This window comes from Zalophus californianus, chromosome 10 (assembly GCF_009762305.2).
Source record: "Zalophus californianus isolate mZalCal1 chromosome 10, mZalCal1.pri.v2, whole genome shotgun sequence".
In the NCBI taxonomy this organism is placed as follows: domain Eukaryota; kingdom Metazoa; phylum Chordata; class Mammalia; order Carnivora; family Otariidae; genus Zalophus; species Zalophus californianus.
Genome location: NC_045604.1, coordinates 29,168,862 through 29,408,874, shown reverse-complemented (window position 1 = coordinate 29,408,874; position 240,013 = coordinate 29,168,862). Strand labels below are relative to the sequence as shown.

General features: G+C 54.0%; 6 protein-coding genes across 21 annotated transcripts; 2 read left to right on the top strand and 4 right to left on the bottom strand.

Annotated features, from left to right (window-relative positions):
- Positions 1 to 9,947: 9,947 nt before the first annotated feature.
- On the top strand, positions 9,948 to 28,774 carry INAVA (innate immunity activator). 3 transcript variants are annotated; one of them, XM_027613992.2, is made up of 10 exons: positions 9,948 to 10,123; positions 16,311 to 16,459; positions 17,259 to 17,383; positions 17,920 to 18,036; positions 18,763 to 18,985; positions 21,688 to 21,741; positions 22,510 to 22,720; positions 22,934 to 23,104; positions 24,981 to 25,653; positions 26,891 to 28,774. In XM_027613992.2, the coding sequence occupies exons 1-10, from the start codon at positions 9,963 to 9,965 to the stop codon at positions 26,981 to 26,983; spliced, it is 1,977 nt and encodes a 658-aa protein (XP_027469793.2). In that variant the 5' UTR covers positions 9,948 to 9,962; the 3' UTR covers positions 26,984 to 28,774. The 3 variants fall into 3 exon arrangements, with proteins under 3 accessions (XP_027469793.2, XP_027469794.2, XP_027469796.2); XM_027613993.2 differs by lacking the exon at positions 9,948 to 10,123 and adding an exon at positions 13,269 to 13,480; XM_027613995.2 differs by lacking the exon at positions 9,948 to 10,123 and adding an exon at positions 14,732 to 14,952.
- A 5,143-nt stretch (positions 28,775 to 33,917) lies between these two features.
- LOC113933322 (maestro heat-like repeat-containing protein family member 7) lies at positions 33,918 to 60,326 on the top strand. Of its 2 annotated transcripts, none has more exons than XM_027613295.2 (18): positions 33,918 to 34,038; positions 34,749 to 34,835; positions 36,184 to 36,291; positions 36,748 to 36,883; positions 37,627 to 37,715; positions 39,266 to 39,415; positions 41,397 to 41,551; positions 47,244 to 47,388; positions 47,884 to 48,056; positions 49,464 to 49,601; positions 49,700 to 49,814; positions 52,616 to 52,756; positions 53,335 to 53,511; positions 53,877 to 54,035; positions 54,987 to 55,088; positions 58,465 to 58,567; positions 59,162 to 59,221; positions 60,074 to 60,326. In XM_027613295.2, exons 1-18 carry the CDS (start codon positions 33,994 to 33,996, stop codon positions 60,220 to 60,222), a joined length of 2,232 nt encoding a protein of 743 aa, XP_027469096.1. In that variant the 5' UTR covers positions 33,918 to 33,993; the 3' UTR covers positions 60,223 to 60,326. The 2 variants fall into 2 exon arrangements, with proteins under 2 accessions (XP_027469096.1, XP_027469095.1); XM_027613294.2 differs by having other exon boundaries at positions 59,941 to 60,326.
- Positions 60,327 to 64,469: 4,143 nt separating this feature from the next.
- KIF21B (kinesin family member 21B) lies at positions 64,470 to 114,753 on the bottom strand. Of its 4 annotated transcripts, XR_003523230.2 has the most exons (36): positions 114,394 to 114,753; positions 100,613 to 100,835; positions 100,125 to 100,307; positions 97,856 to 98,005; positions 97,638 to 97,772; positions 97,057 to 97,224; positions 96,601 to 96,716; positions 95,934 to 96,129; positions 94,608 to 94,797; positions 93,557 to 93,620; positions 93,238 to 93,456; positions 92,826 to 92,907; positions 92,251 to 92,368; positions 91,278 to 91,469; positions 89,239 to 89,438; positions 87,322 to 87,429; positions 86,762 to 86,830; positions 86,125 to 86,357; positions 85,634 to 85,781; positions 85,213 to 85,407; positions 85,011 to 85,112; positions 81,622 to 81,787; positions 81,367 to 81,418; positions 81,121 to 81,178; positions 80,181 to 80,386; positions 80,028 to 80,102; positions 78,157 to 78,270; positions 76,429 to 76,467; positions 74,346 to 74,482; positions 73,233 to 73,413; positions 71,882 to 72,046; positions 71,423 to 71,540; positions 70,423 to 70,593; positions 69,693 to 69,892; positions 69,006 to 69,189; positions 64,470 to 68,572 (listed from the first exon to the last, which is right to left on the bottom strand). XR_003523230.2 is itself a non-coding variant. In XM_027612795.2 (35 exons), the coding sequence occupies exons 1-35, from the start codon at positions 114,432 to 114,434 to the stop codon at positions 68,518 to 68,520; spliced, it is 4,869 nt and encodes a 1,622-aa protein (XP_027468596.1). In that variant the 5' UTR covers positions 114,435 to 114,753; the 3' UTR covers positions 64,470 to 68,517. The 4 variants fall into 4 exon arrangements, 2 of the variants coding, with proteins under 2 accessions (XP_027468596.1, XP_027468597.1); XR_003523231.2 differs by lacking the exon at positions 76,429 to 76,467; XM_027612795.2 differs by lacking the exon at positions 69,006 to 69,189.
- A 12,560-nt stretch (positions 114,754 to 127,313) lies between these two features.
- Positions 127,314 to 195,373, bottom strand: CACNA1S (calcium voltage-gated channel subunit alpha1 S). Its single transcript, XM_027611501.2, has 44 exons — positions 195,222 to 195,373; positions 193,391 to 193,496; positions 178,351 to 178,490; positions 176,441 to 176,583; positions 176,109 to 176,261; positions 173,252 to 173,457; positions 171,756 to 171,859; positions 169,794 to 169,939; positions 169,264 to 169,345; positions 167,185 to 167,345; positions 163,852 to 164,077; positions 162,876 to 163,083; positions 161,779 to 161,899; positions 160,821 to 160,935; positions 159,655 to 159,748; positions 158,926 to 158,995; positions 156,490 to 156,622; positions 155,699 to 155,828; positions 154,434 to 154,493; positions 152,727 to 152,833; positions 152,139 to 152,226; positions 151,799 to 151,906; positions 149,334 to 149,386; positions 148,902 to 149,048; positions 148,207 to 148,408; positions 147,573 to 147,731; positions 146,103 to 146,213; positions 145,316 to 145,399; positions 139,617 to 139,673; positions 138,632 to 138,760; positions 138,369 to 138,434; positions 137,698 to 137,789; positions 137,106 to 137,265; positions 136,003 to 136,130; positions 134,913 to 135,009; positions 134,482 to 134,584; positions 133,406 to 133,507; positions 132,982 to 133,106; positions 131,455 to 131,583; positions 130,405 to 130,655; positions 129,016 to 129,101; positions 128,192 to 128,283; positions 127,839 to 127,982; positions 127,314 to 127,704 (listed from the first exon to the last, which is right to left on the bottom strand). Exons 1-44 carry the CDS (start codon positions 195,371 to 195,373, stop codon positions 127,453 to 127,455), a joined length of 5,622 nt encoding a protein of 1,873 aa, XP_027467302.1. The 3' UTR covers positions 127,314 to 127,452.
- A 939-nt stretch (positions 195,374 to 196,312) lies between these two features.
- Positions 196,313 to 198,677, bottom strand: ASCL5 (achaete-scute family bHLH transcription factor 5). Its single transcript, XM_027613059.2, has one exon. It carries the CDS (start codon positions 197,791 to 197,793, stop codon positions 197,221 to 197,223), a length of 573 nt encoding a protein of 190 aa, XP_027468860.2. The 5' UTR covers positions 197,794 to 198,677; the 3' UTR covers positions 196,313 to 197,220.
- Positions 198,678 to 215,299: 16,622 nt separating this feature from the next.
- On the bottom strand, positions 215,300 to 234,769 carry TMEM9 (transmembrane protein 9). 10 transcript variants are annotated; one of them, XM_027611639.2, is made up of 6 exons: positions 234,724 to 234,769; positions 234,112 to 234,222; positions 232,932 to 233,023; positions 227,228 to 227,336; positions 224,700 to 224,831; positions 215,300 to 216,370 (listed from the first exon to the last, which is right to left on the bottom strand). In XM_027611639.2, the coding sequence occupies exons 2-6, from the start codon at positions 234,184 to 234,186 to the stop codon at positions 216,218 to 216,220; spliced, it is 561 nt and encodes a 186-aa protein (XP_027467440.2). In that variant the 5' UTR covers positions 234,187 to 234,222; positions 234,724 to 234,769; the 3' UTR covers positions 215,300 to 216,217. The 10 variants fall into 10 exon arrangements, with proteins under 10 accessions (XP_027467440.2, XP_027467441.2, XP_027467436.2 ...); XM_027611640.2 differs by having other exon boundaries at positions 234,121 to 234,222; XM_027611635.2 differs by having other exon boundaries at positions 234,112 to 234,292; positions 234,724 to 234,739.
- Positions 234,770 to 240,013: the final 5,244 nt, after the last annotated feature.

Here is a 240,013-nt window from a genome sequence, read left to right as displayed (position 1 = left end):
CTAAAACAAGCCTTGTGTTGTCCCCATACTGGATCCTATGCACACAAAGTCACAGCATAGTAGAGGACACAAAGCTTGCTGAATTCTTTCTATCTTTTTAAGCAAAGTCTTGGGTGTTTTCTTTCTCTCTCTCTCTCTCTCTTTTATAACCTATTGTCCCAAATCTTCTCAGGTTTCATTTTTAAATTCTGATTCCATAAAGAGAGAAAAATGTCATATTAAGAGTTAAATAACTCCAACGGGCACCTCAGATGGTGAAGAGTTAAATAACTCCAGACCCTCCACCCTAATTGCAGTAATTTTCATGTTGGCACATTCTCTTTCCAGCCCTTCTCTATCATGGTCACATTTTACATTGCTGCGATCATGAGATGTTCTGTTCCCCCCCCCCCCCACCTCCCAGAATATACTATAAACATTTTTCTGGGCCACTATATAGATTTCATAATGGTCACTTTTGAAGGTTTCCCTCTCTCTGTGGATAAACCATAATGTAGTTAACCGATCCTCACTATTAGACATTCAACTTGCTCAGGAGCTTTCACTTTGATAAATACACTGCAGCAAGCATCCTTCCCATCTAGCTCAGAACTGATTTTGAATGTTCGTTCCAAACTGAACAACACTCCCTGCCACCTGTTCCCCCTCCCGTAGGCTCTTCTCCTTCGCTGCCCTGCGTGATTCTATCACCTCTGATGGTCTGTCTCCTTCAAAACAGTGAACTCCCCTCACCTCAAGAGCAGGTGCTGTGGACTCACAAACAATGCATTTTGGAAGCACTTTGAAAAGTAGCACAGCACATTAATGTACTGAAGTGTATGTCAGTAATTACTTATTATTATTCTAGACCGTAATGGACTGACTGTGAAAAACAGTTTAACATAGGACTTCAGTGCATAAGCTGGGGCCACCTCTGGGTTCAAGTCCCAGCTCTGCTTCTCACCTTCTTTGTTACCCGGGTAAGGTATTCAACCCTTTCTGCTTCAAAATCTTCATGTGTAAAATGGGAACAATGCTTTTTATTTCAGTGGGCACATGAAAAAGTTAAATGCGTTACTATATGAAGTGCTTAGAACTACATAACACATAGTAAGCATTCAATGTTTGCTATAATCGTTGGGAGTAAAATAAACAGCACAAACTATTCCTCAAGTGGAATTGAATTATACCCTGGCTTTGGATTTCTATTCTCAAATTCATTGATTCAACACATTTTTATTTTGCATCTGCTATGTGTCAGTTAGTCAGCAAGGCCGTGGGGCTACAGAAATGAAAGAAATTCCCAGCTCCCCCGAAAAACAACCACTGATAACTTGAGTTTCCATCCCACACACACACACAAGACGGAAAGTGTAGGCTTATGCGCATAAAAGAAATAAAATCCTTGCAGAACTTTAATTTTGAGTAAAATGTTATTTTTCTTTTCCTCTTTTTTGAAACTGCAAATTATGCAAAGAATTCTGTACTGTGCGAATAAATCACTTTTGTAATCGTTGATTTCCAGAGAATTGGTTGATCACAGTGTCCCTGGCGTGAAAGCCTGTGAGTAGACCCTGGTCATTCTGTCTTTCAGGGCGGGGACTGCCTTGCAGAGCCCAGAGCATTCCCTGACACGAGCGGGGCTGGCAGCCTTCCACACACAGCAGCTCTGCTGAGACACCAGCAGTGGGTGGTCAGGGTGGTCAGGCTGCTGCGGACAAGGGCCCAGCCCTGGGGGGGTAGGTGGGGTGAGGGGACCTCTCTGGTCCACAGTCCCATGATTACAGGCCCAATCTATTCTCCAGAGACTTATCTCATGTATTGTTTTTAAAAAATATTTTAAATATTATAAAATGCACCCACCAAAAGGCTGGAAGCACAAATCCAGCCATTAAAAATCAAACAATCACGGCAACACGATCCACACACACGCAAAGGCAACAATCAACTGTGCCATCCGCTACCGCAAACAAGGCAAGAAAAACAAGCAACAGCAAGTCAGAAAGTAAAATTCATTTCTCAGCCCACTTAAACGCTTTTTGACACTTAAGAATCTGTTTCTCTGTGGTCTGGTACCAAGAGAGATCCACACATACAGGGTCTGGGGACTCTCAGCAGTTAAAGTCTTGAAAGACTCCTGAGCAGAGCCCACTCAGAACAGGGAAGTTATTTTAAAATATAATCAATCAACAGGGACATCTTTTGGGGGTTTTCTTATATCATAACCTGAATTTGGAAGGTAGGTCAATAAGAAGGCGATTGCCCACACCATATGAAGTTTACTGCTTTTTAAGAAAAAAAAATATTTTAAATAGAAACAGAAAATCACCTTTCACAACCTCCAAGAAAATAATTGATTCAGGCAAAGATCGCTGGTGGGTACTAAAGCCACGAGGTGAGAGCTGGACCATTACAAGATGCTCACATATCGTCCCGGGGACTAGTTCCCAGTGAGAAGGGAGAAAACACAATGTGACAAGATTACAGGGGTCAGGAGCAAGTTCAATGACCATGCGAGGAGGCAAGCAGATAAAACACAGAATGTAGGTCATTTCATGAGACAACTGACCTGATTTCAACAAGTCACTGACATGATAAAAAAAATTTCTGGGGTGGGGAAGGGGACCCACACAAGAAAAAAGCCAAATTTAATGTGTAGACCTTACTTGGATCCAGATAAACACAGACCAGCTTTAAAAGACAGTGTTGGGACAACCGGGGAACTTTGAATGTGACTTGGTATTCGGCAATATTGAGGGGCTATTGTGATAATGATCGTATGATTCTGTAAGAAAAGTGTCCAGTTTTTTTTCAGAGATGTGCTCTGAAACATTTAGAAGTGGTGCGCGGCCACGTCTGGGACTTTCTTTAAAATATTTTGCTAAAGAAAAGACAAACTAAGGAAATAAAGGGAAATGTTGAAAATCACTAAATCTAGGTGATGGATAAATGAGAGTTCATTATACTAGACTCTCTCTTTTTATTTATCTTGGAAAGTATTCATAATAACAAGTTTTAGACTATCAATTTTAACCATTAATTTTAAATTGCAGAAATGGCATATGAATAAAGAATACATTTTCGCAGCAAAAAGTCCACACAGAAATGATAAATAAAACTCAACTCCCCTTCGTCCCCCAGTCCCTGGGCCAGCCCCCTCCCCAGAAGTAATCACTGTTGGCATTTGCATGTACAGAGATTGCTTTTCAATTGCTTAGTTGTGCTTGCTGGAATCCCAGCTCTTAGCAATGGGCAAGGATAGAAAGTAGACATCACCCACTTTCCAGCATCCAAGACATATTTGAAGTTTCTTGGACAAACTCAGCGGCTTCTCCTCCCTGGTTTCAGCTTAGGGGGCTTTTGCCCATCACGAACACCCAGCTAAACTTTGCTTCAAGCTCCTCCATCAGACCGTGCGTGGTGCCTTTCAGCTCTTCCACAGAACTGACTCCAACCTCTAAGCCCCCTCTCTCTGCCCCACCCCCACAGAGCTATCAAAGCGCCTAGAACTCTTTAGTGCATGAATTATAAACAAATAGATGGAAATGCACTGACCAGTCACAGAGGGGGTTGGGACAAGAGCTTTGGGGTGGGAGGTGTGAAGAGGTCACACAGCTGGGTTTATGGACCATTTCAATTGATTTCAAGAGCATCCTACCTCAAGGTAAACCATTCTCCTTCCTCTTCCTTTCTCATCACACTGAGTATTTTAAGAGGAGACAGAAGTGTGAGGTATGAATTTGTTTCTAGTTAATCCATGCCAAGGCCCCAGGCCCAGGGCTGGTCACAGGAGGAGGGTGGCCTTTTGAAGCTTTGAGCTGCTAAACCACAGGAAGTGAAACTTGGTCACCAGCAAACAGGTTTGGACCACTGAAGTCATAATTATCATGCAGAAGCTTCTTTTGTTTTTTTTTTCTTTCCTGAGAGTTGGGTGTAAGGAAGAAGAACTTATTTTTCTTTTAAGATTAGGAATGTGGAAAAAAACATCTTTTAAAAAAATCGCTACTAGGACGACTGGGTGGCTCAGTCAGTTAAGCATCTGCCTTCGGCTCAGGTCATGAACCCAGGGTCCTGGGATCGAGCCCCGCATTGGGCTCCCTGCTCGGCAGGGAGAACTGCTTCTCCCTCTGCCTACTTGTGCTCTCTCTCTGGCAAATAAATAAATAAAATTTAAAAAATAAATAAATAAAAATAATAAAAATCACTACCTTTCCCAGGCGCCTGGCTGGCTCAATCCGTGGAACATGTGACTCTTGATCTCGGGGCCATGAGTTGGAGGCCCACTTTGGGTGGAGAGATTACTCGATAATTACATAATGCTAAAAACCATCTTACATGATTTCACTATCCAACCCACAGCCACACTGTGGGTCCCCATCCCCATTTTACAGATGAAGAACCCGAGGCTAATTTGTCTTGAGTCCAAAACACATACTTTTTACATCTCTCCTAAATTTTGTCCCTGAGCTGCTCAATAACCACCTGCCAGGTAAAGTGAGAAAAAGGCCCCAAGTAGGTCAGGCGCTACTTTGGAGGGCACCTCTATCCCCAGGCCTTTGAGAAAAGCAACGGGTTATCGGATTTCTGATAACCCAGTGCTGAGCAGAGCAGGAGACACCCCCACCTTTGCCCTCCACCTTTCCCACCACCGCCCCTGCTAGCTGCTGGAACTCCTGACTTGAGGTGCAGCTCAGGCAGGGACTTGGGGGCCAGGGGTCTGCTCCCAGGGGCCTGGGACTTCTCCACCATGCATAAGCCTGCCGGTGCAGAAATGCTGTGGAGACCAGGCTGACGAAGTCTCACTACGTGCAATCTGACTTCAAGCAGATAGGGGCTTTCTTTGTGGGCACTGGAAGGGCGGGGAGAGGAGAGCTGGGAGTAGAGGCGCCCTCAGGACCCACATGTCCTATCTGTCGAGGGGCTGGTCTCTGCCATATTTGAAAGCCCCACAACAACCACTGCTTTCTCTGCTCTGGTATGTAGCTTTTTATCTTTGTAGTTGTATTGCTTTTAACATAATTCACTATCTTTTCTTAAAGTTTCAAAATTCTTGGCGTACCTGGGTGGCTTAGTTGGTTAAGCAGCTGCCTTCGGCTCAGGTCATGATTCCAGGGTCCTGGGATCGAGCCCCGCATTGGGCTCCCTGCTTGGTGGGGAGTCTGCTTCTCCCTCTCCTTCTGCCCCTTCCCCTCCCCCCGCTAGCTCTCTTGTTCTCTCTCTCAAATAAATGATCTTTTAAAAAAATGTTTTTAAAGTTTCAAATTCTGTGGGTCTCTAGAAACAGAAGAGAGGATGGCTGGAGACCAGGGCCTGAGGGCATGCCGGGCAGTGATCCCAGAGTGAGGGAAGGGAGGCTGGGGCTGGGGCCTTGCAGTGAGGAAGGGCCGGTTCCGCACTCGGGAGAGGAACGGTCCACGTCTTCCACCAGCAGAGCTATAGGAAGCAAGGAAGTCTCAGGCTAGATTAGAGCCTAGGACAACCCCACTCCATCTTCCATCACTTTCACTCTCAGGATTTTTTTCCTCCAAGGCACAGGAAAGAAAAGACCTGAGAACATCATCGGTCCAGATCCAAGAGCGGTCAACTCTCGCCCCCTGGTGGTCCCACCAGGGAGAGCAAGCTACAACTGAGGCTTGGGCAGTAGGGGAAGAGGGGAGGATGGCGTCTCAGGGGCCAGTGCTCTGGACAGGAGGGGCTCAGACACAGTCCCGTGGGCCCTGGAATCCTAGGGAACCCTGGTGGCTAGGATGGAGGAGGCGGAGAGGAAGGGGTGGGAAGAATGAGAGGAGGTGAAGGAAAAATGAAAGGCAAGAGAGAGAAGGTAGGGAGGGTAAGGGGCAGGACTCTAACCACTGTGGAGAGGCTCTGGTGGCATTCAGAAACCAGCTGAGAATTGCTGGCTTGGAGGATGCTGGTGTGTCTTGGGGAAGTGGGCTCCTTTTCCATCTCATGCAGCTCAGGAGTCTGAGCCCCACTGATGAGTCTGCCCTGCATTCCAAGCCACTCCCTAAACTCAATGTCTTGGTCCCAGTTGCTCTTTCCTTGAAGGAGTTGAGTGAAACCCCCTGGCTTGGCCCCCTAAGGTGGTCATATGCATTTCCCATAGCTACTCACCTGCCTGCAGCCAGCCTGCGCCCCGTCCAGAGGGTTCTGGCCCACAGAGCCAGATGCCAACGGGCAGTGCCCCCTTCCTGCCCCTGCCCCCAGCTGCGAGCTGCAGGATGCGGTCAGGAGAGGAAACAGGGCCTCAGGCTCCGAGTCATTCTGGGGTTTCCAAAATACTTCTTGCTGAGGGCATCGACAGGGCACTGTCTGGGCCACTGAGAACCGACTCATTCTCTTCACCCAGCCCATGGAGGGAGGGGGATGAGGAGGGGAGGGTGGGCAAGGTGAGCCTCATACTCTGCTAGGCCCAAGGGCCTGAGGACACCTGAGTCAGCAGGACCATGGGCAGGGAGAGCTCTGGGGTGCCCCCCTCCCTGCAGTGTGTGGGGGAGTGCTGTTCCCAGCTCAGAGGCAGCTGCCCAGCCGCCATGAGGCTTTCAGAAGCTAAACTATGGAGTTCCCAGCTTTTCCCCCTTCTCCCCTCTGGCAAGGACTCAGAAAGCTCTTCCCAAGAACCCCACCCCCACCCCCCGCCATTTCCCAGGACTAACCATCTGATGGAGAAGAAAGTGAGAAGGACAGAAACCTGTTGGGCGCTTGGTGGTCTCTCCCAATGAGCACCCCTCTCCCTCCTTCCATAGTCTGAGCTAGTCAGTTCCCTGCGAGGGCTCTGGTTTCTGCTTCCAGAACACCTGCTTCCCCAGCCCTGGCTTCTTCAGGCCCCGCTCAAACCAGTCCTAGGCTCTGTGCTCAGAGCCGTGTGGCAGCAACTCAAGCTATAGCCTAAGAAGGGCAGATACATTTTGCTTGACTCCTTTTGCATTTTTAATAAAGGAATCAAATGCGTACATATCAGAAGATTTCACATAAACATTTGGATTTCCAGCTTTTGTCTTTAAAATAGAAGCCCCTTTCTTGTGACATTTGCAGTGCCAGCTGCCTGGAGCCAGCCTCAGTGTTGGAATTTGCCATAGTCTCCACCATGCCCTTCTGTGCGTCTCCCCCGCTCCCACCACACATGCCAAGGCAAGGTTCATAAATCAATTTGATTCTGTTCTGGGCCTACTGGAATGGCAAAAACTGCTATTTTCTCAAGCATATCCTGAAGGTTTAGGGGAGCACCAGAGAGCAGGGTAAGGGCTGGTATCTAGCTGCTCTAGCCCCCAGGGGTCTCTTGTAGCCTGGACTCCTGCTTCCTGCTTATGTGTGTGTGGTGCACGGATATGTCGAGGTTAGAAACTTGGGCCTGGGCATCCCACCTCCCAGCACTGCTGAGGTCTCACTACCACCCCATGGCACTGCATGAACTAGTGTTCAGGGTTCTGGCTGCTCAGGACACACACTATTTTCCTTCACATTCCCAGGTTGTCACACTTCTTTTTCCTGGCCTCCAAAAGCCACTTCTCTGCCCTTGAACCTCAGGACCCCTGTCATTGTCTCAGGAGCCTTGGGGCTAAGGCCTTCAGGGAGCTCCTGCTTTCCTCCCAGAGAAAAGGGAGGGGTGAATGGGAAGGGAGAAGGAATACAAATCAATGTTTCAACAAGCTGTCCCATTGCATGAGTAATATGATAATGCTTACCTTCAAAGGCACTTTACCCTCTGTCTAACCCTTAAATGTTCCCAGCATTCGACCATCCCTCCCCCAACCCCCCATCCTTTTCTCATTTTACACACCCTTCCTGGGTGATTTCACCCACTCCCAGAGCTGCAGCTCTCTAGTGGCTCCCAAGCCTCTTTCTCCAACCTTCCTTGTGCTTTAGAGCCCCCACCCCCCACCCCCCCGCCAGGCTGCTCACTGGACATTACCTTCAGTGTCCTCAGGTGAACACATCTTACGCTGAACCCTCAAGCTAGAAACCTGGGAACCCCTCGACTCTTCCCCATTCCTCCTTGCCATGTCTTTAGTCAGTCAATTGTGAAGTCAGGCAAGGTCTGCCTCCTAAATAGCTCTGTTTCTAAACTCTCCCCACTCCATTTGCTCATTCCTCAAAGGGATCTAAAAGTGAGTCTGCCTAGGTTCTGGATTGACAGTTTTCAGTAGTGTGATTTTACGTGTCAACTTGGCTAGGCCTGTGGTACCCAGATATTTGGACAAATATTATTCTAGGTGTTTCTGTGAAGGTATTTTAATTTTTTTAAGGTTTTATTTTTAAGTAGTCTCTTCACCCAACATGGAGTTCAAACTCACAAGGCCGAGATCAAGAGTTGCACACTTCACCACTGAGCCAGCCTGGCGCCACTCTGTGAGGGTATTTTTAAATGAGATTAACATTTAAAGGAACAGTAGACACGGAGTAAAACAGATTATCCTCCAAGATATGCATGGGCCTCATCCAATCAGTTGAAGGCCTTAATAGAAAAAAGACTGACCTCCTCTGATGAGGAAGGAATTCTGTGAGCAGAGTGCCTTTGGACTCAAACTGCAATCTTCTCTGGGTCTTCAGCATGTCAGGCCCTCCTGCAGATTTTGGACTTGTCAGCATTTCCAATAGCATGAAACAATTCCTTAAAATAAATCTCTTTCTCCATCTCTGTCTCTCTCATATATATATCCTATTGATTCTATTTCTCTGGAGAACCTTGACTAATACAAGTAGCCTCTCTTCAGCTTCAGGATAAAAATCTTAAATCTTAGCTAGCCCACACAGCTCTTCAGTCACCTTAGTTCCTATAGTGCCTTTGTACGAATGAGAGAAAGTCACCGCCTCTAGGCATGACCTAGGCACGCAGTTTGGTGGGTGGAACACGGGTGAGTCCTCCCTCGTAGTATGGCACACAACCTGGACAACCGTACAGGGCGGCCCTGCTTCCTGATGAGACTCTGCCTGCCACTTTAGCCTTGTCTTTGTTTTCATTCTTTTCCCTCCTCCTCATCCTACACTCTAAGTTCCCTGCAGCTCCTAGAACCTACTGTGCTTCTTTGCCATTATGCTTTTGTATATCCCGTCATTGCTGCCTCAAGATCCTCCTTAAACTTCCCAAATTCCCCTGGCACTGCCTTCTCCCGCTTTGCGACCCTCCGTCTGGCCCAGCCTCTTCCTCTCCTCCCCTCTCTGTCTCTGTCTCTCTCTCTCTCGGTCCTGGGTTCTAGCCCTTACTTCATTCATACTATTGCTATTTGATTACTCGCCTTAATTGGGGAATCATCCGGGGGAAGAATTTGAACTGTGATCCACCGTGCTGAGCACTAGTAGGTGCTCAATAAGACTCTTGCAGAGACGAAAGCAGGGAAGAGTGAGTGAAAGGCTGGCTGGCTGGAGGGGCACGAGGCCAGCGGCAACAGTAGGAGGCGCTCACCAGGAGTGGGCTCCTTTCCTAGCCCGGCCGGAGTTCGGCCAGCCGGCGCCCAGCGGGACGACTGGGCTGGGGCCGGACGAGGGGGAGGCAATTCCCGCTGCGCCAGCACGCGGTGGCCCCGCAGCCAGCGCGGTGCACAGCGAGGGAGAAGGGGACCGGCGAGGAGGGGGGCAGGGGCCTGCGAGGGGGCGGCGCGGCGCCCTCTGGCCGGCTTCTCTCATTCTTTCACCCCGGGGTCTCCAGGAATGGAAACGGCCCCCGGGCGGGCCGGAGCGCGCGGATGAAAGGCGGCCCTCGGCCGGAGCGCGGAGCCTCCTCCCGCCCGGGCGGCGGAAACTGGCAGCGCCGGGGGTGTCCCGCCACGCCCGCGTCCCAAAGCGGGAGAAGGGGGCAGCCTCGCCCCCTCGGATGGGGGTCCCCCAAGGATACCCATTCCTGCTGGCATCTTACCACCCCGACCGGGGGCCCCGCCCCGACTCTTGGCTCGGAATCTCGAATCCCTTCTTGCATCTTTCCCCTCTTTCCTCTGGGCCTTGGTATGCCCCAGGGGACAGATGTCTTGGGATCTTTAACATTTGGGATGCTGCAAATGCCGAAGTTAAATGAAATACCTCCCGGGAGGGAAGGCCGGGGGGAGACTTGGGGAGAGAGGAGATGGCCTGGACAAACAGGTCCTGAAACTGCGAGGCAGGAACGGGGGGCGCGGGGACAGGCGGGCGGCGCCAGAGCTCCATGGGACAGGTAAGGGGGAAAACTTAGGGGGACGCAGCGCGGGTGAACTGGGGGGTTCAAGCTCCTGAACCCATGATCTTCGGCCTTAGCGGAACTGGCCCTACAAGAAATGGAGTAATTTACGAAAGGGGTGGGAATTTCAAGTTCCTACCCAAAGTGCACATTTCCGACTCCTCAACCCCTCTCCTCCGACCTTCCCCATGCCTGTGGATCCCCTGGCCAGGTTCCGGGAAGCCAGAAAGCAGCCAAACAAAAGGAGCAAAGTCTGGGGCCGCCTGGATGCGGAGGGCGCGGTGGGGGAGGGGAGCAGGGTGGACCGGACAAAGGGGCTTTTTAAGGAAAGCCTAGAGGTCTGGTTTCAGGGCGCATTCCAGGCTGGAGTGGAGTTCTCCTGTCCTAGCCCACTCCACCATCGCCTGCTGGAGGCGAACACCTTTCCCAGTGGGAAGAGAGAAGAGTGGAGAAAGGAAACAGTTCAGGAGCCCTCTCCCACCCGCCTTCGCCTAGAGGGTCCCGGGCTACTTGGCTTCTTTCTGCTCCGTTGACTCCGGCCGCTGCCCATTGCTTTGTTAATTCATTGAGGGGGGTTTTAGGAGTGCCTGAGACGTCCTTGGCTGGGTGCTGGTGGCAATGTGAGGATGGTAGGATGAGGCCCTTGCTTTAAACAACTTCCAGTCTCACGTAGTAGAAGAAACTTAAAGAAGGGACTTTAAAAAAAATGTTGGAGTGGACGGCAAGGGAGTGTGGAAGTTTCCTGATTTGGGGCTTGTGCTTGGGAAGTGAAAACCGGAAAGAGATGCAGTTTTTCTCCTTTCAACGATCAGATATCAAGTCCTCTGACTCCGTTCAAGAAAACCACTTCCTCCACCACCAAGTGGTGGTCTTGGTGTTGATGCTCTGGGGTTTGGGACAGGGCATTGATCAGTCCCCGGATCCTCTAGGCTCGCTGGGAGGGAGGCACTGAACCCCAAAGTTCCCAGCCAGTTTCTGGGGTACCCACCTCCCTTTTGGTATTTTGAGTTGACAGACATGGCAGACAGTGAGATCCAACCCATTGGATCTGGGGTTCTTGGGAGAGTTGGTTTGCTAGTCCCATCCCAAACCTCACGTTCTGCTGGTCAGGAAATGCTGCATGTGAACTTGAGGGAAGAAGGGGTTTTTGAGAGTTCCAGGGGATCAATGCAGTGAGTGGATTATCTGTGTTTCTCTCCTCTGAGCTCAGAGATGGGGGGTTCCCTGATGGTGGGGTTCTTGACTGGGTCCTGGGCACCAAAGCCTCTGTGGATAGAATTCAGAGGGTTTGTGAACTTAGATGGGAAAAAAATATTTTCATTTCACACCAACCTTTAACAAAAATTTAGCATTGCCTTCAGTTAAGAAGGCAAGAAACCATAGGCAGTACCTGTGACTTTGCCATTAATAGAATTCACAGATAGTTTTACATTACACTGCAGTTGTAACTGGCTTGAAGTATTGTTCACATTCATCACTTCTATGAAATTAACTCACTGCTGGACCCTGTTTAGTGTTAATAAAGAAGCATATATATTACCATGTTTTCTGTTTTTAGAACTGTATTTCAGTATAATTGGTTCTCTTAATTTCATTTTGTGCATTAAAATACATGCTATCAGCTGGTTCTAGAAACTTCCATCAACCCCTACCTGGAGCTGGGGGGTGGGCAAGGTGGAGGAAGGGGACCAATTACACTGAGTCAATCTCTCTCTGTTTGTCATTGAAAGAATGTGATAAGCCTCTTGGGGGATGGGGAGGACTAGGGGGAGGGGAGGACTGCAGGCTCTTTTGGGAGACCAGCCGGAAAGCTGGCTCCACATCACAGGAGGAGTCTGCCCCCTGTTGGGGCCCCTCAGCCTCAGCCTGGAGAGAGAAGGAGGTGGTCAGCCTGGCGGACTCTGGGGCTGGCATTGTTGGGAAAGAGGGTGTGTATAGGAATTTGAAGGTGAGCGGGGTATGTGTGTATGGCCTCTGGGGACAGAGTCATAGACACAGCTCAGTTCCGCAGGAGAGGCTTGGTGGAGCAGACTTCTTCCATCATCCGGGCCCTGGGGAATGGGGAAGGGGATGGGGTTAGGAGGTGGGGATGGAGGTATGGGGCTGGAGGAGGGAAGCAATCCAGAGAGATGTTGAGGTGCCGATACCCCAGGATTAAGGGGCACAGTGGGAGTATCAGGGAGTATCACTTATCTCACAGTGGGAGAAAGGGAGGTGGTGGGATGAAACGCTGAGGGGTGTCGTCCTTAATTTACAGTATGTCTCCATGTTGTCCATGGTGTAGCAACAGGTGGCCTCAGCCCTAGCTTCTCCCAGTGAAATGGGCTAAGTTGTGAACAGTTTTTGATTTGCTTGAGGATTGATGGAGTGGGAGACCTGGAAGTTTATTTTCTGTAGAGAACAGGTTCCATTTTGGTATCTGATCCCTCATGTTTGGGGAGCGGGCTTAGATGCTAGTGTCACAGTGGCTCTCCTGTGGAGCAGGGGACAGTGAATGGTGTTCAGCTTAGTGCTCCACGGACCCTACTGAGGGATGGATGTAAGTAATAAATAGGCCTGGATGCTCCTGGGGGGACATGTCTAGGAAGGAAAGAGAGAACACCCTTGCTCTCTTTAGGACCCTAGAGCCTTCCCGTCTGGAGTTCCATAGCTACTGCCTTGCCTGAAGCTTTTTTAAACCTGATTTGGGAGAGACAAAACTCAGGCCTTGGTTTCTGTTTCAGTGCATGGAAAGAGCAATGACCTATTCTTTGTCACTTGTCAATTTCTTGCTGGTATCCCCATGGACAGTGGACCTTCACCCTACTTCTGGGGGTCTCGCAGGCCTTGATTTCTGGAAGGGGAAACGGAGGGTCAGGAGGGCAATTGTGCACCCAACCGCCCACCGTGTTGCATTAGAGTCCCTTGAGGCCATGAAGACGTGACCCCTGTTGCCTTCTTTGGGGTTCCTCCAGGGGGAGCCCCTTTCTCCCTATTCCCCACCCCCTCCCTGCCCCGGGAAGTGCAGAGGCCCCAGAGCTGCCTGCTGGCAACAGCCTCAGCAGGATTAGTTCAGGGAAGGACTTGCTCACCTGCTCCTCCCCTCTGACTCAAGTCCTAACAAGTCACCTGGTTCCCCTGGCCCGGCAGGCGGCCTAGGAGGCCGGCAGGCGGGACCGTCCACAGGGAGGGGAGGCCATCGGCAGGGAGGGGAGGCCATCGGCAGCGAGTGGAGAGCGGGGGCCAGGTCAGAGAGGGAGCACTGGAGGCTGGCCTGTGGCCTGGGACACCCTGAGGCGGCATGCGACACCCCTGAGCCCCCTGACCTGGGAACAGCGGGTGTTTCCGGAATCCTGGCCTGAACCCCAGAAGCAGGTGAGGGCAGGGCAGGGTGGAGCAGGTCTTTGGGGCTGAGGGGCAGGCTGGCCCCAGTGGTGGCGGGGGGAGCCCCTGCAGTAGCTGGCACCCCCCGCCTTCCTCCTTGTGTCTCGGGCACGGGATGATGGGGGGGTTGCTGGTGGGCCCAGATGAGGAGCCCCTTGCTGTGCTTTTCCTGTAGTTCTCAGGCCTCAGTCTGTACAGGAGAAGGGAAGAGGCCTAGGAGCTGGCTTTGGGGGTGCATTTGTGATGGGGGGCTCCTCAGTGGCTCAGCCTGAGGGATGCTGCACTAGTGTTTCCCTTCCTCCCTCTTTGCCTCTTCTTTCCTCCTCTGCCTTTTCTTGGGGACCTTGTTCAGTCAGGCGGACCACTTCCTAGGACCCAGGACTGGGGCTTGCCGCAGAGGGGCTGAGGGTGTGGAGGGCGGGGAGGGGTTCCTGTGTCGGAAAGGGGTTGGGCATGTGCCCCAAACTGCCTTTATCAGAAAGCAATGCCTGAGACATCAGGCTCCAGAGGCTTCTGTCCTCTTGGTGGAGGCGGGAGCTAGGCAGGGCAGAGGGCGACGGCTACACGGCCGTGTGGGGTTCCTGCCCAGCCTGACATTGTCCGAGGGGGTCCAGATTCAGAGCGGGGAGCCGGAAAGGGACTTCCCTAGACAGTGTCTAATCTTTGTGCCTACGCGGGAAGAAGGCCCAGCCAGGCCAGGCGACTCTCTCAGGGCAGCATGGGCAGTGGCTGAACTAGGACTTGAATCTCCCAACTTCAGGTCCTGTGCTCTTTGCTCTACTTGGAGCCACAAGTTAGCCCTGAGTGTGCCCAGCATCAGATTGGGGCCATTGTGAATGCCAGAGCCAACCCCTTGACCCTGGCAGTGAATGCTGGAGGAGAGGGGGTGTGCCGGCGTGGGGGGGGGCTCTCCTCTCACACCCACCCCTCTGTCCGGGTGACCCTATGCTCTGCAGTAGTCAAAGAGGGAAGCAGGGCTGAGTTATCACAACTTCCCAAGGCAACTCCTTCGTGGTTAATAATTAATTAGCAAGTGTGACTAATTAATGGCTTCACTCCCACATTACCTCCTCCTTGTCCCAAGCAAAATGCGCTCACCATGCGAGCTGAGAGGGCCTTGCTTCCTTAGCTCTGGCTGAGCCCTGCCCCTGGCTGCTGGGGAGGCTTAGAGGCTGCCTGTGGTGGCGGGGGGGGGGGGGGGGGGGGGGGGGGGGGGAGCCGGGTGAGCTGCCTGCCCCTTGGGCCTGCTCTCATCTCTAGAGGGATGAAGGTTTGGGAGGGATGGGCCATGCATAGGTAGCTCTCCACTAAGTGTCCTGTTCTGGGTTTCCAGAACCTGGGCTAGGTTCTGTCTTTGGCATGTTTGCAAAGGCCCCACATAAATTTTCTTTTTTCTTTTTTTTTTTTTTATCCTACCATCCATTCTCCAGACTTTCCTGGAGAACTGAAATTCCAAAGTGCAGGTACAGATTGTTTTCAGCGCTATGTTTTTATTGTTGTTGCTCATGGTACTCTGATGGGCTGTGTGGTTTATGGAGGTCTATAAAAGCGCTCCATTGCTCCTGCTCTTCCAGTCTCGAGAGGCAGAGGTCCTCCTGGGGACCGGGCTGCCAGCAGTCCTCTCTCTCCTCGCCTTGCTTTGTGCTCAACTTTCCCAAGGCCTGCTTTCCTGGCCGTTGGCTGATGGTGGAGGGGTGGAGCCCACCTCCTCCACCCTGTGGCCCTGTGCCGTAGGGAGGCAGGATAAGCTCCAGACAGAAACTCCGAAGGACTTTTGGACTGTTGCTCAATGGGCTGACTCAGTGAGGAGGTGGCTGCGCTCTCCTTCCAGACCGCCTGCCTGGGCTCCACCCGCCCCTCCCCACCTCTGCTCCAGCCAACAGCTGCCAGGCCCTGGCCAGCTTGGGATCAGGGGTGTGCGCTCGGTGGGAGCGAGGGGGCGAGCGGCAGGTGTTGTTTTGGCGACTGGAGCCCAGCTGGGCTGACACACACTGAGATTGTACCTGTGCCACCCAGTGCGCTCAAGCCCCAGGGAGGCAGAGGAGTCGGTGGTCTCGGCTCCTCCTTGTCCTCGGGCAGCTTCCGCTCTAGTCACAACTCCCACCCCACCCGGGACCCTGACACACGCACACACTGGGTCTCCCCTGGCTGTGGGGTATAGGGGATCTTGGCCAACACGTCCTTGAGGGGTCTCCTAGACGTAGTGGCTTGGGAATTATTTCAGGGATTTGGGGACAGCTCTCTGGCACCTGCACCTGCCTTTGGATGAATACCCTGGCCCAGAGGGCAGGGCAGCCTGGGCTTTGAAGGCCCTGGAGCAGGGGCTTGGCCGAGTACCCGGTGCCCACCCACAGTATCCAGGGCTGGTCTGTCACCCACTGGGGCAGTGGGACAGGCCTCATGCCTCCTGGGTTCTTGGGCTGAGGATAGTCAGCCCCATGGGGATGGTTGTGCCCAGGAAGACGTCTTCCCTTCTGCTCCCCTTTCCCCCACCCATCCTTAGTACGCTTTTCCTCTTCCTCCTCATTCTTGCTTTTTTCCTCATCCTTCTCCCCAGTCTCAGGGGTCTCTGTGGCCACGCAGAAGGAGGCAGCAGGAGGCTAGGGTGGGCCCAGAGAGCCCCCTGAGTACAGGTTTGCTGGTGAGGCCCCCAGAGCCTTCTCTGTGGCACCCCCAGCACTGAGAAATCCCCTGCCCCAGACTGTCCCAGAAACCCCGCCTCACTTCCTCTCACCCTGTCCTCAAACATCGGATCCTTACTTAAGCTCTGTGTGGAACCAAGGGATTTCACCTACCGCTGGTTTTATTGTTCTCTTAAAAGCTGCGGAACCTGCAGGCCACCGCCACATCCTGGCTCAGGTTGGGAACGGCGTCACCCCTCCCTACTCTGTGCCCCCTCCTCCCAGAAATCCACCATGGAGAGTAAGGAGGAGGTCAGCGACACCGACAGTGGCATCATCCTGCAGTCTGGTGAGTGCTTTGGGGAATCCCGCCCTGTGGGCCCCCAGCTCTGACTCTCCAAGGCCCCAGACTCCAGGGCTGGCCTGGCTGAGTGGCTGGAAGCTGAGCAGGGGAAGGTGGGAGGGGTGGGAGAGGCCTCTGCTGGGGGCTAGATACTGGAGGGGCTGCAGTTTTCCTGGATGGTCTGGCCTGGAGGTCTGATCCTATCTGGAACAGGTCTCTGCGACTCCGGCCCTAGTGATTACGAAGAAGTAGAAAAATCTCATCTGGCTACTGGAAAGGTCCTGTCTCTCTGGTTGGCCTGAGTCTGTGGGCCTAGTCTGGTCTCGTCCTGACAGAAGAGAAGAAAGAAGAAGCACATATGTGAATGAGAGAGAAAGAGAGAGAGGGAGAGAGGAGAAGGAGGGAGAAGTGGTGGAGGCAGAAGTGAATTGTATGGGTGGAGGGTGGGAAGGGAAACAACAGAGCTCTGACCAGTAGCCCCCCCTCCCGCCACTGCACATCGCCTGGGGGGTGGCGGCCCTTCCCTGTGAACTGTCATGTTGCCACCTCAGACAGCCAGGAGATGTGGTGTTTGCGGTTATGACACAGGCCACAGCTGCTGACCTGTAATCTGTGGGCAGCGATGAGGCTGTGTGTGTGTGTGTGTGTGTGTGTGTGTGTGTGTGTGTGTGTGTGTGTGCGCGCGCGCGCACGCGGGTGCACATGTAAGCACATTCCCCCCCACAACCCCGGGGACAGTTAACAAGTGTCTGAGAGGGTCTCCCCCACCTCGGCTTCCCTGAGCCGGTGCCCTGCCGCCCCCTAGGCCCCGACAGCCCAGTCTCCCCTGTGAAGGAGCTGACCCACGCCGTGCGCAAACAGCAGAGGGCCCTGGAAGAGCGGCTGGAGGCGTGCCTGGAGGAGCTGAAGAGACTCTGCCTCAGGGAGGCGGTGAGAGCCTCAGCCGCCCCCCTCCAGCCCCCCAACAAGCTTGGGGTTAATCTGAGCCACATCTGGGGATGTTGGGGATGTTGGAGCTGAGGGAAGGGAACCCCGTTTGTGAGAGAATTCTGGAAATCAGACGGGGGTGTGGTGCCTGGAGTCCCTGTGTGTGCGGCATTTGACCCGGGCGCCGGATGCCTCAGCGAGAGAAGGAATAGCCCCGGTGGGGCCCCAGGCACAGGGAGGGAAGGACGGAGGGGCTGGAGAGGGAGGAGACAGAGGTGCGTGTGGGACTGTAGCCAGGGCCAGAGCAGAGCTCTGAAGGAGGTGAGATCTGAAGGGTGAAGGAAAAGAGGAGGGAAGGTAGGGGGTGCCCTGAAGAGGCCAGTGAGACCGCCCCTGGTGATGGTGTGAGGTGAGGAGTGGGCAGGGGCCTCTGGGGAAGGGCAGGCACAGGCGTGCAGAGCCAGGGGGATTGGCTACTCCTGCTTGGCCAAGGGCCGGGCAGGTGGAGAGGGGCCTGGCTGACTTCGCTTCCACCACAGGAGCTGACGGGTGTCTTGCCAGCAGAGTATCCCCTCAAACCAGGGGAAAAGGCCCCCAAGGTCCGCCGCAGGATTGGAGCCGCTTACAAACTGGACGAGCGGGCCTTGCGCAGAGAGGTGAGGAACTTGTGCAGGCCGCCTCCACCACCACCTCCCCCCGCCCCCTGCAAGTGTTGATCACTGAGCCAAGGCCTCGCCATCTGGAGGTGCCCTCACCCGGTACTTGGCACTCTCTACCCCATCACACCCACTCAGGGTGCTTGGCTCCGTGTTGATGAGGGGCACCCATTAACCTGTAGCCCAAATGGCCGTGGGGAAGGTGTGCCACCACAGGGACCGGGAGAGCTGGGAACTCGAGAGGACACTGGGTCTGGTCGCCGGTAGGCAGAAGATCAGTGAGGAGCTCAACTGCCAGCCCAGAGAGGCAATGGCCTGTTTAAACAGGTTATTCTGGTCCCTAGGGCTGTCCTCCTCATTGTGGCGGGCAGGCAGCGGGGCGGCTCGGGCCCTAGGGTCCCTTCCCTGTGGTGTGAAAGGCAGCAAGTTTCCCCTGGGCTTGCCTGAGCAACCCTTGGGGTCAGGAGGGCAAGTGTCCCACTTTGGTTCGCACTCTGCCTGGCTCAGGCGGCAGGCGGGTGGGTGGGTCCCCCTGCCCGCTTCTCAGGCCGGCAGGTTTGCTCTCAAGCACCTGCCACCGCTCCACCCTCTGCCTCCTGGCCGTGGCCGCTGCTGTCTGCTTCCCGGGCTTAGGGTCAGGATCCAGGGCCCGGGGTCAGGGCCGTTTTCTGTGTCCCCACGTGGCCACCTGCCCTCCCTGAGTGAGCCCCCGGCCTCTCCCCCCAGGACCCCCTGAGCAGCCTGGAGCGGGAGCTGGCCCTGCAGCTGCAGATCGCGGAGGCAGCCCGGCGCCTGTGCCGGGAGGAGAACCTCGGCAGGCAGGCCCGGCGGCAGCGCAAGCAGGCCATGCTGCAGGAGGAGAAGAAGCTGAGGGAGCTGGAGCGCTGCCTGGGCGAGCAGCGGCGCACCAGCGGGCCCCCTTCCACCGCTGCCCTGCCCCTGGGCCGAGGTGAGCCGGCTGCCCCCAGTCCCTCCCTGGGCCCTGCGTGAGCTTACGTGGGATGGCAGGTGGTGTGGCCCAGGGCCACTGCAGTTGCCTTTGCGCCCAGCACTGTGTTTAATGTCCCAAATTGGCTTTCGCTGGAAACCTGCTTCCTCGGTCCCCCTCTACCCCCTCCTGACCCTCTGCAGCCACAACGCGCCGTGGCAAAGGGCTTCTCCGTCCGTGAGACCCTCTCCCCCATCTCCTTAGAAAGCATCCCGTTCCTTCCTCATCCTCCTCAAAATCCACCGCCCTCACGAAGGCCTTCTGGGCAGGAAGGTGCTCCCCAGGCTGACTTCGAGCTTATTGCTAGGGTCTACTCAGTGGCAGTAGCCAGGGCTACTATTCAGTTTAGGATAATGACTACTCATGCCAGGTGGGAGTAATTAGTTAGGACCCTGCAAGTGGCGGGGAGCAGTCAGGTGTTAAATTAATTTACCACAGTGAACTTGAGAAATTCCCCACGACACACACCTGTAATTGTAGTAGGTGCTCAGAATGTGTTTGCTGACTGACAACACCTGCCTTAAGCAGTGATGTCTATTAGAATTTCTGTGATGATGGAAATGTCCTGTACCTGTGCTGTCCAATATGGTAGCCACTAGAGGGGCTCCTGAGCGTTTGAAATATGCTGGTGTGACCGAGGACCTGAATTTTTAATTTTATTTCATTTTAATTAACATAACCCCATGCTAGTGGCGACCTGTTGAACAGTGCAGCCTTTGAGAATGCTCACTTTGTGGGTATGATCTCTATACTTACCTTCCTACCTGGGGAGTCCCGTGGCCACTGCTGGACTGAGGGCAGGGCGAGGCTGATGCAGGGCTGGGTTGGGGCAGTGTGGCTGAGACAGGGCGCAGCCTTCAGGAACGGCTTGCGTTTGGCTGTAGATGGATATTCTCCACCCGTGGCCTTACCTCTACAAAGGCAATGGGTCTCCAGATTACCCTCTTTGTAGTGCACTTTTTTGGGCTAATGAAGCTGGCCAATGATCTGCTTGTTTTTATGAAGATTAGGGATGATGGGACATGATGTCTTTCTTCCCAGACCATATAGTCAAACCAAAACACACGCTCTAACCCCGGCTGCATCGCTGGGCCATGAAAGTAACAGTCCCACAATTTCTTCAACTTGACATCAGTGAAAGATAAAACTCTTCATTCTCCAGGGTTTTGTAAAAGATCAGAGGCAGAGAACCAGAATTCGATGAAAGGGTGTCTGTCTCCTCATTTGAACCCCAAAGCAAAGGCTAGTATGAGCCAAGCACAACATGGGATAGCTGGTTACTTGGGCGTCGGCCCAGCTCCTTGGGCAGTATGCCGCACAGGGTTTAGGAACTACTCCGGGTAGAGTTTTTATTTCATTTAAGTTGTGGAGCAAAGTTGACAAACTTCTGTAGAGGCTTAGAGAGTAAATATTTTATGGGCTTCATGGGCTATAAAGTCTCTGTCACAACCACTCAACTCTGCCAATTGTGGCTCAAAAGCAGCCAGACATTACATAAACAAATCTGTAGCGGTGTTTCAGTAAAACTTTATTTATAAAAACAGTTAACTGGATTTGGCCCAAGGACCCCCCAGTTTGCCAGTCCTTTGTTATAAAGGATTTCAAGATGGCTGGAATTATCTACTTTTCTTAGAACGTTCTGGATAATGACTTATGCATTAGATGCCAGCTAACAGGAGAGCCGATAAATGGTAGTGGTGCCGAGCCAGACTCTGGTCAGACTGTCTGGGTATGAATTCTGACTCAGTCACCTTTTGGTGGATTGACCTAAGCCACGTTCCTCAATTCCTCCAAGCCTCGGTTTTTTTTTAGCTGTTACATGATAATAGTATTTACCTTACATGGTGGTTATGATGATCACATGAATTAATATATATGAAGTACTTAGAAAAGTATTGGCACAATAGAAATTTTGGCTACTGTTAATGTACGCTCATCATTGTTATCAAACACGGTTGAAAATACTTGGTGAATTCCATCCAGGTCACAGTAGGAGTATTCTCAAGATCTGAAGTTTCAGCTTGTTCAAGGGCAATGGCAAATAGAAGTTCCCTCGGATTTCTTGGGTCACAGCTGCTGCTCTACCATGCAGAAATGTCGTACTGTCATTTCCTTCAGGTGACCTGCCATATCACCAGTTGAAGAACCTTCCATATGCAGCCAGACCAATGTGAATTGATCCCACAACCCCACAGCTCAGATTCCCACTTTGCACTGCTCCTGGTGCTGGTAATGCAGGACTTCTCAGATACGGGGTCCTTGAGTTGTATTTATGATCTCAGAAGACTAGAAAAGTTAGGAAAATAATTTTCATCCCAAGCGCCTTCCAAAAGGACACTTTGCCTTTCCCTTCCACTGCCAGGAAACCCTGCCAGGGGAGGCCCCAGCTTTTTTGACAGATGGGGAAGCTGAGGCCCAGAGCATTGAAATTGAATAGCTAATGGCAGAGCCAGGATTAAAATCAGGTTTCGTATCTTCTCACTCCTGATTTCTAATTTTTTTCTACTTCCAAGTGATAAATTCATATCCAATATAGTATTTAGTACACAGTTGGTATTTCCTGATAAGGGATGTTCTCAGGAAGGGGTGGGGTCATACTGCTGGTTAACCCAGATGTATGGGTTGATTTCCTCACCTCCTTCTCTCCCCTTTGACTTTCCCAGAGCTCAGTGCCTCAGATGACAGCTCTCTATCAGATGGGCTGCTCCTGGAGGAAGGTGAGAAGGGGTAGTTTAGGGACTGTTGTCAGGGCTGGGCTCCTATTGGAAGATGGAGGGCTTTGGCAGGGGTGCCAGGTTGGGCTCAGGGTCTCTGCTCTTACTGGATGCTAATTTCTCTGTGCCCCCATGCATGTTCGTTTGGGGGGGGGGGGAATGTGCTGACCCTTTCCCAATCTAGAAGTTCGATCATTTTCACAGGGAAGGAAAAAGTGAATTCTAACAGAGCCCTGGGACATTATTTCAGTATGCACTTGTCAGACCCTAAGAGCCATCTGGCCACAATCATTGCCCTTTTTGAAGAGAGGGTAGCACTGGGGACGGAAACACACTCAATAGATTAAAAACCCTGTTTGTAAACCCTAAGGATGCTACGGGTCAAGGTGGACCAAGAGGGTAGCACAGTCCTGCCTAAGGGAGTGCCCAGGTCAATAAGGGAATAGCACACATGGGCACGGCATGAACCAGAAAAATCGGTAAGCAGAAAGTTAGCTGCAGATATGGTAGTAGGATCCAAGGTTAGAAGGTGGAATACTGTGAGCTAAGGAGAGTCAATCTGGGGAGGCTTCTTGAGGGAGGCAGGTGTAAAACAGCTGTGGGGGAGGAAGTCCCAAAGGAGAAGAAAACACCTTCGAGCGTCTGGGCCTGGAGCCACAGCGTGGAGCAGCCAGACAAGCATCCATGGGAGGGAGAGCAAGGCATGGGCCAAGGAGGTTCTTGGGCCAATTTTCCAGCCACTGCCTTCAGCAGGCTCTTTCACCCCTGCAGAGGAATCCCAGGTGCCAAAACCTCCCCCGGAGTCCCCAGCTCCACCTTCCCGGCCTCTGCCACCCCAGAGCCTCGAAGGCTTGCAGCCAGCAGGACCTGAGACTGGGGGCCTGGAGCGGGCCCCAATCCAGAACAGCCCCTGGAAGGAGACCAGCCTGGACCACCCCTATGAGAAGCCCAGGAAGTCTCTCGAACCCAATAGCGAGTCCAGGTCAGGATGGGGGGGAAGCCAGGGGGCGGGGTGGGGGGGGTGAGGGAAGTGGTATGAGCAGGGTAAGGCATGGGAGACTGCCCCTCTCCTTAACTGTGATGGTGGGAGGTGTGAGTTTTGGGGTCCCCTTCCACTGTGCCCCCTTCCTCTGCACAACTCAAGCCCCTCAATGGAGCCATTCTTGCCACTGACCTGTCTCTAATCCTTTTGCAGCAGCCCAGCCACCACGCCACAGGACGGGCCCGGTACCTCCAGCCTCTGGCTGCTGGAGACTGCCTACCATGTGGTGCCCGTCCGCAGCATTCCTGGCCAGCGGCAGGGCCGCACCAGCGCTCCAGCCACCCCTGAGATGCAGGGGAGGAGGGGCCAGTCACAGTCTCTGAGGTAAGAGGTCACCCCAGAGATGCAGGGGGCAGGGACCCACTATTGAGAGCTTACATTTGGAGGGTGGTGGCTTCTAGGATATAGGTGGGACTGTGGGTGACACGTGGCTAGTGCTGTGGCCCTTCTTGGGGCACCTCTCAATAGAGGCCGTGAAGCAAGCTGTTTTCTGCACAATGCAATTCATGTTTTCTCCCCTTAGCCATATTCTCTTATGGCAAGAGAATATGGAACTTGGTAGATACTTTTGCAATTGCTTAAGATTATTTTATTATTGGTCACTAGCAGCGGATGATTCACTTTCTTAATTGATGTGCAGTCAATTCGCATTATCTGCGGTAGTTTTATGTCCGAAAAAGTCACTGCAAACACTGAATTAGCAATACTGAATTACTGCTCCGAGGGAAAATACTGGGTTAGGCTTCTGGTCACAACATTTTTGTCAACTGATCAATACATAACTTTGTCTTATGCATGTTTCTGTTTTAAGACACCTTATTTAATATATATGATTGACTCATTAACATTGAATTCCTGGCCAATAGCACTCTAGGTGATGCCCAAATAAAGCTCATCAAATACGTATATTCTATAAAAGGCACATCCAGAGCCTTCCCGCACTTAGGAACACCAGACAGCACTTTAGTACTATGCTTTGGGGCCGTTTTAAATAGTGAGGTCACCAAGAAAAAGCACAGAAATACGAAACACGGGACACTGAATCGACTGTGGAGAGGATACTCATTTATCATATTTATACGAGTCAGAGCCCTGCCTCATTCCGTCTTGGCTGAGACTGTGCCTCGTGGGCATCTCCAAGTTTTCACCATTCTGTGCAAGTCCACAAATGACCACAAGTGTTGTGAGTGTTGATTTGAGGTTACAGATACATTTTCGCTGTGGGAGATTTTGCAAAGACAGAATCCACAAATAATGAGAATCAGCTGGATGTTGTTGCCAAGTGTTTTACCAATATTCTTGGTGAGAGCCTCAGGGACAGCTAGGCCAGGCAGCGTTAGCTACACCACACGAAAGCCCTGGACACGATTGCTGGGTTCTTCTGTCGGCTGAAATGGGCTCATCAGGCAGCGCGGGAAGGGGTGCAGCTTGGGACAACTGCTGTCAAGGCAAGCAATGAATCTTCTATTTTACAGACTCCCCGGGCTAGTTTACAAACAGTTCCTTTGTGCAGATGGGTAAAAGGCGCCCCCCTCTGGGCAGACACAGCCCCACCATATTAACAGGGAGGGCTGGATTTCAGCCCCTGGGGGTCCTGGGCAGCTGCCCTTATGAAGGGGCACCTTGCAGGAGGCTACCTTATATTAGTTTGGTGGCACGGCTATAACAAAATACCCCAGAGTGGGTGGCTTAAATGACAGAATTTTACTGTCTGTCTCACAGTTCTGGAGGCCCGAAGTCCAAGATCAGGGTAGGGTTGGTTTCTTCTAAGGCTTCTCTCCTTGGCTTGTGGATGGCTGGCCATCTACTTCCTTCACACGGTCTGTGCCACACCCAGCTTTACAGGTCCAGCTTAGATACCCGACCATGTCTACCTGCACAGATTCCGGGGGTGTCATGCCGCTGGACACAGGGTCCCTCAAGTGGCTGAAAAGAGGGGATATGGCTGGGGCATCCTTGCCACAAACCGCAGAAGTGTGAATGCAGTGGGAGGGATAGGGTGCACGGCGCAGGAGGGCCAGGAGGATGTCTGGGTCTTTATATCGGGGAGGTTTGAGCAAGACCCCAGGCCTGGGAGCCATGGCTCCTCTGCTGAGGCAGGGCCGCGGCCTCACCGGTTTATCTTACCCCCCGGGGCCCAAGGGAAGAGCCTGGGCCTCCCAGCCTCCCAGCCTCAGCGCGTCTCCCCTTCCTCCCCTAGGACGGATTCCTTCCGGGCCGGTCCCGAGGGCCGAGGTCGCAGCGCCTTCCCCCGCCGCCGTCCCCCTCACTACACGGTGACCGTGCCCGACTCCTGCTTCCCCCCGACCAAGCCCCCGAGGCCGCACCCCGCCTACCACTCCTGCTCGGAGGACAGCGGCTCCGACGTCTCCAGCATCTCGCACCCCACGTCGCCGGGCAGCAGCAGCCCCGACATCTCCTTCCTGCGGCCGCTGTCCCCGCCCGAGCCGCCTCGCCACCGCGGGGCCTGGGGCCCGGCCGGCGTGCTCTACCCCAAGCTGCTGCTGCCGCCTGGGCATTTGCCGGCCGGGCGCTACGTGCTGGTGGCCGAGAGCCCCCTGCCGCCGGCGGCCGAGTGGGAGCTGGGCCGCGCCGCCCTGGGCCCCGCCTACGACGAGGACGGGGCGCAGCTGCGCTGGCAGCGCCTGGTGGCCTCCCGCAGCCGCGTGGTGCGGACGCCCTCCCTGAAGGACAGCCCCGCGGGCCGCGCGCTCAGCAAGGCGACCGTCTCCGAGGAGCTCAAGTCGTGGCACGAGCGGGCGCGCCTCCGGAGCGGCCGCCCGCACTCGCTGGACCGCCAGGGGGCCTTCCGCGTCCGGAGCCTGCCCCCCAGCAGAGAGGGCTTTGGCCGAGCCTCAGGTCCCCGGACACAGGTACGGCGGCTCCCGGGGGGGGGGGGGGGCGGGGGGGCGCTTTCAGCTGGGGGAAGGGCTGCAATTCTAGCGGGTCCCGAGCAGAGAGGCGGTAGGCCCACAGGGTGGTGGCCGCGCGATCCCCAGCGGGGACGGCCAGACAGAACTGTCCCCACCGCCCTCCCCGGGCTTTGGAAGGCCCTCGGGACTCCCCTGGGGCACCTCCTAATTTTGCCTCTGGCTCAAGAGCTCATACCCACATACTACGCTGGTGGAGGAAATCCTGGAAGAGAGCGGAGTCATTTTTCCTTAATGGCCCCTTAGATGATCCACAAAGCAGATACGCCTCTATTCATAATCGGAGGTCCCATCCGAATTTACCCCCAAATTTCCTGACCTGAAGGCTCAGAACAAAGGGAGTCTGAAAACGTGTTTGCAGAAGCCAGGACCTGTGACTGCCTGTGGGTCATCTTCCTCTGACAGCCCTGCCAAGGGAAGTGATAATCATTGGCCAACTGTCTATCTCAGACGGCCATGACCTTTAAATGAGTTATTATGTGTAAGATGATGAGAATCGTGTATAGTAAGCACTAGTAAGTGGTATTACTATTGGCCAGGGACCAGCTTGGTATGACAGAGCACTATGACATGAGGTAAGGGTGTCCACTCTGGATTCAGTGGCCCAGTTTCTCTATTCTGGAAGTGGGGGTAACACAGGAGTCCTGTCTTCTTTCTCCCTGGTACGGAGGGCTCTGCATAGGGTGTGCTCCAGAGGTTACCAACAGGCTGCTTCTTTGAGATCCACGATTCCTAGCAGGCCCAGCTGCACGTCCCTCCCCCACCCACCAGCTCTCCGGGCTGCAGCTGGCATCCTGGCCCCCGTCCCAGGCCGCACCCTCCAGCGGACGTGCTTTTGCTTTTCCCTTCCTGCCGGCTTGGACCTGCCCTCAGCCCAGGCCCGGCCCATCGCAACCTGCCCAACAGGGAGGATGACAAGAAGGGGGCCCAGGAAGGGCGGGGAGGAGGAGGTCAGGGTGCCTGTCCCACCCCTGGAGTGGAAAATAGATAAAGGGTGATCACATTGAAACTCCTGGGGTGGGGGGGAGGGGCAGGCAGGGGCGGGCAGGGGCGGAGCGGCTGGGCCCGAGCTGCTGCCAATCAGCGTCCGCAGGGACAGGGAGGGTGTGCCGGCATTTGTTGCCTGGACGTTTCTACCTGGTTTGCTCACAAATCTCTCCTTTCTTCCTGACCCTGGCAGGTGGCCACAGTGTATGTGTCCCGGAGATCACCCGAAGGGGCTCCTGTGCAAGTATTTGTGCCTGAGAATGGCGAGATCGTCAGCCAGGTGTAACCAAGGCCAGGTGTCACTGCGTGCCCCACGTGCCTCGGCCCGGCTCCCATTAAAGACTGTTCCACAGCAGGGCTGGAGTCAAGCCCTCCCACCCTTGAATGCCTTCTTCAGCTCCTTTACCCCCATCGCAGGTCGATGAGCCGGGGCTGAGCCTTTTATTTTTTATTTTTATTTTTTTTTCGGAAACCGGGCCTTAGGATTTGTATTTGTGGTTTGTCCTCAGGATCCCTATAATATGATGATGCTTTATTCCCCACAGCTTGGTCTATTGGACTTGAGGCCTTGCCTGTCTGACTGACAGCGGCAGGGGATGCGGGAGGCAGAGGGGGCCATATCGGGATTCCTCACAGACTCTACCCTCTGGCTCAGAGAATGTCCCCACAGAACAGCTCCTGTCTTACTGCAGCTGGAGGAATACTAGTGTGCCCCCCCCGCCCCCCAATTTCCCAGCTCTCTGGGCACAGTAGGGGTGTCTGGGCAGGGGGAGAATCTTCTTCCCCCTTGATAATGTGCTCTGTGATGCACACATGAAGTGGTAGGCTAAAGAGCATACGTCCTGGGGGAGTATTGTCTTCCTGGATGGACCCTGCTCTTTTCCTCACCCCATAAGCCCCCCCGCCATAGGGGCCCCAGTCACTCACCATATGTTCTGTGTGCCCTGTGGGCTCCCACATCTACTCAGACCTCTGAGCCTTGAATTTGAGGCTTTGCCAGATTGTAGCATTAGGCGGCCCAGGCTGGGGGCTGGCCTGTGGTGTTTGGGGGAGGGCAGCTCATACTTTGATTACCTTCTCTGGGATTGTGAAGCCTTGAAAGCCCACCCTTCCTTCTATCACTTTTCATTATAGTTCTAAAAAGCAATGCCTTCTGGATATTTTTGGAAAGGCACCATGTTTGTGGCATATTCTCATAGGAGGGGGTGGGGGGGTCACTGCCCCTGCTATTCCTCACCCAGCTGTGCTTCTGCTCTAAGACTGGATTTCCCTGAGAGTGGACAAGTCCTTATCTTTACAAATATGGGGAATGCTCACTCTTAAGGGCATTCATTAATTGTCCCATGTGCTAAGACTTGAGCAGGCCTGGAAACTGCGTGTGCCAAGACTATCCCGTGGTCCCTGGGTTCTCATCCTCGGGCCTTTTTGCCCTCCGATCTCCTGCTCCAAGGAGAAAGCACAGAGTGGAGGCGAGGTGGCGTGAGGGAGAGCTGAGTTCTGATTCTGCCCATGCAGAACCCTTTACCCTCTGAGTGCCCCGGACTTGGACAGAAATTATCAATAACAGCTTGCACCTCCAATAACTTGGATGCCTGATCGCAAAAAAACACAGTTCTCCCCACTGGACAGAAGGCAGTGTGGCCAACTGCACGAGGTTGCCGAGGGAGGAACTTAGGTGGCCTGTCAGAACAATCTGGGGGAGGAGAGGAGAGCCTGAGGGCAAGCACCTGCATTTCTTTGACTGCACTCAGATCACATCCTGCAGCTCCCCGACTTTTTGGGTGGGCGCTGGCCCCATTATGGTCGAATGTCCTACTTTGGATTCTGTTCTCTTTCATTTTGTCTCAAAGCCCATTTCACTGGTGTACAGCCATCTCCCTTCCCCGTGTCCTCCAGGGAACCCAGAGCTCCCTAGGCTGAGCCAGGAGACATCCAAGCACCCCCCCACACACACACACGTGAGCGTCCTTTATGTTAACTTATTGGTTCTGTATGACGCCCGGTACTTGGCTGTGAGGCCGGAACTGTGTGGGTTTTAGTGCCATATATGTCAATAAAGTCTGTTCTTTGTGATTGGTCGAGCTGATGATGAAGGGTTCTTTTGTGCCAAGTTGCCTGAGCAGAGGTTTTGCCCCAGATGCCTGCCTGGGATGGCAGAGTTGCCTGCTCTCCAGCTGGTCTGGCCAGGTCCCTGGGGAGCGGTGGGATGGCTGGGGTGGTAGAGGGAGGCTCTCGGGTCCTTGGCCTCCCTGACGGGATGGAATGAGGAACAATCCCTGCCAAAGCTCCGTAGGTCGCCAGGGCTTGAGGAGATGGGCCCTGGGAGTCACTTTCTCCACGGCAGGGGACTTTGTGGCAGCTTCAGGAGGCCTGAAGTCTTCCTCTGAGCTAGGCTGGGCCGTGGTTAGTGATATGTGTGTCTCCTGCTCCCTAAAGCTGTTCTAGGAGCTCTTGACTGCCCAGAGTGGAGCTTCCCACAAGAAGCAGCCTCTTCTCCAAAGCTGGACAATTGGGGAGTTTCCTTGGGGTGGTGAGGAGGAGGCATTCTCTGCAAGGTCTCCTCCCCTATATCTGGGCAGGATTGCCCACGGCCCCTCCTCCTACCCAGGGACCACGGGGTGGAGGTCGGGGGTGGGGGGGGAGGAGCTCCAGCTTGGACCACCTCCTCCCCAGCCCTGCAGGGGCCGCTACAAGACCCGGGAGCACAGCGCCCCCTGGAGCCACAGTGCCCAGGAGAAGCGTGAGCCCTGGATCTGAGGTGCCTGGTGTGTCAGGTAAAGTGGTCACTGCCTGCCTTCCCCCTCCAGAGCAGACAAAGGGCCGATGGCCGTGGGTAGGGGTGACCCCAGGCTTGCCCTAGGTGCTGAGCTCTGGGGACGGTGGGAGTCTGTGGGCTTCAGGGGGTTGGCTTTCTTAGGCCTGATGGGGGTGCTCCATTCCAGGTGAAGCTGGGTGGGTGGAGGGAAGGTGACTCCAGGGGTCTCTGGAGAACAGAGCACCCGGATCATGGACCTAAGCATCTTCAACTTAGCTGAACTGCTGATAACGGGGTGCTTGATCCTGTATTGTAAACAGCTTGATGCTTTAGGCCCAGGGAAGCTGACTGAGTGCTGGGGGTGCCGAGGGGACCACCTGTCGGAGCAGGAAGCTCCCCAGCAACAGGACTGGCGGAGACCAGCTATAACACATGGGGGGACAAAAGAAAGCGGGGGCAGGGCCGTGTGTGGAGGCTCTTCTAAGAACAGCCAGCAATGGGACGCACAAGTTTGGGGACCCAAGGTGCCGGGCCGTGGTCTCCTGGCCCACAAGCAGGTGTCCCTGGGCAGTGTCTTGGAGGGCAGACATTTAGGGGATCCTAGCTCCCCTACCGCAGGGCAGAATGGGATTAGGAATTGGAGAATGGGGACAGAAGCCTCTGGTACAAGGGAACTTCAGGATTTTAGCAACAAGATTCCCAGAGGCAATTCAGCCCAGAGGCAGAGGGAGGGACACTGCTGATGCCTGATTCGTATTTTCGACAGTGGTAATGAGGCCTCTGGGAGACCACCTCTGAGTCTGAAATTTGCCCATGCAGGGAGGGCCCTGAATGGAAGACTCATAGGCAAGTCAGGGTGAATCAGGGCCCTTCTGAGGGCCCCCTAACTTCCCATGGGGAGGGAAAGGGAAGCTGATGGTGGGGCCAGGCACTGGCATCGCTGAGCCAATTCCTTTTCTCATAAATGGCCTGCCTCCTTCAGCTTCACCCCTTGGTGGAGAAGCTGCCTCCCTAGGAAAGAACATCTGACACGTGCCCTGCCTACTGTCCTCACAAGCCGCAGGCTGCTGCCCCAAGTCTACAGATGAATCCACATCCTAACAAGCAAAAACCAAACAGAGTAACTTTTTTGCAATCAACTGGCCAAGTCTCCTGGAGTCCTAACTTAATGGGTGAGCAGTTGGCCCTGGACCGGGCTGTGTTTCAATTCATTGCAGTCTCAGAGGTGATGGTGATTGCCCAGCCCTGGCTTGAGATGTCACCTCATGGATGCGAGTCGGCCCACTTCTGGCTGCTCCCTTCATGGCTCTAGGCTCTGCGTACTTGTCCATTTGCAGACCTGCCTCCATGAGAAGCCTGGAGCTGGGCAGGGAAGAAGACACTGGGGCTTTGAATTAAAGCTCACCCAGCTCACAGCTGTGCAGGGAAGCCAACTCCCAGGCCCCCTGCCACGTTCCATTTCCACACCTATCTATTCTCAACTGAACAGCCAGAGTGATCTTGTTAAACAAAAATCAGACCATGCCACTCTTTTACTCAAAGCCTACCCAGAGCCCCCATTCCATTCAGAGGAAAAGCCCGAGTCCTTACAGCAGTCTTTGCCATGGGCCTTGCAAAGCCCTCCTGACCCATCCCAATACTGCTCTGCTTTTGTCTCCTGCCATTCTCCCTGCTCCTCCCGCTCCAGGCACACACTCCTTGTTGTTCCATGACCATGCTGGCATGATCCTGCCTCTGGGCCTTTGCATTCGCTGTTCCTTTGCATTTGCTGTTCCTTTGGCCTAGAATGCTCTTACCCTAGATATCTGTATGGTTTGGTCCTCAGTTGAAGGAGTGGCCCTTGAAGTCTACTCAGATTTAATTAATGAGATTTTCTCTGACTTCCTGTGTATATATACAAACCTATATGAACAAATGCAAAAAGAATACCTTTAGAATAATAATAACAGTAGTTTCTGTGAAGAAACCACTTGTATGTAAGCTCTACGTCCTTAAGCTCGGCTTAGAAGGGTGCCTTTTACATAGAAGGTGCTCAATAAATGTATGCCTAAGAATGAATTAATTGATCTCCTGCTATGTGCCAGGGATTATCCTAATTTTCTGCATGAATGAATGAATTCAAACCTCATAATAATATATACTGTGATTATCATCCCCATGTTAAGATGACAGAACTGGAAGCTGGGGGACATTTGATCTGCTCAAGATTGCTCCTGACATGCATTCATTCATTGAATTATTACAATAATAGATACTATCATCTCCGCCATTGTACAGATGGGGAAGCAAAAGTTGAGAGAGTTTACTTTGCTAAAGCTCACAGGGCCAATAAAATAGAAGAGCTTGAGCTTTCAACTCAGGCAAATGGATATTTAATTGCTGTACCATGGCTTCAAGCCCCACCGCCAGAGTACTCTGCTGGTTGGACTACATGAAGTGGCCTGAACTCAGGGCTGGTTGCTTCTGTTGCTTCTGGCCCTAGCATTGCTACCATCTCCAACCTCTTGATTGATCCCCTCCTGACACCCCTTGGAGTGGACAGGCTCTGTTCTCAGCATTACTCCCCAACTTCTGTGTCTACACCTGGGTCCTTACTCAGGGAGGCTTTCCCAGGGGGGGTCTACCAGCCCTGTTGACAAGGAAGCTTCCAAGGCCGATTTGAGGTTTCAAGTTCATTCACATTCAGGATTTTTAAAGCCTGTCTAGGGCAGGTCCAATAATGTGTGGCCACCGGGGGTGACTTAAAGTTCTCTCTCTTTACAATTGTCCTTCCATTCCTGGCCATTCGTGATACAGAAGAACTTGTACCTGAGTCCCCCTGTGATTGCCTCTCCACTTAGGCTTCAGAGGGCCACACTAGGTCATAGGCCTGGAGAAGCTGGTTCTTGGAGCTGGAACACCCACCCAGGCTCTGATGGTTTCTGAGCCTTCTTGGCAGAGGGTAGGGAGTAGAATGGCCTTGCTTTCTTATTCCATCTGAGATAATCAACCAAACTCCTCCCAACCACATCCCTTTGCAGGATTGCGTCAGTCAGAAAGAGATGCCTGTGAGTTCATTTTGGAATTTCTAGAACAAGGACAAGCGGTAAGGAAATTCTCTGAACTGTTTTGAGAGCTGAGGAGGAAAAGAGAAAAGGCATGAGGGCTCATGCTTCCTTGGGTTTTGAATACTAGCCCTGGCTTGGGAGTTACCTGAAATTCAGCTTTTTTTTTTTTTTTTTTTTTTTTTTTTTTTGAGAGAGAGAAAGAAGGTGGGGAAGGGCAGAGGAAGAGGAAGAGAGAGAATCTTAAGCAGGCTCCACGTCCAGCACGGAGCCCCACACAGGGCTCAATCTCACAACCCTGAGATCTAAGCTGAAATCAAGAATCAGACACTTGACTGACTGAGCCACCTAGGCACCCCGAAATTCAGCTCATTTTTGCCTTCTGACCTGGACAGTCTTAGGTCAAGTCAGCAGACAGGATCTGTGCAAAGAATCTTCCTTACGGACCCCTAGCTCACTGTCCCCAGAGGGCTCTGAGGGGGCCAGGACATTGACGAGTGTCAGTCTAGGAGATGGGGGAACTGATGAGGAAATCAAGCGAGCCATCCATCCTGGCTGCTCTGAGGTCTGGGCTGACAAGGAGGGGCAGGGTCTGGAGTGCAGGCTGCAGGTCCGGCCTGTAGGAAGAGCTAAGGGCTGAGGCCTGGCTCATAGGCGGGCAGTTTCTGTGTTCTTTCCTAGTCCCAGTCAGACAAACTGAAGTTCCTAAGGGCTGTGGACACCTTGAGCAGCGCTGTTCACTCCCAGGCAAATGGCAATATGAATGATTACTTTCCTAAAACCATTCTGGCCAAGAAAATTGAGGTGAGAAAGACCCCAACCTCTTCTGGAAGTTGATCAACCAGGGATGGGGATGACCAAGTCCCAGAGCCAAGAGTTGGCATCTCTGAGGGAAATTCTGAATTTTCTTCCTGGCCCTTCTAGTTATTAATCCTTGAAGAATCCACTGAGGTCTTGGTCAGCAATGTGCGTCAGCAAGCCATGCTCTGCATCGTGGCCCTGAGGTTCCTTCCTTGCTATTTCCTCCTCTGAGCCCCTGGGTCTCTGATGCTGAGAACATTTGGGCTGGGAGGAAGGGCAAAGTTTGGGGACTTGAATTTTGGGCTGTGGGTGGCAGGGCCCCATGATTGCCACCTCATCTACCAGCATCCAGGGGTGGTGAAGGTACCTCAAATGTCATTATTAGAAGCCTATTAGGACATCCAGTGTAGGAAAGCCTTCCCAAGAAGCCAGGAAGCTCCTTCCCTGGCAAGGAAACCATTGAAAAGTGTTTGGGGGCTCAGGTCCACACTGTTTCCTGTGCCTCAGAAAAGGTAGCAGAGCAGGTTCTATCATAGGGTCTTAGAAGCCTCACCCAGCCTGTCACTAATACCCTCCGAAGCTCTCTTGTCGTTCTTCCCCTCTCCCCCCAGCCAGGTGAATCCACCATTCTACTTATCCCAGAAACTGGACCTGGTAAATGCCTGCATCTCTAGCACATTCTCTCTGCCACTCATCATGCCCAGTCTAGACCGAAAAGAGAGTGCTAGTCTCTACCTCCAGGTAATCGCCACCATCACCTCCCGGTGGAGGTCTCCACGGGAGACCTTTTGTCTTCAGAGAGGCTTCCTCTGTCCTCCTAGCTCCTGGGCCCTCCTCCCCTCCTCCCCTCCTCCCCTCCTCCCCTCCTCCCCTCCTCTCTGACCCCTCCTTCAGGAGCTCAGAGCCCCATGGTCCTCATGCTGCCCAGGAGTAACTCCTCTGCCTCATCCTCACCTGTCTCCCTAGGGAGTGGCTCATGTTCCCACACTGCCGATGTCCTCTCTCACAAAGGCTCTCATTTCTCTAGGTCCATGGCAAACTCAGTCTTAAGAGACAATATGATGAAAAAACCCATAGATTTTATGGAATAACTGACCAGTAGACTGCCAAATCTCAAGAATTTTCAGTTTTAAAAATAGAACTTTCCTTATAAGAACAGAATGAATCCCTAATGGTGAGAATCTCCCGGGGACTGTACTTGTTGGGGAGAATGGCCCAATGCCTACATTTTACTATTTGGCCTACAATTTGGGCTGGCCCTGGTCCAGTCTTCAGTGATGTCAAGAAAGGTCAGCACTTGGGAAGATCAGTGTGTGGCGGCAGAGCTGGACTGGCCCCCACTTTCCTTCCTCCTGAGGAGGGGTCTGAGGGACGTGGGGGAGTGCCCCAGGGAGCCAGGCTGGTCCGGTGGCTGTCGGGCCTCCTACACTCCACGCTTCCTCAATTGTCAGACAATCCAAGCCTTAGATGACATGTTACAAGCTCTTGTAATGGAGGATATGGACCCCAACATGCCCATACTGCAGAACTTCCTGGAGGTAAGTGGCTGTAGAAAGCAGTCAGACTGGGGCCCTATATTAAATCTGGTTTTTGGGGAGGAAAGACAAGGAGTATTAAGATAGTCTGGAGGTCTTTCAAGCCAGAGGCCATCAGTTCTCAAACCTCAGCGAGCATCAGGGTGACTGGGAGACCACTTCCTGTATTGCTCTCTCTCTATCTTTAGAGCCTTTCAAATATTCTTAGTTATGATACATTGTCATATCTTTGGGGTGAATTTGAGTTGGGGAAATAGCCGAGTCACTTGAAACCAACTTTCATCAACAAGATGGTAATTAATGAGGATAATACAGTTTTGGATAAAACATTATATTTGACTACCAATACGGAGACAGGATCACCTGGATATCTTAAAAAAAATCTTTGATGAGGGCCGTATCTAGAGAGGAAACATATTCCTATTGGGATTAGTGACATGGTTTTTTTTGGAAGGTATCATTTCTGGTACATTTGTTGAGAAGCATTTCTGCGCTTTGTGGGTACTTTCCCTGTAAGTGGACTAGTAAATGCACTAATATAATTTGAATTTATGGGGAACAAAGATGCAGAGCTTTGGTTCTCCGTCAGGGTGGGGTCCTCAGGAAATCCACTATTGGGGTCCTCATTATCCAAAGGTAAATGGTGCTCCCCAAGTCACCACTTGAAATCGTTTCCAAAGTTTCATCTATCGATTTATCTTGATAAATGAAATTAAAATGATAAAAATAAGATTTTCTATATGCAACAAGATTTAGATTATATTTGCTACTTTGAGGTAATTCTGAAGCAAAAAAAATCATGTGTGGCTATCTTAGACATAATTTTTCCTACAAAAACTATATGATTGCATAATACCTCATTTATTTCATATTTGACTTTGCACAGTGGGATCAGAAAGATGGTTAATTTTAAAAAAATATTTAAGGTCTATTTAGTTTTTCCAAGGGCTCCTCTCTCTCTCTCTCTCTCTCTCTCTTTTTTTTTTTTTGCCTTTGGTTTAGTTTTTTTTCATATTTTTATTAAGGCATGGTTTACATACAGTATAATGCCCCCTTCCCAGTGGGTAGTTTTGCGAGTTTTGACAAACGCAGTCATATCTACACAACTACAATCAAGCTACAGAGCAGTTCTACCATCCCCCCAAATCCCCCCCATGACTCTGTAAGTCAACGCCTCTGCCCACCCCAACCCCTGACAATAGATGATCTGTTTTTCTTTTTGGCATATGAGCTGCCAAAGCAAGCACTTGTTTGTCTTTCTGGCCATTGGGGAGGTAGATTCGAAGCAAGGAGGGATGAGGGCAGTGCTCCCATAGATGGCACTGGTGGTTTCTCTATGCTGCCTTTTCAGATCATCTTGCCTTGGTTAATACTGTCAGAGAAAGTGCACGAACAGACCCGGGCCTTGGGCACCATTGCCCAGATGCTGAGGTTTATTTGCAATTTCCCTGAGCTGTCGGTGAGTGCCTGGGGTCGGGGGAAAGGCTGACCCATGGGCCTTGCCTCTCTGAACGTGGGGCACCTGACTGAGCCCGAGGCTCTGCAGGGCTTCACCAGAGCACCTTATTTATTTGTTTACCTGTTTATTTAGCATGAGTGCCTTTTCTGCTTCTATGGGATATTGCCCTTAGCTAGTAAACTCTAATTGTCCAGACACATCTTGGTGGGAGACCTTGGCCTGGAGAGCTGGGTTGGGCCCACAGCTTTCCACTGGTTAACATATTTGAGGTGTCTGGCTGCGCCATGTCCCTGGGTGGCATTTGGAAAGTTTTCCCCACTCCAGGACAGAGTGGAGTGGAGTTGGTGGGGTGAGGGGCCACACACAAGCACATAACTTACTGATGTGGGAAGCAAGGGGAGGCTGGAGGGGGACGATGGTCATGGTGGGGAGGTAACAGTTTCCTCTTCCTGGCAGCACATGATGGAGTTCTCCATGAGTGGGAAGCTAATCGGCATCTTAGGCCTGTTCTGCATGAACGCCAACTATGAGATCAGCACAGGGGCCTCGGAGGCATTGCATTACTTGTTCAAAATCCTTGTGCTTCATAGAAGTAAGTGATACGAGCCTGGGGCGTTACATGGCTGTAGCTGTGGGGACCTGCTGAGTGACAGGATCAAACCAGCACAGGTCCCTGAATGCCTACCTTGTGTCAGGCACACCGGGGGGCAGTTCTCTCCTGCAGGAGCACTGGAGTAAACAGGCTTTATCTAAATGAACTCCAAGCCCATTGCTGATGCAACACCCTGTTTTAAAAGATTCTAGAAGATCCTTGGAATAAAGGGGGAGCTAGGTTCGCAGCCACCTATGAGACCCCATCGCTCCTGCTGGGTGTATGACTGAGAAAATGAGCATCCTTTCTCAGGGAACAAACTTGCGAATCTTTGATCTAGACCTTCTCTGCCCCAGAAGAAACAAAGATACAGACAGCCACTCATGCTTACAGAGGTGCTAGAGGAATTTGCAAGTATGCCCTAAAGGGTGTTTCAGAAACCTCAGCTTTTTATGATCCAATAAAATGTACTTCCTGTTTTGCTCAGCTGTAGGGGTGAGGGGTGGGGACAGTCCACACAGTGGCACGGGTACAGGAACAGCAGGGGCCAGACCACCTCCCCAACTACAGTCTCCCTCCACGCATCAGCCTGGCACTAGGGAGCTCTCCCCATTCTGCTGGGCAAACATTACTCCACCTGTTGAACCCTGTTCATCTCTGAGGTTTGGAGGGGAAGTGAGGGAGGGTGTGTTCCTTTCTCCCTGTTAAGGCCCTGCTCCTTAATTGTTGTTTTTGGATCGAAGGTATGAAACAGAAGACAGAGGCCATTCTGAAGGACTTGCAGAAGCATTTCCGGGGAGGATGGTTTGCCAACATACAGAGTCTCACAATGGTAACCCTTGCTCTCCACCGTGTGTGGAGTGCCCAGATGGGGAGCATCCGCAGGGGAGAAAGATGGCTGAGTAGCGATTACAGAGGGCCTGGCTGGGGCCACAGAGGAATACTCCCCCACCCAGGGAACTGTCCCCAAAGTTCAAGGTCTCATGGACAGCATGCTGGAGGGATAAGGCCCACTCCCCTAGCTTCACTTGAGTTGACTGAAGTTGGAGGGTCATTGAGAGAGTTTGTAAAATAGGGACACAGTCGACCCTCTCCCCCACCCACAGATTGTGCTCCTGTACCTTTATTTCTGGCCTAGCTTTAATTCTATTCATTCAGCAAAGGCGTACCTTTGGTCTTAGCAATGGTGTCCCCAGTGGTTAGTCTACTTCAGCCATTCCAGCCAGATATCCAAGAATCGTTCTTCCCTCTTTCCTCCTTTCCCCCTTTCCTTCCCTCACTTTCCACATCCAGTTCAATCCCACATCTGTCCATTCTCATCCTGAATGGGATGAGAGTCCATCTACTCTGCCCCAGCCCCACCACGGCTATTCTGACTCGGTCCACCATCAGTCTCTTGCCCGGGTTACTGCAACAGCCTCCTGCCGATCGCCATTTCTGACCATGCTCTACATCACACCATTTTCTGCACTGCCATCAGAGAATTATTTCTCAAATGCACATATCATCATATTATTCCCCTTTGCACTGACTCTCCATTGTTCTTATACTAAAGCCTTCACATAGCCCGTGAGGCCTGGCCCAATGTGACTCCTGCCTAACTCCTTCGCCTCATCTTGTCTAGATTCCCCTTCCCCACCCAGTCGGGGTCCTTTGCGGGACACAGCGCCTGGACTGAACTCCTCTCTCTCCAGGCCTTTGCACAGTCTGGTCCCTGCCTGGAACTCTTTCCCCCATTTTCACCAAAGTATGGACTTCAGAGGTACTTCTTCCGGGAAGCCTTGTCTAATCTTGCGAGTCTGGCTTCGGTGTCCCCACTATGTGCCTTACTAGCATTTCTAACATGGCACTATGATTGCTTATTTACCTGCCCTGCCCTGACAGTAAGTTCCTTGAGGGCAAAGGCAGGGGGTGTCTTGTGTGTGTGGGCTTCCCCAGCTCCTGGCATAGAACCAGGCACAGAATTGGGACTCTCTTTCTTGTGTGAGTGAATGAGCTTCACGGGGGTGTATGGATCCAGAGACATGAGCCACACGTGGTTTAGACCACAACAGTCATTCCTTGCTCTGGAATGCTGTGAACTCACTACACATCAGAACTCATTTCCAAATGGGATCACCTAATTACGTTCCAAATTCAAAACAGAAATGCCTGTTGCATTGTTCTCTGCACCATGTTGTCTGGACCCTTGTTCTTACCTGGGAACTTAGGAGCTGGTGACACTCTGGAGCCTGGCCTCGCACCATAGAATAATCAGATGCTGACCAGGGGCTGCCTCCACGGGACCCAGGTTGACTGGTCTCTTTGGAGTCCGGAGGTTTTGTGCAGTCCCAGAGTGGGATGCTGACATGGCAGACACAGCTGTTGCTCTTCTTTCTTCAGTTCTTCAGGAAATACCTGACCCCTGAAGAGAGAGCAGATGTTATAATGGTGTCAATGGAGGCCATGACCAATGCCAACAGGCATGATGTCTGTGCTGCTTCCAAGATGCTGAAGATGATCCTGAAGTACTCTATGCCAGAAATTGGGAAGGTACCAGCTCAGAGGGACTTAATGGTTCAAGGTCAAGTTAAGGATGCTTCCTCACTGTTTTGGATCTTGTTCTGTTTGATTTCCTACTGGTTGGGGTTTAACGAGTTGAAATCCTTTAACTCAGAGGAGAAGAAGTTAAATGAGTTGTTTGCAATTGTCTGAAAGGCCTTTCCATGAAAAAGGGTGACCTGTTGGCCTCCATGTCTACCAGAAAGGGAAGAATAGAGTCAAAGTTATAGCAGGAGACTACTGTGGGGTCCTAGGACCATGAGAGAACTCAGTTATTCCTTCTGCTTCCAAACAGTATATTAGGTCTGTGGGAGCCTTCTTCATTCAGGTGGGAGAATGCACAGTCAAGACAGAGATCAGTCTATCTATCTATTGTTCAATCTACCAATCTATTGATCTATCAATCTATCTCATATATTTCATATATACATATGAATTTATGAGACACTGACATGAATCAGTGATGGAATACAGAGACTCTTTTGTCAGAGGTGGAACTGGTTCTCGGTAAAATTAAGATAGCATGGTTTATTTTTGTCCCTTAACATCCCATTTTTAAAGGTCTTATGCATTGATAGATTCACTCTCATCTCAATGGCCTAACCTACTCCTCTGTCTTGCTCATGACACCTCCACAACAGGTCCAGTTATTATCCTGAGTCTTACCCTTGCCGCTCTCTCTGGCCTAGAGAGCCATCTGAATGCTTCAGAGCAGACCGGGAATAAGCTCTTAGAGCTGAAGGCCACCCCAGAGGTCAACCACTGCAACCTCCCACTCAATGCCTGTAACCCCTTCTGGAACACTCCTGACTCGAGTAGCCAGATTCTCCTCAAAGCGCTTTTGGGAAGCTCGCTACCTTAAACCATAGCTCATTCTAATTTGTGAATCACTTTCATTATTAGAAAGTTCTACCTTATTGTGAACCGAAATCGTCATCCCCACAGTTTCTAGTCCCTGGCCCAAGTTTGCTTTTTGGAGTTATGCAGAAATCAATTAATATTCAGGTTTTACTAAAACTAGGTGCCACACACTCTGCTAGCCTTGTTCACATGTTATTTTATTGAATTCTTACAACAGGTCTGCAAGGAAGTAATAGTTTTCTTTTTAGAAATGGGGAAAAGAGAGGTGCCTGGGTGGCTCAGATGGTTAAGCATCTGATGCTGAAAGCATCAGCCCAGGTCATGATCCCAGGGTCCTGGGATTGAGTCCTGCATCGGGTTCCTTGCTCGGCAGAGAGCCTGCTTCTCCCTCTCCCTCTACTGTTCCCCCTGTTTGTACTCTCTTGCTCTGTCAAATAAATAAATAAAACCTTTTTTTAAAAAATGGGGAAAAGAAAAAGCTAATTTAGAAAATTTGCTCAAGGAGGCTAAAGCCTTAGTAACTGAAGTTTCTTGAGCACTTACTATGTGACAGACACTGTTTCCAACCAATGTAGATTAGCTCAGAGCCGTTAAAGTTGTTTTCATTTTCTATATGAGGAAGTCGTGCATAGAAAGGATGAAAAATTTGCCCAAGGTCACACAACTGGTAAGCAAGAAAGTGAGGTTCAGATTCAGGCGTGTGACTCCAGGGCCTGTGCTGTTCACCACCAGGCACACTGCTGAGTCCACACGGCTAGTAAACTGTGAGACCTGAGCCCTCCTCTTCCCCTATAATAGGCTTTATGTCTCCTAGCCCCACATCTCCAAGTTAGTCATCCCCAGACACTTGCTTCATTCCTCATGACATGGTTTCCAGGCATAACTTGAGGCACTCTTCCCTGCTGCTCTTCATTTTGTCCCTCTTAAAATATGGGGGACAGGACAGCCCCCAGCCACACAGGAGTGTCTGACCAGAGTGGGGCAGTGACTGCTGCGGACAGGTTCACATCGGTGTGTGCCCACATACTTTATATGGGTGCATGGTTATGCGCCTCCTGATGAGCTGGCGCTGTGTCTAGATGAATCTTGCTCCTCCTTCCCCCCACTTCAGGTGCCAGAAATTATCCAGTACATTTGCCACAATATGAACAGCATCACTGAAACCACAGCCCAAGGGACCATAAAGAAGATCCTTTACCTGCTGGCCCAGACCTACACCGATGAAGTTATCCTGACCCTGTTTAAGATGGAAGATCAGTCACAAAGGTAGGTGACTCTACCAATTCCACTGACCGGCCCCTGACAATCTTCTAATTTGCTTATTCTTAAAAGGTACCCAATTTTCAATACAAGTAAGTTCCTTACTTATTTGGAGGCAGGGTAATTGTCAAAATAATATGGACTTATTGCAGCAAATTTGAAAGCATGTAAAATTTTGAAAAAGCAAAAAAAAAAGAATTAAATCGGTTATCACCTAGTATAATTTATAATTTGTCTACCTTTTTAATTTTTTTTTTAATTTATTTGAGAGAGAGAGAGAGAGTGCATGCATGAGTAGGGGCGGGGGCAGAACGTTAGGGAAAGAGAGAATCTCAAGCAGACTCCCCACTGAGTGTGGAACCTAATTTGGGGCTTGATCCCATGATCCTGAGATCATGACCTGAGCCGAAATCAAGAGTCGGACACTCAACCGACAGAGCCACCCAGGCACCCCTAATTCGTCTACCTTTTAAAAATGGTTTTAAAAAATGTATTATCAAACTCATACTCATACATACCAATTTGCATATTTTTTCATTAACATTTTATCATAGCATTTTCTTAAGTTAAAACCTTTTTATGAACATAATTTTGATGGCTGCCTAATATGATATATTATATAATACAATATTATATTGTATGAATCTACTATGCTATAATTTCCTTTTTTAAACTTAAAAGATTTAATTTACATGCAGTAAAATCCACCCTTTTTGCCATACAGTTCTATAAGTTTTCTCAAATGTATAGTCACAATCTTCAGCCCCATAATCAAGATACAAAACATTTCCATCAGCCCCCCAAAATTCCCCTGTGCTACCCTTCTGGAGTCAACTCCTTCCTCCACACCCAACCCCTGGCCACCACTGATCAGTTCTCTATCCCTGTCGTGTGCCTTTCCCAGAGTATGGTAAATAGAATCATACAGCACAAATCATACAAAATAAAATCATGCTTTTGAGTCTGGCTTCTTTCACCCTGCGTAAGGCATTTGGGATTCATCCAGGCTGTTGTATGTATCAATAGTTGAATAGTCCATTGTATGGCTATCTCACAGTTGTTGTTTTTATTTACCTTTTGGATGGTTTCCAATTTTTGGTAATTATAATAATGCTGCTGTAAATATTTGTGTACAGCTTTTTGTGTGAACATCAACTTTCATTTTTCTGGGATAAATTCCTAGGGACTGCATTGCTGGGCAATATGGGAAGTGTATGTTTAACTTTAAAAGAAACTGCCAGACTATTTCTCACATGTAGCTTTTCCATTCCCACCAGCAACATAGGAAATTTCCGGTCGCTTCCATCCTTGTTCATATTGGTGTTTTCATTAAAAAAAAAAAAAAAAAAGTCATTCTACCAAGTGTGTAGTGACATTTCATGATCATTTTAATTTACATTGCCCTAATTTAACTGTAGTAAATGAGGTTGAGCATGATTTCATGTGTTTATTTGCCATCCGTATAACTTCTTTGTTCAAGTATCCAAATCTTTTACTCATTTCTTGAGATGTTTGTTTTCTTATCATTGAGTTTTGAGAGTTCTTTATATATTCTGGACACAAGTCTTTTGTCAGATATATGATTTTCAAATATTTCTCTCATTTTGTGGATTAGTTTTCATTCCCTTAAGTGTCTTTGGCAAAGTTTTAAATTTGATGGAGTCCAATTTATCTTTTTTTTTTCTGTTATAGATTGTGTTTAAGGTCATAGATTTTCTTCCATGTTTTCTTCTAGGAGTTTTATACTTTCAAGTGTTATATTTAAGTGTATGAATCATTTTTGGTTAATTTAGGTGTGAGGAACTGAGTCTAGGTTCAGCTTGTTGCATATAAACATCTGGATCTAGAGTTTTATTTGTTGGAAGTTTTTAAACTATGGATTCAATTTATTCAGCAGTTATAGGGCCCTTCAGATTATCTATGTCCTCTTCAGTGCATGTTGATAGTTCCTGTATTTCAAGGAATTGGCTCATTTCATCTAAGTTACCTTATTTATGATCAAGGAGTAGGTTATAGTATTCTTTCATTATCTTTGAATGTCCCTAATGATTTCCCCTCTTTCATTACTGATATTGGTAATTTGTGTCTTGTCTTTGTTTCTTGGTCAGTCTGGCTAGCAGTTTCTTAATGTTATTATTTCTAACAATCAGCTTTTATTGATTTTTCCCCTATTATTTTTCTACTTCCATTTTATTTATTTCTGCTCTTATCTTGATTATTTCCTTTGTTCGGCTTGTTTTGAGTTTAATTTGCTCATCTTTTTATAGTTTAAGGTGGATATGTAGATTACTGATTTGAGAACTTCTCTTTTTAAACAGACATTTTTAATACTGTGAATTTCCCTCTAAGCATTCTTTAGCTGCATCTAAAAATTAAAAATGTTGTATTTTCATTTTCATTCAGTTCAAAATCTTTTCTAATTTCCCCTGAGACTTCCTCTCTGACCCATGTATTATTTAGAAGTGTTGTTTAATTTACAAATACTTGATGATTTTCCAGATATCTTTCTGTTGTTGACTTCTAGTTTAAGTCCATTTGTATGATTTCTATTCTTTAAAATTTGCTAAGGTTGTTCTATGAGTTTGTTTGTTGCTTTGTTTCATTTTTAAAGATTCCACATATAAGTGAGATCATACGGTATTTGTCTTTCTTTGACTTATTTCACTTAGCATAATGCCCTCAAGGTCCCTCTGTTGTCACAAATGACAGGATTTTTTTTTTTTTTAAGATTTTATTTATTTATTTGACAGAGAGAGTGAGAGCACAAGCCAGGAGACAGAGGGAGAGGGAGAATCAGGCGCCCCGCTGAGTGGGGAGCCTGATGCAGGGCTCAATCCCAGGACCCCGGGATCATGACCTGAGCCGAAGGCAGCCACTTAACCAACTGAGCCACTCACGTGCTTCAGGATTTTCTCATTTTTTATGGCAAAGGATATTCCATTGTACCTATCTATCTATCTAGATATAGATATATATATAGTTGGATTTAAATCTACCACTTAATGATTTGTTTTCTGTTTGCCTCCTGTGTTTTTTGTTCCAATGGTTTAGGATTTTAGTGGGTCTTAGCATTGTTAACATACCCAAATTTTCATAGTCTATGTAAAGTTGATATTTTAGAACTCCAAGAAAATGTAGAAGCTTTCAAAATATAGGTTCCTTTTCCTTCCCTAATTTATCTTATAGTTGTGATATGTATTACATCTAGCACATTGAAGAAAGACACCAAAAAAGTTATAATTTTTGCTTTCAATAATCATACCTATTTTTAAACTTGAGAGAAAAATGGTCTGTTATATTTGCCCAAATATTTACCATTCTTGTTGCTCTTCATTATTGAAGTTCCAAGTTTCCTTCTGATAAAATTTCTCAACTTGAAAAATTTCCTGTAGCATGCCATTCAGAACAGGTCTGCAGGTGACAAATTCCCTTAGTTTTTCTCATCTGGGAGTGTCTTTATTTTACCTTAATTCTAAAGAATATTTTCACTGGATATAGAATTCTAGGTTGATGGCTTTTTTTCCCCTTATCACTTTAAATATGCCATTCCATTTTCTTCTGGACTGTAGAGTCTCTGATGAGAAATCTGCAATAATTCAAACCATTTTTCCTGTATGCAATACGCTGTTTTTTTCCTGGTGGCTTTCAAGATTTTTTTATCTTGGTTTTCAGAAGTTTGATTATGTTGTGTCTGGACATGTTTTCTTTGAGTTTATCCTGTTTGAGCATTACTGAACTTGAGTCTGTTAGTGTATGTCTTATACCAAATTTGGGGGAGTTTTAGGCCATTAGTTCAGATACACTTTCTGCACCAATATCTTTCTTCTCTCTGAGATTCTAATGACATGAATGTTAGACTTTTTGATGGTGTCTTACAAGTCCCTGAAGCCCTGTTAGTTTTTTTCTAATTTCTTTTTTTTTTCCAGGTTGTGTAATTTCTGCAAGTTCACAAACTCTTTCCTCTATCATCTCCAATTTCCTATTGGTCCCAGTTAATTTTTGTTTCAGGTATTTTATTTTTCAATTCTAAAATTTCCATTAGGTTGTTTTTTTTAATAGCTTTTATTTCTTTGCTGAGAACATTTATTCCTTCGCTGAGAACATTTATTCATTTGTCTCAATAATGTTCATCTTTACCTCATGGAGCATGTTTAAAATGTCTACATAAAGTCTTTATCTGGAAAAATAATGTTTTCAACTGCTAATTTAACATCTTGGTAATCTCAGGATTGGCATCTGTTGATTATTTTTTTTTCCTGGGGAATTGATCACATTATCCTGTTATTCATAGGTCAAGTAAATTTGGGTTGTAGTCTGGACATTTTTAATATGATGGTGTGAGGCTCTTGGTCTTGTGAAATTCTCTTGAAGAATATTGATTTTTTTTTTTAAGCAATCAACCTGGTGTATGGTTTAGACTGCAAGTTTTGTCTCACCTTCTGTTGAATTTAATTTCAATGTCTGTTAAGTTTTTAAAGTCTTTGCTGTGCTAATTTGGGTCTGTCTTACACATGTGCTTCTCAAGGGTCATTTGGGTCTACCCTGTGCACGTGTAGTAGGAGTGCTGCCAGGACTTAGGTGTTGGCTCACATACAGAACTAGGAACTTCTCTCTCTCTCTCCTCCTCTTTGAGATTTCTCCCACCTTCTGCTTCCAGGAACACCTTTTTCAAGTTCTCTGTGTAAAAGTTGGGTTTTCTCTCACAATTTTACTGCTTGTGGCAATATAATTGCACACCTGGGTCCATGTGTAAGGCAGTAAAGAGAGAAAAGAGAGCAAAAAGGGGGTTTCTCCCTTCCCCACACACTTACCCTCTGGGTCATAAGTCCCCCGTGTAATTGCAGTTGCCACCTCTACTTCCACTACACAGTAGGCTTCTGGAGTCATCCTCAGGACAGGGTTGGGAGAGAAAATAAACAAAGAAACAAAGATTCCACCCATACGCTCCTAAAGCCACAAGTCCTAGGGTCCTGTTTTCCCAGACCTCTGTCAGAATGAGAGTGTTTTACCCATAGATTTTGTTTCATGTTCCTGCTGCATAGTTTAACACTGGGGCCAGCTTCAGGTCAAAGTTGGGAGAGAAGAGAGAAAAGAAATCTGGGAAACTCATCCAGTAAGGGTTGCTTTTCAAATGGTTGCTTTCTTCCCCAAATCCACCTGCTATTAATAATTTTCAAAATTTCAAAATAATTTTCAAAAAGTTGTTGCTTTTGTACTTGACCAGTGTTTTTAGGACCAGTCAGGGGAAGTGATTGACGGGAATGTGCTTTCTCGGTCTTGGCCAGCTCAGCACCAGAAGGAAATAATTTCTTTGTAAAGAAATTTAAAAAATTAAGAGACTCTTAATCTTTGGGAAATTAAGATTGCTTGTTAATGTCCAGTAAGTACCAGGTAGGTAATGAGCGCTTGGACAAGGCGATAGGACATCACAGGAGGCTCTTCTGACTGATCTGCAACTTTGAAGTGTGGCCGGAGAGATTTTCTCAGATCAGGCTCACAGGCTAAGTGAGCATCTTCGGATTTAGCTGTGTGTGAGATGATAGAGGACTGGGAGGTCTGGAGATGACAAAATTAAAGGAGTGAAAGGAGAAAAAGAGAGGGGCTAGAACACTGGGCAAAGGAGCCTGGAGTCCCTTTCCCTGGAAGCCCTGGGGAATCTATGGAGGGTGACCATGTTGGTGGGGTTCTGCCTCTACAGAGGGGTTCACAAGCCCTGGGAAATCCTGGCATCATTCCCCAAAGGCTATGAAGTGATCATGGAATTTCTGCTGCAGAAACTGGCTCCACACCAGAAATCAAAGGGCCAGGAGCCCAGCCATGGCATGGAGATCTCTCCGTTGATTGTATGGAGGGGCCCATGGAGGGGGCTGGGTGCTGGGGTGGGGGTGGGGCTTCCCTGGTGCCCCGTCCCACACTGTCCTGAGCTCTTGGGGCCTCTCCCTTTTACATATCCGTGTTTGGTCAAACATTATAAAGGCCGAGTCTTGCGGTAGTTGGAGGGTTTTCTCTCCCTCGTAGGGAGACAAAGAACTAACTTCTCATTCTGCCTGCGTGAACTTAGGTAAGACAAACACCCCCAGTAGCCCCTTAACTCTCAAGGTCTTTGAGAGAATAAAAAACTACCACAATGATGAGAATATTTAAAAATGATAACATTCTAGAAATTGCCCCTTATTTTCTTGGCTCACAGTAATTTAGTTTTGACTTGCCCTGGCAGCATGGGCTTTTCTGGGCCAGCCCATCATGGTGATAGGTTATGGGCAGAGATTTCATGGTGACAGGACCTGAGAGTTGGAATATAAAGATGATAATGCCCCCGCCCTCCTCCCCACCCTCAGGCCACCAGGGCCATCCATGAGCTCCTGCTGGAACCAAGTCGGCGGATGGAGGTGCAGACCTTCTTCTCCTCCCTGTTTATGGCCCTGCTGTTGCGGATCTCCTTCCTCGTGCTTGAAGGGGACACGGACATCCAGGATCAGCAGCATGCAGCCGAATGGGTGGACCCTGTCAGGTAACTTTGGTCTCTGGGCCAGGCTTCCCAGTGATTGTGCTCCAGGACCCATCCAGCAGCAAAGCCTAGTTATTCCCCTGCCACTTGCCTGCCCAGGGCCCAGACACCCTTCTCACACCTCCCATGTAGGGCACGGAGTGTGTTCCCCATACACCATTTCAACAAGTCTTACTGGACTTTTTATTTTTATTTTTTTTAAGATTTTATTTATTTATTTATTTGACAGAGCGAGAATGAGAGAGAGAGAGAGAGCACATGAGAGGGGGGAGGGTCAGAGGGAGAAGCAGACTCCCCGCTGAGCAGGGAGCCCGATGCGGGACTCGATCCCAGGACTGCAGGATCATGACCTGAGCCGAAGGCAGTCGCTTAACCAACTGAGCCACCCAGGCGCCCTTTACTGGACTTTTTAGAAAAGACTCTTTATTTCTTTTTTTTAAATTTTTATTGTTATGTTAATCACCATACATTACATCATTAGTTTTTGATGCAGTGTTCCATGATTCATTGTTTGTTCATAACACCCAGTGCTCCATGCAGAACGTGCCCTCCTCAATACCCATCACCAGGCTAACCCATCCCCCTACCCTCCTCCCCTCTAGAACCCTCACTTTGTTTTTCAGAGTCCATCATCTCTCATGGTTCGTCTCCCCCTCTGACTTACTCCCCTTCATTCTTCCTCTCCTGTTATCTTCTTCTTTTTCTTTTTTCTTAAAATATGTGCGTTATTTGTTTCAGAAGTACAGATCTGTGATTCAACAGTCTTGCACAATTCACAGCGCTCACCGTAGCACATACCCTCCCCAATGTCTATCACCCAGCCACCCCATCCCTCCCACCCCCAACCACTCCAGTAACACTCAGTTTGTTTCCTGAGATTAAGAATTCCTCATATCAGTGAGGTCATATGATACATGTCTTTCTCTAATTGCCTTATTTCACTAAGCATAACACCCTCCAGTTCCATCCACGTCGTTGCAAATGGCAAGATCTCATTCCTTTTGATGGCTGCATAATATTCCATTGTGTATATATACCACCTCTTCTTTATCCATTCATCTGTCGATGGACATCTTGGCTCTTTCCACAGTTTGGCTATTGTGGACAAGACTCTTTATTTCTGACTTACTGGGCCAATGCCAAGATTCTATACCCAAGTGAAATCAGTATAATGGATAAAACAGTGCACCTGACTCCACTCCCTACCCTTCTGCTGGCTTCCCTCGCCACCTCAGGGACCCCACATCTCTCTTGGCCTTGGTTTCTCATTTGTAAAATGTTAGCCTGGGTCTCTAAGGGCTGTCCCACTACCAGCGGTTCACGATTTGCGTAGACAGGCAGGCTGCAGGTAAGGGAGAGGAGCACAGATGGTGGGGATGACTTCCTGTCTGCTTTCTGCCTTTTCTCCAGTTCCAGCATGGGGGCCCTGAAGACCTTGATGCTAAGTACCGGGTATGGAGACTATGTGTCTTATGTTCAGAAACTTGGGGCCTGGGAGCTGCTCACCAGTCCTGAAAGACATTATGAGGGTGTCACTCTGCTGGCCAGGTAGGCCTTGCCCCTGTCCCTGGCCAGACGACCTCCCAGCCCGTTGGCTTTCTTCTGGGGCCCAGGTCTGATCCCGAGCATTCTGCTCTCATCGGCAGGACCATGGTCATCAAGAATTGTTGGCATAACCGCCCCATCTTCAGCCTCATCATCAGGATGCTCCAAGAACAGGACTATACAAATCACTTAACGGCCCTCGTGTTTATGACTGAAGTGAGTGGTTCTTGGTGGGAGGAGGTCGGGTGAGGGTGATTCCTCTGGAAGGCAGCTGTACACAAGGGACACCTCCAGGGATGGCTGGTGGAGGAAAGGATGGCCTAATTTACTCCCTGCCTCAGAGAAGGATGGGCGGACACTGTTAATGACAATTAGGTCGCCTGGAGTCACAGGCTTGGAATATACCTGGTGTAATTCCTCCTTGAATCTTAAGGCAGCTTAACTCTGTCCCGACCTTATGGAAAGACATTGCTCTTTCCTTCAGCTACCTCGACCTCATCAGCCTTTTAAAAGGAATCTTTGCTCAGTACCACTGATTGACTCAATGTATTTTGGCCATTTGACAGAAAAAAGGTGTAGAAAATTTAAAACATATGAAAAAGAACTTTAGTAATTATAAAACCATTAACAGTCACAATACCCAGGGGAAACCACTTTTAGGTTTTGGTCTGAATGGGGGGGAGGGGTGGGCGCGCGTGTCATAGCTGACATCGTTCTCTAATACTCTGTATCTTGCTCTCTTTAAGCATCTTCAAGCATAAAGTTTAACAGTGATATAATATTTCATCACAAAGATGTTCTATAATTTATTGGACGTTTTGTTTCCAATTTTACACTATTATAAATATGACTGTAGGGGACGCCTCTGTGCAAAAGACTTTGCCCATATTCCAGAGTATTAAATATTGAATATAAGTAGAAGTGTTGGTTCAAAAAATATGAATGTCTTCTATTATTTTTTACATTAATGCCAAATTACTTTCCAGTAAAGTTGTACCAAATTTTACTTCCACCAGCAGTGTCTGGGAAGGTTTTGGGATTTCTGGCTCACTGTAGCTTTCAATAGGCTCCCTTTAAAATTCAAGCCACCTAATTTTTTTTTTTAATGGAGCAGGATTACATTTGACCATAAGAGAAGATAATGCAGTGCTAATACTGGAATCTAAGCAGATATTACCCTAGCGTGTCACAATGTGTCCTGATGTAGGGGCATTGTCTTGTGGGAAGGTGCCCACGGCCGTGAGCAAGTATGTGCACGTTGGTAGGGGGTGCTGGCACATGCATTCAAGGATGTATGTTATGTTGGCTGAACTCCTGCTAGGGATGTGGGGATGTGGGTGTAGGGTGCACAACTCTGCACAGAAGAGGGTGCCTTAACTCAGTAGGTGTCCAGCATTAAAGGACCTCATGTCACTAGGAAGCTGTTTAAATGCAGATTCCTGGGCTCCATCCCCAGAGCCGTGGATTCAGTGGCTCTGGAGTAAAGCCCAGAAGTCTTCGTTTTCTGTAAAGACTCCAGTGGGTGTTGCAGTACAGGTAGTCCTCGGACTCAGTTTGAGAAACAGTACAAGGTGCAAGCCGGCGAGGGTTGAGGGGAGGGGAGCACCACAAGATGGTTGTCACTCTCTGTAGAGCAGTTCTGATCTCTGGCTGCCTATTAGAATCCTCCGGGGAGCTTTAAAATATGCTGATGCCAAACCACAACTTCACTCCCTCTCCTAACTCCCTGCCTTCATATGCTATTTGAATTGGTCTGGGATGAAGTCCAGGCATTGGTTTATTTTAGAAGTTACCAAGTTTTAAGCGGTGTTCTAGAAATACAGCTAGGACTGAGAACCACTCTAGAAGCTCCCCCAAATGCGTAATACCCAACTGAAACAAGTGGACATGTAAATGGCAATTATTCATCTACCCCCCTTACCGGATGTTCGGGCGGAGAAGAGCGGAGGGAGGCGTCGGCAGGCTGGGGAGAAGTCTGGGACTGCATCGGAGTAAGGAGATGGGTGAACCTCACTCTCAGACGTTCAGCAGAGTGGAGAACCAATGGGGTTTTATGCACCGGCTAAGACAGCTGAGCACAGTCTTTCAACAAGAGACCGCATCTGGGAAAGCTTTCTAGTATTTCACAGCCCTTTACAACTTCCCTGTTTGTTTCGTTACCCTCGGCCATTCCCCTGTGATGATCCCAAGTAGAAACACTGGAAAGAGACAGGGCCGTGTGCTTTTCTTCAGGGCACTCAAGGAACAGGGGAGCTCAGTGACTCTGATTTTCACTGTAACTCTGTGAAAAAGACGTTACTATCTCTGTTTTCTAGAGGATGAAACTGAAGCTCAGAGAGTTTGAGAAACTTGCGGGGCTGCCGATCAAAGACAGGTGGAAACCGAGGCTCCATCCACGGAAACGTTTTTTTTGCCAGTAGGATTGCACGTGCGACCGTGGACATACGTTTGTGCATGCGTGCATACACACAAAAGCAGGTTCCTCTGGCCTAAATGTATCTGAATAGCTTTTGTCTTTTACAATTTTATTTCAAATGACATATAAACCCACATAAATTTTACATAAATATACAAATGAAATCACGTGTGCTATTTATTTTATTGTAGCCATTTTCTTATCTTTCCTATTTTTGCCTCCTCCCTTCTACTGTATCAGCTCTAGCTACCACCTCTTCCTCCTCCCAAGGGTTTCAGAGGCAAACAACCAAATATGTATCCTTCCATATTTTTCTCCACGGTCAAATAATCATACACAGCTATCTATAAATATCTGGGTGCACTTCTTGCTTTTATCCTCTATAGCTCCCCTCAACAAGGATGCCTGAGGAAAACCTGCAGAAGGAATGAATGACTCCCGGAATGATGGCGTGTGAAGTTACCTTTCAACTAAGCTTTGGCCTCTTTACCTGTTCTTAAGACCATTTCTTTATAAATAAATAGAAACCTAGATTCAAAGTCACTGGGGATTTCTGTTCTCCTTGCCCATCATTTCCGTCTTCTTGGTCTCTTTTTATCAGCTGCTCCGGTGCCCAGGTGTGGCCGCCATAGCGGACGAAGCCGCCGTCCGCATTCTGGCAGACTGGTTCCACTCTGAGGAGCCCGCCACGGTGAAGCTCCTGTTGCAGGTGGTGGGGATCTTTGCAAAGCACAGGAACATGGTAAGATGGGCCGGGGGGGCCAAGGGTATGCTCTCAAGAGATCTTGTCGCCCAGGGAAGCAATTGAAAGGCCCGGAGGTCCAGTGTGTCATTATAGACAGGGTGGACCACATTCTTGGGATCAGACTAAGGGAACCCTCATGAAGCCAGTTCGCTGGATACAGGGGTCAGGGACCTGTGCCATTCATGCTCAAAAGAGAAGGTTCTTCCAGGGATCGCTTCAGAGTAAGGGCTAAGCCAATTCCAAGAGCCCAGGCCATCCAGGTGTCCCAGAGATGGGCACCATCACCAGGGCTGCTAAAAACAGTGGAGCTGAGAACTTCTGGGTGTAGTGGGAGGAGGGCTCTCCTCTGCCTTCTCCCCTTTTCCCATGAGGACAGAAGGTCCTCCTGGGCAGCTCCCTCTGACTGCCCCCCATTTACCAGGCCAGTCCCGGTCCCAGTCCCAGGATGGAACAGTGGTAGAGCGCGGCAGGGCTGGCTCTTGTTTGGATCCGCTTGAATCGAAATGCGAGTCCCTTGGCGTAGCAGGAGTAGCTCTCTGGACTCCTCCTCTCCTGAGCCGTGGTCACTCCTGCAGGTGCGACAGCTCCACATCCTCCAGCCCCACCTGCTCCACTGCTGCTACTCCCAGGACAGCGCCGTTGTGATGGAGGCGCTCGCGGCGCTCAGGTGTCTCACCGAGCACCTCAGCTGGCAGCACTCGTCCTCCTTCCTTACTCAGCTCACCTTCACGCTCGGGCCCTTCTTTGAGGAGGTGAAGCCCTTTGCGGGCTCATTTCTCTTCTCTGGGCGTCCAAGGGAGTTGGGCAGAATTATCCGGAAAGGCCCCTGTAGCCCGAACGTGAGGCCATCCCGTAAAGGTCTGCTTCCATGTGTCCTCTCGGGTAGCATCTGTAAAAGGCGTGAGATGTGCCGAGAGCAGATGGCAGTGACAAGGCAGAACGGGGCTGCTGTCCGATCACGGATCCCTGGGGGGACAGGAGTGTGCGTGGGAGCGTGCGCTGGGAGCGGGGAGCGCGGGGCCCTCGGCCCTCCAGGGTGGACAGAGGTGGAGGTGTCTTCCGTGTATGTGTGTGTGTGTGTGTGTGTCTGTCTGTCTGTCTGTCTCTTCTCCCTCAGGAGTCCGAGCAGCTGCGCCTGATGGCCTTTGAGACCTACAGGGCTCTCTTGGCTAAGGTCAAGAGGACAGTGCTTGTCTTCCCCTTGAAGCACCAGGTCCTCAACTTGATAGTCCTCCTTGTGCTCCACCTGGAGGATGTGAATATCAGCGTGGCTCAGGTGAGAGGCCAGGCCCTGGAGCCTGGTCTTCCGTCTCGGGTTGTCACGGAAGGTAAATGCTAACAGGTGTTAAGTGCTAAGGAAGGGGCTGTAGCGAGACTGGAAGATGCTGGAGGAGTTGCTTTGTCTCTGACCTTGGCAAGTGGCAGGGAGGGGCCAGATGTGACCAGATGCTTGCACCAGGGTTCTCTCTCCCTCCTGGCCCTCCCCAGCTGGTCACCAGCACACAGCGGAATGCCCTGGGTGGGAAGACTCCAAGGAGGAAAATCCTAGTGTCTGGCACAGTGCCTCTGCCTGGTTCTCTGCCCTTGGCTGCATGGCCTTCCCGCCAAGTTGCTCCCCGCATGCTCCTTTGCACTGAATTGAGAACACCCTGCACCACCACCAGCAGCAGAGAGGTTCCCATGAAGCAGGACAGAGAGAGCCTGGAATTGGTCCATGTTCTGGGGGGCCAGGGATGTGACGGCAGCTGGGGAAAGTTGCAAAGTGGCTGATGTGGTTTGTAACAGGACTCTCGGTTTCCAGATGAGGCTACTTTGCCAGGGCAAGGCCCCTAATGGACACAAGTGACGAAGCTGCTGGTTGTCTTTGGGGAAATCCGTTTCGGGGAGACTGTTTTCGGGGTGTGGGAAGCCATGCGGTGGGTGCATGAGCCTGGGAGGTGGATAGTTTCATTGCTCTGGCTCTCAGTGTCGTACCACAGCAACTGGGAAAGTCGTTACAACCAGGCGTCTGGACCTGCTCCTTAGTGGGGAACAGGTGTACACATGGCCAAGCTGCCTAGAGGACCCCGCCTCTCTCCGCACCCCTGGGTCCCTCGGGGTTCCCTGGACTCTTCCCTCCCTCCAGAATTGGACTTCCTGCCATTTGTCTCCCCTCCTTGTGCCCTTCTGTGTCTTCTCCCAGCCCCGTCCCCGTAACTCCCCATGCTGAACCTTCCTGTCTCTCCAGATCTGCCGGCCTGCCCTCTGCCGCACGGCCGCCATACTGGGCTGGTCAAGGCTCAAAGTGATATTTGCCGAGAAAGATGTGTGGACTATCCTCAGAGCCCTGGTAAGGCGGCAGCTTACTCACCATTCTGCTCCATGCAGGGAGGGTGGGGCGGCCAGCAGTCTGTTTCCTGAAGCATCTGGGGTTCGCAACAGCTGCAGTTTAATAATGAGACACTCAATGAGCATCTACTTTGTGCCCAGCACCTCGACCTGGTTCCTGCCCTCCCATTGCTCCCTAAATTGGGGAACTAGACACACAACTAGACAAATTCAGAATACTGTGGTGAGGGCTTAAAGAGAGGAATGTACTTCATAGTACAAAGGAGGGGTGCCCAGCCCAGTCTGGGACTTGAAGGAAGGCTTCCCGGAGGAGGTGTCATCTGGGAAGAGGGGGAAATGGAAAGCAGGATATCACTTAGGCAAAGAGAAGGGATCAGGAGTGCAGGCCAAGGTGCTGCCATACACAGGGCTGTGGAACAAAGCACTCACTCCGTTCCAGGGACTTTGCATACGTCATCTTATATAATTTGATCCTGAGAAATAAGGGCAGAAGAGCCTGGTGTGTGGGGAGCTATCAGTGGCTTGGACTCATGCGAGCAGGGGCAGAAAACTCAAATGCCTACAAGGCCATGAAGGAACATTAATCAGAGAAGCATACTGGGTGGCCCTGGAGGGGAATCGAAGGTCTGGGGTCCAGCGAAGGCAGTGCCTCTCAGCACGGTCAGGACACTGCACAACATTGTTCTGTTCTTGGCACAGTCAGACACCGCACAGCCTGGTTCTAGTACATTCTCAGTAACTCCTCCTTTATCCTAAAATGAAATTCATAGATTATATCATCTACCTGTACAGAGTTCCAAAATAAACATAATGCCCTAACTCCAAAGGAGAAATGAAAGTACTTTTAAAATAATGTGTAAATATGTATGTGACACAATATAACATAAATGACATGACTACATGACATAATATGATATAACACAACATAATGTAATGTAATGTAACATAAATAATAGATGGGCGTATCTGGGCCCCATTCCTCTGGAAGACACGATGAAGTAGTTGACTCCTTGACCTTCTCTGTGGAATCTCCGTGACTTGACCTATTACAAATGCAGAATGGTACCGGATTGTTGTGCTGGGGACTCAAATGCCACAAGAAGTGTGGCCTTTAGTGTTGTGACTTTCAAAGTGATGAACAATATTTGGTGAAGGTCTACATGACATGAACTACAGTCTTTCTTTGCTTCATATTGTAGATGCATCTCCAGGAAACCCAGAGTGTGTATTGAACTGTGAAAAAAATATTCTGTGTTTATATAAAAGACAGGGTCAGGTTCTGGGCATAGATAATTAGAAATGGATTTTTGATACAAATACGCAATGGGGCATTAGAAATTAGTGTACTCCCTCTCATCATTTTGACACCCAAAGACATTCCCCCCAGCTCTATAATTCCCCTGGGACAGTACACTCCCCAGCTGAGAGGGTTGAGAACCAATGGATTGAGTCTGAAATGGGGCGGGCTCAGTGTTGCTAGATTTTCCACTTTGTTAAGACAAGCAGGAAATCCTGATTTTAGGTGAAGTTTACCACATTTTTCTTGGCAAATAACTTACAATGTTTAAAAATTTGTGTGGCGCCAATGAAAAAAGTCTGCAGGCTGGTTTTGGCTCATGAACTGGAGGTATGCAGTCTTGACCCGGGAAGCAGGAAGCAAGAGCTGGGGCTGTACTGTGCAGGGAGGGTTTGGGCACAATAAGGCACAAGACTTCACGCTGTAGGCAACAGGGAGCCACTGAAGTGCTCTACGCCAGTGGTACCATGGTTAGACAGCTGTGTGCTTTAGACAGACCACCTGTTGTTGCAGATCGGAGGATAAGTTCACATGGGACAGGACTAGGGTCTGGAGGGAGAGGATCCAGGGAGAAAAGATGAGGCCATGAAGACAAAGACATGGAGGGATGAGCCAGGGCTGGAGAGCTAATTGATGTGGAGCGTGAGGGTAAAGGTCAACTCTTGGGTTTCTGACTTGGGCGAATGCTGGTGTCACAAACTGGGGTCAGGAATACAGAGGGAGGAGCAGGTGTGGAGAGGAAGGTAGTATAGTGGCTTGATTTTGTGCATGTCAGGTTTGTAGAGCTTGGGAGATCTATACCATTGGAAATAGATATAACCACCGAATCACCAAGGCTTGGCAAACAGAGCCGTGCTGGAGATACGGATGTGTGGACACTGAGTTGCCACCATGGCTCATTGAAGGGAATTGCACAGAGGGAGAAGCATACGGTTCGACATCAGGATCCCAGGAAACATCAGTTCCAAGTCTCCCAGGAAGGAGACTAGGAAAGGAAACCAGGCCAAGAAATAGAAGAACAAGAGGAGAGGAGGGTGGCGGTCATTTAGGAAGAAGACAGTTTCAGGAAGCGATGAGTGGTCAACAGCGGGTGGTGAGAGGAGGGAGAGTCCAGGGAGGTAAAGGCTGGTTGTGCGTGTGGGGTTTGGAGCATGGAAGCCAGATCTGGATCAGCAGGATGGTGCAAGGAGACCAGGTTGCAAGAATCCAAGGGCTTCTCAGGGTAACTTCAAACCTGGGGGAGATGAGCAGTGGGTGGGGCTGCATCTCACACGCCCTTCAACCGGAGCAGTCCCACTTCTTTTGGTTCAGAATCTTAGGTTTCCAGTTAGGATTTTTGTTCGAAGAAAAGATGTTCTACCAAAAAAAGTTTGACAAACCATGGATGTAGCCTCCTCGTTTGAGTACTCAGGCTGCAGTGTAAAGGCGGAGTAGGAGAGTCACTGGGAGGGACACGCAGGGGTTGGGGTTAGGTCTTTGCAAAAGGCAGAACATGTCACCCCCCAGAACCTTCAAGGCAGGGAATCTGGATGAAGTGTGTGCATGCCTAGGCAGGGAAAGAAAAGTATTAAAACACTTAATTACATGTGGCCCTGCTTGGCTCTGTTTAAATAGAAGGGTGGAGACATGATTGATTCTATTGCAGCCTAGAACAAATGACCTTGAGATTGAAGATTTTAAGCCAAGACATACAAAAGCAATATTGAAACAACGGGGTTCACTCCTCTAGCCTTGGGAGTAGGAGGAATGTGTGAGCGAAAGATTGGGGTGAATCTATTGGAAAGTGATCCCCCTGTCAATCCAGGAAGGCTTCATGGAGGGAACAAGACTTCAGGAGCTGGGGTGGGAAGGGACGGAGGTGTAGAATTTTGTTTAAATAATTTATTTTAAAAAATAATCTCTATACCCAATGGAGGGGCTCAAACTCATGAGTCCAAGATCAAGAGTCGCATGCTCCGCCAGTGAGACAGCCAGGCACCCCTAGAATGTTTTGACAGGGTTTTGCATGAGCTGATGTCTCTGAGGGGGGCAGAAGGCCTGACAGTGGGCGCCTTACCTAAGCCAGCTCCTCCTCTTACAGCTGCGGCAGGAGGCAAACAAGGCCCTCTGGTTTCTGAAGCAGTGTACGACTCTCTTCAAGAGCCCACAGGCCCCCATCCGCCAGGCGGCCGTACGGTTTGCAGGTACCACTTTCCCTCTTCTTGGAGCCACTGTGTCTTTGTCCAGCATCCTTCAGACAGCCTGAGGACTTGCGACATGGGGATATAAGGGCCTGAGGTAACATTGGAGGGTGGAGGGGCTTTCTGTGAAGCTCCCAGGACCGTTCCTGCGATAGTCCGCATATTCTCCACCCACCCCTCTGTCTCCACCCGTTCCTCCCTCTGCAGCAGGCTCCTGGTTGGGTTGGGTGACCTTTCCTACAGTGGAATGGGCCACGTCCTGCCAGGCCAGGCCAGCAAAGCTCCCAAGGGGCGGGGCGTCAGGGTGTGGGCGCGGCTCCCCCATGACGCTCAGAGGCTGGTGGGAACTGCTTCGTGTCACCCCAAGGAAAAGTGTCTTTAGAGCAGAGGGACCCCCTCCGCCTCCCCCAGCCCAATTTGCTGATGACCCTCGGAGGAGAAGGGGAAGTAATTTCTACTTGTGGGAAAACTCTAGACAAGGTCAGTTAGGGGGAGCGAGAGGGAGGTGTGTATTTTGGGGAGGGACACAAGAGCAGGTGCAGCTGGGGTCCCGTGGTCCTCTGCGGGGCCCCTGAGGTGCTCTGTGTGCCCCTGTAGGCCAGATCATCCAAACCCTCGACGCGGAAGAGGCCGGTGACATTGAGGAAGTATACGCAGGTGAGTGGCAACCCAGTCACGACTCCTTGCAGCTTTTAAGGCTCCTGGTGCTGGTGGGGAAGTCTCAGAAATGAGGGAAAATGGGCACGTGGCTGACAAAAATGCTCCCTGGAAAGAATGAAGAGGGAGGCTCGTCTTTAAGGCCTTTAGCTTTGGGGCGTCGGCCAGAGCCCTCCCGCTCCTCATGTTCCCTCACTGACCCTCACCCCCGTTGAACTCCAGGCCGTTCAGCAGCCATTACAGTTCCTGGAACTCTTGATAGGAGGGCCATCCAACTTTTTTCTCACTTGGGGGACACAGGGGTTCCCAGCCCTTCCCTTGTGGAGCCGCCAGGACCGCTCCCGCTATAGTCCACGTCTTCTCCGCCGTCCCGCTGAGACCTGCTGCCCCCCACCCCACCAACGCCATGTTTTCCCTTTCCCTCTGTCCTGTCTCAAGCACCCTATCCCCGCGCTGCTGCGTCCCCTGCTGCTGCCCAAATCCCTGACTGTAGCTCTCTGCGAAGCCAGAGCACTTCACCCATAGCTATTCTCTGGAAAAGAGGAGGGCAGAGGCGGATCAGGCCGGGGGGTGGCGGAGGGGGCCGAAAAGGTTGGTTGTGGAGGCAGGACAGGAGGCAGCCGGCCTCCCGTCTCCCTGAGCCCCGGGCGAGTACGTCGTCCTGCTTGCCACTGAGCAGGGTGGCCTCCCAGTGGGAATTCTTGCTCGTATTTTAAAAGCCGCCAGTCCCCCTCCCGCTGCGCTGCCCCGTCTGCCAGCCAACCTCATGGGCCCGCCGGCGGGGCCCAGGCCTCGCGCCCAGCCCAGCAGCCTTGCTTCGTTCCAAGCCCCTCAGCGGCCTCCGTGTTGCAGCCCTAAGGTCCATGCGGGAAGACCCCGACCCCATGGTCAGCTGCCTCGCCACTCAGACCCTCTACATCCTGGAAGCCCAGGAGAAGCTGCTGGTCAACACCCCTACCTCCTGCTTCTGTAGCAGGAGGCCTCGAAAGGGCTACTCCTGAGCCTGCGTCCTTGGGGCCTGGCCAGGGCGGATGTGACAGTGACAACTGTGACAGGGGGGCCAGGCTCCCGAGCCCCACCCGAGAAGTGGATGTGTGTCCCCGCAGACCCTTTGCAATAAAAGGAAGAAGCATGAGCTTCTGTGGAGTTGGTGCTTCCTGGCCTTTCCACTTTGTTCTACGGGGCAGGGCCATTCACTGTGAGCAGCTTCCTCTGCGGCGACCGACCGCCTGGTCCAGGCTGGCCTCTCCCAGCTCCACCCCCCCGCCCCGCCCCCACCACATGCCCTTCTCCCGTGTAGCCAGGGGATTGGAGGCCGGAGCGTGGGGACTCTGACCATCAGCCTGAACCACAGACTGGGGGGAAGGGGAGTCCTGGGACACGCAAGGTGCTCTAGACTCTAGCTGTGCTGGGCAGGGCTCCCGGTGGCGGGTGACAGAGTCCCCTCTGGCAGGTTTAAGCAGGGCAGTGATTTACCAAAGGGCATTAGGCAGCTCATAAAATATCCCGGGAGATCAGAGAGTTTGGCTACCACCCGTCACGAACAGGGCGGCTCTGTAAAAACACTGGCGTGGCTGTCCTTTTGCGCAGCCCAAACCACAGCCCAGGTGACATCAGAAGCTCGGCCACCGTGTATCTAGAGAGCCAGATGTTTCCTCCTCCTACTCCAACGGCTGAGCTGGCTGAGGACCATCTCCCCGGGACCTGTCTAACCCAGGGCCTTCCCACAGTCTGGGAAGTTTTTTTTTTTTTTTTTTAAGATTTTATTTATTTATTTGAGAGAGAGAGAATGAGAGAGAGCATGAGAGGGAAGAGGGTCAGAGGGAGAAGCAGACTCCCTGCCGAGTAGGGAGCCCGATGCAGGACTCAATCTTGGGACTCCAGAATCATGACCTGAGCCGAAGGCAGTCGCTTAACCAACTGAGCCACCCAGGCGCCCCCAGTCTGGGAAGTTTATCCTCAGGTCTAAGCAGGGTCATTTGCGGCTCCTACGCCACCGCCCACCCCCCACCCGCTTCTGAAGTCACCTGACCTTCAGTCAGCCAGGCCCCTCTGGGGACAGGGGCAGTGACCAATGTCCTAAAATGTAGGCTCCCCCATGGTCAAACCTGCTCGAACTTGGACGGAGCTCGGGTTCTTGCCCTGCAGTGCCCAGCCTCTGCCGCCTGCATGCAAGCCCCCAGGGACATGTGGAGTTCTCCCCTCGCTCATCCTGCCCACTGCCACCTGCCTCCCTCTCTGCGGCGGCCACGCTCCTCGCAGTGCTATCTCCACCTGGGTGCAGCCGCTGGTGTCACCTGGTCCCACTCGCAAACCTCAGTGGCAGGCAGCGTTAAAGCCCACACGGATGTCTGCATTGGCCGGGAGGCTCTTCTCACGCACGGGCCTTGGCCTGGCCTCTGGGTCCGCCACGAGCGGACCCCTTTACAGATGGAGGTGAGTGAGGAAAGCACAAGACAGTGGTGCACTCATGTTCCCTTCCCTGCCCTCCGAAGCACAGTCAGGTCCATCTGTCAGGAGAGGGCCCACTTCAGAGACTGTTCTGGTGCCCCCCCATCACCGCCCCCCTCAGGCTGGTCAAGCCAAGTTTAAGAGGCACGATGGGAAGAGACCACATGGGGGGAAGGAATCTCTGTCCCGGTAGGATCATGGCCAAGTCTGTTGGCTCCTCTGGGCCTCAGTTCCTCTCACCTGTAAACTGAGAGGGTTGGAAAAAACCATCCTTGATGATGCCACCCAGGTTGACAATTAAATGACTCCCATCAGGGGCGCCTGGGTGGCTCAGTCGTTAAGTGTCTGCCTTCGGCTCAGGTCATGATCCCAGGGTCCTGGCATCAAGCCCCGCATCGGGCTCCCTGCTCAGCGGGGAGCCTTCTTCTCCCTCCCCCACTCCCCCTGCTTGTGCTCACGCTCTCCCTGTCTCTCTGTCAAATAAATAAATAAAATCTTTAAAAAAAAAAATCACTCCCATCAAATTCTGAGAGGTGCTGGTACAACCTAAATAGTATTTCTCTCCTTCACACTGTTTGGTTTCCAAATTTCCTTTAATAAGTAGATACCACTCTTATAATTTGGGGGGAAAACCAAATCCCACGAAAGGACAAAAGAACAAGATCCTTTCACCTGGTGTTCCTGCCTCCCTACCCCTCAGCGCTTTGGCATCTTCAGGGTGACCTGAGTTTGGAAAGGCCACCTTCTATGGCAAACCCTCTGCAGGGAAGGGGAGGGGCACAGTTGCAAGGTAGAACCAGTTGGCTGGAGTCCGTCCCAGGGCCGGGCTCCTGATAAGGTCAACAGCTCCTGGGCCTCTATTTTCTGGTTTTTACCCACACCCCCACAGGCCTGCAGCTGGCCACGCCCAGCTGTCACGTCTCGTGGTCAACAGTGGGCTCTGTCTGTAGGGTGGGATCCTACGTAAAAGGACCTGTGGAGAGGAAGGGTGGGACCAGACCAGGCGGGAGGGTGGGGCATGGAGAGCGGCGTGGGCAAGGCTCAGCCAGCCAAAAACAACCGCCCTCAGAAGCCACACCTGCTTCCCAGGGCGGGGAGGTTCCAGCACCTGCTGGAGGGCCTCGGGGGAGATCAGGGCAATTCTGCCCACCTGTGTCCCCCCTCTGCAGCTCAGGGTCCCCTTTCACTTGCTAACACCCTTCTGTTTGAGGACCAGGAGCCTCTTGGGTGGAACCTCCCCCGGGAAGCCTCCCACCTCCAACCCACGATGACGTCTGCCTCCTACAGACCCACAGAATTCACCGGCTGGGTCACCTGTCAACAGCCAATAGCTGTAGGTCTAGATAAGCAGCAAGGACTGTGTAGGTTGACAGAGCAACTTGGTTTCGTATTTGGAAAACACAGCAGAGAGACCCTATTGTGTTCACCTTACAAAAACCAGAAAGTAAAGCTTCCAAGATGGTCTTGGCTGGTGATAAAGACGCAGATGGTCCCCCAGAGGCCACGATGCCCAGGGATAGGCCAGAATCTCTGGGAGTTGAGGGATGTGAGCTGTGGTTATCGAAAGGGAAGGTGACAACTCCGTACAGGAAAACTTCGTTATTTAGTGACATTTCATAACTCACCACCTCCAAACATGCCTATTCTTTCCTTACTTCCTTCACTCATTCATGTACTCATTCAGTGTCTGTTCAGCATCTGTCACCACAAGGCACTGGGAGGGAATATGGAAATAACCAGAATGAGATCATTAGCCTAAGACAGAAAAGAGGGTGGGCTTTATGGTATGGGAATTATATCTCAATCAAACTTTTATTAAAAATGTTTTCTCGAGAGTGAAACCTGACAAACTGGACACTTGCATGCAGAGCTAACATTGGTTCACTGGCGCCACGAGGCCTCGGAGACACAGTGAATTCTGGATGAAGTGCAATCTAAAATTATATGGGAGCCACGGATTCCTGAAAAACAGTAGCACCAGGTCAAATATACTGAGTTATGAGCATGAGAGTAGCTCAGTTGTCCAGGAACAATCCCGTGTCTTCTGGGGGGAAGAGCACATTACGGTTTTGCTTGGCATCCCCTTAGACCTACTTTTATGTTGAAAATAATGAGACTAATAGGCGGAGACAGCATTTTTAGGGCCTTAGGAAAAAAAGGGAATAGGAGTTTTTAAAGATGGAAAAGCACTGATCTAGAAACAAAAATCAAGACCACTGTGGAGCTGTTTTTTCTATGAACTTTTCATATTTCTGTCTTCTCTTCGTAAGTGGCAAGGGAAGGAAGTATATCTGGTATGCATCATGCACGGTGTCCTCCAGGCTCTGGAAAAGGCACTTGCTATGTCCGTGAAAGGACATGGGTGCTATGGTCGGGCAGATCTGGGTTACAGTCCTCACTAGCACTGATCCTGGACACGTCACTTCCTCTCTGAGGCTTTGCCCATTTCAGAAAATGAGAGCACCACCTATCACACAGAGGGAGTGAAGATCCAAGGAAAGATACCTGAAATAGTGCCTGGAATACAGTGGGTGCTCATTAAGTGCTGGTGCCCTCTTCCAGCTAAAGTACCCGTCCCAGGGGACAACAGAGAGAGTCTGCAGGGAATGCAACACTCTCAACACTGCTTTCTCATTGAGCAAGCCCCAAACTCACAGCCCAGAAGATTCTCATCAGGCTGGGCCCCAGCCCCAGGGGCCCACCCCACCTGCCCCAGCACTAACCTCCCACCTCAGAGAAGGGCCACCAGCCAAAAGCTGGCAGCTCTCAGGAGCCGCACCACAACAGATAACGGTCATTCGGGTTTTATTTATGACAACTTCTTAGAACACACACGTCCAGTCTAGGAACAGAAATGTACAGCATGAGGCTTAAATAACTTTCGTACACTATGTACAACCATCGGCAGAAGTACAAAACATATATACATCTTGTGCTATAGCCGCATAGCGAGGAGGGCATAAGCCACACGAGACCCTGCAGCCTGGGCAGGGGGTGATCCCTAGAAAAGAGCTGGTGGGCAGGGCGGGGCCCCGATTCACTTCAGGGGTCTTCTCTGACCCTTGGCTCTTCTTGGAGTAGTTCCCACTTCCCTGCAAAGCCCTCGGGACAAGGGTTCAAAAACCTGGACCAGAGTATGCTAAGGGTTGGGGGCTCATCGGAGTGCTGGGGCTGGGCAGGGCGTGGGGGCTAGAATGAAGATGCCATAGAAAACAGAATTTTCCTTGTAGATTCTGTCCGTGCACATAAGAGGGCTGTGAGGGATCCTGGGAACCAGGAGAGTAAGGCCAGGCTCAGGAAGGCCGGTGGGGCCACTGGCCATGCCCTGGCTCCTGAGGCTGGGCCAGGATTCTGGGCTAAGCTAAGACAGCGGTAAGCAGTTTCCTGTTTGGGATGGCAAACGGGCAGATGCCACACGTTCGAGCCGCTGGGTGGGAAGAAACTCACTGCTCTTGCAGGGCAGGCCCTGCCCCCACAAACGTGATGGTGAAGATGCTGGGCTCAGGCCGGGGCTGAACAGGCCGGGGGCTGTGCCCACGCCTGGCCCAGACCGCATCAGAGGATGCCCCCGAGAGTTGGGGTGGTCTACATGAGGGAAGAGAGCATTTCTAACTTCACAGCCACAGCCTGCCCACGTCTCTGCCACACTGGGTGTCGTGGGAAAGTCCCAGCCACGGTCTTCCCTACGGCGGTTTTGTGCTTTAAACTGCCCTCTGCCCAGGCGACACTGCCCCAGGTGGGCAGCAGGGCCAAACAAGAGAGGGTTGGAGCTGTAGTGATGGTGGAGGGGTAGGGAGACCACTCCCAGACCCGCAGATGTCCCTTCCCAAACCCACAGAGGCACCCTGACCACCTCAAAGGCCTGGGTGTGCCTTTCCTCTTCCTTGGCCATCTCCAAAGGCAACTCCAGGTGCTACCTTGGGGAATTCTGGCTGTCGTGGAGCGATCAGCTACTCACAGGAGAGCGAACACTGAACTGATTAATACTGAGAACAGAGCCCGGCCGGGGACTGTGCTGAGCAGGGCCACAGGCAGTCAGCTTCAAAAGCATTCAAGGGGGGGCTCAGCCCTGGGGACAGGGAATGTGGCTCTGGGCTCCTTAGGCCCAGTAGGGCTGGGACCCAGCCTGGGCTCAGGCATTTAAAGACTTGGGGGGTGTGGGGTCGAGAGAGGGAGCTAACGCCTGGGCCCTCGCCTTCTGATGTGGCCGGGCCGGCGTTGGCCCTGGCTCAAGTCTGCAGATGGGCAAAGAAAAGTAAGTAGTATGACGAACCCTCCAGTATCAGGGCAAGTCATGGGCTGAGCCCTGGTCTGAGCGAGGAAACGCCCTCCCAGACCTGGGCATACTCGGTCTAACTGTGGACAGAACCAAGCTGGGATGAGCCCCCTGGACCCAGGTCTGCCCAGGCCACCTGCCACAAGCCTTGCTATTTGTGCTCAAATCACAACCATTTTGTGCTTCCAACCTTTAGGATGCTGGGGGCCTGCCCCCTAACTATGTACCTTGGACATCCCTGAAGGAGTAGGCAGAGACTCCAACACTCTTGGAGCACAGCTTTTGGAAGGGCTCAGGGCTCCCGAGGGACTTCAAGTTTAGAGTCAATGATACTCGCCAGGACAGCAGAGCCGGCCTGCCATGAGGTAGCTGACCCATCAGAAACAGCAGAAAGTGGGCAATGATGCTGAGCACCTCTCGCAGGCCGTAAGGTCACATCTCGCGCAAGAACGGGCCTTGCAGCTACAGTACCGTTCCCCGGGCTGGGGCAGCGCCGACCCATGGGGGCAGCGCAGTCTTTTGTGTTTCTACGGTTTGTAAACAGTCATGCAGACAGAGTCTTACAGGTTGCAAGGTTGAAGCTTTCTGATCAGGTGGGGAGAAGGATGGGGAGGGGAAGAGACGCTTGCTTCCACGTGGCCGAGGGAGCGGCCGGGCCCCCCCTGGGCCGGCTGAAGGAGGAGGGATTTCCAGCCATCGCAGACTGACTGTCCTAGGCTCCAGGAGGCCAGTATTCCAGAATGCGTGCTTCCTGCACACATCAGCTTACCCAGACTCCACCGCCAGGGCCAGCAGGGGCTGCTCAGAACAGGGGGGAAGCAGGGCTGGGCACTCAGGCCCCAGCAGGTGTTTTTCCCTTTCGCTGCTAGGACATCCTCCTCTGCCCTGTGTGCCACACTGGGGCCACACGGGGGGGCTCCAATCCCCTGGCCAAAAAGGCAGAGGCACAGAGGACAAACCCAGAGCTACCTCTGGAAGGTCTAAAAGTCACTGCATATCTCAGAACAGAGTTGGGGCTCCTGGCTACCAGACCGAGGACAGGAAGCACAGGACCAGTTAAGCATTGGAAAAACACTGTGGATAGGTTGGGGCAAGGGGATGTCCTGGGACTCCTCCCGAGGCCCGGCCCTGTAAATTCAGAATTTCCCCAACAGGGGGCGCTAGAACACGGATTTAACCACATCCCAGGGCCCTGAGTCCACAGCCCCATGGCAAAAAAGAAACTCAATGAATTCCTTCTTCGCCGCTAATCTAAAACGGGAGGGCCTCTTGCCCCATGCCAGCTTTAAGGCTTGAAAATGTGTCTCCTGAAAAACCAGAGAGAAAGAGGCCGGAAGGACTCCCGGCCCTGTTGTGGTGAAAATACAGGTGAGCTGGGGAGGGGGCTGGGCCAGCCTCACCAAGCCATCCTGGTAGACACAATTCTCTGAGCTGCTTCCTACTTGGCCCACACAGGACTCTGGGAATGGGGGGGGGGGGGCCCTGGCCCTGGGCTGTGGGGTGGAGCTCCCCTGCCTTCTGGGGGCAGCGGGCACGGGACCCCATGAGTGCAAAGACACGTGTGGTGCCCGCGGGCATGGCTGGTGTAAGGCTGCCCAGCATAGGTGCCAGGCCCCGGGGTGGAGGAAGGCACTGAAGCATCAGGCAGCCTAGAGGTCAGGGGTGCACTAGAATGGTCCCTGGGGGCAATGCTGGGGACGGGCCCGAGCTGCAAAGCGAACAGAGGAGGTGGCCCTGGAAGGCTGGTTGGGCAGATTCCCTTTGGGATTCCTGGCCCCCGAGTGCTGAGGGAAAGAACATTTGGGGAGAAACTTCAAGTCAGTTTCCAGGAGGCAACAGCAAAAAGTAAAAATAAAAAAAATAATAATAAATAGCTGAAGTATTTCTGACCATCTCCCCAAAAGAATTTTTCTAGCAGCTCTACCTTGGCCCCATTAGAAAGGGACCCCAAGGGATGGCTGGGGTCAACTGGGAATGGCTGTTGGTGGCCAAGGGGCTTAGGGTCAGCTGCAGGGCCCAGCTGCCAACACCTGGTTTCCATGGTTACCTGAGGACTATCGTTTTGGGCTCAGAGGCAGGTGCAGTGGCTCCAAAGGCTGGATTAGGGGATAGCAGAGGGGAGGCCTGTTCATCGGAGGGGCAGGGCAGGGGCTGGGGACGCCTCGCCTCCCCTGCAGGTCCCTACGACCGGGCCAGAGGCTTAAGGAAGGGCATGGCCAGCTCAGAAGGAGAAGATGTGGCCAGAGGGGAGGGCAAGGGGAGCCCGAGGGGCTGCAGGGGGAGAAGTGAGCGGGGAAAATGCCCTTTGGCTTCACAGCTTAAATTCCTCCCCAACCTCTCTCCCCCCACCCCAACCCAGGAGGCAGGGGGTACAGTATCCCATGGGAAGGTCAAGGGAGAGGCAGGAGAGCAGGAGAGGGGCCACAGCTGAGGCCCAAACCCTCCGTCCCCAGGGCAGTTGGCCCCGTCAAACCACAGCTTCCCTTCTGTGCCGTCCAGGCTGCCGGGGGGCCGAGGGTCTGGGGGCCATCCTCTGAAAGACAGCCAGGGTGAGGACCGCTGTGTGCTCCTAGGGTGGGCCACCAGGTAACCGCCGCACGCTCCAGAACTTCACTGTCAGGTCACTGGGGTGGAGGACAGAGAGGGACTGGTCAGCTCTTAAAGTGGGCCCGGCTGGCTACCCCCAAAGTAAAGGATGGGCCAGATGCTCCAAGCTCCCCGAATGTGGCTGGGGCCCAGGGGCAAGCATTGCTGAGGATGAGGGCAGACTGCAGGGGTGGGGGGGTGGCTGGCCGCTGGGCAGAGGGAGAGGGCCTGTGGTCTTAAAGTCCCCACAGCATTCTCGTCGTGGGTTTTCGTTGGTGCTGTTTTGTTTTGTCCAGGCCTGGACGCTCCCCCCTCTGCCTTCTGCCACCTGGCACCCCTCTCCTGGGGGTTTGTCCCGCTGGTCATGCTCGGAAGAGGAGGGCGGGAGGAAGAGCGGCAGGCGGGGCATTCAGTCCGGGCCAGGCAGGGCGTGAGGGAGAGGAGGGGAGGGGGAGTAAAATAATCTCATACCGTTGAGAAGCAGCTCAGACCGAAGTGGAGAAAGAGAGGGAAGAGGAAAGAGGGGAGAATAACAGAGGAGGCGGGAGGGGAGGGTCAGGGCAGGGTGGTGGCTCGGCCCTTTATGGCCAGGACTCGGCGAGGAAGGCAGGGGGTGAGTCCGGGGACGTAATTCCACACCTTTACCCGGCAGTCACTGTTGGGGGAGAGAGGCAGAGAGGCACAGAGGAGAGGCAGGAGGAGATGGGGAGGGAAAGGGAGGAGAGAAGGGATATGGTCGGATGTGAAGGAAAAAGAAGAGACCCCTCTGAGGAGCTCCCCCGTGGGGCAGAGGCCTGGGCGTCCCCTGGATGGGGACCCGAGCTGGGGCCGGAGAGAGGCGGGTCCGGAGGGGGGGCAGGGCTGCTCTGTGGTCTGAGATACGTGGACGGGGGCGGGGCGGGGGGCGGCGGTGGGAGGGGCAGGAAAGGCCTGCAGACAGGTGGGTGAGTCCTGACCCGGGGCCCGGCACCTTCCTGCTCCCTGGCCCCTGGCGGGCACTCCTACAGGACTAGCGCAGGCTAGCAGGCGCCGAGGGGTCTACTCCATGAGCCGAGCCTGTTGGGACAACTGCAGGGGCCCCAAGGCCCCCCGGCCTGCTCTGCCCACACCAGGGAGAGGGGCGGGGGACACACACAGACCTCTCTGCCTGACACCCACCTGGAAGCAGTGAAGATGTGCTTGGCGTTGGTGCAGATGGCATTGATGGGGCTGTCGTGGCCCCTGATCTCGCCAATGGGCGTGAAATTATCCACGTTCCAGACCTTGATGACGCCCGCACGGCAGGCGCTCAGCAGCATGGGGCGGCCCGGGACAAAGGCCAGGGCACACACCCAGTCCTTGTGTGCATTGGGGATTTGCTGTGGGAGGAGCAGAGCCAGTGAGGCCTGGGGACAGTGCTGGGAGGGCGGGGCTGGCAGGGGACACTGCGCACAAGAAAGGCAGCTACCAGGCTCCCCTCTGCCTCTGGGGTCCCTGGGCAGGCAGACTGGCAGAGCACTGTCCAGGAGGTGGGCTGGGCGGGCCCACGCTGGGGACTGCAGGGGCCCAGAGAGAGGTCCTTTGGTCTCCTACTCCGAGGCAAACCTAAGATCCTGCACTGGTGGAGAACCCTTCAGTCCTCGCAGGGGTAAACGCTCCAGGAAAGGGAACACAGTGAGTGGCTGAGCTTTCGAGTTCAAACCTGGGGGCTAAAAGCAGCCCCTTTCCAGAAAGCAGCTGCATACGGGAGAGTACAGGGGAGGCTGCAGGGGAATGGACACAAAGCGGAAGAGGGTGGAGAATAGGCAGGCTGGGGGAGCTCTGGCCCAAGACCCTAGGTCCCCAAGTCCCTGCCTGCACTGGGGAATGGCCTTACCCTAGCCCACCCCTCCCCTCCCGCCCACCGCACCTGGATGAGCTCCTGCTGCTCCAGGTCCCACTTCTTGATGCCATTGTCCCGGGAGCCACTGAATAGGACATCTCCCTGGATGGCAAGACACTCGATGCCATCATAGTGCGGGGGTTCAAAGTTGTGGGTGGGGCCAATGGTGCCCGTCACACACTCACCCAACTCGAACATCTGCGGGAGGAAAAGACTGGTAGGGAGAGCCTGAGAGAGAAGGGGGGAGCACCAGGGCCACACACAGCACGGTGGTCCCCAGGAGCCGGCGGACCCAGCGGCCTGACCCAGGCTGGTAGCCCCGGGCCTGGGGGAGAGGAGCTTCTCCAGCAGGAGAGGGCTCCTGGAGGGGCACTGCTTCTGGGGATAGAGGACTCTGAAGGCTTGGGTCTTGACCCTTCCTAAGGGGACTGGGGCAGACTGGCTTAACAAGTTAATGCAGGGGGTGACCCCACAGCTCAACATGCAGCTCATATGGAGAAAGGTAGGTTTGGGGTGTGAACCTCCTTTTCAATTGCTTTTATTTTTAAATTAATATAATATTACTTGTACTTGAAACACAAACATTATCATACCAACCACCCTCTGTTTCTCTACTTCCCAGTTTCTGACTGTGTCCATGTGGTTTGCAATGACATAATCGGGGAGCAAACGGAATTAGTGTTGTTTGCTATCCTTTGTTTTGTTCGCATTTTCTCAGTTCAGTCGATGCACTGCAACCTGCTCAGTGGGTTTTCCCTAATTGACGTGACTGCTATTTGCCCTTAGACATTTAGATTATTTTCAATTCTGCACCACTTACAAAATATCGCTGCAATCTACTTTCTGCACACACACACCTCCTTGCTTCTTTGGGGTGATTTCTTTAGCATAAATCCCTCGAAGTCTCATTATTTTTCCTGAGGGCTCCCAAGGCCCCAGAGGGAAGGGGTGGAGGAGGGTAGGAGGAACGCAGAGAATGCCCGCCCCGCCCCCCCAGACCTCAGAGGGAGGAGGCCTTCTCAGGTACCTTAACGTAGTGGTCCTTGGAGCCGGTCACCACCAGGTCATGCTGGCTGGCGGTCTGGGTGACGGTCAGGCACATCACAGGGCCGATGTGGCCAGTCAGCTTGCCAACCGGCTGGAACCTGCAATGGGGAGAGGCCCAGCTGGTGAGGGGACACAGATCAGGGGGAACCGTGGCTTGTGGGGGCTGGTGGGGGAGGTCTGCCCTGGAATGAGTTGGTCCGGTCAGGGCACTCTGCCCCCCTCGACGCAAGACCAAGGACCAAGACATCAGCTGCCCGGCGTCCCAGGGGCCTTGGAAGACAAGGGTGCGGTATCCCAGAGCCGGCACCCAAGCCCAACAGCAGGCGGAAACAGGAGCACGGGATTCTGCCAGCCTCAACGGACGGCATCCACAGCGGAGACCCACGGACCCCCCTGTAGCCACGCCAAGCCCTCCGTGGCGCCACACGTGTCCCCTGACCTGCTGAGCTCCCAGATGCGGACGGCGTTGCCCGAGGCAGCGTAGAGCATGGTGCCTGAAGGGCTGAGGGCGATCTGGTTGATCTGGTGCTCCCCCTGAGCACTGGTGATAGCGCGGGTGGATGTGGCGGCACAGGCGTCCCCGGAGGTCACCTGGCCCGAGGACCTGCCGCAAGCAAGGACGGCAAGGTCAGAGATCAAAGCAGTCCATCCACACAGGTCAGTAAAGCAATCAAACCTCTCTCAGGCCAGGCCTGATACCCCAGTTTTTCCAGGAAGCCTTCCCTGACTGACAGAGGGGAGTGAAACTCCTCCTGGAAATTTCTGGTCTGACGAGGGAGAGATCAAGGGAGATAGCGCCACATGGCCAGCAGAAAAGTCCCTGTCCCTGAGCTGGGCTTGTGGAAACCACTTAATCTCTCTGAGTCCCAGTTTCCTCCTCTGTAGAAAGAGGTGATAATACCCATTCTGTTTACTCTGCTTCTTTTGTTTTTTAAAAATAAAAGACTACTTTTTTAGAGCAGTTATAGGATCACAGCAAAACTGAGGGGCCGGTTTCCTCTATTGCCCTGCCCCCTCCCCACACACAGCCTCCCCCCCCAACACCATCCCCACCAGAGGGGGGCGTTTGTTACAGCTGGTGAGCCCACCCTGACACGTCATCATCACTGTGGGCCACAGGTGACGTGGGGGCTCGCTCATGCTGTATGCTCCATGGGTCTGGACAAATGCGTAGTGACCCATATCCACCATTAGAGTGTCAGAGGAATTTCACCGCCCTCAAAATCCCCGGTGTTTACTCTTTTTTGAGGATCAAGTTGGTTTATCCGTGATCGTTTATCATGGAAACATCAGGATGAAGCATGGGTCCTGCTAGGAAACAGTTTCATTCTGCAGGGGCCCTGGTCTCACTTCCGTCCCCCACATGTCCGTCCGCCTGAGACTGTCAGGGTGAGGGATGAGAACCGGCTCGAGTGGCCCATTTACGCAGACAGGTGACCAGTGCGGCTTCGGAGTCTGTCGCTGCCTGCTGGCCCCTCGCTGGTTCCCAGCTCCCCGTTTGGACTCATGGGGAGATACCCAGCATAGCCCAGGGCCAGAGCCCGGGAGGCTGAGATGAAGCAGGGGCGGGCGGGGGGGGGGGGGGAGGCAAGCAGGCCAAAGGCTCACCCAAGCTGCTGCCCCAGATGCTGTCCCCCAGCCCAGGGACCCCACCTTGTCCCTCAGAGTCAGGTCGAGTCCCATAAGGGCCTCTGTGCCTGTGTAGCCGGACTGGACTGGACTGAGCGGGTCACCTGGGTTGGGCATTGGTACACAGCCCACCACTGAGAGCCAGCTCGGGGAGTACCTACGTGAGGGTCCGAATGCACTTGGTCGAGTCCCGGATGTCCCACACCTTGATGTAGGAGGTAGACACGGAGAACACAAGCCCGGAGTGACTGCAGTACTTGATGGACACCACGTTGTTGGGGTGGCCCTTTAGGGCCGCGATCTCCTGGCCCGTGACCAAGTTCCACATCTTACAGCTGCGGTCTGCGAGGGACAGGGAGCGAACCATGGGGAGGGCCGATGCCAGTTAGCAGGGGCCAGGTCGCGCATGTTCCCCTACACAGGGACTGTGGCGGTTGGGGGACATGGTCCAGAGACATCTAGGGGGAGGAGCCCTAGGTCTGAGGGAGACACAGATGTGCCCGGGCATGCTCACGTGGTGCGCATGCACACAGAGAACCTCAGGAGAGGGGTCAGTCAGAACTTTAGACCAGGCTTTCTCAAGCAAACTCTGTACAAACACCAGAGTTCTGTGTTTGTTGCCAAGGTGCCCTGGGCTAAAATGAAATTCTTCAGCTTCTGGTGTCTCCTCCTACAATTGCTAATAGCTGACAAAATTAACGAACAAATGGCAAGCACATCTTATGGGGAAAACTTGGAATCGATCAATCACATCCAGATTAACAACTCGGCCCCCTCTCACCATGCAAATAAAGATAATGATTGTCTTTCTAGTAGCATGTCTACTGTAGAGCTATCTTTTCCACTGATAAAATGTTTCTGATTTTGTTGCTGAGATTAAGTAATCATGACTTTGTGGGGTCCTGCTGCCAAGATCATAGGGATTTCTTAGTTGGAAGTGCTGGGGTGTATGTAGGTGGGGGGGTAGTAGTGTTGGGGTACTGGGATGAGCAGACAAGGCAGGGCACCTGAAAAGCTTCCTGAAGTTTCTGAGGGAGGTTTGGAAGGAAGTGCTGGATGGGGCCACCAGGGTCAGCTACGAGGGAAGACTTGGTCAGGGGCACCCAAGATGGGGAGCCTTGAGCCAAGGTAGGAGACATGAGACAAGTAGACAAGCTGACCCCACATCCTCAGCTCATAGGGGGCTGTGTTTTTGTGTTCACAGCCCACGCTGGCACAGGAAGCAGGGATGGTTGAGACCCTAACCTTACCTGGCCAGTCTGGGTTCTACCTACCTTTGGATCCTGTAAACAGTAGCTCGTCTGTGGCATCCAGGCAGAGGATGGGCTTGGTGTGGCCCTCGGCCATGGAGACGCACTGCAGTGGGGCTGTCCTCGCACCCTTGGCTCCTCCAACGGGGATGATGATGCCCCTTCCCAGGAGAGAGGGAGAAAGGGCGCACCTGTCAGCCAGGGAGACTGAGGCCAGGTTGAGTGAAGTACGCAGGTAAGAGCGGGACAGAACCAACAGGGGACTAAGGCCTAACGAAGGAGACTCCAGAGACTCCAGCCCAATGCCATCGATGCCTGAGAGCTGGGAATAGGCTGTGCTGGTGGGGGAGGGCCTGTCAGTCGCTGCCCTGAGCATGCCTGGGGGGGCAAGCTGCGGGCAGCAAGAAGGAGACACGGGCCCTGCCTGGGGGGTCGGAGGGGGAGTGGTGGAGGTTCCCATCTGATGCCTGCCTGACCCAGACCCCGAGCCCTAAGTGCCCGCAGGCCCCAGCCAGGCAGGGCAGAGCCCCGAGGGCTGGACTGGCTCCTGCAGCTGCCCTGGTTCCTCCCAGCTGCTGCGATGGATGGGCGAGGCGAGGGGTGCGGGGAGGGAGAATGCTCAGGCTGTCAGCCTCCCAGCCCCTCCGTGCCAGTGTATCCATCTGTTGGCGACTTCTTCTGGGGCTGGCCCCTTCCCGGCAGAGACACACACGTACACTCCCCGCAACCCGTAAGCCCCCTCGGGACCTGCACGGTCAGACCTGTGACTGTCACTTACAAAGGCCCAAGTCCCTTTAGGGGCCCCCAGCTCAGCTCTGAGTTAGGGATGTCCAGGGTCCCCTAGGGAATGAGGCCATATGCACCTGGGAAAGCACTTCCTCGCTTCCCATGAACACTCTGGGAGGGAGAACGAGGCTTGTCCTCAGCGAGCAGGAGGACTGCGTTACATCGGCCTCCTGGAGGTTCTGGGGAATGATCTTTTCTCAGTGAGGGTCTTTTGGAATGAGGCCCTGGCCAAATTATGTGCAGGTCTGAAACTATGTTCTAGTTCTTTCCCAAAGAGAATGCTGTTCCTGACACTGATTCTGTGGCCTCTGGTCTACTGAAATGACCAGTGTCCCACCCGAGGTGCTCTCACAGCCCCCACGGACGCAGCCAGGCCCCCTGCCAGGCCAGCAGTCAGCTAGATGTCACACGCAAGTGACCCACCCCCAAGCTGCCCCAGCTCCCCGCTTCTGACCCTGCGGTGTGGCGGTGGAAAGAGCCCGGACTGCTGTGGGAAGTACATCACCAGGATAACCCTCCTCCCTGACAGAGGCTGGGAGGCTGGCTAGCTTCTGGTGCTGGCGAAGCCTTGCTGCACACAGGCAGGTTTGCAAAAATGTCAACAGCCAGGCCAGGAGGCGCGGTGAACAGTGGGCACCGTGGGCGAGCTGGAGGCAGCTCTGAGCCCAGCACTGACCCACTCCTTGTTGTGGAGTGCTGTGCTGGGGTAGCTGGGGAAACTGTCCTCTGGCCATCCCAAAAGCTGGGAAGGGAGGAGGTCTCCTGGCGCTCCTGGGCCATATGCCCCGGGGGATGTGGGCAGCAGGCCCGCCCCCCTTGATGCTCCTCCCAGAGGAGCTGAAAAAGCACACCTGACCGGCACAAGCTGAGCAAGTCACAAGGATGCAGCCACCAGCACCCAGCCAGCTGGGCCCTGTAGGCCCCCAGGCTTGTCTGCACCCCTGCCCCGCACCCCAAGCCCTCCGCAGAGTTCAGTCCCAGCCCCAGCCCACCCTAGGCTCCCATGCTCTCCCCCTCCCTGCCCAGGTGACAAGAAGAGAACAGCGCCTGTGGCAAGCAACTGTGCACCCCTCCCCAAGCACCCAGCTCCAGCCAGGCCTGGCCAGTGTGAGGCCACGCGGCCAGTGTGAGGCCACGCAGCGACCCTGAGAGGGAGGAACCACGGCGGGGGGGGGGGGTGGTGGGGGAGGCAGGCCAGGGAGGAGGGCCGCATGCTGAGGACTCGGGTGTGCAGGCGGGAGGGGCTGTGCAGCAAGAGGCAGAGAGGGGGGAGTAGAGAGTGAGAGCTGGGGAGCCAACACGGGAGACATTCTGTGTGTACCTCAGGACCTCCGACAAAGAGGAGTCGCTGTCATCAGACCTGGGGAGGGCAGAAAATTAGCTGGATTAGGGGAGAGAGGAAAACACACAAAGGGACGGCAGAGGCAGCAGCAGCGTGGGAGGTCAGAGGGCAGGTTATTCTCTTTGGGGGCAGCAGGGAGACGCAGAGGGTCAGGGCGCTAAGGGACAGCAGGAGAGGAGGTGGGGAGGGGCGGGTGTCCCTCGGCTACCAGGGTAGGAGTGAGGAGGGGACCACGGGAGATGTGGGAGTGCCAGCCCCACACTCCGGAGAGACGTCTCAGTTCATGGGCCGTTGGCTGGTTCCAAGCCCCTGGCTGCCCCATCGTACGAGCTGGGGGCACCCTGCCCTGCCCCAGCAATGCTCCTACATGCCTGAGGCCGAAGGAAGCCATGCTTGCTCCTGCTTCTCCCTGGGAGCTGGCTCCTTCCAGCCATTCCTCAGGGACTGTCCCCAGCAAGCCCACTGGGCTATACCTAGGAGCTGGGCCTGCACCACACATGGGCCCCAAGACCTGGCCCACTGGAGAGGACCACCAGGCCGGAAGGGCCAGAGTCCCACCTCAATGCTTCCAGAAAAGGGACCTATTGATTGCAAACATATGATGGGCGGGCGGTGCCCTGGTTGGCAGGGTCCAGGTTTGGTACCCTCTTCCTGAAATGGGAACTGAGCCAAGGTGGGTCTGGGGAGGGAGAAGTATTTTGACCCAGCCAGAGATGTCTCTGTGGGGAAGGGATGATGTCAGGTGCCAGGTGCAGGAACTGGCACTTTCTAGCCTAGGGTCCCCGGAACAACAGCACTGCACCCCTCCTCCCTGCCAGGGTAGAGAAACGTTTAGGGAGCCAAGAGAGGAGCCCTCTCGGATGCTGCAGAGAGTGGGAGAGGGCCAGAGAGGGGTGCAGAGTGTAGGGAACATGGAGGGGAGCATATGGAGGCTAGGATACCCCCTCTCCCAAGGCAGAGTCCCACTGTTAGGAATGTATGATGGAGCAGGTCAGAAGCCCCGGGTTCTGGGCCCAAGTCCTCCAATTTCTAGGTGAATGAATGTCCTTGGGCCTCTTTAAGCCTCATTTCCTTTTCTGTAAAATGGGGCAGACAGTTCTCATGGCTGATGTGCAGTCCACACGAATCACATATACGAAAGCAGGATGCACAGCGAAGTGCCTTCTGGATTCACGGCACTGCCCTTAACCCCCCGCTGTACTCTCCGTGGTCACAGCCGCCCGACAGGAGCTGGACTTACAGCTGGGCCGACCCTGCCGCACAAAGGCAATAGGGGGTCCCTTTCTACGGGGACAGAAGGGCCCCTGGGGCCTCATCTGAGCATCTGCGGCAGGGAGGGAGTGGCTGAAGTTCAAGGAAGGGGTTTCAGAGAAGAATCCAAGAGTCAAAGAAGCAGCAGAGGAGGATTCAAGGCGCAGTGAATGAGTCTCTGTGGGGGGCCTGACCTGCACGCACATCCCCACCTGCCTGCCCCCCATCCCTGTGGCTTCCTTCTTGCTCTCTCCTGAGGTCCCAGAATGCTGGGGGGAAGGAAGGGTCCACGGTTAGAACAGAAAGGGCAGAGATGCCCGTAGGGGAGCTTCAGAGCCTCATCTCTCGGAGGGGCTGGGACAGCGTGGTTAGGGGCTGCCCAGCTACCCCAGCCCTGCCGGCGGCAAGGATCAGCCCACCTCGTCCACACCCTCCCCAGCCCGTCCTGGCTCTTACTTGTCCAGTGCTGAGCCTTGGCTCTGATTACTGGTGAGACGAGAAAAGACGTTCCGGTCGTTGCGGGGCCGAGTGGGAGGGGACGAGGGCGGCGTGAATCCCACATCCGTGGACCTGGTGAGCAGGGACAGAGCAGCATCTGTGAGTGAGCAAACCCCCACAGGCTCACACCCACACAGTGCTTCCAGCACCACCTTCTGTCTGGGGTTGGAAGGCCCACAGGGCAGCGCCTGCTGTGCAGCAATCCGAGAGCCTAGCTCCGGATTCAGTTCCCGGACACTGTTCGGAGACAGCCTGTCATCATTAGTCATGGATGCCATACTTGGGAATTCACCTGCTCATTACAGTGTATTAGTAATCCCAAATTAACTCTCACAGTGCTTTGGGGGTCATTCCCAGACATTGAGCAGAGCAGCGAAAAATCCAAGTCCCCATATGCACACGTTCCCAGCGGAGGTCAAATGAGGCGACCCTCTGCCCGCCTGCTCTCAGCTGTCAACAAGTGGCCTTCCTGTGGTCTATTTAGGGCCATGTTTTTTGCATTTTTGTCCTTTTCACTGGTGATTCACTGTTTAAAACGCCCCCAAAGCAGAGTGCCGAAGGGCTGTCTGGCACGTGTCTAAGCACATGAAGGCTGTGCTGTGTCTTATGGAGAAAAAATGTGTGTTAGAAAAGCTTTATTCAGGAGTGAGTTATGATGCTGCTGGCTACGAGTTCAATGTTAATGAATCAACAATACATATTACCTAAGGTACCTTTAAACAGAAACACACATAAAGCAAAGTTCTGTATTGATTGGCTGATGAAATGTTGTGACCAGAAGCTCTCAGGAACCTAACCCCATATTTCCCCAGGAGTAGTGGTTCCGTATTTGCTAATTCAGCGTTCCCGGTGGCTTGATAAGAACATAAGTCCTGTGAATACTGAGGATTCACTGTATCAACAGGGAAGAGTTGAAGACTTCATTGTACCACCCCATTCCAATAGCACAACATCCCTCTCTTTGGAAAGCTGTCGTCAGGTGTGGCCTAAATCTTCCCTTCCTTTGAAGAGTCTTCATGAGTTTGGCCTAAGTCCCTCAGACTGCAGCTGAAGTGTGTTCTCTCAGTTCATGGGTGAAGTGATGGTCTACGAGGCCCCAAGTATACAGATATCTACGCAACTCCTCCCCACCAAAGGCCCCCACTGCAAGCCACTGGCATGGGCATCTGCCCAGGCTTCGGATAGGAAGGAGGCCTGGGAGCCTGAGCAAGTCCTCCTGCCTCCCACCAGGTCAGGTGGCAAGAGGTCATCTTGAGCCCCTGCTCTGTTATTACTTAGTTGTGGGACCTGGAGAAAGCCATCGAACCTCTCTGAAAATTAAGTGCATGGACCAGATGACCCTAGCAGGCATCTGGTGATCTGAAGAAGCTCTGTGGGTCCCGGTCCTATGTGTGGCTGACCAATTAGAGACTTGTCCACTGTTCTGCAATCATCTCCTGGTTTTTCTTTAAACGTCTACACTCTTCTCACACGACAAGAACTTAGAAAGGGCTGAGGCCTCCCAAGGACCCCTGGTCATGAAAAGGAGCTGAAGCACATCAGCACGATGACTAGTTTAAGCCACTACAAAGCCACCAACATTGAGCCCACATCAGCCAACAGTTTTTGGCAGTGGGCTTAGCCATCCAGTTCAAGGTGCTTATGGAGATTATATTTCCTGAGTCCACGTCTGACAAGATGGGGAAGGGATCACTGCGGGGAGCGGAATGACTTAGTGATACTGGCCCAGATTAAAGTAGGCCCGATGACCTCCAGAGTAGAACATCACAGCGACTCATGCACCCCAGGATGGCCGTGACTCTGGTGTAGGTTCGGAAACATGCTCTCACCTGATGGGCTGCCCTCGGTCATAAGACTTTCTTCGGGTCAGAGGGGATGTCTCTGTGCCTCGAGACTGCCGGGGGCTAGAACAGAAGGGTCCTGTGAGGCCCAGATCTGACTTCCTGCCCACCCTGACCCACACCCCCAGCTCCCCTCCTTACAAAGTACTGCCTCTGGTCGGCAGGCTGATAGTGCGCGAGACCTTGTCCCGGTAGTAGGGGTCTCGGATGGAGAAGCCTACTCCGTTCTCTTTGATCTCAACAAGGGAGGCCAGGGACTTGGTGATGTTCTTGGTGGAGATATCCAGCGGGGGACCCAGGCACTCGGCTGACACAGCCTTCATTTGGGCAGACAGCTTGGGCTCACCCTGGGAATGGAAGGACTACGGTGAACCAACTTGCCCAAACATAAAGGGGGCCGGGAATAATGCCTCTTGGCCTGTGGTAGAACCACTGATGGAAGATCCAGGGGAATAGCACCCAGAGACCCTCTCTCGAGGCTTCTAGGGAAGCCAAAGCAACTAAAAGGGTTTTACTGCCCTTATTCAGATTCTGCACACACAGAATGCTCAGACTGACCTCTTTGCTGGTCACCACCTAATCAGTTTATCCAAAAACTATGCACAATTCACTGTTCCCCCCAACCCTTCTCCGTTTAATAAATCCTGTTTCTTAGTTCAGACTAATAACTGATCCCTCGTTGGCGGGTGAACTACCCCAGTGTTGACTCCCATACTGTTGGATCAGTAATCCGCATGCAGAATAACTAAAGGTCTAGACTTAGTCTTTGACCCAGAGCACAAGGTGGAGTCTTAGGTGGGGAATGGGGAGATTTTTGAAAGCAGGGCCTCTGGCTCTGGTGACATCACTAGGCAGTGACTCCAGCCATTTCTCCCACCTTCCACACACCTCAAAAAGAATGGGTTATAACCGGCTACATATCTGGACACCTCCCAATTCCAACCAGGGCACCTCCATCCCAGATGGAGGCAATATCGGGTCAGGGCTGGGAGGTGAGGGCAGAGGCACAGGAAGGTGGAGACCAGGCTGTGGGGAGACTGGCCCTGTTGCAGCCTACCATCTGCCTTCCCATGGTACTCACCTTGAACTTGAAATCATCATGGCTGGTGGAACCTTTCATGGTGAATGACTGGGAGAAGCTAAGGAAGAAGCAAAGGGAGTTCAGGATCCTGAGAGCCTATGCTCTGGCTCTCTGAGCCTCAGACTTGTGGGTTTCAAAGAGCCCCCAGATCTAGGCTTAGCCCTGGGACCCTATGGCAACCCGCCACCCCCAGCCCCAGGTTCATGCTGTGTGAGCTGACCTCTCCCTCTCGCCTTGGAAACTCACCTCCCCTCAGAGAACTCTGAGATCTCCTCATCCGTGCTGGCGTAGCCATTCTCTGGGGAGGGAGGAGGGAGGAGTGTTGAGAGGCCCCAACAGAGTGAGGGGAGAGGGGGTGGCCTCCTCCCACATCTCATCCACTGGCATCAGCTTGGGGCTCCGGAGGGAGTTCTGGGGAGGGGAGGGTCCTCCCAGGGATTGGAGCTAGGGAGCACTGGGAGAACCCAGAAGCCTCGAGGCCTTTGCCCACAGCCACCATACCCTGCTGCACATTGTAGATGAGGGCCTGCAGCTCTGGGTGTGCCTCCGCCTTCTCTCGGAGGGCATCCAGGAGCAGGTGGTTCTGAGAAGAACCTGCTATGTCTGTCTGCCTCAGCCGTCCCTCCAGCAGCCGGATCTGGGCCTCCTTCTGTGCCACCTGTAGCCCCTGTGGGCAGAGAGCCAGGCCTGAGGTCACCCTCCCCAACCTGGGATTGTGAACACCCACATCACCACCCTCACAGAACCTGCTCCTGAGACACCCTGGGGGGTGCCCCTCCCCAACATCACCCTCAAACCAGCCCCAGAGCTGGGCTAACTCCCACACATCACCCTCGAACCTGCCCCAGAGCCAGGCTAACTGCCCGACATCACCCTCGAACCTGCCCCAGAGCCGGCTAACTCCCCGGCATCGGGCTAACTCCCCGGCATCACCCTCGAACCTGCCCCAGAGCCGGGCTAACTCCCCGGCATCACCCTTGAACCTGCCCTAGAGCCAGGCTAACTCCCCAACATCACCCTTGAACCTACCCCAGAGCCGAGCTAACTCCCACACATCACCCTCGAACCTGCCCCAGAGCCAGGCTAACTGCCCGACATCACCCTCGAACCTGCCCCAGAGCTGGGCTAACTCCCCAACATCACCCTTGAACCTACCCCAGAGCCGGGCTAACTCCCACACATCACCCTCGAACCTGCCCCAGAGCCAGGCTAACTGCCCAACATCACCCTCGAACCTGCCCCAGAGCCAGGCTAACTGCCCGACATCACCCTCGAACCTGCCCCAGAGCCGGCTAACTCCCCGGCATCGGGCTAACTCCCCGGCATCACCCTCGAACCTGCCCCAGAGCTGGGCTAACTCCCCGGCATCACCCTTGAACATGCCCTAGAGCCAGGCTAACTCCCCAACATCACCCTTGAACCTACCCCAGAGCCGGGCTAACTCCCACACATCACCCTCGAACCTGCCCCAGAGCCAGGCTAACTGCCCGACATCACCCTCGAACCTGCCCCAGAGCCGGCTAACTCCCCGGCATCGGGCTAACTCCCCGGCATCACCCTCGAACCTGCCCCAGAGCCGGGCTAACTCCCCGGCATCACCCTTGAACATGCCCTAGAGCCAGGCTAACTCCCCAACATCACCCTTGAGCCTACCCCAGAGCCGGGCTAACTCCCACACATCACCCTCGAACCTGCCCCAGAGCCAGGCTAACTGCCCGACATCACCCTCGAACCTGCCCCAGAGCCGGGCTAACTCCCCGACATCACCCTTGAACCAGCCCCAGAGCCGGGCTAACTCCCACACATCACCCTCGAACCTGCCCCAGAGCCAGGCTAACTGCCCGACATCACCCTCGAACCTGCCCCAGAGCCGGGCTAACTGCTCGACCTCACCCTCGAACCTGCCCCAGAGCCGGGCTAACTCCCCGACATCACCCTCGAACTAGCCCCAGAGCCGGCTAACTCCCCGGCATCGGGCTAACTCCCTGGCATCACCCTCGAACCTGACCCAGAGCCGGGCTAACTCCCCGGCATCACCCTCGAACCTGCCCCAGAGCCGGGCTAACTCCCCGACATCACCCTCGAACCAGCCCCAGAGCCGGCTAACTCCCCGGCATCGGGCTAACTCCCCGGCATCACCCTCGAACCTGCCCCAGAGCTGGGCTAACTCCCCGGCATCACCCTTGAACCTGCCCTAGAGCCAGGCTAACTCCCCAACATCACCCTCGAACCTGCCCCAGAGCCGGGCTAACTCCCCAACGTCACCCTCGAACCAGTCCCAGAGCCGGGCTAACTCCCCAACGTCACCCTCGAACCTGTCCCAGAGCCGGGCTAACTCCCCAACGTCACCCTCGAACCTGTCCCAGAGCCAGGCTAACTCCCCAACGTCACCCTCGAACCTGTCCCAGAGCCGGGCTAACTCCCACACATCACCCTCAAACCTGCCCCAGAGCCGGGCTAACTCCCCGGCATCACCCTCGAACCTGCCCCAGAGCCAGGCTAACTCCCCAGCATCGGGCTAACTCCCCGGCATCACCCTTGAACCTGCCCCAGAGCTGGGATAACTCCCCGACATCACCCTCAAACCTGCCCCAGAGGCAGGCTAACTCCCCGGTATTGGGCTAACTCCCTGGCATTGGGCTAACTCCCTGGCATCACCCTCGAACCTGCCCCAGAGCCGGGCTAACTCCCACACATCATCCTCGAACCTGCCCCAGAACCGGGCTAACTCCCCGACATCACCCTTGAACCTGCCCCAGAGCCGGGCTAACTCCCACACATCACCCTCGAACCTGCCCCAGAGCCGGGCTAACTCCCCGACATCACCCTCGAACCTGCCCCAGACCAGAGACTTGGCCCCCACCCTCCTTAACTTTCCTCACGTCCACATGTTAGTGGAGGTTGCCTTAGGCTACACTTCCTTGTTATGGGATGAACTGTGTCCCCACCCTCCCAAATTCCTATGTTGACACTCTAACCCCCAGTACCTCAGAATGTGACTGTATTTGGAGATAGGGTCTTGAAAGAGGTAATTATGCTAAAGTGGGGTGTTTAATCCAATATCACTGGTGGCCTCAGAAGAAGTTAGGACACAGGCACACACAGAGGGAACACAGCATGAAGTGAGAGGCAGTCATTTACAAACCAAGGAGAAAGGCCTCAGAAGCAACCAGTCCTGCCGATACCTTAATCTTGGACTTCTAGCTCGGAACTGAGAAAATCAATCTGTGCCGTTTGGACCCCCAGTCTGTGGTACTTTGTCACAATAGCGCTAACAGACAGACTAACACAGTCCCCTGTAACACAGAGTACAGCTGGAGCTTCCTGAGGACAGGAAGTGAGTCTCCCCAGCCCCCTTGCCAGAGTTACGCTGCGTGCATGCTGTGTGGTGTCTGTCCCCAGAGACCACAGGCCCCAGCAGGAAGGTGGCACATCCTCTGGCCAGCTGTCAGGGAGAGAGGACAGGAGCCCAGGACATGCCAAGGGACATCCGAGGTTCCAGTGTAAACCTTCCTGAGTGGAACGTGGTCTGTCTGTTTCCCACTGCCCCAGCCCCAACATACACACTTCTCTAACACACTCGAGCCCTGCTGGGGACGGGCCTGGACCAGACACATAGGGTCACTTCTAAGGGAGGCCCTGCTATGTGACAGGCACCGTGCAAAGCCCCTGGCATGCATCACCTTGCGAGAGCAAGCGAGGAGCTTATTGTCACTGCCCCAGCTTTAGAGCTTCGGAATCAGAGGCTGGGAGGTGAGGCAACTTGCTCTGGCCTGTAAGTGACGTGGTCAGGAGCCAGGCCCGTGGGCTTCCCCAGGAGGGGAGAGGACAGAGGCGCCTGTGACTGCAGGCCCCTGACCCCCACCCCAGGAGGTGAGCTGCTGGCCCACCTTGTCGATGGATGCCTTGAGGAAGTTGTCCAGCAGGAGGCGGGCTTCAGCCAGGGAGCAGGAGCTGATGACCACGGATGTGTCCGTGGAGTCCAGTTCCTCCTATGATGGAGAGGCAGGGACCCCTTGTCACCGAGGCTGCCCCCCCCCAACCCCGCATCCCTCCTGCCTCCACCCCAGCCGGGCGAGGCCCCATGGGCACCTTGGTCTCCTCCAGCTGCACAATGGTGGCCTGGCAGTCGGTGATGCTGTCATTGATATAGTCAATGTTGGCCGCCAGCACCTCGATCTCCTCGGCCAGCTCCTGCAGGCCCTTCTCCTCCTCTGGGCTCTCAGCCTGCAGCCGCTCCCGCTTCCTCCGCAGCGCCTCCTGCAGGAGGAACAGCTCCTCCCTTTTCTGCAGGGAGGGTGATGGACAAGCCTCGGGTTGCCGCCCAGCCCTGCCCACCGTTCCCCTCAGGCCCCCCTGTGCCTCTGGATCCCAGAGCAGGCACAAGGAGTGGGTGGAAAGGGGATGAGGAGGTCTGATGAGCCAGGGACGTCAGAAATGGCAGAGGACCGGTGAAGGGGAGATGGCAAGGGAACAGGGGCAGGAGCCCCGGGCTCCTTGTGGTCAGGCCCACCTTGATGAGCCGCTCCATGTCAGCCTCTAGGTTGACAATGGTCATCCTCTGCATGACGATGTCAATGATCCTCCGTTCCAGGGACTGCCACTTGAGCCTCGCAGCCTTACTGAAGCTCTGGCTGGCCCCCTTCTTCTGGAACTTCTTTCTGGGAGACAGATGCACAGGGAATTGGTTGGGAGCACTCCCCTTTTTAAAGTTTTTTTTTTTTTTTTCAGGTTTTCTGTATGTGTTCAGTCACTTAGCACTGTTAATAATATGTTCTTTGGGGGAAACATGCATTTTTTAAATCATTTTGTTGTATTTTATTTTAATTCCCACTCCCTATTTCCCCATCCCCCTGCCTACCTGGTTAGGAGCACTCTCAACCTCTGCAGCTCCACGGACACCCCTGCACGCCCCCCACCCCGGAGTTGATAGCCATGGTGACCCGTCACAGGACCCCACTTCCCCCAGGCTCGCCTCTCCCTGGCCCTGCCCATCCGCCTCACCTGGCAGGGCGGGCGCCATTGACAGCAGGTGCAGCGTGGTCCCCCAAGAAGTGGTTGATTTTGCGGTTCCATTGGCGCACGATGCTGGAGACAGAGCGCGCCCCTGATTCAGCCTCAGAGGAGGTAGTGCTGGCTGACACCTCAGCCCCCGAGTCCAGCATGGGCGGCTTCGGTCCTGCACGTCCTGCCACCCGCTCAGACATGGGCTTGGCCAGGCGCCTCAGTGCGGAAACCTGGGGTCGAGAAAAGAGGAACGCAGTGAGCGGAGGGGGGGGCCCTGGAACTGGTGAAAAGGCCCAAATTGGGGGGGTGCCAGATGGGGCAAATACAGGATGGAGCTTGCTCCATCCTCGCCTGAGCTTGGGACTGAGAAAGAGCCAAGGGCTCTCTGATGTGAAATGAACACAGGGAGACATCAACCTTTTTCATTAAGGTCTCAGACCTCTGGGACCAGAGCCCGCAGCCCTGCCCTTCATGCCTCAGCCCTCTTGTTGAGAAAGGCCCTCGTAACGGGCCTCACACAGCCTCTGCTCCACTCTGCGTGCTGAGTGACAAAGCAGAGCCAGAGCCACCGGTGTGACTTGGTCCCTCCTGACTCGGGGAGAACTCAGGAGAAGGGGAGCAGCGTCTCTCTCACCTCCTGGGTTTTCCTCCTCAGGACCATTTCCTGCTGCCGCTTCTGGGACTCCAGCGCTCGGATCTGAAACTGTGGGTGAGAGAGGGGGGTCGGAGTCCACACTCAGGCTCCACGGCCTGGTCTGCCCAGCTCTGTAGGCAAAAGCCTGGCTTTCGGGCGGATTCTCGTACAGCCCAAACCTATTGTTAATATGGGGCCCCGAGTTCGGCTCCCCTTCCCAGAGGTCACAGTGCAAACCCTTCTCTTGGTGCAGGAAATCCCCTCAGCCTCTTGTGCACACCATGGCCGGGAAGCTGGGACCAGCAGGCTCCGGGCCGGGAGCCACACAGTCCCAGCTCTGGCTTGCCGGCGACCCTGGGCAAGGGCCTGCCCTCTCTGGGGCTCGAGTCTCCCCCCACCCCCATGCACTACAGGGGGTGGACCAGAAGCCTCTTGTGCTTGTTCCCTCCCATGCCAGGCTGCATCCTGCTGCAGGTGCGACTGTTACTGCTTAGGGTCGTGGGAGCCAAGGGGCAGCCAGGCACACAGTGAGGCGGTGGCCCGCAGGGGCTGCCCCTCACCTCCTGGCGCCGCTGTTCCTTCTTGAGCTGAGCGATCTCCCGGTTCCTCTTAGTCTCTACCAGCCGTCGCCGCTGCTGCTCCTCACGCATCTGCTTCATCAGGGCCACCTGGGATGGGCAGGGGTGGCGGTGGGGCGGAGGGATGAGGTGGGGCTGGGCAGTGGGGACCCACACCCTCTGGGGAGCACCTGGCTCTGAGGATGTTGGGCAGGGGCGGTAGCCTGCCAGGCAGCACTGGCTTGGGGCTCAGGGGTCTGGAGCGAGGGGTCTGCTCCTATTCCTCCTTGGGAGTTGAAACTGCCCCAGCACCTGGGCAACCTGCTGGAAGGAGTGGCCTTCCTGCCAGCCCAGCTGTGCCGGTGCAACCACTCTGCAAGGTTTAACTCCACCCCCCACTTCCAAATGTCACAGCCCCTGGTGGCCCCTTCCCCAAGCCACCATCCTGGGTCTGGCCATTCGAGGACCAGCCAGGGGTTGCTGGAGGCAGGTTATCCCACGTGGGTGGAACACTTTCCTCTCTCCCACAGACAGCTGAGCAGCAGACAGGGCTGAGGCGAGGGTCCAAGCCACATCCCAGGGCCAGGCTCACAGTGACAACAATAAGAGCCACCACCGTTTATCGAGAACATGCTATACACCAAGCACCGTTCTCACAACAGTCACACGAGAGAGGCATTACCATTCTCGTTGTAGAAACAAGGAAATGAACCTCAGACAGACATGCACGGTCAGACTTTTGGCCCAGGTCATTTTGCCCCCCAAATCTAGCTCCTACTATAGCCCCAGGGATGACAGCATGCCAGTCCAGAGCAAAGCTGGCGATCAGGTACAGACAGCCTGGAAGCTGGAGTTGTCAGAGCCATGGAGAAGGCACAGAGAACACCCTCGGTGCGGCGGGAGATGACCCAACCTGATAGAGAGCCGTGCACCTGGGATACTGCGGCGTCTGCCCCCTCCCACCAGGTCCTGGTGCCCGAAGCACGACAGTGCAACGTACACAGGGCTTTAGACACTTTCCCAGTGACAGGGAAATGAGAGTCGCGCGGAGGCTGATCCTTCCTCTGCCACTGAGGCCTCAGACATGACGAGGAATATCACCAGCCTGCGCTGCCCTGAGGACAGTCTTGAGAGGAAACGGCCTGGGAGGGAGGGAGGCAAGGCTATAAGGGGGCTGGGGGTTGGGGGGAGGGGGTTGGCTTCTCTCTCAGAGGGAAGGCTCTGCAGGGGTGAATCTACAGACAAGAGGAGGGCTCGCTGCTGCCGGGTCTTCAGGGTCCAGAATGAGTGTTTTCCCCAAGGACTGGCACTGAACAGAGCAGCCCAAGCCTGACCTGAGCCGGTGGTATCTGCTGGGGTAAGGGGTCAGAGGCTTCCTGGGGAAGAGCTGTGTCCCCCTAGACGGAGGGCCATCCGCCCAACGTTGCACGCCTCACTTTCCCATGTAAAAAATAGGAATAATAACAGGACCTCCTTCATGAGGATCTCCTCAGGATTTTAGTATGCTCATGCATATTAGGCAACTAGCCTAGAACCTGGCCACAGTAAGCACTCAAACAATGGTAATTATTGTTATCATTACCATAGGCAAAGCCTGCCCCCAGGAGAGGCCTCACAGGTACTCCCGTGGCTTGGCCGCAACTCTGGTGCAGTTTCCTACAACAGGGGGCAGTATTGAGCGGCACGCCCTGGAGATCCACACCTGCCCCTCTCCTGGGAGAGGTGGTTCCCCCCCCACCCCCCCACCCCCCCACCCCGGGACGAGGACCGGCTTAGAGGACAGTGTCCAGGACCAGGACAGGCTGACTTATGCAATGCTGCTGTGTCTCAAGAAGACTGTCCACGCTCATAGTGATGATTATTTTTAACACGGTAAGTGGATTCTAAGAAGACATCCATGGCCACCCCCCTGACCCCTACCTTGGCCTTCTTCATCTCAGCCACCTCGGCCTGCAGCTTCTTCAGCTCCCTCTCGTAGCGGGACTGGTTTTTGAGCAGCCGCGCGTGCTCCTTCTGCGCAGCCTGCAGCTTCTGCAGGTCCCGGTTCATCTCCCGCAACCGCTTCTCGTAATCCGCCTTGATCTTGTTGGCCTTCTCCTCCGTGTAGCATTCCATGGTGCCTGAGAGCGGCAAGAAGCGGCTGTCAGTGCCACGTGCCCAAGTGTTCTATCAGCTTCGGGCTCAGAGGGCGTGTGGCGGGGAGCAGGAGCCTGGGTTCTAGTCTCCCTGCAGGACCGTGAGCAAGTCACACCCGTCTGTGTGCCTGTTTCCTATTTACACAATGAGGGGATCAGGCTGGAAGATGCCAACTCCCCTTCCTGCTCCGACATTCTATTGGACCTTGAGGGAGTGTTTTCATCTCAAAATCTCTGAGCCCCCAGTCACCAGCTTCCTGCGAGGGTACTGTGGTCCACTCCTGCTGGCTCGGTTGGGACCCATGACTGGAGGAAAGGGCGAGGCCAGGGGGAAGGAAAGAGCTAGTAAGAAGACAGTGATGTGGGCCAGAGCAGAAGGAATAAGCAGATTCTCTAACCTTGACCTTTGCTACCTGAAATGCCTACAGGCGTCTCCATGGAGATGTGTCGCAGACATCTCCAACTTAAAAGGCACAAAACCAGACTCCCAAGCTCTGTCTCCCTCACCCTAGCCAGGCTTCCCCATCTCCACAGATGTCATCACCACCCTTCCAGAAACTTGAAGCCCGGAAACATCCTTGGCTCCTCTTACATCCTCCACCCAGTCAATCAACAGAACCACCACTTTCATTCCCCTTCTGAGCAGCCAGTGACCCACCCCCAACATGCTCTTAAAACCTACAGCCCATCCCTCTCTCCAAACTCCACACCTTCCCGTCTTCCTCAGAGAAGAAAGTGATGTCCTTAAAAATGATGGGCGTGACCTGGCCCCTGTAGTTCTTCCATTATCCCATCTCCTGCCGCTGTGTTTGAGCTGCCTGCCCCTTGTCATTCCACCACGTGCCAGGCACACTCCCGCCACCGGGGCTCGGCATCTTCTCTGCCTGCGGTGCTCAGCCCGTGCTCACTCTCCGCTAGCCCTCTCTCACCTCCTTGGGGTCTGCTCACATGTCACCTTCTCCGTGACGTCTTCCGTGACCACCCTTTATAAAACTCCACTCTACTCCACTCCCCGCCGTGGCCTGTCCTCCTTCCCTGCTTCATCTTTTCCATGGTACTGATCACCATCGGGCACGTCACAGACTCTGCTTATTTATCTTATTTATGTCTGTCTCTCCCCCGCCAGAACGTACACGTCACGAGGCAGGGATTTTGCTCACCCCAATATCTCTAGCGCCTAGAATAAGGCCAGCTCTGTAGGAGTGAATGAATGAAACCATGATTGAATGAATGTGCTAAAGAGCAAGTATAAAGAAGATAGAACGCAGGGCGCCTGGGTGGCTCAGTCGTTAAGCATCTGCCTTCGGCTCAGGTCATGATCCCGGGGTCCTGGGATTGAGCCCCACATCGGGCTCCCTGCTCAGTGGGAAGCCTGCTTCTCCCTCTCCCGCTCCCCCCTGCTTGTGATCCTTCGCTCGCTGTGTCTCTCTCTGTCAGATAAATAAATAAAATCTTAAAAAAAAAGAAGAAGAAGAAGAAGATAGAATGCAACAGTCGGTTTGTTAATCGGTTTAAAGGAAAATATGCAAGGAACTGAATGTAGAAAAAAAGCTGAGGACACATCATGCCCATGGCACATCATGTCCATGTGCCTAGGGAAACAAAGGATTCTAATACTCAAGATGCTAATAAAATAATAAGAAGTAAAACGTAGCATAGAAGTCAGGTTGGGCATAGACGTAGGTGACAGTGGGCCAGAGGGCCACAGTCCAAGGGTCAGAAGACCAGGTAGATCCCCAAGGTGCCAGCTGCTGGGGGGCTTGTGAGAGCGGAGGGCCCCAGGGGAAAGCGAGCACCGGGGTCGGCGGGGGGGGGTGGCCTCACTGAGGTTCTGCAGCACGCGGTCACGCTCCAGCTGTGTGTCCCGGATCTTGTTCTGAAGCAGAATCAGCTTCTCCTCGTACTGGTGCTTTAGAGTCTGCAGTCGCCTCTGGCTGTTCTCCAGCTCATCAATCAGCTTCTGCTTGATCTCGATCTCACAGGTCAGGTCGGCCAGGTCGGCCTGGAAGTTCACCTCTGTGGGGCAGAGACAGGCTCCATCCAGTGCCAGGGGCTTAGGGCGGGAGGGGGTGCGGGGGCTTTCTGTTGGTCGGCCACGGCCAGTCAGTGGCCAGAGGCTGGAGGCAATGGTAAGTCCCATGGTGGGTAAGGGCCGCCAGGTGAGGCGACACATTGGAAGACTGGCCTCAGAAACTGGAGGCTGGCCCAGGATCTGGGGGCGGGGGGATGTCTAGGCATCCCACCACCCCTGCTGTGCCCTAGAGGCCAAGGTCTATCTGGCACGGGACCCAGCCTAGGGGAAGGAGGGCTGTGGGTCAGAAACGGTGGCAGGGCAGAGCTGACAGGGCAGGTGCCCCCATTTAGAGGAGTGGGTTTCGGCACCATTCGAGGCCCGGCTCTGCACCTACCACGCTGGGTAAAGTCACTAGACTTCTCTGGGCTTGGGGGAGTTCCGAACACCTATGCACAGGGTTGTAGTGAGGACTGAAAACCCCATGCCACATGGAGGGTTGAGCGCAGTGGTGCCTGGCATATAATGAGCACCGTCATCTTTATCACTACTGTTGTTTTTGTCGGTGGTGGTGGTGGTGGCATGTCTGGGAGTTCCAGGCACTGGACGTCCACATTCTTTGAGAATTCAAGTAAGGCCTGACCCCAGCCAAGGGGCATCTGGCCCAGGGTCTTGTAACTGGAAGGTCTGAGCAGTTTCTCCGGGCCCAGTGCTGACTGTCAGCCCACCCCCAGCACCTGCCATTCGGCAAGTCGCCTCCCCCTGCCCCAGCCTGGGCACACGCACCCTTCTCGTCAGGGTCTGAGTCCGAGTCCACCAGGCTCCCCTCACTGCCCGAGTCCTCGTCTTCATCCTCACGCCCCTCCTCCTCCTCACAGCCGCTCTCGTCTGGCTCTTCCTCCTCCTGAGCACCAAGCACCATCAGAGGTGGCCAGTGGGCCCTCCTCACTCAGCCTGGGCCTGGCCTCAGGGAGGAGAGCCCAGAAGCCAAGGGAGTCTGGACAAGGCTTCAGGTGTGTCAAGAGGGCGGGGAATGGGGCAGACCACGGTCAGGGCCCTTTGTGCCCACCCCCAGTCCCAAAAGAGTACCACCTGACTCCCCCAACAGCCTGGGCAGAAACCCTCTGGGAGAGCCTCCCTGCCCAGCCTCACCCATTTGGGATGAAGTGGGGGAACTGAGGGATGGAGACCACCAAGGCAACCAGTCAGCCATATGAGGAAGCTCAGGGACCAATTCAACTGGAGGCAGGCCTAAGCCCCTCCCCCACCCTGCCAAGGTGGTCATGGGGTTCCCTCCACTCAGCAGGGGCGGTGGGGAGGGATAAGCATGGAGAGGGGAGGAGACAGGGGCAGTCCCTCACCTCCTCAGCCTCATTCTCGTCGGTCTCCTCACTGTTTTCCTGTTGGAGTTTTGCCCTCTTTTTGAAGGCCTCCTTCTCTGGGCTGCCCAGGAATGAAGGGTAGGCCAGGTTAGCTTTGAGCATGTGGCAAGGGGTGTAGGAGAGGGCAGGAGGATGGGGCTGGGTTCCTGTTCTGCAGAGAATCTGGCTGCTCCTCTCTACCCCCAATCTAGAATTAACCCTGGGTCATCTCCACCCTCCCTCCCCTTGGGGCAAGGTGCAGCATTAGAGAAAGGTGGGTGGCTTCTGCCCAAAAAGCTAAGCAAATGTGCTCAGTGAGTTCCCAAGCAGCCCCGGGGCAGCCCCCTGCTACAGGCAGGCAGGCAGCCATGCTCCTGGAGAGCCTGCAGAGCCGTGGGTGCACTCCGCTCACCTCTTTCTCCGCTGCCTGACCTCCTTCTTCTTGAGCCGCTCCAGGTCCTGCTTGGCCCTGCGGATCACCTCAGAGGCATCCTCCATGGAGCTGACCGGGCTGCCCCCGAAGGCCGGAGTGCCCGGAGATGCACCCAGGGCGTAGGGGCTCCGAGCCGAGGCCCGGGAGAGGCTGCGGCGCAGGGACTCATTCATGGCCTCACTCTCCAGGAGCTTCGTCCTGCATGGGGAGAGCCAGCAGTTGGGGCCAGGTGAGCCCCGGGCTCTGGCCCGGCCCAGGCCCTCCTCCACCGCTCCCAGATATGCTGGGGCACACTCACCGCAGCTCCTCAATCTCCCGGATGTAGTTCTGGATCAGAGCACCAATGGCCTCATTACCATCACCTGGAGAGGGAAGGCGGCAGAGGGCAATAGAGAAGGTAAGGAACGTAAAGACCTGCGGCTCGGAACTGGTGCTCTGGTACCAGGGCCTCCGATAGGGTACCACACACGGGCCTTTCCCCAAAAGGAATCTACATCGAAGAAACACCAGTCCCTGGGACGGGTATATGCAAGCACTGCTGGAAACAACCAAGCTCCATCCAGAGAGGGCTGCTATCAGTGTTCACCATCCTCACATAGGGAATGCTGTGCAGTTTATAAGAATCAACTAGATTTCTATGTTTTAACATGGAAAGATCTCCAAAGCATAATGCTAAGTGAAAATGGGAAGTCACAGGACAATACATATGGTCTCATACACAGAAAAAGAAAGGGCAGTATATAGTCTCACACACACACACACACACACACACACACACACATCTATGTGCATATGTACATATGAATATATATTCACACTTGTAGCAAAGGTACTGAGAAAGGTGTGGGAAAATGTGCATGGAGCTACTTCTAAGTAGAGAGGACGTGGAGTGGAGAGTTTAGTGAGGGAGGATTTTAACCTTTATACACCCATGTTACGCAAGGAGGATGTATTCGCGTATTGCTTATGGTCATAAAAAAAGGTTTAAAATCAATTGGGGGGTCTCTGGGGGGCTCAGTCAGTTAGGCATCTGACTCTTGATTTCGGCTCAGGTCATGATCTCAGGGTCGTGAGACTGAGACCCACGTGCGCTCCATGCTCAGTGGGGAGTCTGCTTGAGATTCTCTCTCTTCCTCTCCCTCTGCTGCTGACCACCCCCCACCTCTCTCTCTCTTTCTCTCTCAAATAAATAAATCTTTAAAAAAAAAATCAACTGGAAAAAATTCATAAATGCATTGCTCTGTGAATTGATTGGCTGGCCCAGCTTGCCTAATATCCTAGGGCAGGTATGGGGAGAGGGGGTCCCGGCCTGTTGGGTGCCTGAGCTGGCCTGGTGCACCCCGACTCACCGGCCTTGGCCAGGAGCAGATTGGCTTCCTGGCTCATGAGATGAGTGACGCGGTTGTTGATGGCATCGATGGCCTCCTGCATGGCCTTCACCCGCAGACGCAGTGCCCCGTTCTCCTTCTGCAGCATGGCATTCTCCCGGAACAGGTCGCTATAGCCCTCGGCACCATCCTCTCCAATCACCCTCTTGCCCTGGGAGGAGGGGCAGGCAGGGAGCAGTCAGGGGCTAGAGCTTGCAGGGCGGGGAAGGGTTGATGATACACCTAGCAGCACCGCCAATCTCCCCGCCCCCACCCCGTGTTTCCTAAGACACAGCTCCTGTCTCCAGGGCTCTCCTTGACAACCGGCAAGTCCAAATTCTATAACCAGCCATTCCAGCCTTCCCCAATCTCACCTTGACTTACCCTTCCACCACCTACCTTCATATCACCATAAGTGCTGACCCAAGGGCCAAAACCCTAAGGGGCCCAGGCAGTTGGCATAAATGAGTCTGAGTACAAAACAACAGGGAGCAGTGGGGACCGGAGTTAACAGAGTCACAGACTCAGTCCCAAATGGTCAGCAACTATGCCACTCTAGACAACGTAGTGCTATATGTTGTTAGGTCTTCACGTTTTTTGGGAAAAACTGAAATTCCCTGATTTTCAGAAAGGTAGGCAACTAAGTTGCATTCTTTTAGAACAAAAGGGCAAGCCAAACCAAAACCCATTTGTGTACCATTCACACCATGGGCTACCAGCAGCCATTGACTTTTGCCTTAGTCATATGGAATTAGACACTTCCCCAAAAAGCACCCATTTTTCCCATCTCTGTTCCTATGTGCATGGCTTGATTGCATCTGGGAATACCTGTTCCACTTGCTTTTGATGACATCTCACCCATTTTTCAAAATCTACACAGAAGGCCCCCTCCTTTGTGAGGCCTTCCCTGACTGAGCACCTGAGTGAAGAGGGCCAGCTCTCTCCTCTGCCCTGCCCCCAGGCACATTGGACTACTCATGTGGTCCCCATCAATTATTCTTATTCTGTACCACAGTCTAGGAATCTCATCTGGCCCAACGCAGCCTAGTCAGCGGACATGAAAGCACAAGGCAGAGCATCTGTCCTGGGCATCAGAGCTATGTTGTGGAACAGCTGAGTGCCCTCCTTGCTCTTAGGTGCTAAAACCCCAGGGGCTCTGACTGTGCTCGATTCACCCAGGTGAGCCCCCTCATCATGGCCGGCACATAGCCAATACTCAGGAAGCAGCGGGGAATGTGTGGAGAGGTGAGGGAGTGGTGGGAGGCATGCCGAAGACCTCGGGCCCACCATGCCTGGGAGTGTGCTCACCGCCTTGTACTCCATCAGCTCCATCTGCAGGCGAGCAATCTCGGCCCGCAGGGCACTGATCTGCTGGCTCGTCTTGTCCTGGTTCACCACCACCTTGTTCTTGATGTTGCGGGCCCGATTGGCGTATTTGAGTGTGTTGAGCGTCTCCATGAAGTCCCGGTCTGAGGGGCTCACACAGGCAATCATGATGGTCTGGCTGGGGGGGGGGGGAGTGCCGTAGGAGAGTGAGGTTCGAGGGGCACAGCCAAGCCCCCAGAAGCATCACTCCAGGGCAGAGGCCCCTGCTCCCAACCCATTCCCCTACTGTCTTAATGGCGTAGGGACCTGGGCATTCACCAGGGCAGCACCTGGACCACCTGGCCACGGGGTTCCTTCCAACCCACAGTGAAGGCGGCTGACAGTGTGATATGTATTTCCTTAGTGGTTTCCATCCATTACCCCATTTGGGCTCTATCACTTCAAGACTATCTCTCCCTGATTTCAGACAAGGAAACAGTCTGACCATACTGGCCAAAGGTCATGCAGCATCTCAAGGCTCCTGTCTCCCAAGCCCACAGCCTGCAGTGAGAAGGCCTCCTCGCCCACAAGGCCCTCATGAATCAAAGCCTCACATCAGAATTCTCCAGGAGGTTCCCACCTCCCCTACCCCTTGTTGGCTGTAGAGTACCTGTTGCCCCCCAGCGAGTCTTGGAGAAGCCGAGTGAGCTTCGAGTCCCTGTAGGGCACGTGCACCACCTTCTTGCTCTGGTCCCCCAAGGCGCTGATCACGTTGCCCAAGGCCAACTGTGGGAGACAGACCCCGGCACTCGAGAGGCAGTCCGGGAGAGCGGAGTGGGGACAGGACAGCCCCCAGGCCATCCATGCCTGCCTCGAGGACCCAGCAGCCCTCAAGCTCCCTGAGAAAGTTTATGTGCCGATGTGATCGTTTGGTGAAGTCAAGAAGCTGGGGGCAAGGGTGAGGGCAAAGGACCAAAGGCCTAACAACAGTGACATAAGGGTGCCCTGGCCAGCAGCCAGCAAGAGGCGCAAGGAAGAAGGGGCAGCCGTGGGTCTGGAGGGTCTGGAAAGGGTCTGAGACTGAGCTGTGCTGGCCACTGGGGCTGGTGACCCGCCGAGTGCCTACCAGGCCGCAGTTGATGGAGATGCCCTCCTTGGCCCGCTCGCCAGTGGCCCCCGTCCGCTTCAGCCGCTCTGAGCCGGCCAGGTCCACAAAGTGAAACTTAGCAGTGAGTGTCTCATACTCACTGGTGGGCGCGGTGCCCTCAGGAAGCCCAGGCACCGCCTCACTGACCTGCAGCAGAAGTTAGCAGCTGACGTGCCTGGCCCTCGCCCCGCCTCGTGGCTCCTCTGCTCTCAGCCCTTGTCCCTCAGGAATGCTATCTTTGGGGGGGGGCTGCGGTTCGGGGCCCAGAGGCAGGGCACACTGCAGCGCCCTCTCCTCTTGCATGTGAGAGCATCTGACCGTGTACTTGCACGTGCCTGATTCTCATGCAAGCCTCACAACCATAGGGGGATGGTTACCCCCATTGTATAGGTGGGGGACTGAGGCTTAAGAAAAAAGAAAAAAAAAAATCAACAAGTGGCCGAGGCAAACCCCAAGCCCCTATTTGCTAGCTTCAGACCCATGGCTCCCTCCTCTTCTTGCCCCCCACCCCGGGAAGCGCCCCCACTACACCAGCTCCTGGGCCTCCGTGGGTTCCTTACTGGCTCGGGCTGGGTGCACACTCGCATCTGGCACACATGGATAGTGAAGATGGCGTGTGAGCGGGAGCTCTGCACGTTCATCTGGGTGCTGGCCGTGGTGCGGGACAGGGCCCCCTGCTTCAGGCACTGGATCAGCTGCGGAGCAAGGCAAAAGTGAGGGCAGGAGAAGAGCCGCGGAGCCGGCCCCTACCTGCCCCAGACCTCCAGTGGATGCTCACCTCCTCCTGGGAGTTGATGAGGCGGGAAGTGACACCCGTGGTGTAGATGCCACCATTCCCATCCTCGTGGATCTTGATGTTGGACCTGCGGTGGCGGGCATCAGTGTCACGAGTGCTATCGAACAGGTCGAGGATCTCCTCATTGTAGAGCTGTGGGAGGGGCGCAGAAACAGCTGCTGGGTGCATGTGGCACGTGGCGTGGGGCGCCGAGGGGCTTTCCCATGTTTATAAGCCAGCTCTGTTTTGCAGAGGGGGGAACTGAGGCTCTGGGAGGTGAACTTGCCGACCCTGGTCCCCTCTGGGTTCTGGATTCCAGGATCTTTCTCCTAGACAGGAGTCGGGGGCAGCTGGGTCCTAGGCAGAACTATATTGAGGTTACGCTCCCACTCCCCAAAGAACCAGCATTCAGCAGTTTTCAGTCTTGTCAGGGGACTAAGGACCTAAAGGGGACAAGGGGACTCAGGTCCTAGATGTAGATGAGGAAGAGAGGACCATAAATTGGGCAGATCCTATTATATTTGTTGCTAGGCTGGGAAAGGGGGTGGGGACGTGGTTTCGGTTGAGGGAGGGGATGGGCAGAGCTCAGTAGAGACTTGACCCCCATTGTCCCTGGGGGTCGAGGTGAGGATAACCTCCCAGTAGGGGAGGAATGTGGGGACAGAGAGCATGGCACTGGTGCCCGGCATCCTGGGGAGTGCCTGGGGAGACCGCTTGGGGTCGGGGGAGGTGGCCTGGCCAGGAGCAGTCACCTTATTTCACATGGTCTCAGCCCTGGAGATTCCTGTCTGTAATCGCTGGCAGGGAGAGCTTCACCTGCTGAAGGGCTGGAATATCCCCCAGGCAGGGAGCCGGGGCTGGGGGCCTGGGGGCGGTGGGGAAAGGGACCGGGCAGCTTGGTCAGCAGCCAGCAGACTCCTGTGGGGGGAGGGGCGGGCTGCCGCCCTCCGACATCCGAGGCTTTGATGCCTCAAAGGGACAGAAATACTCCACAGGAAAGGGAAGGGGAAACGGAAGGGACTGGTGCAGATGTGGGTGCCACGGTGTCTGTCTGTCTGTTGGGACAGGCGCACCGGCACCATTTAACCCTTGTGATTCACCCTTGGGCATGAGTTTTCTAGGACCTGCCCTACTCTTTGGGGATCCCCATGGCAACAGGCTAGAGAAAAGAAGAAAACAAAGAGATGGGAAAGCTTATAGAGATACACAACAGTAGGACACACACACACACACACAGAGGTAGTCACCTTATCAGAAGCAAAAGTCCAGGAGAACAAAGAAAAACTCTCAAGTCTAAAATACAGGGTCCCCTAAGGGGAAAGCAGCCACTATGAGTGCCCAGGAGGTAGTCATAGTGGTGCAGTGGGCAGGGTGGGCCATGGAAACCCTAGAGAGGGCTCGAGCCACATCCCTCCCTCAGAGGACAACCTGGGTACAGTCAGAGCCCAGGGCAGCCCCATACCCACCAAATGACCCAGGCCGGCGGGGTGGGGGAGGTCAATGGGTTGGGGTTTCAGATGCTGAGAACTGAAGCCACCTGGTTCAAGTGTCCTAAAGGAGTCAAGTCAGGCACTCATGAGAAGTATCCAGGAACACCTGCTTTCTTAGAGACCCTTCTGAGAGGCCCCTCGATAGGCCAAAGATTCCTTCCTCTACCCGCAAAGTCCCCAGATGCCAAAAGCCTGGCTTGGCACACAGACATTCTCCCAGAGAGAGGCTGGACCAGTTGCAAAGAAAAGCTCCTTCTGGAGGACCTCCCTGCCCTGAGGTCAGAGAAGACTAGAAGCGTCAGTAAGGACCTTGGCCAGAAAGGGACAGGGCAGACTGCTCTGAAGCTGGGGAGCAACCTGGCCAAGGCCAGAAGGATGGGCAGGAACTAGAGTTCTCACTATGTGCCAGGCACATGCTTCCATGCCATCCTCACAGCACCCACAAGGAAACAGATATTACAGCCATCATGCAGTGGTGACACGACATGCCCAAGGTTACACAGCCAATAAGTGTCAGAGCTGACCATCAGTCAGGGTTTGAAGAGATCTTAAAGGTTCTCAGTGGCTCAAGCCCCTTCTGACACAGGAAGCCTCTTCAGAGTGTCCCACCAAGAGGTCTTCTAGCTCTTGCTTGGATATTTCCAGCAGCAGGATCCTCAACAGCTATAGATGCTACCACGGCTCCCCTAGGCTCATTCCACTGTCCTGGGGTAAGCCCAACCTCCATGGTCTTGCTGTCCCCCAAATTTCCCTCCCGCCCCTTGACTACAAGGCGACAGTACCTCCAGGAACTGCGCGCTGACTTTGAACTCAGGCCCGGCCACACCCTGCTCCTGTGCCCGCCGCTTGCGCTCTGCAATGCCTCCAAAGAGGTGTGCAATGGCCCTCGGGATGATGCCCTGCTCCTCCTCCGATGTCACAGTGTCGAAGCCGGTGCCCATCGTGTATGTCTTCCCGGCCCCTGTCTGCATCAGCAAGGGTGGAACGAGGGTGTCAGCACCCTTGGGGGGCCACCAGCAAGCCCGGGGACCCCTGGCCAGGCGGACTTCCCTCACCACGTACCCGGGTCACCGGCCCCTCCTGGTCCCCAAGCCATACCCTGAGGGAGTCTCCTCGGAGTGACAGCCTCCCTCCAGCAGAGCAGCATGCTGGGACAATAGACAAAACCGCAGCTCCATCTCCACCGGTCTGAAGGGGGAGGGGGCGCTCTCTCCCACCAGCTGGGGAGACCAGAGTTGGAGGGGCCACGGGTGGGAGTGCAGGCGCTTACCTGCCCATAGGCCAGCACTGTGGCATTGTAGCCCTCGAAGCAGCCCTCAATGAGCTTGCTCACACAGGTCGAATAGATCTGTTCCTGCCAGGTGTCCAGGTCGAAGACAAAGTCATAGGTGAAGGCCTTGTCCTTCCCCAGAAGGACCTGGGGCTCCCCGGGGGTGACAGAGGTGCAGATGTGACAGCCCTCAATCTTCTCCTTTGACAGCTGGGGCCGAATCCTGCTCGGGAAGCGGGGAGAGCCCTGGGTCAGACCCGGCTGGTGGGGGGGGCTGCAGTGGCCCTCCTCCCTCACACTGCCTGCCACGCTTCCACTTCCCCAGGCCCCCTCCAGCCCCCACAAGCTGGAAAAGAAGGAAGGAAGGTCAGGAGCCTCCCCAGAGAACAAAGGCAACTTTTGTAACAATACAATAATACTAATCGTGAGAATAATATCCACTCCACCCAAACATTTATTGAGCGGTTGCTAACATTTATCAAGTACTCTACGTATGGGATCTGGGTTAAAAGTATTTTACATAAATGAATTCATGTATTCTTTACTATAAATCTGTGAGGTACATATTATTTGCCTAATTTTACAGATGAGAAAATGGAGGCTGACAGAGTTTAAGCGACTTGCCCAAGAATGTACCGGGGGCGGGGCATGACAGAACCAACCTCCGGTCTGATGTCAGAGCGCACACTCCTGATTGAAAGCGGAGTCCTAGAAATCAGTGTCCCACAGATCAGGAAGAGAAGACAGCTTGCCCCCTTCTGGGAGGTAAGGCTCAGCACCAGGGTGGGGAGGGACAGGCCTGGCTGCCCCCCAACCCCGGGATGAATTAAAGAGCAGACCACATCTTCTGCCAAGGCCTGCAGGGGCTGCAAGAGTCCTCCAGCTGCAGAGCCCCATCTCAGATGCCAGAGCCTGGCGGAACATTCTCAGGTACCAGACCAAGCACAACTCCGCCAGACCAGGCCAAGGCAAAGTCGGCTGAGAAGGGCAGGACCCTCTACAGGGGACACCGGGCCAGCCACAGAAGGGGCCCAATCCCAGCTCCTGCTGGGCTCCCTTACGAGAGGAAGAAAAGTGGCACTGGAGCTGAGTGGGAGCCAGCCGTAGATAGGGCTATCTCCATCCAGCCGCCTCTTCTCCCTCTTCTAAGCAGCCATTGCCATGACGAAGTCCCCATGGCAACCAAGTGTGAGTCAGTGAGCATGCGCTCTTAGAGACAGGCAGAAAAGCACCTCCCAAATGCCTAAAGCAAAAGGGGGTGGGGGTGGGTTAGGCGCTAATGCTCATGGGCTCACACAAGCCAGCCCTATCAGCCAGGCGCTCACAATGAGCTGCTTGTCAGGCTCCCTTTCCCAAAGCCAACATTTACCAAGAGAAGAAAAGAGTGAGAGGGCCAGGCCAGCATGCATCCAGGGCCGAGGGGGACCTCGCCACAGAGGCAGGGCCACCAAGTTGCCATCCTGTCCCTGTCTGGGGCTGCCCCAGCCCCCAAGGCCCACTCAGAGCTTCAAGCCAGGGGAGGTGCTCCCCTCAGCCTGTTGCCTGCAGTTTGCTGCATAAGGGTCATAGGGGACTGGGGAGGGGGGTAAGTGCCAGGGGAGCATGTGGGGGGAGTTAGCTGTGCCAGGCCAAGTCCACACCATAGATGGTAGCCTGGGTTTTCTCCAGAAGTGTTTTCCCTTCAGTGTCAACAGGTCCTCACAGGTCAGTGGCTCTCCCCTCATTGAGGCTGACAGGAATGGAGGGTTACCACCTTCATCCATGCTACCCAGCTGTTCCAGGTCAAGTTGAAATTAGAACCCAGCCTCTTGGTGTCCCCCCTGAACTGGTTTCTGACTGGGAAGGGAGCGGCTGATTCCTGCTTGTCCTCTCTAGAACCTGCAGACCAGAAACTTGACCCACCAGTAAGAGGTCTGGGCCAGCAGTTCTCCTAACTCGACCACTAATAGTGACAACTGACACAAATTCGCACTCACTGCGTACCCGGGAGGGTCTACGCACTGACATATACGAACTCTTGATCCTCAAGAGAACACCTGCGGTGAATACTACTACCCCCATTTGTAGGGGAGGAAATGAGATGATGCCCAGCCAGCCATAGATAGTGAGGGGCAGAGTGGGGCTCGAACAGTGTGTGTGCACTGCCTCTCCACTATTTCTGTGCTACCATGTCCCTGCGGGCAGGGCTCAGGGGGCCGGGGGGAAAGAACGGCTCATGACACAGGGAGCCCCAGCCACAGCTCCAGAGGAGGGGGTGTGGCATGGCACACAAGGCACCAGGTAGGAAGCTGGAGCTCTGGCCCTCAGAGCTGGCTCTGCCCCTGGGCCTCTGGGACCCAGGACCAAACACTTACTGCCCAGGGCCGTCCAGGTGCTCCCAGGTGAACCAAGGGTCTGGCCTGGGCAGGCTCTGAGGAGCTTCCAGCATTGCTGGCTAGCACCAACTCCGGAAGACACACTCCCTACCATGTGGGCGGCTTGTGATAGGATTTCTGGATCCAGTTCAAATACCATTTAATTACCCCAAGCAGATGGCAGTGCTGGTGATTGGAGGAAATCGAATCAGGGTCCCTGGAGACAGTGGGAGCAGGGGAGGGGGAGCAGAAGCCCTGCCTGGCAGAGCCCATCCGGGAGAGGGGCTGCTTCTCCTTCAATGACCAGCCCCAAGAACACGGCGGAGCCCACCTGCCAGGAATAGGAGAGCTGGCAGAAGAGCAGTCTGGGCAAGGGGATGGAGGAGAGGGGCTCCAGGGTTTTAGGGTCCAGGAATTATGGAGTCAGTCAGGCATTCATCCTGGGGCCCTCATCCTGGGACGTGAGGCCCAGCACATCTTGATGTGGGGGTCTCTGTGGTCAGAGAGAGCCAGCCAGCCCCAGGCTGGTCCATCTGAAGCACCAGGGAGCTTTGCAGGGTACAGATGGGTGAGCAATGTTACCCAGAGAAAAGGGTACCCGCTGGGAGACAGAGGACATGGGCTTAGGAAGAAGTCACTAATTCCCAAAGCAACTGACCTGGACGAGGGAGAGTGTTGGTCCCAGGAATGGGACTTGATTGAGTAACCAGAGATAGAAGAAAAAGAGAATTAAGATTTTATGTGTGCTTTCCATGTGCTAGCTGGGCCAGGCATCCACTACAGACTACCTCACTTAAGTGATGCAATGAGCTCAGGATTTCCATGACCATTTTCCAGAGAGGAAAGTTGAGGCTTGAACTGGTTAAAGTCAGACACACACAGTAAATACAGGGAACATGGGCATCAACTTCTGCTCTGCCTATGAAACCTACAGGCTCTTCTGCTTCTCCAGCGACCTCCTGCCTGGGAAACTCTCCATCCCCACATGGATAGATAAGCTTTCTCCCACAGCACCCCCATCAGGGCCAGGGAGGCACTCTGGAAGGAACTCTGCTCTATCTGTTCAGGGCTGGCCATCCAGCAGGGGCAGACATCGCATCCCAGCTCTCCTGGGGCTCCCTCCTCACCACACCCTGCCCAGCAGAGCATCCAAACCCGCACCCCACAGGGAGGAGACCAGAGGGCTGGGAGATCAAGTCCGGGGTCCCGGACCAGCCCCTGCCCCCACCCTGTTCTGGTTCAGGAGCCACAGAAAGCCACTTGCTTTCTCCTGGGTCCTCTAGATGATCTCCCAGTTTTAACTTTCGAAGAATGCCTTCACCTTCCCCTCCAGCAGCCTCCTCCCCTGGCCCCACCCTGGGTGAGGTCACTTCTGTGGGCTGCCCTCAAAGCAGCAGTGGACTCAGCCAGCCCCACCCCGCCCCAGATAAGGGGATAAGGGGAAGGCGGCCGCTTCCCATTACAGCAGGGTGGCAGGGATGGGAGCCACTCACAGCCCTGGTCCTTCCTGGGGGCATGGGAGGGCGGATTAGGGATGGAAACCAGTTTCTAGGGTCTTGCAAGTCCTAGTAGCCATGGACCAGATCCAGGACTAGGATGAGGTGAGGTATTTGCCACAAGTTCAAAATTTAATGGGGCGGGACGCCTGGGTGGCTCAGTCGGTTAAGCGGCTGCCTTTGGCCCGGGTCATGATCCGGGGGTCCTGGGATCGAGTCCCACATCGGGCTCCTTGCTCAGCAGGGAGCCTGCTTCTCCCTCTCTCTCCCTCTGCTTGTGCTCTCTCTGTCAAATAAATAAAATCTTTAAAAAAAAAAAAAAAACAACGGGGCATGAAAAAAACTCAGTAATGAAGATAAATTATAATTTAATGCAATATTTGAAAAACTCAAATCAGCAAACTATGGCCCCGGGGGCCAGCTACGTTTCATCGCTAGTTTTGTGGACCACACATCCAATACCATTTCTGTCCAGGAACCTCCCGACTCTCACCCCAAGCCCCACGCCTGCAAAGCCGCCCTCCATCCCTTCCCAAGGTCGGGGCCCGGAGGGAAGGGGGCGGGCCGGACAGCCCCGCGCAGAAAGGCTCCCGGAATCTCCCCGAACAGAGCCCGGTCTATTTGCCACTTGGCACCCCACCGCCCCGAGCGGCGGTGGGAGCGGGCGCGAGAGCGAGAAAGGGCCCAGGGCTTTTCAGAGGCAGGATCTGGCACGGGCGCGCGGCCGCCGAGCTTCCTCTGCTCACAATTGAGCGGGAGCTGGTGTGATGTGGGTAGTTATTTTCATAGCCCTCCCCCACCGCCGGGGAAGCGGGCACCCAGGCCCAGGGACGCGCAGGCGGCTCGGGCCCGGCCCCCCACCCGTCCGTGCTCCCGGCGGCGGCAGCGGCGGCGGCGGCGGCGGTCGGAAAAAGGCCGCGAACCCGAGCCGGGCGCTGCGGGAAGAGCTGAGCTCAGCGCTTCCACAGCCCTTTGCGAAGCCAGGGGGACAGGGCGGAAGGGGAGGACAGAGGAGACGGGGAGGAGGCAGGCCCCGGGGGATGCTCAAGGGCTTCCAAGGAGAACAACTCCCTCAGCGATGGGTAACGTGCCCAGAGCCCCACACCCTACCCGCGCCGTAGGGGGTGAGGGGAGGATGGGCTAGCCCCCCTCACGCGCTCCCCTTCCTCGGTGACATCACACAAAGCCAGCCAATCACTGCCCCCAGGGGCTCCGCCCAGCGACCTTGCACTCCTAAGAGTGGGCTCAGCCTCTCAGGTGAAATTAGTCCCACCCAATCAGCCGGCTAGGGCCCCTCCCTGGGCTCTTAACTTGAGTTGCCCCCCCAGTCAGTTAGGAGCTCCTGGAGCTCTTAAGGGGGCAGCTCCAAGGCTCTTCCTATTTGAAGAGTTTTGTCACTGAGAGGTCACACACTGCGATATTAAAATAACTAACCAAGAACTGTTCCAGAGTCCTAAAAAATTCTTACAGTTATGATGTATGGTAATTCCTGACACCTTTCTTTGCTAGCACCTGGAACCCCTTTACATCTCTGCTTACTCAACTTCCCCAGTTAGTAACTTCCCACACTTATGGAACAAGACTACCTTTTTGCTAGACTCTGTACCTACGAAGCTTTGCACGCTAGATCATTACACAAATCATTTCGTTCTAAGGGGGTGTTTTTGCTCCTAATTTACAAATGAGAGTTCAGAGGAAATTACCTGGGCTCAAGGCCACATAGGTAATAAATAACAAGGTCTCCTAGGAAGACTACCTTTACTAGCCATCAGTCCCAAAGATTCAATCCAGAAGGAGAGCTGGAGAGAACTAGCAAGCATAGCTGCCCACTTGTGAGTAATTTGCACTTTGGGGACTTCCAGGCTGGGAGACACCCTCTCACCAGGCTCTCCCTCAAAGGCTTTGAGAAGAAAAAGGGACTTGGGCTGGAATCACCCCCTCTGAGGGCCAAAATAACCACCATAACCAGCCCCTTTGGAAGAAGCCCCAGGGGGTATAAGCCTATCTGCTCTTTTCTTCTATAGGACCCTTAATGCCTTTCTGGACTCCTAAAAAGGAGCCCCCCGGAGGCTAGTGGAACAGCCCCAAGGAGAAACAGAGAAATGAGGAAGTTCGTCCCCTGGTCTCTAGGTGCGCTGCCCCCAAGTCTGAGGTTGGCCAGATTCCATGACCTCCCTTCTGCCCAGCCCCAAGTGGTTTGCCTGGCTCCAACCGCAGGGCAGCAGGGGTCAACTGGAGCTGAGCTGTTGTGTGGAAGTGTGTTTTGGGGGGGGCGGGTGGCGCTCCCCTCTAGTCTGCCTGGCACACTGAGTCACTTAGGCACGCTATGACCTGCCAGGGACCAGCTCTTCCTCATCGGTGACAGATCAAAGGGGAACTCAGCTACAGCAAGAGGGATTTAGATAAGCTAGCAAAACGAACTTCCCGCCTGCAAAGATTGCTAAGCCAGGGGAAAGGGGAGCCTGGGATTCTTTGGAATCTTTTCCCTCAGAAATCATAGTCACTGATACCACTCTTGCTTCTATGCATTCTGCACACCGGTGCCTTGTCTGATCAGGACAATACCTAACACATTTTGAGAACCTAGGTGCCGAGCTCATTTACATACCCGAACACATGTAATGGGTTATGACAGCCCTGGGGAGCAAGGGCATTTGCCCCATTTTACCAAGGCTTGGAAAAGTGAAATTTCACCAGCCCAGAGTCACACAATTCGTAACGGTGGAAATGAAATGCAAGCCAAGCCTGCCCCTGCCCAATCCTGCTATACTCACTAAGCAGCCCTGCACCAGGGCAGGACAGAGGTTGGACTGGAGAAAAATGATCCCCTCAGAGAATCCCTGGACTGATCCTACCAACAGCTGCCCGCAGTACCAGGAGCACTCTGCTGGGAAAGCATTTCCCCCGTTTTGTAGACTTAAGAGAGCGGAGGCCTAGAGCACAGAGAAGCATGGAGCCAAGAACCCAGGAGGCTGCTTCCCTGCCAGAGGAAGGCAGCTCTCCTCGGCAGCAGAAAGAGGGTGTCTACACCCCCACTCTAATGAGCATCCTCTCCTCCTCCTCCCCGTGGCAGCCTGCCAGCTCTGGGGAAGGCGGCTGGAAGCAAAATCCCTGCTCTCTCAGGGGAGTCTGGCTCCCAGACACCCGGGGCCTTTTAGCTGACTTAGCCCAGAGAAGGCATCTTCCCAGAGAGGCTGCTCCTCTCTGGTGGGGAGACCCAATTTGGGGTGCTGGCTCTTTTAGCTGCGGGGATATGGAGTGGGGAGCCACTGGAGCCCTGTGATAGCCAGAGGGTCTTGTCACCCTGTCACCGGACGTTCTTTGGGCCTCTCAGACCCTCCCCCCACAGCACAGTCCTCCTGAGACTGACTGCCCTGAGGAAAAAGACCCAGGCTGGCTCCAGACCCCCAAACAAGGAGGCTTTGTACTGTGGGGTCAAAAAGTATGGGTTTATGAGGCCCTAGCAGATCTGGTGAAATTGGGTCTGTCAACCCTCTGGTGCTTGACTTCTGCCCCCAAACATGTTCCCAAGTGCACAGGGAGAGGGCGCAGACACTCCAAGACAACGCCTTGGGGTGTCGATTCAGGGCACCTGGGGTTCAGCCCCCACTCCTTCCTCAGATGTCCTTGACCTTTCTCTCTCAGCTTATCCAAGTCGTGGCCACCAGCTTCTGGGTCACAACCAGGGACGGGCAGTCCGACAGGGAAGGGAACCTGGGGTAGAGTCTTGTTTGTGGCCCCTAGGGCATCAGGATCTCAGCTCTGCCCCAGGACAACCCCCTGAGAGGCTGAAACTGGGCACAAGAGGAAGCAGGCCCCGCAGAGGGGGGTGAGGGGTCAGAGGCTGGGGAGCGGAGATGCTAGGAGAAGCTGAGGGAGGGGGCCAGGCCCTGTCGTAAGCTGGAAAGACGGGCAGGCCTGGCCACGAGCAGTAGCCAGGAGCTTCCTGAGCCACCAGTCTGACTCCTGTGGGTCTAACTCCTGTGCCACCGGGGCCTGGGAAGAGGGGCGAGCCCGGCTCAGGGAAGCGCTGCTCAGCGGCGTTCCAGCTTGGCTCTCCGGTCCCACTCCCTTCTCAGGGCATCTGGCAGCAGTTTCCCATGACCTCCCAGGAGACTGGAGACTCTGCGGAGTGGGGGCTGAGCAGGGAGTGCCCAGAGCTGTGGCGGCATGTGCATCATGTGGAGGACAGCTCAGTGGGAACTGGGCCCTGGGGACGCTCCCCTGCTGAGGAATGCAGAGGCCAGCCGGCTGCGGCTGCGGCTGCTCCGCAGCAAGCCTCTCCCCCAGCACACTGGCCCTGGTCCTTGGTCCTCGGTCCTCAGTCCCCAGTCCCCACTGCCAGGCTCTCCTAAATGCACCTTAACTCCAGGGTCAGGCAGGACCAGCCAGCCTAGAGAAAGGACAAGTGGCCTCCACCATTGCTCTGATGGTGGGCTTCCACCCTGCAAGGCAGAGGGATAGGGACTCAGGTATTTGGGGACAGGGGACCATGGCCCTGCCTCCCTTCCACACCCCAGAGCAGCCGAAGGTGAGAGAGGGAGTATTCCGGGGGTCAGGGCACTGCCACCCACGGGTCCGCCACCTGCCATGGGGCTTCACAGCCCTTCCCACAGAGCTCCACCACCCCCAGCCCACAGGGATGGAGGGGTAGCTCTCTGAGGCCAAGGCCGACCAGCCCCAGCCTGGCTCCCCTCCCAGGGCAGGGAAGCATCCTCTCTTCTCCAGCCCAGAGGCCTCTCAGTTGCCCCTCCGGCTTTCCTCAACAGGCTGCTATGTCTAGAGGGCAAAACGTGAGGTGAGGAGACCCCAGGACACCTGGGGCTCTGCCGTGTGACAGGTGTGGGGGCATGTAGAGGTAGCAAGAGGAAACTGGGCTGCCCCCAGAATTTCCTTTCCTAGAGAGTGGCAAGATGGAACTCGGGCAGGAAAATAAATTCCAGGGACAGCAGCATGGATCTGGAAAGAGAGAACGGGCAGACTTCTACCCAGTGGGAAGGGAAAAGCTCCCCAAACACAAGAGCGAACAGCACGGCTGAGGAGCTAGGACCAATGGAGGGGACAGGCAGCTCTATGTTAAGCAACCCCAGAAAGGGAAATTCAGACACGTTCCCCCCTCTGCATAGCACTGGACACCTTCTTAAGTACTTTTCCCACATGGCCATTATGGCAACTGGTGGGGTACGGCATATGGAGAAACTGAGGCATAGAGACTCACAGCACAGAGCTAATTAGAGCTGCATTGGGAGGCGGTTGAGAGCAGTCTGAGGAGCATGTGCTTGGAGGGAGAGTGAGTGCCCTGGGTTCAGATCCAAACTCCACCATTTACTGGCTGTGAGTGTTTGCTCATCCATACAATGGGAATAACATCAGTTAGCTGGTGGGGCTCTGGTGGGGTAGAATGGGGCAGTGTAAACATGCTGCCTGGCACAGGGCAAGTGTTCAAGAAGTCATAGTGCTTAGCCACCCCCAAGTTCAGTCTTCTTTCCATCCTGGCATGCTTTCTGCTATAAATAAGTAGAAGGAAGGAAGGAGGGAGGGAGGGAGGGAGGGAAGGAAGGAAGGAAGGAAGGAAGGAAGGAAGGAAGGAAGGAAGGAAGGAAGGAAGGAAGGAAAGAAGGGAGGGGGGAGGGAGGGAGGAAGGAGGGAGGGAGAGAGGGAGGAGGGAGGGAGAGAGGGAGGAAGGGAGGGAGGGAGGGAGGAAACTCTTCCCTGTACCTAACACTCACTGTAGCTCAAACCAGAGAGACACCTCTTAGGTACACTTTAAGTTAGGGCTTACTTTTAAAACGTTTTATTCACATCAACTCCTCAGGAGCCAACCCTTTACGGGCTGTATGCCTTCTACTTCATCCAAACCACTGCTTTTGACAAATGAACAAATGAGAACAAACCAGCTGTCCCCATCCTCCTGCAGGTGAATCTGAGGCCCAGCAGGACAAACAGAAAGGAAGGCCCATGACCCAGCCAATGGGTGAACTGCATTGGCCCCAGCCCTGCCCTTTGTCCCCAGAGCTGTAAGAGTAAGGGTGCCAGGCTCATGTCACCTCCGCCACTTCCTCAGCCCCCGCCCCACCCCATCTCCATTCTGAGGGTTTCAAGAACAGAGATCCAATCAGCTTCAGGGTAGTCGGGCAGGCTGGCTGGGGGGTGGAGGGGGGATGGTTTCCGGGGCCTGTGGTTACTACACTCCACTTCCTTGTGATGACATAAGCCCTATTTCTGCAGCAGGAGGCCACCGCTAAGATTCTCAGGTCTCCAGGCACAGGAGGTCCTGTCTGGGCCTCGGTTTCCCAGATCTATAAACAGGCAGCATGGGGCACCATTGGCATTGATCGGCCCTGGCTGGCCTTGGGCTGCCAGAGCAGAGGATGGGACTCTGAAGGCACCCCATATCCCACCCTCACGCAGTTTTTTCTGTCTTCTCTGGTCTCTTCGTCCCAAGCCACCAGTTCTTTTGATTCAAAATTTAGACAGACATTGACCAAGATTTCAGAGTAGCCGGAAGCTCTGGAAATAACTACAGCTAGAGAACCCAAATGAGCGAGGACAGGGATACAATCTAACACTGTCCCCTGGTTCCCTGGCTGGTGTCCCTCCAGCCCCTTCCAGCCCCTGCTCCACCCTGCAGTGTCCACGGATGGATGTGGGACCTGTAGAGGGACCTCCCCACCCCAGCCGAGGAAAGGAAAGAAGCTTAAGGAAACCAGGCAAAGATAAGGGGGGTGGGGGGGTGGGGGGGGTGGGGGGAGTTAGGACCCACGGAGGGCTCCTCTCATGGTGGGGGCTCAGAACTGGGGGCTTGAAAGGGTCTTAAAGAAACATACCACGTGTCTTGGCTTCCTTCCGCAATTTCAACTTTGCCAACTTGCATTTCTTAACAGCTACCCCTTCCCCTCCGCCTCCCATTAGTTGGGGCCGGGCCTGTGTTGCAGCCTGGGACAGGGCACAGCTCCGCCTCACCTCTCTCAAGCATCCTTCCCCTCACCCCCCACCCATCCCCAGGTAGAGAGAGGCTGGTTGTAGGCCATCCTTGGGCCCAGGGAGCTGAGTCCCTATCTACAGGGGATTAATGGATAAAGGGATCACAGGGCAGGCTGGAGAGGGGCTGGCCTAGGAATCTCCGTGCAAAGGCGACTAGCCAATGTTCAGGGGCAGATGGGCCAGGCTCCAGGGAGGCCTGGGGTAGGGTTTTTAGGGTCTGTTCACACCTACACCTTCTCCCTTTATCCCACAGCCCCAGGTTCTGAAAGTTTCCTCTGGCTCTGCCCCAGCCCTGCCTGCCTTGTGGAGATTTGCAGCCAGCCAGCTTTGATCCTCTTCCCAAGGAGATTATAGGGCCAAGAGCCCGGGGCCTGGCACTTCTCACCCAGTGTAACAGTCCCTGCCAGGACGTCCCCCCTTACACAGGCATGCATGTGTACGCGTGCGCGCGCACACACACACACACCACACTAAGTCTGGCTCATTCGTGGCCTCCCTGTCCCGAGAGGTGGACCCAGGGCTCGCCATGTTATTCTCATGGGAACTCAGACAGCACTTCAGTTAGATACAAGAAAGGACTTGCAGGAAGTCAGACAGCTGAACCTGACACCGGGTTGGGCCCCGGCAATTCCAAAGCTTTGGCCTTTCCCCACAATGCCCTACTCCAATATTCTACTCCAGCCTGCCACCCAGTCCTTGAGGTGGGACAAGTGACTTCTGGAGGTTGGGATGGGGGGTCGATGGGGATCCAAAAGCACGGATCTCCCCTACAGCTCCTCAGTGACACCATCTGCTCCCTGTCCCAGCCCCAGCCCTAGTCTGGTCCTATCCTCAGCTCTTTGATTAGAAACTGGGTTTTGTCCAGGCATTGTCTGCCTTCCACGGCCGGCTGCCCATTGAGGTCTGGCGTGTGCCAAGCTGGGCACTCATGCTGTAATGGGAGGGGGCAAGTGGGCTGGGCCCTCACCTTCCAGAAGCCCCCTAAAGCCTGGCTCTTCTGATGTTCAAATCTCCCCACCCCTCCATCCGAGATCAGCAACTGGAGGCAAGGAGTGGGGGCATCTGGACACTACTAGAGCAATCTGAGTGGGAAGCAGGGATGATACCCATCACCCCCAAAGAACTGGGTGCAGTGGGCAGGCACAATCCCTTCTCTGGAAAGGGTCTCAGAAACCTTCTTTTGGTGGTGCCGAGAAGGCCACACCAGCTTTTCCTCACTCCTCTGCATAAAGTGCCAATCCCATGGGGCTTTCCCACACTTTACCATGCCCCAGTCTAGTCTGGGGAGGCTGACGGTGGTGGTAGTAGAGGGGGGCTTTGTTTGGCTCTCTCCTATAAGATGGAGTCTAAAGGAAAGCCCCCATGGGAGGAGCAAGCACCCTAAGTCCCTTCCTTCCCAGCCCTGGTTCACAGTGAGTGGGGCCAGGGCTTCATTTCCCTTTTATGATGTACTTGGACTCTCCCAGTCTGCTGCAGATGTCATATTTACATTTCTCACTGCCCCCCCCCACCGCCGCCCCCACACTTGTACCTCCCTCCCTCGACCTCAACAGAATCCTGCTGCAATGTCAGCCCAAGCAGCAGCCTGGCCCCGCCCCGGCCAGCCCACCAGGCACCTGCAGGGCTCCTCTTTGTCTCTCAGGCTGCTCTGGACCAGCAAGGCTGTGTTCAAGTGATGCTGAGGCCGCGTGATGCATGGGTGGGAGGTACCTCAATCTCCCTTCCCTGACCCCAGAGCTGTGATCGGCTGTCCCCTCCTCCTCTCTGGGCTGCAGAGGACTGGCCAGATGCCTGGGAGAGGGCATCTGCCCTGGGGCAGGAGGGGGAAGCTTTGCCCTAGTCATCTCTGGTCCTGTCTAGAGTGACTTCCATGGACTCTTGGAATCTGGGTCACCTACAACCCAGGGAATCTAGAGACCTGTCTCAGAGACCCACCCTAGCCCTGGACCCAATACTCCCACCCCCATCATACAGGGCTGGAGCAGAGATGGTTGTATTTCTCCACCATCCCTGCCTTGGTGACCAGTCTCAGATTGGCCCTCTCCCATCAACAGACCCCTCTTAAAGAGAAAACCCTAAACAAAAACAAGGAGAGGTGGGGTGGTGTAAAGCCTCTCTGCCCAACACAAAGGACATATATGGCTCAACTTTGCATGATTTCCTGCTTCGCACCTCTGTGTACCCCTCCCAATAGGAGCCCCCCCCAGCCATGTCCTCTCCCCATCTCAATTCTGTCAGGACGTCACCGCAAGTCCCAGATAAGGCCATGCACCACCCTACCTCCATCTTATCTGAGAGCCTGAAGATCGGTATCAGCATCACACCCTCCTGCCCTCTCAGAGGTAGAACCTCAGATACACTGCTTCCTCCCTGCCCTAGCCCCATCTCCTCTTGGGACAGGGCCAGCACGGTTCTCTCCAAAAGCCCTTGACTCCCCACGGAAGGCCAAGGCACCGTCCCAGCCCTTCCATTCGTCCCTGCACTCAATCAATCGATCTTTGTCTGCGGAACCGGCTCCCGCCCTCCTAGCTGGACCAAGAGCACAGAACTAGACGACTGGGGTGGATGAAGGGAAAATTCCCCCCCCCAATATCCCAGTATGAGACAGCAGCCCCAAGGGGAGGCGAAGAGGAAACACACAGACGCTCCGGCCTGGGCCAGGGCTGGGTGTGAAATACCGGATTTCCTTGTTTATTCGATTTTCTGATCATTAAGGGCTCCCAAGAGGGGCCCGAAATTACCACCCAAACAAAGCCACCTTCCAGCAGCCCGCCGGCCGCCGATCTCCTGCGGCAGCCGGTCCAGAGCACTGCGCCCTCCTGCCTGGCCCATGCCAGCCCCTCCTCCCGGGGTGCGGGCTCCGGAGTGCGCCCTCCGGCCCCACGCCCACGCAAGACAAAGCCAGAGCCCCTCCGCGCACGCCCCCCGCCCCGCCGCCGGTCCCTACCTGACGGCCACCTTGACGCAGCAGTCCCCCTGGCCGGCCATGGTCCTCCGGCTCTAGGGTCTGGGAGTGGATCAGGGGCGGGGGTCTGGGGGCCGATGCCCCAGGCAGCGGCAGCAGCTGCGGCTGCGGGAGGCGGGGGCGCGGGTACTGCTGGCGAAGTCTGCCGCGGCGGCTGAAGGTGACATGCTCGCGGGCGGCAAGCCGAGGGGCTCACCCGCGGCTGGGGGAGGCCCCACGGGGCTGGGCCCGCGCGCCTCCTCGCGCCATCGGGCGGCGGCGCGCAGCTAGCTGACAGCCCGCGGCGCAACCCGCCGCTCCCCACGGCGCGGCACACGCGCGCACACACCTCCCACCCTCGCAGCCACCTCCCGCCGCAGCGCGAACAAAGGGGGCGGGAGCCGACCCGGCCCAGGACCCGCCCCCCAGCCCCGCCGGGCCCGCGCCGGGCCCCGCCCCGCTCCGGATTCACCAATCGAAGGTCCGAGGCAGCAGCAGGGGCGGGACTTGAGCCTTTAAAGGGACCTCTTGGCTCGCGTCCACCCGCTCGCTAGGGGGCCGGCGGGATTGGAGGATCGGGGAGGAGGAGGGCCCCGAAGCTGACCACGCCGGAGTCTCTGTCCCCCGCAGTCGCAGAACCTCAGCCTCGATGGGACCTCCGTTTCATAAAGAGGACACTGGGACGCAGAGAGGGGAACTTCCCAAGGTCACACAGATTTGGTGGCTAAGCAAGGGGTAAGAGCCCAGGTCTTCCCCGGGCAGAGTGCCTCACTTCAAAGCATCGCACAGCGATTAGCGGTTTATATTTTGAAAGCGCCCTGAAAGCTTCCCTTCTGATTTGTAACAGTGAATTTGTCAACCTTTATTGAAGGAGATTCTTGCTGGTGACTAACAAAAATTCCCTCCACCTCCACCCTGCAGCATTTTAAAATTCATCTTTTGGTTGGTTCCTGGCTAGGCTCCTCGCCCAGATGAGCCCCTCCCTCTGCTACCCCAAGGCGGTTCCACTGACCTTTATGACCCACAGATGACCCTTCTGGGCCTGGCTCACACTCTGTCGTGGCCGTGGCCGTAGGGGCAGAAGGTCAGTGTTGGAGGCCTGAGCTGCTCGGGGAGACAAGGGAACAAAGGGGGCACTCAACTCCAGGCACCTGAGTAGAGGCTGGAGGGGCCAGATGGGTGGGGAAGGGGACAGAGCAGTGCAGCTGCCTTTACATGGATATAAAGGACAAGGGGGGGGCCCTGGAGCCTTTAAGCACAGGGCAGAGTTGGAGAAGAACAGTGCTCTGAGAAGCCACAATTCCCTTTCCACTCCACCTACCCTCTCTCTGAGCCCAGACACCTTCTCCCTGCCCCCCCCCCCATACTCCCAACATTGGGGCCATTCACAGGGCCCTCACCAGCTGCCCTCCCTTCCCACACTTCAACCAGCTCCCTCCCCTGGAAAGGGCCCAAGGGGAGGACCCAGCTGCAGCTCCAGATGTGGATCATGCTCTCCGGGGGGGGGGGGGGGGGGGGGGGGGGGCGGGAAGGGGAGTCAGACTCCAAGCCTCTTGCATCACCCTCCAGTGATGATGAAACTATGTCAGAGATTTTGGCAAGGGTGTGGGTTAGGGTCTGAGGATGTGTCCGTTGGTGCCATCCTCCTTTCCCTCCCCTACTCCCCCGCACAGATAACTGCTCCATCCAAAGTCAAACCAAAACAATGATAACTTCAAGCGCAAATTTCAAGGGCAAATCAACACCCGTCTCCCCAACCTGATGGAAAACAGGGCACCACCGGCAGTGCCCCAAGGGTGGAGGAGGAGAGGGAGGAGACTCTGGTGGGATCCTGCACCTTTTATTAGCATTTGAACCTAGAGGAAGCTCTTTCTGGGGCCAGTAGGTCACCCCTCCCAGAGCAGCAGGCCCGCAGAGTGTTGAGTCAGATCCTGGACAGTCTCTCCCCATCTTCCAACCAAAATAAGAGGTGGGGAGGTAGTTAACATTTATGGACCATCTATGAGAACCAGATACTTTATATGCATATTCTCATTTCATTCTCCTAACCTCGTGAGCTGGGCTTTATTATTATTTTTCAATTTTGCGGGGCAGGGGGGTGATGAGTCTCACCCCGCATGTAAGCAACAGACCCAGGATTTGAACTCGTGTGTCTTGTTCCAGATTTCCCAGATCACCTCCAGGCAACTGCCCAGAGGGAGGGAAGCTGGGCTGACCCAGGGTTTTGCTCCAGGTGTAGCCCTCCTGGATGATAGTGCTGCATTTTGCAAAGCTGCTGTCCCGCCCACCAGCCCCTGGACTTCTCTGGGGCTCATCTCTGGTTTCCTGCCTCTAGGAGGTCCCCTCTGACTTCTGAGAGTAGGTGACCCTTCTGACTCACAGCTTCACTGCTGGGAAATGGCGCCGGAGGGGCTGCACCAACTACCCCTCCCCCACACCCATTCCTCCAGACTAAAGGATGTCCAGCCTGAAGAAGCAGGGAGGCGCACGGGGCTGGCAACTCGGGCCACCTCAGCAGCTCCTTCCTGGACCTCCAGGGCAGTGAGATGTCCAGACCCAGCCTCCTGGGCACTGCTGCCCAGAGGTGAGGAGGCAAACTGGGCACAGAGGTCAGAGGGGAATCCAAGTGGCAGGAAGAGGCTTAAACTGTAACTTGGAGAGATTGAGGTTAGATGGGTGATGGGGGGGCCGGGGACAATCCCTGCCCTCCTCAGTCTCCCTGCAGCTTCGGCTCAGCCTCGGCTTCCTCTCTCTGGTCTGTTCCCACCCCCACCCTTTCCCACCGCTTCTCCCTCCTCCCAGCTGCTCTTCTTTCCTTCCCTAACCGTGAAGTTTCTCAGGGAGTTGCCTATACACATATCTCCCCCAACCCCCACCCCTTCCCTCTCTGCCTGACAGAAACAGGTAAACACACATACACGCTATCCCGGGTTTGGCCCCGAGTCCCCTGTTTGGACCGGGATTTGAGCCCCAGTTCTTGTCCTGAGCTGAGGCCTTTCCTCACCAGGCGTCTAGGGGCCTCCATCATTTCCCTTGACAGGAGCAGTGGGTGTCTGGGCAGATGGGAATGTGGGGGAGCTGAGGAGGACCCTCTCCGAGGCAGGAAGCTCCCACTCCTGTAGTTAAAATACTCCAGCAGCAACTTGAGGAAGCCATCTGGCCCAGATCTCTCAGGCACCGCCTAGCTCTCAACAGCAACCCTACAGTAACAAATCAGTATACCTAAGAGATACCCTTAGGCTCTAGAAGTGTCTCCAGAGGTGGCCTGAACTTGAGTCCTGTTCCATTTTATCATCTTTAGGATTAGCACTAGGCACTGACATTTGCAGAAACTAGCTGAGCATTGTCCTAAATTTCTGGGGGTGGAAAGTATAGAGTTCTGGACCTCCAGTCCTAAGTGCCGGCCCCACCCCAGCGGCTGTGCTGGTTCCATGGGAGAATGGGCACGAGCCCATCCTGCCAGTCCAGCCATGCCCTCCAGTGCCCACCTGAAGAGGGAGCTCAGCTCCGCCACCAACAGGCGCTCAGAGCCCCAGAGAGGGCCTACGGGGGTGCGGATTCAGAGGTCTTAGCTCAGGCTCGGGCTCATCCTAACTTCCCCTGTTACAGAAGGAGACAGACTTAGTCTTAGAGGAAACCAGAATTTGTTATAAATAGAAGGGAGAGAGAGAACCGCTGTGGATTATAAACACCCTGTCAGTCCTAAAAAACCCCAACTATTTTTGGTTTCAAATGTTAATGACAGTTTAATTAATACTCCATATAACCTCAGACATGGACTCTTCATCTGCTTTCAACTTTGCCATGCTGCCCATGAGGGCCAAAGGCAGGAGGAGCAGGTGTGGGCAAATTCTCAATGTCACAGAATGCTAGGGTTGAAAAGAACCCAAAGATCATCTAATTTTACAGCTTTGTTTTCAGGTGAAGAGACCAAGGCCCAGACAGGTAAAGAGACTTGTCCACAGTTGTATGATAAGCTGGTGAGCGGGGACCCTGGGACTAAACGCATGGTCCCATAGTCCCAGAGCAGGGCAGCTCCCCCAACAGCACGGAAGGACCCAGAGGCCATATGTGAGTTTATGGTTTGGATAAAAGTGAAGACTGTACAAAATAACAGATAGCTTGGAAGCCCAAGTGTGGCGCTCCGAGTCAGAGATCTGGGTTCAGATTCCAGCTCTGCCACTCGCTAGCTATGTAACCCCTTGGTGAGTTACGGAGCTACTGCAAACATCCATTCCCTCACCCCAAAATGAGGATAATCACCCTCGCCTCATCGCAGGACTATGATGAGGTTGAGATAAGGTAACCTGGATCAAGCACCCAGTACTATGCTCAGCGCAAAATGGATAGTAATTTCCTTCACGTTGCCGTTGCCCATGGATTCTCTGCCCCTTCTTCAGTGGGCCTCTGTCCTCCAAGTGGACATAAAGAAGTTTTTTGCAGGACAGGGAGTCTCCAAGATGAGTGTGGATGAGCCTGGTGCAGACAAGGTGATGAGGTTTGGCTGGCCCGGGTACTCCTTGTTGATCCAGGGAGGTGGAAGAGTTACTCAGCCTCTGCTGGCCACTTAGTGGGGCAGCCCGGGGAAGGGGGCCAGGGGAAGTGTTTGCAGAACGCAGGAAGGAGCCTGGCATGCTGGATCCCTTCTGTACACAAACAGTCCTGGTCTCAGCCCCACTGGAGGTTAGCTGGAGGGCATCTCAGCTTCATTTTACTCACCACATGTGCTACACTGTGCCAAGGATGTTACATAAGATTTCTCATTTAATCCTCACAACAATCTCCGAGGTAAATACTGTTATTGTCCCCATTTTGCAGAAGAGGAAATGGGCTCAGAGGTCACTTGGCCAGGGCAATAGTCATTAGTGCTGTGCACCAAATATTTCCGGCCCTCTGCTTCTGTCACAAGGGCAGGACTACATGTCCTCTGTGTTAGCTATGGCCATGTGACTGACTTTGACCAGTGACGTGTGGGCCAAACTGACACGTATCACTTTTAGGTGGAAGCTTTAGGAGCTCCCGGTGCCCTCACACCACTTCGTGTTTTGTATGGAGTTTAAGTGAGAAATAAACTTTTATTGTGTTAAGCCCCTGAAATTACAGGCTTATATGTTACCTTGGCATAGCCTAGCCTAAAGTCAGTAAAGGGGCAGAGCCAGAATTCAGAGCCTTGGTCCATAAAGATCCCAAAGGGCCCCAGTACCTTTTAGGACTCCTTGTGCATATCTAGAACTCACAGAAGCCCTGTGGGGCTGTAGAAAGGGGGCAGGCAGCCTCTCTGCCTCCGCTTATCTCTACTCCTGATTTGACTAACCTTTTGCCATGTTTCCAGATTGCTGGGTCCCAAATGAGCGTGGTTCCATATTAACCGTTTGAGGGCTTGGGGGTCTCCTGGCAGCTGTCCCAAGCTATCCCTAGGGGATCAGGAGCCACTCTGAGAAGTAATCAGAAGAAATCCAAGGGACTTCCAGTGCTGCTGCCCATCGCTTGCCTGGGAAACTGTTCTCAAGTTGGGTATCAGGACGCACCTGTGTGAACCCCAGTTCAGAGCTCCTGGAGGAAGCCGATCGTGGAGTGGATAGATGCTCTCAGGGCACACGCCGAGCAATGACAGCTACCATTTCGGAACATTGTGTCAGGCATTGTTTAAATGCTTCATGTAGTGCTCACAACAACCCTAGGAGGTAGGAACAGCTACCATCCCTGTATTAACAAAGGACACCAGGAGTTGCCCAGGGTCACACCACAAGCGATAGAGCAGGGGTCGAACCCACCCAGGCAAGCTGATTTCCTGTTTCATCCTGTGTTGAATTACAGTGAAGAATAAGGATGGATCTAGGCCTTGGTGGCTGCTGAGCTAAAAAAACAAGCAGAGCACCCTGAGAAGTCACCTGCTTCATAGGTCCACACAATGCCTTGCACACAAATGTTCATAGAAGTTTTATTTGTCATAGCCCCAGACTAGAAACCCGAATGTCCATCAACAGATGAATGGATAAACTGATGTAGGTCGAATAATAGAATACTATCAGCAATAAGAAGGAAAACTATTGGGGATGCCTGGGTGGCTCAGTTGGTTAAGCGTCGGCCTTCAGCTCAGGTCATGCTCTCGGGGTCCTTGGATCGATCCCCACATCGGGCTCCCTGCTCAGCGGGGAGTCTGCTTCTCCCTCTGCCTCTGCTGCTCCCCCTGCTTATACACACACTCTCTCTCTGACAAATAAATAAAATCTTAAAAAAAAAAAAAAAGGAAAACTACCAATGGTACAGCATGGATGAACCTCAAAGTAATTATGCTGAGTGAAAGAAGCCAGACCTGGGCCCAGGGGGCAGTGAGGGTGCAGAGAAGAGGGAGGCAGGGGCAGTGAACAGAGCAGGGAGCAGCAGAGGGGGGATTACTAATAAGCACCAAGAAATTTGGGGGGTGGTGGACAGAGTGGTGTTGGTTCCATGGCTGTGTATACATCTTTCAGAAGTAATCAAATTGAGCACACAGACTATGTGCAGTTTATTATATATTACAACTCAACAAACTTTTTTTAAAAAGGTAACTTGCTCTGACTTCTTTGCTCCAACAGGGGTGCAGAGCAGCTGGTAACTGTTCCTGGGTCTTCGGGACAATGAACTGCAGCCCTGTGCCCTGCCCCAGGTGGCCTGTGGGCTCATTGAGGGTCCCCTCTCCCCCAGAAGGGACAGGGGTGGGGAATTAGCAGACACAAAAGGAACAAGAAGGGAGCCAAGCAGGGAAAGCAAAAGAGAGGGGAAGAAAAGAGATGATGCCAAGGAAGGAGGAAGGAAAGGGGCAGAACCCCTAGCCCCAAACGTGGTGGTGAGGAGGGGGCCTCCGAGGCAGTCCTAGCCAGGAACCCAGAGAAGCCACGTCCCCTTGCTTCAGAGGCCACCCTGGTAAGCCCCTTCCCTCTGAGTAAGTTGACAAATAAGCCCCACCCTGCCTAGGAGCTAGTGATTTCGAGTCCCCAAGGATGCAGCAATGCCTTGGATTTTAATACATATTTGCTTCAGCCAGACCACGCAGAGCAAATTGCCAGCAAACAAACATTTAACACTTTAAAAATAGGAGGAGATGGGGGAGGGTGTCAGAGACTTGGAGGGAGGTGGTGGGGGGAGATTGCACAAGATTAACCTCTGAAGGACGCCTTTACACAAATATACCAGGTTGTGAATTTTACGGGACAGTAATGAATGCCAGCACACCAGGCTGTGTGTGCGTGTGTGCGTGTGTGCGTGTGCGTGCACGCTGAATCTCACGGGATGATTCTAGGAGAATTTCAAAGGCCCTTTGACAATGACAGCCTGCGTTGGGCTGAGGTGACATAATCTCTTGAAAAATTAATCTGTGTCTTTCCCCCCACGCTTGTGCTTCCTGACACTTGTCCCTCTGAGAGAGGAGAAGCTTCACCTTGAGGAGAATTAGCCGGGCCTGGGCGGATGCAGGGACATCTCAGCGGCGACAAGTGCTGAAAGCCGCCCCCCCCAGTCAACCTCGGTCTGCATGTTGCCCGAGAACAGTCCCACATGGGACACCCACCTCATTGAGCCCTCATCCAGACTGATTTGTATAAACTGCCCCAAAGCAGAAGGTGGGGTCTCTGCCTCCCCCCACCAAAGCGGCAGTGGTGGTACTTGGGTGTGACAGGAGAGTGGGGTAACCACCCTCATTACAGTAGGTTAGACATGAAATTGCTGTTTTATAGACAAAAGAGATAGAATATCAGCGATTTCAAATGATTCAATCTAATACACCCGGTTTAGCAGTCGACGTGGTGTGCTGTCATGCATTCACCCTCTCTCCCTCCCCTTCTCATCTCTCCCTTTTTCCCCTCCTTCTTTCCTCCCTCCTTCCTTTGCGCTTTGCTGGGGATACAAACTTGATAAAGAAACTCACTGTCCTTGAGGAACTCTCAGTAGAAAAAACAAACTTTAAACTCCTGGTTACACTACACGGTAATAAATGCCGTAATAAAAGTTATCACACAATACAAAAGCCCTAAGGAAGAGACAACGGAGTGGAGTGTACCCAGGCCATCGGGGAAGACAGAGGTCGACCGCAGCGGCATTTGCTGGGTGCAGAAAGGCACCGCGAGTGGGGGCTTGTGAGTGTGGCCTGGGCCAGGAGGGGCTGCGCTGAGGGTGGGGCCCACTTGGCAGGGTGCGGGAAGGGTCTTGGGCCAGGTAAGCGGGGGACGGGGTGGGGGTTGGGGGGCATTGTCGGGGGGATCCTCACAACAATGCAAGAAGTCAGCAGCTCAAGAAGAGGGTCCAGGCTCTTGTCTGGCCCCTGGCATCACTACTTCTCGGCCAAGTGACTCTGGGTAATTCACTTAGTCTTTCCGAAGGTGTGTTTCCATCACAGAATGGGATTCACAAGGACGCCTAGTTTACAGACAGCGCTGAAAGACTGAATGAGATGTCGCCGGCCGGGCACTTAGTGAACTGGGCTCCCTGAATACCAGATCTTGGAAACCAACATCTCACCGGCCTTTCTGAAGTTCGACAGAGGCTGAGGTCTCCTCCTGGCTCCTCCCACTGACTTGGGAAGTTGGGTGTCTATGGCTCTGTCCTTCTCTGGGGCTTGGTTTGCTTTCGCTGCATGGAAAGAGTCACCTGGCTCCATCAGCTGTCAGCCCCACGGCAGGAGTGACATGTTATTGGGATCAGATGCCAGAAAAATGGGGGTCAAGGTCAACTCTGGGTTGGCAGTGCCTTCCATAGTGGCTTCTCCGGAAGCAGGAACTGGCCTCTCCAACCACGGGCTGTCCTGGGAGCAGGCAGGGCCTGTGGGGGATGCAGTCTAATGCAGAGATCCCTGGGCTGACGGTCACATTGCCCGGCTTTCCCTAAGAGGCCCAGGACGTCCCCTGAGCTCAGTGTCCTCCCAACTTAAGGGTCTGGCTCTCTCACTGGCCAGCATCAGACAGAATCAAAGCCACAGCTTCTTACCAAGGGCTGGGTCTTTACATGGTCACCGTCACACCTTTCAACACCCTGGAAGTAGGAACTAGTCCCCCATTTTACGGAAGGAGGAGCAGAAGCTTAAGAGGATTGTGTGAACGGCCTGACATCACAGCATGGAGGTAGGTGAACGGGATTCAGGTGTAAATGGGTCTGGCTTCCAAGTCTATGCTCTGAAACCCGTTGCAGAGAGTAGCCATATGTTTCCTTTAAGAATCACTCAGCCCCGTCGAGAGCAGGGCCTACACGTGCATGGAGACCAGAGCCAGGGAGCTCCTCCCTACTCTGAAGATAGTCTGGAACTGGGCCCATCCTCACTGGTTTTCCAGAGACCGTCCATCTGAGCTTCACACCTGCCAGATGGGAGGGCTCTTCTAGTCTCCACGGCCGGCATGAGGCTTTGTGCCCATTCCCTCCCACCAGCGGCACCCCCGCCCCTTTTGGCAGACCCCGCACCCAGCAGCTGGGCCCCAAGTCTGCAGGGAATCAATAAGGAGAAGATAGGGGTCCAGCAGACACTGCCTCTGGCCTGTGTCCCCTGGCGACAGAAGGCGGCCCCTCCGGCCCCTCCGGGTACAGTGTCTCTGTCCGACAGTCCTGCTCAGCAGAGGGGCATGTCTCCCCGCACGCCGGCCTGCTCCCCTCCGCTCCTACCTCCGTCCTCCTCCTTCCACACCGTTCCTTTCAGGCTTTATGGGAGCAGCCTGGCAGCCAGGCGCGTGTAGGGCTGAGGTGAAGTCCGGCTTGTTGCCCCTTGAGGCAGAGCACCTCCTCCCTGCCTTCCCTGGCCCGGACAGACAGCCAGTGTGGTGGAGGCTGCCGAACCCCGGCGGGTGACGCGGGGCAGGGAGCTGGTGGAGGGGAGGGTCCCCGCTGCTCACCCTTGTCCTGCATTTATTAACAGTTACGGAGACACTGGTCTGGGTTGAAAAGCGCTCAGCTTTGGGGGGCTAACTTCAAATAAAGTGGACCTGCTCCTGATTTCGTGAAGCTAGCCCCTGGCTAGGGTAACAATAAACAAGCAGTTATGATCCCCGCTGTACTGGAGGTGGGGGAGGGCGCCATGTTTCTGGGCCAGGCTTCAGAGGGTTGTTCAGGGAAAGCTTTCTGCAGGAAGCAGTAGCAAAGCTGAGCATTGAAAGATGACTAGGGAGGGATCCGTAGGACTGAGGGTTCTGGCGGCAGGAGAGGGGGGGACCAGGCCCTGTGTGAGGGCTAGGCCTGGGGGGGAGCGGGGGAGACGTGTAAGCAGAGGCAAGGGTTTGCACGACATTCTGAGGATTTGGGGGTGCCTTGAAGGCTTTTAAGCAAAGGAATACGACAACAGACTTCTCCTTTCAGAAAGATCGGAGACAGACTAGGGGGAAGAGAAGAGAGGAGGCCAGGAGGGCAGGCCAGAGGCTCTTGCAATAGAAGAAGTGTGAAACGGGGCTGCCTGGGTGGCTCAGTTGGTTAAGCGTCTGCCTTCAGCTCAGGTCATGATCTCGGGGTCCTGGGATCGAGCCCCGCATTGGGCTCCTTGCTCAGCGGGGAGCCTGCTTCTCCCTCTGCCTCCATCCCTTTCCCTCCACCCCCACCCCACTTGTGCTCGCTCTGTCTCAAATAAATAAATAAAGATCTTAAAGAAACAAGAAGAGGCATGAAGCGTTGATTGAACATATCAGGAAAGTCACCGTGGACACAAAGACAAGCTTGGGAACTGCTTAGGAGGATGAGTCTGGGGGGTCAAGCTGGGAGCCCAGGACAACACCCAGACTTCTGGTTTGAACAGCGGGTGGGTTTCCTTGAGACCAGCAACACCGGAGTAGCAGCCGTCTACGGGGAAAGGACAGCAAGGCTGAATTTGGACACGATGTGCTTTGGGCGCTTTGGACATACGTGAGTTGTCAGGGAGAAGGATACAGAGACATGGAGGTTCGCTCCAGCCATATGGAATTGGGAATTATCAACACAGACACGGCTGAGATGTGAGTGGCTAAGAGCATCCAGGGACACTTCCCAAGTGGAAAGAGGGATCAAGGACACAGACCCCTGAGGAGTCAATCCCCCACCAGAGAGGTAGCTGGGCCAGGCGAGAGCTCACAGGGAAGTGAGGGCTTGGAGCACTTGAAAGGTAGGAGGGAATTCGGGAGAGCCAGGGGTGCAGGCATGTCAGGAAGGAGAGAGAGGTAAGTCGTTCCTAATGCTGCCTAGAAATCAAGGAAGGTAAGGACTTGGGGTCCCCTAGATTGGCAACAAGGTTGTGGGAGATACTGGTGAACGATGGGCAGAAGGCAGGCTGCATGCGGATGAGAAATGGGAACTAGGCATGAAAACGTGGATGAGGAGACAACCTGGGGAAGAAGTTTGGTCTTCAGGAATGCACTAGACAGACAGACAGAGAGATAGACAGACCGACCTCACGTAGGTAGACAGGACGGCCGGAAGGACATGCTGTGAAGATGGAAACACCTCAAATGTGACCTGCAGACAGAGGGAGGAGGGGGCGAGGGGGAGACAGGAGACTGGCTGGGGGAGAATCTGAGGAGGGGTCAGGAGGGAGGAGAGCAAGAGACAAAGGGCGTGAGTTCCTCGCTTGGTGAGAGGAGCTGAGGGAGGGGCCCTGTGGCAGCAAACAGCAAGCTGTTGAGGGGAGGCGTGGGGGAGGCCGCTGGTGCTGAGGCTTGAGGAGAGGAGCCCGGACAGAGCCCGGGACCACAGCTCTGCAGCCAGCGGGCATCCCCCTGCCCTCACAGTCTGGGGCTTTGCCAGGGGGCTGTGGGGTGGCCCAGCGGTCACCGCAGCCACGGCCAGCGCCGGGCAAGCTCGGTGAGGAAGGAGTATCCGGCGAAAGGCACCGCTGGGACTTGGGGGGCTGAACTCGGCCTCTCGCTTGCCGGCTGTGTGAGCAGAGGTGCGCCCCGCCACCTCTCTGGGCTGCCACTGCCGCATCCTTAAAACCCTTTAACTACTTAGAGAAGACCTGCTTCGCGAAGCTGGGATAAGAACGAGATGGACATGGTGTGGAAATGCTTTGTACGTAGAATGTGCGAACTCCCTGGGCACAGGGGAGCGTGGGGCACTGGCGGGTGGGAGCCACTTGGTAAATCGTAGCCACCGGTACTCACTACCGCTTGGTGTGGGCGAGAGGAGCCGTGGAAAGTGTAGATCTTTGATGTCCAAGGGTACAAACACTTGAGGGACCCGAGGCCTGTGTCAGCAGTGGGCTCTGGCCAAAGAGACAGGGTCATAGCTTTAAAGAAGGTTGGCCTTGGCGTGACCAGGGATGCGGGGCCGTGACTGGTAAGGCCACCGGTCCTTCCTGGGGCTACGGGGCCCCAGTCAGTGGAACTGGCGGCAGACTTCCAGGAGAATCCACATTCTCCACGATGGGCCCCTCTTGGCCGCGTGCGGGATAACAATCCAGACGGCCCTTCCCTTCGGTCCTCCCAGGCCCAGGCTCCCCAGCCCATGAGCAGGGAATGGAATGGGGAAGAGGGAAGAGTGAGGAAAAAAAGAGTAGGAAACGTTTCCAAAAAAGGAGACAAGCAGGGGCCAGGTGCCAATGTCATAGGCCTGGAGCCTTTAACGTCCTGCTGGTGGGAGTGGCCTTCTGCCAGCCAGACACTGGCACTGACAGGCCTATTTGAAAGACGTTAGAGGCTCCATCCAACTGTGCCTCTTGCTGGTGTGGAGAGGGGCCTGTCAATCTACTTCTTCTTCTTTTTTTTTTTCTATAAGATTTTATTTATTTATTTGACAGAGAGAGACACAGCGAGAGAGGGAACACAAGCAGGGGGAGTGGGAGAGGGAGAAGCAGGCTTCCCGCGGGGCAGGGAGCCCGATGCGGGGCTCGATCCCAGGACCCTGGGATCATGACCTGAGCCGGAGGCAGACGCCTAATGACTGAGCCACCCAGGCGCCCCGCGTCAATCTACTTCTTCCCGACTTTTTGCAGTGGTTCCTGACCACCCCTACTCAGCCCATCCATTGAGCTGCAGAGAGAGCGCGGGGGGCCCCCGTGGTGGGCTAACCCTTCTCCGCCCCAGCAACCCCTCCCTCGCCATGGGGCTTGCTAGGTCTAAGCCCACGCTGCTGCTGGGTGGGCCTTCACAGCCTGGGGGGGATCAGGGTCTCCTGGGAGCCCTGATGCAGGTCAAGGCTGCCCAGCGAGGACCTGAGGCTCCAGCATCCAAGGGCACTGGCCGGACCCTCTGGGGACCCTTGTCTTTTCAGTAGCTCTGTGGCTGCCACCTCCACTTCCTCTGGTGTCATCTGGCAGGCATCTGCCAGGGCCTGGCCGGTCGCCAGGACAAAGTCAGCATCAGCCGCCAAGGTGTCCAGGCCCCCTCGAACCAGAGCCTGCAGGGAGGACAGAGGCTGGGTGGGCTCTCCCGGGGAGCTGTCTCAGGGGTCTGCCTCTACTGGCCTGCCCAGGCGAGCCCAGGGCCAGCCCTTGAATGCTGCCCACAGCTCTGTCCCCGCCCCCACCTCACCTCTTGAATCAGCTGGGCTGTCGCTGGAGTCTGGCACCAAGGACTACTCTCCTTGGTCCTACGGCTGCGGGATGCTTCCTCAGGCAGAGACGCCGGGGTGGGGCTCCTCTTCTCCTCAGGCAGGGGAGACTCAGCCCTGGCACGCTGTTCCAAATGCACAAAAGTGAAGACCCCAACAGGGATGTTGGAGCCCACTGGGATCCAGTGAAACTCCAGCTCTTCAGAGGGAGCCTCTGCCAAGACCCACAGAGAGAGGAGGACCCAGGAGTGCGGCCCTTTCTGTTATTAATGGGCAAATTACGGTGGCCCCCTTCCTCTGTATAGAGTTTCTTCCCAGGCTTCTGCCCCATTACCTGGCAGGGGGCAGGAAATGCCTGGGATCTGGGCATTTCTCTCTGGGTCAGCTGTCCTTTGAGCTGTTCCACACAGGATTTGCTGTGGGGTCCTGTGGGCAATACAGAGCAAGGGCAAGAGGGGCTGCTGAGTCCCGCCAGGGCCCCTGCGAGCTCTCTGAGAGCCTCGGGGCTGTGGAAGGCATCCTAGGGGGGTGCACAGGCTGACACCCAACCAAGTCCAGGCCGGGCAGGACCCTGTGCTGTCCCCTGGCCCCTCTACTTGCCCTGGTCTCTGTCCTTGTGGGTCGGGGAGCGGGGTTGGTGGGGAGGGATCAGGGCCAGAGTTTGATCAGATCTGGTCAAGCTCTTTTTCAGTGTGTCCGTTTGTGCTTGCATGCAGAAGTGTGCGTGTGTGTCCTGTGTGCGTGTTGTGTGTGTTGTGTGCATGTGCGTGCTCTGGGGAGGGGGGCGAGTGCCCTCAAACTCGGGCATCCTCAGGGTTCCTGCTGTCACACACAGCGGTCTAGGACCCGCTGGGAGATTGCCAGACCATCTGCTGAAGGGCCCCAGGGCCAAGGGGTCAGTGTGGCCAGGGGCTGTCCTTCGGAGGGGGGGGGCGCGGTGGGTGGGAGTCTCCTGGCACGCCCCCTTCCCACCTCACTCAGTTACCTAGATGGCTCCCTTCTCCTCCGCCTGGATGAGGAGCTGGCCCTGACAACTCTTCCATCCCAGGCCCAGCTGAATCAGGCTCCCAAGCCAGATTCCCCAAAGGAAAGGGGAGAGCCACGCTCCCCAGGCCGCTCTGGGAGGCTCAGCTTCTAGGGCGCACAGAGAAGACTGACCCAGGACCCTTCGGGGTTGGCCAAAGGCTCCTCCTCTGGCAGCAGGTGTCTCTGTCTCTCCAGGGAACTCCCTTTCGTAGTGGATGCTGAAACGGAAGCAAGGCTGGTGAGCCAGAGCAGGCTGCTGGTCCTCCTGCCATCCTGCCCCTCTGTGGCCCCTCAGGGTCTGGCCCCATCATTGGTGTCATCTTGACTCCAAAGCTGGTGCTCACCCCGCTCTCTGCCCAGCCAGTCCTGGCCCTCTAAGAGAAAGAAGCCAAATACGTCCCCTCCTCTTCTCCTTTGCCCAATGGATGCCCCTCCCTCACGCTTTCCACATTCTGTTCATCTTCTGAGGCCCAGCCCCAGCCTCACACCCTCTAGGACACTGGTTCTCAGCCTTGGCAGCACACTGGGTCACCTGGGGGCTTTAAAAACTGGTAGTGGCCGTGTCCCATCCCCAGAATCTGTGGTGAGGCCCCGTGCACTGCAATTTTGGAAGCTCTCTAGATGCTTCTAATGCTCAGCGGAGGCTGAGAAACATTGCTTAGCTCCATTCTAGGCCTTTCCAGCCCTTGGCGATCAGGACGCCTGCATTCTCAGGGCATTCTCATGCTCTTTGTGATTATTTGGTCACAGTCACGTCACAGGATACATGTCCCAAGAAGACTACAGTCCTTTCAGGGCAGGGCCCAGGTCTGGCGCTTCTGTGTCCCCACCATGGTGATCCAGGGCACAGGCACCCTTCCGGGCCTGGGGGTCTCTGAAAGGAAGGGGGTGTAGGCAGCCCTGGCCCGGGGGAATAGCTGCTCATGGGGCATCTGCCCTGTCCTGCCCATTTCTGACCGTGTGTGACAGCCATTCCAGGTCCTCCTATCTAGAACGGAAGCTCTTCTGGGACCTCAGCCCTCAGGGGCTGATTTCCAAGAGGCTCTCCCCCTATCCTGCTGTTTTTCATGGTACTTATGTAACCGCAGATTATATTTAGTCTACAGCTCAGCGTGGGAGAGAGAGGACCCACTCAGCAGTGAGATCTCCCTAGAACCCAAATCCAACAGTTAAACTTTAATTTCCCACAGTTTTTTTTGTAGTAACTCTTCTTGTAGTAACTCTCTTTTCCTAACCTACTACGTTCAATAGGTCCCAGCTCCTAGACCTGCTGCAGAGAAATAAAGGAACCACAGAGCATTCGTGCCGATGCTGCCCTCTGCTGGCTAAAGGAGTCTCTGCAGTCCAGGCCTGCGTCTTGCATTAAGGTGGAGGATGGATCCCAAAGGACACAAAGGCAAGCAAAAGGCAATCTATACATTTCAGAATGTCCCCCTCCCAAGAGCCTGGAACCCACTAACCATGTCTTCCCAGCCCTACCCCAGGGCCCCTACATCCAAAGCTGGCAGTTGCTGCCACTACCTGGAAAACACCTGCCTGTTGCTATGGTTGCTGTTGCCATAGGCGATGTTGGCGTTGGCATTGTTGGTATTGGCATGAGCAAGAGGGTTGGTGCTTGGATCTTGAGGGAAATCCTCCAAGAAGACAGGCGATTCCAGCTCTTCCATCTCTATCTCAGCAAACTGGAGGGGTCTCTGGTTGGCCATGACAGGGGGCAGGGAGTTGGTCCTTTCCAGGAAGTTGTCCACCTGGCCAAAGAGGCCTCCAGTCCTCTAGGGGCAAGGAGGAGAGAGTAAGGGCTGAGAGCAGTGATGGGGGGATGGGAACTGAGAGTGCATGGGCACTGCCATCCTGGCACGATGCCCTGGGAACAAGTGATATATTAGAAGACAGATCCTGTAAGGCCAGAGGAGAATGGACTGGGCTATAAGGTCAGAGAAGAGATCATGATCTCCCTCTTCAGAAAGTTCTCAATTGAATAGGGTAGACAGGACGCAACTAAGGAACTACATCGGAGACATAGACAGCCAGATAGAGAAATATGTTGTCATGGAAAGAGCACCAGATTGGGAGTCTGGAGAACTGGTTCTAGTCCCACGTCTAAAACTAACTTGCTAAGTGATATTGGATCTCTCCTATCATCTCTTCAGGTCACCGTTTCCTCAGGGAAAACCCAAGGGCATTCGCCACTAGGTGGTCATTAAGAACCCTTTAGTTTTACAGCGTCATAAAAAACACTAGACAGAGCTAAAGACTGAGGACCAGTTAACTGGAAGCAGGCAGGGCATTTGGTATTGAAGGGATTCCAAGAGATGAATGTCAACTAGGGCTTTGGGGGAGGTGAGGACGAGAGTGAGCCTTGGTAGAGGAAGGGGAGAGAGTATGTGTCATATTTGACAACTCCAGCACCTTGGGTCCAGTAGGATTCTGTATTCCCAAGAGAAGTGGGCTGTGGGTGTCTTCAGTTTCCAAATTCGCCCCCTTTATGGCTGGGCTCCTGGCCCTTGTATCTATGGGATGTTGCTGCTCCCCATGCCTAGAACACACGGGGTGGTCACAGTCTTCACTTACCCGGAATATCCCTTCCTCCATCGCAGCCTCCACCATGGCTCTCTCCAGCTCCTCTTCCGCTGTCAGGTCTCCTGAGATGGTGCGGCGGATCTCTGGAGCTGCCTCTTCCTCAATGGTCCGCAGTCCAGCCTGGGGACAGAAGTGCAGTGACCCCTCCAGTCTAGTGGGGGAGACCAGACTGCTTCCCATGGCCTCGCTCATTCCTAGCCCCAGCTCCAGCCCCACTCTCTCCTGGACATTCAATGACCCAGGGCTCCATGAGGCCCTGCTCTGACCATCTGGGATGGTCCAAACCCTCATGGCTCCCAAGGAATCTCTTCTCAACCTTATGCGTGATTTCGCACCCTCCCAGGCCTCCAGGTGGAAAAATCTTTTTACTCAGTACAGTCTTCTAGACAAATGATCTCTTTTGATTGAACATGTCATTCATATAATTTTTTGAGTTGATCAAAGCAATGGGAGGACATCATTTCTGTGGCATTCCTGTCCAAGATGTGTATCCTAAATCTATCATGGAGAAACAGCACATGAACTCAAACTGAAGGATATCCTGGCGATCTTCAAAAGTGTCAAGGTCATGTCAAGGAAAGACTGGGGAACTGTTCTGGATGGAAGAGTCTAATGAGATATAGAAACTATGTGTGATTCTGGATTGGATTCTTTTACTATAAAGGACATTATTGGGACAACTGGTGAAATTGGCATGAGGCCTGAGGACTTGATGGTAGTAAAGTCTCAATATGTGTTTTTTTTTTTTTTTAAGATTTTATTTATTCATTTGACAGAGAGGGAGAAAGAGAGAGAGAGCACAAGTACCCAGAGTGGCAGGCAGAGGGAGAGGGAGAAGCAGGCTCTCCGCTGAGCAGGGAGCCGGACCTGGGGCTCGATCCCAGGACCCCAGGATCATGACCTGAGCCAAAGGCAGCCGCTTAACCGACTGAGCCACCCCAGTGCCCCTAAAAGTCTCAATGTTAATTTCCTGTTTCTGGTGGTTGCATTGTGATTATGTAGGAGCATTATGGAGGAGAATGCCCTTGTTGCATATGAAAATGCTCTGGGTTGATGGAACATAATGTTGGGAATTACTCTGAAATGGTTCAGGAAAAAAGGTGTTTGTATTATACACACAACTTTTAAAATTGTGAGATAGTTTTAAAGTAAAAATTGCAAGTGAAATAAGTTTTTGAGCACACAACCCAAATCCATGTATATTTTTGAATTTGTAAATTGTGTGCATTATAATTAACACAAAAAATAGAAATAAAAAACAGATGAGATGAAACAAAGTTTTAAATTTCTTTGTGTACCAGTGGATCATTTTAAGCACTCAAATCTCTCTTTTGAACAAATCCCATTTCTTTTGGTTCTATCATCCAGAGATGGAGGAGCTCCTGGCTCTTCTCCTCACTCACTCTGGCTCCCTCCTTCCCTCTGTGCCTCCATCGCTGGCCTTCAAAGACATGAAGAGGGAGCTGGAGCCTGGAGACCTGGCTCAGTGGAGTCCCTTGGAGTTCAGGTTGAGCTTACCTGGATCTGTATGGTGTCCTTCTTGGGCCGATACCCATAATACTCTTCCTGGCGCTTCATGAACTTCCGGAAGTGCTCCTGGATGAGAAATGTGGCGTAGAACTTCCCTACAGTCACCTCATCATCTGCAGAGGAGCCAACAAGGGATGTCCTGAAGGTGGGTAAGAATCTGAACTGGGTTCATAGTGGGAGCCAGGGGTAGCCAGGGCCGGGCCATTTAGGACATTCCTCTCCTTGCTGACTTGGACAGTGGGCAGTTTCCATCCTAAGTCTAGTACCTGCCCTGATGGCCACCATGGGGTCTATCCGAGGTATTTACAAAGGGTCTGGGCTATTCTCAGATTCTCATAGGGCTTCCTGGAGAAGTTCCTTGTCCCCTCTCCTCAGCTGCTTCTGGACTCTGGTCTCCCAAAGCAGCACTCACCTCCTATTGGAGGAATGACCTGGTCCAGGAGCTTCATGCTGGTTCTCTTCCAGATCTTCTTGATGATGGCCCTCAGCTCCTCATTGGCCTGCTCAAAGTTACCTGGGGGCAAGGGAAAGGCAGAGGCCGTCTAAAGTCACCCAGCCCAAGTCAATGGCACTTGACAAAGCCACCTAGGATTCTCTGTGAACACCTCATTCAACAAATGTTGGCTGAGGTTTTTGTTTGTTTTTTGTTTTGTTGGTTGGTTTTGGCAGCTGCTGTGCTGAGCACTGACCATGGGGGGAGGGCATCACCATCCCCCTGGGGAAGCCCAACCCTTGGGTCATGTATTCACGCCCCACAAGCCTTGGCACCCAGTGTTCAGAGTGGCTGCTTTTGAATGCTGTCTGTCATCTCCTGCTCTTCTCCCTTTCCCCTCAAAAGCCCTCAAATCCCCATGCCCTGTGGTCTTCCCAAGGACCCCCAGGCAGCCTTCCTGCTGCCCTAACTTGGTTTCTCCAATTCTTAACTCTTTGCCTTCCTCTCCTTGCCTTCCCAAGAAAACGTTCCCTGGGGCTGTCTCAGATGCTGGCAGAGGTCCTGATGGTCTTCGGGGATGGCTCTGGTAGAGCTGAGCCCTAAGTGACGGCTCAGGAACGATACCAAGACCCCCACCCTGACTCCTTTCCCTTTTCCCACCACGTCTGCCTTCCTGGCAGGGGGGGACCTGCGGGGTTAGTGGAACTGAGTGTGGACTGCCTGCCCAGTGCGACCTGAAGAGCTTCTCTGCCCCTGCCCAGAGCCAGACCTTGGGTGGCCCTCCCCTCTGTGCTAACACTGCCATTTCTCTGGCCCCATTCAGACATAGTTGTGTGGGAACAGATCCTTAGTGACCTTTGCCCTGTAGAGAATTTTCCAGCTCTCTCTAAGCCCTGAAAGGCATGAGAATGTTGTGGTCATGGTCTGGGGTCCTCCTTCTACTTTCCCCCATGGCTCTTGGTTCCAACCTTTAGCTCTGAGAATCTGGTAGAATCTGCACCAGAAAACTCATCGTCTGAGAGAAGGGAGGGGGCCGCACACCAGAAAGCCCTCACCTTCCGTCTTGATCTTGAGTGCCGTGCGGACCAGAGCGAAGAGTGTGGCATTGAAGGTGACCGTGCCATCGCTGTTCAAGGGCATGTTCATACCCACCAGCCGCTGTGAGGGGAGGGGCAGTGGCTGGCTGCTGAGTTGGGACCAGGCCAGGCTTGGCAGGTCATCCCAGCCTGGTCTCTGGACTGGGCGGGGATGGGACACGAAGGCTGGGGGTGCGGGTGATTCAGGACACCCTTCACGAGGGAATGGAAGGATGAGTTGGGGGGACACTGTTGAGACCTGAGGTCCTCAGGGAGGGACTTGGGGACCCAAGAGATGACTACTCTAAAATGACTCATCCAATCAGGCCCTCCCTCACCAGCTTCCCTGTCCCAAGGTAACTGAGCCTCTCCTTTCCCAAAGGCCACGCCTCTCTGGCAGCACTGGTTACCTTACATGCCACCCGGTGGGGGCAGAACTTCCCGAAGCCCAGAGGGGGCTGGATCCGTCTCAGCAGAGTCACCACATCCAAGTGTTTGATTCTGCCCCTGCAGGAGGACACATAGACTTGTACCCTCGCAGTCCCACCCAGAGCCACTCTCCCTGCTCAGAGAACAGGCCAAGGGGAAGAGAGCCAGGCCACGGGGGAACACTTACTCTTTTCCAAGGAGGTAAAAGCTGAGCTCACTCTTTAAAGAAGAAACAATGTTTGGGTTCACTATTGCCCACCACCAGGAATGGGCTGTTCTTTTTTGGGCAAATGTCCTTGTGAGAGCAGAAGTCCCTCAGATATGGGATCTCCAGGTCTAGAATCTGGACTTCATTTTCCCCATGGCAGAGCCTTCCTTGGGTTCTATTTGAGCTGACCGGGGGGCTCTTGGGTTATATTAACAGAAGTAGAGGGTGTGGATCATTGGAGGTAGACCCTCACTTCCAGGGACTGATAGAGAGCTGGAGAGCTGTGTCATAGATTGTTGTAAGGATTAAATGAGATAATGTACGCAGCGGCTAGCGCAGTGCTTGACACCTGGGCAACATTCATCAAATATGAGCTTATTACCTTTTTAGAAAGAATGTAAAGCCGTAGTGCTTCTCAAGGTTTAACATGCATACAAATGCCCTGCGGATAAGGCTACTAAGCAACGCAGTTTCTGATCAGTCAGTCTGGGGTGGGGCGCGGGGCTCTGCATTTTAATCAAGAATCAAGCTAGCGCGCTGTTGGTCAGTGGACTACAACTCTGACCAGCCAGGGCGTGTGGAGGTACTGAGTTCCCTGCTCCTGGATGTGTCCAAGCAAAAGCTGGATGATCATTTCCCAATAAAGTCAAGGGGTTTTCTGCCCTGGGAGGCTGTGGGATCCCTCCAACCCTAAGAAACTCCAACTTTCTGATCTGGAACCTCAGATAATGGAGGGAGAAGAAGCCCACTCATTCTTATGAAACTTGAGAGTGACTACATATAGGACACCAGGATGGGGTCTAGGATGGAAGGGGGGGACAGTTGAGGGACGGCCCCGCACAGAGCCTACAGACTGGACTCACTTCGCCTCTGGGTCATACTCTGCCCAAATGGCCTTGAACTCGTCCAGGTGATGAGGGCCCAGGATGGACCAGTCCCGCGTGAGGTAGTCAAAGTTGTCCATGATGACAGCAACAAAGAGGTTGATGATCTATAAGAGGAGAACCGAGGGCTCCCAGCATGGAAAAGCGGGTGATAATGGGGATAAGGTTGGGGGCTGGGAGGTGTCGACGGGGTAAGGGGGCCAGAGCTCCTTCCTCCCTGGGCCCTTCCTTGCAGCCCTTCTGAATGACCTACACCCCCCACACAAGCAACCTGTGTCACACCTTTCGCTCCTGCACGGGCAGTGTCTTCTGACGGGGATCTTAGTGCTCATCCTGGAAAACCCAGCTCAAGCTCTTCCAGTCTCAGCCTCTTGCCCCCAGCCCAGAGAGGTGACCCTCCTCAGTGTCCTCACGGGACCATGTCCCATCACTGCCCTTGCCTTGTCTGTGTATAACAGGTGTCCCTTTGAATGGCAAGATTTGCTTACGCATGGATTCCCCAGGTACCCAGTGAGCTCCTTCAGGGCCGGACTGGTGTTAGCATGTGTCTACCCTCTGCACTGAGCCCAGGGGCACACAGATGCTCACACAACAGTTTTGACCGAAATAGGAAAGAAGAAAGAGTGAAGGAGTGACAGCCCCATGGACACCACTGGCTCTTTGCCTTCCACATGTGACAGACAGCAGCCCCGGAGTCTGAGAATAATCTGCGCTCTGTTTCTAACCCCATTAGGGACCTCCTCTGGGACCCTGTTTCCAGGGCCTCATCCCCCTCACGGTGGGGCAACTTTCTCTTCAGAGGAATAGGAAGGGGCAAGTGGCTTTATTGGGAGCCCCTATCTATTTAGGACAGAGCCCCATTAAATTCTTTTGATTACTAATTGCGAATCAAAAAAGGTAAAACTTTTTAGCAACCCCTCTGGAGCATGATAAAGCCCTCAGAAAATCAAGTCACGCCCAGGATATGCGGAACAAGGGGCCATCTAACCAGAATCTCCTGTGTCCCGGAGGCCAATCCCTGAGGGACAGAAGCTGACAGGGGCGGGGCAGGGGGCGGGCAGGCTCCTCTCCTGGTGTCTCACCAGGAAAGCACAGAGCATGTAGAAGCTGATGAAGTAGTAGTAGGCGAAGTTGGTGCCACACGTGTACTCCTCACCCGGGGCGTAATCTGACTCAGGGTCACACAGTTTGCCGTAGCTGCAGGCCAGCAGGATCTCCTGCCATGCCTCTCCTGTCGCACACCTGGAAAAGACAGGATCCTGCTGGTGAGGCAAGGTCGCAGCACTGAGGCCCCACGGCTCCCGTGAAGAGACCTTTGGCCCCGTCTCCTGCTTCAGCGGGATGAGAGCCGGGGGGATAGGCCATACTCCACTCAGGACCAGCTACGTCATTTCTGGGGCCCAGTGCAAAATGAAGATGTGGGGTCACTTGTCCAAAACGGATTTTAAAAAATGGCATTGGTTGAGCAGTGGGGAGCTTAGCTGACTTCCAAAAGCGATTAAACATTTCAAGACGGGAACAGCAGAGCCTCAGCGGGTCAGGGCACGGGGCGCTCTGTAGCTACACCGGCCCCGGGGCCAGGAAGCCCAGGCCTTGCCTCTGGAGCAGAGTAGAGCAAAGCAAAGGCCAAGGGCAGGGGGTGGGGATGGGGTGGGGGCAGCGGGAGCCTTGAACCTGAAGAGCAGCAGCACAGCTTGTGGAAAGGTCTGGAAGTTGTTGTTGCGGTTTATTTGGGTCCCGTCCACCATGGCGATCTTACCAAACATCTGCAAATCACAAAAGGCTCCCACCTTGGGACCTAGATCACAGCCTCCCCTCAGCCCAGGCCCCACTGTCCTCTCCCACCTCATCTGCTCCCCTCTCTCACCCCTACCTCCTCCAAGTCCCCTTCACTGCGGGCCACAGCAGACCGGGAGTCAAATTAATCGGATTATTTTCAAGGTTGGGTGAAGTTCTTCCCATCAAGCCAAGGGGAAGCAGGAGGGCAGACTGCTTTTCCCAGCACAAGCCAACTTAGGGACTCCATGTGGGGAACGGGGGGAGAGGGCTCGCCAGAGGGTAGACTGAGGTCACCTGAGGCCCTTGTCATGTGGCCCCTGCTGTCCACCCACATGCCAAGTCTCCTCCTGGGTGGCTCCCAGCCCACCAGTCCTGTGGCCGCCAGGGATAAGGTGCCCAGCGTCCTTCCTCAGTCCTGTGTCTGACACCTTGGTGGCCAGGATGGAAGAGGCAGGGAGGGTGGAGGATCCAGCCTCCATGATGATTAGGCCTCTCTCGAGGGTCCCCAGATGCCCCTGTCACATGGCCAAGATCCCTCCTTTGACCTGGGCCCCCCTGTCTCTCACCTGCATGCCGATGACTGCGTAGATGAAGAAGAGCATGACGATGAGCAGAGCCACATAGGGCAGGGCCTGGTGGCGAGGAGGGAGGGTCAGTGAGCAGGGCTCGGCGCACCTGCTCAGCAGCCCGTCCCCTCCCTGAGCTCACTGTGCACCCCATGGCCACCCCGGGGCTCTACCCTGGGCTAGCCAGACGTCCCCGACAGCCTCTCCGGGTCCTCCGTGCCGACCTGGCCTGGAGCCTGGTCAGGCGGGCTGGGCAGGCACACCTGGAAGGACTTGATGAAGGTCCACAGTAGAGTGCGCACTCCCTCTGCCCGGCTCAGCAGTTTGATCAGCCTCATGACCCGGAACAGGCGAAAGAAGGCGCTGGAGATGCGGGCACTCTCGTCTGGGTCCTGCGGGCCAGCAGCCCCAGAGGTCAGTCTGGAGGTGGCATCTCAGAGGGGTAAGGAGCAGGCGGGGCGGGAGGGACAATGTGTATGTGCCAGGGAGATGTCCATGGCGGAGAAGAGGTCCAGCCCCACCTCATGGCCCCTGCTGAGCACTAAGTGCCCGATCCTCCTCAGGCTCAGGGCTCTGGGCTTGTTGGGCCAAAAGAAGGGACGTGGGCCAAGCAGTGCGCTAAGCCCATTCTCAGGACAGGCAGCAGGGACTCGGCCCCGGGCCCAGTGAGGCTGCAGCCAGGCCCAATGCCTGTCATTCTGAGGCCTCCTGCCTCATCTCGACTTCTCCTCAAACTGCCACTGAGCGGAGGACACTTTCAGTGCAGTTTCCCTAGAGCGTGGGTGCTCTGTCTCCGTCAATTCAACACGGCCACTCCACCACCCCACCCAGCACATGGCTGTCCTAAGCCAGGCAAGCCTAGCCTCAGACACCGGGATAACTCTGGAAGGGGAGAGCCCTGCCAGGCTTCCTGTGTCCCCAGAGACCTTGCGCCAGCGAACTGTCACTAAGGTCCTGCACCAGCTAGCAGTCACAGTCCTCTCTGGATGCTCCCATCTGGACGGAGGGTGCCAGAGGGACCCCTCACCCTGTCTCCCAGAGCTCTGAGAAAGCCACTGCATCCATGCACGTTCTGCCGCAGGGCCCCCGCCCCCACCCGAACCCGAACCCTCCAGGGCGCCTGCTCTAGGGAAGGAAGCCCTCTGGCCAGATCCACCCCATGCAAAGCCATGGCCAGGCCTGAGCATGCAAGCTGCAGGGCGGAGAGCTGGCGGGCGTGCGGGGCAGGCTCATGCAGCCCGGAATTACAACGTTCCCGCAGCCTCCACCCAGGCAATACAGTCCTCCGCTGGAGGCCAGGAAAGTCTGTGGAGAGAAGAGACCAGGGGAGGGGCAGGGGAGGAGAGAGAGGAGGAGGGACACGGGGGAGAGGGGGCAAGTGAGGAGAGGCGTCAGAAAGGACACACAGAAGAGTTAAAGAGAGAAAAGGAGCGGCAAGGGATGAAGACCCCAGGTGGCTGCCAATCAGGGGTGGGGGTGGGTGGGTGTGAGGACCAAGCTGTGGGAACAGTGAGGCAACAGGCTGGGGACAAGGGAGCAAGAAGGGGAGGGAAGACCAGATGGGGACAGGTCCCGTCCTGTCTCTGGGACGTGCCTACAGCTGACAAGGGGCCCAGGTTCTTCCTGTGTGTCTGGGTTATGAGATGCCGGGGACACATCCCTAAGGGGACACATTAAAGTGCTGGCCCATCACTCTGAGTGGGCTCACACCCCTGTATCTCCCTGGGTCCAAGGAGGCTGCCAGCTCCCTTGTGCCGCCCAGGCCCTTATGGAAGTCCCATCCTGCAGGGGCAAAGGCCCTCCGCGGGAGTCTGAGCCGCCCACAGCAGACGTCTCTCTGCCCCTGGCCCGCGAGCATGACCAAGGCTTGCATCCCAGTGGCCAGGTTCTTAAGAGCAGGTGTTGCATGTGTGCAAGCAGCAGTTTTTCCTATTTACTCAGCTTCTCTCTTAGGCCACCCTTCAGGAGAAACCCTTGTCCTGGAGTCACGGGACAGGGGAAGTCGTTGTTTTGTCTTCCCATTATTTGTGGGTGAACTGGTTCCCAGTACACCGGTTTCCCCACCAAGCAACATTCTCTTTCCCCCGGGCCACTGGTTTTCAAGCCTGCCGACACATCAGAATCACACGAAGAACTTCAATAGATGCCTTCGCTGGGTTCCCCACCCAAGCCAATTTAGTCAGCTTCTAGGGGATGGGCCTGGCTTCAGACGTTTCAGTGCATCCCAGGGCATTTTAATATGCAGCCAAGGATGACCACCAGTGTTCTAGACCTGCGCTGCCCGTATGGTAGCTTCCAAGCACATGTGGCTCTCTAAGTTACAATGAAAATTAAACCAGATGAGAAATTCATTTATTCATTTGCACTCGCCACATTTCAAGTGCCCAACAAACACAAGTGCCTAGCAGCTACTGTACTGGATGAAGCAGAAGATTTCTATCATTGCCGAAAGTTCTAACAGACAGTGTTGCCCTAGTCTGCTCCCTGGTTTGTATGTCAGGAATAGAAATCAATATCTAAATTTAAAGCCTTAACATGACTTCAAAGAAACATTGCTGGTATCTCTGCTCCTAAAAATCAAATAATGGCCGACACCCTCTGGGTCCTCCACCCCCAAAGAATTGTTCTGATTTACCCAGGCTTCCTCTACACGGACCCCAAACCTCAAGAAGTAATTACCTTTAATTTGGGCTGTTTATTTTGGCTCTTTAGAGTTCTCCTAACTTTGCTTTCAAACCCTGGGGCCTTTGGGATGCTATTCCCCAGTGGAAACTGAACATAGATGGAAATATACAGTACCCACACACCCACGCACGCACATGTGCACACTGGTTCTGCCCAGGACCCACCCTGCCCTTCGTCTGCCCCACCCTCTCAGGATCTGAGCAGACAGAGTTCTGTCATTGTCTTTCTGTACATGGGGGTGAACAGGATTCCCAGGCCAAGCCCTCCCTCAGAGAGTCCGCAAGGCAGCCAAGTCCCCGGAAGGTGCTGTTCCTGCCAGGGCTGAGCCTAAAGGAATCGCAGGCTGAGGGCTTCTTCCTCACAGGCTCCAGACTTTTCCTGAGCTGTCCACCCCCCCACCCTGCCCCCTCTCAGGTGCCTCTGATGCCAATCCTCTTCACCTCCCCACCCACCATAGGGTTCACGCCTGGGCTGGCAGAGTCTGAAGTGCTTATCATCGGGCCAGCAGGAAGTTCAGAAGGAAGCCCTCTACATGGGGGAGGCTCTGGCTTTGGGGCTAGTCCCCAGCCACGCCTGAACAGAAGCCCACCATGGCCATGGTTAGGGTGGCTCAGAAGGCTGAGTGCTCTTCTCCACGCCCGTCCCGGGATACAGCTCAGCAGGCACTCTGCCCAGAGGGCAGCCGTCTTTTGATTTCAGCCTCTGATTCTTGGATCTCTTCTTCCCTGCCCCCTGCTCCCCTCTTTCACCCTGCAGTGACCCCGCCCCCCCCCCCCCAACACCCGAGCTTCAAATCTGCAGGGAGGCCAGCCTGGAGAGTTCAGCTTCGAAGATCTCAAACACAGACCTCTCTGGCTAAAACCTCCTGCCTGCCCCCAGCGCTGTTTCTCACTCCACCCCCGGGGGCCTCATCCCCTCCACCCCACTTCTCTTGGTCCAGCTCCTGGGGCCATATGCCTCCCCGCTCAGCCTGGACCCTTGTCCTGCCATTTCGACAACGCCCTTGTTTGCACTAAGATGCTCCATGCAATGTGCCTGCCCTCAAGACCACACCTGGTGTCTGGTCCCTTTCCCCAAGCTCCTGGGCCGCCGAGCATGACTCCAGGGTGAAACTGAGCTCACTAGGCCCAGCCCAGCCCCATCATTCTTCCTGCAGATGGATTCATCACATCGGCTAGTCCTCAAGAGTCAGTTCCCACCCTCATGCCCACTGTCCTGTCCTCCCTTTCAGTGGAAGGTTCGGCCGGCTGCCTCGGACACTGCCGTGGCTGCCCAGGATGAATGCCCTCTTCCCTCCTCCCCACACCCCTGCTCCCTTGCACCCTTCACACGTCTTACGGCCTCTGCTCACGCCCTTCCTCTTCCAGTGGTCTGACTTGTGTCCTTTGCTGTCACCCCTGAAAATAATCCCTTCCTCAACAATCTCTTCTCATGTTGTGAATTTCTCCTCTGCACTGGCTCCGCCTGTAGTCTCCCTTTCCCTGATCAACACCCGCCACTTTGCAGCAACTATCTCTACTGAACTCCTTGCAAAAGCTGTTTCCTTTGCGCTTGGCCATTTTTTCTCACTTTCTGGTCACTGACTGCTCCATCCTTATCATTGGCTTCAACCCCACAGTCTACCCTGCTCAATGGACAGCTTCTTTATCGCAGACCAAGTGGCTTTGCTGGCTTGAACTCTGCGGGAAGCTCAACTCTGCAGCTGGCTGGTCCCACCCGAGGCTTCAACTTCTGTGCATCAGACACCAGCCCCTGTGGATGGAGCTGCGCCCCCAATGGATACAGAGCGACACTCGGCCCCTCTCCTGCATTTCCAGCCACTCGCTACCCATTTCCACTTGTGTACCCAGCACCCAAACCCACAGCACCAGAACAGAATCACAGTGAGTGCTCCCTCCAAGTCTTTCTTTTTGGGAGGTGCTGAGTCACCCTGACTCCTTCCTTCCTGTGGCCCTAGGTCACCAAATCCTCTTGCCTTTGAGCTTTTCTGTTCCTCGCCTGCCATCTGAGCCCCAACTCTCATTGCTTCGTGCCCATTTGTTTTGCTTCCCCTCTTGCTACCATGGATAAACTGTGGCTTTCTTCAATCCAACTTCTCCCCTGGGACACTGGGTCTTAAACACTTTCATTTATTCAAAGGCTTTGCTCCTATAGTTATATCCTCACTACCAGATATTTGCAGAGCCTAAGGATATGCCGTCATTCCTCCCATTTTCTTTTCTTTTAAAGATTTTATTCATTTATTTGACAGAGAGAGAGATAGCGAGAGAGGGAACACAAGCAGGGGGAGTGGGAGAGGGAGAAGCAGGCCTCCCGCCAAGCGGGGAGCCCGATGCGGGGCCTGATCCCAGGACCCTGACATCATGACCTGAGCCGAAGGCAGACGCTTAACAACTGAGCCACCCAGGCGCCCCTATTTCTCCCATTTTCAAGGAAACCCTCCTTGGCTCCACATTCTCCCCCAGCCTCTATCCCATTTCTCTCTGTAGAGAGAAACACCCTAAAGGAATTGCCCCTGCTTGCATTCTTTGCTCTCCCTCCCCGGTCCACTGCAACCAGGCATTCTTCCCCAGTATTCCACTGAAACTGCTCTTGCCAAGGTCCCCCTTGATCTTCCCATTGCCAAAATCAAGTCAATGCTTGGCTCTCATCTTCCTTGACTTTTCTGTTCTCCTTTATCTCAGGACCTTCTCCCACGACTTTAAATACCATCTTCAAATTTAGACACCAACCTGCCCTAACCTCTAAGCTCGACTCATAAATCCCAGCCTACTTGGTGTCTCCATCCAGATGCCTCGTAAGCATCCTAAATTACCGCGTCTAAAACAGAAATCTTGGTTTCTGCCCCACACCTGCTTTTCTAGCAGTTTCCTTATCTCAGTAAACAGAAGCTTAATTCCTTGGACAAAAATCCTTGTAGTCACGTTCAGTTTGTTTTTTCCCTCTCACTCTAAATCAAGGCCATGTGCAAATTCTGTCAGCTCAACCTCCCAAACAGATTGCCACAATTCCTGCTACATCCACAGCTAGCCACCAAGTCACCATCACCTCTCATGGACAATCACAACAGCCTCCTGACTGCCCTCCCTGGGCCAGCCCCGTGTCCCCGACAGCTTGCTCTCAACACAGCAGCCGGGGGATCCTTTTAGAACTAAAGCCAGACCAGGTTTAAGCCCTCCAAACGGCTCTCAACTCTCTCAGAATAAAATGCAAGATCGTAACCATGGCCTTCCAGGGACTAGGCCATCTGGCCCCCGGCTGTCTGTCTCTGAACTCATGTCCAGCATTCTCCACGCCAGCCACGAGGGCCTCCTGCTGTCCCTCAAACTCAGCGCCTTTGTACTCACTTGTTTTTCTCTCCCAACTCTCCTAACACCTGCACGGCTCACTCCTTTGCTTTATTCACGTCGTCACTCAAATATCTTCCTGACACCAACCCTTCATTCCCTTCCCTTCTAAGCTTTTATCCTGCTTTATTTTTCTTTGGAATACACACTGGACCTACCTGCCAAGTTAGAGATCTTTTATTGTCTGCTTGCCCCCATGTTCTTGTTCATTGCTGTATCTCTGGCGTGGGTAGGAGGTACTCGACAAATACTATGTGATAAGTAAATAAATGACCTACTCCCTAACTGGGTGCTCTCATTTTAGTCATTCTTACCTCTTGCCCCTTGCCTCTAGATTAATTTTTTTAGAAGAATAGCTTTAATCCTTCTACTGCTCGGTTCAAACACTTCCTGTGACTTCCCATTGCCTGCTACATAAAAGCCCAGGCCCCCTTGCCACCCCTTCCCTCTCTAGTCGTACCCCCTCTGCCCTCCTCCGCATGCTCACATGCTTCTGCAAAACAGGACCTCTCAGTGCCCTGAATCTTCTATCATTCATCTCCTACTCCGTGCCCCTCCTACAGCAGCCTGCCTGTGGTGCTTGCTCTTCCCTCCGCCTCCAATCACCAGCTCCCCTTCCTTCAGGACCCACTTCAGTTTGTGCAACCTCCGTGAAGCCTTCCCTGACCACTCCACCCAGAGAAGACCTTTCCCTTCCACAACAGCTCTTGCCTTGGGCAGCCTGGCCCATGGATTATGTCCGCCTGGAATCTGAGTTGTCTGTCCGTTCTGTAGGCTTGTGGCTCCTGTCATTTCCATCTTTGTAAGTCCCCAGGGTGCCACGCTGCATACACGGTGGGTACCCCACGCATTTCTGGGGACCGAACAAGGGCCTGCACCCCACCCCAGTGATGGCTCTGTTTGCCTGATACTCACGTCGATTTCACTGAGGATGACGTCGATGATGCTGCCGATGACAATCAAGAAGTCAAACACATTCCAGGGGTCTCCAAAATAGCCCTGGGAAGGACAGCGATGGGAGAATCAGGGGGTGAGCTTTAGGGGGAAGGAGTTTGGATGGCCAGCAGGTGGTGGTGGCCCCCAGCCGAGGTAATGCAGAATAGCCAAGCCGGGCCAAGGTGGGGTGCATGTGGCTCTACTTTCTACCAGGGCTCCCTCCTGCCCCCACACCCCCCTACCTCCTCTCCCTTGGGTTCTGTATTTCTCTCCCTCCAGTGCATGATGTGGTCAGAGGGGAGGGAGAGAATGGTTGAGAACTCAGGATTCGGGGTCTTCTTTTTCATCCTCCCCAGCTCAAAGCCCTGTCTGGGGCTCGATGGTGTGGACCTGCCAGGGGGTGGCCAGGTGGGCTGGGTGCAGTGGGAGTGGACTGGGGAACCAAAGACACAGCGAAATACTCCCCCAGCCCTGGGCCTCTTCTTCAGAAGCTGAAGGGGAGGCAGGGCACATAAGACAAGCTCAACAGAGGGCGCAGGAAAGAGGTAGCCAACACCTATTATCATCGCCAGTTCTGGCAGCCTGAATATCTTGCATGCCCTGTGTCTGGAGGTGGAAATGGGCCAAGGAGTAAGCAGAGTGGGAGCAGAAGTGCTGGACGAAGGAGCCCTTCAGTAGAACAAGACCGGGGTGGGGGTGCTCCATGAGAAGGCCCCCATCCCACCAGGCTCCACCTGCTCATCTTGTCCTGTATCCCAGGGCTCACCCTGGCCTTGAACGCCATGAGCTTGAGGACCATCTCCAGGGTGAAGATGATGGTGAAGGCCACATTGAGGATGTCCGAGATGTGGTTCATCTCCTCTGACTGGTTGTAGTGCTGTGGAGAGGCACAGGAGAGGGGGCTGCAGGGGCCTGGCTTCCCCGCTCTGCAGGCTGCCCTCCCAGAGCTCCATGCTCTTCCCAGGCCACCCGCGATCCTCTTCCTCGGCCTTCCTGCCCAATTTCTTTTAAAATCTCAGAATACTAGGTGCCTGCTTTAGCCACCTCCTGAACTCCACCAAGTCTGATGGATCCCCCTCTCCCCCGAAGAGATGGTGCAAGGAGGAGGCAAGAGTCCTGCTGAGCAGGCTGGTCCACACGCGGGCTACAAGGCCAGAGCTCCCTTCCAGATCTGTTACGGGACGGCCAGGAGGAGAGGCCCCCCGCCCCAAGCAGGGCTCTGGGACAGGTTCCATCTAGTCATCCGAGCACAGAACCAGGAGAGAAGATCGCTGGTTCTAGAGCTGGTATTATCAGCCACTGCTGGAATACTGGTGGACCGCTGAGCTCACCAGGCTGACTATCTGCACACTGCCCCCCACCCCCTGCCCCATGACAGCGAGGCAGTCGAAGCAAGAACCTCAGCCCCTGTGCCCCACCACTGTGGTCCTCCTTCAATATATTTCCTTATAATATTTGCCAGGAATCTCTTGCTCTTTTTGGAAAGTTGACGAAATCCCACTTTTCCCACAAAACCTTCCCAGATAGTTGAGAAGGATCTGGTGGCTGCCCCCACCCTACCGTGTCTTGGCAGGACTGCCTAAGTCTGTGCCCAGTTCAGACCCAAACTTGAGCCACTGCTCACGAGCCTCTGGAGGACCTGGGCCTGCTGGCTCCGTGATTCCTTTTCCATGTCCTCATCACGGGGCAATGCAGAGTCCCGCGGCTGGGTGTGTCTCAGAGAGCCTAGCTGCACAATTCTATTTATACAGGCCTGACGGGATCTGATGCTTAATTAAGGTTTGCTAACGATGCTGCTGATTATGATATTGTCTATGCTCAACTCCTAAGAGACACCTGTTCTGTGAATATTAAATCCATTTTTCTTGAGACCGGAGCCAAAATGCCAACCAACTCCATCGTCCACATTTGCAACAGCAGAACATAAACCAAGAAGGCACTCTCTACTTCCTACGCTGCTTTGTCCTTCTGCTTAGCCATCTCCTGTTTACAGAACTGTGTAGCTATTTGTATGTGTGAATTCCTTCTTAATAAACCGGTGGGTGCCTGGCAACAAGGCCTGGGCCCGGGGTGCTTCTCTGTCCCCCCATGGCACCTCACCGCACAGTGCCCGGCACCTAGCAAGTGCCAGGAAAAGTATCTTGGGGGGGTGGGCAGGAGAGAGGAACCCTGTCCTACCCACCTCCCTGCCCCAGTGCCGGTCCATCAGACTCTTGTCTGCCAGGGGGGCCCTTACCTGCATGCCTAGGCAGATGGTGTTGAGCATGATGAGGGCAAACATCAGGTATTCGAAGTAGGAGGAGGTGACGACATACCACACCTGGTACTGGTATGGGTTTTTGGGGATATAGCACCTCAGCGGGCGGGCCTTCAGGGCATACTGCACACACTGTCGCTGAGACACAACACCAGAGGGCGGGTCAGCACAGAGGATCCCTCCCTCGCTCTCACACTCACATGCATGGGCTGGAGGGCACCCTGCATTCTGGTCAGCCAGGAGCAGCTGTGGCCAGGAGCTCGTGGCCGATGGGCTCTGCTGGCCTGTTTAAGGGAAGAGTCCCAATGGGCCTGTGGGCTCCCCTGTGTTCCCGCAGCCTATTTCAAACATGGCCCTAGCCCCAGCCAGGGCTCTGAAGGGCCTCCTCAGGGCACGATGAGGGTTCCATGAGTGGACTCCCACACCACCAACTTGTGTTGCTTCGTGTTGGGGATGGGTCGGAGATGGGGTAGAGTGTGTGGAGGCTGGGTCTGGGCATGAAATGGAAGTTCTGGGGGTCATCCTTGGCCCCAGGACGTTCACGGTCCAGAGCCTAGGGCTCAGGCTGGCAGAAGGCCGGCTGGAGCTCCACTCTCCACCTCAGCCCAGGTACCTGGTTCTTATCCAGCTCACAGTTCTTGTACTCAGTCTCCCCCTGCTCCTGGAAGGTGACGATGACGAAGCCCACAAAGATGTTCATCATGAAGAAGGCAATGAGGATGATGTAGATGATGAAGAAGATGGCCATCTCCACCCGGTTATTGTAGACGGGACCCATGTCCTCCTTGTATGAGTCTATGGCCTGGTAAAGTAGCCTTGGGATGGGCAGAGAAAAGTCTGGGCTGGACTGGGGTGATGAGACAGAGTGTCAGGCCAGGAAGGTTGGGTTTTACCCCACTGGCCATGGGGAGCCAAGGGAGCTTTCTGAACCATCAAGCGACAGGAGAGAAATTAGGACCACGCCAGAAAATGCTGGAACAGGTCCTGGAAAGGGCCCGCTTTTCAATGGGATGCCCCATCTACCCTAATCAATGTCCCTGAGCCCTCCCTCAGGTAGGGCTCCCCATGTGGGCAGAGAGGCCTACACCTGTTGGGGGATGAGGGACATTTTGTCAGCGCCGCCAGGTCAGGATGTCTTCGGGGTGGCCAGTCAACATACTAGTCCTCCAAAACCTCCGAGCTGGTGGGTCTGTTGAGCGCTTACCACAGGCCTGGCCCAGCGCAGCAAGGGCTGCAGAAGGGTGAGACGGCCCCCTGGCACTGCCCGCACCGTGCCCGTGTGGGACCCAGGCCCCAGCCCTCACTCACTGAGGCCATCCCTCAAAGGTGGACACCGTGAAGAGTGACATCATGGCCGAAAGCACGTTGTCAAAGTGGAAATCGCTGTGTATCCACTGGCGCGGACGCAGCTCCATCTGCGTGGGGTCGCCATGCTTGTACACGTAGTAGTAGCCCCTGAGGCAGGGAGGCTCAGTCACCCCACTGTGCGAGGCCAGGCTGCCTCCTCCCCGCCCACGTCCTCTGGGCCTGGGCAGTGAGCGCGCAGGAGAAATGAAGGCCCAGACAGGGGACCAGAGGAGACACTGCTGGGCACTCCGTCACCTCAGTTACCCAAGGAAAGGCACTTTAGGACGCCCCTGCTGGGCCTAGGGGCTCAGGTTCCCCAGGTCCGCCTCACACAAGGTCCCCCATCCAGTGGCCGTCCCACCGTGTGCCCTCAGCCAGCAGCTCTCAGCCCACCTGCACTCCTTCTCCGTCATCTTGGATAAGTCACTGCAGCTGAAGAACTTCCCCTGTGTCCCAAGAAGGAGGGAGGAAGGGAGGGAGGGACACACATGGTCACGGAAACCTCATTCCACGGGCTACGGGGAGGCGACTGGTGGAAGGGAGAGGGGAAGGCAGGGCGTGTGGAAGGAGGAGCCTGTCTTTTGCTTTCAGAGGGGGCAGGACCCCAGAATGGTCTTTCTCCTTCCCCGTCATCCGTCATCCTTCCCTCAGCTACCCTGTGGGCTTCCCCACCAGGCCTGAGGCTGCCAAGGCTGGGAAGCCAGTTGCTTAGCAGGAGCCTTGGCTGCGAGCCCCAGGCCGGGCCTGAGGGGAAGGGAATATGTATACAGCTTGGCCCTGCTCCTCCCTCAGGCAGACCCCCGTCCCCCACTGCTATAGGACCCCCTCTTGGGGTCTCCCCATGACAAACCCAAAAGAAGGGTTGTCCCACCTCCCACCTTCCCTCTCCTGCCAGTGGGGTGGCCGCAGGGCTGCTGTGGGAATGAGAGCTACAGGCATGGAGCCCATTGGGCCATGATGGTGCAAAGTGGAACAGGGGTCCCAGCACCCCCCTGCCTGAGGGCCTGAACAGACCCCAGCGCTGTGCCCCCCTATACTGATTTCAGGCAGAGCAGTTTCTTTTTTTAACTACATCACAGACTCGGCACCCACAGTTCCCAGTTTGCTTGAAGAAAACAAGTTGATGGCTAGGTCTTCATGTGGCTAAATGAAGTTTGAAATCCAGGGAATCTGGTCGGGTTCCCTCAAAGGCCCCCCTGAGGGAAGTGCTTCCGTCAAGGATATGGGACCGGTTGAAGGCACAGCTGTCCTACCCGCTGCAGGTTCCTGCTCTTCCGACCCCCTTTCCAGTCGCCGGAGCAGAGGGGCCAGCACAGGGGAGGCAGGTGACATTGCAGGAGAAGCAGGGAGAGGACACGCCTGCCACCGGGCAGGTTTGTGGGGACTTGAAACCAAACACTCAATTTCATATAGAAAGCAAACTCTTGATGTGATAGGGAATGCACGCGACAAGGGTGCACAGGGGAAAACGGGAGGTAAAATGCCACTTGGAGCTGATGTCTGACCGTTACCGGAATGGGCAGTAGCTGGGGGTCTTTTGATAAGAGACTAAAACACAGGGGTTGTTTGGGGGTTTGTAGGACAGCTGCTCTTTCTTGGAAGGACACAGGAGCCAAAGGAAGGGGTTGCTTATTCATTCCTTAAGGGAGTGTATCCTGTGGGCTGTCTACAGGCCGGGCCCAGGCTGGGTGCCCAGGTCAGGGATGAGTCAGACACAGACTCTGCCCTCAGGAGGACCCAGGGCCCCTGGCCTGGCAGTGGAGGGGGCAGGAGAGTGAGGGAAGGGGGCAGCCCTCTGCTGGAGCTAGGAGAAGGTCCCACGCAGATCACAGTAAGCACTGTTTTGAGGCTCAGCTATCTCAATCTCGATGCGGGTTCCTAGGTGATGCCCCCTCCACCGCTCCAGGACAGTAACCCACAGGACCCATCTCCCTCCAGGTCATCTAGGAACCCCACCCTGACTGCTCTCCCCAAAGCCTGCTCCCTGCCCACAGGGAGAGACTTATGGGGTTTGCTTCATGACCCCTGACCCCTTCTCAGCCTTAGCAGAGGCCCTGGCCCAGAGAAAATGCTCCATAAATGTTGTTGGATGAGTGAATGATTGTAAGAGGATGCCATTGCTTAAGTCTGGCTGAGGTGACATCATTGTGATTATCATGCTCCGGGGGCAGGAGAAGACTGGGTCGTGAGAGGCAGTGTCAAGGGTGTTGGGGAATGTACTCAGATACCAATTTCTGTGTGAAAGGTGGAGGCATCCAGAAATCAGCTGGGTGGGAGGGGACACCCTTGCAGGGCTGATTCCTAGAGAGGAACTGCAGAGCTGTGCCGTCTCAGGAAGGCGAGAACACAGTGAGGCAGCTCCCAGACTAGAAGGATGGCCTCCCGCCCTCAGAGGCTCCCGGTAGATAGGAATGATGCCGCAGGCATAGCAGCCAGGAGAATGGGGTGCAGAAGCCCAGCTGACCGAAGAAAGTGGAGTGGCTGGGGCTGGAGTGGGGAGCATGTTTAGACGAGCCTGGCAGGATGGGAGGGGTGGCAGGGGTGCTCACAGGGCCCGGCAGGTAGGGGAGGGGCCTCCATCCTCCAGGAGAAGCCACGGAGAGCCAGGAAGACAGCAGGTGCAATGGCCATGGTGGCCAGCAGAGCCATGGGGGCCAGGGAGGGGCATCACCCAGAAAACTGCATCCAGACTCCAGATGGCTTAGCCTCACAACCCTGTGCACTCAAGGACATCTGTTTGCACAGTTTGGGGCTCCCTTTGCTTAGAGGCAGGGAACAGACCAGCTCTGGCCTTGGCCTGACAGCTGGCCCTAGAGCTGGGGAAGGGAGGCAGGCTTCCCCGCATGGGCGGGGCTCACCTTGAAGAGCTGGACGCCGATGCAGGCGAACATGAACTGCAGGAGGGTGGTGACCAGGACGATGTTCCCGATGGTGCGGATGGCCACAAACACGCACTGCACCACGTGCTGCGGAAGGACACTGGGTCGGCACCATTCCACGCTTGCTATCCCTTGTTGCCTCCCAGCTAGGTGGAGGCAGAGAGACGTTCCTGGGGGCCACAGGGCTGCCCAGCCTCCTCCTCCTCCCCCGACTCCCGTTTGGCAAAGGGGATAGAACACACACTGGGCTGAGATTTCTAGCGTCAGGCCCTTGCAGCCCCTCTTCCCTGCTCCTGGGGTCCTGCACACGCCCTCTCACCTTCAGCCCTTTGGCTCTGTTGATGGCCCGGAGGGGTCTGAGCACCCTCAGCACCCTCAGGATTTTCACCACAGAGATGGCGCTGGACCTGGGGGAGGGCAGCCGAGGGGTGGGGGCTGAGGGCAGCCAGCTCTGGCCTGGCCTAGACAACCCCCCCATCTGCCTCCTCTCCGCCTGGAAGCCCTCCCACCGTTCCCCACCCTCCCGTAGGTAGGCTGCCCGTGTGCTCTGCCCCAGGGTAAAGCCGCCTCCTGCTAATGGTGAGGGACTCCTCCCCCGCTGGCTACAGGGCTCTGTTTCTCCCATCAGACTGGGGCCCCCCCAAGGTAGGAGCTGTGTTCCCCGCGGCGTAGCTGGAGGACTGCCTTCTCCTTGCCGCATCCCCTCCTACTTTCCAGGACACTGCTCTGCTCGCTGAGCGTGGTCCCTTCAGTCCAGTTGGTGACACCCCCGGGGGCCCTGGACCCCCATCCCCGGCCCTGAGAATCCCTCCCCTTGCAGCTTGGGGCCCACCAGCATGCAGTGGGTGGGGCTCCACTCCAAGGAGGGGAGCCCCCCTCCCCGGGCCGACCCCTGCCCCTGGCTCACTCAAGTCCCATTGAGATGAGGGACACGGCCACCACCAGCAGGTCCAGGATGTTGAAGTAGTTGCGGCAGAAGGAGCCCTTGTGCAGGAAGGCGCCGTAGGTCGTCATCTGGGGGCAGAGGCAGCATCCTGGGTGGGGGCGGGGGGGCTTGGGAACAGGCCTGTCCCCACAAAGAAGGGCTTCTCAAGGCAAGAGCCACCTGTGTGCTCACAAGGCACTCGCTGAGGCAAATAGCTGCCAGGGGTCTCTGTCCTTCACTCCACTCCTTGCTGCGTCCTCAGGGCTGTTTCTCCCATTCTCTGCTCCCAGTTCTGGAAACAGGACTTTTCACGGGCAGCTATGCCACACTTGGCTCTCTGAGCTCATCTCTCTGCTCAGAGGCCATAGGGCGCCCCAGTCTCCTGTTCCCTGGGGCCACAGAGTGGGGATGCCCCGGCCCATTTTCCCCTGCACAACATGATGAAATGCCTATTGCTCCTCCCCAGAAGGCTTCTTCAGAAGCCGCCTCCGCCCTGAGGATTGCTGAGTCGGGCTGAACAACCTGGCGAGGACCGGAAGACCGCCACCAGGCCCCTGACCACTCCTGCCCCCGTTGCCCCACCTTTCGCTGGTCTCTCAGCTTCTTTCCTGTGCTCTGTGATAATCTCCCAGGCCCTTTGCACCAACACATTATACCCTTGAAGTCTGATGAGCGCGAAGCCTTTCCAGGCATTGGTGATTTCATTTCAACTTGCCTTCCTGACTTCTGAAGCCAGGCCTCCTGTGTGTTCTGTGCTATGTCCCAGCCCAAAGGGACCACTTTTTCCTCTCTGAGCACATCCCAAACACCTTCTCACAATGCATGTGCTGTTGTTCTGTCTTCCCGGACTGGCCCTGCTATCTCTCTCCAATGAAGTCCTGTCCAACCTCAAGGTCTAACTCTAATGCCACCACCTCCAGGAAGCCCTCTGGGACCTCAGGCAAGCCACCATCCCTCTGCTCAACTCCTTTAGTATTCAAGGGCCCTGATATAAGGAACTGTTCTGAATTCATATTGCAGCCTGCTCTGGGTTCTTCTTCCTGCAAAGCCCCCCTCTCCCCTCCTCAGTCATGAAGGTGAAGACTGGGGCTAGTGGGTCTCAGTCACAGATGGGCCCTCCCTCTGCCTCCCGCACCCTCTACGGCGGTGATGGTGATGGTGCGAACTCCGTGTGTCCACCTGAGACTGGGAGAGCAGTGATGTGCTATGGGTAAGGAGGGGGGGGGGCCATGATAGGGCAGAGCTGCCCGAAACCCACCCAGGGCGGGGGTCCCTTCTCTGGGGACTCCCGGAGAGATCATGTGTCACAAAGATCTAGGAACAAATCACAGCTCCCTGGGTCTATTCTTAGGCTAACTGTGCCTTCCCTCTGGGGGAAAAATGCCCAGGGTTTCATAGAGATGGGTTGTGCTCACTGAGAGGTGCCTAGGGGTACACAGCTGCAGGTTGGTTGTACTTCATGTCCCCACCTGGCCACCTGCTCACCTGCTTGCCCAGCTTACGAGCAACAACCCCATCTGCTCTCCTGGGTCTGGTGAGTCCTTCCCTGATGTTCTCCACTTTCCTCTTGCTTTTCCCTGCAACCCAGCCTCTGAGTGAGTGCAGCATGTGTAAGTTGGAGACACATCGGGTCTGGTTTCCTGGCCTGTAGACACTGCTCACCCAGGCTGTCCTACAGACTTCACTCACCTTGAGGACAATCTCCACAGTGAAGACAGAGGTGAACGCGATGTCAAAATACCCAAGGATCTGGTGACAGCGTAGAGGGGACAGAAGTCAACGAGAGGAAGGGCCGAACAATGATATCATTATTATCTTCAACACCATCACCACCACCACCACCATCATTGCTATTACCATCACCACCATTACCACAGTCATCATCACTATCACCGTCACCACCACCACCACCACCATCACACCATCACCATCATCACCGCCACCACTACATCATCACCATAGCCACTGCCATTACCATCATCATCACCACCACCACCATCATTGTCATTACCATCACCACCATTACCAGTCATCATCACTATCACCATCACCACCACCACCACCATCATCATCGCTGTCACCATCATCATCGCCGTCACCATTATCATCACTGTCACCATCACCACCATCACCATCACTACCACCACCATCATTGCCATTACCATCACCACCATTACCACAGCCATCATCACTATCACCGTCACCATCACCACCACCACCATCATTGCCATTACCATCACCACCATTACCACAGTCATCATCACTATCACCATCACCACCACCACCACCATCATCACCACCACCATCATCATCGCTGTCACCATCATCATCGCCGTCACCATTATCATCACTGTCACCATCACCACCATCACCATCACTACCACCACCATCATTGCCATTACCATCACCACCATTACCACAGCCATCATCACTATCACCGTCACCATCACCACCACCACCATCATTGCCATTACCATCACCACCATTACCACAGTCATCATCACTATCACCATCACCACCACAACCACCATCATCACCACCACCATCATCGCTGTCACCATCATCATCGCCATCACCATCATTGCTGTCACCATCACCACCATCACCATCATAATCACCACCACCATTACCATTATCACCACCACCACCACCATCACTACCACCACTGTCATCACCATCACCACTACCACCACGACAACCACCATTACCACCATCACCATCATCATTAAAACTTGGCCTCAAGAGCCTGTCTGTGCTGCATGCTGTGACAACACTGTTCAGGAGTGGTTTGGGCAGTCTTGACCCTCCTGGGACTTAAACTCTAAGAGACTCTGATGCCTACAGCCGCGTAGAGCCTACATTGAACTCTGAGCACCAGAGTGAAGTGTGCGGGTGGCTGAGGCCTGGGGTGGGGAGGGGTGCTGCGCTGACAGAAAGCAGGGGTCCACCATCACCTGATTCCTCACAGACTCGGCCCGGATGGGGTCCTCAGCGGCCAGTGCAGCACTGCTGAGCAGGATGAAGAGCAGGATGAAGTTGGTGAACCAGGTAGCATTGACAATACGGTGACACAAGACACGGATCCTGTTGGGGGGACGGCAAGGGGGTCAGGAGAGCTGTGAGCTCTCGGGCCCTCAGGCCTCTCCAGCCTCTGTCTGGCAGAGAGACACTGGAAGCCTCCCTCCCGGGTCAGTGGAGAAGGATGGCCTACATCTGAACAGTCCTCTGGCTGGACACGCGGGGCCCCCACCCCTCATTCGGTTCCTGCAGCCTCAGTCCCCTCTCCCAACCAAACCCCTTCCCCCAATACTCCTCCGCCACCCTGTGGTTTTGAGCCAAACGAATGGGGCAGGCTGATCTCCAACCGTGAAGCAGACAGATGAAACTCTGTGGCGACTACAGTCTATGCATATTTTAAAGGTGTAACACTGTGAAGCCAGTAAGAACTACAGCTTCACCTGGTTCTCATCCCCTTGTCCTGTCTAAATTTGCCCTCAGAAAGGAACCAAAATATACAAAATATACACCACTTAGGTGTAAGTAACTGCTAAGGTTTCAAGCACTACTTCTCCCAGAGATACTAGCATTTTAAACAGGGCGCAAGATCTTAAGTTAAGGGAGTCAGTTTCTCACGGTTTAATTGTAAGCCCAGAGAATGAGGAGAAAGGGGTCTTTTCAGAGCAGAAACCAGCCCTTTTTGAGCACCCCATCAGTCACCCGGCACAGCAGCCAAGGGGCCACCCACTTGTTGGTGGGGCTGAAGATGAAGAAGGAGCTGGCTTCTGGAATGGGTACTGCCTTCTCTTTTAGCTGCAGCTCAGCCAGGGGGCGTGGTCGGGGGCTCACGGGGATCTCAGGCTCATCTTCTTCATCATCGCCTGTGGGGAGGGGAGAGAGAGAAATCAGGGGCATGTTTACATACTTTACTGCTCCCCAGGCTTCTGTGCTCTGAATGCAACCATGAATCCCCAGCAACCAGAAAGTGAGGGTGGTAGCAGGTCAAAGGAGGCCACAAGGATGTCAGCAGAGTCCAGCCCAGGCATCTCCCTTTCGCCTCAGGGAATAGGTTTGAACTGTCAGGGAAAACTGTCAGTCCCAGAACCCTCCTGAAGTGGGGCCAGGAGCAAAGTCAAGGAGCCTTGCTGTTTCATCTTCTGTCTCAGGGCTGGACTCACACCATCTCAAATGCTCGCAGCTGGGAAGCAGAGAGGGGACCCTGCTTCAGATGAGACCTGAGGTGTGATCCAGGCTCTGCCCCTAACTTGCTGAGCCAACTAGGCAAGTCACTGTCCTTCTTGGGCTTCAGCTTCCCAATCTGTGAAATTGATTAGGGGCAGGAGGCCTGTGGAAATAAATAGACTCTGAGTTCCTCTCCTGGGCTAGGATTCTAAAAATAATCATTTCAGAGAGGAACTGCCAGCATGAAAAAAAAAAATCAATATTCCTTGAGCTTCAGCCAGTTGCCAGTACCGAGGCAGATACCGGGGTGGGAGGGGTAGAGGAGGAAGAGACGGACCCTCTAGGTTTATTGGTAGGTCTCATGGCCTCATGAGACAGCTGACTACATGAGCTCCCCAGCTGGGGAGAAGAGAGAGGCGAGGATCCAGTGATCAAACTGGAAGGCACTGTCAAAAGTCGGGGTGCCCCTCATTGTGCAGGTCTTGCCCAGTCTCTTGTTGCCCTCACCCCACAGTCACCTCATCCCTACCTCTACTGGCCCCCTGACAGAGCCCCTTGGGGAAGCCCAGAAAGAGCCACTATATTCTGCTCTCTCCACTCGATTCTGCTCTCCGCACAGGCTCTCAGCTTCACCACCCTTTCTCCTTCCTCACGACGAGTGTCCTAATGTGACACTTCCCATCTTGCCCTGGCTGCCAAGGACCCCGAAACACATCTTATGCTTAATGGAAGAAACTGTTAATTCTTAGAGTTAGTATATTTGCTTTCTTTTTTCCCTTGTCTATGCCCATTTTGTTAATTTCATTGTACATATATTTTGTCCTAAGCGTAAGCCATTTCAAATGGTCTTTGGAAAGAAGCAGGATAAACATATTCAACCCCCTTGGTGAGAACTCTCTTCCAACTGCCCACCCCACATCCCCTCGACCCTCTACCCTCTCCCTTCTTTCTAACCCTTTTCCCTTTCCTTAACCTCCCATTTCCTGGGTCAGCCATTTTCCCCGGCACACCAGCCACGCTCATCTGCTAGGTCATGGTCCTTAGATGGAACAGCTTGAGATGAATTATTTTAAAACCCAAATATTCATTTCTAGCAGACATTTGAAGAAATATCATTAGTCCTGTCTCTATCAGTTCCATGCTCCCCACACATTCACTTTGCAAAATCCTTTCATGTGTTCATTCATTCTATTTATTGAGTGCCTACTAGGGTGCCATTTGGAGCACAAAAAGTCCCCCCTGGAGCTTAAGAGTCACTGGGGCAAACAGATGCTAATCAGCCAATTCCACAAATAACCGTGTAATTGCACCAGTGACCCTGTGCTCTGAGGACCCGTGAGTGAGCTAAGAGAGAACCTCAGAGCCCTGGGGCTTTCAGGCCTCTTCCACGTGGCTCTTTCACATGAACCCAGCCTGGTTCTGCTCTTCCCAAGGTGTTCTCTCCTTGGCACAGATGAATGGTTTTCTGTGGCAGCCATGGTTATTTGCATTTGCGAGACGTTCATAGTTTATCTGTGGCTGTGTATTACACTCCTGCCCACCCTACCCTTGTCTCCTTCATTTTGATTTTCCCACAGTGCAAGTCAAGATTCTATTTATTCATGTGTCAGTCTAGCCCCCAGCTCTGCCGGACACTGGGGGGGGGGTGGCGAGGAACCTGTCCATCTCCTACCCCACACAGACAGACATGTCCTCGTCTGTGGTCTGCTTTGTGTGGCCAGAATGGAAAACTTGAAAACGGAGTCCTCAGCACTGAAGTACATAATGGGCACTCAACAAATACTAGCTGAATTAAATGAAAATAGAATGTGTGGGGTTTTTGATCGTGTGTATTGTAGGGAGAGACAGGCTGGCAGATGGCTTACATGTGTGACTAGGTCAGAAGGGATGTCTCTGTGTCGTGATCCCCTCATGGAAGTGTCCAGGTAGGGGACATGCAAGAGATTGCCCCTGGAGAGAAATCAGCCCCAGGATACAACCCCAACAGTCCCAGGACCCTCACCTGGGAAGTCAGCCGAAGGGTAGGGATCCTTCACTTCATTGACATTAGATTCAAATTCATCGATTTTCAGCTGTAGGAAGGAATACAATGAAGATGACGAAAGCCAACCTGCAGTTTCCACTTACTGAGCATTTACTGGAGGGTCAGTGTAGGCATTAGCTCAATCCTCCCTGCAGCCTGGGGGGTAGGGAATATTAGGATCATTCCCTCTTTACAAATGAGAAGCCAGGCCCAGAATGGTCAGATGAGTTGCCAAGACCTCAGCCTGTCTGAGCCTTTGCATGGCACACCCGGTTTAGTTCTCTGGGGCCCATCTCCCCAACCCTCTGACCTCTGCTTCCTCAGCTTCCAGAAGGGTTGAGCAGAGCAAGGCTGGAGCAAGCAGGAAGTGGTGGGAATCCTGTCTGGGTCTCACAATGGAACAGGGGGTGTCAAGTGGGGTGGGGGACACCCTGACTGGGGTGGGAAGCTGGGACTCTGAGGAAGCCTGGTTCCCAGACTGGGGCATCTGTCCCTCTCAGTACAAAGGCTTCCTTGTGGGAGTGTAGTCACTGACTTTCTCTCTAGTAGAGTGGAGACAGATGCCCTCACCTAGCTGATAACCAAGCAGACAGCCCCTCTCCACCTCCCTACCCACCCACCAGCACCCTAAGTCATGGGGGTGACCCAGAGGACTTGCAGAGTTCCTCCCCATCCTCCCTCTGAAAATACCCCACACGATATGCTCACCTTGGCCGTGGTAGGGATGCCCTCACCCTTGGGTTTCTGTTCCACCTTCTTGGCCATCACTGATTTCTCCTCCTCTGACTTGTCTGGGAGACCCCTGAGTTAAAGCACCAAGGAAGCCCACAGTGGAAGCCCAACCAGACAGTTCTCGGGGATTTGCTTAGTCTGATGGCACCCTCAGGGGGATCCCGCACCAAGGGCTCAGGGGGCTCTGTGGAGGATGGGACAGTGTAGGCTGCCAAAAGGGAAGGGTTATAGGCCTGGGCAAGTCTGTGATGAGAGGGCATGATGCCCAGCTTGGGCCCGTGGCTAAATATGGCTCACTGGTCAGCCACACTCAGTGTTCATTGATGGGTAAATGGGTGGAAAGTGGCTTTGCACCTGGTTCATAAAGAATTCACAGTGTGGGAGCATGGTTTGGTCCAAGGTGGGGCTCAACCATGGCTGGTCTTTCTCTCTTTCTCTTCCCAGCCTGCCTCCCAGGAATGGGCATACCATTCCTGCAGGCACAGGCACTGGAGGAAGCAGGCCTTTGTCTAGAACCACTCAGTATGGTTCTCCAGCCCACAGCATCTGCGCCACCTGGGAGCTTGTTAGAAATGCAGACCATCAACCCCACCCCAGACTTCCTGAATCAGAATCAGTATTTTAACAAGATCCCCAGGTGATTCATTTGCAATTGGAGTTTGAGAAACACTGTCTGGGAGACCTGTCCCGCTGTTACTCCTAGAGGAAAGTCTCAGGCTCTGGAGAGTTACACGACAAACTCATAGACGGAGAGAATTGTAACAGACCCGAGAAGCCAACCACCACTTCACATTTGACACACCCCCCGGCTCAGCAGAGGGAAGGGACTGCTTTCAAGAAGCACAGTGACTCAGTGGCAGGGCCAGCTGAATTCCTAGAACTCCCCACCAGGGTCCCCTGGTCCAATCCGCCTGGCTCTGCTGTCACATTTCCTGAGGCCACCTCCAATTCTGCGCCCAGGGACACCCCTCATAGGACATCAGCCAACCCTAGACGTGCTGGTTGCAGAAGACTGCCCCCCTGGGGCAGGGGTCATCGTGGCACAACCCCTGCTCATCAGGCTCCAAGGAGCCACCTGTGCAGAGCTGGGAGACCACCGCCAAGCACGCCACATCCCTCCCTGCTGGGGATGCAGCACTCACTTGGACATCTTCCTGCGCTTTCTCTCCTCAGCCTTGGCCTTCTGGGCAGAAGTCAGGCTCTCAGCCTCAGCCAGGTTGTCCACAGCAATGGCCAGGAAGACATTGAGCAGGATATCTGAGGGCATCCCGCTAAGGAGTCGGGTTGTGGATGAAAGGGAAACCTCTGGGGCCAGGATCCCACCCTGCCCAGGGGTTGGCAGGACTTAACCCCACTCCCTTGGTGGACTTATCAGAGAGCCTCTTGCCAGAATTACCACATGGGATGGCATGGACCCTAGGACATCGATGAACATCCTCAGGGAAGCCTGGCTGCACAGGGGTGCCCATGATGAGCCTTGAGGGCCCCCCCATTTCCCATCCAGGACTGATCCCCGTTCCCACAGGGGGCTATGTGGGGAGCCAGTGAGGCACTGTCCGTGAGGATCATGCTCGGCACACATGAGCTCAAGGAACGCTAGTTCCCTCCCCATCCCCTCTACTCATAATACCAAATTCCATGCGCAGACGTCAGAACCCCCCGGGGAACTGCTGGTTCTTTCTGCCCCATCCATCTCACCTCCCATCTGCTTGCCTCATTCTTGGTCTCCTCTTCGCTCATTCCTCCCTCCCTGCCTCCCAAACCTTTGGACCAGGCTGCCCACCATCTTCATGGCCCCACAGCCAAAACTTTTCCTTCCTCCTGCGTGCTCCAGGCTCACCAGCCTCTCTGGGATGAAATCCTCCCGCCTATAACCAGTCACCTCTGTGGTCCTTGAACTTTCCCGGTGGAAGGAATTATCCTGCATTTGCTATTTGCTATGTCCTAGCCCCCCGCCCCACACCATGAGGCTGGGGGCGCCCCTCCAGCCAGAGAGCCTGCTGCCTGGCATGTGCGTGCCCTTGACCCCCCATTTTCAGACCGTCTCTCCCACCCCCTCCCTCAGCTCTTTTCTGTGCCCTCTTCCTCCCAAGGGGATACAATTGCCACAGACGAAAAGGATGATGAAATAAACACACACGAGCACCCCCGGGTAGGACGGTCCACCATAGGCCATGATCCCATTGTACATCATGGAGTTCCAGTCTTCACCTGTCAGGACCTAGGGGGACAGGGAACACAGTGGGGGGTGGCGCAGAGGGACTCGAGGGTCTTCTCTCGGGACCGCATAGCCCAAAAAGCCCCTAGACCTTTCCACTCTTCAGCCACGGCCAGGATGAAAGGTCCCAGCTCTCCCCCTAGAACCTCTTCCAATGGTCAGAAATATTACCGCTGCCCCTCCAGGGCCAAGGAGTTTGACTGTGGGGTCACCACCTCCCTGTGCTCTGTTCCTAATGCCCAGGCTTAACTGTACTGAGCCCACCCAGGCCTCCTGGCCTCCCAGCCTCCAGAACTAGTGTGAAATGTCAAGTGCCTCGTCAGACGTGATGCCCGACCAGCCACGGGGTGAACGGAAGAGAGGGTGAGGTCATCTATAAGACCAGCTGATGGCCACACACTGCCCTTCTCACTGGTACCAACAAGGTGACGTTCCTCGTGAGTGCCGGCTCCAACACAGGGGAGCGTTTCTCTGCCCTACACTGAGGAAGCTCCTCCAGGAGGCCCATGGCTCTGGAGGCCTGAGGTAAGTCACAGCCACGCTCCTTTGGTGGCTTCTAGTGAACATTAGCTGAGCCATGTCTTTGCAGTGAGAAACGGTTGGCATTTCTCCGGGGCTTTTTCAGTCTTGTTGGGGGAGAGCTCACTGTCTGTGTGCTCAGAGAGAGGAGTATGGCATGGGAGAGAAAGCAGGCCCCTGGACACCATTCAGTCAGCATCAGTGTCCCTACTATGGGCCAGCACTCTGCTAGGTACCAGGGACAGAGACAAACAGGACAAACTGGGTGTAGCTCCTAGGCTCCAGAGGGTGGAGGAGACAAATAGCAACTATCGCAATGGAGAGGAGCACAGGGGAAGACAGGGCCTGGAGAGGGACCTTGAACTCAAACCAGCAGATCCGAGAAGGCTTCCTGGAGGAGGTGATGCCCACCCTGCTCCTGAAGGACAGAAGGCGATTCAGCTTCTGCAGCACCGCCTACCTGGAAGACACTGATGAGGGCCTGCGGGAAGTTGTCGAAGTTGCTGCGCCGCACCTCCGTGTCCTCGAAGTCATACCTGCCGCCGAAGAGCTGCATGCCCAGCAGCGCGAAGATGATGATGAAGAGGAAGAGCAGCAGCAGCAGGGAGGCGATGGAGCGGATGGAGTTGAGCAGGGATGCCACCAGGTTGCTCAGAGACGTCCAATACCTGAAGGCAGAGGGTCACAGGTGGAGCGGAGCAGCACCCCCCTCCAGCGCCCCCTCCGCGGACTGCCTGAGGTCTGGCCAGGCTAGGGCAAAGGCTCAGCCTGAGGGGACACAGAGGGAAAAGGGGCAGCCTCTGGGCGGGAGGCCCCCAGACCAAAGCTGCACACCTACTCTTTCTGCCCTCCTGAGCACTTCTCGTGGTTCGTCATTTCGTATTCCTTAGTACGACTGCTGGCTACCTTCCGGTCACACCACCAGAAATGTAGACCCCATGAGAGTAAGGACCACGTCTCTCCCGTGCCACCCCTGCACCCCCTGTGCCTAGCACAGTCCCCAGCTCAGGCGGGTGTCCAGTAAACCCTGGGAAACCAATGAGCGCATCTCTGCTCCCTCACCACGCTCCCTCCCTCCTTATTCATTCTGCCTCCTCATTTCCATCGCCTTTCCCCACTTCTCCTTTCCTCTCATCTTCCTCTCCTTCCTCCCTCTCCCACGCTCTTTCCTCCCTCCTCTCCACGCCCCCCTGCATCCCTGCCCTGCCACAAGATGGTAAGAGGTAAGGAGGAAAAAGTAAAGGAATTAGGTCAAAAGGGGAAAGTCATTTCTTTCAAGGAGGGAGGCAAGTCCTGGGCAAGAGGCCACATGTGAACTTGCCCAGACCCCAGACCCCAGACCCCAGGGAACAAACCCGTGTGGACCAGACCAGGCACGCTGTCCGCTTGGGCCCCCCCGCCCCGGGAGCCGCGACTGCCCACCGCCCAGTGCTCACTTGGTGATCTTGAAGATCCTAAGGAGGCGGATGCAGCGCAGCACGGAGATGCCCAGGGGGCTCATGGCACCCGATTCCACGAGCAGGATCTCCAGGATGCCGCTGCACACCACGAAGCAGTCGAAGCGGTTGAAGATGGACATGAAGTACTGGCGCAGTCCCAGCCCGTACATCTTCATCAGCATCTCGATGGTGAAGAGGGCCAGCAGCACTCGGTTGGCCACGTCTGCAGGGTGGGCGGCCCAGCCTCAGCGTTGCTCTCTCTCTTTCTCTCTCCCTCCCTGCCCTGCCTCCAGGCCTCTGCCTTGGCCGAGCCCTCCGCCCCAAACACCCTCACCATGTTTCCAAAACATCATCCCTTTTCCACTCTCAAAATCCATAAAACCTGGCAAATGTTTGCCCTTTGAAGGGACGCTGACGTAAATTTCTCAAACGCTAAACCATACCACGTTTAACTCAAGTTGAGTCTTACTACTTTTAATTTCACTTAAGTTAATTAAGCTCCGCCACACTCTCATTACTGTACACGTCCTTCTCTCCTGCTGGAGGAGGGGGCCCTCCACCTGTCCAAAGCCAACCTGTCCACCCCCCAACCCCCACCTCACAAAATCCACTGTCGATCCCTTTTCTTTCCTGTGTGTTTAACTTCTTTCAACTGGATTCTCCCATCACCATTTTTAAATGCCCAAGTCTCTCCCATTTTCCCCGTAGCTCCTGCCCTAGCTCTGTCCTCCCTATCACCGCCAAACTTCCAGAGAGTTATCTACTTGGATCCCTTCACTTCTGCCCACCCTGCCCTGCCCTATTTGCTCTCTAACTCATACCTAACTGGGTCCACCTGATCACATCACCAACAAACTCTCAGGCTTACCAATGACTTCCAGGTCGCTAAATCCAATGGGCATTTTAACCTTCATTTTTTCCTGACCTCCCAGAAGCCCTGGGCACAGTTGCCCAGCCTTGCTTTTTCAAATGTTCTCTTTCCTTAGCTTCTGTGACCCCATATCCCTCTGGATTTCTTCTGCTTCTCCTGCTTTTCCCAAGCTTCCTCTGCAGATGCAATTCTTTACCTAATCTTTGGAGGCTGACCTTGAGCTGTACATTTAGCATATACTATCCTCTGGTGGTCTGGTGCTGTCTTCTAAGACTGTAGCTTCAATGGCCATCCCTGCCAATGACTCCTGAATTTTATTTCTTCAACTCAGACCTCTCCATTGAGTTCCAGACCTGTTTTTCTATCTGTCTTCTTGACATTTCCACTGGGATATCTCAAAGGTACCTCAAACTCAACATGCCCAAGACTAAGTTGCTGAGTACTGCCCATCCTCCCCCACACCCAAATACACCCAGCCATTGATTGCCTTCCCCATCTCAGTAAGTGGCACTACCATCCATTTATCTGCATAGGTCAGGAACCTCAAATCTCTGACTCCTTTTGGTGGACAGTACTCACATCTTGTCCACATTTGGGCATTGACAGTGCATTGGCAATCCTTGGCAAAGTCAAGGGGATCTCGAGAAGATCGGTGGCAATGAATGTATGCATGCGTGCATCTGATCTAGTGCATTTTTTCCTAGCTCCTTCCCATAGGAAAAGACAGTCTTCGTTTCTAGTTATATTCCTTCTTTTACCTTTTTCATCACTTTAAGCACAGTGTCTTTTGTACTGTTCTACTACTTCAGGCTCCTGGGGTCGCTAACTCCTGTTGGTTGTGCTTGATAATTCTTCCTCAGGGTGGCCCTCTTCCTAATTTGGTTTGTGATTGTTTTGTTGTGAGCTCTTCTTTGGGAAACATTTTCCCTGCAGGAATTCTGTATGTCTTGGGTTGAGAAGCATCCCTAAGGGGTGGCTTGTGTTTGATTCTGCTGGGCACCACCGGGGTTTCACTTGCCTGTGACTAGTTTTTTATGTTACTATCTTAGCTTAGGATCCCTATACCATATGGAACAGTGCAAATTGGACCCCATACTTTTACAGGGCACAGATTGGGTTTCAGTTTTTCACGTGAGACATTTTTCCTTATTCCCAGAGCCTCTAGCACAGATAAACTTCCACCTTCTTTCCCTGACTCAATGCGGTGAAATTTTTGCTTCCCTCACATAGGGGCAGCCCTAGGCTCTGGCTCTATGCAGGGGGTCAGTTCTGTTCCTCACCTCACCCAGGCTGTGGGACCAGTCTCCTGTCCCTGCATGTGCATTAAGAACCCAACCGCCACCCTTTAGGGTTTAGTTCTAGGTCTAGAATGTTCCTGGAAATCAACTCATGAGCTCACTGCTCTGGCTTTCAGTGGTTTCTTCATTTCTGCCATCCAGGGATTTCCTCGCCTTTCTTTGAAATATTATTATTATGACTTAGGCAGCATTGCTATGTGTCTATAGTGGGGAGCGCGCTTAGTTTGGTCCACTATGTTGGGACTGGTCTCCCTTTTCTCTTAGTCTCTGCCTTTTTGCAGTCCAGAGCTCCACACGCAGAGGAACATCTATCACGGGGATGAGGCTGACTTGACCTCCACCAAAGCTGATCTTTCAGAAACTCCGGTCTGATCGTGTTATATTCCTGCTGACAACTTTTCATTAGTTTCCCATCGCCTGAGGCTTAAAGTCCCCACATTTTACTCAAGTATTTAAGGGCCTCTATGCACAAACACCCTTCCTGCTGCTCTCAGTCCCATATGAAGTTCTTACAGCTCCCTGAATTCTCCATACTGTTCTATATGTTCACACCTTGGCACCCCCCTGTTCCTTCTGTGGGAATACTCCCCTCCCTTTGACTGCTGGTGGGGGGGGGCTCATCTACTTATTCTTTAAGATCGATGGAGCTCCAACATTCCTCCCCTGTTATCCTTCTCTTGCTACCTCATATTTGCCTCTATTGTTGCCCTCCCTCTATGGACTTGACATTATTCGTGAGCATCTATCTTCTCCTCTGGCTAAGAACGCTCCTGCAAGGCAAAAGCAGTATATTAATTCTCTCCGCACCTGAGTTCTTTTTCTATGCCTTACATATAGTATGCATGCAATAAATAGTTGGTGCGAGATTGCTGTTTGGGGAGTAGAATTTGAACTTGGATGCTTGGAGATCTAGATTGCTGGTAATCCTTATGTTCGGTATCCGAAATTGTAATCATCTACCCGGACGCCTGGGCTTCCCAACGAGTTGCTCTTATTGCCCCCTGGTAATGCCATAAGGAAAAAAGTACTACCAGCCTGTAATTGCTAGACAACAATGTCAATATCTGCCTGACGTCTTCTGCCAAACCTGAGGTGCTACTGGCTGGCTTTGGCCATCGCCCTCATCTGTCCTCTTCGCGGCTTCACTCTGTTGCGTCTCACCTTGCAAGTGGGTCAGCCACAGAGGCTGGGTGTGGTGCTCGGAGGCGATCGACAGGGTGTTGAGGGCAACGACTAGGATCACCAGCCAATAGAAGACCTTGGACTTGATCACATCATGGCACTTCCAGCGAAAGATGCGGTTCCACTGCCTCCAGTGGCGACTGGGAGAGGAGACACGGGAGGCTGGAGGCAAAGAGCGGCCTCACTCCGAGCGCCCGCCTTTCTGGGAGCGCCTTCAGACAGACTCCAGCCAGACTTGGTCTGATGGCCCGCTCTCTCCTCCGGCCACACGGGAGACGCTGCGGGCATGAGCCGCAGGGCCAGACCGATTTAAAGTCTTGCCTCTTACTAGTGAAGTTCTTCTTCTTGCAAAGGAGAACGATAGCGATGCCAGCCTCGGGGCGGGGGGGGGGGGGGGGAGTTAGAAATAACGCAAACAACCATGCTTAGCACAACGCCCGCCAAACAGCAGGGACCCCACACACTTTCATTTTAATTAAAGCCCATGGTGGGGGAGGGCAGTTTTGCTCATGATAAAAGCAATTCTGTAATGGATTAATCATATCTGGTGTTGGTAAGGGTGTGTGGAAAGGGCACTGTCACAGTCATTGCAGCCTTTTGGAGAACAATTTGGCAGCGTTGACCAAGGTTTAAAACTATATACACTTTGACCCAGCAATTCTATTTCTAGGAAGCTGCCTGGTGGAAATGTTCATACTTATGCATGACTGTTCCTGTGGTGCTGTTTGTGTTGCCAAAACCTGCAAAGATTAATATTTTATGGCATATTCATACTGTGGAATACTTCACATCCGAAGATACACCAAACAAAGGTGTGTGAGCCATCCAGTCATGGAAAAGTCATGGAGGAAACTTAAAGCTCAGTCACTGAGTGAAAGAAGCCAGTCTGAAAAGGCTACATACTGTATGATTCCAAATATATGACATTCTGGAAAAGGCAGAACTATGGAAACGATAACAAGATCAGTTGTTAGTTGCTGGGTGGGGGGAGGAGGGGTGAGTAGGCGGAGCACAGGATTTTTAAGGCAGTGAAAATACTCTGAATGATATTAGAATGATGAATTCATGTCATTATACATTTGCCATATGTATATATAAGAGTGTATGGCACCAGGAGTGAGCCCCAAGGTAAACCACGGCTTTCTGGTGGGGGATGTTGATTAATGGGCTGTGCATGTGTGGTGGCTGGGGGATATGAGAAATCTCTTGTACCTTCTGTTCAATTTTGCCATGAACCTAAAACTGCTCTAAAAAAAAATTAAAATCTTAAAAAAAGACGTGTTTTAAGTTAAAAATAAGTTACTAGCTACTATGTATATCATATTCATTTATTCATCAAATATTTGGCAGTACCTCTTGGATGCTGGGCACTGTTCTAGGCTCTGTAGTGACCGTAGTTAACATAAAGAACCCTTTCATGTAAAAAAACCAAGCAAAACAAAAAACCTGGGGTGTGTGTGTGTGTGTGTGTGTGTGTGTGTGTGTGTGTGTGTGTGTAAGAGATAAAAACATAGCAAAGGTCTTGGAGGGATACACATCTGTTGCCATGGTTACCTCTTTGAAGGGCAGTGGGGACCTTCATCTTTTCTTTGATGTATTTCTCTATTGTTTGATCTTTCAAAATCACAAGTATGTATGAATTTGTGAGAGGAAGTGGCCAACCAAACAAACACATCTTCCTCTTGAGACAAAGGCCCTTGAGCCTGGAGCCAGACTCGTGGGGGAGCCAGCCTCCTTCCTGCAAAGCTCTCCGTGCTACCTCTTTGCAGCACACACCTTCCCTCTTCCCAGGCAGAGCTTTCCAGGACTAATTACCCTGCCAACGCCACTCTGATCAGAGGGTAGCAACCAAATTCTCTCCTTGCCCTCTGGCAGGCTCCCACTTTCTCCCTGAGGTAGTATATAATTAGGTCATCTGCTGAGTGCCCTCTGGTTGCACTAAGGGATGGGAATGTGACTCTAAAGCCAAGTAAATGGGGAACAGTAAATGGGTTCTAACTCCATATCTCCAGGAGCTCTGAGGCTGGGAAGACTCTGAGGAGAAGGGTGGATACTCACGCGAACTGGATGATTTTGTTCAAGCCCTCGATTTCATACAGGCTCTCTGTGTCGGAGCCTCCTTCATCCAAAGACAGCTTCCCTGGCAACAAGAGAGAAAGAATGGACCAGTCTTCTGGGCCCCTCTGGGCTGGACACACCTAGGCTGGGCACCCTGGGAAAGGGACCATTGACCAGAGACAACGGTGACAACGGGCCCTAGGTGGGCCTGAATCCCTGTGCGCTCCCAGCCCAAGAAAGAGCCCACCCCTGCAGGGGGTTGGTATGGACAGGTGGCATGGTTCTTCGTACTCCAGGGAGAAACCCGGGCACACCTGGATGCTCTCATTTCCAGGTGTAAGGCTTTAGGCAAGTCACTCACCCTCTAAGGGCCTGAGTTTTCTTACCTGCAAGATGGTAACATTATACCTGCTCCGTGGGCCTTCCAGGCTTACAGGAGGTTCCCTGACGCAGTGCTCCCTACGGGCGCTGACTGCGAGGGACAGCTCAGGGGTGGGGAGGGCATGCTGACCATGCCTTTGGGCCCGAACCTTCTCTCAAGTCCTCAACGTCCATGACCTCGCCCTGCGTGATCCAGCTCATGTAGCCCCGGAGGTCCTCCTCCAGCTGCTGCTTCTCCCGGAGCTTTTGGAAGGTTCCCCTGGACTTGGCCTTCTCCCGCTCCTTAGTGAATTCCCTGAAATGGAACAGGGGAGACAGGGGAGGGAGGAGAAAAAAGAAAGGGGGTGAAGGAGGATTGAGCTTCCTAAGGACAGAGAGAGCACATTCTGTGGCTGGGTGTGTCCCTGCCTTCTGGCCCAGGGGGTCACCTGGGGTCCAGGTGCCCTTCCAGGTGACGGAGGGGCAGGCCCTCTCATGCCCCCTCACCATCCCCTCCCACGCGGCCTGCCTTTCTCATTGCTTTCTGCTCCTCCCATCTGACATTTCACCCTACCTCGTCTTGGGGTTACCTTGGATATTAGGGGTTAATGACATGACAGCCCATTGCTCTCACAGAATCAGCCACGGATCCTCACATTTTCCATGCTGCCCTGACCTTGAAGCTACCATGGAAATGTAATTGTGCTTACAGACCTCAGGCCTGGAGGGAAATCTCCTGAGTCTAGAAGAAACCACCTGGCAGCACTAGAAGGAAGGGACCTGAGGGCCAGCAAGGGGTCTTCAGACCAGTAGAGGCAGCCCTTACCACTAAGCAGGGAGACTGGAGCACAGCGACGGGCTTGTGACTTGAGCAGCTCAGCTCTCTGCACCGCCCTCCCGGGGGCAGGCCCCTGGCAGGGCCCCTGTACCTTCTCGTGCTGTGGATCGTTGGGTAGTCCCATGAAACCTATGGGTCCCTCCTCAGAATAATGTTGTAAAATACACAAAATAAAACTATCTCGTTACAAAGGAATCGATTATATTAAAATACAGTTATTGAATTATAAAGAAATTGTGATAAAGTACCACGTATGTTTCTTTATTAACTCATTAACTAGCAACATCTAGCTGCCGATCTTTATAGTTTCAAAGTAGTAATGAGTGTAGGCACTATTTGCAACATTTGTAATGTGACGTGGGGTTTCTACTGGGACAAGTCATAGCGCTAAAACCACTACTGTGGCATGTTGTCTCCATGCCTGATGAAAGGCAACATTAAACTTCAAAGAGAGTTAATAAAAAAGAAAGACAAGTTTTTCTTATTCGAGTTCACAGAACCCCCTGAATTCTGCCTACACAATGCCTGGAGGGAAGCTTCTGGAGGGGGGTGATGGCAATGGGGAAGGGGGCAGACAGTCACTTCTCGACTGTCCACTGTGGCCGAGGTGGAGCCGTCACAGAGAGAACCTCTCTCATTAATAATGACCGTTAGTACTTAGCGCTCATTATGTGTTGGACTCTGTTCTAAGTCCTTCATATGTATTAACTCATTTAATCCTCCCAACAACGCTATGAGATTACTCCCACTTGAGAGATGTGGACTCTGAGGCACAGAGAAGTTAGGTAATTAGGCCAAGGTCACACAGCCACCAAGCGGTAGTGCACGGATTTACGCTTGGACAGTCTAGCTCCAGAGTCAGGTGCCTCACCTGAAGGCTGCACTGCCTCCTAATGCCAAGCATCAGCTCAGGCACATCCAGGGGCAGGAGGCTGGGATCTTAGGGGCTTCACTCAGAGGGAGTGTGGGTGCAGAGGGACAGAGGAAGAAAGGATGGGAGAAGGCTTGAGGAGAAGGAAGAAGAATTAAAAATGAAGGGGCTCCTACGTTTATCTTCTGTATCTCCCTTGCTAACCCAGGAGCATGCTCTTGACAGAAGGGATAGCGCAGGTTCTAATCCCCATTCCCTGCCCTCCTCCTCTACCCACTACTCTCCTTCTCCCTCCGGCTCTTTTTCTCCTTCCTACCCTCCTCCCCACCCCCACCCCAGCTGCCCCTTCTCCCTCCCACCCTCCACCCCTCTTCACCTCTTCTCTTCTTCCCTCTCCTCCCAGCTGCCCGTGAGCTTCCTTACCCGCTCAGGACACCCAGCACCAGGTTGAGAATGAAGAAGGATCCCAGCAGAATGAGGGTGACAAAATAGATCCAGGGCCACTCGTTCCCGATGGCATCATTGACCTGGTCCAGGCAGAGGTGTGAGTCCCGTCCACTGACCCGAGGGCTTAGGTCCCCTTCCAGACTCAGGGCTCTCATGCTCCACCTGACCCTGGGGGAGAAGGAGAGAGGCCATCTGGGCCCAGTGAGGTGACTTTCCTCCCTCTCCAAAGACCTAGGACCTGGAGTTAGAAGGACTTCTCAAAAGGAGACTCGCTGACTGTCCACTTGGCCCAGACATGGCTGACCCATTTTTCCCTCCAGCCATCCACGTCCCTGGCTGGAGTTTCTCATACACTCTCTGTCCAAGTGGTTTCTTTACAGCTAAGATTTTTCAAAGCAGAAGAAACACTAAAAAGTCTTGGCCTAAGCGTGGCCAACTTCTCACGAACAAGCTCTGTGACCCTAGACAAGTCACCTAACATCTCTGAATATTATCCCATCTGTCCATGGGGATGGTGATATGTGCTTGCCCCCACAGGCTTGTAGTAGAATCGAAATAACACATGTGACAGGCCCTTGAAATGTTTGATAATTTGCTCCCATAATATGAGCTCACAAGAACTATTTGCACTAATCCTTTCTGTTTGCAAGCATCTGACAGTTTGACAACCTTTCCTCAAAAGGCAGTGTCACATTGTGGTTAAGAGTTCTGGGATCGGAGCCAGATGGATGAGAGTTCAATTCTTGGATCTATTGCTCACTGGCTCCATAACGGCAGGCAAGTTACTGAACCTCTCTGAGCCTCAGTTTACTCATCTGTAAAGTGGGAACAATGGCTTCCACCGTTGGAGGATTAAATAAGAAATGCAACCTATCTCTGGATAACACCCAATAAATAATACACTCCAACAGGAAAACTAATATAGCATTGACCATGTTGCTGGCACTGTTGTAATTCAATTATGCCTAGTAACCATCATAACTACCCTATGATGTAGGTAGTATTTTTATTTTATAGACAAGGAAACTGATATCTAATAATATTTATATCAGAAAGCAGTCTTGCCCTGTGGCAAAAAGAGACTCAAAGGGCCCTTCATCCCTCAGGAAATCTGAGATTCTAGGTCATTCGGGAAATCTGAGATTCTAGGTCATCAGGAATGAGTCACCCTCAGGCAGGCTTCGGAGAGAGTTAGCAGTTGAGACCAGAACCCATGGATTCCTTGTTTTCATTCCTCACCCACCTCTTAGGTCCTGCACAGACAGGTTGTACCGTGGGGACTGCCCAGAGGGTGCTGGGACACACGCTGGGGACCAGAAGGGGGCCACGCACCCTGTGTCGGTTTCCCAAGGACGGGTGAGAAGGAGCAGCGGACCCTAGAGTCAGTGAACATCAGGCCCCACCTCCCCCCCACCCCCAGGTGAGCCTGTGGATGAAGGGAGGGGGCTCTGCAGCCACGGGGCCAGACCCACCCAGTAGAGGACGTCGGTCCAGCCCTCCATGGTGATGCACTGGTACACGGTGAGCATGGAGAAGCCGAAATTGTCGAAGTGGGTGATGCCATGGTTGGGCCCCGGCCAGCCGCCCCGACACTCGCTGCCATTGATGGTGCATGGACGCCCCGAGCCCGTCCTGGCGCAGGGTGAGGGCTTCTCGTTCTCCACTGTGGCCACGATATCTGGAGGCAGAAGGCAGCGTGAGCGTCAGATAAGAGGCGCAGGTGGACAAGAATAGGAGAAGAGTGGTCCACAATCACTGAGGACTGGGTCTAGAACACACTCAGCCGGAAACACAAAGGAGTGCTGCCCGGGAGCATATGGTGCTAGAGGAGAGGGCTGCTTGGGGCCACGGCCCGGCCATGGGCATCTACAGGCAGCAGTGCTCATATCTTGGGCCCCAGGGCCTCATCAGAGGGTCGGCTTCGAGGATTACTTTCCCATGAAGTGCCCCTATGGAGCAGGTGTAACCTGAATGTCATGTCTACCCACAGAGCTTTTAAAAACGAGGCACCTGTGTGGCTGGGGCAGAGGTGTGGGGTGGGGCCACCCGTGTTCTGACTTGAGTTCCTTCTGGGAGCTGACATGGAGATGTCCCAGCGGGACTGAGATGAGCTGCATGAGATGCGAAGCTTTAGGGGCGGGGGTCGGCTCTTAGCCGACGTTCCCAACAGGCTGCAATCCCTTCCGTGTCCCTGGATGGTACTCTTTGGATGACATCCTGGATCCCCTTTTATCTCAGGATGTTTTAGTCTCCTATTGTGTTTAGAGATTCGATTAGCTCATCATAGCTGGAATGCCCTACCTTACCCATATTTACCATAGTGGTTCAGTCTTCTGGAGATGCGAGAGGAGAACATCGATGAGTTCTGAGCTCTGAGTGGGTCCCTGACCCTTCAAGTCAGGTAACTCCCATCCCAGAAATGTTCTTGAGCACTGCTGGCTGGCACCGGTCAAGAACGCATGAGAACACCAGAGGAGACCTCCAGATTTGGTTTGAAGGCTCTGATAGAAAGCCTCCTCTTCTCTGTCTGGATAATGCTAATTATAGGACATAGATTGTTACAGAAACATGAAGAGGCTGAGCTGGGAGGGGACTAGGAATGGAACCACCAAAAGCTCTATCAGAGTTCACTGTCTTGACTTGGATTTGGACCTTGTGTTGCCTGTCCCCTTGTCAGTGGGCCTGGGGAAGTGAGGAGTCTCCGGAGATACTGCAGATCTTGGCGGCCTTGTCCATCCTGGGTTATTCTGGTGAGTTAGATTCTGGGCTTTGGGTGGGAGGGATTGTCCTAATAGAAGTCACTTCTTTCTTGTGCCATGCCCAATTCCTGTAGAGCCTGGTAGAAGCTAGGCTCTGACCGAGACAGACTGACACAGCGGGCTGGCAGCACTGAATCTTGGAGTGGGGGACCCATATCCTTTCAGGGCACCCACCTGGTCCAAATTATTTTTTTTAATTTTTTAAAAAAGATTTTGTGTATTTATTTAACAGAGAGAGAGAACACAAGCAGGGGGAGTGGCAGGCAGAGGGAGAGGGAAAGGCAGACTCCCAGCTGAGTAGACAGCCAAATGTGGGGCTCGATCCCAGGACCCTGGGATCATGACCTGAGCCGAAGGCAGACGCCTAACGACTGAGCCACCCAGGCGCCCCTGGTCAGAATTATTTTTATAAGAAATGCCAAGACAGTATTTCATCTCCCAATCTTTCAACGAATGCAGAGTGCAGTATTCTAGAGCCTACATGACATGTGATTTCACAATAGACTGAACACAGAAGTAGCTGTGAGAGTCCAGCAGATTCTATTAAGCTAAGTCATTAAAGAGATTTAGATAAAATGTAAGACAGTACCATCCTTCTCACTAAATGTTCTTGGTTTGGGAAAATACAGTTATTTTTAATAAGATATTTATGTTCATAGGTAATGGGCTAATCACTGTTCTTTTAAAATGAATTAATAAATTAATATGACATTTTCCTCAGTTTTCCTATTTATGAATATCAATGAATATCAATAAGTAAAATCCATATTAACAAAAGCTCTTTGGGGTCATTAAGAATTTTTAAGAGCGTAGAGAGTCATACGGCAAATAGTTGGAGAACGGCTGGTTTGGAAGACTTGGCTCAAGTTCATTTGGGCTTCAAGATACGTTATCTCCGATAACACTACAAATGACACTTTGGCTCTTGGGTGCTTTCTTGAGATCCCCTTTAGACCCCGCTCTGTGGGCCCCTGCTCTGAGGGGCTGCTTAGATTAAAGCTAAAAGGGATGGCTGCAAAGAAAAGTACAAATAGAAATTCAGGCCTCGGGGAGCCTGGGTGGCTCAGTCGTTAAGCATCTGCCTTCGGCTCAGGTCATGGTCCCAGGGTCCTGGGATCGAGCCCCACATCGGGCTCCCTGCTCCGCGGGAAGCCTGCTTCTCCCTCTCCCACTCCCCCTGCTTGTGTTTCCTCTCTTGCTGTGTCTCTCTCTGTCAAATAAATAAATAAAATCTTAAAAAAAAAAAAAAAGAAAGAAAGAAATTCAGGCTTGTCCTGAGCCTGCATCTCAATCCACAACTGGCCCAGAAAGCCCAGAGATACCACACTGATCTAGGGTGGGAGTGCTTCAAAGCAGGCTGTGGCCCAGCCCTCAGCCTGCTTCCCTTGATCACTGACCCTGACAGACCTGTCCTTCCTCCAATTTCCCTTGTCCAAGAGAGACCTACCCCTCAGGGTAACAGGTGTGGGAGGAAATGACCTCGTTCTGGGGGTTCTTCAATGGCTGAGACGGCTGTCCCTTCAAGTCGCCCTAGGGCCACTCCCACCTCCCCAGTCCCTTGGGAGCTCACCTGTCCCAGTGAAGTAGCAGGTCTTGTGCATCTTGCCCTTAAAGAGCTCCAGCCCGATGATGGCGTAGATGATGACCATAAAGAGGACGAGCAGGGCGATGTGGAACAGGGGCAGCATGGCCTTGAAGATGGAGTTGAGGACCACCTGCAGGCCTGCAGAGGGTGAGCAGGGAGGACGGAAGGGGAGTCTTCTTCCCTCTTGGACTCCTGGCCCTCCCTCTCTCTATCTCCTGGGAAGCCTCGGGACAGCAAGCTGGGAGGGGGACCCAGAGCCAGGCAAGGGAAAGGGTTGGGAGAGGAGGAAGGGCGTCTGCAGGGGCACTGGCACCCACTCGGGACCCCGGACACCAGCCGGAGGGGTCTGAGCACACGGAAGGCTCTCAGGGCCTTGACGTCCAGACCAGCCCCTTTGCTGCTCATTGGGGCTGTGTTGCTTTGGATGACGTTAACCTGTTCCAGAATCACGGTGAAAACCCTGGAGTGGAGAAGAGGCAGAGAAGAGGGCCCCATGGTCAGACAAGCCCCTGTTCTGCGGCTCTGGGACCCCGTGTCCCATCTGTGCTCAGGGGACCGGTGGAAAGGCCTAGTGGAGAGGTGACAACTCTCATCAACCACTAACTCGGATTTGGTGATGTCTGTCTGGAAAATTTTATTAGAAAATATTCCGAGGCAAGTTCAGACTCAGGGAAAAGAGTAACGGATCCATCTGCAATGTCTCATCTGGGAGCTGAAGGGAATTGAGGTCCATGTGCCACAGGCATTCATGGTCCCCAGCCTGCAAGCTGAGCCTACCCCACAGTGGGCTGAAGGTCACAAGCAGCGGTGGCCTCCGTGGGGACCCAGAGGAGAAAGCCCAGAGCTAGGTCGCCCCGTGACTGTTCCTCATGCTGCACTTCCCGACAACGCCCTTTTATTTTCTTCCCTGCTCATCTGCTCCTCCTCTCAATTTACTCAAAGTCCCATTATCCTTTGAAGTCCATCTCCAGCCCTTCTTTATGAATCCTTCCTTTGACAACCGAAACCCTGGGACACTCTGCCGTGGCAATGATGCACTGGGTGGTACTGTTTTCCGGCACTCCATTATTCTGTATACATTGGTCCTGGCCTCCCAGCAAGGCAGCTCGTTAAGAGTGGAGGCTGATTCACAGAATCCTGTTTTCCCCAGGGTGCCTAAAGCAGCACAGCATAATGAGTAAATAATCAACATCACGTTTATTGAATCGAAGGGCAGCGTCGTGGTTAAATAGCAGCCTCTGGAGCCAAGATCGCCTTGGTTTGAATCCTGGCACTGTCACTGGCTAGCTCTGTGACCGTGGGCCGGTTGCTTGACCTCTCTGAGCCTTAGCCTCCTTAAATGGGAAAACTGAGAGTGTTGAAGAACCTAAATGAGATGTTACATGTAAAACACATAGTAAGTGCTTAATAAATGCTCCTGTTACAATGGGGGTTATTATGTTATGGACTGAATTGTGTGCCCCTCAAATTCGTATGTTGAAGCCCTAACCCTCAGTACCTCAGAATGTGGCTGTATTTGGAGACAGGGCCTTTTGAAAGAGTTAAGTTAAGTGAGGCCTTGAGGGTCGACCCCAATCCAGTCTGACTGGTATCGTCGGAAGAAGAGGAGATTTGGGTGCGCAGAGAGGCCTCCGGGGGAGCGTGCACACAGAGGAAAGACCACGTGCTCACAGGGAGGAGGGGACCACCCACAGTCCCAGGCCACAGGAGAAACCAAACCCGGTAACACCTTGATCTCGGACCTCCAGCCTCCAAAACGCTGAGAAAACAAATTGCTATTGTTGGAGCCCCCTGTCTGTGGGACTTTGTTATGGCAGCCCCAGCCAACAAATACAGGTTCCTAAATGTCTATCTCTGTGAACCCAAATAACAGGTACTTAGTATAGGTCCATGGAAGAAATAATAGATGATAAAGGTTGAGAGATTTATAAACGTCCAGAAACTGCTGGCCACTGAAAGCACGTACATCATTTCCAATTGTGTGTGATGGGAGAAGAATAAAGGAACGTGGAGTGCCTAGCTGGGGAAGCGCTGTGTGAGCTGGCAATGCTGCACTCTCCCCCAACCCTGGCCACATCTCTGCAGGGGCCTGCCCTTCCAGAGGCTGCCCCCTGGCACAATGCTTGGGGTTCCATCCTGCCTCTGGGATGCTGGCGGGGGTGGTGGGCACAGTGGCCTCAGAGAGCCCCTCTGACCTCAAACCCCACCCCCCACACGGGGGCCTCACCCCAGGAAGACAATGATGAAGTCTAGCACATTCCAGCCACTGCGCAGGTAGGCATCCTGGTGGAAGAGGAAGCCGTAGGCGATGATCTTCATGGCGGCTTCAATCGAGAACACAATGAGGAAGAAATACTCCAGTTTCTCCTGTGGAAGCAAACACAGCCACACCACTCTTCTGTGCATCCTGAGTGCATCCTTGAGCCACCCTGACTTCTCTTCCAGGCACGCAGTTCCTCCGATGCGCCCGCCTCAGGACATTTGCACTGGCTGTTGCCTGTGCCTGGAATTCCTCTACCCCCATCCCCCACATCTCCACCACACATTCCCACGTTGCCAGCTCCCTCCCCTCCTACAGGTCTTTACTCAAGATTCATCCCTCACCCAGGCCTTCTCTGGCCCCACAAGTACAATATGAGGGACCTCTGACATTTTCTGTTCCTCTTGTCTGTTTTAGTTTGTCTTCTTAGCACTTATTCCTAGCTAAAAATGCCATATATATATTTTTTATCTCGTTCATTTCCTATCTCACCCCCTTCAAAACAAACTCCATAAAGTGTGCGGATTTTTGTTCATTTCTTTCATTATGCTTCTTCCTGGGCCTCGAATCGGATCAATAAATGAATGGTCTGGGCAGCCCTCAAAGGAAAGGTCCCCAGGTGGTTTCCGGTTTGGGCATCTTTCTTCTCTCACCATCCTGAGGACTGACGGTGGGCACGGCGGCGGAGAGGGGGAGCGTTTCTCAGAACCCCAGATGGTCCTCTCCGGGCTGATCTTACCAGGGTCTGACCTTTAACTGAGTTTTCTGGAACCTCCCCTGCGTGTCCTACAGCCCCACACCAGCTGCCTGCCGGCGGCCACACACTCTCACTCAGGGTGAGGGGAATCGGGGCGTGCTGGGGATGGAGGAGGCCCCGCAGGTAAGAGGCGGGGTTTCAGTTCAGCCCCGCCCTGCGGAAGGCCTTGGTGACCCCTCCAGGTTCTGCCCCTGGAGCCCGGTCTTCTGATCCTCTCAGATACCCCTTCCTGGGCCCAGTCACCCTTCCCCCTCCTCGGGGCCCGGGAGAGCTATTTGTAAAGGAGAAGGCAGAGTCCCCTCTGCCAAGGCTCCAGGCTGAAACTGCTCTCCTTGCAGCCGACCGAACCCTGGCTTGGGGGCTTCCAAGAGCCCTGCATCCCATCCCTCCAGGTCTCCCCAAACAAGCACAGTCTCCCGAGGGGGTGTCTGCGCAGCCTGCTGCTGATGGGACCGGAGGCACTGCACGACCCTGGGAGGCATGTAGAGAGAAGCTGGCTGGCCCTCTGGAGCTGACCAACAGGGGGCACTGTGCCTCACCCCAAGCCCGCTCTTACCATTAGTCACCAACACCCACACCCGGGAAAGCACTCCCCCTGACCAGGGCCTCTCTATCAGCACGCCAGGGAGGCCTAACTCATACTATGAATTCATAGTTCCTTCATTCCGGATGGAGCCAGATCAGGAGACAGGCCACCTTATTAATGATTTGGAAGAGAATTTTTTACTTCCAAGTGGTAAGTGTGGGAAGCAAGGGAAGAGGTCACCAAATGGCCCATTGATATAGATACGGTCCTAGAAACCTCCCAACTTGTCATTCAGAGAAGTTTCCTGAGAGCATAATTTCCCCTTCTCTATAGAAAACTGAGGCACAATGGACTGAGCCTACTTTCCTTAACCTCACCCCTAATTCCTCCCACCAGTTTGTAATACCAAAGCTTCCTTTCTCTTCCATTCTTTTTCTGGAATGCCATTCTACTAACGGCCTGTTTCGCTTTGTTTGCTTTAAGATTTATTTATTTATTTGAGAGAGAGAAAGAGAAAGAGAGCATGAGCAGGAGGAGGGGCAGAGGGAGAGAATCCTCAAGCAGACTCCCCGCTGAGTGAGGAGCCTGCCACGGGGCTCCCTCCCAAGACCCCAGGATCATGGCCTGAGCCGAAACCAAGAACTGGACACAACAACTGAGCCACCCAGGCGCCCCTAACAGGCCTGTTTATAGGAATTGTACTTAATGGGAACATGAGGTGGGGATCATGGGGCACCTCGCTCCAGGAAGAGCTGCAAAGGGCAGTCTGGGCAGCTCCCTGCTGAGGTGGAGTGGGGGGCAACCATGGAGGGTCTCCTTGGAATGAGCTGGGTCCTTCCGTTCCTGGGCAGGGCAGGCTTCCTGGGAGTCAGGCACACTAGTGAGGAAAACTCATAGGGAAGAGGCTGAAGTCAAGTCAGCATTTACATATTTAAGTGGCTGCAACCCCAGGGGCAAGACGCTTGAAGTGGGGTTGAAGGGAGGGAAAACCGAGCCCAAAATAGTCATGGTGCTCACAGGCTGGGCGGCCAGTCACGTCCATGGGAGAGCCGCCTGCACCTGCTACTGTTTGTCCGGCAGCCACTAGGCCCTGAGGGCGCTTGTCGAGGGCCGCGGGCCACACTTGGGGTCGCTCGGCTTCCACAGCCTGATAGCTCCGAGGCCCAGCTCTCCCTACGGCACTGACCCGGCCTGATCCCAGAGCTCCTGGAACTCCCCCGGGTGTGCACATAACATGGGCCCTCACCCAGGATATGCCCCTTCTTGAGTTTTGGGACAGTGTTGTCCATGTCTCATTGGGTTGCCCCGTGGCCCCGCCAGCCGGGGCTCAGCCTTCCACAGAGGAATGAGGCACATTCATGCCACAGATATTTATTAAATGCTGGACTGGAGACAGCAGGCAAGCCCCGGTTCTCTTTCCCTAAGATCAAAGTTATCGACCTTCCTTAAACCACCCCAGTTCCCTCCGGCGCCCCCTCGAGAGGCCGCCATCAGCAGGTGGGAGGCAGCAGGTATGCCGCACAAGGTTTCTCATCAGCTCCGCGCCTTTGGACAAGCTCCTAACCTCTGTGAATCTCGCCTTCCTCACTGTACAACTGAGATAAGCCTGCTCCCCGCAAGAGTCCTTTTGAGGAATAAATGGCATCCAGCAAGGAAGTGCCTACAGTTGCCTGGCAGGTTCCAAAAGCTCAGTACATCACAGCTATTCTGATGAGAGACCTGGGCCCCTCGTGGAAGTCTGTTCCCTGCTTGCGCCCTGTTCTCTCGGTTTCCGCAGACCTGTTGTCTGAGGTCACGTCTGCGGGTGGCTTACCAGCTCTTGCCTCTGTCCTACCTTGAATTCAACATGCTTAAAACTGAACTCCTCTTGCCCCTGCACTCGCTCTCCCTCCTTTGTCCCTGTCTCAGTCAATGGCACCGAGCTGCCCATGCCAGGAACCCAGGGTCCTTCCGGGTGCTGCCCATCACTCTCCACTGGGTCCCACCGCCCACCAAGTCCAGACCTTTTTATTCCCTGATGGTTCCCGAACCCACCTCCTCCCCTGCTTCTGCACTGCCCTGGCCTTGCTGGCTCTCACGCTTACCCAGCCTGCCGCCCTCACTGCCACCCTGGTCCCCTCTCCATAGAGATCTGACCATCCGCTGGCCTGCATTCTCCAATGGCTCCATACTGCTTACCAGAAAAAACCCAATGCCTTCCCTTGGCGTGCAAGGCCCTCTCTGACCCGAGCCCTGCCGACCCCCCTGGCTTCCCCGTGGCCTGCTGCCTCCCCACCAGTCACGTGCAAGGACGTTCAGGTCCCCTAGCTTTCCCCAGCTTCCGTGCCTTCGCTCACAGCGGCCCCTCTGCCCAGAACCTACCTGCGGCCCGTCACCCAAGCAAGACCTGTCATCTAAGAAAGTCCTTCTAATCCCGCACAAGGAGAGTTTGAGTTCTGGGTGTCCTCACCTTCCCCTGTAATACTATGCTGTTCTTCACCGCCTTTCACCAAACTGCAACCTTCTTGAGACCATGTGTATTCTCAACTGTGGATTCTCCATGGTTTTTCTGCCGCGTAGACAGGAGAGATGTACGTTTCCCCCTCAGGAGTGGTATTTGGGTAGGGGGGGCAAGGGTCTCCCTGTACAGAAGGCTGCTCAGAGTCTCTGGTGGTGGTGGGTGGGGAAGGTTTTGTGGTTGGACCCCCACCCCCAGCGATGATTTTGACTCCTTGCCCTTACAAGTGTCTGCTCTCCCCATGCGCCGCTGAAATGAGCTCAGGGCTTTGGCCCCTGCTCTTCCCTCGGCCTGGAATGTTCTTCCCAGATAACCTCTTGGCTCACTGTCTTCTTTTGGATCCATTTGAATGCCACCTTATCACCGAGGCGCACCTGATGCCCCTCGCCCCCTCCCCCCTGTCTATCTCCTTACCTGGCTTTGTTTTCCTTTTCAGCAGTGATCATCACATAGTGCACCATATAATTCTTTTTTTCTTTTAACTCTTTCCCTTGGCCTGAATTTAAGGTCCATAAGAGCAGGGCCTTGGCTTTGTCCACTGCTGTGTCACCTGCATCTAGAACAGTACCCGCCACACCAATCTTTGTGATCAGAGGAATGAGCCAGTGTCCTTAGTGCACTGCTTCTCCAGATCCAGGCTGGAGACCGGGGCTGTCCACAAATTACTGTTATTGCTCTGAGACAAGTGCAGCCATGGAAAACAAGCATTTGGAAATCGTTATAGCAATTCGCCACAACTTCCCAGCACATGGGTGGACTATAGGCTCAGTTTGGGCTTGGTGAGTCTCACAGGGTGCGCGCTCTGAAGCGGTCCCATGAAGCAGCACGCCCTCCCAGTCCACAGTGGACTGCAAATTGGAAGCAACAAATTGGTCTTTCCCCACAAATCATCGGAGAATCTCTGCTCTAGAGCATTCCGTGCTGATTGGCACGGAGCAAGTGCTCAAGAAATGTTTGTTGAATGAATGAAAAAAAAACAGTCAAAAATCATCATCTCTCCTGCAGCAAAATTTAAAGAGAGGTGCTGATATTGCATTTATAATGTGAAATACAAATTTGGTCTTCATCCTTGTTAATGGCACAGAGTTCCTAAAACACTTGGAATTTTCTAAGTGATGAGAGTGACAACTCTCATCTTGTGGAACTCACCTAAGGTTGGGGACTGGCCACCAGAGGAACCAACCATGTAATTAGAAGGTTGGAACTTTCAGTCCCACCCCCTTAACCTCCAGGGAGGGGAAAGGAGAGAAAGGTTGAATCTATCACCAATGGGCAATGATTTAAAAAAATCCATCGTGCCTATGTAATAAAGCCTCCGTGAAAACCCAAAAGGACAGGGTTCAGAGAGTTTCTGGGTCGGTGAACAGCGGAGATGCAGGGAGAGTGGAACACTCAGAAAGCATGGAAGCTTCATGCCCTTTTCCCCCATACCTTGAGGCCACGGTATACATCTCTTCCATCTGGCTGTTCCTGAGTTACATCCTTTTATAATGAGTCAGTGATCTAGTAGGTAAAATGTTTCTCTGGGTTCTGTGAGCCACTCTAGGGAATGAATCAAACCCAAGGGGAGGGTCATTGGAATCTCCCGTCCGTAGCCTGTCTGCCAGAAGCACGGATAACAACTTGGACTTGCTATTGGCTTCTGAAGTCGGGGGTGGTGGAGTCCATCTTATAGGACTGAGTCCTTAACCTGTGAGATCTGATGTTCCGTCCAGGTAGACAGTGTCAGAATTTATTCACATTGTCGGACGCCCAGCCGGTGTGAGAGCGTTGCTTGGCGGGCAAACCCCCCAGATACACATCGGAATTGGGTGCAGAATCAATACAGGCGTAGCCGCGGGGTCTCTATTCCTAAGAAGGGACACTACACCCCAGGCTCTGAAACGGGGGAGATAACTCTGATCCCCTGACCCTCCTGACCTCGTGGGAAGACCGTGAGCCCGTCTGATTTTGTGAGATGAGCTTTGTTACCAGCTTCCTTCAAGGGCCTTCGTTGCCACATGTCCCTTTCAAGGAGTTCTGGTCTCTCCACAGACAGACCTCTACCCGGGGCTTTTGGGGGCCCCTCTTGGCTGGAGGTAGGCCTGGTATATGGCCCAGACCCACAGGCCTTGCACCTGCTCCTGGGGGCGTTACAGCTGGATGCTCCTGAAGTCCTGGGCTGAAAAAGCAGGGCTCAGACTGCACTTCCCTCACCGTCCTACTGTCTCTATTTTCAGGCTGTCTTCCAGCCATAAGGGTCAGCCAGACCTGCCACGGGACTGCTCCTCCCCTTGGCTTGTACTGGGCGCTGAGGGAAGATGGCGGGAGCTGGCTGGTCCCTGTCTGAGACCACAGAGGCAGCTGTTACCGCACCCTCTTCCTCCCCATCCCTGCCCCAACTCTGTGGCCAGCAGGAAGACTGGACTGGACTCCAGGCCCCCAGGGCCCCAGCGGCCCCCTTGGAGGGCTTAGAAAGAGCCATAGCAGCCTAGAGCAGGGCTGACGGAGGAGTCAGAATGGCTCAGTCAAAGGGCTCCCTGGGAAGGAGGCCTGCCCCCACACACCCTCCCCATCACCTGAGCCTGAGTCTCCTTCCTTAGGGTCAACCCCTTGTGGTCTGTTAGGATACAAATCTTCCTGGTGGGAGGGCATTCTTTCATATTTGTTGCTAACTCTTTAAGGCACATTTGCTTCAAGGAGCCGAAGTGGGTTTGGCTGAAGGAGAGGGAACCCGGGTGCTTGGAGAGGGCTCGGCTGGGTAGGGCGGGGCTCCGGATGGGCATCCGCACCCAGCCCTTCGTGCTTGCGGGCCTCACAGCAAGTGTTCGAAGCAGGCTGGCTGGGTGCTGCTATTATAAGATACTTTCATAACATTAATGATTGTTTTCCTCCTGGATTCGTCCCCTTTCTTGCTCCCTTAAGCAGACAGCAATGGTGGGCCTCCGGCCTCAGGAGAGGTTTGTGCCAGGGCCCCAGGCCCTTGCTTTCTAAAGCCTGAACCCACCATGTGGAAAAGGGTTGAAGAGACAGAGCCATCTCACAGGGAAAACAGAGATTCCCCGTAGGGTCGAGAAGCCTCTAGGGTAGACTTGGTCTGGGGTCTGCTTCCTCATCATGCCCTAAAGATGTAGCAGGGTCTGGGAGGAGGCCCCAGGACCCCCCAAGAAAGCAGAGGCCCACCTTGCCAAGGATTCCCGCCCCTTCAACTTTGCATGGAGACAGTGGGGGGCAGGCCTGAGGGGACCATGGGCCTGGAACAATATGGCCTCATCTCGGGTGGACAGAGCACCTGTAACCCGGGACCCTTAGCGCTGCCTGAGACGCAGAGCCTGGCCCAAGCCCAGGGCAGGCAGGCTAACAGAGAGCACTGAGAATAACTGAGGATGAGGTTCTCCCCATCCAGAGGGACACAGGCTCAGAATCAAGAGAACGTTGATTTCTAGGAAAAAGGATGACATTTCCTGAGCACCTCAATTGTAGAGGAAGGTTCAGCCCTGCTACACTGTTTTTCCTACTTCCCGGATGAGGAGAGTGGGGCTTAGAGAGGGAAGCGGGGTGCCCGAGGCCAAGAGAGCTTGTCCCACCTGCCGTGACTGAGTCAACGACTTTTCTACTAAGCCAGCCTGGTGTCCGGTGGCCACACTATTCACGGGGTGACCAGGGTCCTGGCGTCTATCTCCATGACCACCTCAGCTTCCAGGTTTGGAAAATGACCCGTTCAGGAGTGAGGAATGTGGCTATATTTAGCCTGATGGACTCTTACCCAAATAGATCTGATCTGAGTGGGTCTCTCCTGCCACCCTACTTCCCCTCCACTTCCCACGCGGGAGAACCAGACTCTCTCAGGTCTTGGTGGGTCAAACATGTCAGGGCTTTCTACCCAAGCAAGACCATGGAGCCGAGAGTATCAGGAGGGGTCTGCATACTTGCGGTGGTGGTGACAGGTGGGATGAGGAGAAAGCGGGGTGCCCCAGGCTGGGAGGGGTTGGGAGACCAGTCCTGTCTTAGGTAATCATAATGATAGTTAAGATTTATTAAAAATCCACTTAAGTACCAGGCTTTATTCTATCCACATACATACATTTAATCCTCACAGAATCGTATAAGGGAGGTACCCCTACCCTCATTTTACAGATGAGGAAACTGAAGCACAGAGGGGTTAAGTGATTTCTCACAAGTACTATGTGATAGAAACACAGTGTGAAGCTAGACAGTTTGATTCCAGGGCCAGGGGTCTCAGCCAGCAGGCCACAGTGGGGAGGGGGAGAAACAGCATGCCTGGGACACCTGGAGGGGTTTGTCAGGTCCTGCCCCCCGCAACCCCTTCCAGGTCTGCCATGGGCCCATGCTTGTGGTCTGGGAGGGCGGGTCGGGCAGAGAAGGAAAAGAATGAAAACCGTACAACCCATGTGTGCCAGGTGGGACGTGGCGTCATTGTCCTCATCGATGTGAGAGTTCTGCAAAAGTCACTGTCGTGGTCCCCTGTGAGGTGACTGGGGCACAGAGAGTTTAGGAAGCTGCCAGAAGTCCAGGTTGGAGGCAGGTTTGTCTGATGTGAAAGCCCCCTGTCCCCCCTAACTCCCCCAAAGTCTGCACAACTTGGACAGGGCGCCCAGGGTTTCTTCTAGGCTTCCATTGTTCACTACCTCCCCGTCCACAGCCCTGCTCTGTGCGAGGGGTGCAGATTAGGGTGGGGAATGCTAAGCCCCCAGAAGGGGAGCTGAGTCCCTGCAGTGGGAGAGGGCAGGCTCCGAGGTGAGGCCGAAAGGCAGGCTTTCATTTTACTTTGCCAGACCCTGTACGGTGACCCAGGCTTGATCACCTGGGCCCGGCAGGTTCGGCTCTCCGAAGACCAAGGCCAGAGCTGGGGTCCATCTGAGGCCAGAGCCTCCCCAGATGGTGAGGTGGAGTGGGCTGCCGGCCGCAGGAGTCGGCGGGCACATTCCAGACCCTATAAAAAGACAAGTGCCCTGGATGCCAGAGGCTTAGGCTGCAGCCTTGTGCAGAGAACTGCACAGGAACCTGAACCCCAGGAATGTACTGGGGCCTGGCCGAGAGTCTGCTGACACAGGAGGGCTGGCAGGGGTGGGCCCACTGCTCTCCGAGGGCCGGGGATGGGGAGGCCACGGACAAGCTGAAAGGCTGAATCCCACTAAGCCTGGCCCTGCCCCGGGCACCACCAAGGCCCACCTGACTGGTGTGCCAAAAACCATCCAGAACTTAGAAATTAGGCAAAGGGAGGTCGCCATGTCCTTGTAATGTCATGTTGGAGCATTTTATAACAGGCCTGGCCAAGGACTATTTCATGATCTAGGACAAAGTTTATCAGCCCCGGCCTTATTCACATTGCAAGCCAGAGAATTCTTTCTTGGTGGGAGGGGGCCATCCTGGGCATGGTGGGACGTTTAGCAGCATCCCCGGCCTCTACCTGCTAGATGCCAGGAGCGTGGGCACGGTCCCCACCGGTTTCCCAACATTGCCTAATATCCTTCCCCTCCCCTGCCCTTGTAAACCACTGAGCTGAGGGAAGGTACCTGTTCAACTCTCACAGTTCTGTCCTGTAGAGAAGCAAATGATTTCTGCCTGCTAGAAAAGATAACCCCAATGGGTTACTGTTTCATTGCCCTGTGGGACATCAGCCAGCTTGGTGTCTAACCTGGTAATCTTATTCCATCCTTTCTTTCTCCAATATCATATACTTCTGTTCCTCTAATGCTCATTGAATCAGCTTTACCCTCCTGTTTGTTCTCTTCTAGGTTGAATTGATCTTTGACATGTGTTCCTTCTTTATTTTAATCAGAGTCATGTTTGCCTTGTTTGAAAAGCGTACTTGGACACAGGATTGCTTTGAAGATAAAGTAAGATGATGTAGCAAAAGCAATCAATTCCCAGTCTGTGCCCAATAATTAGTAACCCTGATCCTTGTTGCTTTTCCACATGGGTTCCCTCAGGCTGCTCAAGGCTGAAATGGTGACCCTTCCAAAGACCCTGTTAACTCAGTCAGGGGTATCCCCTAGGAGCAGCATTCCTTCAGACCTCAGGGAGCAAGTGGGGCTTCAAGGAGCAGAGCTGGCTTGGGACGGTCTTGGTCTGGGTTGGGGGCTGGGGCCCTGAGCTCTGGTCTTGGCTTCCAACTGCCCTTGGACTTCTCACTGCCCTTTTGCTGGCCCCCGTGGTGACTCAGTGTCTAGTCCATCCTCCCGCTTCTCTGACAAATGGTGTCCCTTTGTGACCTGCATCCCCAGCCTTCACTCTCCTGGGAGAATTCTGGGACAGGGCTGTGTTAGACACAGGCTTCCCAAGCCTAAGGCAGGCTTCTCTCTTGGGCAAGTGGAGTCCGGCCCAGGCGGAGGCTGAGGCTGGATGCTCTGAGCGTCCATTCTGGCCTGGGCAGGCAGCAGCTTCACAATCCGGAGAAAGCAGGGTTACAGCGAGGGGCTGGGGTCTGCTCTCCTGAGACTCCTTCCTGTGCCACTTGCCAGGGAAGCAGGGATGGTCATCTCTCCCGATATCAAGACGCCCAACACAGGGTACGGGCCTGCTCACGTAGCCAGCTGGGCATGTGCGGTGCTTTAACCTCTCTGTGCCTCAGTTTACTCCTCTGTAAAGATGAGAAAAATACTACTACCTGCCTTGTGAGCCTGTTGTGGGCAATAAACGAGATCATGTATGTAAGGCATTAGAGTAGAGCCTGCGCATTTGTGAGCGCTCAACAAAGCCTGGGTGCTGTTGAGGAGGAGGAGGGGTAGGATGATAATTTGCTGGAGGAGGGGGTTTGTGGGGGCCGGGAAAGCCATTCAGATAAGGTGGATGTTTCAAGGAGTGAAAATGAAAAATCTAAGAGAAATCTGGGACAGATAGTGGGTAGGATGAAGAGGAATTTTATTTGGAATAATCCTTTGGTCACAGCCTTTGAATCTAGAACAACCCAAGGGTCTCTGTGACCAGGGCTTTGTGACTGGGGAACCTACTCTGAGGCACTGCGGTTCCTGCATAATAAAATTCCTCATGTTGAGAGAAGGCACGCTCCAGCACCCCAGGTCTTGACTCATCCAGTAACTTCTCTCAAGTATATGATCTTATCCCCATCCTACAAATGAGGGGACTGAGGGCACAGAGAAGTTCAATGACATGTCCAAGATCACGCAGCTAGTATATGAGTGGTCCTGGATTCAAAAGCATACACTGGTAGCTCCAGAACCCACTCTGCTTCCCCAACCTGGCTGATTCCAGAGCCCCCTTCCCCGTCCGCCATGATGCTACACGGCTGGCCAGGGCACCAGCCTCCCCGATTCTCTTCTTGCAGCCCTCCGACCCACGGGGTCTCTCCAGAACGCCCCTGCCCTCCCCGAGCCTCAGTGTCCTCCTCTGTTCCGGGAAGACCCGGGTTTCCCCACTGACACAGAACAGGCAGAGTTGGGGGGTAGTTCAGCTCCAGTCCATCACCTGCAGCGAAAGCTCGGGGAGGGGGGGAGAGGGAGAGCAGGAGAAAGCTCCTGGAGGGGCACCCAGACCTTGCAGGGGAGTCTGCTCCACAGACAGGTGTCAGGGTTTCTCTTCCACAACGGAGGGTGCCAACTGCCTCCTGACTCTGTTCTGCACACAAGCTACCTGTGGGGAGCCTTTCTCGCCCCCTGACCAGCCCTGCCCCCTACCTCCCACCCCCCACCAAATGCTCAGACCTGCAAAGCCAATTGCCCGGTGAACCCCGGCGCCCGTATCTCAACATGACGGAAACCGAAAATCACCGCCTCCCTCCTCCCACCTCAGCCTGCTCCTCCCCCGGGGCTGCCTGTCGGTAAAGCGATACCGCCACCCCCTCTGTCACCTAGTCTGAAACCCGAGTGTCATCCTTGCCTCTCCTTCCCCTCCCCCACGCCTCCGTCCCCACACCCGTCAGGCACCAGGTCCCACGGAGCCGTCTCCTCGGTGTCTCTCACCGGCACCCTCTGACCCACCACGCCTCAGTTCCAGTCTGCCCCATTTCCCGCCTGGACAACGTCACGGCCTCCTCCCTCCTCTCCCTGCTTCCTTTCTCACCCCACCCCAGTCCACCCTCTACGTGGTGGCCCGAGAGATTTTTCTAAGTCCCAAACTTATCTCTCAACCTCTTGCCTCCTGCACTTCGTTCACGGGGCTCCCTGCTGAGGCTTCTACAACCTTTCCCCTGGTGCCCCGACCCCTCCTCCAGGACCAGCTACATAATCGATGGGCCCAGTATAAAATGAAAAATTGTTCAAAAAGTAGGAAATAAATGCCATTAAAGGTGTTAAAATATAAAGCCTTTTCCTTCCTTCCACAGTTTCCCTTTCCTTCGCACATGTTTTTTATTGCCTATTGACTGTTGTGGGGGGCGAGTGCAGACCCTCACAGGCACTCCCCGACCGCCTTCATGACCCACGGCATGCTCAGCCCGCCACCATCCAGCAGCCAGACATCCTGCCCCTTGGCTAGAGGTGGGGAAGTGGAGGCAGGCCTCTCCCTTCCCACAGGCTTGCCGCCTCCACCCAAGGTGGACAGCCAGCACACAACGGTGTGGTTACCTCTGCTCCAGGAGACACTAAGTATCTGGTTGGGGGATACCATAGGCTCCACCCAGCAGTCATTCACTGAGTGGGCTATGATCCTGTCAGCCCAGGGTGGGGAGACACCCAGGGTCTTGAGACACCCAAACCCCGCGCATACCCAACCCTGAGTCCAGCTCAGGACACCAGTGGGGAGAGACTAAGCAGTGTCTGTCTGTTGAGGTGGGAAGCTGGTAGGAGGTGACAGAGGGGGGAACTGTGAAGGGGCCATGGCTCCAAGCTACTGGGGCATGTACCATTGTCCCATTGGTCTTCACTCACAAAATAAGGAGTCAAAGATGAAATCGTTTAAATTTTCTGTACTGCAACCACAGATCATTAAACTCCAAGCATGGGGCCCTTCTGAGTGTGGGCCCCAGAGCGACTGTATAGGTCATGCCCATGAAGTTGGCCCCATCCTCATACTTCACATCTCAGGGTAAACATCTCATCCTCTGGGAAGGACTAGGTCTTCCTGCAGTATAATATCATAGTGTCCCAAATCTTATACATTTCCCATCTCATTTTAACTATTGTGTAATTGGTTTAATTATAATTATTTGTTTAATTGACTTAATTAATTAAGCCCTGTGAAGATTGGAACTATGTCCACTTGGTTCCCAATTATATGCCCAGCGTGTGCCAGGGATATAATAGGCACTAAATAAATATTTGTTAAATGAATGAGAAAGTTAATGAAAAATTGGTCCTTGGGCCTTCCTTCTTAAAAACTATGGGTTATTTTGGATGACCTAAAAATCCCTAACTTTTCTCAGAAACCTACAAAGCGGCCAATAGGGTAAGAGAGAGATAAATGTCTGATTTCCCTTCCTTCTGGTCTAATTCCTCTCATTTCCCTCCTGCTGGATTGTACGGAGATGAACATATAATTGACATGTGGGAATAAAGAGTCCACAGCTAGAAGAAACTGGCTCTGTGACTCTGAGTATCACCTACCCTCTCTGGGCTTCACCCCAAAGGGATCAGATTAGGATCCCTCACCCACTGTTAATAGTCTGTCCAACTTTGATATTTGAAGTGATATTCACTGCTTTGGAAAGGTTTCTGCTCAGGTTTTCCTCTTCCAGGAAACTCACCTGTGCCTGTGAACTCTAGACCTTACCCAAGGCTTTGTAACTCCAACCCACAAACAAAAGGCAAGTTCACAGGACCATGCAAAATTTTTAGGGCGGCCATTTTGTTTCAAGATGGAAGACGACAGACCCAGTAAGGTGTAATTTAACACCCCCCAGAGGGCAATTTCTTTTGAAAGTAGTCAAATTCTTAAGGAGTTGAAATGGAACAAAGGCCCAAAAATATGAAATCGTGAAGAGTGGGTTGGACCCAGAGCTCTCCTGGATTCAGGGACATGGAATATGAGGCCTGTCTTGTGGAAGGCTCGGCGCCCCCTGCCAGCCCTGGTTGTATGGGCCCTGCTTACAGTTCATCTCACTCTCCTTCCACACTCAGGAGCTCAGAGTTTTTTCTGTTTATAGCCAAGCACACACTTAAAAATCCCAGCTTCTTACCAGCTCAAGATAGATTCCCATGGAAACCAGCATAAGGGAGGAGAGGCAAAGATAAATACCTTTCTTTCAGGCCCCGGATGCATGTTAATTGGCCTCCTCCCTCCCGCCTCTGTGGTACAAATGCAGGAAAAAGCCTGTTGAGATGGTGGGTCCATTGTCTTGTGTCCTTGGGGGCCTAGACAGTAAATGCCTGAGAGCCCTGTTTCTATGAGGGCTTCCCCTAGAAGTACTCATGCTGTCACCACGTGGGCAACACAGGGCTCATAGGAGCAGGTCCTAAAATCAGAGAGGCCTAAGTTCTGTGGCAGGACTTGCATGTGGGGTGACCCTGGGCAAGGCACCCAAACTCTCTGAGCCTCAATTTCCTTGTCTTTTACATGGATTTAATGGTGTTGCCTCACAAGGGGTAGTTAAGAGAATTAAGAAAGACAATAATATAAAATATTTAGCACAGAACCTGGCATCCAATAAGCACATTGTAAATGGTAACCATGTTTACCATTATCTAGCTGTTAGGTCAAGTCAGCCCCTTCACCCCCACAGGGCTCGGTTTCCTCATTGGTAAACCAGTGAGGTGGGGAGGAGCTAGGACAATTCGATCCTGGAAAATCCCTTCCAGATCTGGCATCTTATGGTTCTGTGTCCATGTTATTGGTGAAGGAGCAAGGAGAACGTGGTATAGAGCTCTAAAACATGTGCTCTTTTGGAATTCCTAGATCCCACTCTCCCAGGAGACAAGTTCCTTCTGGATGAGATCCAGGAAAGGGAAAGTAGCACTCGGCCTCCATTGCTCAGTAGCTGACTTTACTAAGCCTCAGTTCCCATATCTGTCAGATGGCACGACTTTATAGGGTTGTCGTGAGGATTTTCTGAGCTTCCTCTCATCAGGGGCTTAGCACAGTGCCTGGGCACAGTGAGTAGTCCGATCAGTGCTGGATGGTAATGTTACAGAATCCAGAATTAGCAGGTTTACCCTGCAAAGCTGTTGAGTCACCCCATCAGCCCCGCAGGTGGCTGGGAGGGTGGGGTCTGTATCCTCAGGAGACCATCCACCAGCTCCAGCACCATCCAGGAGCATGCAGTCCGCCAAGGGGGCCTCCCCCAGCCTGGGGCTGCAGGCCCATAGGAGCTAGGGAGGAGGACCTCTCTTACCAGGCCAAGGTTCAGAGTGTTGTTGTCATCTTCTGGCATGGGCAGGTACACAGCCAGGGCCACACAGTTGGCAAAGATGGTGAGCAAGATGATTGTCTCGAAGGGTCTGGTGTCAGGGTTAAGGAGACCCCTTGAGTGAGGGATTGTGGGATTGGCCCCTTTAAGGGAGTGGTACAATACAGGCTGATGGGCACCATGTTGCTCCTTCCCTGCTCTCCTGCAGGTTATAGAAATGGCCAGGTTCTCCTCAGGAACAGGTAACTTCCACCTAGACGTGATGGGAGCTCGAGGCTCTGGCTCCTGGCGGAGGGCTACTCAGCTTCAAGGGCCAGGAGGACTTAATGCTCCACAGCAAACACCTGCCCATGCCCCAACCCTACCTGCCTGGCTCCCGAGGAGCCGTGACTTTCTGAGATTCTCGCCAGACAACTTGGGGGGCTCACTCAGAGAACTGGCAAGGAATGCTGGGGGCTGAGTATCTGCGGGACAGGCCCGGGAAAGGGGAAACTGCAGAGGCGGTACCTGAACACCCCCCTAACCTGAGGAAGGAATGGATAAGCCGACTGAGTCAGCAGCCCATCCCGCGCCCTCCCCAGCCACGCTCACACGCTGGCGTGCGCATCCCACACCCACTCACGCCTCGCTCCCAAGCACACCCACCCCCTTCACAGTCATTTCCCAGGGGGCACCCCCAGGCCCATTCCTTTATGGGTGAGCAGCCCAATCCACCCCATAGGCTGAGCCACTGGAAAGCCCGTGGTGGAGGTGGAGACAGGTTGGTGGGGGGGAACGCCCACTATGCAGAAGGTCTGGACTGACTACCCCCTTTTCTTGCTGCTGGGGTTTGAGAAGAGGTGGGCCCCAGCCGCAGAGGCCTGCAGAGGATGGTGGAGAGAGAACCCACCCCAGGGAAACCCGATCCCTCAGGAGACAGGCCAGGAGGAAGAGGCAGGGGGCACTCCGTGTCACCAGGTGCAGCTGTGGGCAGCAGGGCCGACTCTGACCCCGGCCATTCCAATTGGTCCCATGTTTTTCTTATCCTTCCTATTAGCCCTTATTCCCCTTTCTTCTAGGGAACAGCTGGTGGGAGCCCAGTCTTCCAGAACCCCACAGAAATATTTCAAATATTCCTGACCTCTCTCTCAGAAGGCACTTGACACAGCCGCTCCCCCCAGTCTCCTTCCTCCCTTCCCCAAATAACCCAGATATTTTCATCATTCTTCCCCTCAGAGCTAATGCAAACAGAGAGAGGGATTGCAAGTCCCTGTCCCCAGGGTGGTATGTCTGAGCTAAAACTGCCAGGCATCTCGGCCTGCCCCCAGAGCCCCTCACAGCAGCCCTTTGTTCAAGGCCATTTCTCCCTTGACTCCATCTTCAGCTGGACTCCCCTCACTCGGCAATCTCTTTGCCTTCACACCCTCCCACCAAGGGGGGGGGGGGCGGAATTTTCTTGCAGAGTCCCCTGCTTTTTTCTCTCCCATCCTGTATCAAAATGAGACCCTCGCCTCAAACCCCTCAGTGAAGCCCCACGATAATGGGATTTGGGCACACCTGCAAACCGCCCCTGTGAGCCATCCGGGCCCCTTCCGCAGATGGTTGTCACCAGGCCTTGGGCCGAGCACTCAGGCCACAGCGGCCCCACCAGCTACTCTTTCCTCTCAGCTGAAGCCTTCCTTCCCAAAGGCTCCTTACACCCTCCTAGGGCAGTTCACCCCGTCTCCAAGTCCCCAGGCCCCTTGGCCCCCAAAGTCTGTGATCTGTGACCGTGCTGTGCCTCCCTCTCCCATATCACACGGGCTCTGCCTGACACCCTGGAGGTCCCAAAGGATACTTCCATTCCACGATGTCGATGCAGGCCTTCCTCAGAGGGTTCTGGAGGGTCAAGCAGAACAAGGCCCGGGGTGGTCTTGGCAGAATCTCAGGAACGGGCTTCTTCGGCTGTTTCTTCCTCAGGCCCTCATCCTGGGGTGAGGACGGCTCCATGGCTTTCCTGGTGGTCTCGCTGTCTCCTGCTCCCCCACCCTGCTGCTCTCTCCTCCCTGCGTCCCCAGTGCCCCCCGCCTTGGGGACTGGACCGGCTGAGCCTGCTGGGCCAAGTGTGTCCTGCTGAGCCAGCCAGGGGGCGGGGGCAGGAGGATTACTCTCCCTGCTCCCAGCAAGTAAAATTAGCCTCCACTGGCTCCCTGCTTGCCTGGCCTGAGCTCCTGAGGCCAGGCAGCTGTCATTCCTTCCCAGCCCAGCCAGTGACATCCCAATATGTCCCTGAGGAGGTTGGTAGGGGGTGGCGGAAGGAACTTTCACACGGGCCTGGGATGGGGTCAGTGGGAGACAGGATGGAAGACTTCAAGGCTTGGGCAATAGAGCTGAATAGAGTTCAGGAAGGGGGTAACCTATGATATGGAGCCTCAAACTGCAGACGGGCTCCCTTGTGCCAAGATGAGCTTCCCCCCGCTCCCAACCCCATGGCACCCTCCTGAAAAGGTCCTGGGTGGCCTAGTTTGGCACATCTACACCACAGCCCCGTCCATCTCAGAACCTGCGGCTAGTTATCAGGCCAGACCTCGCCACCACATGCACACCCCCTGTCGGGGAAGGCTAACTCCTCCACACCGGGGTGAAAGGCTCCCTCAGAAGAACCTCGAACGTGCACACTTCAGGCACCGCGTGTAGTGACTGTGTGCTTTGTACCCTCCTCCCTCCACCCCTCCAGCGCCTAACTGTACAAGGGTTGTGTCTCCTGCCTGGGACTCTGGCCCCTCCCTGACACTGTCCCTGGCATACACTAAGCTCTCTGCAAATGTTAGTGGAATGCAGAGCTAACAGAGCACCCCTGACATGGCACCCAGTACGTGTTCCGAGCTGCAGGTGGGAGTGACAAAGGGGCACTAGTGAAGTGAGGTAGACAACCATCTGGAATCACACAACTCGACACATCTTTTATTTAGCTTCTTGGTACAAACACAGCGCCATATGGTCCCATTGCCCACAGAGGGATACAGTCTGAGGGGGAAAAACGCAGTCCTCAAGCAACCTGGGGGGAAAAGGATGAAAAGGCCACACTGGGGGGTCGGGGTGGGGGTGGGTAACCGCCCTCCATGGAGGAAGCCAGAGTGCGCCACCAAGGCACGCACACGGCCTCTGCTCAAGTCTGATCTGGGCGGAGTGTAAGCAGCAGTCTGGCCTCCTGTCTCTGCATCTGGCTTCCTTCCGGGGTGGGTGGGGTCGGGTGGGAGGCGGGGTGGCAAGCAAGCTCCCGAAGTGGACGCTAGGATTTGAAGCCATCTCGTGGGCAGCAAGGGCATGGCTCATCCCAACCAAAGACCGGCCGGCCTCCTGGGGAGTCGCAGACACAGGGCTGCACCCATGGCGACGGAGGTCGAGGTCGGAGAGGGCCCCCACAGCGGGTAGTGCACAACCGGGAGCTGAGCTCTGACTTTCCGCAGCGCGGGGCTGAAGCCGAGCGGGAGGCCGACCCAAGGGATGGCCGCGCTGGGTTACCCTCCTGCGGCCTGGAGCGGGCGCGGCGCGCACCCCGAACTTCCCCAGGCCCCTGCGCCCTCACTGCACCGACGGGGCTCCTCCCGTCTTTGTGGTGCCCCTCTCTCCCCCACTCCCTGCACCTCTGCCCCAAGCTGGAAGGAATGAGGTCGGTGGTGGCGGTGGCGGTGGCGGAGGGACGGCGTCGCAGACACCCGAGCGCCGCGGACCCGCAAACGCCTGGGGCCTGCGCCGCGCCCCGGGTGACCCGTCAGTCCCCGGGCTGCTGTCGGGAGTGGGACGGCCCTGGCGGGTCCCCCCACCACCACCACCACCACCAGCCCCGGTCCCGATCAGTGGCTGGATTCTTCCGACTCAAAGAACGGCGAGGAGGAGAAGCAGGAGGACTCGGACGACTCGGGCACCAGGGAGGCGGGCGCCCGGGCCTCGCCGTCGCCGCGGCAGTCGGGCGGGGAGGCGGCGGGCGGCGCGCCGTCGGGGGCCGCGCTCAGCAGCTCCTGCAGGTACTTGATGTAGCGGATGGCGGCGCGCAGGGTCTCCACCTTGCTGAGCCGCTTCTCGGCCAGCGCGCCCGGGAGGTGGCCGCGGAGGCGCGCGTAGCCCTCGTTGACGCACTTGACCCGCTGCCGCTCGCGCTCGTTGCGCTTCTGGATGAAGGCGGGCTCGAAGGGGTAGTCGTACACCCCGAAGGCACCGGGGAAGGGCACGTAGGGGAACACGCCCGCGTAGGCATCGTAGTACTGCGGCTCGGCCGGGCCCGGGTACAGCAGCAAGGGCACGTTGCCCAGGGGCTCGGCGGGGGGCAAGGGCGCCCGGCGCGGAGCCGGCACGACGCCCAGCTGCATGCAGCTGGGGGACGCCAGGGGACGCCGGTCCACCAGGGCCCGACAGAAGTTATTGTTCATGGTGCTGCGTGGAGCTGCACCCAGAGGCAGACCCTCCCCGAATCGCCCCTGCCTGGGCTCTGCGCGGTCCCGACCACAGGGACGAGTCACATCGCCAGCAGCAGCCCCGGGGTACCAGGATGGGTTAGGGCTCCTCTTCGCCCTCTGGGGTGGCCTCCGAGATCTCCCTGACAGGAGTCATTGCTGTGGCCTTAGTGTGGCTCCTGGCAGAGGCTCAGCAGTTCCCTCTCCGGTCCAGCCGTGGCGCCGCAGAACTCCGGGGACCCCGGCCTTCTTCCGTGGCGCCCATGGGCGGGGCAGCAGGCCTCGGCACCCCGGCTCCTCCTGAGCCCAGCATGGGCACCTCCCACGGGCACTAACCCTGGGACTTCATACTTGGGGCCAGAGGTGACCGGTTCTTGTTCCTCGCGGCCTTGGGATCCCCCAGCCGCCAGGGACCTCACAACCGCGGCTGTTGTGAGAAGTGTGCCCGCTCAGCTCAGGGAAATGTTTCTAAAGAAGAGGAGAGTGAACATATCAATTAGGAATTGTATTATGGGCTCTTCTGTGTCACACCCCCCCCCCCCAAGGGGATCGTAAGCGTCCGGAGCTGAGGCAGTGTGGCTGCTGAGGAGGAGGAGGGTAGGGGCAGAGCTGGGTTCAAACCTGTGTTCATCCTTTCATGGTTGGGGGACCTCTCTGCGTCCTGGTTTCCACATATGGAGATAATTCAACATCCCTCACAGGAGATTAATAATAATATGTGAGAATCAAATGAGAAAAAATATACCAAAAAACACCTCCTGGGCCCGGCTTATAAAAAGCGCCCAATGACCCTATGATTTAGCAATTTCACTACTAGCTATTTACCTAAATGACACAAAAATACGAATTCAAAGGGATTCATGCACCCCGATGTTTATAGCAGCATTCTCTACAGTAGCCAAATTATGGAAAGTGTCATTGATAGATGAATGGATTAAGAAGACATGATGTGTGTATACACACACACACACACACACACACACACACACACACACACACATATATAATGGAGTATTACTCAGCCATAAAAAAGAATGAAGTCTTGCCATTTGCAACAACACAGATGGAGCTAGAGTGTATAACGCTAAGCAAACTAAGTCAGAGAAAGACAAATACCATATGATTTCACTCATGTAGAATTTAAGAAACAAAACAAATGAGCAAAGGGGAAAAAAGAGAGAGAGAAAGGCAAACCAAGAAAGAGACTCTTAACTACAGAGAACGAACTGCTGGTTACCAGCGGGAAGGGGGTGGGGGGAGGGGGGAAACAGGTGATGGGGATTAAGGAGGGCACTTGTGATGAGCACCTTGCATTGTATGGAAGTGTTGAATTACTATATTGTACATCTGCAACTAGCATTACACTGTATGTTAACTAACTGGAATTTAAATTAAAACTTAAAATGAACTAGCACAGTGGCCACCACAAGTCCACCAAGGGGGGTAACTCTTTCCTGAAGGAAGTGAATCCGATTCCGAGAGACTCGGGTGTTGCTGGGACTTCCACAGCCCTCTGTCCGGCGGAGCGGCAACACCAAAGCCTTCTGTGCCCTGTGCCCGTGGATCCAGGCTGCACCCTCCCACCCCGTCCTGGGCTTCTCCTTCGTGGCACTTAACGGAAGTGTCTATTCTCTCACCTCTGTGTGCCCAGAGCCCGGCCAGCTCCTGGCCTGTAGCAGACGCTGCACAAATGCTCGTTGAAGAACTGACCGGAGGGCTAGGCAGCAAGTTGGGCTTGTCAGGGTTGGGCTCGGTTACACACGGCCTTTCCCAGGCTCTAGGAAGCTTCTGTCTCAGAAATAAGTGGCCCGCGTCGAATTTAAGTGCCACCAACCCTCATCCCATGTGGTTAGCAGGTTCGGCCTGGGTGTCATTTCCTCCAGGAATTCTCTCAGGCCCTGTTCTCCCCACTTGTGTGTCCCCAGTGTCCTACAAATGCCATCTTAGCCCCTGTCACACTACTCTGTCATCGTCCTCCTCATGGAAGATGGAGTGACTGAGGGAGCTGCACCCACGCGGGGAGAGATGGGGCAGCAGGAGGCCTTGGACCAGGCCTTTCCATGAGACAAAAAGGGGCTAGCTCTCTCCCTGACAGGGGGAGGTTGGTGACTCAGATTCCTGGGGGAGTCTCCTTCTGCACTTTCTCATCTTAGTCCTTAATTGGGTCCCAACTCTGTCGCCAGCTAGCTCTGCCCTTGCTGAATGAAAACTGGGAACAATGAACAGCAATTCTAAGTGTCATGCAGACTTGCATCTGCTCTCAAGAGTGGAAGCAAATGTGCCAGACATCAGGACAAATTCACATACCCCTCCCCTGCTCAGCAGCATTTCAGGGCTCCCTGCTGCCTTCGAGGGAAGGTTCTAGACAATCTCTTTCCAACAGTCTCTCAGCTCCATCAGGACCAGTCTCCTCTCGTCATTCTCTGCTCATTCCTGACCTCTCTCCTTGGCTTCTACTGACAGGCCTTGGGACCCTTTTCATAGCTTTCTCGATTTTCCCCATTCCTGCCAACCTTTGAGGGAGCTCCCGCCCATGCTGACTCCCTGAGCTCAGCAGTTCCCAGCATGGACTCTCAGGGTTGTGCCTTCTGAGTCTTCAGCCAGATTGTAAGCCACCAGAGGGCAGGGGCTTGGCCCTTCATTCTAAGCTAAAGCTCTCTGCCCCTTGCCCGGTGTTGGGTACCTAACACTGCTGAAAATTATTTGCTAGCAGTGCCCTGTTTTGGTAAAAACATGAGATCCAGACTGTACTCTCCCACGTGACCTCTGTCTATTCAAATTTAATTATTCAACTTTACTTTGATAGAGGTCAGAAGTTTATTTGTATCTAGTGACAATTTTACAAATATAGCTTAATATCTATTTGTGTTGACTCAATATTCAATATTTACTTACGTTCCAGACATACTGTTCCCATTGTTTTCATAAAACCATTCAGACAAGTGACAAACAAGAAACCTCACAGCCTTACGGCCCCTGAGACACTTCTCTCTCTACTGTCAGGAAAGAGCTCATAACCTGGCTGGGAGCCCAGGTGAGGACACACCCGCAGCTGCATTGTGTTCTTCTTCTGCCATCGAATCCCCCACCCCAGACCAGAAGCCGAGGACACAGTGTGGTAGGTTATCCCCGAGAGGCAAGAGAACCGTTCACTCAGCACTTATTTACTGGGGCCCTTGTGTACATGAGGGGCACTCTGGGCACTGGGATAGAGCAGTGAACAAAACACTGTAGTGAAATAACAGTAATGATAATTCTAGCTGTTATTTATTATTTGTGATGCGCGAGGCAGTGTTACGTGCTTTCCATGGACTGTCCCATTTAACTCCTACACCATTCTCGTGAAGTCAGTGCTAAGATCACCCAGTTTTACAGGTGAGGAACCTGAGGCTCATAAAGGTTAAGGTACTGGTCCAAGTTTCCACAGTTAGTAATTTCATAAACTAACAAATCTAAATGACCATACCCTTCTTCACCCCTTCTCCCAGGATGTCTCCCCGCGGCTTCACATTTGAACCAAAAGATCAGAGGAGCTTGTTTTGACCTAACACAAGTATCTTATTAAATTATGATTCCTGTTGGAGGGGATGTCCCCCTGCAGATCCGAGTAATCGTGCTGTGATTGAGCATCTGCTCTGGTGACAGAGGTTCCGCAGGTCACCTTGGTCAACCTTGGGAAGGGAGCGCCCCCTTGAGGATATTCTCAGGAGGGTAGCCGTGGAGATCTGCTGGTGGAAAGGCAGGTAACTGGAATGTAATCAGACTCAGTCAAGCACCAGGAGCTGTACCCCAGGGATCCTGATAAAGAGCCCCCTTGCCTGAGCTCAGACACCCTGAATAGTGGGATGGTCCACACTCAATGATCTGCAGCCTGGTCAGGATCTGATCAGCAGCCAAGAACTGCTAACCCTTGCGCTCAGGCCGCCGGACTGGGCAGAACCATTTGCTAACAGTGCCACCGTGTGGCGAAGAGAAGCAATGGCAGTAGCTGATCGAAGAAATTCCAGGTCGGGACCTCATGAGTTTTAACCAACTTGCTGTTATAACTCCCTTTGGGAACTGTGTTTCCAGATCTTTTGGAAATTTAGGGGGACAGGAAGACACTCCCCGATGAAGAGTCACTCAGTTTTCTGTTAACATGCACGAATTCTCTTCCTGAGTTTGTGGATCAATTCGCATCACTTAAACTTTCATCATATACAGATACATAAAGTATGTATAATCAAGCATATTTTGTGATTTGTTTTGAACAGAAAATAGCACATTGTGTTAGTATCAGGCAACTCACTAGAGAGAAGTGTGGTTTGGAAGTCAGTATAGGAAGTCCCCCCACCCCCTCACTTCCCCCACCACCCACCCCACTCCTGCACACCTTAGCAGTGGTGGTGACTATTGACTGGGTCAAGTTCAACCAACCCATAGATTGTTTTAAGTAGCCACAAAATACCACCCGTGGGCAACACTGTCCATGTTTCAAAGGGGCCTTGGCTCCTCTCTGGGGCTGAGGGCACTCCTTGCCCGTGGCATCCCTCCCCCCCCCCCCCCCCCCCCCCCCCCCCGCCGCACAGTTCTGCCCCACTCCAGTTTAATTTCACCCTGGCATGGCAGAGCAGATGTGCTTGGCGAGAGGCACCTGATATTCTTCCATGAAGCTCACTTCATGACGCAAGACACTGAGCTTCCCCTTTTAGGACCTCAGTATGTTCACACCATATAGCTGCTTTGTTAAAGGCCAACTGTCATCAAGTTATTATACAAAGGACTCCATAACCCTGAATCCAACTTGCAACAGAGAGAGTCAGTTGCCAGTGGGGGTGTCCTGGGCTTCCTTCCCAAAGTGTTGCTGTTCCTAATTGTGCAGCATGTAGCATTTGCCCCACCAGTCTCAGCTACTTGTTGTCACATGCTGCCAGAGGCACTAATGTCACAACCCCCCGGGATGGCACATTATTATAACTCCTTGCTGATGGTGTCGTGAGCACTGCCTGCCGACCCCTGTCCCAGCCCTGCCCCAAGTGTCCAGTGGCTACTCAGCCCCATCTCCCCACTTTGCCTCCCGCTATACTCCTGGTGGCCCACGGGCAGCCAGCAGGCGCTCTCCCCAGGGTACCTCCTGACACCGCCTCCCGACCAGGTTGTTAACTGGAAGGGAAAGAATGCCTGTCTTATACTTCATTTTTAAGACAATAGTATGTGCTCAATCAATGTTTGTTGATTGACACTGGGAATCCCTGGGGAGGGCTGAACCATCATTTATCAGACAAAGGGAGATGTGAACTTCCAACAGGCTGGACCACTTACGGAGCAGGTAACCTACTTTTCTACCTTTGTAGCTTCTCTCACTGTCTTCACCGGGACTGGAGCCAGAGGGGGGAGTCTGAGGTCAGAAACTGGGGGGCATGGAATGCATGGCTTCAGCAGTGGCTTTGGGGGAAGTGAGTTCATGGTCTTCTGCTTCTCCTACCACTCTGAGAGATTCCTCCAGTTGACAGATCCAAGATGGTGCTTTTCAACACCTGAATCGAGACTTCTTCCAGAGCCCTGCCACCCCCTGCTGCCAAAACCTGGGAGGATTTATAAGGAAATCAAGCACTCAAAATGACAGAGTGGGGGGCCTGGCTGACTCAGTCGGTGCAGCATGCAACTCTTGATCTCAGGGTCGTGAGTTTGAGCCCTACACTGGGTGTAGAGATTAGTTAAATTTAAAAAAAAATGTTTTTAAGGACAGAACTCATTGGCTTTGTGCTGTCATCTTGCACATCCCCCAGCCTCTAGCAAGGTGGTCAATAAAACTTTTCCCCAAAAGCTCCATGGTCAAATACTTTGAGAAATGCAGCCCCCTTTATTCCCTTTCTAGGAGACTCACAGGGTCCATTAGCATCCCAGAGAAAGCCCTGCAGTAAAGAAAGCTGGTTTTGGCTAACTCAGAAATTCCCAAATGGACCTCAGAACACTTCTTTTTCCCTCAAGCCTACTAACATCAAATAGAATACATTTCAGGGAATTGTACTTTAAATCTCCAGGATAAATATGTACTTTGTCTTTTTTAAGTAAGAAATGTCACAACCTTCCTTGGGAGTCTGTCTTATAGCCTCTAACTCTTTCTAGAAGGATAAACTCACCACTCCCACCATATTCATATGCAACACCCCCAAATATATGTATAACATACATAATCATTTCAGAATCTCAATGATATTACACTGGATCTGACCAAGGCCAGGCCCAGTGGCCACATACCCACATAGTGCCCTTGGAAGGTTAGAAACTGCCTTGTCCTCTGGGCAGAAGCGGAGCTTGTGCAGGCTGATTTCAGCCCCTCTGCCCCCACCCCTGCACTGGACGAGGCAGCACTGCAGTGGCCTCAGCCCCAGAGCTGCCTAGCCTCCCACTACCCGCCCAGCCATCCTTCCTGCTCAGGTTCTGGAAAGCTCTGGTTGCTCCTGAGCAAACTGTGTGCACCACTTCCAGCAAGAGAATGGCGCTGCAGACCTTTGGCACGGGCTGACGAAGCCATGTGCTCGAGCACGGCGTCACTCTGCCGAGCATCTCCAAGGAGAGGAAAGGAGGGGAAAGGAAGCCTAATGGGGATTAGGTGCCTTCTGATGTCGGATATTCTGCTTGCTGCTCTGCTCTCCCCGGCTCGTGTAACCCTCACCGCCTCACACTTCCACTTCCAGAAGAGGAAATGGAGGCTCAGAGGTGAAAAGAGCTGCTCAGTGTCACACGGCTTGGGTGCGATTTACCAGAGTTGGATCAGGTTGATACAGCATGTGTCCCACTGTCTGTCAATTCACCCACCGAACATCTCCTGAGCTCCTTCCAGGAAGCTGCTGTGGGTTGGGGCCCAGCACAGGACAGCCGCAACTGCTGTCCCGTTTGGCAGAGGAAGGAAAGACTGCATGCTCGTAACAGTGCCCATCACATACCCAGCGCTCTCCTATGTGCCAGACACGGTTCTCAGTGTGCTCTCCTTACAGCCCCAGGAGGCCAGTGCGGACGGCATCCTGTGTTACAGGCAAGGACGAGAAGGCTCAGAGAGGTTAAGCGTCTTGCCCAAGGTAACACAGCTGTACAGGACAGAGCTGAGATTCATATCCAGGTATTTGGGCTCCTGAGTAAGCACCACTCACCATAGTACTTAGAGGGAGAAATCCCACCAGAGAGGCAAAAGCAAATGGAGCTGAGAGAAGGTAAAGACACCCGGCATGATGTGAAGGAACATGCACTGGGTTACTCTCTCAGCTCAGCTCCGGACATCCCAGAACCAGAACATGGGGACAGGGACATATGCCTGATCTGTTTGGTGATCCAATGGGTAAGTTTGTAAAATCACTCTGTGAACTGCAAAGTTCCAGACATATGTAAAAGGATTATAATTATTAACTATGTGATTGCCATTTTAAAAGAAGCAGCCACCAATCCGGTGCCATCTCTCTCTACACGTTGGAAGGGCAAGAGCCAAGGGGTCGGGAAGATTCTCAAATATCCTTTCAAGCCTGCAATGAACTTTGGGGAAAACTCATTCTTGCATTTACTACCAAGGGACCCGCTGGATCTACCTTCAGAAACAGTGACCTGCTGGCTCAGGAGCCATTGAGAGCTTGAAATTCAGAGCACGGCTGGACAATAGCTAACTTATAAGATTTCCTCCATGTTGGCCACTATTGTAAATGACACAGGTGTGCTTGCTTGTACACACACACACACACACACACACACACACACACACAGCCAGTGATTTAATCCTCACTACAAGGTAGGTACTCTTAATATCCTTATTTTGCAGATAGGAAACTGAAGCACAGAGAGGTAAAGTAACTTTCCTAAGGTCACACAGCTGATCAATATTAAACTTGGCACTTAAGAGAAACTGGCATACACCTTGGGACTGGCTAGGCATCACCCTTCCGTCTGGGGGTGTCTTTTTTAGCAGCCTAAGAGAATGAGTAAAACCGAAATTCAGAAGAAGAAAGACCATTCCAGTCATTGCTCTTTCTACCCACACTCTCACCGTTGTCCCCTGCTGTCAGTGACACCCAAAACAGGGAGGAAAGACACTACAGTCTAGAAGCCAGGACATCTGGAGTCCTCTGGATCCGAAGCTACCAATAAGTACTAATGTGACTTGGTGGACAAATCTCACCATCAGACAAAACTGCTCCTTCCCTAGCCTTCAGAGAGGGTGTGAGTAGAAAGAGCTCAAAGGAGCCCAACAACCTCATGGTGGGGGTGGTGTTAGGTTGCAGGAGGGCAGCTGGGGAATGAAAGGCAAAGGGAAGGGACCCTGGTCAAAATTTTGAGGGGAGCCCAGTGTTTAACCTGATTCCCCTGGCTGAAGGAATACCAACTGCTTCCAAATGCAAGTTACTCTGATTCCTGTTCGGACCATTACCTGCACAGAGCAGGTGCTCAAGAGCATTTCTGAACCCTTGTGATTAATCAACGCTAATTTCAAAGACAAAAACGGGGAAGGAAAATCATCCTATGGATGCCTGAAAGGCATGGGGAGCATCAACCAGGCAATTCTGCAGGAGAGCTTGGACTGAGAAACTGGAGCTGGGCCTGAGTTTCCCCAATGGAGAACAGTCGGTTGCAGGCTGGGTACACAGGCCGAGAGGGCACCATGGAAGATGGCCCCGAGGGTGCTGCTCTCCAGAACCACCCCCTCAGCCATGAGTGTGGCAGTCGCCTCCCTGGGTGGGCCTCCTGCCCTGGGCCCAGCACCCACCTCAGGCAGAGACCTGGGCTTTAGGGCCCCTATCATTGCCGACTCAGGGAACAAAGGAAAAAGAGACTCTCACCCCCTTTGCCACAGAAGAAAGTTGCCCTCGTAGGCGATGGGTATTTCATGGGTAAAAAGTCCCTTTGGGCCACCGAACAAAAGTCTGAGGTTCCCTGAGGCCCCTCCCAGCCAACTGTGGCTCGGGATTCTGGCTTTGCCACCTCCCAGCTCGAGCAGCCCGAGCCACCCTGTTCTATTTCCTCTTCTGTAGGTGGGGGACAGCAGTGGCACTCACTCCCTAGGGTCACCGTGCGGGTCCCAGAGGCCCCAGGTGAGAGCGTCGTTGGGTGCCGCCCGACTGGTCAGCCGCTGCCACTGTGGGTGGGAGCTGCTCTCCAGGCTCTGGTCCCGACCCCGCAAGTCCTCCGGACGCACGGAACCAGTTTATCCTCTAAGACGCTACCTCGATCATGTTGCCCCCCGCCTAGACGATTTATAACTCTGACGAGCCTACACTCTCCCGCCCAGCACTGAAGGTCCCCAGCAGTATGCCGTCCTCCTCGCCGTCCGGTCTTCTGTCTCAGCACAGCACCAAATCAGCCCTCGCCTCCAGTACGACCCATTTTGCCACACCAGCTACCTTCTCCCCACGAGGCCCAGGTCACTTCCCTCCTGGAGCTTGAGCCTTTCTACCACCGGTGTGAGACACACTAGACATGGTTAGAAGTGCTTAGACCAGTGCTTAGCACAGAGTAAGTTCTACATTTCTACCTTTCTACCCATCCAAACTCAACTCCTCCTCTGGAACCAGCTGGAGTCTGTCCTTGCCCGGAGCCTTCCCTGCCCCTCCCATTCTGTTCTGTTCTTGTTCTTTCTCCCCTGAATCCTAAAGCCTTTGCGTGTTGGTCCCTCACTGGCCATCACAGGCTTGGGGACCTCTCTCTCTCTGCTTGCTGATGACCTTGTTTACAGATTTGCATCTTGGTCTCTCAAAGAGCAAGGCAGGATGGTGTCGCATGCACCTCAGCATCCCGCAGGGCCAGTGCTGCTCCTGACACCCGGGAGGTGCCCCCAGAAGGAGCCGAAATGCGGAGGGGCAATTCAGTGGCCAAGCGCGTGGTCATATGTGAGCGCCGCCCACGTGATCCACAACGCCGTGGGGACGCAGGCGCTCACGAGCCACGTCTAGTGTGTCTCACACCGGTGGTGGAGCAGCTTATACAGACCTCCCGCGCCTGAAATTACAAAACTTTTCAGTCCAAGCTGCTTCCTCCGGCAGGAGGAAAGACAGTGTTTTAATGAGGACAGAATCTTGGCTCACTTTACAGGGAAGGGGGCTGCAATTTATTGGGCACCTACCATGTGCTAGCAGCGTATTTAATCCCCTTGTGCTAACTTTTCTTCCCTGTGTTGCAGACGGGGAAACTGAGGCTCGGAGAGCTTCAGTGAGACGTTTCTAGGAAATAGCAGGATTAAAAAAAAACTTATGTAGAACTTACTCTGTGCTAAGCACTGGTCTAAGCACTTCTCTCGTTTGATTCTCACAGCAGCGCTGTGAGGTAGGTATTACTGACCCATTTCACAGGTGATGGGACAGAGACCCAGATAAGCAAATGGTCTGTGGTCACACAGCTACTAAGTGATGGAGCTGGGAATTGACCCAGACCGTCTGCTCCAGAGGCCGTGCCGCTAACCACTGCCCTGTACCACCTCCAGCCTCCTCCCACGTTCAGGCAGAGGACCAAGCTCTCCCCTGCCCAGACCCTGCCCATTTTAGCTGCTTTCCAGGAGACATTACCCCCAGCTGATTTCCACCCAGAAAACCCATACTTTAGTCTCTGGACACTGGCAGGCATCAGGCATTGGGCTAAACCCAGTGGCAATGGACTCTCCCAAGATCAAGTCCACAGAAAAATTCCCAGTTGGTGGCAAAGCCCTTGGCAGCACAGCTAATCTCGCCTGCTCCCCTCGGAGATGGGTGCCGTTACACCAGCCAGCAGGTGGCTCGGCTCTGCTTTCCGTTCCTTTGGGGAGGAAAGCCACTGGGGGTGGCTAAGCCCTGAGTAAACTGTTCCCAGACTCACTCCTCCAGGCCGGGTGGGGCCGGCACGCTTTCGGCACAAAACTCAGCGCCATCCCTCAGCCCCAACCTTTGCACAGTTACCTCTCCGGGGAGCACTCCACCAGCACTGCTGCTGCCACTCCCAGGGATCTGCCGCTCGCGGGCCTTCAGGGGGACAGAGGGATCTCCGGGGCTGCCCACCTGCCCTGCGGTGCCGTCGGCAGCCTCTGGGCCAGCTTCCCTGCCACAGCACCAGGAGCCAGGTACACTTTCCTGATTAAGCTTCAAACGGCGACACACCCAGAAGGGGAGGGAGGAGGGCGATGGGGGTGGGGGGGGCCCCTCTGATCTGGGATCCACTCCCAAGGAGGAGAGAGGGCCACTCTTGGCCTCCTGTGATTGGCTGTGCTGTGTCCAAGCAAGACAAATGCAGCTCCAGCTGGAGCCGAGGGCGAGTGGAGATCCTGTCGTCTCAGGGTCCTGCCCAGCTGAGGGACAAGGGCGCGGGGGGGCTTGGGGGGGGACGGCACACCTGGCCCCGGGCTGGCCGGGAGGTTCTAAGCCTCTAAAATGGAAATCAGTGCAGAATTAGAGCTTAGGAAATGCCTCCTGAGTGTGCAGGGCGCAAAGCCCAGGAAGGCGCAGGGAGTCTCTTCTCGTGGGGGCGGTCCTTACGCTTAGGGGAAGACAACCCTCTCTCTGGAGTGGCTTTATGACCCCAGTTTGGGTGTTGGAGCTGTTGTGATCACTGGGCACTCCTGGGGATGAATGGGGGACCCAGAGGGGTGCAGTGGCCCTCCAGGGACACAGTTCCAGGGCTAGGCAGGATGCTTACTCGCACTGCCGGGCTGGGGGCTGCCGTGCGCCACTGGGGACTACTGGGCTGCAGGAGGCTATTCCACAAAACTGCCTCGTGCCAGAGCTGGAGGGGGCCCTTGGAGGCCACCCAGGCCATGGAAACTGGCACCCAGAGAGGTAGGGTTTGCCCAAGACACACAGCCAGCTAGTTTAGCCTTCTGCAAAGCAAAAGCCCAGCACCGGCCAAGCTTACTTAGATGAGGTAGAAGCATGGAGACCTGTGTTCTAGCCTCTGCCTCATCACCCTCACCTCTGCGGTGAATCCCATACTGTTTCCTTGCGCAAAGTGCCTGGAGAGCCCACGGGAGCCCTCTCAGCAGCAGGGGAAGACACTCCTTTCCCTCAAGTGGTTACAAACTACACCACGGAGCACTTACCACCCGTCAGGCCCTGTTCTGCTCACAGACGCACACCGACCCTTCCAACACCCTGTGAGATAAGCTAATATTCCCACTTCTCGGTCGAAGAAACGAAGACAGATTAATTTGCCCAAGTTCATAGGGCTCGGAAGAGGCAGTGCGGGGACTGGGCCCTGGGGGGCCTGGCTCCCATGTCTATATCCCTGACCACTGCGCTATAGTGTCCTTTGGTGGGTCCCAGGTCGAGGGTTTCCGGGCATGGGTCCCCTTGGTGCCTGCTCGGAGTTCCCCTGGCCCCGCTACACCGGCAGAAACTAGAGAAGACCCTCCTTCACTACTGATTGGCACCCCCCTTCAACCAGGGGGAGACTGAAATCTAGGGAGATTGGGTGGCTTACAGATGTCAGGTCTGAAGGTGCTTGAGAGAGTGACCACTTCAGGGGTCCCAAACCAGCATCATCAGCACCCAGCCTCTTCCAAATTTCTGCCATTTATACTGACTGTTTTGCTACTATTTTCTTCATATGCACTTGCATCCCCCCTTCTCACTTGTCCTTAGCACCAGTTTCCTCGAAATCACGAAGTTTACAAGTTTACGTGCTGACTGCATTTTTTTCCTAATACTCATTAAAATAATTACATAACTACTAGAATGAAAAGTACTTTTTGGGAAACCCCTACAATCGCCATGCTCACGTGAACTGCTCTTTGGGCAACAATGGGCTGGGTGTCCTCACTCTATCCGGAGACGCTCAGGCTCAGACAGGAGGCCTGCTGTTTGAGGTCACCCAGCAAGGAGCAGCAGAGCCGGGGCGGACCAGAGCTCCTGACTCCCAGCCTGGAGCCTTGCCCTCCGTGTCTGTCCCGATGCAGTAATCAGAGGAGCAGGGGCGCACGGGATGGGCCCGCCTCTGGCCTTGACTCCGAGCTCAGCTCAATGCCTAGGGAGCAGAGATGTCACTGGCCAAGAGAGCCACCAAATAATCACCCCCAGGGAGTTCTGAGCAGAACTTCAAGAGTGGGATTTAGCTGAGGGGGTCAGGGTTTCCTGGAGCCCTAGGGGCCCCCATCACGCCAAGTAGGAATTCCCTTTTGAACCTACAGAGCCTTGACCGGATGGGTAGGTCATGCCGTACTAGTAACGACAGTGAAGTGAGTAAGAATAGCCAATACTCACCAGGTGCTTATCTACGTTCGAGGATTGTTCTAAGTGTTTTGTACACATCAACAATTTATTCCTTACAACAACCCAAGGAAGGAGGTAATCACCCCCATTTCACAGTGAGCAAACAAAGGCACGTAAGGCTTTAAAATGTGCTCACAGTTGCCTGGCCAGTAGGTGGCAGAGTTAGCATCTGCACCCAGGCTACTGGCTCAGAGGTCATGCTTTTAACTGCCCCGCTTGCTTTACTAAATGGATGACAGATCTTAAGGGGAGAATTTGGTGCAGGCCCTCAACATGGCAGCCATCTCCTGAGGAGCGCTTGCCACGGGCTAGGCCCTGGGCCATGGTACTATTACAGATGGTGGGGCTGGCTCAGAGGGGTGAGGGGCTGGCCAAAGCAGCCAGGTCCTTTCCAGCTTCTAGGCCCACACTCCGACACCCCCGCCTAATGGCTCCCCGGACTGTGCCTAGAGAGCAAATGGTCAGGAAGAGGAAGCGAAGCAAAGGTCTAAGCACCCCGCTTCTAGCCCTTCCATCACTCCAAGCTCTGCTTCGGCCTCAACTCCCCGCCTAGGGCGAGCTAGCGAGGCTCGGAGCTGGTGAGAGGCTCGAGCAGCTTCTGCCAACGCCTCCCGCCCAAGACACTGAGCCTCGCAGGGGGCTTAGGACGAGCTGTGTCCCTGGCAGCTGCGGCCCGCACCCCTGACGTGAGCTCATCTGTGGAGGGCCCATCAATTTCTTGCCACCAAAGGCTCCACCGGGCAACTCCGCCAGTTTGCCCTGGAGCTAAAGGCTGAGGTATGGGCAGATCATGGCCACAAGCCTTAGGAAGTGGGGGAGCCCTTTATGGTTCTGAGGGAGGGAAGTGGCATGATCCTGAGAGAAATGATGAAGGTGTGAACTGGGGAGTGGCAGTAGGGGCAGAAGAAGGGGATGGATTCCTGAACTAGTTGACTCTTGTGCAATGTGGGAGTTATGGGCGCCGACCCCCCCTTCCCCTGTACAGTTGAAAATCCACATATAACTTCCGACTCCCCCAAAACTTAGCTACTAATAGCCTGCTGTTGATTGGAAGCCTTACTGATAACATAAACAGTCGATTAACACATATTTGGCATGTTATATGCACTAGATACTATATTCTTAGAACAAAGTAAGCTAGAAAAAATATTAAGAAAATTGTAAGGAAAATACATTTACAGTACTGAACTGTAAAAAGTAAACATATAGGTGGACCGAAGCAGTTCCTGTTGTTCAAGAGTCAGCTGTACTTGAAGGTCAAGTTGGTGGGACTTTGTGAATGACTGGGCATAGGCATCGCAGAGAAAGGGAAGAATCAAGAATTGAATGACCTCCAGGTTTCTGGCTTGAACAAGTTGGTGGGTGGGGTTACAACCGATTCAGACAATGAATATAAAAGCCAATTAAAGATGAGCTTAATCTTGGACACGCATATTTTGACAGGCTTGAGGCACCCAGTGGAGGATCCAGCTGAGAGCCAGGTAGACAAGCCTGGAGCTCGAGGGTCCGGTCTGGGCTAGAGAGAGAGATTCTAGAGTCAATACCAGAAAATCACAAAGGAGAAGACTTCCAGGGAGAGTACTTAGACATTAAATATTAGATGGAGTCATGTAAGCTGGGAACGGAAGCCTGAGAAATAGCAAATATTTAGGGAGAAGTGAAGGGATGGTCAGAAAGGGCAAGGAGGACCAAAGAGGCAAGGTCCCAGAAGCCAAGTGAAGAATTTCATGAAGGAAAAGGATCACAGTATCATATGTAGTGGGGCGGGGGGGGGGGGGGTGGGCAGAAAGAGAAGAACCAAGGACATCCTCTGGGTCTGGCAATTAGTCATCAATGACCTTGCCTCTGGAGGGCTTGGGGTGAAGGACCGAAAGGGCAGGAGGTGGACATGAAGCCCATGGAAGTTTCTTTGTAGGGCAGAAGACCTGAAAATGTTAACAGGCTGAGAAGGACCAGGAAATAAGGTGAGGTTGAAGAGATGACAGAGGTCCCAGGAAGAAGGGGATGGGTGAGTTGGCTTTGAACAGGAGGGACATACTATTCCCAAGACCACAGCAAAGAAGACCAAGATAAGTATGAAGAAAAACTTGCAGAGGGGAGTAAGGAAGTTGAGAGATGGCACCCACTGGTCTTGATTTTCTTGAAGTAGCAAGGTAAGATCTTCTAGGGTAGGGAGAAGGGGAAATACAGGAAGGTTGCCTAATGACCTCCAGAAGGATTCACACCAAAGGATTAATGCTCCCCCACCCCCACCACAAAGGTAGGGAGGAGGTGGGGGGTGGAAAGCGCAAAACTCTAGTCTTTCATAAGCAGAGCAGAGCTGCCCAGGGAGGAGCAGAGAAGTCAGGCTGGGTTGTGGATCCATGGTTGGGATTTTGCTGGTGGATGAGTATGGTGCATACAAGGAAACAAAGAGTACAAGGGAGACGGCAGTGGGTCTGAGTGAGGAACAGAGGAGAATCCACCAGGAAGCGTGCTGGCCTCTCCCTGTCCGTTCCCTGCATGTCACTTCCCTTTGAGCCAAACGAGGATGAGTGCCAGCCTCAAACCATGGAGACCGATTCTAAGGCTCTAGTCCCCGGGGCCAAACCAAACCAGTGTCTTCCAGACAGGTCCAATCCATTACAGAAGAGCATGTCTGGTGGGTTTGATGGGAAACACAGGATTTCTGAGCACGACACTAACATTCAGGTCACACCACATGAGATGGGATAGTGTGTCACTTCTGCTCTTTTCTGTCATCAATGGCAGGGATCCTAATTTCTGTTCCAGGTGACCAGCAAAGCAGTAAACTCTCCTTCTGCTGGGCCCCCTGTTCTTTCATCATCCATAGAAAGATGAGATACACTCTGCAGTTGTCTAAAAATCAATTTTTTGTGTGTGAGGTGAAGCATATTTAGATATTTGGCTACTAGGAATTCCTATGTAAAGTGAACAGTCATTCTAATTTTTTATATTAATTTATCTCCAGATATTTCGCTTATTTATGGTGACAACTGCTTGCTTCATATCAAATCCTTAAAACCACCAAAGCCTGGTTGGATCATCTGCAGGACTTAACCAAAACTCAGAGACACACAGGACTCAAGGTTTCCCCTCGGCGGTGTGGTTTAGTGGGGACCCAACAGCGTTAGACACCCATTTCTGGATTGGTTATTCTCAACAAGTTAACACACCCATCTGCCCACTTTAGAAAAGACCCAATTTTGTCTGCCCCTTGAAGTGCACATAGCCCCATTGTGAAAGAATCACATTGTCCCCCGACCAGGCTTCGAGAGCAGTGGGTAGCCCTAGTGGGTGCTGCATCTCTACCAGGCAGACAAACACGGTAGGAACCAGGGCTGGCTCCTCTGCCTGGCCTCCCATCCAGGGCACATATAGCTCCTGTCAACCCCACCGTAAACCTTCATGCTGGCTCAGCATATCTGCGCCGGATCCCACAATCATTCTGGTCCTTTCTCTGCTGTATCCCTCACTTGCTTCCCAGGCCAACTCCCAAGTCTCTGCTCTTCCCAGAAGCCCCATCTGCATGTTCACCCCCTCCTATCCCCTTTAGTGCTCGCACTGGACTTTGAACTTGGGCAAATCTTGGTTAAACTGAAATCCCCACCTCACGTTTGTTCTCCTGGCCCCCACCTCTCACCAAGAACCAGCATGGGGCTCTGCACACAAAGCTTTTCAATACCTGTTTGTTCGCACAACCCAAGGGCAGAAACTTCAATTAGCTCCCCTGGTCCCTCTAGGTGCACTGTTTCTGCGGGGTCTTGGATGCAGCCCGCGCTGCACTTGCCAGGAGGGCATGGGGGGCCCCTGATGGTGCACACATTTGCTGCTCCCAGGCATTTCTGTTTTCCTGGCTGCCCCAGCCCCTCTGAAAAGCTGTGGGTTTTCATCAGGGAAAACGTATGGATTTTGCAGCAAGCACTTTGTACTGCATCTGTATCTCTATCTGCTGATACAGCACTTTGTACTGTATCTGATACTGACAGCAGGCCCTGTTCAGAGTTTAAGGGGGAATCTCTCACAAAGATGAAACACAAATCAAATCTCAGGGTAACTGCCCAGGGCCTGTGGACAGAGCTTGTGAGGAGCCAGTCCCCAGCCGTCAAGCGAGCAGGAATCCTGGCGAGCCCCGGGCCTCTGCCTGGAGCCCCCGTGGGCCCTGCCACAGCCACCGGGACTGTCTAAGCTCTGCTTCTCTGCACGGACCTAGTAAGGACCACGTTCTCTGTCCCCTCTCTGGGACGCAGCGTTTATCAGATCACTTGCGAAACACTCCCAGCTCTCTAGATGTCTTGAAATCCAAAAAGTGAGAGAAATCAGACAATTTAATGATGGCTTCCTTGGTCTACAGACAATGGAAGGACAAAACATTTCTCTCCATGCACTGGTACAATGAATCAGAGACGAGCAACAATCCCAGGACAGGCGCTGGGGTATTCAGACCCACTGCTCGGCCTCCCGGTCACGTGGTCCCACCAACTGTGTGGCTCAGCGACTGCAGACCTGGGGAGGTGGGGGGACGGCCTGGCCTCCTGAGGTGGGAGTGAGGGGCCATGGGCCACAGGGAGCAAGGTGCAGCGGCACTGTTGTGCACTGGTGGAAGGGTGTGGGGGTGGGGGGTGGGAACAAGTGTCTGGGTGTGCCCTGAAGACAGGGCAGCTCAGTGGCGTCAGCTGCCCCATCAGAGCCGTCCTGAGGGCTGGAAGCAGGCTGAGCTGGGGCTGAGGTATCGGGGTTGGGAGGAAGGTGGCCAGAAGTACCAGGCAGAGAAGAGGCACATGCTGACTGCTTCCCTCCCACAAACTGAGTTCTTGATGACCCAGCTCCATCTTGCAAAGGGTAAGGACACTCCCAAGATTTGGAGCTGAAGGGGTGGCCAGGGGTGAAGTAAGGAGGTACAGACTGTTCTAATCCTGAGGCCACCTGAAGCGTCTCCGCTCTGTTCTGGCCTGCCACCCCCTCCCCTCAAGCCCGAAGACTGGAGCAGGCAAACCCGAGATCAGGGACCCCACCACTCTTCCCAGATTCCATCAGCAGATGACACCTTTTCTAAAGAGAGGGAGGAGAAGGAAAAAGGCCATGGGCTTCTAAAGAGAAATCCTGGGAAGGGTGGCACCGAGGGCTGGGGGAAGGGGCCTCTGGCTCCGTCCAGCCCTGGAAGCTGGCAGCTGTGGCCTCTGGTCCTTGACCCAACCTCGCCGGCCCACCTAGCTGAGCATCTTGTGCCAATCGAAGACTGTCTTGCGCTGCTCCTGCACCTGCAGCTTCCACCGCTGCTGAGCGCCCTCCACGCGCTCCAGGACGGTGTTTGCTCGAGGGCCCCCCAGGGAGGCAGTGGTGGCAGCCACAGAGCGAGCATCCTGCAGAGGGAAGAAACAAGAGAGAAGGTTCAGCACGGTGAGCCAGGGTGGGTCTCGGAAATCCGACACGGAAAAAATGCCCTTACAGCAGTCCCAAAGGCTGAGCTCCCCCCCCCGCCCAAGGCTGGGAGGCTGGACCTCCTCGACGGCTAGGGGCGGCTCGAGGGCCTCGCCCAGTGCACCGGGCCAGTGGCAGGCTTGGTGTTCAGACAATGTGTAAGGCGCCCTGGGAAAGGGGGCGCTCTGGGAGGAGCATGATCTAGGGCCCCAGTTACCACACAGCTGTAGTTCAAATTGGGTCCCTGATTGTACCCCACTGGCCGATTTCTAACCCTCAGGAGGAATACTGAGTGTTGGCCTCAGGACCTCACCGGGTCAGCGCAGAAGCCCTGATGCCCTCTGTGGCTTGAGGAAACGCACTGGTGAGTGCCAGGGCAGGCACCAGGCTGCAGAACCCCCCCGCCCTGCCAGCCACCGCCCAGGGACAGCAGGAAGACCCAGGTGCTAGGGCCTGGCTGCCCGGGGCAGGGAGCACATGGGTGCCAGTGGGGAAGATGGGCCCACCGAGGAGTGTGCACAGACACTGCTCTGCCAGGGGCTGGGACACCCGGCTGACTGCCCCCAGGAAAGAAGGCATGTCCCTCACTCAGGGAGTCTGGCAGGGATGTAAATCCACCCCAGCACTCCCATTCCAGAGCCTGCCCTGGCCCACTCTCCTCTGACAGGTTAGGATAGCTCAGCTCCTCCTCTGTGTGCCCCGCTGATCCCCTTCCCCTCTGCTCTCAGAACCGTCAAAGGCAGCAGCTCCCCTAATTACCACCTCTCTGCCTCTGAAGCTCCGGAGCCCATGCATTTCCTGCAGGACCCCAACCTGATCTTTGGGGGGAATTAGAGCCGAGGGCCAGGCCCACACCCCCATGGGGATTTCCTCCCCCGCTCTCCCTGCCTCTCATCTCCTGCCACACATCTCTTAAGGGATTAGCACACCTCTCTTAAGCCCAGAGCCGCCCAGTAAATGCAACTTTGCTTCTAATGCCCCGCGCTGGCACGGCTTCTGTCGCCTCGCAGCTGCAAGGCTGGGGAGAAGGGAGGGGTGGGTGAGGCGACGGGAGGGGAGGCAGAGAGCTGGCAGTTGCAGAGAGGTGGCCGGCTAGGGGTGAGGCTGGGAGGCAGTTCACTGTCGCCGCAGAGCTGAGTCACTGTCTCGTGAGGGACAAGGCCTCCCTGGGGGGCCCGGGTCCAGGACCCTGAGGAAGGCTTCCTGGGCCCGCAGAGCTGCCGAACACCAAGGACGCAAGTGCTGACGGCCTCGGGCAGGGGGCACACTGAGCCCAGAGTCAGGACTCCTGGGTTCTAAACTGGGCTCCAAGGGGCCATCTTCTCCCTGTCTCAGGTCCCACGCCCCCCAGCCCCCCAGGGGGCCCATCTCGGAGGCCTACAGTGGGAGCTGGGACAGAGCCACCCGGCAGCTTTGGGTCCCTGGACAGGTGACTATTTCTCCCAGCTTCAGTTTAACAAGCCAGTCTTTGCAGACTTTTTTGACTGTACTGTCAGCAGAAATAACATGTACCTCATGACCCAGTGTGTGTGCACAAACATATGCATAAGCAATAAACAAGTTTTATAAGACACTTAAGTATGAGGCATTCTGGTATTCTTTGCTCTGCTCTCCTTCATTTTTTTAAAAATGCTGGTTATGACTCACAACTGATTTCATGACCTAATGGCTTGTGACCCATACTCTGAAAAACAAGGTTTAGGATGAGCGGATGGGTATGGCCAGGTTAAATAAAATCATACATATAAAGGTCTTAGTACTCCGGCCATCACGGAGTAGGAGCTCAAGAAACGTCTCGTTTTCTTCTTCCCTGGCAGTTCAGCTCAGGGGTTGAGAACACCGTGGAATCAGACAAACCCAGCTCTGAACCTTGGCTCTGACACCTACCGGAATAGGAGCTGGGCAGGTCCGCTCATTCTCGGAACCTATGTCCCTGTCCGTGAGACGGGGGCGGCAAGAGATGCCTCTTCACGAGACCATGAAAGCAAAGCCTTTGGCGGCGCCTGGCAGACAGCAAGTGCTCAATTCACAGCAGACACTAGGGGCCTCTGGGGTCTCCGAGGCAGGAGAAAGGGGGAGAGAGTTGGCAGACTGCTGCCAGAGGGAGCTGACTTTGAAAAAGGACCACGGCACCACACCACTTTTCAATGCCGTCCCTTCCTGGTTCAGCTGCACCAGCCGGCCGCTACCGGGGGCCAAGGCCAAGCGTCCGGGTGGCCGGGTAGGGGAGATGGGCACTGAAGCCCCACTGGGACCTGGCTGTCCTGGTTTCGGGGGCCCAAGGGGCTTCTCTCCCGCCCCATCTCTCATCTTGTCCCTTCCGGGGCCCACGAGGAGTGCTGGGGTGTGAGCCCCGGAGGCAGGCTTGGAGGGATGGGCCGGCCTCAGCCCAGCTTCTCGTTGAGGGCTCTGCAGCTCAGAGAACGTCTTGAGGAGGGGAAGGCAGAGGAAGCCAAGAGCAGAGCATTAAGGGAACATGCTGAAATTCACCGCATGACCACAGTATCATTTGTTTCCCCTTCATGTAAAGTCTTAACAAACAGCTCCTAAGTGGGGGAAAGCTGCTGCTGAGAGGCTCCGTGTTTCCACCGCTAATAGTCTGATTAAAAGGTATTAAAGCTTCCACGTCTGTTCTAGAGACGGGCCCAGATTGGGGCCTCATTCTTGCCTGTTCTGGGGCAGAATGGCAGCTGGAGGTGGGAGAGAAATCACACCATTTCTGGCCCCTTCCCTCTGAGGCAACTCAGGGAGGCGGGAGGGCAGCTACGCGAGGAGGAAGGCGCCTGGGTCCCGACGGGGTGCCAGGGGGCGCCTGGTGCGACCAGCCTAGCATGGCGATGACAGGTGTCACTGTGTGCCATGGGCTCTGTTAAGTACTTTACGTGGATTCTCCCCAGGCTTGGGGGTACTGGGTAACATTACTCCCATCTGCAGACAAGGAAACTGAGGCCCAGGTCACACAGCCCTGTGGTGGCTGAGTGGGGGCCGGAACCCATGTCTGTGTTCTCCTACCCCAGCACTCTGCTGGCTGCTTCTTTGGCTGGTTGCTCCTAAGAGGAAGCCAACATGGAAAGACAAAGAAGCAAGCCGGTATCTTTCCACAAGATCAGAGTAAACACAAAGCGCCAGTAAAGGCACCAGGAATCAGGGACCTCAGGCCAGGCTCTCCTCTCCGGGCCTGGGAGGCCCCAAATCCTGGTGTGCACAGGCCAGAGCTGACGACCACCATCAACGCGGCCCAGAGGAAAGCTCCCTGGCCCACGCAGGAGCACTGGGCTGCGGACAAGCGGACAGAGGAAAGGAATCCCCGCTTGGAGCTATGCTCCCTCTACCCTTCCCCCAGGCCCGGGAGTGGGGGCAGGACAGGCAGTGCTGTCACCTACCCGGTCACGCAGCTCGGAATGGCCCGGGTACAAAGCCCTTCCGAAAGGGGACTACATGGCCACCCTCAGTTTTCCAAGTTTAACCCAAATCCTTCCCGCTGTAGCCAAACCCCGCCACTTCTCTGCTGCAAAGCTCTCCCTGACTCCCACTTGCTGCCAGCCATGGTCCTAGGACATCCCATAATGCCATGCCCCCACGCAGACATGCTGCCTGCTGACTTGGCTACTCAGATAGAACCCATGTGGGCACAGCATCAAGGCCTCAGGGCTGGCTGAAGCGCACACTCCCCCATGCCCCCCAGCCCTGCAGCCACCCTGGTCCACATGGCAGCCCCTCACTGCCTAGCCTTTGCTTGTGCTGCTGCCCCAGGCCTTCCCTCCAATAATCACCATGCCACTGATGTGCTCAGACCGCACAGAAAGGTCTCATCCTTAGGAGTGAACAAATACTTGTCAAACTGGTGCACACATTATCACAGTGATATTGAGGTTAGAACAATTACAGCCATTCCACATGGAGAAAAGTACACTAAGAGATTATGCATCATGGCTAGTAACTGGCAGAGTCGGACTCCGACCCGGAGCTATGGTTCCAAAGCCCTGCTCCTGACAACAGTGCTGGGAGCCTCCCACTGGACGCTCTACAAATGGCTACTGCATCCCACACTCTTCTGTCCGCCCCCAAAGAACTGTCCCCATCAGTGTGTCTTCTTCACGTGTCTCCATCAGCCTCCCAGGGCCAGGGCCCTCAGCTGTGTGCTGCCCGACCATCCCTGCAGAGGAAGGGCGGCCGTCCCAGGGACCCTGAACCTTCTCGTCACTCCGGCTCCTTCACGGCCCCAGGTGCCCTCATCATCACCACCATTCTTCGGTTCCCCATATGTCCCTCGTGCACCAGGGGCCCTGAACTGCACCCAGCCCCCGCGGGCTGAGATCTCTGAGGACCCCTCAGAGCCCAGGGTGCCCACGCTGCGAGTAGCAGAGACACCAGAGCCGCGTGGAAACCCTTATTTCTCGCTCTTCAAAGAGGGCCAAACCCGTACATTTAAAAAGCTCTGTTTGCCGTTTCTGTCCCAGCAAACATGCTTGCTTCCTCCTTTCAAAAGGTGTCTGAGCCTGGGGATTAAGTCTAATGCTGCCAGAATCCTAGGGGAGGCAGTGCTCAGCAATCAGGGACCACTGAGGCCTGCCAGCACTTTCAAAGAGAACACGACAGGCTTTCATCTCCCTCCTCGGGTGCGCTGGGGCTGGGCCTGTGGGGGAGGCCTCCCTTCCTCTTCCAGACCTCTCGCCCTAGGGCAGGAGAACTCCTGGCTACAGGAATTGGGGGAATGGAGCCAAGAGCCCCCAAACCTGGGAAGTGATCCAATCCCCAGATCTCATCTCTGATTGGATCCCAGACTTGGTGGCACAGAGCCTGGACAGTTTCCTCCCCAAGGTCATTGAGTTATAGGGGCCTAGGCAAACTTCCAAAGAACCTGAGAGGTCCCGTTCCAACTTTCTTCCTTTTGGAGTGAAAGCTAGATCCCTTACCCCAGGGGAGACCCCATCCTTCTTGCTTCCTTCTTAAGGGAAACACTCTCCAAACCACTAATACCCCAGAGACACAGCTTCAGCCCTGGCTCTGCCACTGTTTGGCCAGGTGGCCTTGGGACCTGCTCTCCTTGACCCCCACCCCCACTCCCTGCCCCATGTGCACTGAGAGAGGTGGATCAGCAGAGTCCCCCCCACCATCCAAGGCTGGGACACTGGGTCTCTGGAGAGACAAGATCGTTGGCGCTGACTCCACTGTCCATACAGCAGCTGAGCTGTCACTCTCCCATGTGTCCTCTGAGCTGGCTCGAAGACCCCCTCTGCCAGGAAGCCTTCCTTCCCAGACTAACAGGAAGAAGAGAAGTCCCCAGCCCCTGTCTAATAAAGAGCTTGCCAAAGTACCTAGCTTTCTCCCTGACTGCAATCTCCTAACACCTGATCTCACCCACTGCTTTATGGCTCATTCACTTGGCTTGGACTCTGTCTTGGGGCTTCAACCGCTGAGGGCAGACATGACCTCTGTAAATCTACACAGTGCAGCCCATAGGAGTTGAGAGGCCAGAGGGAAGCAGAGAAGCCCCGGGCATGGGAGAAAAACGGAGCTGCTGAACCCCCAGGAGGGATGACCTAGGAACACCTAAGTTGGGGGCACCTCACAGAATCATGAGGTGGAGGGATGGGGAGCCGGGCCAAGTGCCGAGACTAAGGGGCAGTGCGTGCTACGGGTGCTGAGCAGGTGAGCAGACCCCACTCACAGCTGCCCCAAGGTATTCCCTTAACCACCCTCCAGGTACTAGGGAGCTGCACTCTCTGCAGAGATGGCTATAGCTCAGGTCAGGGCATCAGAGACTGACCACCTTTTATTTCCTTCTAGAACGTTGGGGTAGCAGGTGAGGGGTGTCATCCCTCCCACCTCTCTCTCCCAGGGCAGGAAATCTCCCCTAGAGTGTGTAGCGTGGGCTTGCCAGCTTCAGCTTCAGAGCTGCCTAAGGCACCCCACTGCCTCCCCAGGCCCCCAGGGTACGTGGCCAGAAAGCACTTCCTCATAGGGCAATCCTCCTCACTCGGCCCAAATCTGCACCCAGGGAATATACACCCTTGGATTAGGGATCTGCTCTCAGGAACTGGTTGGCCACATCTAACCCCCTCTCCCCTTAAAGCCCCCTCACACAAACAGAGACACCTCTGACTTACGCCTCAGAGTGGGAAGCACCCCGGGTCTCCTGGGGGAGAGGGGCCTGGGTCCAGACCCAGAGATGGCAGGCTGCCCTCCCCTGTGGCACCACATCCAGGATGGCGGGAGACACAACAAGGCCGTGCCTGAGGGCCATGCATTCCAGAGAAATCGTAGCACGGGCTGTGTAATCACGGGGCTGCATCTCTCAATTACTCCCCCAGCCAGGACTGCAATTACCACATTACCCCTAATCACCGAGTGTTTATTACCGATGCCCCTCCCCATCAGAGCTGCTATTACTGTACATTAATAACCAGGTAGGCACGCAAGGCTTCCTCTTGAACACAGACCACCCAACTGCCAGGGCCGCCACCTCCCAGGCCCCAGCTCCAAGAGGCGAGGCTCATCCTCTCTGCTTCCCCTTCGGCCACACTCATGTCAGCGGGAGACTGGGGCAGACTGGGAGCGGTCCAGCCACATACCCAGGAGAAGCAAGAGGGCCCGTGGGGTGGCCAGGCCTCCCTCCTTCCCCGGCCTCGTCCTCCTGTTTATGCTGGCCCAGACCCACAATGCCCCGTGGCTGCACACGGGGATCTGAGCCCCGGACCCTCTTGGCGGGGGGGAGGGACCCGCCCTTTCCCATCTCCAACCCGGTGCTGGACATGTTCTAAACTGTGACCACCTGGTGGCGGTTTAGCCGATGCCTGGTGATTTCCAGTGACCCCAAACACACTTGCTTACGAGGGAGCCCACCCAACCCATTATCAACTGTGTCATCTGCAAGAAGACTTCTTAGATCGTGTTAAATCTCCCTCTCCTAACTCCCAACTATGGGTCCTTGTACCGCTGGCTTTACCGGGGGTGAGACTAAGCTCTCTCCCACCAACACTGGAAGGCTGCTATCATGTATCTCCTTGAGTTTGGTTTGGTTTTTTTTTTTTTTTCAAGCTCAACACCTCCCAGTTTCTTCAACTTACTCTCCCAGGACATGGCTGAGATGCTTCACCCTACAAGCCCCTTTGTATGTGTGCTGGTTCCCGCACTCCATCCCTCAGTCTGGAATACACAGCATCTTCCAGCCGCAGGGAGCACGAAGGTCAGAGCTGACAGACTGCTCTGTGCCCTCCACAACTGCCCGGAGTAGTACCCCCTCAGGGTAGCGCAGCGGCGAGGCCTGCCCTGCCTTCGCATACCATCGCTCTGAGGCTGCCGTGGCGGCTGTGTGGTCCCACAGAGGGGTAGCTCTGGGCACACAGGATGAGGAGACTCCCTGGGAGAGCGCGCTGGCTCACCACACCCCTGCTGGGCCAGCCGCACACGCGCACCACCTCTCACTCCCACCAAGAGCTTCCTCTGCAGGGCACCCGTAACCCCTCAGCATGGGGACAGATGGAGGAGGGTGACAGTGGCTGCTAGCCATGCCAGACCTGGCCTAAGCCCCACCAACACTGACCTGAGGGGTTCGCAGGCTGCCTGGGGTCAGTGGTTCCCTTCATTATCTAATGGCGTTGAAACTCCTTAGCCTGACATTTGAGGCCAATGACAATCTGGTCTAAACTTACTGGCCAGCTCTATTTGCCACAATTCCTACATGCCTACCTTATCCTCGAAATGCTCCAAATTCCTCAAGCACCTCAGCACCACTATCTACCTTACTAACTCATTGGCCCTTAAAATCCTCCTTTTCCCTTAAGGTGCCCAGGTTGTGCTTTGCATCGAGCAGGCACTCAGCAGATGTCTACAGAATCACTAAAGAATAAACGTGCTAGCTCCAAATCTACCACCCACTTGACACTTGCTCAGTGTCTGAGCAACCAGGATATGGTGTGCGTCTACACATGACTGGCCCTGGTTGGTCCATTTCCCCTCAGCCCGGAAAGGCAGCACAACGCAACATATGCCCCCACCACCACCCCACGGCTCATGCATCCAGGCTGATGCCAGGAACACTGCAGGGCCACCTCCTGCTTCATGTGTAAGTGCAACAGGTGGTTCCCTGCTGAGGAAAACTCTGGAGTCTGGGTGACGTGTAGGACACTGAACAGGAGAAGAGCAAATTGGAGCATGGGGGGTGAGGGACATGGAGCCCCACCTAGGCCTCCGTGATGCTCTTCTGGTTCTGCCCTGGGGACTCACAGGCTCGGAGCCCAGGGCCCCAACACCCAAAACCCCAGTTACCTCATTCTCCTCCTCATTGTGCAGATGTTCGGTGTACGCATCCGGCTTTCGAATGAGAGGGTCCACCAGCATCAGGAAAGCCATGTAGAGCAAGAGGGCCCCCACCACTGACAGGTAGATGACAATGATGACCTGAGGGAGAGAGCCAGCCGGCCCTGTGAACCAACACCCCGGGCCAGGACGGCCATGCGCGTTCTGCGGCGACAGGGGTTGCCTCGAGCGCCGCACTGGGGAGAGGCCCGGAGGCTGTGGGCTTGCTGGCGAAGACAGAAGGGACAGGGGGCCCTATTCCACGTATTTGCCAGCTCTGCCCTAAACAGAGGGGATCCCACAAGAATAGCGGACATAAAAACAACAAATCATGAAGGAAAGCACCTGGATCCTGACAGCCCAAGAGGCTCCCAGGGGTGCAGAGTGCGGAAGCGGGGCCCACCTGGCTCTCTCTAAGAAAGGGTGGAAAGCAATGGGACACAAAGTAAGAGCAGGGAAGGACCGGCTGGTGGAGAGGCCTGAGGCTGAGCCCCAGGGCACGAGGGCTCCCTTCCCACTGCCAAGGGCGGGCGGACAGGGGGGAAGGTCCAGTCCCGAGAGGGCACGCCGACTGGTGGAGGGAGACAGGCTGGCGAGAAGGTGTGCCCTGAAGGCTGGAGGCCACATCTCCCCCTCCCGTCAGTCACCCTGCATGGAGGTGACAGCCAGTGACAGAATGACAAATCTCTTTCGTACACGGAGAGGCTCACAAGCTGCAGTAACTTCCATTTGACAGAAAAGACAGATTCAGTGAGGCTAACTCAAGTGTCTCCCAGTGTGGTGCTCTGGACTCTGCACGTCCCCCAGCAGCCACGGCAGCGTCACTAATACACCTGTTACTGGGACCACAGAAGCACCTTCACTGGTGTCCAAATACCCGCTGGGCAGCCAGCACTCACCTGAGAACCATGAGCCTAGGTCCCAAAGTTAGCAAATGGTAGAGGTTTTTAACCTGAACTCAGATTTACTGACTCTGGCTCACACGCTTTTGCTACTGGCACAACGCCTGGCTGTCACTGGCTTCTGATCCCAGCCTTGGCCCCAAATGGACTGTGATGAGTGATAAAAGAGAGAAACCTTGGGATGTTCAGGTCAAAGCCCAGCTCAGTCAAAGGTCAAGTTCAACTGGACCAACTTCCTCCCTGACTGGAGCACCAGTGTTTATGCCTCTTTAAACAGGGCCAATGGTCAGACCTCTTGCCTGTACCCCGGGAAGGGCAAGGGGAACGGAGGCGGAGTGTCTAGCAGGCTGAGGCTGAGGGGTGGGAGGAGCCTCCTAGCGAGGAGGACTGGAGGGAAACTTGAGGGACCAGGAAGTGTGTCTGATGAGGGCCCTGTGTCGGGAAGTCCCTTTCTGCCAAACAGGGAGAGGCGACACCTGGCTCAGCACTGGGTCTCAGCCATCTGGTCCCCAGAGGGTGGGGGCCCTGGAGCATGTTCAGAGCAGGAGAAAGACGCTCCAGGAGGGGCTGGCTCAGGCGGGACGATAAAAGGAGTTGAGTCTGCACAGCCTGATGGGGCAAGGACTGAGAGGTGGGGGACAGACAGCTGCTTCCCATCAGAAAGGTGAGAACACGGGAGGACCGCAGGACTGGGAAGGAGCTCCCAGCAACCTGGTCTGGGCAAGACAGCAGGGAACATCACCTCCCTTCCTGAGCCTCAGAAGGAGAAACGGGATGGACTAGGCAATGCCGTTAAACTCCTCAATTCCTTTCTCGATGCTATTTCTAGACTCTCCATAGGACCAGCAGAAGTAAGCTGAAAATCTGGCCAGGAAGAGCTTAAGTCAGAAATCGGGACGCGGGGCCTGGCTCAGGAGTCATAACCTGGACTAGGAGACCCCGGGGGAGGCTCTGGGTGGATGAGCCTCTGCTAGCGTGAGCTGCGGTCCTGTGGACCCCGCCTAGTGGCAGAAGAAAGGACAAGGCCCCTGCCCTCACTTGCTATGGTGGTGGCCGTGTCTACTGTTTCTCTCCCAAATTCACCCAACAGTCTCTGAGAACGAGGTTCGGGGCCAACGCCCCTCCTGCCGAGGTGCCACCACGCAGACACCTAGCCCTGATGCACAGCTCTCGGGGAGCTTTTCAGGAGTCTGAGGCCACTCTGGAAGCTCAGTTAGACTGGGTGTTCTGGGAGGGGGGGCTTACTGTTCTATTAGCAGCATCCTGCATGTTACCCAGAACATAAAAGGTACCTGAAAGAGGCTTATTGAATGAATGAAAGAAAGAAGGGGGAAATTGGAAAGAACAGGAGGAAAAAAGTGACATGAAGCACCTCTCCCAGGTTCCCTGGCCCCCATGTAATGGGAGCCACTGGACAGATGTCAGAAGACAGAGCTGGCTCCAAGAAGGTGTGGGAAGCAGGCCCCTGTGTCTGTGACCAGGCCAGCCCAGAAGCCAGTCCCATAGCCACTTGGAATGTTCCAGAATATAGCAAAAGATCATGGGTGCCGGGCAGCCAGGGAGCAGGGTGGGCCCGAGCCCCGAGCCCCAGGCTACCTTGATGGTGGTGGTGCTGCGCTCCTCGTACTTGCACTCACACAGCAGGCAGTAGGCCTCCACGTCGTGGCCGGGTACCGGCATGGGCTCCACCACGTGCAGGCAGTTGCTGGAAAGAGACAGACGGGGTGGTGGGAGCAGGGCCTCCGGCAGCAGGCAGCCCGGGAGGGGAGGGCGGGGCAGAGGAGAAGGGGCTCCCAGGGAGTGGGGAGAACCCCCTTCCCAACCCACCAGCACCTGGCCCCGGCCCATCCGAACCAGCTCTCTAAAGTGCACCTACGGTGCCGGCACCAAAAATGCCAACATTTCCCAAACTGCTGCCCTCAGCTGCCTTCTTATCTCATGCCATGCACCCCTCCCCACCGCCCCGACTCCCATGGGCTCATTCAGTCCAAGGATTTCCAAGTCAGAGCTGGGGAGGCCCAGATTGGAGTCTTAAACTTGAATCCCTAGTCAGGACCGCCCCCGGCACCCTTCCATCCAGCTGCCCGCTAGTCACCACAGGAGCGGCCCACAGGGACGCTCCACGGCCACCCTCCCGTCCCTCTGCCCCAGCTCCCTGGGCCGTGTCCCCAATGGCACAGAGCACCCCTACAATCCACTCCGCTGACCAGGTCCAAACCTGGCAATCACCTTTGACACTACCTTTTCTTCTCACCTATAAATCCACCAAGTGCCAGGGATTTTTACCTCCTTAAAAATTTCTAAGACCCACCTTCTCTATTGGCTCCTACTGCCCTGTCTTAGCTCAAGGTCTCATCACCATGTCCCTGGCCCAGCGCCCCGGGCTCCCCACTGCCCTCGCGCCTCTCACCTAGCCCTGTGCCTCTACTACCCTCTCCACCCGGGAGCTCAGTGGTGTTAGCCAAACGAAACTCCTGTCACATCACCTCCCCCCACTGAAAGCCTAAAGCTGGTCAAGGTCTCCCACAGGGCCTCTAGGGTGAGGCCAAATGAGCTGCTCCCCCTGGGGTACCCACGGCTCCACCTCACTCCAGGCTGCCTCCCTGTCCAGTCCCATCCCCTGGCACATCCCACCCCACTCCCCATCCTCCAGCTCTGCTGATCTTCTAGACTCTTCTCTGAATGAGCCGTGCTCCCCTCCTTGACACACCTCCTGCCTTCTGCAGGAGTACACGGTTTTGCCACCTCCCGTCCCACGCTTGGAATCCTACACATCCTTCAAGGTCCAGCCCAAAGATGTGACCTCTCCCCACGGCAGCCAGCTCCCCACACTCAACTCTATCACAGCGCTGACCCCCTGTGCTGCATTCCCACCTCTACTTCTATGGTCTCCCCCGGCGGACGCTACGTTCGTCGAGGACAGAGGCCATCTCCAGCTTCCCAGCACGCAGCGCAGGGCTGGCAGCGCAGGGCTCTGGGAACAAGCTGCTGCCAAATGAGTCCCGTTCTAATGGCGTGCCCACATAGCCCGCCTTTACCTCACAGTGCTCTTGACCCAGGAGAGCTAAGGATCACAGGCCCCACATTTAAAAAGAGGCAAAGTGGCACTGCCACCACGATGAGGTCCGGACCCAAATCCCGATCCTTGGCTCGTCTTTCCACGTGACACTGTCTCAGCGGGGCCTGTGCCTGTGCTCAGCTCTTTACTTGGGCCTCTTGATCGGGCTCAGCCTTCTTCAGATCAGCAGGTTTCAACAGGTACAGTTCACAGACCACACACGCAAGTGACCTCGAGAATGCACCTTGATCATTACCACTGGGGAAAGTCAACCCCTCTCGGAGGTTCGCAGAGGTAAACCAGGCATCCCACTGCAACGGACGGCCAGGTCTGGGGCCCTGGGCCTATGTCCTCCTCTCTGGGATACAGGAGTTGTACCACTTGACAGCCCTGACAGGAATCCTGCAAGAGCCAATGGGGAGAACTTGGGAGACAGTTCCATTAAGGGTAGTAGGTGGAAACTGAGGCTGGGCAGGATTCTAGGACCCAGCGACAACACTGGCGACACCCCGGGAGCAGTGGGGGTGGGGACTAGACCTGCAGTCAGCAGGTCAAATGTACAGCAGGGTGACTACAGTTAACAACACCGTATTATAGGTCTTTCAGATCTCTGAAAACAACCATGCCTGTTCTGAGCTATCCCAAGGTCCTTCTAGACTCAGGCTGGGTTTCTGGCTGAGGCATCAAAGATGTGTGATGTGAGGATCAGGTGTGGAAATAAACATGAGATGTCCTCTAAAAGCCTCTGTTCCCCTTAAAAATCCAGTACATAGCCTACGTGATTTTCCCTAAACCCCGATGATTCCAGTCTCACCTCTGGGTAACAACTTCAACACATCACTCCTTGCTGCGTGAGTGGGTCTTCTACGTAACTAACTGCACCATTACCAGACCCCACATGCTGCTACCTCTGGGAGGAGCCAATGGACAAGGCCAGGTTCATGCACAGCACTGGTCATCACTGCTGGGACCGTCTCTTCTCCAGAAGTCCCTACAAGCCTTCTGAGGACCAGATGCCTCCCTTTCTGAGCCACACGGGGTCCTGGTTTGGAAGCCCACACCAATGCTGCAGTGCGATGTGTGCACTCCCCGCCAAGTGCAAGCAAGGTGGGGTGGCAGGGGCAGCCGGGAGGAGCGAACCCAGGTTCTTCAAACTGGAATCCTGTTACTCACGGGAATAGGCTGCAAAGGGGTTAGGGGAACAGTAAACAGAAAGCTGAAATCTTTCTGTTGTCTCTGGCCTCTTGAGAGTCGGTAAAACCCTAAACATGATCTTGCTCTCTAAGGATTTCATTTACCTTCCTGGGGTTCGGTGGTATCGAAAGACTCCAAGGACTGGTCAGAGGACATTAAGGGAGAGGTCGATAAGCTCGGAGAAAGATAAGCTGGGTTTAATTCTCTGCTCCACCACGTGTTCTGTGATTGTAGGTAATTTATTTCTCCCTTCTGGGTCCCCGTTATATTATAAATGGAGGCTGAACTCATCAGTTATAAATGGAGGCTGAACTCATCAGTACCTTTCAGGCTTTGTTCTCTTAGGTACCCCAGGAACCACTGGGCAAGAACGTGGTGGAGGGAGGGGCTGAGGGACGGGTCCCTCTCAGCACCAGGTCTGATTTTGTTTCCCATGTTGTGTTTCCAACCCAGATTCTGTCTCCAGAAAGGTTCAATTTCTAGAAGTCGGAAAGACACTGAACTAACCTACTTGGTTCCTTCCCATTCTGGGACTGCCTCTGCAACATATGTCCTTGGCAGACCCACCAACAGAGCAGCATTGTTAGGGTTTCTGCCCTCCTACAGGCGTGTGGTTATGAACTCCCAGCACTAGATGGCAGAACAACAGCAGCGCAGGAACATAAATGCAGTGACCTGTGAGGCCTGCAGCTGAGACAGTTCTGGCTTCGCTCCACACAACAAAGGATGCAAGTATTCCCCCAGCCGTGGACCCAGGGGACAGCAAAGTGGCGACACTGGCAGAGACCTGAAGATGTAACTGGTCTCCTCTGACCCTTGCCAGAGGGCTGGAAGACCACACGTCAAGCCCCCCGACCCCCACCCCTACCGGGGTGTTGCCAATGTTGTCGCTGGGTCCGAGAATCCTGCCCAGCCTCAGTTTCCACCTACTACCCTTAATGGAACTGTCTCCAAGTTCTCAACTTAAGATTGTTCATTGGGTAATTCCCTAATTCTGACTTCCAAGGAGAAGAAAATAAACTATAGCCTGAGCAGGACTCCTTTCTCTGTGGGCATCCAAGCTTGGGTTTGCAGGCCATCCTATCACCCCAGGCCAGAGACAGGGCTACTAAAATCTGCTGTTGCCTGTGGGAGGTAGCCTTACTATCTGCTGTGGGGCTCAGTCTATCAATGTATTTACTGATGTTATCTGAGCTATAACCGCAAGATACAGGGAGGTCACAGGGGCAACTTCCAGGACTTCACGTCTTAGGGCTTTGTGAATCCATCAGCACAGGCGAAACCAGAGGGAAATACTCTGCTGCGTTGTGGGAACCAGAGGAGCTCGTTTTCTGGGGCTGTGCTCTAAGTCTTACGATGATTACCTATGTGGTGTCTAACAAGGCATGATAATATATATTAATATCAGCTAACATTTATACAGCACTTACTACATGCCAGGCATTGTCCTAAGGGCTCTGACATGGGCATGTTCAAGCACACACGCTCAATACTCAATATACTGCCATCCATCTTACAGATGAGGAAACGGAAGTACACGGGACATGAAGTCACTTGTCACATGATGAACAAGGGGCCAACCTGGATCTGAAGCCAGGCAGGCCGGATCCCAAGTCTGCACATCTAGCGACCCTGCCTCTCGGAAAATCACTCAGACTATCTCAGAACTGGAGAAGTTCCAAATTCCCAAAGGCTGCTCGTAATCACCTAAGGAACTTTAAGAGAACGTTACTCCTGCTCCCCAATATTTCCTGAATCCGAATCGTATGGGGAGGAGATCGAATGTACAGGAGGGAGACTACAGTTAACAACACCATATTATATGCTTGAAAGTTGTAAAGAGAGTAGATCTTAAATGTTCTTAACACACACACGCAAACGGTAATTATGTGAGGTGACGGAGGTATTCATTAACCTTATTGTGGTAACAATTCACAATATGTATGTGCATCAAACCATCAGGTTGTACACCTTAAACTTAACACAAAGTGCTATGTCTAATGGATCTCAATAAAGCTGGGAAGAAAGAAAACAACAAAACCCCAAATCTTGGGGGCAGGTGGTGCTGGGAGTCTGTATTTTCTCAAAGCCCACCTGATGATACTAACCTACAACTAAGGAGGGGCCCTGACCTGGACACCCCCTCCTTGTGATGCGAATCCGTTCCACAGTGCCCTTAGCAAGGAAAGCACCGCATCTGTGCTCTCAGGTCCCTTGAAGGATGGGGCTCCCCAGCTTTTAAAACAGCCTGGATTAAAAATGCTTCCTTGGCTCACGCTTCTATCTGTTTCCCTGAAGCTACCCTTAAAGCTGTTTCTACTGACTCCAATTCTACACCAGAAAACCACATTGAACATAACTGATCCCCACTCCCCTGTGCCCCACCTCCCAGAGCATGCCTGCCCTGCCCTTGGTCTTTGTCAGCCAGCAGATATCCCCACGCCCTCTCCTCGTGGAGCCGCCCTTAAGCCACTCCTTCTAGGATATGGTGTTGAAACTTCCCTTCACCAAGCTAGTCTCCTTTCTCTGAATGAATCTGTGCTTCTTTTTCTCCTTTTTAAGGGGAAGCATCCAGAAATGAATTCGGGACTCCAGGAGTATAACTGAAATTTCCTCTTTGGGTTTTAGTCTCTGCAATTATAAAAAGGGAACACTACCTATCCCATCTACCTTACAAGGCATTAATGAGACTGGTACAGAATAATACACATAACAGAGCTCTGCAAAAATACACAAAAAGTCCCATCATATGTGGGCATACTATCTACCTCACCCAATCTCTCTACTACCATTCTGCATTACTAATAAACACCCAAATCAAAGCAAAATAACAAAATCCACTTCTCTGACCAGGAACCCCTCAGCTAGAATTCAAGACACCTGGGTTCTGTTCCCAACTGGCTGTGTGACCATGGGCAAAACAGTCCTTTGTAGGCTCTAGTGGGAATGAAGGGGCAAGCTTATCCTCCAGGGATCCAAGAACCCCAGTAAACACTAGTAATTTCAACTAGTTGTAGCAGCCACGAGCCAGGCTGTACAGCGCCTTACCAGTCCTTCTGTGACACATTCTGGTTGTAAATGTGCCCACTGATGTTTCTATATGGTGGACAGATGCATTTGCAACGAATATCTTCAGAGCTCTGGAAGAGAAAGTACATGGTAGGCAGGTAGGCAGGTAGGCAGGGCCCCTGGCTTCAGGTTCTAGCAAGACTTGTTCATACATGAATGCTCCTGACCTTTCCCATCCCCAAGTTCAGTAAGGAATGACTTCTGCAAAAATGATGTTAATATCACAGGATTCTCAAGACAGAAACTGTCCAGGTGGCAAATGAGAATCACAGAAAGCTGCCTAGGGCTGCCATTCCCCAGTAGGATGCTTGGGAGTGGGGGTGTGTGTAGCAAGCAAAGTGACAGCCCTCTACTCTGGGCCCCACACTTGCTGTGTGCACCTCTGCCCAGCAACCTTGATGTGAGCCCCTTCCCACCCCCATCCCAACTCCAACTTCCTAGGTTAGGAATGGGGAAAGGTAAAGGGCAGGGGTACACAAAAAGTGGATCATTTCCACGGGAATACCCAAGCAATCCCTTAGAAAGTTCCTCCTCTCTAAAATGAGTAAGAGACACCACAAATATTTTCATTCCAATCAGGAATTCCCCAGAGAGGCTGGAATCAAACCCTCAGACTCAATCTCACTTAAAGCCTTGATGTCCTTCAGAATTTTAAATTCCATAGAGCTACCCAAGCCCAGTTCTGGGTCATTTACCCCTAAAGAATGGAAATTTCTCAGGAGTCCCAGTGCTTAGGTTGGTCACCCTCCGTGTAACAGAAACTTCCAGCTGTGCAGGACTTCACACTTAAGGAGCATTTCCACAAACTGTATTACTTGATTCTCCTTAGGTAGAGTAGTAGACATTATAAGCACTCCGATTTTACCCAGGAGCAAAGGAAGGTATGGGGAACTTAGATAACTCCTCCAAACACAAACTCCCTCGCTGGAATCTCATCTAGATTTCCACTCAGATCCAGAACGTGTGCTCTGTGCTCCACCCCTCTCCCTCACTCCACCCTTACGCGAGAAGGCCTGCAGTCTGGCGCCCGCGAGAACACTTCCCAAAACTACAGTCCATTGATGAGTGAGGGGCAGGGCTGCAGCAGCAGCTACCTCGGGGGCGGGGGGGAGCCCTGTCCGCAGGCAGGGTGGTCGTGCACGAGGTGCTGCTGGCTCACCTCCCTCACCTTGTTGGCTTGAGCTGGGGGCAACAGCAAGCACCCGACCACGGCCACCAAACATAGGAGCTTCATGCTGATCGGGCTTAGGAGGCCAGCCAGACCGGACACCTGCATAAGAGATGGAAGTCGGGAAGGCGAAGGGGGCCACACCATACCCCGCACTCTCGGCCCTTTAGCCCTGCCGACAGGACGTAGGAATGCGGTTAGGAGCTGGGTTCAGCATTCCAGGGCCTCCTAAAACCCTGTGGCCAAATACTGCCTTCCCTCTCCAAGTCTCCGGCTCCCCATCGCCCACCTGGGGCGCCCGGGAAGAGGGAGCCTCCCGGGGACTCCTCGGCCGGGGGCCTCGAGTTCCTAGGTCCAGGCCCGGCTCTAACCCTCGCCGCGCGTTTCACCGCCCTCCGCCATCTCCGCCTCCGCCCGCCGGCCCGCCTGCCTGGCAGCTCCTCCCCACTCAAGGCCAGATGAAAACTTTCGGTGTACAGGCTGGGAGCCCTGATCCGACCGCCAAGGCCAGTACCCACCTAATCAGGGGTCTCGGGCCGGCCTGGGACCCCCGGGCGCCCCAGAGACCCCCCTTACCCCTCCCCCAACGCCCGGTCCGCTAACCTGCGAGCCCCGCCGCAGTCGCAGAAGACCCAGCTGGTCCCGCCCCCTCCCGGCCTCTATTGGCTGCTGGAGCAGCCTCTCAGCCCAACCTCGCTATCGCCAAGGTAACAAGGCCCACCTTCGCCTGGGCTTGGAGGCTCCCGCGCAAGGGAGAGGAAAGCATTTCTCAGACTCGACCAAACAAGAAAAGGGAGCGTCAACTTTCCTGACAGAAACAGGGAAGGGTCTTGCCTTTGTGTGGCCTGTAAAACTCCCACAGCAGTGCTTCGCCCCTCCTCGTATTACACAACTCGGGGGTCCGGAGAGGGGCTAAGTTTGTTTCATCTTGTAGTTTTATAAAGAGAAAGCACTCTGTACACAATAAGCTAGTAACAACAACAATAGCCTTAAAAACCCAGTAAGGGGCTTTGTCCTCACTCTCAGTCTGGAAATGTTAGGGATGCACATCTTGGCTGCACAGGACTTTACCAGGCCCCACCTCTGCTCTCCCCTCACCCAGCACCCTGAGGAGGAGAAGGAAACCGGCGGGGCAATGAGGTGGTGGGCTGGGCCTGGTGCACAGCCACTCTCACCCGGTCTCCCTGCGCCCAGCGCTTTCTGGACCTGGCAGACTGGGGCAAGGTGTGCACGGCCAGCGTGGGGAGTGGGAAGCTGGAGGGGAGGGAAGGAAGTCTGGGGTGCTGAGGGGCAGGTGTGAACGTCTTGCAGCTGTGAAGGAAAGAGGAGCCCTTTGAGTCCAGGGTACCAGACGCAGAGAGAGGGGATACCTAAGCTTTGGCCCTGGCTTTGCCACTAAGCAGTTATGTTAGCCTGGAAAAGCCACCTCCCCTTTCTGGGCCTCAGTTTCCTTATCTATAAAATTGGTTGGTTGGATACTAAGGTCCCTTTCAGCTTTGAAATGTTGGGATTCCTGGGAGTGGCCCACACTTGCTGTTGGTGGCTGGAACCAGCATATGGGCTGGGCGTAGGCATAATTAAACCCCTCTCGGGCACTGTGGACGGCGTCAGGCTACTTCTGTGGAGGTAGTGGGGTTTATATTTGTTTCTCCTACACATGTCTTATGCCTCTTTAATTCCTCACCGCCTGGCAGACCACCCTACCCTTGGTGGGTGCTCAGGAAACATGTGCTAAATGGAACTGGGTAGAATTAAATTAAACCTCATTGGACAGCAGGCAAGAGGCACAATGGTGTGACAAAGTCATAGCTCAGTGAGCTCAATGACTAGGGCACGAATCCTGGTTCCCCCCACCTTCCTTGTCGTGAGGATGTGGGTTGTTGGCTTCTCCTCTAGGGGAGCTTCAGTTTCCACATCCATAAAATGGGGCTAATATTACCTACCTTTCAGGGTTGTTATGAGGGTATAATGACTTGGAACAGTGGCTAGTACAAAGTGGGGGAGGGATCTATAAATGGAAATGTTAGCTCATTCTGGGGGTCAGAATGTCTGCTTTGGTGAATAGGCTGGGGCAGAGACAAGATGCCTGCCACATGGGAGCAGAAGGGACAGTTCAGGCCCTGGAAAAATACCCTCCTCCTCCCAATTCATCTGCTGTATGGAGATGAGGATCTTCACGGGGACAAAAGCAATGGGGCTGAGTCTCGGTCACCTCCAAGGCGTGCCCTTCTGATACCTAATACGAAAATTGCCCAGTGCTGAGTTCACCGTCTTGCTCATCTAATGGAAGCCAGGCTTCCATCATCCTGCTTTTCTCAGGCCCCAGATTGTGGTGTCAAATTATCTTTGACTCCACCACCTCCTGTCTCCACATCTAGTCTGTCTAGGTGTCCCTGTGGGACAGCTATTATCCCCCTGCCTACATCCTGCCACAGCCACACTTTGCTCCCTGAAATATACTCCCTGTCCTCCTGCTTCCGTCCCGTCTTCCTCCAACCGTGTTTTCAGCCTAACGCTCATTGCTCAGTAATCCCCCATAGCACCCTGTCGCATCAAATCCAGACCACTCCACCTGGCATCCAAGCCCTGACCGCCATTTCTGCCCTCCCCCACTCCATCACATCTCTGGTTACTGCCCCCCAGCTGGGCTTCCCATATTTGACTTGGCTCACACCTCACACCTTCCAACCGCTGCCCCAAGTGCTTCTCTTCCCCAGAAACTTTTCCCAGGGAGTTCGAGTTGATGCAGGGCGCCTCATCCCCACACATTCCTCCCTGTGCCCTTTGTTTAAGAACCAGACCATTGAGGTGAGTCTGAACCTATTTATTCAATTCAATTCCACAAACATGCCCTGAGCACTGTCAGGATGCCCCAGGGGATACAACAGACAAGCCAAATGTGAACCCTGCTTTCAAGAAGTGTATAGTCTCACAGAGGAAAAATCATACGGCCAGGATGTAACTTAAAATAGAAAGTGAGGTGTCATAGAAGAGTTTTCCCCCTCAAAATATTGTTGAGCACTGTGTGCCAGGCAGTGTGCTAGTTGCCAGGGATATGTCAGTAAACAAGACCAACTCTGTCCCTGCTCTCATGGACCTTGAAGCTTATCACAGGAAAATGACCAATCCACACGTAATTACAATTCCAGGTGATAAGAGCTATGGTGGGGAAGATCTTCAGAGGCTGGTGGGAAACCTAGACCGAGGGCCAGAGGAGCCCAGAATGGTAGAGAGGAGTCTTTGAAGGTAGTGGGGGCTACTTGAGCTGGGCCGGAGTGGAAGGCAGAAGAGTGGCCTTGCCCAAAATGTCCACATCCGAATCCCTAGAACCCGTGACTAAGTTACCTCCCATGGCAAAAGGGATTTTGCAGATTTAGTTAAATGAAGGTTGTTGGGCTGGGGAGAGTAGCCTGGATTAGCCAGATGAGCCATATCTGGTCAGATGAGTCCTTAAAAGAGGAAAACCTTTTCTGGTTGTGGTCAGAGAAAAAGATGAGACAGTGGAAGCAGAGTTGGAGAAATTGAAGATGGAAGGGGCCGTGAGCCAAGGAATGAGGGCAACATCTGAAAGCTGGTAAGGGCAAGGATCAGATTCCCCTCCTTGAGCCTCCAGAAGGAACTTCATTTTAATTCAGGGATATCTGTGTAGACTTCTGACCTACAGAACTGTAAGATAATAAATTTGTGTTGTTTGAATCCACTAAATTCATGATAATTCCTTACAGCAGCAATAGAAAACTAATACGGCCAGGAGGATGGGCAAGATTTGGAACAGAATTCAAGAGCATGATGATGGTGGGAAAGGACATTCTGAGTAGAGGGGGTGTAGGAAGAGCAAAGAGATGGCACTGGGAACACACAGGAGGGGAAGAGCAAATGGTTGTTTGGCTCAAACTCGGGGCAAATGAATGGGAAGGGAGGGCAGAAAGATAAACCAGAACCTCATGACAGCGGAGGGTTGATGTGAGCCAGGGAATGAGCTCAGGCCCCTGGCTCGGGGGTCTCGGACAGGGCTAGGACCAGGCAACCTCAGGAATGTGCTCCCTCCAGCAGAATGAAGCTGAATGAAGCTCCGAGATTCCTGCTGCTTCCTCCTGGGACTATTGGTCTCCATCCTGCACCTGGCTCCCTACTCCCAGATTTGGAGCTCTGGGACTTAGACCACAGCCCAGACCCTTGGTTTCCCTCTCTGGTACCTGCCTTTACCCCAACGACCCTAATACCAGTTTGGCCTGAAAAGGCCGGGTCTTGGCATGTGTGCCAGGGCTGAAGTTCTGGGGTCCTCCTCACTCCCTGTGCCCACTCTTGATTCTCCTGGGGAGGGCCTGGACTGCTGTCATCACCCCCAAACTGTGCCTACTCTCCTTGGCATCAGCTACATGGCCCCGCTCTTCCTCTACTCCCCAGCAAAGCTTATCTATCCCGTGCCTTACAGCCTCCAGCTCCTATGAGTGGATTAACTTCCCAATTGGTGTACCGGCACCCATGCTTTAGTCCCCCCAGGGAATAGCTACACTAAAGCGTCATCCAACCTAAGCAGAGAATAAAGCTCAAGGGCTAGAATTCAGACACTTGTAACAGGCTCCAAGGGGTGGTGATTGGTGATTTGGAGTACAGAGAAGCCCTACTTAGATCCACCTCTAATGGGAAGTCATCACTCTGCCCCTAGATGGCAGGTCAAGGGCCCAGGGATGTCCTTGAGATGGGGTGGGCACCATCCTCAGATACCCTGAGTAGGTCTGCTCTCTCTGACCACAGCAGGATTTCTCAGGTGTCAGGGAGCACAGAGCTGTGGGCAGAGGGCGCCCTGCTGCATAGCACACTCTCCCAGCTCAGCATCGGCCTGAACATGTGTACTCTCTTTGTCTGGGCCCCCAGAGTTGCCTTTTCACAGACAGGCTGCTCTCCCAAAACCAACCGACTAAGACGACACCAGTCAAAGAAGAATTATATTTAACTGAATAAAACTCTGAATGAAAGCATTATTCTATCTAAAGTGTAATATATGACATTAACTTTGCCCAGATACACACACACACACACACACACACACACACATGCATATGTATGTAGTACACACACATTTAAATTTAAAATTTAAGTTCTGGACCCACTTTATTTTTTTTAATTTTATTCATTTATTTGACAGAGAGATACATAGCGAGAGGGGAACACAAGCAGGACGAGTGGGAGAGGGAGAAGCAGGCTTCCCGTGGAGCAGGGAGCCCAATGCAGGGCTCGATCCCAGGACCCCAGGATCATGACCTGAGCCGAAGGCAGATGCTTAACGACTGAGCCACCCAGGCGCCCCTGGACCCACTTTATGGCAGGCGTTCTCCCAGCAGTTATTAATGAGGCACCATTCTGTGTGTGACCTTGCACTACGTAGTCCCTCCCCCTCTGTTGTATCTTTCTTGGCTCAGCTTCTGCCACCATATGTCCTCTTCTGGATTCAGTCTTGACAGCACCGCAGAAGTATAGAACAATAGTTCACTTTGGGTTTCAATTTTCTTTTTTTTTTCAAAGATTTTATTTATTTATTTGAGAGAGAGAGAATAAGAGATAGAGGGGAGAGGGTCAGAGGGAGAAGCAGACTCCCCGCTGAGCAGGGAGCCCGATGTGGGACTCGATCCTGGGACTCCGAGATCATGACCTGAGCCGAAGGCAGTCGCTTAACCAACTGAGCCACCCAGGCGCCCTGGGTTTCAATTTTCTTAACCACATCAAGTATCTTGGATTCTGTTTGATCAGCTCCCAAAAGGACATGAGGCAGGATAGGGTTTAGGTCAGTCGCTTGGACCAGAAATCACAAGATCTGGTATCTAGTTTGAACTCACTCCTGTCCAAGCACTAGCCCAGTAGGGCCTCAGTTTCTCCCTAAAGGGATTTGTTT

Bases quoted from the DNA above. Each gene is read 5' to 3' on its own strand.
- INAVA (XM_027613992.2), top strand. From the start codon at position 9,963: ATGCTGCAAATGCCGAAGTTAAATGAAATACCTCCCGGGAGGGAAGGC. The intron at 21,742-22,509 runs GTGAGAAGGGGT...TCACCCCTGCAG, and splicing joins TGGGCTGCTCCTGGAGGAAG to AGGAATCCCAGGTGCCAAAA. The intron at 23,105-24,980 runs GTAAGAGGTCAC...TTCCTCCCCTAG, and splicing joins GGCCAGTCACAGTCTCTGAG to GACGGATTCCTTCCGGGCCG.
- LOC113933322 (XM_027613294.2), top strand. From the start codon at position 33,994: ATGCCCAGTCTAGACCGAAAAGAGAGTGCTAGTCTCTACCTCCAG. The intron at 34,836-36,183 runs GTAAGTGGCTGT...CTGCCTTTTCAG, and splicing joins TACTGCAGAACTTCCTGGAG to ATCATCTTGCCTTGGTTAAT. The intron at 47,389-47,883 runs GTATGGAGGGGC...CCCCACCCTCAG, and splicing joins TGGAGATCTCTCCGTTGATT to GCCACCAGGGCCATCCATGA.
- KIF21B (XM_027612795.2), bottom strand. From the start codon at position 114,434: ATGGCCGGCCAGGGGGACTGCTGCGTCAAGGTGGCCGTCAG. The intron at 86,358-86,761 runs GTGAGAGAGACG...TCTCGACCCCAG, and splicing joins TGAGGAGGAAAACCCAGGAG to GTTTCCGCACTGAGGCGCCT. The intron at 76,468-78,156 runs GTAAGAGCCAGG...TGCCCTCCCCAG, and splicing joins CAAGGCTCAGCACTGGACAA to GTCTGATGACAGCGACTCCT.
- CACNA1S (XM_027611501.2), bottom strand. From the start codon at position 195,373: ATGGAGCCGTCCTCACCCCAGGATGAGGGCCTGAGGAAGAAACAGCCG. The intron at 138,435-138,631 runs GTGTGCCTGCCC...CCTCGCCACCAG, and splicing joins CCTTCATCAAGTCCTTCCAG to GCCCTGCCCTATGTGGCTCT. The intron at 135,010-136,002 runs GTGAGTCCAGTC...GTCCTCCTGCAG, and splicing joins GAGTATGACCCAGAGGCGAA to GGGCAGAATCAAACACTTGG.
- ASCL5 (XM_027613059.2), bottom strand. From the start codon at position 197,793: ATGAACAATAACTTCTGTCGGGCCCTGGTGGACCGGCGTCCCCTGGCG.
- TMEM9 (XM_027611635.2), bottom strand. From the start codon at position 234,267: ATGGTGTGGCCCCCTTCGCCTTCCCGACTTCCATCTCTTATGCAGGTG. The intron at 233,024-234,111 runs GTGAGCCAGCAG...TTTCTCTTCCAG, and splicing joins AAGCCAACAAGGTGAGGGAG to AGCTCTGAAGATATTCGTTG. The intron at 224,832-227,227 runs GTAGCCTGGGGC...TCTCTCCCTCAG, and splicing joins GCAGCACCACCACCATCAAG to GTCATCATTGTCATCTACCT.